Source organism: Scleropages formosus, chromosome 19 (assembly GCF_900964775.1).
Source record: "Scleropages formosus chromosome 19, fSclFor1.1, whole genome shotgun sequence".
Classification (NCBI taxonomy): domain Eukaryota; kingdom Metazoa; phylum Chordata; class Actinopteri; order Osteoglossiformes; family Osteoglossidae; genus Scleropages; species Scleropages formosus.
The window spans coordinates 8,758,557-9,018,457 of record NC_041824.1 but is presented as its reverse complement, the minus strand read 5'-3'; the positions used below and the strand labels follow the sequence as shown (position 1 = coordinate 9,018,457).

The window sequence follows — 259,901 nt, the reverse complement described above, 5'->3', positions numbered from 1 at the left end:
CAGAACTACATGGCCTGTAATTGCTCTTGCAGGCTTGGATCATTTTTATAACTCCTATTGTACAGACACTTGTTATATGGACATTCCCTCATCTGGACTTCAAGAACTTGTTCCTATCACCCACATATAAGGACTCTGCTCACAGTTCTCTGGAGTTTTCTCTGCATAAGTTACCAAGTTCCAGGTAAAATATATTTGAAGAATGTTGTGGAACATTAGAGAACACTGAGGAATTTTTGGGAATATTGGGGAAGCTTGGGGAATTCTAGGGAATCCTAGAGATTGCTCCCACCTCGATAACCCGTTGGCAAAGACTTGGAGAGTGGAGTGCCGATGGCAGGCAACAGACTCCAGTTAAAGAAATGACATTTCAGCGAGTCGGTGGACCATCACGTAGCTGACTTTACCCTACGAAGAAGTGGTGAAAAGATAACCATGAAACACTATTAACAACCAGAACCATTTTAAACGGTTCTGAACAGCAACTTAACTCGTAATGAAACTTACACACTAAGCCAAAGTTGCGGTCCTATTTCTCCTCAGTGAGCGTGATGTCAATGCCCAGCAAGCATTCAGTCATCCAGTGCCAGGAGAGCTCCTTTAAAAAGCTAATACATATTATTAATAATATAGATATGTAGGATATTCAGTTTCCTACAACTACAGTACAGTGATAGGTGCATAAACTGACATACACATACTTGTTTTTATACATGGCTTGTAACGTGTGGTTGAGTCAGTTCTATTAAAAATATCTGCATTCCTTTTTTTCCATTTCTTCTCTTTGAGTAAAAGTTTACTTTTTAAAACTATTTTAACTATGTTGAACTCATTTAATTCAACTTCACAGTGTATGTGTAACTTATACAAAGCAACTAAATGAAATGTGCTTCGAACTACAATGAATTACATATTCTCATCTGTCAGATTTATATTTGGACAGAGTTAATGCTGTTTTAATATGACCTTGAATTTTACCTGAACACTGACTTGCAGGACTTTTGATCTAAAAGGGCTTCAAATACTTCTCTACAGTGTGATTTTCCTTCACAGCTGAGACAACAAATTCACCTGTCGTCCTCACAATATTTTCTCTCTCTGGGTGTTAAACAATATACTTACTATAACATTTCCAATTTAGAGAAGTATCACATTAGACTATATGTGTAGTATGTTATTTGCAGTCTTTCATACCTGTTTCTATCTATCTATCTATCTATCTAAGCAAATAACTCGTTTGAACGGCATGGAATCTGTCTGTATATCATTTTTTTAATATTTAGAAACACAGGTGGCGTTTTTTTAAAGGTCATTTTTATGACCCACGTGACCTGAAGCAGTTCCTTGTCCGCTGATTTTCCTGCACCTGCATTAAGAACAATGTAAAACGTTTGAATGTATTACTTTTTCGATATGTTTAGGTCCAGATTTCAAGTCTTTGTAAAGTGGAATAATACTTCTTGCTTATAATTATGTCACAGACTGAAATAACCATACAGACACTTTATTCACCCCGGATTTTTCCGTTACGTGTTACCGGTCATTTATCGTCCGTTTAACTGGAAGTATTTATTAAAGTAAGAGCTTTACAGAGCTCGCCTCTGGACTCCCTTGGGGCGGCCCGAAGGCCTCGTTCTCTCGAAACAGAGAACTCCACTTTTACGCCACATTTACACAGTAACACCGTCTGATGAGTAGCCCTGTGGACATCGTCCACACAGCAACTAGCAGCAGTAGCAGCGCTGCCCTCGGTTCGCCCCCGGAACAGGCATACAGCATTCACTTTATGTTCGCAGGCTGCGCCGCTCAGCTGGGAAACATGAGAAGGCTGTGATATTCAGGTTCCCGGGCGCGGCGTGGCAGCCTCGCCGAATAAAGCGCCGGAGCGAGAGCGGCTCGCGCGGTTTCGGCTCGCGAGCTCCGAAGGCGAGCATGTGAGCGGGGAATGGGACGCAGGGCGCGAGCCGGAGAGCACGGGACACACGGCCGCACGAGGGACGCTCGCCAGGTGCCTGCGTCACGTCACCACTGTTATACGTACAGAGTAGTGAGTGAGTTTATGTGTGTTTATGAGTTCGTATGTTACGCGTTTGTCCTAAAAACAGAACAGAGCGGATAAATCTGCGACAACAGAGCTGAAGTGACATTTTTGAAGGAATTTTCTGTTACAAAACTTGTTTTAAAAGTCGACTATACTATAGACTAGATATGCACAGCAAATCCTGTGTATACTCTCTCTACATACTTAGTTAGTACATGATGTGCCGTTATACTTTTTCCTTTAAATTTTGTCGTGGCGGAATAGAATTTTTAATTTCATTTAAAATTTAAGTTGACAGAAAAAGCGCAGGCTCGTCGACGCCGTAATAAATGAGCAGCAGTCAGTGTGCTATAACCGTGTTATTTTGTGGTAAAAGCCATATTTTCCGCGGTATGATAATTTGTCCTTTTGCCACTTTATTTCTACGCACTGAAGGAGTTATCAAAGGAAAAAGCCTTTTAATACCCATAAAATGTATGTAAAATGTATAAGCGATGGTTACGCACTACATTTGATTTGCGGTTTTTAATATTATTATTCCTTAGCTGACGCTAAAACTTATCCAGCTTAGGCTGTACTTATAGTAATTTACCCATGTTTACAATTTTACTGTAGCAATGTACACTACCTGCATTATTTATTATACAACAGCTTCATAATTACACCGAGGCATGTGATACACCACTGTATTACCATGCTTTAGTTTTGTCTTTCAACAAACAGGATAAAACAGTTTTGTCGAATTATGCCATTTATGCTTTGCAGTTTTATTAATAAAATTCGATTTGGGAATTTAGGGATTTCTTGCACTGGCATGAACATTTTTCTCCTGTTTTTTTTCTAGGAGACTCACTAAGACTGTGTGGCGGCTCTTCCCCGAGACATCTGGAGTAAAAGAGAACCAAAGATGAATACCATTGTGTTTAACAAGCTGAGCAGCCAGGTCCTGTTCGAAGAGCAGGCGAAAGAGGTCGAGAGGAGCAGCCGAAATTATTTAGAAGTTATAGATGGACAACATCCAGACATACTGTCAAACAGCCAGGCTATGAAAGACCACTCCGGAGTCAGGCACAGGAGGTCGGGGTATGTATATAACTTGACATTTCTCAAGAATGCTGACATGTCCCTGCTCTGACAAATAAAAAACAGAAAAGTAACATAATGGCCAGAGTGAAACCTAAGGAATTTTAAATCGGTAAGGCATCTGGATAGTAATAACAATATAAATAAGGTGAGCAGAAGCTTCTGGACAAATGATCTGTTGTGTGCTACTTACTCTTCTTTGTCCCCTGAATCAAAGGTCTAAGAAGTGCAAGAACATTTCAGTTTTTTTGCAAAATTAATTGGCCACTCAGAGTTAGATATTTCCTGTTCTTAATTCATATTAAGAAGTCAGAGTCCATATAAATCTACTCAATATGAATATAACTACTCAGAGTATACCTTTTAGTGCGTGATCACTGCTTCCAAGGATTTTTAAAGACATCAGAATTTTGCGGTCGACCACATGGTCTTATGGTTTAGATCTAAATTTTTAAGACACATGGGTTAAATTTTCCAATATTGTTATTTACAGGAAGGCTAATTTCTGGATTAACGTCAGTATAGGCTGAGTTTTATTAAGGTAGCCCAAGACAAATCTGCTTTATATATATATATACAATAATATCTTTCCAGAGTGAGATCCAGTCAGTTTTTAAGGCAGATTTGTAAAGGCATCCTTATATTCAGGTGGTTTGGTGTTTGTATCTGACATGTACTGCCTTGTGTTTTATTTGTAGACACTCCTGTAATCAGGTATTATGGCAAAGGCAATATCAGCAGTATCAGCGCTCAAAAAGGATATGAACACAAACAGGAGAAGTCCAGTACATGCAGTAAAATGTGCTCTAAGTCGTTCATACAGATATATATTACAAAGGCAATATTTGTGGAACATGGACCTTGGGCTGGTCGCTGGTTCGAAGGAAATGTGTTACATCTGCTAAACTGTGTGGCCCCTCAAAGCTCCACACTGACATCTAATGGCAAATAAGTAATAAAACAAAAATAAACACGTGCGTTTTATATTTACTTGAACTGTTATACACTCTGCTGCTGTGAATAAGCAACACATGCACTATATATTAGTTTTCCACAAAATCAGACACACTATTATTATAGTAATAAGTACACCTACATTTGAAAAAACTTACAGAGTGCTGGTGTAAAATTTGACATTACCATTTACTTTATAGTTCTTTTACAAAAATAGATATTCAAAATATATGCACACATTTATGCAAATTAATTGGAAAATGCACCTATTATCTAGAGATATGTTTTTTTAATAACAGTTTCAAAGAACTGGTAACCACACTAATTATCCTAACAGGGATGAAGAAAAGGAAAACAGTCATATGTTTTTAACATCAACAGTATATCACTCAAAACCAATATTGTACGGGGTTTATACTGAATAGGCCATTATATTTTATCATGCTAAAATAGCATCTGCTCATCTGTACTGTAATGTAATATATATAAATTACGGCATTGGTCTTTGGGTGGCAATAATTTTTAAAGAAAAACATAGCGGTTGGGGTAGCTGGTAGCATAGTGGTTAGTGCTGCTCTCTTTGGACCCAAAGGTCACATGTCCAAATTCCACTTTCTGCTGTAGTACCCTTTAGCAAAGGTACTTACCCTAAATTACTTCAGTAAAAACTTGTCTAGCTATATCATTGGGTAAATCATTGTAACTTAATACTATGAACTGCTTTACAAAAAAGCATGAACGAAATAAATGTAATTTTTGTCAAATTGTCCTGAAATAATACATTTTGTGACTCTCACTGTGGTGAATTAGAAAAGCTGCTGCAAATTAAACATGATTTTTCAATAACTTTAAATATAAAACACATTGCACAGTGATAAACAGACCACTTTATGAAGGAAATGGGACGTGAGGGGGTTCAGTTGAAGGTGTTCATGGGTGTGTGGGTGAGATTGGGAGTGACCAGCGGTTCTTTTCCACCCATCTGCCCACACCCAGGTGTCGCCCCAGTGGGGGGAAGGTGCGCCACAAGCGGCAGGCCCTGCAGGACATGGCAAGGCCCCTGAAGCAGTGGCTTTACAAGCACAGGGACAACCCGTACCCTACGAAGACCGAGAAGATCCTGCTGGCTCTGGGCTCCCAGATGACGCTGGTCCAGGTGAGCTCCTCAGAAAGGCAGAAAGTTATCACTTTTATATCAACTTTAGCAGCCCTGGACTTTTTACAATATATACAGCAACAGTTAAAAACTATATATACAATTTATTAACCATTTTTTTAAATATTTGTATACATATACATATGTATTTTTAGAAATAAGCACATATAGATATATAAAGGTATAGGTGTAAGTGTATATATTTATCAATATGGAATTTTTATTAATGTGAAATACAAGTTCAAAAACAGAACAAACCTTGATTTTGAATATATGTAATATATGTTCAGGTGAAGAATAAAGTGTGGATGTGTTCAGAAGAACAGCTTACTGGTGACAACTGTATGAACTATAGACTGACGAAATACGGTCTCTGCAGTCTTTATGGCGCCTTCCAAATTATCATGTGCAGCTTTCGTAAATAATAAAGTTTGTAATTTAATATTTGTTTCGCTATTACGAAGCCCTGATCCAATGAAACTGCTGATGTTATTCTTTCTTATTTTTGCTGCCAGTAGCTACACAGAATTGCGACATGTATTTCTGTCCCGTGTTCTAATTGCATGTGAAGTGCATGCATTTTGCCCGGCTGTTGACCTGTGCACTCGGTCGCATGGATAAGGAAAGTTAGCCAGTCTTTAGCTATATTTAGCTTGACCGCAGAGCTTTTAATGTTTTAGTAAAGTGGCTAATGAAGCCGGTAGTTTCTGGGCGTTTGCGTGACCCAGAGGAATGCTTTGACGGGCCTCCTCCATGGCTCAACGGCGTTTGTGCCGTGCCTTTCTTGCCAGTCCACCGTTTACATGCACACACAGAAAAGCTCACGCCTGTTCCAGCTCAGTTTGCATGGGCTTGAGGAGCAGAGGGGAAACAGATTGATCTTTGTGGGGAAGAACTCTGAAGTTCTCGAGGGGAAAAAAGTTAAAGCCTTCGACCTCATGCACCCTCTCACAAGAGTGGCACGTTGGACATGTTTTCATCAGTTCCAGTTATTGGTAACTAGATCACTCTGAAAGCCACATCCAGACACTCCCTTTGAATGTCATTAGTAGGATGTGTTCTGAACTTGCTGTGTAGACCTTTAAAAAGGAGATGGAACGCATACTGTCAGTAAGAAACATGATATTAAAATAAGGAGGAAAAAATCCCAAATAAGCATTCTACCATAAGGACATCTAGCTCTCCATGACTCGCTTGAAGTTTATTAAGCGTGAAAAGTTATTTCAGTTCAACATCCTAATGGTTTCTGTTCTATACGAAATGGAGAACGTTGAATCGAATCCGGTTTTATTGCATGACAATGCAGCGCATGGAAAAAACCTTGCATTTCAACTCATTTTGCAGAAGTGGGGATTACGCACATGCATCCAGATGGAAACGAGTTAACAAAAACATTACGTTTTTAGAATTATCATCAGCAATTATCCTTGCTTGCTGAAGGCCAAGAATTTTTGAAGTGTTTACACATGCGCCACATGGAAGATTAAACTCTAGCAAATGATTTTATGGTCTCCAGTTCTCCACATCCGTGGTTCGGTCGCTCATGAACCTGAACCTGAACCTGAACCTGAATGATTATGACGTCTCACGAGCATCAGGGGAGTGGGGATTTGGCGGGGAGAGTGGGGGGAGGTTTGGTTTGGCCTTTGTGCTTTGTTTTCTCTTTGTTGCCCACAGCAATGTCTCTGGACCCAGGTGACAACCTGTTTCCTTTCCTTTCCTCTCTGCAGGTATCAAACTGGTTCGCCAACGCCAGGCGGAGGCTGAAAAACACAGTGAGGCAGCCGGACCTGAGCTGGGCTTTGAGGATCAAGCTGTACAACAAGTATGTCCAGGGCAACGCGGAGAGGCTCAGCGTGAGCAGCGACGACACTTGCTCAGAAGGTACTTATCGTGGCTGAATGGCTTAGATCTATAGTCGTTTCCTCTTTCTTTTCTTTATGTTTCAAAAACAGAATTTGACAGTCTTCATTCGATCGTGTCACCCTGCACTCCAGCATGTGTTTTTAACCCTTTGGTTGTGCTAAAGTCACCTCTCTGTTTTTGGTGTTCTGGTCCACAGCTAATGGTCCATATTAAATGGTTATAAAGCAGTTATGAAACGTACATGATCACCCAATCTTGTGTTACAAATTTTAACTGATTTCATTCCTTAATAATTATCACAAGTTCTACACATTTATGGTCTGCAGCCATATAGAATGTATTGTTGATAGACCTCATTTACGTGAAATATCACTCGTGTGTGTGTGTGTGTGTGTGTGTGTGTGTGTGTGTGTGTGTGTATTTGTATGTCTGAACTCCTGAACCTGGCCTCTGACACTCTTTCTGTTCATTATATTCTCACGCGTTCATTTCCTATAACCACATCTAATCGCACACACCACAGATGTACAAAATATGAGTAAAACACAAACAATTTAATGAAACTGGTGATCATTAAAGTTATGTGTTTGGATGCCTGGTGTGGAGGATGTCATGAAGCTTTATGGGAGTCACATGAATGAAGCTATATTTATGATATATGAAAGCTGTAAGGAATGCAATCAGAGGGTTAAGGGAAGGCCTTAGTTCAGTCAACAACCAGGAGTGTTCAGCAGCACAAATATCAACTGACCATTGAAACACAGCAAGGCCTTTTCCTGGCAGTTGGCATGTTCTTGCTGAGAAACTCCAAGATGACAGAGACATATCGTAGCGCGGATGACTGTACTCTAACGGCAACAGGAGCATGCACAGAAACCCATGTGCTGGACTTTACCACCTCGCTGAAAGAAACTATATTTATGATAGATAAAGATAAAGTTGTCAGTGTGTCACATTTGACTTTGGAACGCAACGCAAGGGTTAAAAACAAGCATTACGCACTAGAACATAGACACCAAGGCGCTAAGAAGACAAGCCATGACACAAGGTGCTGGAACAGTACAGAGTGGGCGCGTTGTTTTTTGGTGTTTGCCGTACAGCCTGCAATTAAAAATGAAACGCGAGGCCAGGCACATATTTACTGCGTTCTGTCTGCAGCACTGCCTGTCACACATGCTGACAGACACCCATGCCCTCTATGCTGCCGTGGTTCTCCAAATGCTCTAATTAGCTCCTTCAGGAGGAGAGACACACACTGCGGGTTTGGGGGGTATGCAGGGAATGTGGCCTCATCCTCAGCGCTCCGCATATGGGGCGCTGTGTGTTTCTTTCCCGGCCTGGTGTGTTATGGTGCCTGTGGCTTGTCATGCTGCGCACAGCTGTTGGTCTCCTGAATGTGTGTGACCTCTGTGACCCATGAGGGAGAAGGTTCATGAGCATCTTTCATTCTGCTGGCACGTTGGAGGCCTGGGCAGAGGAGTATACATAAGACACAGCAGGTGGCGTAGTGGTTAGAACTGCTGGTTTACAGTCGAAAGACCAAGTTCAAATCACACCATTTGCTCTAGTACCCTTGAGTGAGGTACTTAACCCTGAATTTTTACAGTAATAACACAGCTCTCACATGGCAGGTACACTTTATATTTTTATTGTCCTTTCCAAATCTGCATCTGCCCAGTTTGGAACATAGTGGAAAGGCAAATATAAGTAAATGTCCAGGACTGAAACAGCACCAGAACACAAACATTTATTGTTCACGTTTACCAGTTACATTTTATGTGTCATATGATGTATTTAAAGCTTGTAAACAAAAAAAATTGATCTTTGTCAGCCAAGTCCAGTACACTACCACTTTCGGTGTCTTCCAGACCAGGAAACAATTTTTTTCCGTAAAGATATAAATGCTCTATTATGCTTTACACGCGCACACACATTTTCTGAACCACTTGTCTCATACGGGGTTGCGGGGAACTGGAGCCTGATCCAGCAGCTCAGGGTGTAAGGCTAGAGGGGACGCACCCAGGACGGGACGCCAGTCCGTCACAAGGCACCCCAAGGGGGATTTGAACCCCAGACCCACCAGAGAGCAGGACCCGGTCCAACCCACTGCGCCACTGCGCCCCCCCGCTATTATGCTTTAATTTGTCATAATTTTCTTTAATTTTTCACACGTTTTTGTCAGAGTTATACCCCCTTGCTCCAGACAAATTCCATTTGTAGATGGCTTCTTCGTTTTTCAATCGTCATATACTACTAAAAGTTTCCTTAAAATAATTTCCTCAAAACAGTAAGATATTAAGGCCATTTTGCTTTACAGTGACAAACTGGGGGCAACTGGTAATGTAGTGGTTAGCATAGCTCCCTTTAGATCCAAAGGTTGCAGGTTTGCGTCTCATCTCCAGCTGCAATATCCTTAATCAACGTACCCTAAGTAAAATGCTCCAGTAAAAAAATTACCCACATGTATAGAGGGGTAAATAACTGTGAGTAGCTTAACAATGTAAGTTACTGTGAAGATACACATCAGCTAAATGAGGTAATGTAAATTTGGGCATTTCACACCAAAAAACTATTTTGAAACATAAGTGCAGATGACAGTATTTTTCACCACATTTTCTAATATTTTACTATAATTTATTGTCCACCTGTCCCATCAGACAGATGTTGGTGCAATTTTACCTGTCAACCTACAAACCAACCAGACCTACAAACGTGTACATTGCTAAATCACTGTAAAGTACCTTAAGACTGTCAGCCACTTTAGAGAAACCTGCATGAGCAACAGAAATAAATGTAAGTTTCCTTATGAGTAAGGATGGCTGGTGCTGGGTGGACTAGAACTCACAGTAACCTGGGCTCTGATATATTTCACAAGGAGTGTTGCCTTACAACATAACTTGTTTATACCTACCCAACCATTTTACAATGGCATACCGTAAAAATCACGTGCTTAGCGCACCATCTGCAAGAAGCCAGTAATGTTGAAGAACAGACCATGCGTTTTTAATATATAAGAGCTCTGATTATGTTTTGGCATCTACTGAATCTAGTAAAAACTAGACCTGCCCAAAGTACTTTATTAAAAGTTTGGCACTGACAATATCTATAGTCAAGTTCTCTTGATTTGAACAACACCCTCCTGCCCCAGGAGTACATCTGTTTTTCAGCACTTTTTACCTTCTATGCTTCCGTTCATCAGAAAGGGCGAGTTCATTCAGACTCAGTGATCAGTGCTCTTAGAACCTTATTTATTAAAACAGAGAGAACCTTAACACTATGACAGAAATGTCCCTTTGACAAAAACACACATAAGCTCCAACCTGAGTTCCTTATTTATAAGAGGATTCTAGAGATTTCTGGCTTGAAGGTCAGTTGGTGTTCAGTGGAGTTTTCTTCCTGTCGCACCCCGATTTTCCCAGATGGTGAGAATACCACGCGGACCCAGACGGGCACAGGCGAGTTCAGCAAGCCCATGTACCAGAGCGTCATCAAGAAAGAGAGTGTGGTTGTCGGGGCAGGGCTGAGGGCTGAAGCCTCGCTCGGCGAGGATTACGTCTCACCACCCAAATACAAGAGCAGCTTGTTGCATCGGTACCTCAACGACTCCCTGCGTCACGTCATGGTCTCCAACACCGTCATGGACTCGCGTAAGAGGAACCATTCTGGATCTTTTAGCTCCAATGAGTATGACGATGAACTCCTCTCGCCGTTGTCTTCAGAAGCAGAAGCAAACTTTGTTTGTCGAACTGGTAAGAACTGAAGTTTTTTTTTTTTTTTTTTTATTGAGTTAACACTGAAAAGTGTTTTTCACTTCTGCCTTTTTCTTAAATTTAGATAATCTTTTACCCTTACCCACTCTCTACTTATGCAACCCTTCTGATAATTCTCCATATCTTTTGGGTCATTAAGTATAAGTCATCCATCTCTCTTAAACCGCTTCTCTTCGTGGCCATAACTTTTTTACAGAATATGAATCTTTGCATTTGAGCTGAGTGGAATCTGTCTCATTGTTACCTATGAGGTTGGAGCGAACTGCAGGAATGGCCACCATAGCTCTGCTACACACTCATGGTGGAGTTAACACCAGCTTCACAACACTGTGGGGTTCGGTATGCTCATACATAGCCCACTGTTCAGCAGCCCCTTTGATCCAAACCTGAGAAGTTATTGCAAGGTGGAGAGACGAAGACTGGCTGTTGATTCTGGAAAGACATATATCGCCGCTTTAGGCAGAAGCGCCTGTCATGAACCAAAGGATGTTTGTACTGGGAGCAGAAAAACAGAATATTTGTGGCCTTAGTGTGAATATCTTGATTGGCAGTAGACCTGTCTACAGCAGAGAGGTGGTGCCTGCAACTCATGCATCTCCTTGGTGGGTGCCCCTGCAGTGGAAACTAGACTGTGTATGTTATGAATGGATGGGAAGTACTTTGGTCCCACCTGAAAGAGGCTGTGCCCACAGTTAATGTGCCTTCCGATTTCAGGATTAATTTTTCCATGGGGCTCCGTTCAACAGTCTCATTGCAAGACATGACCTCTTCGGCTAACATTAACCCAAAATGTAATAGATTAAAATTCAGAATATGTGTAGCGGTTTGTGCATAGGCAGGTGAACTTGCCATATTACGGTTTTATGTATTTCAATATTTTCTCCACATGTTTTTCTGGCCCGAAAGGGAGCAAAAGATTGTCTTGTTATTTCCATGGCAAATTGAGTTTAGTTTCTCTGGGGGTATAGAGTTAAAGACCTCACACTCTCTAGGAGAGTAACGGTTACACCATTGCGTGTGTCAGATTCACCAAATGGAAAATTTTGCGGAACATGGACTCTTGGGATACTTCATATGAACACCTGTTAATATCTCATGGCCAGATCTGGGCAAAACATGATTATACATCTGATCTTGTGGTTTAATCTTTAATTTGCATCATTTCCTTTTTAACGTTCCCTTTGGTAATTTCCAAGATATTTCTGCAAGGAGAAAAAAACTCATTCAGCCGTTTTGACAGTCGTAGGCCCTCTGAAATTTCAAACCTTTATTTCTCGGTTTGGGGAGAAGCAAAATTTTCCAAGTGCTTGGCACCGGTGATCCGGATTACCACTGTTTCCGTTTGGATCCAGTTAAGCTAAATTATCAGGTGTTTGGTTGTTTATGAACTTTAGCAGGCTGAGTTAGGATGATTTATGAAAGTTGAAACCACGCCTGGTGCCTCAGACTTAAATTTACAACCTGATATGGCAGAAATTTGATGGTTTACACCTTGTTTGCCTTTTGCAAAGAAAAGTAAGATCTTTCATGAGAAAAAGAATCCCCTGGAGAATTTCACGAGAAGAAGGAACTGACAAGTTGCTTTGGCCGTGCCAGTATTTTGGGCAAATCCAACTTTTGGTTGGATATTAAAAACCAAGAACTCTAAAGTCATTAGAGCTTCAACTACACAGCCATTTTGTACAGTTCCTAATTTTTTACTTATCTAATATTCCTCCAAATTATTTAAAATGAGCTTAATTTGAATCGAAAAGAACTTCTTTCATTCAGACAAAAATTATATGACTTTATGCTGAACAGTGCAAAGATTGGAGGCAATGCTGTTATTTTATATTAAAAAAGGTACTTTGCTACGAAAGAGTTGGCCTTGTTTTTGCTGGATGCCTTAAAACAGGAATCCCACCTCAGATTTACGGCACTACGGTGACTTGTCTTAAATGCAGTCAACATTTGACGGGAGTATGTTAAATGAAAGCAGTGAATGTTGAATGGACTACAGAGGCTCATAAGGTCCGTTCAAATTGAGCCACAGTCAGAGCCAGACAGTTATTGAATCCTGGAGAATTTGCAAGAAGTGCTTAAAATTCGCTCCCTAAATGGAAACCATTTTCAGCTACAGAGGCATGCTTCTGAAGGAATTATCAGTCCCCCACTTTTACCTTTCAAATACCAAGAATTTCATATGACTGCTGCAACGTGGGGAAAAAATAAGTGAAATCACATAAATAACACTGCTAATTATTTGTTTAACATGTCACGTTTTGCATAAGGATTGCTGACATGGTGCTTCTGCTGTGGAGCACCCCGCCATGCTGGGAGTTTATTTTACGCATGCATTATATTTCACCGCTTGTTTTCCCAAATTCAGTAATACCCAACATGACCAAAAAGGGCTGTGCTGCCAGAGCGCAAACAAAACTTTAGCCTGAATTTAGAGGGAAAAAAGCAACGTTTCACAGCTGTGCATTGTGTTGAAACGAGTTGAAAAACATAATTCACCCTTTGTGGTTTGACAGCAGCGTGAAAAGCACTTTTGGTGCGAACAATACTTTCTTTGGCTCAGAGTTGACACTCAGCAGTTTGTGAAATTGATGGATGTGCCTTCCATCTAGAAAGACCCATCTTAGGACTCCTCCACTGTTTAGACTTCATTCTCTGTCTCGCCTTTTTTTTTTTTTTTTTGAATAAGGAAAGAAAAAAATCCAAAGTCCAAAAAACATATCTGGCTTCGCTACTCTCAGTGTTTAACGTTTAAATGTCTTTAAATGTGAGGGCATTCACCACAATTGCTGGCTATTGCCATATTTCCTTTAAAGGCAGATGTGTCATAAAAAGAAAGTAGGCACAGTGGTGAAGGATAAATAATAATAAAAAAAGAGGAGTGAGGTGTCTGAATAACATTGCGGGTCACAGGGTGCCCTTTGGACTGAGTCGCGGTGTTATGTTAGGGCTCAGAGAGGTCACCACACGGAACACAAAGAAAAGGCATGTGGCCGAACTGCTGGTTTACCGTTAGCAGAGAAACCGCGGCTCTCTTTTCATAGGGCGTCCTTGTTGAAAAATAGCTGGTCCAACTTTTGGGGAAGAAAAGTAAACTCTGCGGGCTTTTCTGTGTCTCCACGGTGGCAGTGGCTGTTCTGGTGCTGCAGTGGGAGGGCAGGGCCATGCCGGCAATCCGGCAAGTCCTGTTAGCATCACTGTTCAGTAGGAACCCAAAGACAGACACAGTTTTTTTTCCCTACCCACTTATGTTTGAAAGAGATTCATACTAAACGATTGAAATTAAAAACTGTATGACAGTATTTGTAGTTGCTGTATCCCAAAAATGTGAACTGACAAACATATGACAATACTATTTATGGGTGACTTTTAAGAGTAAACTTCAGATTAATGAGTGATTCATGGATCCTGGGGATCACATTACAAGCGAGAGTCAAAAAGTATCCGCAATAATCGAAAGAACAGGATGTGTATAATTCTGGATACTTTTTGACTTTGACCTTTGTAAATTTGCTCAAATTAATGCCTCTCCCGACCCCCATTGCTTTCAAGGTATGTATTTTTCCCATATAAAGTTGCTGAATATCATAAAAGCATATGCTTTGAAATTTTGTTTGCTTGAGGCTACAGAGGGCAAAATGCGATGTACTCCAAGGTGTGATCTGGATTACTGTAAATGGCTAGTGACCGCAGTGGGGTTTGTCTGGTCTTTGTTGATGGGTGTACGCTGCAGAGCTGGACCACGAAATTGCCACATAATGGAGCAAGGCAAGCTACAGCACAAACATATCATTTCGGCGCGGACTGCTGTAATACTATTTTTGGCGAGCATGGAATCACAACCCTATTGACTTTTGAAATTTACTTTTTTCTTCCTTGCTTTTTGCTTAATACTTCAGGACATCTGTGAATCACAGAATCATCTTGGTGGTTGTTTTTTTTCTTCTGTCTTTCAGTGCAGATATTGGTTTATAAGCTGTTCAGTTGTTTGAGGTAGGGGCTATACAGCTGTTCAATAATTTTATTGGAAGCCATGCTTAGAAACACATCAATGGACGTCATCGGCGATATCCTTTTGCTATTAATATGTCCCCCGTGACCCATACGCACCATTGCACTCGAGAGTCACTTCTGTTTCAAATGTGTGCTCTTTTTCTCAGACTGAGATCTTTGATGGGAAGGTCGCGCCAAGCTTGTGTCCTGCCATGCGATACCTGTCTCCAAGCCAACCATCTGTGGCAGAGACGTATAAATCTCTGTCACGCTAATCTCTGTTGAGGCCGAGCCTCCGGTGTTCCTCATCACCCTGGCTGTGGTGGCATGCACCCACACGCTGTGGTTTAACCACTTGTTTACTTTATCGCCGCATACCCTTCAGCTGAACGCCTTTCATTGCGCTTATGTATACGAGATGATTAGACAGCATTTACTGCTGCTCATAAACAGTCAAACTGTGTGTTTTGGGTGAACGTCGGGGTTGGGACGTTCACATATTGGAAATGCTGTTATTATTTCCTCATCTCTAAACACAAGTGATTTCTTTGTTTTTGACAGTTTCCTGGTACTTTTACATGCTGGGGTTAGGAGAGCCGCATCCCTTGCCGCAGAGACGTGAAACAGCCCACAGGAATACTGTGTTCGAAGCACGAAGCAAGTGTTTGAAACCCTACTTCCATATTTAACAGAGTTAATTTGCTTGAAGAGTGAAAACTTTCCATGTGGGTGTTAGTTTTACCTAAGGGTGAAATTTTCTCACTGGTTTCAACATCATGCATCCCCTGTGACCTTACAAACAGCACTTTTGCCAGAGGATTATCTTGTCTTCGGCATGTAATTACGTTAAGCCCAGTGATGGCCTTGATCGTTTTCGCATCATCGAAAAAATGAGTCAAAATCCTAAGAAAGTTGTGACAGTCAAATTATTGTTGGAAAAGATGACACGCTGGTATGAAAAGTCGTGCTTAAATACTGTTTTCCATGGTATGAAATTTTTCAGACACTGCTTTACTGCCATTTGTTTAACCCTTAGGTTGCAATGAAGTCAGAATTGACCCATTTACACCTTTTATCTATCAAAATATGGTTTTATTATCTGACTGTCATAAGGCTTCATGACATCTTCCACACCAGTTATCTAAACACATAAAATGAATGACCAGTTTTATGTGCTCTATTCATATTTTGTGGATCTGTCGTGTGTCTTGTCAGGTCTGGTCATAAGAAATGAATGGGTGAGACTACAATAAAGAGCAAAATGTACCAGATGCCAAATTTATACACACAGAAGTGGTATGTTCTAGAATTGCTTTATAAGCACTTATAATGAGCTGCACAATTTTGAAAAGAAGTATGTCATAAAAAGAAAGTAAGCACAGAGGCAAAGGTTGAATAATAAAAAAATAGAAAGCTGTCTCAAATGCAGCCCAAGGGTTAACCTAATTTTTATTATACTGAAAATCTTGTGTCTCATTAGTAAGACAAGACTTCCGCAGGAATTGGGATCATCAGATCCTATCTTTTAACATTTTTTATTCCAGGGTATTAAGCTTGAATGCTTTCTTTGGTCTTAGATGTCAACCATAGGCAGCGATAAAGTAGGTTTCATGTGCCCATCCGATCTGAGCTTAGAGCCACTTGTCAAGAGCAGGCACTGTTAGCAGCTGCCTGGAGATGGTTTTACAGTTTGGCCAGGCAGCACTGAGGCTCTACCAGTGACCAAGCAACCCTAAGTTCATTCACAGATTCCCCTTGATACACACACACACACACATCTTCAGAACCGCTTGTCCCTTACGGGGTCACGGGGAACCGGAGCCTACCCGGCAACACAGGGCGTAAGGCCGGAGGGGGAGGGGACACACCCAGGACGGGACGCCAGTCCGTCACAAGGCACCCCAAGCGGGACTCGAACCCCAGACCCACCGGAGAGTAGGACTGCGGTCCAACCCTTCCCCTTGATATTATCTAAAAAATCAAACAGCACTTCTGCAGGTGCTGGGATGATCATAGCAGTAGTCACTGTTTGCTGCCTTGATTCTATCAGCAAATTTATCTCAACAGGGGCCTGATTTCCCCTTCAGAAGGACACTGGCTGGGGTTCCATGTGTCCATGTGGGGAAAACCAGTCTTTCTCAGGGTTGACTCAAAGACACTCATATGGACAGCATCTAGCTCAGGTTACACATCCCCAGGTTCAGCTTAAGGAAAGGCCATGATTAAGTGATTAATCCGAATCATTACCTGAGTCATATCCCTCAATTTGTCTGGCACTCTGCGTGATCAGATGTCTAGCACCATCCAAGGTTTATCGTCCAGAACACCTTTGGCACATCACGAGATTGCGCTGATTGGAGCCGTCTGTGATGTGCATCAGTGTCTTGCCTCGAGGAACCAAGGTGGGGGAAGGTATTGAAGCTGAGGTCATGTTTATGTGTCACTTCATTTAGCACGGCCTTGACTTTGTAAATGGGACCATTGTTTATTGTTGTCTGTTGCTAGCAACAACACCAGCTGCACATGATAAATCCTCCTCAAAACAGGTGTATTTCTTCATCTTCAATTAGTCTGTGGTCCTGTTACCTTTTTTTTGGCTTGCTATTTTTACCTGGTTTTCCCTTTTCTTCCATGCAAAGGTCTAGTGCCAGTTTCTGTTTGTGACCGCTCAACTGTTGGGTGTGTAATGGAGAAAATGTCTTTCACTTGGGGCTAAGGAAGCTGGAAGAAGAACTTCCTTGCCCACGCACACTTAAAATATAGTTCATTCACAGAAATGTGTCAGAAAATCCCACTAAAGACTCTCTTTGAATAATGAAAGGATAAAACAACTATAAAGTCATTCATTTGTTATCTATAACTGCTTTTCCAGTGTTGGGTCATGGTGGTTGGGAATCCATACCAGAAGCACAGGGCGTTAGGTTAGGAAGGGTATAGTTTATCACAGCACAGCCACACACACTCATTCTCTTACAGACACACTACTGGCAATTTACATTTATAGTTACATTTATTGATTTAGCAGCGACGTACATTTCAGAACAATATGAGTGCATTACATTTACAACATTACATTTACAGTTACAAAAGAGAGAGAGATTTGGATGCAGAAACATGATTCTAAATACAGTTAATTTGTCACATTCCGCATTCCATCATATGAACCAGTATACGTCAGACGCGTAGCTGCACAAATGTTTATCCATATTCAGCAATTTCTTTAAAAAAAAAAAACTGTTAAACATGAACATGTAAACGTTTATCATGCATTTACAAGATCAGGGGAGAAGTGAGTCTGAAAAAGTCACAAATTCTCCTAGAGTCACCAATTCACCAAAAATAGATATTTGGACTTTGGAAGGAAACCTGAGCACCTGAAGGAAACCCATGTGAACACGGCACCTGAACTAATCCGAAATCCAGATCCGAGTCACTCTGTGAAGTTTGCATTTTCTTTCTGTGTTAGCATAAGTTTCCTCCTTGTGCTCTGGTTTCATCCCACAATCCAAAGACATATATATCTTTCAGGTGAACTCTGGAATCTAAATTGCCAGTAGTGTGTGAATGGGTGAATGAGTGTGTGTGTGTGCATTGAGGGTACATGTGCAAAGAAGGTCATCTTCCAGATTTTTGTTTCTAAGTTTCCTAAGGATCTCCCTGCTCAGTGTGTTACTGATGAGGCCATTTAGGAAGGCTAGAATTTGAACTTGAACTTAGACAAGTGTTGAGGAGAGAGGCAAAAAAAATTTCAGTGATCAATCCACTTGATGATTCAATGTGTATCTTCCTTCAGTTCAATTCAGTTTATTTTTATACAGTGATCTTCTCACCAAGGTGAAACAGAGTACGGAACGAAGCTCAAGATTCAATACAGAACACAATATGAAAAGATAAAATACAAAGTAAACACACACATTGGCTGAAGCCGCTTGTTCCAAGTGGGGTCACGGCGAGCCGGTGCCTGACCCAGCAACACAGGGCGGAAGGCTGGACACACCCAGGACGCGATGCCAGTCCGTCTAAAGGCACCCCAAGCGGAACTCAAACCCTAGACCCGGCAGAGAAGAGGACCCGGCCAAACCCGCTGCGCCACCGCACCCCCAAATACAAAGTTGCAGGAGTTATGTTTAACTTTTAGGATAAGCCAACTGGCATTTGAATAGAAAAAATAAAAAATCTCCCAACAGCAAAGAAGGGGAAAAATAAGCCTTTGGGGCAGCCCATGCCTCCTGGACATTGTGATGTGGGGACGAGGGTTCTGTGTAGATACAGGTAGAGCTATAGTCCGTGGAAGGTAAGGTATGAACCAGTGACCCTGGTTGCATCTCCTGTTGGTCGAGATAGGCAGTCGTCGACTCCCAGCCACAGAACCCAGTGGTTGTTGTGGTGTTGTGTTGTTATGTAGAAACAATGGTCCATTCTGGCCCACTGGGAAAGCAGTAGATTTCAGGTTTCTTCTCTGATGGATCTTTATGCATCTTGCAGCCACAGTTAACCATTTAAGTCCAGCTACTTAACCATTGTACTATTTCTGAACTAACAATGCAAACCCATTTCCTTGTTTTTACTCAATGGTCTTATTCCTGTCACCCCATGAATAACACAAGGGTTTGGAGTCCACTGGTCGCTGGATGTCCAAACCACTTTTTTCACAGCACAATACAGAAATGCAGTAAAACCCCGCAATAATGTACCACACAATAATGCAAATTCAGATATACAGTGACTGTGATTTGCTTGCGTCTTTTGCCCACAAACAGTTTTGTTGATATTGTATTATCATTGTATTAATATTATTAGTATTAGTACTACATTTGTCACTTGCACATTTTGTTTGTAATGATGTATTTGCTACACATCTAACAAATGAAACAAATAAATAAAAACGTTTTTTTTTTCTTTTTTTAAAAAAAATCATTGGAAGACTGGAAATGATTGTTTATTAGTAATGCAGTTATCCCGCATTTTACGCAGTTGGATTTTTTTGAACCCCACTTTTCACATTATGTTGGAGTTTCACGGTACATGAAGTTGCACAAGTAATGTACCAGTACGCTTGCTACTAAGCAAGAAAAGGAGAAATGAAATAAAGGGAAAAACATGAATGATGAGCACCCTGGAACAGAAATAGTTGTCACCTTGACATACTGCAGATATTTTCTCTCTTTGCTCAAGTAGGAGACAAACATAATTGTATTTGTTTTGGCCTGACTGTAAAAGAAAAAGTCTGAGCACCCCGGTGTGGAAAGTATCCCAGGCAGACGGAGGCAGTGTTTGCCAGTAAGCCAGGCTGTGAGCATTTGCGTTGCACGTTTGCACTATACCATTATAACATCAAAAACATAAAAGTTCTACAAGTTATGCTGCTGTCACCCATTTCTCAAAGAAAAATACAGAACTCTCAATGGGTTTAAACTGTTACTGAAGAGGAGGGGAACAACAGGAAATTTCATAATCAACCTAATACTTGCCTTCAGCCCTACTGGCTTCATATCGTCGCGTGCTGTCAGTTTGGGTCACGGCACATGTGCACACTTTCTGAAAGCAACGCGAGGCAGCAAGGATGTCTGAAATTATTAGGTGCTGTTTGGAGCAAAAGGAGATCTGGAGCACATTTGGAATCCAGGATTAGTAGTTGGAAGTAAGATGGGTGCAATGAGCAGAGACAGCTTGTTGTGAAAGCCTGACGTCTCGCAGGGTTCAAGACACTTGCAGGTGTTGATGCCAGATGCTTTTTTTCCGTGTCTGGCTGTACACCTTGATGAGATATCAATGCCCAACGACATATCCTCGTCTCAAGAGTCTGAAGCAAAGTCACAACAGGGTTTAAAGAGGCTGTTAGCAGAGGCTGTGTTTTAGCATAGCTTGTTATAGGAAGTCAACGGCTTTGTGGGTTTTCATGAGAGCTGCATTGCGGCTTTATCTCTCCTAATGCTGCCCCGACTTTGGCACTCCTGGTGGACAGTCCTTACAAACTGAAGCATCGGCACCCAATGTTAACCCTTTGGTTATGTTTGAGACATCTTTCTGTTTTTGGTGTTCCCGTCCAAACTTGGCTGGCGCATCACAACTGCTTATAAATCAATGATGAAATATAGATTATCAGTTAATGTTGTGTCACAGCTTTTACCAACTTTCTGGTCATTATAACCAGTTGCACACTTCTTTTTGGAATTTATATTTTATAGACCTCATTTACCTGAAAGAATGCCACTCCTGTATGTGTGCTAACTCCTGAATTTGGCATTTGACGTTCTCTGTTCTTCATTACACCCTCACCTGTTCATTTTCCATGGTGGCCAGATCTGAGCACACACACAACATATGTAGAAAATGTGAATAATACAAGTAAAATTTACTGAAACTGGTGATTATTAATTGCTGTGTTGTTCAGATTCCTGGTGTGGAGGATGTCAAGAAGCCTTATGGTAGTCAGATGAAAGAAACCATATTTATGATACAGAAAAGCTGTAAGGAATGCAACCAGAGGGTTAAGGGAAGGCCTTAGTTCAGTCAACAGCCGGGAGTGTTCAGCAGCACAGGCAACATCAGCTGACCATTGAAATACAGCTAGGCCTTTTCCTGGCAGTTGACATGTCCTTGCTGAGAAACACCAAGATGACTGTAGAGCAGATGACTGTACTCTAACAGCAACAGGAGCACACACAGAAACTCGTGTGCTGGGCTTTACCACCCCGCCTCCGATTCTTTTCTCCTTAAAAAGCCACTGGACTCGGCTGAGTTCGGTTAATGCAAAGGGTGTGCCTCGCAGTTTATGTGCAGGAAATCCAGACTCTCTGGTCTTTTTAATGGGAGTTTCTGGTGCCAAGCCAGTGTCATCATCACTGGGCGAAACTTTGTTGCTATCCTTGGACGGTTAACGCTCTTGCTTCAGAACTGCTGCCAGCTTGGCAGCCCGGCAGAGTTCACGGCGGCGTTCCTCGCAAAGCCCTTTTCAGCGCTCCGCCACTGCTGCCCCAGATGGTGTCTCAGGTCTTCCTGTGTGTAGTCCACCTGAGGACTGGATGCCCTCCCGACCGGTGTGCATTCACATTTAACAGGAAGCACAAAGAGAGGGAGGGAAAAGGGCAGCGCTACCAGACTGCAGTCGGGTTACATTGTTTAATGAGACCCTCCATTCCTCTCTAATGTTTTTCATATGGAGCAAAACATGCCATTCAGTCCAGCTGCCTGACAACAGAGGGGCTGTAATCTCTTTGAGAGCTTTTTCTCATCTTTACAGACTCAAAAATGTAATTCTGAATCGGGTGAAAGATTTAACCCCTTCCTTTCCAGTACACATGGTCCTCGATTTACAGCATAAGCGACTTAAAACACCAAGATTTACGATGGCTGTCCTTATTATTGCCCTTATTATATTATCCATTATAACCTTATTATATTGTTTTTGAGTTCCAGCGTTTGGCCGTAACATCTAACACTGATCTGCTGTGTGATAATATTATTGTTTGAATTTTGTTTGCAATAATTTTTGTTTGTGATACCCTTCCAATCATTTTTTATTTAAAATGGTTAGCAAGTGAAAAAGTGAGTGTTCATTATTCATTAATGAATACTTTACAGTATTAACTACAGTATTCGTAAACAGCTGCTTGTACTTAATTCATAATTACTGCCTTGTACTTTTATTTTTAGAATTTCATGTTAGCTTCTTCAGGGGTGTGGTGGCGCAGTGGGTTGGACCAGGTCCTGCTCTCCAGTGGGTCTGGGGTTCGAGTCCCACTTGGGGTGCCTTGTGACGGACTGACGTCCCGTCCTGGGTGTGACCCCTCCCCCTCCGGCCTTACGCCCTGTGTTGCCGCGTAGGCTCCGGTTCCCTGCGACCCTGTATGGGACAAGCGGTTCAGAAAGTGTGTTAGCTTCTTTATTTTAACATGAATGATGTGTGAAATTATAGAAAAATATGAAAAAGTCTTATTGTACAGTCGCATTCATGTATGTTGTTGTGATTCATATAATGCATTGTAAGGGCATTTTGGATGAATGATGAAGTTGACTTACAAGGAGACGTTGGAGCAGAACCCCATCATATGTGGAGGACCATCTGTATTGGGATTTCAATGACTTGAGATGTGGTTTCTCCTTAGTATCTTTTTGGGTTAAAGCACATGTGTTGCAAATAACCCATCGAATACTCGGGTCCTACATGCTCTTCCACCACAAGCTTCAGTTTTACATAATTAATCTTCATTGACCTTGGCGCATTTGTAATTAATTTCTGCTGTTTGCTTTCAGAGACTGTGGAACATGGATCAGCTAAATGTGAAAAGTGAGTGCATTCAAAAGATTCCGTCTGCATTTCTGTGGCTTCAGAGGTTTGATACTGTGAACAATGACGCTGACGTCCGCTTACGATTTTTTGTGTATGTTTTTGTTATATGTGTGTGAACATCGCAGTGCAGTGAAAGAAAAGCAACGGGGCAAAGACGAGACGTACTGGAAAGAAATCAATGCAGCCATGGCCTTGACAAACCTCGCACAGGCAAAGGACAGTGCATCAGGGACAACCAGCTGCATCATCCAGAAATCCTCCCATATATCAGAAATAAAGACTGTCAAAGTGCCAGTGCTCCAGAAGTATTAACTCTCCTCTATGCAACATTCCTATGAAATATTTTGTAGACTCTAAACTCAGTCCAAACTGAATAGTTTTTTAAGCGTAATTGAGAGACAATCTTTTGCGTTGTGTTTGCTGTTTATCATTTCATTCTATTTACTTGCACAGACATTAAACAAGTGTTGATAACTGTAGCATTAGTAATTACGGTGATCTTAACGAGACACTTTCGTAATGTTAACTTATTTGATAAATCTTTCCTTTTGTACTCCTACATTTCTGTACTGCATTTCCACAAGTGCCTTTTTACAGAAGAAAGTATGCCCACAATTAATGTACATAATGCTCTGATACGAGAAGTGCTATTTCAAACGTTTCATTTTCTAAATTGACTTTGTAGATTTAATTTTTTTATTTAAGGCTTATTCATAGATTTTTATTTTTTATTTTTTCTATTTTTTTCATCCCTTTTATTGAGTTTTTAAGTGAGGCCCAGACTATTGTTTGGGCTGATTATCACCTTGAATACCCTCCACTGCCTCAGTTTACCATAACACATAGTAAAGACACACAGACCCACATGCTGCCGTGCCGAGCGGAGTCTCGGCGGTGGCACTGCTTGTTGTTTTGTCTGCATCCAATTCATTATGACTGTAAATGAGAAACTGTTGTGTCTCGGTTTGGAGGAACGATGACCTGCCATCAGTAACTGTGAAAACGTAGATAAGTCAGCTGAGAGTCCGAATGGTCAGAGGTTAAACAATTCAAAAAAAGGCACTACTTTACTGTACTGTTGTTAGCAATTACTGACTTCCTTGATCCTTGTTATATAATATTGATGGGAAAAATGTTTTAGAAAGGAACAAATACAAATAGATTTTGGTGCTGCTGTTTTTTCATGTTTTTCAAACAAGTGCAACGGAACCAACAGTGGGTCACGACCTAAAAGGATGTTTTTTTGTATTGCCAGTGTTGTTTTTTTAATGCTGTTTTGTGTATGTTTCTATTCCAAACAAGGTGCTCTCAGAACACAGCAGTCCCCCAGCCTGTTAAATCGGCTTTCCTGACTCAGCTGGTTAAAATTAAGTTCAAACTGCTGTTTACAAGAAGCTGGAGATAGACATGTTTGAATTTTTTTTTAATTGTGTCTTTCAGTATTATCGCTCTATAAACCAGCAATGGTTCTTATTTTGTTATTGACAGTGTTTCTTGTGGAGTACCCAGTTATATTGATTTTTTTTTTTACTTTGTGCCACACCACATTAGCTATGGTGTTCTTTCTTTACAGTGGGGAGCATCTCTTTCCAAACAGTTGTATATATTATACTCACAGGTTCAACAAATGCCAAATATCCAGCTGAGGGAAACATAAGACTGTATGAACAACAAGTAGTTGTTGGCGACTCACAAATTTTATGTATTTTTTGAGAGTATTATTCAAATATACGTTTCTTTACTCTTTTTGGCCTTTATTTGACAGGCTACGCCACGCTTGCAGTCAAGCAGCCCAGAATTAGATTTAGAGAAGCTGCACGGTTATTATTAGGCATAGTCTTATTGTAAATCTGCAAACAAGTACATGCTGAACTTAATGCCATTTCAAGACTCGCAGAAGAACGTTTTTCTAAATTAACATGTCCATTAAAGCAAAAGGAAAGGAATCACTGTGGTCCATCCTAAGGCTCTGTTTGCTTATGCAGTGCTAAGTTCCACATGTGGTTTTTATACACCTGATCCGCTATGGATTGCTGAAGGATTTCGGGCGAAAGTGGCGTATGGACCTAATATCTTTGATTCATACAGAAACAGACTTAATGTCTCACACGAAATGTGGCCATGAGATAGACATCAAAGCACAAAGGGAGAATTGTTCTGCAAAGCCTCTAAAACAGCCTGTATGTAGATGGTTTGGATTTGCATTCTGCACAGATGCCATGAAACAGCAGCACAGTATGGAATGCAATTGCTTGATTCATACTTTGAAATATATAAATTATTAATGATTGTAAAAAAAAAATAAATGGTGAAAATAGTCTGTTTTTAATGTTAAGTTATACATTTTTTGAGACTGGATCTTTATCCAATGACCAAATTCATGATATTCCATTATGTTTGATTTTCTTTTGCATTTTTTTTAGATATATATTAGTTACTTCTTCAAAAAAAGAATAAACATTTTGAAATGGAACATTACATGGCATATTTCATGTGTATCTGATTAAACTGCAACTTTTCTAAGCTTTGCATGCACTTGTCTGTTTAGTCAATAGAATTATACTTATTCATATGTTCATACAATAGCCAGCAATAACATAACAGAAGTGTTAAAATGAATCTGAATAACTCACTCCAAATGACAGATGCAATTACTAATAAAACTTAAAGTGTGAAACGTTTGTTAAATTTTAACATGCTATCGATTATTTATAATTATTTCACTTCATGAGATTTAGTGGTTTTAATACTATACATTAATTAAAGCAATAATACTTTGAACTCATCTCAAGGGGACCCTAAAACCTGACAAATCTGATTTTTGTGATGACAGTCAGGTTTTGGTTTCTTAGTAACCAACTCATTTTCAGTAAAACAAACATGTTTCAAAAGGTTTTTTTTTTCTTTACTGTTACGGAGAAAATTCTGAGAATTCAATGAGAACGCAACCCTTTTGATAAATTTTAAGGTATTTCTCTGTACCTTTATTTTACTTACACATTTATTCTTCCTTAGGTACAATATTTTTATCCTTTCTTTCCTCAAAAAAACATAGTTTTGTTATCTTGAAAAGGTCTAGACAGTCAAGATGAGATCCTTTCTGGGCAAATTACTTGACCTACTCCAGAACACCTTTTTCCACCTATGAATTCCAGCTACTGTCAGAAAAGTTACAAAGAATGAAACAAAGAACGTGGACATTAACAAAGTGATCTAAATGAAAAAGAAAGTATTTCCTATCTGATTAAGACATATGAACTTATTCCATGCAGCAGTAATTAGCTACGTTACTGAGAGGTTCCAAAAACACATTAATTAGAAGTCGACCATGTTGTTCATGTACTGTGCTGCATCACAAAATTTTGGGAGGTTCACGTTATGACATCGTTTATCAAATAGCGTCTGGCCGTGCAACACAACTGTTCCAAGACTGGTGCCGTTGCACTCTGATGTTTTTGGAGAGCTTCATTATCTGGATCAGTAAAGCATCGCTTCAAGGGAAGGGGACACACCCAGGATGGGACGCCAGTCGGCCACAAGGCACCCCAAGCAGGGCTCGAATCCCAGACCCGCTACACAGCAAGCACCGACCAAACCCACCACGCCCCCCCAGGTGTGAATACATTATGCAATATAATACCTAATATTTAATTATATCAACATTTTAAAAAAATCTGAATATAATATTTAATATTATATGTTATATAATACTATATGCTGTACATGAATGCATTATAGATATACAGCATATACATTATCAATAACATATTTACTACCTAACAGCAAATAGTGAACTAAAAAAATGTAAAAATGCTTGATTAGGTGCCATCAGAATGTATAGTAAGATTGAAAGAACAAAGAATATGCATACAGAGGCAAATTGCCTGGGGGAAATGGCTGTCCACCGCAAGCACATTCACAATAAAGAAAAGATAATCAAGGGATTGACAATTGAGCTTATAGAGAAAATTAGCAACTAGTCCGAAGCAAATAAAACTACTCACACCCAGGAAAGGACTCTTATAATCATCTGAAAGAGGTGCGGCGTCTTTTTACCATTTGAAAAGTTAGACCCACTTTTCCAACAATAGTATTAAAGGCCAAACGCTGTAACTAAACAAAGAAAATGAAGTGAACAGATTTAAATTTACATACATCCACAGGCACCTTAGTCCTTTGTGACTGAAGAAAATGCAATGAAAAATCATGCCATTTATGTGGATTTCATTAGGAAATATACATTTGCTTTGAAGAATAATATGTATTCCCAGTCTGATTTCCACATTTATATCTATACAGCAACACTGAAAAAGATTGTACAGTAATTTGTTTTTCAAACTCACCCAGCTGCAGTACCAGTGTATGCACCAGACAGACACTTTGGGCTGCTATGTTATATTGAGCTCCTTAATGGATTATTTCCCAGAGATCTCCCATATTGGTTTGAGGCAGAAAAATGAATACTGGCTTTGTTTTTTTTTAATTTATTATTATATTAAAGCAGCAGATGTTTTCCTCCTTTTCTGCTTCCAATTCTGTTGCGAGGCAGCAACTCGTTTTTGAGCCCGTTTTTTGTAAGCTATCCTCGGGCAGTGAAAATATTTACTGTCTTCATTCTTTTTTTTTTTTTTTTTTTACAATAAACTTGCAGCAAATCTCTAGAAAGCTAAAATGTAAGCTTACAATAAGCCATAAAGAATATTCACAAGAAAGTGCCCTGCCATCCCAAGCACAGATTTATTCAATGTTTTCACAGATGGGCCGCTTTCCCAACTTGTTGTTGGATGCTCACATCCTTGTGTGTGTGTGTGTGTGTGTGTGTGTGTGTGTGTGTGTGTGTGTGTGTGTGTGTGTGTGTGTGTGTTTAAGTCAAGTGTGAAAGGGTCATGACTGGGTCACTCGTTCTGCAAGGAGGCTTAACAGGGTCTTCAGCAGGATGTCACATGAAATCTGAACAGAAACTTCATCTGTCCAGAGCTTCGGCATCTTTGATCTGTGCAAAGTGATGTGCTGGGAAATCTTGTCACAGCCCAATGGGTTCAGAATGTCATCGCGTACACTTTTGGCATACATGTGGTTAAGTTCCTTGGTTTTCTAGAGTTTTGCTCTTCTGGGATCTTACATTGTTCACAATTTAATTTTACCGCTTTATTATTTTATAAAGTTCACTTGAAAAAGAAAACCCTTACAATATCTTGAAAGGTGTATATAATGAAGTTTCTTTTTTTTTTTTTTTTGCATATTTTGGTTTCCTTTATTACAGCTTAACTGGAAAAACAATGGAAAAGTGATCAGCTCATCAAAAGAATTCAAGAGCACTCCTCAAAATGCCTTAAAATTTTATTATAGTGACACTTTTACATATACATAAGTGTAGGCAGCTGATAGGGTAGTGGCTAGAGCGCTTGCTTTTGGATTTGAGGACTGAAGGTTTGAATTTCTCCTACTGCTCTAGTACCCTTCAGTAAGGTACTTACCCTAAAATTGCTGTAGTAAGAAATGACCCCATTGTATAAATGGGTAAATAATTGTAAGTTACTCTAAAAAAAATATGTCAGCTAAACGAATGTGCCTATATATATATATATATATATATATAAATATATATACACACACACAATATGTGTAATAAGTTTTCTCACACTGAGGGCCTATATTGTTAAGAAAGATCTTGATGGTGTGTTTGCTGCACGACACACAGCGTTACCTTCACCCCTACAGCTAAAAGATGATTTCTGGGAAAGAAAGACGCATTAAAAACAGACTGTACTTCTGACACTGGCTTGTAAATTACCTTTAGAAATACACAAACAGGATGAGCACCCATACCCTCAATGTGCATTATTAAGCTGGTATACAGATCATTCGCGACAGTATCCCATCCTTCGGAGCATGTGGTACGTGGCAAGAAAGCTAAGCAGCTGGGGTCACTGTGGATGGAAAATATTGAATTAATCTACGTCACCACAAACTCTTGCCTTATGGTTAAGTATAGTAAAAATAAAGAGAGCCTGAACTGTAGCAATCACGGAATTTTTTTCTTCTCACTGGGGGAAGTTATAATATTGCCTTGCTCTGTGCTCCAGTTCCAAATAATATTTGAAATTCCATGTCCACAGTGAAAGACACGTAAGGTCAAAACACCGTCCTACAGCAGCGGTAGCGCCTTACCGGTTGTGTAACAGAAGCCATAACAGCCTGAAAAAAAACAGCGGGGGGAATTACAAATATTAGAAAAAAGACCAAGCTGATGATTCTCAGTTTAATGTCCAAAATAGAAAGTAAAATAAATCCCTCACAACAGCTAAGTAAAAAGCACGTCAGTGTAGCAGATGTATTAAAAAAATGGCAGCTGTTACAGGAATGTGACTTGGCAAAAGTGTGCAGCTGGGACTGCGGGGTCCTGCAAGGTCCTCTTCTAGGACTGCTTTAGGTTTTGCTGCTCAAAGCTCGACAGCAGACCTACATTGTGTCCTGCTGAAAAAATGTTGCCTCTTGGAAAAGCTCATATGCAATATGTACATATACACACACAATATATACATATCCGTCTTAATTAACCGGTTGTCAGGGTCCCAGAGTTATCGCCAAGTGATATATATATAATACAGATATGAACTCATATATTATATTACACACACACGGTCTGAAATCGTTTGTCCCGGGTCGCAGTGTACCAGAGGGTAACCTGGCAACGCATAGCACAAGGCTGGGGGAGGGGACACCCAGGATGGGACGCCAGTCCATCACAAGCCACCCCAAGCAGAACTCGAACCCCAGACCCACCACAGAGCAGGACCCAGCCAAGCATCACACATACACATCGTCTGAAACCACTTATCCCAAGCGGGGTCGCGGTAAACTGGAGCCTAACTCGGCAACACAGGGCGCAATGCTGGAAGGGACGGGGACACAACCAGGACAGGACGCCAGTCCATCACAAGGCACCCCAAGCCGGACTCGAACCCCAGACCCACCAGAGAGCAGGACCCGGCCAAACCCAGTCCCATATTATATTACATTATATTATATTATAGGGTTAACAGGTAATGTAGTACTTAGAGGTACCTCCTTGTGCAGAAGAACCCAGGTTTGAATCTCACCTCCTACTGTCATTCCCTTTATCAGTGTACTTACCCTGTACTGATACAGCAGAAATTACACAGTTGGATAAATGGGTAAATTGTTGTAAGTACCTTGAACTTGTTTTGGGTAACAGAGGGAATCATGGGGGTCAGAGCTCCACCTTCCTCTTGAAGAACCAAGGTCTGGATTCCGGCTGCTGCTTTGATACCCTCCAACAAGGTACTTGCCCTGAATTGCTCCAGTAAAAATTACCCAACTGTACAAATAGGTATATCACTATAAGCGTCTTACCAGTGTACATCATTTTGGAGAAAAGTGTCACCTAAATTAATAAATAATAATAATTTAAAAGTCACATTCTGTCATATATACACTGCTCAAAAAAATTAAAGGAACACTTTTTAATCAGAGTATAGCATCAAGTCAATTAAACTCCTGGGATATTGATCTGGTCAGTTAAGTAGCAGAGGGGGTTATTAATCAGTTTCAGCTGCTTTGGTGTTAATGAAATCAACAACAGGTGCACTAGAGGGGCAACAATGAGATGACCCCCAAAACAGGAATGGTTTTACAGGTGGAGGCCACTGATATTTTTTTCCCTCCTCATCTTTTCTGACTGTTTTTCACTAGTTTTGCATTTGGCTAGGGTCAGTGTCACTACTGGTAGCATGAGGCCATACCTGGACCCTACAGAGGTTGCACAGGCAGTCCAGCTCCTCTAGGATGGCACATCAATACGTGCCATTGCCAGAAGGTTTGCTGTGTCTCCCAGCACAGTCTCAACAGCATGGAGGAGATTCCAGGAGACAGGCAGTTACTCTAGGAGAGCCGGACAGGGCCGTAGAAGGTCCTTAACCCATCGGCAGGACCGGTATCTGCTCCTTTGTGCAAGGAGGAACAGGATGAGCATTGCCAGAGCCCTACAAAATGACCTTCAGCAGGCCACTGGTGTGAATGTCTCTGACCAAACAATCAGAAACAGCCTTCATGAGGGTGGCCTGAGGGCCCGACGTCCTCTAGTACTCTGTGCTCACTGCCCAGCACCGTGGAGCTCGACTGGCATTTGCCATAGAACACCAGAATTGGCAGGTCCACCACTGGCGCCCTGTGCTCTTCACAGATGAGAGCAGGTTCACCCTGAGCACATGTGACAGACGTGAAAGGGTCTGGAGAAGCCGTGGAGAACGTTATGCTGCCTGTAACATCGTTCAGCATGACCGGTTTGGTGGTGGGTCAGTGATGGTCTGGGGAGGCATATCCATGGAGGGACGCACAGACTTCTACAGGCTAGACAATGGCACCCTGACTGCCATTAGGTATCGAGATGAAATCCTTGGACCCATTGTCAGACCCTACGCTGGTGCAGTGGGTCCCGGATTCCTCCTGGTGCACGACAATGCCCGGCCTCACGTGGCGAGAGTATGCAGGCAGTTCCTGGAGGATGAAGGAATTGATACCATTGAATGGCCCCCACGCTCGCCTGACCTAAATCCAATAGAACACTTCTGGGACATTATGTTTCGGTCCATCCGACGCCGCCAGGTTGCACCTCAGACTGTCCAGGAGCTCAGTGATGCCCTGGTCCAGATCTGGGAGGGAATACCCCGGGACACCATCCGTCGTCTCATTAGGAGCATGCCCCGATGTTGTCAGGCACGCATACAAGCACGTGGGGGCCATACAAACTACCGAGTACCATTTTGAGTTGCTGCAATGAAATTTCAGCAAAATGGACTGAATTCAGCCCTCTGTAGGTTAATAATGTTCATTTCCATCAAACGATGTGTCATGCTTTCGTTCCTAACACATTACCCAGTCCATATCAGTATAGATATCCAGCATGATTTTTTTTTCCCCCTTTGAGATCTGATGTGTTTTCAAAGTGTTCCTTTAGTTTTTTTGAGCAGTGTAGAAACAGGCTTTACGTCATAAGTAATACATTCAGGTTTTTATTTTTTAGCTTATTATTATTAATACGTGTTACCTGAATCTGAAGTTCAGTATGAGATGACAACACACATTCTAAGAGGCATTTTATAACTTGTGGGAAAAGATCCTCAAGAATCAGGCTGACACACTCACACACTGGAAGTCGCTTTGGAGAAAAGTGTCTGCTAAATAAATGTAATGTAAAAATCTGAAGCAAGGCTTAATTTCTAATGGGGTATTGACCCCCCCCCCCCCCCCCCCCCTTACCACCACACGCAGCTTTCCATATACAGAAAGAACACTTAATGGTGCTGAGAAGATAATTCTAGGCAATGACTCAAGATGCAGATAAAGCAACATAAATGTTTACTGTTCCTGGTTCCTGGACTCCTTGATTGCTCTTCAGGAGGTGGGACATCTATCCCGTAACTTTGCTGGAATGTACCATAGCGGAGGCTGGTAGCATATTGGTTAGAGCTGCTTCCTTTGGACCCAAAGGCTACAGGTTTTAATCCCATTTCAAGCTGTAGCTCCCTTGAGCAAAGTACTTGCTTTAAAGAAAATACACGGTGCAACCCGCTGCAAAGCAGGGCCGAGGTTTTTAGGGCTACAAATAAACGAACATCTACTCTACTCCATAGTGGAACCTCGAGCACTTTCTGCCGGGAACGTAGTCCGTCCTTAAAGCATCTGTTTAGAGGCGAAGGAGCCGAGGACTTTCCTTTCAGGGAAACTTTTCAAAAACCCGAGCACATTGTTTCTGAAAGCTGCCATATAGCCGGGAAAGGCTGTTTTGGAATTCCTGCCCTCCTCTGTCAACCCGAGCTGCCGCACTCATTACCGTATGAACTTTGGACACGTTAAAAGCTTGCCGTCGCAAAGAGTAGACAAAACAGTGAAATTCAGATGCTGAGCGCCCAGGTGAGTGTTCCAGGTGGTGGAGATCAAGCAAGTAGGCTTGAGCAGGTTTTACAAGGTCACTACTGACAGCGAGCATCAGGACTGAGGCTTTCTGCTGGAGGCACCAACCTGCGCGCGTGAAAGTGTCGAAAACACAATGTCTTTGTCGTACATGTCACGGTAAAAGCGATACTCCGCGTTAGAATTATGTTAGGAATTAGGTTGAACCTTTGTATTTGAAATCATTTTTGAAATATTACTGCAATTTTTAAACACCGATATTTACTGTAAATTTCTTTGCTTCACACCTGTGACCGAAAGATCTTCTTCATTTTTTGCAAAGAGTTGTAAAAATATGCTTTTAAAAGGGCTGTAGACAATAAAGATTCATTATTATTCTTTTATTATTATTAGAAGAAGAAGAAGAAAAATCACTGAATGGTGTAGAGTTACATTTTAGCAATGAAATTTCCGTGATCTACTGTAAGTACTTCTTGTGAAGTAGAATAACAGTCAGGTTCTCTGCACCTCCAGTTTGCGAAATTTGACTTAAAAGCAAAATAATTTGACTTAAAAAATAAAGACCGTCATTAAATCCTGTGATGAAACCTGGTAAGCATGTTTGAATATCATTAACCTTTCCCGAATTTTATTGAAAGAAACGGTCTCAGTACTATAAACATTTAAAACTGATGTCAAACATTATTTTAAAAAACTACAAGGAAAAAAGAAAAGAGGACATTTATCTGTCAACAGGAAATAAAAACCTCTTTCAGCTACATTCTGTGTCCGTTCATTCATTCACTCTTCTTACAAGCGGGCCGTTGCACTCGGTGTGAAAATTATGTCGCGAACACAGTATACAGAGTATTTCACAGTAGTGTAACAAAGACACAGTAAAAGGAGCTTTCTGAGACCCTCCTGCCCAGACAAGCTATACACAAGGTGAATGATCTCCACAACCTTCAGAGGAAAGAAAACTAGCTAAAGGTGGATTTCATACATTCACTACGCTTTTTATCTCTCTTGTTCATTAACTTTGGTAACTTCTGTCCCGTTATTCTTACTTCGTTGCTATAGCCTACACTTTTTACCAGTTAGTACGACTAGATGCGACACAAATAATTTATTACAGAAGCCTTGCCTTAGAGTTCTTCCCATCTGGAAGCTTTTATGTCAAGTCAAAGTCCATAACTACTCTGCCACCTGCTGGATGTTCTCTAATTACTTTTGCACCTACAGACTGAAAAGACCGTTGGCTTGATCCACGAAGAGCAAAACAACGGAAGGTTAGCAAAGAGTCAAAAAGGTCATGTTTTCCACAGCCTGTCCAATAATAACGGCTGGAATATAAATGAAATGGCAAAGAGAGCAGAAATTGGAAAATTTATCACTTCTAGGTGAACACAGCATGTGTTCCTTCCTCTATCCAAATAAACTTATATATTAATAGTGCACTTTTCACATTCTGCATTTCCCAAAAATCTCTCATTTTCTAACGAAAGACCCTTTTTTTTGTATATACTGAACAATCAGCAACGTTTGTACACTTTGAATCATCATGTATTCTATTTATAACACAGAATTTATTTTTTCATTTTGAATTGAATGAATTGAATTGAATTAAAATCCAATCTCTCTGACACATCTGCAAACTAACCTGTTCAAAGTTCTAAAAATAATCTTTCTTAAGCCAAACACAACCGCTTAATGTAAACTTGCCTGAAAGAAAAATACACAGCAATTAGCTGGTTTTAGCAGTAGACTGGACTAATTCAGTCATTCCATTTTATACACACACACATTATCTATACATTATATGCACATGACTGATTTTACCAGCATTCTGGAAATGAACTCTACTACAAAGTGTGACAGTGTATAGGTGCTTTGCGTTTTGTATTTTCATTTCCTTTTCATCTTTTCGTCCAGCATATGGATATCACTTCAAAGGTCAAAATGGATCCTATGCTGTGAGAGATTTAACTTAAAAAGGAGAACATCTCCAGCCAGATGAGGGCCCTGGTCTGTGGCTCTGTATTAAAATCGCTGGCCACGTCACTCCAGGAACATGTTTCATAATGAATTATCTGGTAAAATGAAGGAAACCTGATCAGACCAGCAAAAGAAAATAAGCGACACAATTATAACTTTGGGAATATTTATTTATGCAAAACAATGAACCTATTTCTGCATGCGTCAATCACGTCACTGGCGGTTCTATTAAGATTTTTTGTTTAAATGAAGAAATGGAACCGCTAAATTAAAACATGCGGTTTTCCACGGAAATGTGTTTTAACTCTGGTGGAAAATTAACACTTTGCCATGCTGATGTAATACGGCTTGTTTATTATAGAAGGCACAATTATAGTATATGATCTTTGTTTACGTGTTGCCGTGTCTGAGGTGCAGCGAGTGACAGCACAGCACAAAAATTCTGTTTGAGAAGGCCTCCAGAAACACACCACATGTAAGCATAATAACATGCAAATAACAGGGTGATGAATGGCAATACTCATCCTTTCATTTATTTCCACAGGACAGCGGTGCCTCTGGTTTGTCCGACATACAGCCCTATGGTTATTGTCATAGTAATATGAAGCTGGCATTACAGAAACCCCACTGAGAACCGGGTTTCAGCTGCAAAAGTCCTGCTTCTATAGTGTATGGACTGAATGGTACCATTTTATTACACAATAATTTATTTTACTGACAAAAATAAATTTGCGTGTAGATCAAAAAAATTTTTTCTTCAATAATTAATTTTAATTTTTTAATTTTACAATTCAGTAACATTAGTATCAGCAGATACCGAACCCTGCAAAACACATTCATAAGCTATGCCTCACTCCTTCCAGGAGGCAATACATTCCTGAACAATGGTCTTTGGAAAGTTTTATGTCAGGCTCTTCTGAGCAGATATTACTAATTACGGTCGTTTTTTGCTTTTTTCTTTTTGTCCGTTCGTACTGAGCATTTAAAACTTTTTTTCCTGCAATAGTCTCAGAAATTTAAAAACAATCCTTTTTTTTTAGAGTAATGTACAACCAGGCCAGAAACAGCACCAAGAGGTCCCTGCAGCACACTGGCAGCTTTAAGTGTTTGTTGGGTAATTATTATTAAGGCTCATCCTGGCCCACAGCAAGGTGCTCCTCAGTGCACATAATTTTATTTCTATTCCAAAAGACATTCTGAACAAAAACGAGGGACAAATATATCAATAACGACATCTATAGCACTGGATGGGTGATATTGTCACAGTCCTCAGCCCAGGTGGGAATTCAATTCAATTTATTTTCATGGAACACTCTTCTCACATAGCATCACAGAGCACTGAACAAAGGCTTAAGACAAACAGACAGATAGTTGGCTATATATTAAATTACTACAGTATCCATGCAGTTACTAAAGATACAAGCAAGCGTACTGGCCACGGACGAAAGGAACAAAAAAACTCCCAACTGAAAGGCAAGGGGGGAAAAAAAACCTCTGGGGAGTCCAAGTGCCAGTGGCTGCCCACTCGTCCTGGACATCCACCCACCACATCAAAATCTTCATAATAAAGCTTAATTTCTCAATCTATATATGGATTACATTCTGCTAAAACATTCGATAAACCGAACTGAAAAGTTCATCACCAGACTTTTATTTCTGGAATTTATTTTTTTTTTTTTTATTTTATCAACAACTCATGCAATGCAGGGTCACAGTGTCCTACATAGTATTTGGAACACCAGGTGTATGACAGCATACACCAGGGATGGGACAACATTCAATTTACTACCTTTCATTAACAATGTCTTCATTAAAACGACAAAAGGAAAAGTAAGCGATCGCCACAAGCTCACAGTCGGTGCTATGGAGTGCATTTCACGCATGCAGCACGTGGAATAGAGAGAGTTCGTTGCAGCGTAATGCAGGATCACATGGGGAGAAGGTATTAAAAAGTGTTTCACCTTAAATGTCAAACTCATGCCTCGTGGTAAACTAACAAAATTGGCCAGGAGAAAGCCACCAGTGCATCATCTAAACCTATTAGTATGCAGTTTACTTAAGTTTGCAGTCCAAACCACATAATAATATAAATGTAGCTGTTTGTTCACTGGGCAGTTTCTGGATATAGTGATAATAAATATAAAATAGTACGCTGACAAATTGGACAGAGAAACCGCATAAGTGGTCCTCACCACCTCTCCCTTCTCCCTCCACAGCCTGAGGTTTCATTCTATCTGAGCATGTGAATGTGAAACTAAATCAATGCATTTTGCTGCACCTAATGCCAAAAAGTAGAAATGCAGGCTATTTTTCATTTCACAACAGAGAAATTTTCTATTATACCTGACCAGCATAGAAAATTCCATTAAATAAATAAAACTGGAAGTCATGCCTTCAAAAATTGTCGGATCTTCATAACACAAGGTACCGCTGTAATTTTTTTTATACATAAGCAGCAGGTTTCAATAAAAATGACCCAGCTGTGTATGTGGGTGAATTTTCAGCAGCTTAGCACTGAAAGTTGCTTTGGAGAAAAATATCAGCTGAATTAAAATGTGATGTAATTTTGCATACTGAAAAATATTTTCACAAGTTATGACAGACACACCCATTTTCTCAAACTCGGGTACTAGTTTGGTTTCTACCACCCTATGACCAGCTCCTAACCAGCCTCAAGGGGTGGCAGACTCCAATTTCAGAGGCTAGCATTGTGGTAGAAGTTCTCTCCACCAGACAAGAAATAAACAGTGAGCAGCCACCTATGCCACGGAAAGAGGCATGTCAAGCCAGACGCACACGTGCCAGACGGGGCCTGCTCTGCTTGCCGGTTCTGATCTATTGCATCATCATAGCACATTGCCAGTCCAAGAGGAAATGTGGCATGAGGAAATCAGCAGAATAAACAATCTGGCCTCACATGTGCTGATATGACCTTAATTACAGCCAGGTATAATTCTTTGCTGTCTTTAGAAAGAGTTCAGCAAAGTCAGGCTCTTTTGTAGCTGTAAGCTTAACATACAAGTATGAAACATTTCACATTATTCCCTCAATCTTTTCCTTCTGTCCTACACACACTGGAGGGCAAAAATATGGAGCCACTAGCAAGTCTCATGCAAACAAGCCTCACAGGTCCTCAGAGTAAACTCAATTCCACCAGGTTTTGGCAAAATTTCAAAACCAAATAATTTAATTTGTGTGGAGTTAAGCCCTAGAGAAACTGTTTTAGTAAGGTGGGCTTTCTGCTTTAACAATTACTAATTTTTTTTTTTTTTTTCTTTTTTCTATAAACACTGAAACCATAGACACTGATTATGCACTGAAAAGGTGTTTCCTATGTATTGAGGGCCTATACTGTGAACTGCAGGAAAGGGACCAAGAGAAATTACCTATTAACGCAATCATTTTATTTTACAATATACTATGCAGTATTTGTCAGCTCCTTAAGAAGTTACAGAAGCATTAACAATCTTTTGAAGTATACTACGTTCAGGGTATTCACTTATATGTAATGCATTTAGTAAACATTATGCATTTTGCATGTGAACATTGTGTTAAGATGCATATACTTTATGAATGATGATACATTATATAGGCTATATGCATACATGTACACATATGTTAACGTGTCTACAAAGAACAAAGCGCAACATGAAATACAGAAGTAATTTTTGGTTTGTTAAATGTGAGGAGTTGAGCAGTCTGTCCAACACGGCCTCTGCAAGATAATACTATTTATTATTGAATAAGCATTTGAAACAGTACACTTTCAGAAGACACAACACAATGTTCCATGCAGTAAGTAAAACTATGCATTATGAATCAACAAAAAAGCATGCACCTTCACCCCCTTTAACATGAATTTATACCCATTCTAAGAATTCCGTGTAATGTCCCATGCCAACAAAATACAGGTAATTAAAAAAAGACAAAGAAGCATACACAAAAACATACATGAATATAAAAAGTCTGAACGTGAAGGACATGTACAGGAGGGGAGAGACCTACAACACAGAAGGTGGGCCCAGATAACCATGTATGGCCCACTGTACTGCATCCTTCTTCATGTCCAGTAGAAACAGACACCTCTCCTAATGACCATGTATTTCCCCGACATCTTTTATTTTTCAAATTAGTTACCATAGCATGATGGACATTGTACACCAATCAACAAGCAGATGTGCAAACTCTTTTCCCAGGAGCAGAGTTTATAATTTTTATGCAGTGGGTTGGAAGTAGTCTTAACACAAGCTATTAGTGTAGTAAAACTTTGTTACTTTGCAAACAACACAAAGGCTCTGCAACTTATACACCCTAACATTTTTAGTGTGGAGGCCAGTTCATAAAAGCTGTAAAACTTTGTTCCAAAATGTTGGTAACTATTATTCCCAACAACTAGCTTGCTCTGGACAACAGATGCTTGTGCAAAATATATCTGGTCAGACAGAGCTTTGGCTGATAAAATAATCAAGTGATCATTCCTCTGCAACTTTTTCTGTCATAATTCAGGAAAATAAGGCATCGTGCTCAGCAGAAAGTGGAATATTGTACAAATAGTTTTCAGGTGGCTGTGCTTACTTTTACAAAATATAACATCTCTGCTCATTCAGAAACTGGGGAAAGCAGAACAGAAACAACAAATGTGATGTCAAGTAGGAGATAAAAACACATTTTAAAAGGTGACAGGGATAGACACGCTCATCTCTGCCATCGCCTTCAATGGCTCTCAGAAGGTTCCGTTTGGAATCTGCGACCATCAACTACCCTTGGACAAGTACTTTGCTCGCTGTTCTCTGGCACGCACCGTGGCAACGCCAACCACGCTCAGGGAGCAGAGTTGCGGCGCTCCTCATGCTACGTCATTCAGGAGGGGTCTGAGGTTGCAGAGATGAGTGTGATGTGTTTCGCAATCAATTCGTGCAACCATGACAACAGGAAGTGTGCAAACAGCTTTTTCCCTACAAAGGCAGCTACTGGGTGTGCAAAGTACAGCCATTACACCCCAGAAGCTGTTTAAATAGTTAGAAAAATGATGTTTTCATCATACGTTTTTTCCTTACATTTGACGGTTCATGTGTGTGTTGGGGTTTTCTTCTGAGCATTGTTACACCAAGGAGCAATACCCCCCGCAGGACCCACCCCCACCCTGCTGCTGGTCAGACAGCCGTACACCCCGACCCTGTGTCTCGCTCTCCCACAGCCCCGGTGTCTGAATGATCTTCTCCACCAGCTCTTCAAAAGCACACTGCACACCGTCACGGGTTTTCGCACTGGCCTCTGCGTCGACAGGGTATTGGATTGGAAAAGAGGGTGAGAGACAATGCGAAAGAAAATGTCAGAAGGACATCCATCACTGCATTAGAACAGCACAACTGACCAGCCAACTTCTGTGCCTACTGCTAGGACAAAATATGAAAGTTTTCAGAAATTAAAATGGAAAATTTGAGATGTGTTAAGTGAACTTCAAATAAAACCAATGGCAGAGAGAGAGTTCCATTACAGAAGTCTCATTTAATTTCAAGCTCATGACACAAGTGATGTAAATTGACCTTTACATCAATTTTCACAGCTACACAGTGTTAGATGTGATGCTTAACATCTCAGCCAGAGGCCAAAGTAATTTGAACTCACGTGGAATAAAAAATTACAGCTGAAGCTATATAAGCCATGAAATTTTTAAATAACCATATTTCAAACAGCTATCACCATAGCTTCAATATGGTGATGACAGGGAAAAATGATTTCAATAAATAGTTATTTTTCCAACTATTTAAGCAATCTCAGTTTTACAATGGAAGAAACCTCCTAAAAGACTTTCATTATTTAACAAACTAAATGGAAAATACAAGCTTCATCTTGCTTTGCATGTACAGTATCATTAATTTTTATTATGATTCACATCCAGTACTCATACCAAAAGAAATCGCCACAATGGTATTGTACTTGAAGTTTGAAAATAATGGCTTTGGATGACAGATGAAAATATTGTATTAAAAAAAAGCACATGCAAGCTGACATTCTAGTGCAAGTAATTCAAGAAAGTTTCCTTCTCATAATCGCCTGCAATTTATCTTAGCATTTCTCCAAGAGGTTTCATCCTGTCTTACCTATAAAAAGCATGGAATGTTTTCTCGCAAACTTCAAGCCTTCACTCCGATCTACTTCATGGTTTTCCTAAAAGAAAAAAAATGATAATATCTCACATGCAGTTGTCAGATGTTATAAGAAAGGGCAAATACACAAATTGAAAAAGAGGAAAAAAAAAAGTGAAAAATACTATAGGTGGAAAAAATTTTTTTGAAAGCATTAATTTTCAGGTTAGAAGATATAATACAACAACACATTGCAGTGCAGTGCATATTTGTGTCACTATATCATGTGGTTTTCAGTCAGTTGACACTGGACCAAATGAAGTCTTAAATGGATGTATTAAAAGGAGCTTTAATAGAAGGAGACCCATGTAACCACCTGTTATCTGCCAGGCACCGTAGCTAGTCAATACAAAGTTTACAGAAAATACATAAAACTTGCTCACCTTATCAATTTTGTTCCCAACCAGCATCTTGACAAGGTCATTCCTTGTACAGTATGTCTCCAGCTCATTCAGCCAGTTATCAAGTTTGGAAAATGTATCACGTCTTGTAACATCATACACTAAAAAAAATAAGGAAAATATGAAAATTAACATGAAGATGTTTTCTGTTTGCAGCAAGAAAACAAAGATATGCCATGATCATTCCATCCACACAAAGCAATAAGTAGTCTGTGATTCCTGTACCGATTCAACACCAAGTTAGCAATGACTGGTAAAATAAAATGTTATGTTTTTGATTTTATTAACTGAAAACAAATAATTTAAATCATGAAATGATTTAAGTACACACTGTAAATATTGTAGTTCAGCAATACAAAAACAAGTGTGGGAAAACCCCCACCTTTACACCCACTATTTGTTAAAAAGTAAGTTTGTGTTAGAAAGCATCTACTGTACCCAAGATGACTCCCTGAGCGCCACGATAGTAGCTAGGTGTCAGAGTTCTAAAACGCTCTTGGCCAGCAGTATCCTGCAAAAAAACATTCCATCAGTGAAAGACACAAAGGAAAATATGGCTCACTGAGCACTAGGGATGAGAGAAAACATTAAAACAATAAGTATTATTCCACCTTCTTAAAACGAAGACTTAAGGCAGTGCTATAGATTTTGTATTTGCGCCATCTGTTGGCGAAATTATGGACAGGAGATAATATGGAAAGGACATCAAAATCACCACTGTGTAGAAAAATTATTGAACGGTAAATCTTTGCGCAATACACAAAGTCATTAAAAGCAATTGTGGATATATTCCAACAGTGAAAGATGTTCAATATCTTATTTCTTTCATATGGCATATGCGTTCTTTAAGGTACATTCATGTATATATCCCAATTTGACACCATGAAAACTGATTCACAAAGACAGACTCAATGCACATTACAACCAAGACTATAACTTACCCAGATGGCAAGTTTTGCCTTGTTACCATCCACCGAAATTGTTTTCACTTTGAAATCAACACCTGCATCACGGGAGAGAGCATTGTTGACAAAAGAACCAGCTGGAATACTTCACCTTGTTTGAAATATGGTTAGCATTACATTTCAGAATGGAACACTGACATCAGTTTAAAGAATACAAAGATCTCAGCAGAACAAAACATGCTTTAAGAAACAATTGTGACATTTCTTACCAAGGATCAATATTTTAACTGAACTTAAGACATGATAATACTACTACTGATTTAGAATAAAAAAAGAAAAGCACTTGTGGACTATGGTCAGCCCAAGAAGAAAGGAATTATGGTCTTGGAGAAAAAAAAAAAAAAAAAGCAAGGCAACAAAACAGAAACATTGTCTCTACTCCTCTCACTGCATTTTTCATGATAAACTCAGAAGACAAAATCACTGATTTTTTTTAGCATGGAAATGAAAGGTTTATCAGTAAAAATAAATGCCTAGACAGACTGTTTTGAATTCCCGGTCAAATTTCCAGCAGGATGACAAGTTAGGTCGAGGTGGCTGCCAGGACAGGGGGAGAAGAGATGTGGGTGTGCAGTCGCCCCAGTGACCTTCAGCCATGTCAGTGGTCATAAAGAAAAACTAGTAATGTAGCCTGCAGTGCATAAACAACCACAGCAAGAGGAGCTGCACACTGTACGCAAAGCAACCCGTGGTTTTCACAGCAGGCAACTCTGTTCAACATACGTTCAGTAGCTAGCTGCATCTGTTTGGAATATAAAAGAGGTCAGTAAATGACAGCCCGCATTCAGCTTTTTAGAGGCTATGATTTTATGAGGAATCTGAACCCATCCACTGACTAGCATAAATATAGGACTGAAAATATGTTGGCCCGTAACAAATAATGACAAATATAAGAATTTCAATATCCATCATGCTGGGTCACAAAGATTCTCAGAATGCATGTTTAATTTTTTTTTTTTTTTTTTTTTTTAATAGAGATACCGCATTTGTTCAGAGCATACTAGACCCCACAAATCTGAGCTTGAAACCTCTAGGCAGCCCTGGTCAGTTGCTGTCGTGTGTGTGTGTGTGTGTGTGTGTGTGTGTAACTGCTTCTCTTGGTGCAAAAGAGAAACAGTATGTTCTTCTCGGGGTCTCCATGGCACAGATGACTGTCTAAGGTCCACAGGATTGCTACACAAGTGAATGCACATGTTTAACATCCTCAGCTGCCATTGATAGCCTGACCCAATGACAAGGCTCTACTTTATGTTCACATTTTCAGTGCAACACTGCCTCCTAATGTTACAATACTGTATTACATTTAATGTCCCCACATTACTGGGTATTGACTGAACACAATTATTGGACTTATCTTTGTGGAGAGAGAGACACCAAGTAAAATAATGTTACAGGCTGTCTAGGAGCAACCCAAATACACTTTCTCAAAATGTCTAAAGATACTCCAAAATAAAAGCTATTAAATCATCACAAAGCACCACCTACTTTAAGCACAAGAAGGTGGAAAATATCTGGGAAAAGAGACTTGTACTTCTAAAAGGACAGCTGTATGACAAAGGAATACTGGAGACCAAGTCAAATTCCAGCATTACATGCCTGTCATAAGAATACATTTTATTGCATCCAGGTGCCCAAAAAACAGCTGGTTCTGTGACAGCATGAAAACCCACTGTGCACCTGAAAACATTCCAGAGTGAAATAACACAATGCACAATTTCCAGGGGGAAGCAGTAAGCATAAATCTTTTGTTCTTTAACCACAAAGAGAATGGTCTGTTTAGACCTTTAAGGTTACCTTACAAATTATCTATTTTTTTTATACTCCATGATATGCTAGGGGACTGGCATCCCGTCCTGGGTGTGCCCCCTCCCCCTCCAGCCTTTCGCCCTGTGTTGCCGGGTAAGGCTCCGGCTCCCTGCAACCCCGTACGGGACAAGCGGTTCAGACGATGAGTGCGCGAGATATTCTAGGGCATACCAAGTCATCCAATGTTAGTTCATTGCCTGGTAGTCCTGACTTTCATTTGATTACTAATCTACCACTACTGTAATATGCTGTATATCTAATCCAAACAATAGGGCAAAATCATTAAGTTTTACTCATATGTAATCATGCTGCATAAATATTATACATGAAACCAAGGAATTTGTAAATATGCAATCCTTCACAAATTTACTAGTTAGTTTTGTAAGTGACATCACAGCATTATATTCTGCAGACTAATTCCAGTCCACATTTCTCTTACTATAAGACATAAGGCTGCTGAGACACCTAGCACTCTCCTCATGCCAGGTGTTACTTAAGACACCCAACATCTCCCATAAATGTCAGGTATAGACAATCAGTATGATTTTTGGTACTGAACTGTTCATCTGTTAAGTCAGTTATGTCACCTTGTTTCAAGTTATTTAAACGTATTTGTACTTACCTATGGTTGCTGCAAGCTCTGGGTCAAATGTATCATCGGTGAATCTTAACAAAAGGCTGAAAAATGGAGAGGCATAATTAGAGAGGATGTGAGTCCCTTGGAGCAACTATGCAACTTTCCACACAAAAACAAAAGTTACAAATGTGCCATGTGCTTGCTGAATGAAGAAACACAGATCTAACATAATGGATAAAGGTATCTGCAAAAAACTGCACTCTTCAGTGCACACGATGACAATGTGGAAAGCGTGAAGCCACTTTGACAGCTTCATTTATATATTCATTTAGCACACATCTTCATCCAAAGTGACATACAATTCAGAAAGCAAAAGTGCATTTCACATAAGTATTACAGTAGATTTTTCTTTATTCCTACTCAAAGCCACAGCCAGTTCAACCTCAAGAGAATTTCTCCAGAAATACCATAGTATGGGCTAAACACTTTTCCTCCTCTTAAGGTGAAAAACAGACCCATTAAATAACAAACAATATCATACATTCAACCCCACCTTAACTATACTTTATTGTACTTCAAAATTTGAACAAATGCCCCCCCACTAGTATAAAACATGACAAAAAAACATTTTTTGAAAGTTTAATTTCTCATTAATGAGAAAAAACACTGCCCCATCTTTGTGACATTTACTTATTTCGCTCACACTATTCTGCTAAGTGACTTATGCTTGGGTTACTTACAAATATTCAGCCATTTATACAGCTCAATACTGCAGCAGGATGTAGGATTGGAACCTGGGTATTTTGAGAGAATGGCAGTGCTACATCACCCACCCCCATCCAGACTTAACTGTTGTTGTAGGAACATTAAACTCTTTGGGAACCTTTTAATAACCTTTTCAGCCTTTCATTTCTGCTGCCATCTTCATTCTGAAGAAACACAGACTGCTCCTTTGGTCTTCAGGACAGTGCACCTTACCTCACAGGCAGAAATAATGATTCTCCTCTCATGGAACTGAACAGAGGTGGACTAAAACTCACTACAGGTGGACCTCAATAACATTTGTGTGTGATCTCATGAAAATTCAATACATTTGACTATATTAAACATTCATAACAACGATGAACTCAATTTGTAATTTAAGGGAAACTGAATTTTTATTTTAATATACTTTTAAAAGCATCCTCATTTCATTTCAGTTTTACTTAGTTATAAATATGACACTGTTGTGCCTTTTTTTATAAACTTTGCAATACACAAAAATGAGAAATGAATGGGGGATAAGGACTTTCTAAAAAGTATTATTAGTAATAACAACAACGCACACTGTATAACTGATCCCTGCCCATTTGCCAACAGGTTTTAGGGTACAAGAGGCCAATGTACCAAAGCATACTGTCATGACTCAAAGACCTTCTTACTGCCATGCTGTTAAATGACATCAATGAGTACAGATTAGCAGGGCAAAGTCCATTTTCCCTTGTGTTACAGAACATATACTGACCACCCATAAGTCAACACATGTAAGTCACAAGCATCATTATCTATCAATTTCAAATAAATTAGTTTACATCAGAAAACGACCTATAGTTACAAATTGTGAATGACAAAACAATGAATCAGACATCCAGTTATCTAGTCAAAGTCATCTAGCTGAATTAGTTATTACTGAAGCAGAATGATGAAAAACTGATCTTGCATTGCGATGCTACTGCATTCCTTCCTTTCAGAAAAGGAATTACATTTTGTACACAAAGAGCACATTTCTCCATGAAAAATAAAGCATCATTTAATGCAATCATAAAATTCCATTCTTTAAGTCTCATAACTAATCTTGTTAAAACATTAACAATCCTGTCAAATGCCGCAGGGAAGGAAAAAAAAAACTAGAGGTATTAAAGATTTCAAGCAGCAACTAACAATTTTCTCTTTGTTAAAGATGCAGTCTCCAAATGCCTCGCCAATCAGATCAAAATGTAGAAGGTATCAGGTAGTACAATAGTAAACAAAGAAAACAATTATGCACCATGATTATGCACATTCTGCATAAAACCGTATTAAAAAAAAAAATTTTACAAACCATGCAGTATTTCAGGTAGGGTATGCAACCCAAAGCCAAATTTGTCTTCCTGTTGAAATGTGTAATGAGTGGGTGCTCTCACACAACCAAAATATTTGAGGAATCTGCTCTAAGAAAGCCATATGGTCTGTGTGTCTGACCTGTGTTTCATTAATAACAACATCATTTTACAGTGAAGATGCTTATTGCTACACTAAATTGTAACAGTAAGAGCCTATCGTATTAAAATATTGAATTAAGTTGTACTTCTCAGCCTGTTTGCCATCCTCTTGTATGACAGGGTCTCCGTATTTAATTCCTGTCTTGTAAGAAGAGTAGGGATTTGATGGGGATACGAAAATAAACTTTGACACTGTTTTACCACTTAAACAGCAAAAAAATGAAAAAACATTGAAGGGTTACAACTGCTACAAGTCAAATTAGTTTCGAGTTTGTTATGCAAACTCAAAGATGATGTTACATCACACGATTACTGCAGTTTCAATCATCACAGAAGTGAAAGTACAGCAATGCTGCCATAGCGAAACTAAAAAAGGTGGTTACATACAAAATCAATCTGATGTCTGATTATTTCAGGTAGGATATGCAACCCATCTCCCAAATGCTATTATTACTGTCATGGTTACAACCTATAATATTTTTTTAATTTTATATATATATATATATATATATATATATATATATATATATATATATATATATATATATATATATATAGTCAGTCGGTCAAAGATGGTTAAAGATGAGGAACCTGAAACCTACAGGATCTGATCAATCCCTACACCCCAGCATGAAATATTGTGTTGAACTTCAGGTAACATAAAACAACGCAACAGTTGCCTCAACACAATGATTCAACAAAAGTAAATTCTGAACAAACTAGCACCGCTATGGAAAACAGATAAACCATTTGTACTTCATTTGCTCTAAAGTTAAACACTTTGACTACTACAATGTGGCATGCTAGCAAAAACAAACTGGATTAATTGGTCTAACCTGCTGAACGGGGGGGGGTAGAAAAAAAAAAAAAAAAACACCTGTGCTGCTTAATTATTTTCACCCAACAACGGCCTGCGTGAGTAGTCGCTATCCACGAGAAACAAAATGTACTACAAGTGGAAAAAAGTGAGTGTGAGCATCTACATCATCGATAAAACAAAAAGTACTTAGGTCATAATCACTGCTAGAGTTCACTGCGCAGCGCAAAAGTGGCAAATATATCTAGACTGCAGAGTAAAGCAGGTGACTTAATGACAAAAACAAGTCCAGAACAAACGTTGATAAACTCAGAACCGAACTTCTGAGAAGAGAACAGACACAGAAATGGACTTTCGAATTTCCTAGGGGCACTGGTTTCAAAAAGCTACTAGCTAAACTAAGCGGAAGCTGTGCTCTCCTGACACACAGGATTCCTCGTCCTGTCGCTCCTATCGTACGTCTGACACACAGTCTGTAAACAAACACAGTCGCGCGGAGGACTCCGAGGACGAAACAACTTGTTTTCTTCGCCTAGGCGGCGGTTTAGGCTGCTGTCGCTACTCAGACTTTTCCCCGAAATATATGCATAGTTAAAGCATATTCTCCAACCGCCGCAAGAGGCACAGTGCGACCCCAGTTGACCGAAAAAGACACGGTCGGTGACACTGCGCCGAGCTGCCGACGCCGGCCGGGCCTCCTGGCTGCTCTGTTGTTTCAGTAGCCATGATGTTTTTGTGATCTAACAAAGAATGGTAGCTGGCAGACGCGTTTACAGGTGCTAACTCTGGCTAACGACAGCGGCGAAAGTAGCTCACCTAGACTTCCCGACGCCGCTTTCACCGATTATTAATATCTTGAGTGTAGTGAGCACGTCGTCGTCCATGTCGGCCGCTGTCGGTGTGCGGACGGGTCTGACGTTGCTCTTCTTTTCCCAGCGCGTATGAAATACATGCGCGTCGACGTCGTTGACGTAAACTTCCGGTTTGACCGGCAATGACATCACACAACATACCGAGTGCCGCCAGTAGAGAAAGGTTGCGGTAGAAACACTGCTTTCCCCTTTTTATAAGAAATTAGACATTGCAACACTATTATAATTTCTAAAAACCCCAAAGAACGGTTCTTCTGTTGACGTCTTACACTATATGTGATTAAGTTTTTATTGGTTTTTCTTTTATATTTTTTTTTCTTATTAATTTTTTAAATTTACTGTGTGTGTGTGTTTTCCCCTTTCCCATTTCCTTAGCCATTGTTTGTTGAAATATCTGAATCTGGTTCCTTGTTTTTTTTCATGATCCTCTTGTTTTTGTCAAAGTTTTTTTTCAAATTAGAGAAGGAAACGCTGTGACAAATTTGTATCTGAATTTGTATTTCCATTTGTTCTGTTGTGCCAAGTCATGTTACCTTGGTTTTTAATTTTATTGACAAAAAACACAAGCGTTAACATCATGTATAGAAGAAAGAACCAGATATAGAAGTATTACAACAATGCTAGCAGAAATGAAAGAAATAGGTAAAAAGTAATTTAAAAAATAAATATACAGAAATAAAAAAAAAAAAAAACTATCACAAATGTGTGAAGGAGTCAGCAGGAGCATAGTTCTCGTAGTTTTGGTGATTTTAGGAATTACATTACCTTAAAATAGTGTTCTTATAATGTATAATTTCTTTTATGAATGGGGAAAAAAGGCTTTGAAGTACTGAATGTATGTAATATTTGGCTGGAGCATGGCAAGGAATCAGGGGGACAGAACAGGGCCCATACAGCAGATACTGCAGAAAAGTAGAATTTGCCTGATATAGCATTTGTCATTGGATGAAAGAGTTCTGGACTTCTGCTGATGGCATAACGCTAGCAGTCAATGATCGATTTCAGAAAGAAACTGAGATATTCAATCTTGATCAGCCTTGAATATACAGTCCTACAAGAATAATGTATGGAGGATGAGGAAAAAGAGGAAGAACAAGGAACTGGTGGAACAGTGCCATTTGAAAGGTCAGAGGGTAAGGTGTATGCCCATTAAAGCATGTTGCAAAGACTTTGCTGGAAGTTTGTTGAAGATGAGTGACCCATTATAAGTAGTGTATTTAGCAGTGTAAGTCACCTTGGTGAATAAGATGTGTGGGCACTACATAAGAGTGCATTGAAAAAAGCACCTGCTAAATAAATAAATGTGAATGTAAATGTAGGTTACTCTATACGATTTACGGTGTGTTGTGTATCAGGCAGTTAAGAAGGGGAAGGCTGTTGGAGCTGTTGCAGAGGATGTGGAGAGTACACCTAGATAGCTGTTCATTAGCAGGGATGAGGAGTGCGTTCGAGGTAGTGCTACCTGCACACAGGCTGGAGTCTGATCAACCCTGGTCATCTTGTATTTTGAGAAGTCTCTATCAACGAGGGGAGGCTTGGTGGAGCGGTGGGTTTGGCCAGTTCCCGCTGTGTGGTAAGTCTGGGGATCGAGCTTCGTTTGGGGTACCTTGTGATGGGCTGACATACAGTCCAGGGTGTGTCCCCTGCCCCTTCGGCCTTACTCCCTGTGTTGCTGGATAGGCTCCAGCTTGCCGTGACCCTGCTTAGGACAAGCTCTTATTGACATTGGTTGGTTGGTATGGCAACGAGGTGGTGATAATGGTTGAGTGTTACTTGATATGATATTGCCCAGTCAGTATCAGTAGCTATATGACATTCTAGTAAGTGTCATTATCAGCTATCATTATGAATATTTTACAGGTCACTTAGTCTCTGTTTTATTTTTTTTACAATGCTTAATTTTCATGGCATATCATTATAAATTTGCATTGCTGAATATTCAGAACATCCTTCTGGCCACAGGAGCCATACTGCCATAAATATCACAGCTTACCTTTCATTAAGATGCAATGGACACACCATTCAGTCAAACTTTTTGCAGATTGTCGTATTCTAACGACCCACATTACTGTGTTTTAGCTGGAAATGTGTTTAATGTAATTGGTTAGTGTTTGGTGACGTACGGGGAATATAAGGGGGTGTTTGCGTCTGCCAGAGGGAGAAAGAAGAGAGAGCCTGGGGGCACTAAGAAGGCTGGGAAGGCTGGCTAGACTCACAGGTCCTGGAGGAAACGGAGTCCTCGGACTGAGAGCGCTATTTCCCCGTGTGCTGGTGTTCAATAAAATGTTCGGGATGAAGGCTGCCTCTGCGTCCTTCACCCCATCCAAACCCATGGCGCTGTGCGCCACAGTATTAATAGCTATTTCTAATAGCTGGATAGCAAATCACAAAATCTCACCCTTTTCTACAGAGAGAAGACCTGAAACAGATGAGACAACAGTTGGGGGACTTTTCCCTTTATTAAACTCCAAATACAGCAAAATTACAAAAAATCTTTTACTTACCCAAATTTAACACCTTACTCACTAGCTCATTTTTTTAAAGAATATATAACACTGCAGTACAGGATGGAGATGATAGCAAAGCTTTACACAACAGTTCTTTCCACGAGAACATTCCTTTGCATTAAAATTAGCAAATAAAATTGTGGTCTACTAAGGCTTACAGGAAACCTTCAATACAGATGTTATACACTTTCAAAATAATACCACAAATACACAAACACATACAGTCTGAAACCACTTGTCCCAAGCAAGGTCGCAGCGAACTGGAACCTTGCACAGGGTGCAAGGTTGAAGGGGGAGAGGACACACCCCGGATGGGATGCCAGTCCATCACAAGGCACCCCAAGCAGGACTCGAATCCCAGACCCACCACAGAGCAGGACCCGGCCAAACCCGCTGCACCACCGCACCACCCGCAAACTGTAATATAATTCTATGAATTCTGTGAATGCTAACATAATGATTATCAAATATATATTCAAGGTCTCTCTTAACAACACCCTTTTTGGCAAAATACATTTTTCACGTTACTTTTGACATTTACATTTATAAAAACAGCATAGCTTTCCAACACGTACCTGTATTTTGGGTACTATACTTTCACCATGGAAACTGAAAAATTTACTCTCAAAGCTCCTGGAAAATGCAGAAGGGATTGGTTAGAACTTGAATTCATGACCTTGAAGATCATTTACTTGGTCATTACCTCCTGTGGGTTCTTTTTTGCTCCTTTGCAATTTTTCTTTTTTGATAAACATTACGATGTTCAGGAATGCTAATAAGCTCATATTACCACTGTTAGTGGAAAGCCCATATTTTTTAAGATGTCCATGTGCCATCAGCATTCAAATTCTGAAATTGCTTAGTGCTACTGGCTCATTTGTCCTTTTACTTCCTTTATTAATTACATTGCACAAACTTTTATAAATATCAAATAACAGCATGAAAACCGGAAAATAAATAATGCCATGAATTGCTCCAAATAAGATAACCAAGAACATGATTTTGAAGAAGGTTCGAAAGATGTAACTCTTCGATACAGACAGTACAACTACTCCCAGTATAGTAGAAAGAGCCCCTTGGACAATAGGGTACCCAAGGGTAAACAGGGCTTCTACAGCCTTTTCTTTCGCACTTGTCTTGTTGCTGGAGACGAAGGCATACGAAATGTGAGCTGAGAAGTCCACTGAAAAGCCGATACAGACGACCAGAATGATCATAGAAATACAATCCAGATTAACATCCCACAGTGCCATGAATCCAGCCACACCCACAATGACAGATGCAATGGAAAACGTCACCCAGAGGGAGCAGAGGGGATTTGGTATCAACAAGAAGGACACCACCAGTATGGCTCCTGTGGCCAGAAGGATGTTCTGAATGGTGTTGTCCACAACAACAGCAAACTGGTCCAAGTAAATAAATGCAGGATGGTAAACCAGAAAGTTAAGACCATCAACTGAAGCTTCCTTAGCAGTGTCTCGTAGCTTATTCAACATGTTTTCTTCATCAGCAGCGTTAGTTATGTTTACTGTTTGTATAAAGAAGCGGGAAGCATAAATCTCATTATTAGTGAAATTGACATCTTGTTTGAAGTAATTTAACTCAAGAAAGTGAGATAGGTTTGCTTTGAACTTAGTTTCATCACTTATATCTAACAAAGTCAAATTTGCATACATTTCATAATGATCCAGCCAAGACAAAAACAAACCTTTATCAATGAATGGTAGGTTCAGAAACTTTTCTAAACTCCTGGTAAGACTTACTCTTGCTGTGTTATTCCAGTATGGAAATTCATCTGTTACAACTATCATGACATTTGGGCCGTATTCTGTGAAGTACTCTTTATCATCGTTATAATAGTTAACAACATAGGAATCATCTGGTGCTAAATTTTTTATGTCTATTCCTTCCTTAATCTGGAAACATCCATAAATACTTACAGACAAATACCCTGCATACAGGAGAACCACAAAGAAAACTGTCCATGGCTTTGTCAGAAATGGGCCATAATATTTCAGGAAGAAATTATTGACTGGATGAATTTCTTCTGTTCCAGTGTTTTTATCATAAGTGCCCCCAGTACAGCAGATACTATAAATAGCAGATTTTTCTGGTGATGATTCTACTGGAACCTTCCTGCAGGTCAGCCAGTGTCTGTTACTGTATTCCCTTCTTCCATTCAGGGCCAAAAATGCACCAAAAAATGTGATATTGTAAATGTAGCAGAACACAACAGCTGTACCAGTGTACAAGCAAAAGGACTTAACAGAAGGGAATGGAGTCGAAATACCAACATAAAAAGCTAGGGCATCAGTCAGTGTAGTTATGGTGATGGAAATGGCTGCTTCTTTGTAGGTGTGTGCCATACGATTCTTGACCTCATCATGGACCTTAGTTTTTTGCCAGCTAGATATCATGATGAACATGTCATCAACCCCAATTCCTAAAAAGCAGAAAACGTTGAGTTTAATATGTCGTCTGTTTTAACCACAATCACAATGTGTATTATACATTTATTTCATCTTAGCAATTTCGATGTACATTTCCTTATAAAATCAGTTCATAAATTGAAAGGGAATGGCTTACCAAGTATCAGGAATGGAGCATTAGCAACTGTCATAGGGAAAGGAACACCGATGTACAGCAGCATCCCAAAGCTGGAGAGCACAGCCAGTCCAGCAGAAATAACCCCAGCAATGGCCACCCACGCCTTGTTCCGCACATTGTCCAGCCTGAAATATGTTGAAAAAAGAATCCCCTTTAACAAGCAGAGTTCAAAGAAGGATTTGAAGTCTTTCATAAAAATTTCATTTTTTATTGTCTTAAGAAATAGGCAATGAGTTTTGATCATGTGACATAATACACCTGGAACCTCAATTTACGAACACTTTAGCTTGGACTTGTTTCTAAGTCAAACTGCTACATCACAATTAACATCTTCACGAAACTTAATCCCTTAATTTATTTTTGGGTTATGTAAAAAAAAAGATATAATGAATTAAAAATCTGTGGTAAGATTTGTAGGGTCTCACTGTTCCTCTGTCCTGGAAGCATAGTGTGTGAAACAGAGTATACCATGAATGGGATTGCCCATCAGTCATGGGACTTTTCTAGCTTAAGGTAAAGTCTAAAAGTCATTTGCTTTAAAATGAGTGAAAATACACACACACACACACACATTTTCAGAACCGCTCATCCCTTACGGGGTCACGGGGAACCGGAGCCTACCCGGCAACACAGGGCGTAAGGCCGGAGGGGGAAGGGGATGCACCCAGGACGGGACGCCAGTCCGTCACAAGGCACCCCAAGCGGGACTCGAACCCCAGACCCACCGGAGAGTAGGACTGCGGTCCAACCCACTGCGCCACCGCACCCCCTACACACGCACACACACACATTTTCAGAACCGCTTGTCCCATACGGGGTCACGGGGAACCGGAGCCTACCCGGTAACACAGGGCGTAAGGCCGGAGGGGGAGGGGACACACCCAGGACGGGACGCCAGTCCGTCGCAAGGTACCCCAAGCGGGACTTGAACCCCAGACCTACCGGACAGCAGGACTGTGGTCCAACCCACTGCGCCACCGCACCCCCTTGAGTGAAAATAAAAAATATAATTTCCACATGCTCCTATTCAGTGCCTTTTTACTACTTTATACATAGAAGACAGTGCCATTTCAGAGTTATGAAAACTGACCTGGAGATAGAAGGGAGATTTTAGGAGAAATTGATGGCTCGATGGCTTGGAGAACCATATCACTTTATCTAAGCTTTTGGAGGTTAATGAAATGAATTGAAAGAATTAAAGGTCAGGATAGTCTCACGATAGAATTTTATTCCACTTTTTGAGAAGTCCTTGGGCAGGTTTTTTTACAGGGAGCTGCGCTTAGCAGAGGTATGTTCATTAAGAGCCTGAGTACAGGGGTCCTCTCTTTGGCCTGTCTATAAGAAAGGTGATAAAGCTACCTTACCAACTAGAGTCTCATCAGAATGCTTTGAATGAATGCGAAGCCTTATTGCAGAATCCTCACTCAGTGAGCAAAAAAGGTAATGGTCAACCCGACATATCAGGGCCAGGGCATTCTGTTAGATGGAACTTGCACCTGGTTTAAGCCACAATCACCTGGGCAGAGAACTGAGAGGTTCCCCTTGCCAGACAACGCATTTCAGTAGACCTTAACATCTTGAGCAGACTGGGCTTCAGCCCAAATCTTTTAGAGTGGGTGCATATGCTGTAGACTCAAGGTAGCAAAGGTAACATCAATGATTCCCTCAGGGAGTGGATACTTAGTGAAGTACAACTGTCTACTTTCCCTGTTCTTCTACACTCTTTATGTTGTGCCACTGGCAGCTGCTATTCATGCCCATTCCGAGACTGATGGCCTGCCCCAATCAGGTAGTAACAGCAAAATGGGCCCAATATGTGGATTAGTCACTGGCACAGGCCCACTGGTACCTGCTTTGGGCCTTCAGATGTGCCTCTCACAGCAATAAACCTCAGCAATTCTGCTGTCATATTTTAGCAGGTGGGTACATGGGCTAGCTGGAAAGAGAATTGCATCGTAGATTTTTCCAATAGTCCAAAGATTTTGCAAATCAGCTCCTTTTTATAAAGTACTGCTGGAGCCAGTTGCGAGGAATGCTTGGCTAAGTGTTTCCATAAAACGTGTCTGGGGTGGCAGGAATAAGTATATGAGGAGAGAGGTCATGTACCATGATGGGGTAGGGTACACTGTACATCATATACCTCTTAAGCTGAATTATCCCTTCCTCTCCCAGTAGTGTAGCTGTTAAGTAGCTCCTTTTGAACATCACCAGCAGTACTTTGTATGTCTCTGGCTGGCCCCATTAAAGAGTCGTCTGCTCAAGTCCTGGTTCAACAACCCAGTCTGCTCACTAAAGCTTTGCTATAAAGTGGAGTAAGACCCCAGTGGCTGGGGGGGTCAAAGCAGATGCTGTAAAAAGGCTCAAGGTGGGCATATGAGCCAAGATTCAACCGAAGGGGCTAGACCACCCCCTTCAGGATTTGAACTCACATTTTCTCCATGCTAATAGGGTGGAGAAGAATGTCATACGGCTGAGTCACTTGAACGTCAAGGAGCAATTGAAAAGCCTATTTTAACTGTAACCCCTACAGATTTCTGGTATCCTTTCCCTCCCTGAGAAACAACATGCATTTTGAATGTATACAAGACACCGCAACCAACCTTATTGTTCATCGTTTTGAGAAGTTACTTGGCTGATTTTAATATCATTTAACTAACACTTTCTCCTAAGCAATTTTCAATTGTGAAATACCTACCATTATTTACCTATTTATACAGCTGGGTAATTTTAACTGGAACAATATAGAGTAAGAACTGTACTCAAGGGTACTACAGCAGTAGGCAGGATTTGAACTTGCAATCTCTCAAACCAAAGGCAGCAGCTTGAACCATAATGCTACCAGCTACCCTGATTAATCATCTTCTAATATTAATTTAAGAATTTTTTTTACTAGTTTACTAGTGTTTACTAGTCATTTTGGAATATGTCTTGTATTAAGTTAATTAATATAGTGATGACAGTTTTATTGCAATTTGAGGAAGCTGATTTCAAATGAGTTTACTTAAAACCAAGAATACCGTCATATTTTAACTTGAGCATGTGTTTTGTTTTTGGCTGTTACAATTTTGTTGTCTTCTTATGAGTTAATCTATTGTGTAATGATGGTTTGTTCTGAATATCTGTTTTTTACGGATAATATTGATGAGACCTTATAATGTGTTGTATAATACTTGTATATGCGTTATTTTAAATCCTTTAGTTCAAAGTCCTTTTAAGACGTACGTCGTCTTTTTTTTAACGAATATGTTTTTCTTTACTTTGTTTTTCTTTGTTAAGAATTTTTGTTGTGTTTTTGGCATTGGATTTGTTTTGTGATGTTTTGTGAGAAGGGGCGTGGTGGCGCAGTGGGTTGGACTGCAGTCCTGCTCTCCGGTGGGTCTGGGGTTCTAGTCCTGCTTGGGGTGCCTTGTGACGGACTGGCGTCCTGTCCTGGGTGTGTCCCCTCCCTCTCTCCAGCCTTACGCCCTGTGTTGCCGGGTAGGCTCCGGTTCCCCGTGACCCCGTATGGGACAAGCGGTTCTGAAAATGTGGGTGTGTGTGTTTTGTGAGGTATATTCAGTGTTCCTAATAATTAATTAAAATTGAATAAAGTATGGGAAAATATCTGAGTGCAAGCATAGGGCATTTTGGACTGAAAAAAAGACATTTTAGAAAATAGAAACAAGAACAAAATACTACATATATTCATATATAAAACAGCAAAATGCATTTTAAAAAAGCTAGTAACTCATAACATGACTCATGGGGACCAGTGTACATTTGTGATTTATCTCTGGAAATAAATGTTAACTTTCAAAATATGTCAACTTAATTGAATTTTAAAAAGCAATTTCCAAACCTTAGGCAAGATACAACTGAGAAGCCAATAGCAAGAAAATATGTCACTGAAAACAACGGGATCACTTCTTTACTGTTTGCTTCAAGCTCTTCTTCCCTTGATTTTGATGTAAAACAAGAGATCTGAGAAAATATAGACATAAAACAGTAACATCTCATTAAATAATAAAATGTTTAGTAAAAATGTTGAGACTTTCCAGTACTGTGTGAAAATATGTGTACTTGCAAGTTTAGTCCAAAAACTTAGTACAGTTGTGGTTAATTGTTGACGCTCGATTGCCTGTTGTAGTTTTTGAATGAGTGACTCACAGGAAATCTCAGTAAAAACAGATTCACGTCTTTACCTTCATTGTTTTCAGGTCCAGCCTGAGAAAGACCTCAAGAAACTCGTCGAGCCATAAGGACGTTTCCATGATCTGCATCTCACTGTTCTCCTCGAGGAAGTAATAAAGTCGCAGCGCCTCGGCTCTCTGGACGAAGCCGCTCTCGTTCACCGTCACGCCACCAAGCGAGTTTCCCAGGAAAACCAGGCCGCGTCCCTGCACCATGTGCTGGGGAAACGCGATGGGGCTCCTTTCTATTTGCGCGGGGTCCCAGTCGATCATCTCCAGGATCTCGTTCTGCACGCACCGTCCGCGCGCCTTCGCACACACCTCGGCAAAGGTGACATCGCGCCCCCCGTCGCGCACAGACAGGTTGCGCACCAGCGCGTCCAGGCCGACGATCTGCGCGAACGCCTCTTCGCTCAGGATGTTGTTGCCCGGAGGAACCGGCGAGACGATGAGAGATGCGAACGTCCCTTCGCTGTAGAGTCTCTGCGCGGAGAAGGCGGACGCGTCGAGGGGGAAGTTCTGCTTCACAAAAGTCCTCTCGAGCTTCGCGGGTCCGTGGACCGGCGTGAACTGCTCCTCGGTGTCGTTCGTCTCGTTGTCTTTGAGGAAGTAGAATCCCCCTCCGAGCGCTGCCGAGATGAGCATGGGGAGGATGAAGAAAGGCCAGGGGTGAGAGCCCACGGCGCGGCCGAGTGCCATCAGCAGCCTGGACAGGGGCTTCTCGATGCAGTCTGTGCGCCAGCGACTCATGGTGTCCCACGTGCGGACCGCGCGCTGTCTGCGGTCTAACAGAGGGACCTGGCTGAGCCTTAGCTTAGAAGCCTTAGAGGGTGAAAGCTGTCTGTAGGAAACGGGGATCTTTGTTGTCACTTCAGGTAGACTGACTGACGCTGTTCGCACGAACACACAACAAACACGCGAGGCTAATCTTCGGGGTGACACTATTTGGTGTGATCACCCTGCAGCGGACTCGCGTGATATGGAGAGAACATGCAAACCCCATACATACTGCCAGATGCAAAGGGAAAACGCACAACCCAACCGCCGCGAGGCACTAGAACTGCCCGCTGTGCCACCCCTGCCCCGAACATCCGTGATCTGCTGAAATTTACGGGTTTGGTAACTCAAGGCACTTACCACAGTAAACAAGGCTGTATATACTATCACCCTACTTGCTATAATAAACAAAACGTATTAACTTTGTGTTCCATTAAAAAATAACGTTTGACATTTCTGAAAATAAAACTATATCGCCTTTGTGAACTCATACAGTCCCGATAGTTTGCTGATTCGAGAGCGCTCTCCAGTCTCTATGTCACTTTTAGCTGTTTCGTTAGTTTTTGTAGTTATTAGGTCTCCATGGTTACAGCGCACCAGTCATACCGGCGTCTTTAGAGTGACAAGCACCAGACGCGGGCTGTAACTGTTTGTTAACAGGTGTGTATCACCGTCCCTCGCTGTTCTTGGAAGTATAAAGAACTGGCTTCAGTCATGTTTTGCTCTTCATTGAGTTTAATTGAAGTTTTGTCTTTTATTAATTGCAAATTGCGGGGTGGGGGTGTGGCAGGTTGAGCTGGTTCCAGTCCTGCTTGGAGTGTACACTTTGAATAAATTGAATGTACTTCTGAAACATGATTTATCGTTAACAGATGAGGACATCGGTAGAATATGTGATATTGTGAAAGAATTGGACCTATTCACCATTTGTCATCAAGGACTAATGAGAACTGCTTATTCAAGAACTAAGGCTTTTAAAAAAGACGTTCAAATACACAGAACCTGTAAAGGTTTACTTAGGAAGAGATGAAACAAGGTCACTGAGGTTTGCCTACTATGTTCCTTTGAAAGAGACTTTGAAATGTTTGGTGGAGTCTGACCTATGGCAGAATTGTGTTGCACAACATACACATTTGCCATGCGCAGATGTGCTTTGTGATGTCAGTGATGGCAGGTATACAAAAACAATGAGTTCTTCTTTCAAAACCCAACACGTCTTAAACTAATGCTTTATCAAGATGCATCTGGGGTGGTGAACCCTTAGGCTCAGCAAAAAGCAAGCACACAGCATGGTGGCACAGTGAGTAGCGCTGCTGTCTCACAGCGCCTGCGTGGTGTGAGAGATGTGGGTTCCATCCCTGCTCAGTCTGTGTGGAGTTTGCATGTTCTCCCTGTGTCTGTGTGGGTTCCCTCCCACAGTCCAAAGATATGCTGTTCAGGTTCCCCCATAGTGTGTGAGTGTCACAAAGAGAGTGTGCTTCACTGATGTATGGATGAGTGACTCATTGTTAGTAGTGTATCTAGCAGTTTAATGTCACCTTGATGAATAAGGTGTGTGGGCTAGTAACACTACATAGTATCCATTGTAAGTTGCTTTGGAGAAAAGCATCTGTTAAGTGAATAAATGTAAATGCACAAAGTACTAGCTATCCTATCCTCCTCTGGCCAATTTATTACCTCATATAAGATCAAATAACAGATCACATGTCACTTGAAATGTTGTGTTGAGGAAAAAAGATTTCAAACACTTTGGCCATGACAAAGTTTTCTCAGAGCTAATTGCAGACTTGAAGGACTTGGAAGAAAATGCAGTAACTGTGGCAGAAAAAAACAGTTAAAAGAACTGTTTTTTGTATTGCAAGTGACAATTTGGGGTCTCACAGTATTGGTGGATTCACTGAGAATTTTAGCGTTTCTGAATATTTCTGCAGGTATTGCCAAATAACACGAAGTGATCTTCAAACGAATCCAAATGCACGTGGGCCTCAACACACTGCTGAAAGCTACCACTTCACTTAAAGAGACCTTCCTGAGTAACATTGAAAAAAAAAGCAAAAAGCCTGCTGGACTTTATGAGGAAAGAACCAAGAACAAGTGTGTCTTACAGGCTTTCACAAAACTACAAGTTATGAGAGGACAGAGGAACGGGTGCTCAGAAGATGTGAAAGACATGATTCTTCTCCTCCTTTCCAATTTTGATGAGAAAGAGAAGCTCCTCTTTCATTATGTGGAAGAAACATGCCTCGCTAAGGATGTAGAGTGAGAAAATCCTGTGACGCCATGCATTGTTGTGTGTGGTAAGTACAAGTTTTGTTATGATAGCACCCCCAAGCTTATACTGGTAGAATTATTACAATGCAGATATGTTTGGGTTGATCTGGATGAAATAATTATAGCAATACAACTGTATACATATTTATATACTGTATATTGTATATAACTATGTGTGTATGTGTATACAACATTGAAGTTTTGTTTTTTGCACACGACTCTCCTACTATGCTGGTGTTCAATTCATGCTGAGTGTGGACCACAAGATTGTGAATGATGACATCCCTAATTTTCACTCAGCTACTGAATCCCTCTCATCATTCAATAAGTTTCTCACATCTTTTGTACCCACTTCTCTAGGTTCTTTGGCACTTTTGTTTACTCTTTGAGTTGTACGTTGTTTTGGTGAAGAGCATCTGCTGAATTAATAAATGCCAACGTGTCATGCTCATCAAGATGCGACGGACCCAAGCGCAGGAGCACAGGCTCATGGAAGGTGGAAGCCGAGTAGGGATGTACTGAAATACGAACTTGGTGACAGGCAGGAGCTCTTCGTGGGGCGAACGTCGTTCCAGGGAAGATCTGAAGGTCGTGGTTAGGAAACAGGCAAGAGTCAGGGAACCAGGGAGATGCAGAGCTGGGGTAGGAAAACACTGGAACAGGACAAATCAGGAAATCCCTGGTAAAACTAATCATGGACATTGCGGTGTGCTCAAGGAGGTTCCACGACTGGAGGTGGCTGGGTACTCTGCTTTTATGCCCCATGCCCTGAAGCGCTCCAGGTGCAGCGGCTCCGTGCGGGGGTATGACAGTACTCCCCTCCTCCACGAGCGGCACCGGCCGCTCCACGGACCTTGGGAGAACGCCCTCGTGGCCGAGGTGCCAGGCAATCCGAGTGGTCCCGATTAAACGCAGCGACAATGTCCGGGTCCAGCACATCCATGCTGCCACCCAGCTCCGTTCCTCCGGACCATACCCTTCCCAATCCGCGAGATACTGCAATACCCCCATTGGCAGCGGGAGTCCAGGAGGGCCTGCACTGCATACACCGGTGCTCCGTTGACCTGCACCGGCAGGGGTAGAGCAGCATCGACAAGCCACTGGTGTATGGAGGCGGTGCAGGGCTTTAAGAGGGACACGTGGAATGTCGGGTTGACCCACAAATGGGAGGGCAACTGTAGACAATAAGACGCCTGGATGATACAACGGAGCACCTTGTATGGGCCGATATACCTGTGGCTGAATTTCCTCGAGGGCAACTTTAGGCGGAGGTCACGAGTGGATAACCAGACCCTCTGGCCAGGCAGGAAGGAGAGCGGATGCTGGCGACGGTTGGCCTGGAGTTTGGTCCTCTGGAAGCTCTGCAAGAAGTGCTCCCGAACCGCATGCCAGGTCTCCGCTCTCTCCTGGTACCAGTAGTCCAAAGATAGTACATCGCTCGGGCTGGAATGCCATGGAAACAAAGGGGGCTGATATCCAAGGACACACTGGAAAGGCAACAGCCCTGTGGATGTGTGGGACAGTGAGTTGTGGGCATATTTTGCACATGAGAGGTATCGGGCCCACTGTTGTTGCTTGTCTACACAATAACTTCAGAGGAACCTGCTGATGACCCAGTGCCGTCTTTCGATCCTGCCCATTCACCTGCGGGTGGTAGCCGGATGTGAGACTTACTGAAACCCCCAATTGCCACCAGAATGCTCGCCATACTCTGGAGGTGAACTAGAGCCCCCGGTCAGATTTGATGTTCTCCGGCAGGCCCAAAAGTCGGAAGACGTGGTGAAAGAGTAACTTGGTAGTTTCCATTGCTGTAGGGAATTTGGAAAGGGGGAAAAGATGGCATGCCTTAGAACACCCGTCCAGAATTATAGGAAGAGTGGTCTTACCCTCTGATGGCGGGAGGTCTACTAGGAAGTCCAGGCCAATGTGTGATCACGGACGGGTTGGGACTGGCAAAGGCTTGAAGAGGCCAGCTGGCTTCTGGTTTGGAGTCTTGACTTGGGCCTGGCATGGTCTCGGTGCGACGGCCACCAGTATTTCTTCTGCAGAAGTTCGAGACTTATTGAACCTGGGGTGACCCTCTGCCAGGGAATCGTGGGACTACTGCAGGTGGGATGGTCACATGGAGGTAGGCACGTACTACTTCCCTTCCAGTGTCTCAGGGGGCCCTGGTTCCATCCATTGAGTTTCCTGGAGGTCCTGGGAGAACAGCCACTGCACCGAGGAAACCACACAGTGCTCAGGTAAGATCGGTACCGGGACTTCAGAGGCCGGCCGGTAAGTAACAGTGAAGTGAAAATGGCTAAAGAAAAGGACTCACCTGGCTTGCCGCAGGTTCAAACGTTGAGCTTTCTGCAGGTATTCCAAATTCTTGTGATCCGTCAGAACAAGGAAGGTATGACCCCCTCTAGCCGGTGTCGCCACTCTTCTAGGGCTAACTCCACGACTAGCAGCTCACGGTTGCCAATGTCATAGTTCTGCTTGGCTCAGGACACTTTGTGAGAGAAATAGGCACATGGGTACAGTTTTGGGGGATTTCCTTGACCCTGTGATAGGACCGCACCTACCCCTCTCACTGACGCATCTACCTCCACTACAAAAGGTAGGGCAGGGTCTGGGTGCCGGAGAATGGGGGCTGACGTGAACAGCTGCTTCAGGCTATCAAAAGCCATCTGAGCTGCATCTGTCCAAGAGAGACAGGGACCCTTACCAGCAAAGAGCTATGAGTGGTGCCATGAAGGTACTGTAGTGTCTGATGAAGCACGGGTAGAAGTTGGCGAATCCGAAGAATCTTTGTAGAGCTTTCAGAGTCTTGGGATGGGACCAGTGTATCACAGTCTGGACCTTATTGGGGTCCATGGCCACTCTCTCAGCTTAGAATGAACCCCAGGAACGAAACCTGCTCATGGTGGAACAAGCACTTTTCGGCCTTGACGAACAGCGGATGAGCCAGGAGACGTCTCAACACCTCCCTTACCTCTTAGATGTGTTGTTCTTTGGTTTTGGAGTAGATCAGGATATCATCCAAATAAACGAGGACCCCATGGTTCACAAGGTCCCCCAACACGTGGCTGAAAAATGCCTGAAATACATTAGGAGCATTAGCCACTCAAACAGCATCACCTGGTACTCATAGTGACCGAGGGTTGTGCTGAAAGCCATCTTCCACTCATCCCCCTCCCTGATCCGAATCAGATTGTAGGCACTATGGAGATTGAGTTTGGTGAAGCTCTGGGCCCCATGTACCTGTTTGAGAGCGGCTGAAATCAGAGGCAGAGGATGTGGGTAACTGCATCAGAAAATTAAATATAATCAGTTTTACTTTTTAAGCTATATGGCTGCTAAATAAAGACTTGCCATCAAACACTCCATTACTTATTCCACTGGCTTTCTCCATCATTCTCTTAACATTGTCTATTGCTCTGTAGATGCACTCCAGAAGGAGCTTCAGATGGAGATCCGTGTAATCAGTCGCTGCCACAGAAATTCTGGATGACTTGTCAACTTAAGTGAACCTAAAACAGAAGATGAATGTTTTATCTGGTGTAAATGTTTTAGGTATGAAAGCACTGTGTTTGTGAACTGAAGATGTCAAAAGTAGGATAGTAGCTAGAGCTGTTGCATGAAAAGCTGAAGGTCCCTGGTCCAAATCTTCCCCCCTGCTGTAGTACCCTATTTAAGATACTTATTCTGAATTGTTCCAGTAAACATGCCCTATTGTATAAATAAAAAATAATTAATTAAAGCCTCTTTCTGTTCTAGAAACTTATCATTGCAATTCACCATGGAAAAAGATGTCAGCTACATAAAGATTATTAATAAAATTAGCAGTGTGGCATGGCAGCACAGCAGGTAATGCTACCACTTCACAGTGCTTGGGTTGTCTTCGAATGCTCTCCTCACATGTATCGAACTGACGCTTCCAAGACCGCTTTTGTCATGTCCCTGCTTACCTGTCCGGGCGTGGGCTGCCATGAGGTGGCGCACCCGCCAACGATCCACCTACGCCGTTTTTCGCAAGTGGTTTGAGACAGTTTTTGATCACCCTCACGCAGGGCGCGCAGAGGGAAATCAGCTCATGCGTCTCACCCAGGGGGACAGAAGCATAGCTGAGTACGCATTGGAATTCTGTCCACTCGCGGCCAAGAGTGGGTGGAACTCCGTGGCCCTTCTCACTTGTTTCTTTAAGGGACTGAATCCCTGTATACAAGATGAACTCACCTACAGGGGAGAGGAAGATGACTTCAACCGGTTCGTCGAGACCGCCATTGCCATAGACAACCTTAGCCGGTCTCGACGAACTCAGGGAGGTCAGACAAGCCGCCCAGCATACTGACGACCTACAGGAGGTGTTCAGTAAGACTCGTGCTGCAGAACTACCTCCGCATCAGTCCTGGGATTGCGCGATCGACCTTCTACCAGGTACCATGCCACCTCAGGGTCGGATTTACCCAGTCGTTGTCAGAACAACAAGCCATGCAAGAGTACATCAAAGAGGCCGTTGCGTCCGGTCTGATTTGGCCTTCCACTTCCCCAGCCGCAGCGGGATTTTTCTTTATTAACAAGAAGGATGGAGGCTTGAGACCTTGCATCGACTATCGGGGATTGAACGCGATCACGGTCAAGTACCCCCATCCCTTGCCGCTGATCACCTCCGCATTGGAAGGCATTCATGGCTCTACCTGGTTCTCCAAGTTAGACCTTCGTAGCGCATATAACCTGATCCGGATCCGGGAGGGGGATGAGTGGAAGACAGCTTTCTCCACTCCGCAGGGTCATTACGAATACAGGGTCATGCCTTTTGGCCTAGTAAATTCTCCCTCCGTCTTCCAGGCATTCCTGAATCACGTGTTGGGGGACTTCATTAACCAATGTGTCATAGTGTATCTCGATGACATCCTGATTTTCTCCCGAACCCGAGAACAGCATGTCCAGCAGGTGCGGGCGGTCATCCGGCAGCTCTTGCAGCACCAGCTATACGTCAAGGGAGAAAAATGCGAGTTCCACAAACAGCAGATCTCGTTCTTGGGGTACATCCTGAGCCAAGAAGGAGTCTCCATGGACCCCCGGAAGGTCAGCGCGGTGACGTCCTGGCCACGACCCACCACGGTAAGGGCTCTCCAACGCTTTCTAGGGTTTGCCAACTTCTATCGCCATCTCATAAGAAACTTCAGCACCGTAGCAGCCCCCCCTTACAGCACTGACTTCCAGTAAGGAACGACGACTCCACTGGGGGGTGGCAGCAGAGAGGGCCTTCCAGGAATTGAAGGCCCGGTTCACCTCTGCTCTGGTACTGAGACAGCCCGACCCGTCCTTGCCCTTCATGGTTGAGGTAGATGCATCGTCCGTGGAAGTCGGGGCTGTCCTGTCCCAGAGGCAAGGGGACCCGCCAAAGCTGTACCCCTGTGCCTTCTTCTCCAGAAAGATGACTCCAGCAGAATGTAACTATAACATTGGAAATCTGGAACTCTTTGCGATTAAACTCACTCTAGAGGAGTGGCGTCATTGGTTAGAAGGGGCTGTCCATCCCTTTCTGGTGCTAACAGATCACAGGAACCTTGAATACCTCGAAACTACTAAGAGGTTATACTCCCGTCAGGCCCGTTGGGCCTTGTTTTTTACAAGATTCCATTTTACCGTGTCCTATCGCCCAGGCTCCAAGAACACAAAAGCAGATGCCCTCTCCCGGCTGCACGACCCCGATCCTGTGCCCCCTAATCCAGAGGGGATTCTACCCAAGGGGTGTGTGGTGGGCCCAATCCACTGGCAACTGCTGCAGGATGTACAAGACGCACAGACACGTGAGCCTGAACCACCAGGCAAACCCGCAGGACGAGTCTATGTGCCCAGTACACACCGTACGGCAGTGTTGAAATGGGTGCACGAGAGCCCGGAAGCGGGACATCCAGGTATCCGGCGCACCCTTCCTCTGTTGCAGGGACGGTTCTGGTGGCCTTCCATGTCTGATGATGTCCGAGACTTCATGCAGGCTTGCGCCGTCTGCGCCCAGACCCGTACCCTGCCCGAGAAGGCCGCGGGCCTCCTGGAACCTTATCCGGCACCGACCAGACCCTGGACCCATGTGGCTCTGGATTTCCTGGTGGACCTTCCGATCTCCGCGGGTAAGGCAGTGATACTCTCCGTAGTGGACCGCTTCTCCAGTTACCTGCCGCTTTGGAGGTCGCGGAGATCCTTTTCGAGCAAGTGTTTAAGCTGTACGGGCTCTCAGAAGACATCATTTCTGATAGAGGATCCCAGTTTACCTCCCGGGTGTGGAAAGCCTTCTGGAGACGGCTGGGAGTAACAGTTAGCCTCACCTCGGGGTACCATCCGCAGGCCAATGGTCAGGTAGAACGACTGCACCAGGTCATAGTATCTCCGAGCCCATTGTTCCCAGCAACCGCACCAATGGGCCCGGTACCTGGCTTGGGCCGAGTATGCTCACAACTCCGCCCAGCATACTTCCACTGGGATCTCACCCTTTCGATGTATTCTAGGATACCAACCTGTTCTCTTCCCCAGAGAAACCCCAGAGAGTCCGGTCCTGGCTGTGGAGACCTGGCACCGCGAGAGTGCGCTCGTATGGAGAACAGTCCGGGACCACCTGCTCCGCAGTGCAGAAAGACACAAACACCAAGCCCACTGACACCGCCGAACCCTCACATTCGTTCCTGGCCAAAGGGTATGGCTTTAGACTAGGGATTTCCATCTGAAGACCCCCTCGAAAAAACTCGGACCCCGATACATCGGCCCTTTCAAGGTCCTACGCAGGGTCACACCAGTTACCTACCATCTCCTGTTACCGCCAGACCTCCGAGTGCATCCCACATTCCATGTCTCCCTGTTGAAGCCAGTGGGAGTATCTCTACACCAGCCACCGGGAGACACCACGCCCTCCCCTCCGCTGCCTCTGGATGGCAACAATACGTACAGGGTCCGGGCCCTGCTGGACTCTTGAAGACGAAGGGGTCGGCTGCAGTATCTGGTGGACTGGGAGGGGTATGGGCCGGAAGAATGGTCATGGGTGCCTGCTTCTGATGTTCTTGACCCAGAGCTGATTGCTGTCTTCCACAGGGACCATCGGGGCCGCCCGTTGAGGGGGGGTACTGTCACGTCCTGCGCACCCACCGCATCGGCAACACCTGCCATTTCCTGATGGAAGTGAGCATAAAGAGGGACGACGCGCAAGCTGGGGTGCGGAACCTAGTTTTGCCTCTCTTGTTTCCCGTACGAAGTTGCCACAGTGAACCCAGCCCAAGACCGACCTTTGGCTTTGTTTTCTGACCACGCTCTTTGTCTTGTCCTTTGTATACCGTCTGCCGATCGCCTGACCCACGCCTGCCCCACGACCTGTTTTTGGATACCGATTTGGATTTATTAAACTTCGCATCTCTTTACTCTGTACCTGAGTCCGTCCTTCTCTCAGAGCAAGCATGATAACATTACTTTTACACTATCTAAAGAAAGAAAAACACACTAAACAGGTGTACAAACAGTATAGAAGTAATACAAAAAGAAAGATGCAGAAATATCAAAGTAACAATAAGAAGGTAAACAGGAAGAACAAGGTTGCCTAAACATGGCTGAGACACAGGACTAGGACAGGGACACAGCAGTCAGGCAGACACAAGACAAAATCTCAGAACTGAACCAGAAACACGCACTGTAAACAGAGACCATTTGAGAATCACAGTCAATAGCTGATCAAGGATCCATAGGTCTGTAGGCTTGTTGTTTGCCTTTTACAGCTTCTTCTCCAAATGAATCAATGGGAACAGCTGTGCCGCATTCTGCCAGGTGATTTGGACCCAAACCTCTTTAGTGGTTAGTTTCATTACTGCTCATGGTAGACATGACAGCATGTTAAACCCTCTGTTATGTATATTTGTGGTAACACTTTGATTTTCTTATAGTCAGTTTTAATATGTAATATTTAATTTAACTTTTTAAAGTTTTAATTGTTATGCAAGTGGAAAATGTGAAAATGCAATGTATCTTTTATAGAAAATCTTGCACCGTGTTATTTGAAATGTCGAGCAAAGGGGTGAGTACTTCAGCACCAGGGACAGCTCTCAACTGCTGGCTATAGCAGCACCAGAAGCTGTCCTCTCCCCACACACCTGGAGAGATCCCCTCATTCTGAGGCATAACGGGCTCAGGAGGAGACAAAGCAGAGTAGTCGCAGCAGGCTGGCCATAGACTAAAGAGGGACTGTGTGTGTTTTGTGTGTGTACTCTGCAAAAGACTAGCTTAGAGTACATAGTCTGTTTAAATTATTTTCACATGGATACGTAAGTCCAAATGCTTCATTTAGCTGTATCACTTGACAGTAAATCAGGTTCAGTTGTGCTAATTACTGTATAAAATGTATCAAAGAATTCTCAGGGCTAACATTGCATAGAAATTAATTTTGGCTCTCTCTTTTATTTTTGTAGCCTGCAGAATACACTAAATACATTTTTCCAGAAGACATTTTGTATATGCTCCAAAATTTTTTAATATATTTGCAAATTATGTGGGATTTTAAAAAAACAGGATGGAATTTAATCTAATTATATGTCTGACATGTAAGTTGGTATACATTAAAAATAATGATTTACTCCACCTTAACAGTGATTTACTGTTTTTCACAATAAAGAGTGAGGATCGTCTCAAGAACTGCACACCATAATCTTTAGCCTTTAGACGAAATAGGTCTAAAGATAAAGAAAGTTAACGTTAAAAAACAACACTGTGCATAAGCTTCAGGGAGAATTTTTTAAATGTATTAATGGCAATTAAGATGATAAAATCATTTAATAATTTTAAGAACTGTCATAATACTATTTCGTTTCTAACATTTGCTATATCCTCATCTCTAAAACCAAGAGATCAAATTCTGATTTTGCTAAACTTTCCACATTGATTCATGCAGCCAAGGAACAAAAAAAGTTTAAATTTGTTATTTACCACAACACATCCTGATAATGGAAATATATTTCAATGAGAATAGTATTCCCAAAATTGTGAAACTTCAAAAGGATTCTAGTTGTAACAAAAGCAAGCTTTCTATAATCACTTGTTTAAAATGTATGATTACAAGTAAATAATTTAGGTAATAAAAGCAACTCTTCTCATAATATACATTTTATCAGTGTAACGTCCCACTTTGACCTTTGCATCAGTAGAGATGGTATCAGTAATGAAGACCTCAGGAGTGAGGAGTCTGAGAACACTATTTACAAAAACTACTGTTACTAAAACACACATTTTCTGAACCGCTTGTCCTATATGGGGTCGCGGGGAACCGGAGCCTACCCGGCAACACAGGGCGTAAGGCCAGAGGGGGAGGGGACACACCCAGGACGGGACGCCAGCCTGTCACAAGGCACCCCAAGCGGGACTCGAACCCCAGACCCACCAGAGAGCAGGACCCAGTGCAACCCACTGCGCCACCACACCACCCTGTTACTAAAACTTAGAATTTAAAAACTTTTGGTAACTAAGAGCATAGATTTTTTTTTTTTTTTTTTTTAATTTCTTGAGAATGTGTGTCGGTGTAATAATGTCAGCAGATAAAAAACAAACAATATTTGTTCTTGTAACTCATATAGGACGTCTATAGCATTCCAAGGGCTACTCCCTCTCTGAAGCTTATCTTGTTCTGCCCAAGGTTGGGAAACTCAGGATTTTTTCTGTTTTCCAGGCCTTGAAACCTGCAACTAACTTGAAACTAATTGTCTAGACATTCAATAATTCCAGTATTTTGTTCTTATCATCGCATACTTTAGTGACCACCTGGGTGCCAGAGTATCTTTACACTGGTGGACCTTGACATAGACAAGTACCAAAATTGTGGCAGCGATTGTGGACTCTTTCTCCTGGGCCTTTTCAACTAATGAAAAGATCTGACAATTCATATCAAAGTGTTACAAAAATCTTTGGGGGCATCATTCGCTGATGGCATGCTTGATAATTGACACCCAGGTGGTAAGGTCAATTGCTAGTGCTCTTTGTGATCCACACAGCTGTGAAGTGCTAAGAGAAGAAAACTTGAATTCATGCCTCCCAGTGCAAGAACATAGTGACTGCTGATGATATGCCTTCACCAAGACATTGGTAGTTTGAGAGGCAGTTGCATGGGTCAATCAGTCTCATGTGATGTCAGGTCACTTCTTTGATGAACTTGAATATTCCATTCTGTGGGTACTGTGCATGTTCTCCCTGTGTTCATGTGGGTTTCTTCCCATGAACACTCCAAAGACTTGTGTTTCAGGTAAACTGCAATATGTGTGCATACTGTAGTGCGGTGTAAATAGCACTGTAAGTGACTTCGGTCAAAGGTGTCAGGTAAATGCCAGTTAACCAGAATAATTATACATTGCTTAGGAGAAAACTGTCTGCTGAATGAGTACTTGTACATGGGTATCATAGTGAGGACTTACTGCAAGAGGAGGAGATTAAGGAGGAGAGCAGGTAAGTTTGGGGCAGGGCTGTCAGCTGAAGTTCTTTATAAACAAAAGCCGAAGAAACGGGGTTAATATTCTACACTATCCGTGACAAGGCTGTTAGAAAAGGAGAGAGAGAAGACTGAGTTGAGTTGACGATTCTTTCATTAATCATATGCAGTCCATTTAATTCAGACTAAAAAAAGTCGCGAGCCCCGATACTTCTGTTGGACCGCAGACAGCGCGCGGTCCGCACGTGGGACACCATGAGTCGCTGGCGCACAGACTGCATCGAGAAGCCCCTGTCCAGGCTGCTGATGGCACTCGGCCGCGCCGTGGGCTCTCACCCCTGGCCTTTCTTCATCCTCCCCATGCTCATCTCGGCAGCGCTCGGAGGGGGATTCTACTTCCTCAAAGACAACGAGACGAACGACACCGAGGAGCAGTTCACGCCGGTCCACGGACCCGCGAAGCTCGAGAGGACTTTTGTGAAGCAGAACTTCCCCCTCGACGCGTCCGCCTTCTCCGCGCAGAGACTCTACAGCGAAGGGACGTTCGCATCTCTCATCGTCTCGCCGGTTCCTCCGGGCAACAACATCCTGAGCGAAGAGGCGTTCGCGCAGATCGTCGGCCTGGACGCGCTGGTGCGCAACCTGTCTGTGCGCGACGGGGGGCGCGATGTCACCTTTGCCGAGGTGTGTGCGAAGGCGCGCGGACAGTGCGTGCAGAACGAGATCCTGGAGATGATCGACTGGGACCCCGCGCAAATAGAAAGGAGCCCCGTCGCGTTTCCCCAGCACATGGTGCAGGGACGCGGCCTGGTTTTCCTGGGAAACTCGCTTGGTGGCGTGACGGTGAACGAGAGCGGCTTCGTCCAGAGAGCCGAGGCGCTGCGACTTTATTACTTCCTCGAGGAGAACAGTGAGATGCAGATCATGGAAACGTCCTTATGGCTCGACGAGTTTCTTGAGGTCCTTCTCAGGCTGGACCTGAAAACAATGAAGGTAAGACGTTGAATGTATTTCAGTTTTCGAGTGAAGTTCGGAATCGTCCAACAAACTGTCAGTGTACAGTTTGCAAACGATGTTGTTGAGCTGCAGCATTACACGCGACGGACCCAGGTTCGAATCCCATCCCGCAGTTGGGTCCACACCCGCCTCTCCGGTCGGGTCTGCTCCGTGCGACAGATATAATACCCTAGCCTAGTCTAGTTGGGTTCGTTGCAAAAATGATCCTGCTATAAATAAATAGGTGAAACAGTACAAGTAACGTACATTATTATACAATAAATAATTTCAGAACAAATTTGGGTCCTCTTATTTTCTCACCGGTAGCCAGTTTTTTTCCCCTCATTTAATTTTAAACTTTAGAAATGGAAAACCTTGCATTTGTAATAAATTTGATTATTACGTCCATAATAAACTTCAATAGAAATTTTAAGGAAGGATAAATGATGCCATGTTAGCGAAAGCATTGGTGTATTTTCAGGAAGAACGGGCTTGTTTCCGGAGACACTTGAATATCTTATTTTTCATATCGTCCTTATCCTTTATGTGCAGTAAAACATCATGTGCAATCCCTTACAAAATTTTTAATCAGTAAAACCAGTGCGAATTTACTCTTATTCTAAAGAATTATTTTCCTGGCTAACGTTCTCAAAACGCGTACTCAGACATAGTCCTCACATGGATAAGTTACAATAAAATATCAAAAAGGTTAAAAAAAAATAATATTTGCAACGTTTTCATTTTTGTTTCACTTACAGTATTTTAAGCGTTAGTTTCAAATATTCTTTGTATTTGAGATGTTATGAGTAAATTCACAATTAAGAGTTCAATGGTCTTTCTAAGCAACATGGAGTCTTGTAACAAATTTAAACTTGGATTTTGTAATAATGACATGTAGGGTGTGCATATCTGTATACCTTACACATGATTTAAATTCAAGCAATTTTTCATATTCTGTAGAAAAATTCCCTGTTTTGACTAAACTTCATTAATGGCATGTTTAATGCTACAGTTCATTCTTGATTATCCCTATTTTTTACAGATCTCTTGTTTTACATCAAAATCACTGGAAGAAGAGCTTGAAGCAAACAGCAAAGAAGTGATCCCGTTATTTTCAGTGACTTATTTTCTTGCTATTGGCTTCTCAATTATATCTTGCCTAAGGTTTGCTAATTTTCAATTTAAGGCATTTTTTAAATCTGGACATTAAAATTCAGTATCAGCATTTTTTGAAAATGGCAAAAACTTTACACATAACTTCAGTTAAAAAAGCATAAAAGCTTGACCTTTTTCAGTCCTTCTTTCAATTACACTTAAAAGTGATATTTAATTTTCTTCCTCCAACTTTGCAGGCTGAACAATGTGCGGAACAAGGCGTGGGTAGCCACCGTTGGAGTTATTACTGCTGGACTGGCTGTGCTGTCCAGCTTTGGGATGCTGCTGTACATCGGTGTTCCTTTCCCCATGATAGCCGCTAATACTCCATTCCTGATACTCGGTAAGACATTCTACTTTATGACATAGATTTATTTAATAAATAAAACATCTTCATCTAAGGTACTTAAAATAAATGTCTTATCTTTTATAAAAGAAATCATTCAATGTTATTTTCTTTTATAGGAATTGGGGTTGATGACATGTTCATCATGATGTCTAGCTGGCAAAAAACTAAGGTCCATGATGAGGTCAAGGATCGTATGGCACACACCTACAAAGAAGCAGCCATTTCCATCACCATAACTACACTGACTGATGCCCTAGCTTTTTATGTTGGTATTTCGACTCCATTCCCTTCTGTTAAGTCCTTTTGCTTGTACACTGGTACAGCTGTTGTGTTCTGCTACATTTACAATATCACATTTTTTGGTGCATTTTTGGCCCTGAATGGAAGAAGGGAACACAGTAACAGACACTGGCTGACCTGCAGGAAGGTTCCAGTAGAATCATCACCAGAAAAATCTGCTATTTATAGTATCTGCTGTACTGGGGGCACTTATGATAGAAACACTGGGACAGAAGAAATTCAACCAGTTAATAATTTCTTCCTGAAATATTATGGCCCATTTCTGACAAAGCCATGGACAGTTTTCTTTGTGGTTCTCCTGTATGCAGGGTATTTGTCTGTAAGTATTTACGGATGTTTCCAGATTAAGGAAGGATTAGAGCTGAGAAATTTAGCACCAGATGATTCTTATGTTGTTAACTATTATAACGATGATAAAGAGTACTTCACAGAATACGGCCCAAATGTCATGATAGTTGTAACAGATGAATTTCCATACTGGAATAACACGGCAAGAGTAAGTCTTGCCAGGAGTTTAGAAAAGTTTCTGAACCTACCATTCGTTGATAAAAGTTTGTTTTTGTCTTGGCTGGATAATTATGAAATGTATGCAAATTTGACTTTGTTAGATATAAGTGATGAAACTAAGTTCAAAGCAAACCTATCTCACTTTCTTGAGTTAAATTACTTCAAACAAGATGTCAATATCACTAATAATGAGATTTATGCTTCCCGCTTCTTTATACAAACAGTAAACATAACTAACGCTGCTGATGAAGAAAACATGTTGAATAAGCTACGAGACACTGCTAAGGAAGCTTCAGTTGATGGTCTTAACTTTCTGGTTTACCATCCTGCATTTATTTACTTGGACCAGTTTGCTGTTGTTGTGGACAACACCATTCAGAACATCCTTCTGGCCACAGGAGCCATACTGGTGGTGTCCTTCTTGTTGATACCAAATCCCCTCTGCTCCCTCTGGGTGACGTTTTCCATTGCATCTGTCATTGTGGGTGTGGCTGGATTCATGGCACTGTGGGATGTTAACTTAGACGTAATTTCCATGATCATTCTGGTCGTCTGTATCGGCTTTTCAGTGGACTTCTCAGCTCACATTTCTTATGCTTTTGTTTCCAGCAACAAGTCAAGTGCAAATGAAAAGGCTGTAGAAGCCCTGTGTACCCTTGGGTACCCTATTGTCCAAGGGGCTCTTTCTACTATACTGGGAGTAGCTGTTTTGTCTGCATCAAAAAGTTACATTTTTCGGACATTCTCCAAGATCATGTTCTTGGTTATCTTATTTGGTGCAATTCATGGAATTATTTTCCTTCCGGTTTTCATGACTTTACATGGTATTTGCAAATGTTTGTGGAATATATTCAATAAAGAAAATTTAAGCATTAGTGAGCCAGTGGTGCTAAGCAATTTTAGCGCTTTGAATGCTGAAAACACCAGGACATCTTAAAAATATGAGGCTTTCTACCATCAGTGGTGGCGTGAAATTTTTAATATTAATCAATGTTTGACAAAACCAAACATCATAGAGAAGTAAAAATATATGTGATCTCGATTATTGCTAACAGTAAATTCTTAATGTGTCCCTATATTAGGTGTTCTTCACCTGAGGTAGATGGACTCCTTAGGGATTTATGATTTGGGTTCCATGGGTCCCAGAAGCGCGGGGGTGCGGTGGTGCAGTGGGTTGGACCGCAGTCCTGCTCTCCGGTGGGTCTGGGGTTCAAGTCCCGCTTGGGGTGCCTTGCGGCGGACTGGCGTCCCGTCCTGGGTGTGTCCCATCCCCCTCCGGCCTTACGCCCTGTGTTGCCGGGTGGGCTCCGGTTCCCCGTGACCCCGTAAGGGTTAAGCGGTTCTGAAAGTGTGTGTGGGTCCCAGAAGCACTCCCTTGCTTTGAAAAATTTGTTGAACTAAAAAAAGTTACAAAATCTTACTTATACTATTACATAACTTTATGCGAACATAATCATGTTTCAGTGCTATAAATGTAGTATTTTGTCTGAAATTATCTATGAATATTTTTGTAAGAGTGGTCCTTATTACTCAACAGATACACATTTGTGCACCTGTTTACTCAACACTTTTCTCCAAAGTGGTATGTAACTCAGAGTAAACAAAAATGTACCCCAGACCAGAGAGGGCTTAGATGCATGCACACAATTATTGCTTTTATATATCAAAGTAATGTGAAAAATGTATATTGCCAAAAACAATGTCAAGAGAGATTCTGAATTTATGTTTGACTGCAGTATTCACAGAATTCATAGAATTAGTTTGTATTTTGCTTCACTGGTATTTTTAATGCTTTTTTTTTAAATTTGGAATTTGTAAGTTTTTACATATTAGCAGTTTTTTTGCCATGAAATGTTTAATTTCTGTGCTTTCATATCTTTCCATTTTTGCTATTGTTTAAAATTCAAGTAGTTTTATACTTTTTATATGAAGAGTGATTTCAGTTTCTTAAACTTACTTTTTTCCTTACTATAAATATATCCTAAAAGTACTTATCTGTGGTATATTTCCCAGAATAGTATAGAACATACTTAAAACTGCAATGAGGGCTTTCTGTAAGCAAATAGCAGCGAGGAGCATTGTTGCAGCAAATAGATGGAAAGTTTTGCTGAAGTTTCCATCCTGTATTGCAGTGTTATCTGTCCTTTAAAAGCAATCTTGTGAGTAATGAGTTAAAATTTGGTTGTGTAAGAGTTTGTTTTGTAATTTAATTGCATTTGGAGTTTAACAAAGGGAAAAGTCCCCCAACTGTTGTTTCAGGGTGTACCCCTCCTGGCCTGGTGCCCTGCAATTCTGGGATGAGCTCTGGATTGTCACAACCCTAACAAGGAGAAGTAATTGACAAGTATTTTGGGTAACCCTACTGAAAAATTTACATCCCCTCTACATCTGGATGATTTTTTTTTAGTGCCTCTCTCATTGCAGGTAATTCATAGTTCTACAGGCCAGTAGTGCTTTGCATGATTTAATATTGTAGAAATCATTTTTGGTTTAGTTACGAAACAAATGGAATTAGATGAAGAAAGGCACTTAGTACTAGCTTTGACAATTTTATGTCTGAAATGTACAAGAACAAATGTGTAAAAAGGAATTTTCAGAATTTTGAGGGTAAGAAAATATAAAAATATGGATTATCACTGCAAATGGAAATAAACTGAAAGTTACTGCAGCATAACATGCTGAAATGTACAAAACAAATTAAAACAATCACTTCGGAAAATGTCTTGTGTGAGTGCTTTTTTACTAAATAAACTTCAATACATTTACTTCCAGTGCAACTGAGCACTGCTATTAATGATGACTGATGACAACAGTGATACAGCATCTAACAACAAACTTTAAACCACTGTTAACAACAGTGTGGAGTGAATTTTTAAAATGGGCATAATAAAATAAAATCTTTAGCAAATTTATAGGGGAACAAAACATATTTATATTATTATTTCATTTAAATGTTCAGATACAACAAAATACATTTTAGGCAGCAAAATGAAACAGTAATTTCAACCAGAGTGAAGCTGGTAAAAAAAAATTTTAAATAATTTAACTGGATAGTTTTCTTACATTAGTCACTAGTTCAACAACAGAAATTATAATGACTGTAACCAACCAGCATTTGACGAGTAAAACAAGAGAAAAATGTCACAATCAGTACTATAACATGCAGCCCGCCCGCTTCAATGATGGGACAGTAATGAAATGAAGTCAGTCTCAAAGAACAAGAAATCATGTCTATTGCTGAATTTTCCAACATTAACATAGTGGTACTTGCAGCATTATTGTAGTCCCTGATTGCCTGTGACTACTTTATATTTTCCTAAAAAGGAATGATTATGCAACTTAGATTCTACAGACTTACAAATCAAGATAAGTTATAATATCCCAGAATTGCATATTTCCTGTTATCATTAATTGATTTTATTTTCTAACTCCATTATATCATGTTCAGTCAAAAAGTATCCGTAATAATGAGACTGTTAACAGAAAGCGTTGCCTTTGACCTTCAACACACAGCACTTTAAAACTGTGTATGCTCATTTTTTACATTTCTTTGCTCTTCATAAGATTGCTGGCCCTCTTTTGTAAAGCCTCCCTTTTGGGCTTCCTTTAATAGGACCACTAAGTTTGACATAGTAGTGTTTGGGTCCAGCAACTTAATAAGAGGAATGTTCACACCTCTTTCTTTGTAGATGACATTCTGCAAAGTCAGGGCCAACATTGAATCAACACCCACTGCAGAAAGGAGAGTGTCATCATTCAGCTCATTAGCATCTATATTACATGTTTTAAGGAGCAGATCCTTGACAAACTCATCTGGGGAAGAGGAAGACTGTTCCTGCTCAACTGTGTTTTCAGTGATTCTGTGAATTTTAATTTCTTCATTAAACATTTTGATAAAGCGCATTCTTTGGTAGATGTTTTGAGAAAGGACATGGGTGTACATATTTCTGAAATTAAACTTGCACACAACCTGCTGGGGATTGTTCAGCAACAAACAATATTTCAGACATTCATGAATTTCTGGTATTTCCATTGTCGCTGTCCCCTTCTCTTCCAGAAATTTCCTTAGATGATCCTTGTTCAGAAGAAGGCCAAGGTTCAAAGCCCCCCAGTTAACTGATTGGCCAGCAAGTCCAAGGTTTCGCCGATAATGACAAAACATGTCCAAGAACGAATTTGCGGCAGCATAGTTAGTTTGGGCTGGGCTCCCGAGAAACGAGGAGACAGATGAGTAGCACACAAAGTAGTCTAATTTACATTTCCTTGTAGCAGAGTGCAGATTCAATGCTCCATTCACTTTTGGCCTTAGGACATTCTCAAAGTGTGATCTGTTAAGCATTTCCATAAACCCATCGTGCAAAACAACTGCACTGTGAAAAACTCCTGCAATCGGACAAGAGAGGAAATGTTGCTCAATGTCATTGACTGCCTTGTCAACTTGCTTTGAAACTGAGACATCACACTGCAAGGTTATTACAGAGACACCATGCTGACTCTGTATATTTTTTATGTCTTGCTGCATTTCAGATGAAGGAGTCCTTCTGGAAAGAATGACAATTTTTCCTCCACCTTTCTGGGCAATAAACTTCACTGTTTCAAAGCCCAGACCCGAAAGTCCTCCTGTCACAATGTACACAGAATTTTTCTTGAAAAGTTGTATCTGACTCTCATTCACTGGAATGGTGGATATTTGGTTCTTTCCCCCACCACTGAGTGCAATCACAGGCATGGGCTTAGAGCTGAAGTACGATTTAAACTCTGTATCTGCCAAGCAATCAAAGCTGCCAGTATTTGCCCTCTGAAATGTAGTAGTTTGCAAATCTAAAGATCTCTTCTCTAAATCCATTGATTTCAGCCAGTTGTAGATCTTGACTTTTTTCTCTTTCAGATTAGCTTTTTGGAAAATTTTGCCCACATGCAGAGTCTGAATGTAAGAATTTTCATTGTCCCATTTACATAACTTTTTTTGGAGTGCTGATTGCTGGTTATCGTGGACAACAACAATGTGCTTCACCGAGGCAATGCTGCATGCATTATTAAGTAAAGCTGCATCAAATGGAGGAAGAAGGACAAAGGCATCACATTTTTTCATGTCATTTTGTTGCCCATTAATTTCTATTCTGGCTGTAGCAGTCCATCCAGAATTGTTGGCTGTCCGCACCAAGATTTGCACTAGAACCGAGTCAGGGCTGGGTGAGAGAATGCCTATCCTTCTCAACTGCTTCCCCTTTGGTAGCATGTTATGAAAGATCTCCCATGACAATACAAAGTACGAAATGCATGGCACTTCCTTCAAAAGTGGAAACCGCTTTGTTCTGTAGAATACATCTTCAGGAAGTACAACTTTAGAAGAAACAGCCACGGGGTAACACGAGGCAACGTGATCTCCCACTTTCAGCTTGCTCACACCCTTCCCTACAGCAGTAACAGTGCCACTGAAGTCAAGGGCCAGAAGTTTGTGGTTCTGAGATGTGTGTCTGTTCCAGTACATCGTCTGACCAAACTTTAGATCAGTGACACTGACTGGAAAGTAGTCAGATGAATGAACGCAGACTTTGTCAAGCTGCACTTCAACATTTTTCCTCTCCAGGGGATTGTTTGCAGCAGAAGGAATGGCTGATAGACAGGTTGTTTTATAGGCATCAGCAGTTTGCAATGAAAAATACTGTAAATCTACAGACAGAGCTTGTTTCTCACAACCAATAGTAGACCTGATGGGGGTACGTGTCATACCAGCAGCATAAATCTGACCTTTAGAGATCACCAACTCTGGATATTTTCTGCAAGGGTATGACTGAATAATCTGACCCAAGGCCCTGATGTCCTCAACTGACACAGAGCCAATATCTATCAGTTGAAAAATCATACCAGAAACTTCAGCTGCACAACACCTTATCATTCCAGGAAGTGTAAAACTTGTAGTAATGACATCAACTGCATTGCCAGCTAGGCCGAAAGTCAGTACTCTGAAGGAACCAGAAAATTTCTCCGCTTTCAACTTGAGAATTATTTGTTGCAAAATTTCACAGCAGTTTACCAAGCACATAAGACTGTTCTCTGCAGTCTTATCACTGAGGTTTTCAATACCCCACATGAAGAAAATTTCACTGCATTCTCGAATGATTAGTGGAGTCTTCTGCTCTGAAAAAAAACGATCGAGGCTGAAGTTTTGGTTTTGGTAAGGAATGTAAAATGACCCCTGGTGTAAGTACTGGTGCAAGGTCTCAGAGATACCAAGTGTGTCTGCAAACACTAAGGCTTTGGGTTTCCCATTGAGAATGACATCCTCTGAGACAACAGTCAATTGGTTCTGGAAAAAAAGCTCTTCAGCAATGTTAGAATGTTTTCCTAAATTTTTGATCCTTATATGTTTTGCCTCAATCAGCACATCACCAGTTTTGGTGGCAAAGCAACCACATACCTCAACGTAGTCAGCTCCTGTACTGGTTTTTCTTAGATATAAAGCCATTTCCTTCTCCAGGGGTCCTAAAATGGTCAATGAGCCAATAGCAGAAGGAAATCCAGGCCTGGATTTAAATCCACTTGTTGGAAATATGACTGTCATTTGCATAAGGTAATCCAAAACAACTGGGTGAATGTGGTAGTCATACAACTGGCTACAAAGTTCCTCAGGGACTTTCACTAATGAAATAGCCTCCATGTACTCATCTCCATAGTGTATGTCTCCAAGTCTCTTGAAAACTGAACCGTACTCAAATCCCACTTGGGAAAGCTTGTTGTAGAGTTCTTCTGATTTTACTAGTGATTTGCATCTTTCAAAAATGCAATCTAGAGAGATATAGTTCACTTCGGCCTCACCATTCTGGGTAACGTATCCTGTTGCATACACAGATAGTGGAGACTGTATTTTAAACAAAATTCCCATTTCTTTTGGCTCAAGCAGCACTCTCATCTCAGGTGAATTCTTCTCAACTAAAAACGGAGTGTGGAACTTGATCTCGAGTTGTACGGAAGTAAGTGGCATTCTTCGTTTTAAATTTGCCATGAATGATGCCAATCCCAGTTCAACATACAATGAACCAGGAATAATGGCAATCCCTTTATTTTTGTGTCCAGAAACAAATGACATCTCCTCGGAGTCCAAAGTGCAACTGAATTCTTTATCATTAATGGCCTTAGCTATGCAAGGATGTTGAAAGCTGGAAAGCAATTTGTTGTGTCTTGGTATTTCAGCTGGGTATATCTCCTTCTTCACACAGTCAAACTGATACCTTGGAAAAGGTGCTGGTACTGTTTCATATCCAGTGTAGAACTGATCCCAGTTTATTTGCACTCCCAGCTCAAAGAGTTTGGACACAAGAGTCGCCAGTGACTCATGATCCTTTTCTGGCTGCACAGAAGTCAGTACTATGGTGTCATTTCCTAGTGTCTCTATGATATTCCGTTGCAGAGCCCGTCTTGGACCTATCTCAACAAAGACTATATTCTTCCTTTCTTTGGCAGCTGACTTCACCGCTTCTTCAAATGCAACCGGCTCCCGAATGTTCCTTGCCCAGTATGTCCCAGTGAGAAAATCCATTTGGGAACAAACCCTTCCTGTCACTGTTGAAAACAACTGTGTCTCCATTTCATTCCCTTGCAAGGTACCTATGCTGGTCTCAAGATTTGACAGGATAGGGTCCATCATGTGGCTGTGGTATGCAGCAGGAACATCCAAAATGTGAAGGAAAACATTTTTGCTATCAAATAAGGTTTTGAGTTTGTCATGAAGACTTTCAATAGCATCTGCATCACCAGATAAGGTGCAGGATTGGGGGCTATTGAAGGCAGCCAAGCAAATCTTCCCAGAATAGGCTGAAAGGTACTTCAAGGTTTCTGACACCACTATGTTGCTGACAACCAGCATTTTCCCACCAGTCACTTGGCTCTGTAAGGTGCTTCGGAAGTAAATCACCTTCACTGCATCTTCAAGAGACAGTAGACCTGAGCAATGGGCAGCAGCAACTTCTCCAACAGAATGTCCAAGAACCACATCTGGTTTGATACCCCAGTGCTTCAACAGGCTATAAATGGCAACTTGGATGGCAAAAAGCATTGGCTGGAGAACACTGGGTTTGAAAAAATCTTCATCATCATCATCACTTTCAAGCTTCTGTACCATGTTTATATTACTGTATTTCTTGAAAAGGATCTCAACCTCTTTTACTTTTTCTAGGAAGAGATGTTCCTCTTTCAACAGTTGCTTGCACATACCTCTGTAGGTTACCCCATTTCCACAAAACACAAAAATTACCTTGGGGTCTGGCATTGAAGGAATCATTTTTTTGTTTAGGGAGGATATAAGTCCATTCTGTAAATTACTGAGAGAAGATGCCAAGAAGACTCTTCTGTATTTGTGCTTTGCATGGCTTCTCCTACAGGCTGATGTATATGCTAATGTTTGTAGGCTCAATTTGCTGTCAGTTCTTATTTTTTCAGCTGTGTCTTCCATTATCATTTTAAGAGATTTTTCAGAAGTTGCAGATAATATGAACAACTGAAAACAATTTTTAGTCTTTGCTTTTCTAGAGTGTGATTTTTTGCACTGTCTGACAAGTGCATGTGCATTGGTGCCTCCAAATCCAAAATTGTTGATTCCTGCCACCCTGCCAACTGGATCAGCACTTTCCCATTTCTCTACTTTGGTGGGGATTTTTAGATTTAGGGCTTTGGTATCTATACTGGCACTGTCCTCAGAATAGAACAAAGAAGGAACTATAGTCTCGTGGTGCATCATCAGAATTACCTTGATGAGTCCCGCCATTCCGGCTGCAGATTCCGTGTGGCCGATGTTACCTTTCACAGAACCAATGTAAAGTATTTCTGATCCTGGTGGTCTGGCTCTGGCAATGACTTTGGAAATGCTCCCAGCTTCTGTGGGATCCCCTACAGGTGTTCCAGTCCCATGAGCTTCAATATACTGGACATGTAATTTATCAGTGTCTGTAGAGTAAATTTGGTGCAGCAATTTTTGTTGTTGAATCATAGATGGCTTGGTGATTGGAGTGATGGTGTGGCCATCTTGATTGATTCCAGTTTTCCCTATAATGCACCACACATGGTCAAAGTCTTCCAGAGCCTGTAAAAATTTAAATGGTGGTGTGTTATTTATTCTGAGTTGTACAATGATTTGGAGAAAAGTGTCTGCTAAATAAATAAATATACATGTAATAAAAAATTACCCATTTACTTTAAGGGAAGAACTAGCTTTTGCCACCATGTAAACATAACTAACACCTATAAGCATAATTAATGTAATAAATAATGATAACTTAACGAATAGACTCAAAAAAAGAAAAAACAACTCACTTTCTTCAGTGGCTTCAGGAGGACAACCCCACAACCTTCTCCTCTTCCATATCCATCTGCTTTATTGGAGAAAGGCTTGCTGGTCCCTTCAGGTGAGATCATTTTTGCTTTGCTGAGAGCAACAAAGACCCGTGGCTCAGTGATAAAGCTAACACCTCCACATAGCGCCATCTCACAGTCTCCTGAAAACAACAGGTAAAAACAAATCTTATATATAATAAAACAGCCATATCTTCTACATTTTCAGTAACATGCTTAAACAGAATATTAAATCCAAATTTATTCATCTCTATGCAGGTACTGGAAACCAAGACCAAAACTGAAACATTGTGCTTGCATAAATATTTAGATTATAGTCCTTAATATTTGGTAAAGCTACATTTTGCCACATTAACAGCTTTGACTCCACTGGGATAGGTATCTCCCATTTAGGCACACCTATTTCCCCACTCCTCTTGACAGATTGGCTCTAGCGCTAGCAATTTTCAAAAAACACCAAAGCTTCTTGATAAGGCTGAGGTTGGGACACTGACTGGACCAGTACAGGTCATTGACTGTTTTGTTTTTCAGTCCCTCCAGTTTGGGACAATTGTCTTGCTGAAACAAGAGCTTCCTACCAATTCTGTTTTTCCCAGACTGCAACAAATTCTGTAACAGTGTTTGTATGTATTTTCCACCATCCATAATTCCTACAATAATAATAAGGTCATCAGCCCCTCCTGATCAAAAAGTATACTATACCATAATGGTGCCACCACCATGTTTCATTTTAGGAAGGGTACTTTTTGGGACAGCGTTCCTTTTACACGCTGCAAGGTATGTTGTGTTTTGACAAAAAAGCTTAAAACTTTTCAGAATCTTTGCTGAATCACTTTGGTGCTGGGTGGCAAACTCCAGATATACTTTGAGTTGGTTTGTCTCATTTTATTCTTACAGCTCTCCTATACAAGCAAGTATGATTGATGAAGCGCTTTTGAAATAGTTGCCTAATGCACCTTCACTACACTTTCGACTTTCTCCAGGCAGTGCCAGTGTGATCTGATACACTTTCCACTTTCTGATTACTGCACCAACAGTGTGTCATACACTTCCTGTATATTGTGTTATAGCTGCTTCCTTCTCCACCTGCCTTCCTTAGGATACATTTCAGTTGCATTTCTTTTATTTAGATTCACTGACTAAAGTGTGTGGTGATGAAATCCATCAGTGTTATGAAAACAGAGTCTACTCTTGTCAAAAGCAGTATGAATGACAGTATAAGTGCCCAAGCATTAGAGAAGTATCAGCAGTAAAGAGTCTCTGCTCAGAGTGAGTATGCGGGCACTTTGGCCCATCGAATGGCACCCCTATATATACATATATATTATACATATGCACTCATTTTAAATATTTAAGCAGCTAGAAGTTTTTTCATTGTGATTAAGTGTGATTAAGTTGTCATGTGTTTTTTGTTTAAACATGTTTCTAAAAGACTTGTCTGTGTTCCTCTACCAGTGTGTAAATTTTTCCAGATTCAGACCACACACACACACACACACACACACACATTTTCAGAGCCGCTTGTCCCATACGGGGTCACGGGGAACCGGAGCCTACCCGGCAACACAGGGCGTAAGGCCAGAGGGGGAGGGGACACACCCAGGACGGGACGCCAGTCCGTCACAAGGCACCCCAAGCGGGACTCGAACCCCAGACCCACCAGAGAGCAGGACCCGGTCCAACCCACTGCGCCACCGCGCCCCCTCAGATTCAGACCAGCAAAGGTAAAAAAAAATGTAAATACTGAAAGATCAGAAATTTTCCTGATCCTGAAAACATATAACCCACGATGTAACCCTACTAGTAAAAGGTTACCTTGTTTTATTGCCTGGCATGCAAGGTGGAGAGCCACCAGGGATGATGAGCAGGCACTGTCGATGGCGAATGAGGGCCCAGTGAGGTTGAAGGTGTAGGATATCCGGTTGGCAGCTATACTCGTAGCTGTTCCAGTGCTGTTGTAGTGGTCTATCAGGTCAGCTGTTCTGTTAAATTCTTGTTCATAATCTCTGTTCATGAGACCTCAAGGAGCATTTGACAAACAGATGAAACTTTAGCTTTCAAAACCAAGACATTTAAGGCTTACACTATATAAAAGTGTTTATTTATTAATACATGTGTTTGTTTATTGTTAATTCATTACAAGGAAAGAATAATTAGAAAATGATGTACTGCTTAGAATTCCTGAAGCAGCAATCCTCAGTTTAAAAACGGAAATGGGGAGTTGTATTTTTTACACTGCAGAATTTGTTTTTCATATTACCTATCCCATGAATGAATGAAATGATTAAGCTGCATTATTAAGCTTTTACTGAATGTGATGTAGTGGGTGGACTTACAAACAGTATTGAGTTATGAACCATCTGCCTGTCCCAATTTGTCCCAGTTTGTAAGATGAGGTGTATGGGTGTTTCATAAAGGCTTGCAGCCTGCTAGTGTGATTTGTTCAATAAAATGAAGAACATGAGGGACATTAAAGCAATCTTGAGCCATGCCTTAGAGAACATGCTCAAAGAAAAACACCATTCAGCTTTCACATATTCTCATTGTGCAGTATTACACACACTGTCTAAAACCGCTTGTCCCAAGCAGGGTTGCAGTGAGCCGGGGCCTAACCCGGCAACACAGGGTGTAAGACTGGAGGGGGAGGGTATACACCCAGGACGGGACACCAGTCCGTCACAAGGCACCCCAAGCAGTACTCAAACCCCAGGCCCACCAGAGAGCAGGCCCCAGCCAAACCCGCTGTGCCACTGTGCCCCCTATGCTGTATTACTGTCAGACAAAATAACCTCTTCTATGACAATTAGTAATGGATTCATGCAGTTAACTTTAAAAAAATTAGGTAGTGTACCTCTATGTGAGTTGATACTTCTACTAGTATCCGTAAGATTTTGGATTTACTTTAAGAAACTGTTGTGAAGTAAATACATAATTCCATAGCTCTTAAAAGTATTTTTTACACATGTCCCATGCATTTGGACAATATCTAACATTCAGCATAAAAATGATGACAAACACATACATGTTTCACACCCACTTCTCATGCAATTCGTTCTTCATACCTTGAGACCTGTGTGTAATTCACTTTGATAGTATTAATCTTCATTTTAATTAATAACCTGCCCTGCTTTCAACATCAGTTAATCAGTCAAAATATTTCTGTCCTTGGGCCACAGGCAGCCCAAAAAGAAATCTTATAACATAAAATTGATCATTTTTATGAACTGCATGAGAATTTATACTACAAAAATAATTTAAGAAATGTTTTAACATCCATGCTAAATGATTGCTAAACCAAAAAACATGCTAAATAAAAACTTACCAATGAATACACCTATACTTATTCCACTGGCCTTCTCCATCGGTATCCCAGCATTCTCTAGGGCTCTGTAGGTGCACTCCAGCAAGAGCTTCTGCTGGGGGTCCATGCGATTAGCCTCCGCATCAGGGACGCCAAAGAACTTGTAGTCAAATTCATTGAATCTAAAACAGAAGGTAAATGTTATACCTAATATCTTAGACCATAAAGCACTGTACTTGTGACCTAATGCTCAGTAGGCAGGCTAGTAGTTAGAACTACCACCTTGCAAATTGAAAGTCTGTAGTTCAAAGCCCTGCTTGCTCCAAATTGCTTCAGTAAATTTACCATTTATTCACTCAGCAGACACTTTTCTCCAAAGCAACGTATATCTCATGGAAAATACAATGTGTGCATTACCTTAGCAAAAAGAGAGACATAGATGCAAACACATGATTCTTAAGCACAGTTAGTTTGTTTATTTCCAGTACACATGTCCTTTGGATAAATAATTATAATTAGCTTGATGTTCTGCAAACCTACCACAGTTAGCCTCCTTGAACAAATGTGTTACCCGCATAAAAATTTATACTAACAATATTAAATCAATGTAGAAATAGATATTCTTTTGAAGTGTCAATGAGAAATAAAGCTTTGCTAATCTGTTAAAGGTCTAAATTCAAAAATATTCATATATAATTTTAATACACTCATACAACAAGGTGCTACGCGTAATGGCAGTTGTTTGTAAATCCATCCATTACATTAAAAGAAACAAATGCTTATATGTAGCTCAACCAAGTCCTGTTAAAAATATCAGATAAAAGTAATAAATTTAGAATTTGATGAAAAATTTTATTTATTTTTTCAGCTTTGACCATGAGACAGGGTACACCATGGATGGGATCTTATTATCTTTTATTAACTTAAAGAAACATTAAAGTTAAGTCTGTTTTAAAATGAGTGACCTCACAAACTGCACGTCTCGCTTGTTACTGAGGATAATAAAAGTGTCCGTGTGGATGAGGTCGATTTATCACATAAACATGTCATCAACATCTGGTCATTTTTGGTTTGCAAAAAGAACAATCAATCAAGCTCTGTATATTTTCTGGGTAGGTTCTTTTAAATTCTGAGATATAGCTACAATCAAAAAATACTAGTATAATAATCAGTGCCGCACAGTTCTGAGGAGCTGCCCCCTGAAAGCGCTTGTATGGTTTGAGTGCGGTTTGCTGCCATCTAAAGGCGGAAAGTGGAAATGCAGGGCGTTTTCTCTCAGCGTCACAATTTTTGAAAAGAGAAGGCGAAGAAAATGCTATTAAAATTAATTAAACTTCGTTCCTGGTGAACTTGGGTTCGATCCCTGTCCAGTCTGTGTGGAGTTTGTATTTTCTCCCCATGTCTGCATGGGCTTCTTCCCACAGTCCAAAGACATGCTGTTCAGGTCCCCCCATGTGAGAGTGACAGAGTGTGTGTGTGTGTGTTCCACTGATGTATGGATGAGTGACACAGTAGTGTATCTAGCAGTGTAAGTCACCTTGGTGAATGGGGTGTGTGGGCTCATAACACTAGTTCATTGGAAGTCGCTTTGAAGAAAAACATCTGCTAAATAAATAAATGTTTATTATACACAGTATACACACACACACACACACACACACACACACACACACACACACACACACACAAAATGTCTATAGCCGCTTGTCCCGAGGAGAGTTGTGGGGAACCGGAGCCTAACCCCGCAACAGAGGGTGCAATATATATATATATATTATATATACAGAATAGCCGCCTTGGGGACCTTCATTGAAATGAATTTAAATACTATATAATTTTGTATTTTAATTAATTTTAGAAATCACATTTTTTCCAGAACAAATAGTAATAATTAGACCACCTCGCAGTGAGATGTCAGCGAACGGAATGAATTATTCATGTTCTCTGTGGGAAGGTTGTATATAAAAGACATATTATTGCCACCCTTACAATTATCCACACAGGTTTAAATGTATTATTACTGATGAAATCTTCAGGAGACGTCAGGCCTCACCTCTCAACGAGAGCAGCTTTGTCAGTGATTGATTTTCCTGCCTTGCTGTGGTCAGGATCACACCAGTGTCTGGTATCAAATCTCTCCTCCGGAATCTGAACAGTACAATTCTTTCCCTCCAACAGAACCTTCCAGAAGTTTTCAAGGCCTTCACCTGAAAAATAAAAAGTATATGCATTTCCAGTATTCAGTAAACGTATATGTACTGTAATGTAACGAACCAGGTCGTGCTACCAAAAACTGAATAGATCCTTTACCTCCGGGAAAATTGCACCCAATGCCCACAACTGCAATGTCTTCAGCAGAGTCCTCCATGCTTAAATCACACTAAAGAAGAAAACATAAAGGATCCTTTTTCATGAAATACCAACACTGTGTAAAGCGCAACTGCATCATAAACACACCATATTGTGGTAGACTGTCATATAATATAGGAGTGCAATAAACATAATACACACACACACACACACACATTTTCAGAACCGCTTGTCCCTCACGGGGTCACGGGAAACCGGAGCCTACCCGGCAACATAATATCCTCAAATTATTTTTTATTTAAGATTTAGTAAGATTAGCTACTCAGAACCCACCTCCTGTGCACCATTTCTTCTGAACTAATTCCTGTAGTTTCTCCTGGTCTTTTATATAGCCGCTGCGGTGGAGTCGGGTCAGTACAAGAACAACGCACTTACAAGATGTCATAAAAAGTCCAATAGATGCCCAAAGTTCCTTGTTCCTTGTTCCTTGTTTTTCTGGGTTGTAGGTGCATTTATGTCCACTGTCTGCATGGAATGTAATTCTCATATTAATTTGTATTTCTGATTTCTATTGTTCCATTATATTATGCACTTTCACACAAAAAACTTTTAACAATATACTTTCTCCTTCAAAATAGATGGTACTTACCTTTAACATGAGGTCTGACAAATATTACCACTGTATAGAACTTACACTATAGAAAGTATATAATTTAATACTTTTCCTCCAATTTTAATATTTTCAATTTTTACATATCTGTATTGTATTACCAAAATAATAAAAAATTTCAGAATAATTTTCTGAAAATCCTGTACATTTTACTCTGCAGCGTAAAGGTTCTAAGACCGTTCTGTAGGTTGTAACTTTTAAGCTTGAGAACAGCAAAAAATGAATGGAAGAGAAACAAGCAAAAATGATTATAGTGTACAATGCCACAGTCTCGCTGTGATCAAGTCCCATTTGAAACAAAAGGTATTGTGGAAAAACTGCAGATGATGTGACTAAGAAACTGTATGTTATGAATTAACAGCCTTCAATAACACTTACTTAAAAATAATTATTCCAAATACTCTGCAAACATCACCTGACTCCACAGTTGGGACCAGAATTAAAAGAAATATATATTGAATTTTCAGTGTAGAGGGATCCAGGCTTCTTTTTACTTTTAGGACTTTAGTAATTCTATAATATTAATCTTAAAAACAGGGGTGTGGGGGTGTGGTGGCGCAGTGGGTTGGACCAGGTCCTGCTCTCCGGTGGGTCTGGGGTTCGAGTCCCGCTTTGGGTGCCTTGCGACGGACTGGTGTCCCATCCTGGGTGTATCCCCTCTGGCCTTACACCCTGTGTTGCTGGGTAGGTTCCGGTTCCCCGCGACCCTGTATGGGACAAGCGGTTCTGAAAATGTGTGTGTGTGTGTGTGTGTGTGTGTGTGTGTGTATATCTTAAAAACATGTAAATATTTTCACTTTAACTACAGTGAATTACTTTCACACAAAGGTTAAATATGCTTTTTGCAACTCTAGTACATCACATTTAATCAGGTTCACCATGAGTCTTCACTGTATCATCAGGACTATCCAACCCTCAAGCTGATAAAAGATTACAGTCTGCTGTTTAGACAAGGAAGTGAATTTCTGCAACCCACGGAAAGCTTTTTTCAGGAAATCTTTTACATATTACCAGAAAATGGGGTGCAGAGTCCAAGTTATCTGAGCTTTAAAAAAATGTAACATTTTACAGCAGTAAAAGGGGAAGCAATAATTTCATTTCTTGATGTCTGATATGCAAATTTATAAGCATCACACTGTAAATTGCTTTATTACAAGTTTTTTCCATTTTACATGGTTAAAGATAAAATCATCAAGAATGGCGTGCATACAGTGCCATGAAAAAGTATTTGCCCCCTTCCTGATTTTTTTATTTTTTTTGCATATTTGGCACAGTTAAATGATTGAGATCATCAAACAAATTTTAATATTACACAAAGATAACCCAGGTAAATACAAAATGCAGTTTTTAAATGATGATTTAATTTATTAAGGGAAAAAAGCTGTCCAAACCTACCTGGCCCTATGTGAAAAAGTAATTGCCCCCACCTTGTTAAATTATGCCTGAACTGTGATTAACCACATTTTTTGGAAAGCTGAGTTAAATTTCACTTGCCACACCTAGACCTGATTACTGCCAGACCTGTTGAATCAAGAAATCACTTAAACAGAACCTGTCTAAAAGATGTAAAAAGATCTCAAAAAGCAACACCTCATGCCGCAATCTAAAGAAATTCAAGAACAGATGAGAAACAAAGTAATTGACATGTATCAGTCTGGAAAGGCTTTGGGACTCCAGCGAACCATGGTGAGAGCCATTATCCACAAATGGAGAAAACTTGGAACAGTGGTGAACCTTCCCAGGAGTGGCCGGCCTACCAAAATTACTCCAAGAGCGCAACGACGACTCATCCAGGAGCTCATAAAAGAACCCAGAACAACATCTAAAGAACTGCAGGCCTCACTTGCCTCAGTTAAGGTCAGTGTTCATGATTCAACAATAAGAAAGAGACTGGGCAAAAATGGCATCCATGGGAGAGTTCCAAGGCGAAAGCCACTGCTGACCAAAAATAACACAAAGGCTCGTCTCACATTTGCCAAGAAACATCTTGATTATCCCCAAGACTTTTAGGCAAATATTCTGTGGACTGATAAGACAAAAGCTGAACTTTTTGGAAGGTGTGCGTCCCATTACATCTGGAGTAAAACTAACACGGCATTTCATAAAAAGAACATTATACCAACAGTCAAACATGGTGGTGGTAGTGTAATGGTATGGGGATGCTTTGCAGCTTCAGAACCTGGACAACTTGCCATAATTGATGGAACCATGAATTCTGCGCTCTACCAGAAATTCCTGAAGGAGAATATCTGGCCATCAGTTCGTGACCTCAAGCTCAAGCGCACTTGGGTTATGCAGCAGGACAATGATCCGAAACACACCAGCAAGTCCACCTCTGAATGGCTCAAAAAAAAACAAAATTAAGGTTTTGGAGTGGCCTAGTCAAAGTCCGGACTTAAATCCAACTGAGATGCTGTGGCATGACCTTAAACAGGGCATTCATGCTCGAAAACCCTCCAATGTGGCTGAATTAAAACAATTCTGCAAAGAAGAGTGGGCCAAAATTCCTCCACAGCAATGTGAAAGACTCATTGCCAGTTATCGCAAACGCTTGATTGCAGTTGTTGCCACCAAAGGTGGCACAACCAGTTATTAGGTTTAGGGGCAATTACTTTTTCACATACGGCCAGGTAGGTTTGGACAGCTTTTTTCCCTTAATAAATGATATCATCATTTAGAAACTACATTTTGTATTTACTCGGGTTATCTTTGTGTAATATTAAAATTTGTTTAATAATCTCAATCATGGGGGTGCGGTGGAGCAGTGGGTTGGACCAGGTCCTGCTCTCCGGTGGGTTTGGGGTTCGAGTCCCGCTCGGGGTGCCTTGTGGCGGACTGGCGTCCCGTCCTGTGTGTGTCCCCTCTGGCCTTACGCCCTGTGTTGCTGGGTAGGCTCCGGTTCCCTGTGACCCCTGTATGGGACAAGCGGTTCAGAAAGTGTGTGTGATCTCAATCATTGAACTGTGACAAATATGCAAAAAAAAAAAAAGGTCAGAGGCAAATACTTTTTCACGGCACTGTATGCTTAATGTTTAACATTTCCTGTGAGGTGGTATGATAGCTACAGCACTGCTGTCTTCTAGCTCCAGCGCTGTTTGGAGGTACAGTAAATTTGAAACTGGCTCAGTCTACAAGGCGTTTGTATGGTTTTCCTTTGGGTACTTCTGTTTCCTCCCCTGTAGTGCAAGAAGATATGTTTCTGGTTGACTGGTGGCTCTAAATTGCCTATGAATGTGTGATATCCCTAAAATGGACTGGGATCCTTCCTGGGGAGTTCCCCGTCTCGCTTAAGGCCCTGAACTTCCTGGAAAGGCTAATCATCACATCCCTGATTGTGGAATCAGTTATCAGGAGGGTGTCGGTGTAAAACAATAAAGAGCTAAAGATAAAAAAAAAAAATGAACAAGGAAAGAAACAACTGTACACAACCTTTAAAGAGAATTCTTTACCATTTATTAATACAGCATCACTGAATAAACCTTTACAATGTTTTTCATACAATGTAGACTGTATTTTGGAGTGTTATGATAGGTAAATTTATAAACTAAAATGCCACTAAAACAACTGTAGGAAAACACCTGTGATTTATGGCCATGACCTTTTTAAACTTATGGTTCTGAACTAAAGTAAAATAAGCCGCCTGAAATTTCAAATAGAGTGGATTAACATCCTTATGGTGGTGCTGACTATAAATAAAATTTCTAAGCCATTATATTTGGCAGTCAAATTTAGTTCTGATAACTATGCATGAGTGATGGATATTCAGATATCCATTCACATAAAAAAATTCAAGATCAGCTAGGGAATGCTGCTGGCTGCACTGTACTGTACTTCCTTTTGAGGAGAAAGATGGGGAAAATGCTCCAAAAACTAAATTATAAAAATGCTGTTTTTGTGTTTTGGAATTAAAAAAAAATCATTATTTTTGTTGAGCTCATCATTGATTAAAAATTAACTGATCTGATGATGACTGTACTTACAGAAACCAGCAATCACTGAGTGGTCAGCTCAAACCAACCACACTAGATCTGAGCCCAGGCTATGTTCAGGCAGCAATACCTCAAACCCATGGCTCCCTGAGGATGCTGAAAATGTGCTCTAATGTTGCTGTTGTTGAAACACAATCTATATTATGGAGAATGGTTTGGATCAGGGGGCGCAGTGGGTTGGACCAGGTCGGCCCGGGTCCTGCTCTCCGGTGGGTCTGGGGTTTGAGTCCCGCTTGGGGTGCCTTGCAATGGACTGGCGTCCCGTCCTGGGTGTGTCCCCTCCCCCTCCGGCCTTATGCCCTGTGTTGCCGGGTAGGCTCTGGTTCCCCTCGACCCTGTATGGGACAAGCGGTTCAGAAAGTGTGTGTGTGGTTTGGATCAAGAATTTAACACCTGGGGCTTCTGCTTTCTAAAGGGCTGCCTAGGAGACCAGCCATGAACACAAAACTGATTACATTTACTATGGCAACTCCATTATATGTCCTTTATAGCCATTCAACTGGAGCAGCAGGAGCTATTGAAGGCATCCTAGAGCATGTGCTTTCAGGTCTTATTCATTATAAAGGTGGTGTAATGGTTAGCAACGTTACCTTTGTACATAAAGGTTATAGATTCAAATTCCCTTCAACCTGTAATGCCCTTGAGTAAGGTACTTACTCTAAATTGTTCCAGTAAAATTACCCAGCTGTATGACTGGGAAGACAATTGTAAGTATCTTAACAGTATAGGTTTCTCTGCAGAATCAGTGAAATGTGATGTACTACTATTCTACACTTCAATAAAGTCAAATACCACAGGTTGTTTTACAATAAGAGTAAAATTTTTAACTAAGACATGCAATCGGTTACAGTAGCCACAAACAAAATTACAGCTTTTATAAAAGCTGGATAATGTAACGAGCTGCGTTACCAGTGTTCAAACGGGGAATGCGTTTGTTGTAAATAGCTGAATTGTGGGTAAATTGTAAATAGAGGGTTCAACCACTAGGGCAATTTATGGGGAAACTAATGGGGTTGACTGTGTCTGCGAGTGTCTGAAGACCTGGGAGCCCAAAGTCACTAAGTAGGGTGAGAAGGCGGGCAGGAGGTACAAGCCCTGGAAGAAACGGCGTCCTTGGACCGAGAGTATTATTTCTCTGTGTCGATGTTTACATACAACGTTCACGATGAACGTACCCTGTGTGTTCTTCATTCTGTTCAAAGACACGGCACCGCGCGCCCCAATAATATTAAAGTAAACACTAAAACTAAGTCTGATATAAAAAAAAAAAAACAATCGCACTACACAAATTAAGATAAATAAGCAAGTCACAGCTGCGGATAAAAAAGCAAGCATCACTAACTCAGTCCATCAATAAACCGACAAATACACACACATTTTCAGAACCGTTTGTCCCATACAAGGTCGCGGGGAACAGGAGCCTACCCGGCAACTGGGGGCATAAGGCCGGAGGGGGAGGGGACACACCCAGGACGGGACGCCAGTCCGCCGCAAGGCACCCCAAGCGGGACTCGAACCACAGACCCACCAGAGAGCAGGACCCGGTCCAACCCACTGCGCCACCGTGCCCCCTAACCAACGAATGAAAGATGGTAAAACTAGGCATCCTGTAGACATTAAAAATATATGAATAAATAGCCAAATGTTGAAAATGGCACAAAAATGAAGTGCTCTTGAATTTGTAAACTATCTGCACTGTTTGACATTACAGAGGATACATTTTTATTTTTAGAAAAGTCTGACTACTATTTTAATGCACTGTCTATAAAATATAATGTTCTATGTATTCGGCTGCGTCGGAGGTTTATGGCTTTTCCCTAGTTAATCATTAGCCTGAAATAATACCGGGATGATCTCCGTATCCACAACGGAGAACTTCCCTATTTTCCCTCGACACAGCCTCCTCGGAGTGACCTCCGGTCCTTCTGTTAGACCGCAGACAGCGTGAGATCCGCACGTGGAACACCATGAGTCGCTGGCGCACAGACTGCATTGAGAAGCCCCTGTCCAGGCTGTTGATGGCACTCGGCCGCGCCGTGGGCTCTCACCCCTGGCCTTTCTTCATCCTCCCCATGCTCATCTCGGCAGCGCTCGGAGGGGGATTCTACTTCCTCAAAGACAACGAGACGAACAACATCGAGGAGCAGTTCACGCCGGTCGACGGACCCGCAAAGCTCGAGAGGACTTTTGTGAAGCAGAACTTCCCCCTCGATGCGTCCGCCTTCTCCGTGCAGAGACTCTACAGCGAAGGGACGTTCGCATCTCTCATCGTCTCGCCGGTTCCTCCGGGCAACAACATCCTGAGCGAAGAGGCGTTCGCGCAGATCATCGGCCTGGACGCGCTGGTGCGCAACCTGTCTGTGCGCGACGGGGGGCGCGATGTCACCTTTGCCGAGGTGTGTGCGAAGGCGCGCGGACAGTGCGTGCAGAACGAGATCCTGGAGATGATCGACTGGGACCCGGCGCAAATAGAAAGGAGCCCCATCGCGTTTCCCCAGCACATGGTGCAGGGACGCGGCCTGGTTTTCCTGGGAAACTCGCTTGGTGGCGTGACGGTGAACGAGAGCGGCTTCGTCCAGAGAGCCGAGGCGCTGCGACTTTATTACTTCCTCGAGGAGAACAGTGAGATGCAGATGGAAACGTCCTTATGGCTCGACGAGTTTCTTCGGGTCTGTGACGGGTTGAGCGTGGAAAAAATCAAGGTAAAACATTAAATGTATTTTTCCAAACAATTTTAATTAGGATTGAGTTTGGGATTGTTTTACAGTTAAACTAGATGCCGTTATGAAGTCAGCACAACAATACAATGTTACAAGTTTGTGTTCAGAAACATTCTGAATCTTCCACTCTTTTGTGCTTAAGCAAATTAGCTTAATTAAAAAATACATACATATATATAATACTTTGAGACCAAATGTATAATTTTTAGTTTTGTTATGAAATGGGAGTTTGTCGCACATTATGTTGCTTGTACCTTCCAGTGAAAATAACCGGTTTCTTGGTAGCTCACGTACTAAATACCACTTCCGTTTTTTTTTTCTCTTTAGAATATATTCACATTAAAAGCAACCTTCCAGTGACAAATGTGAAACAGCCTACATACATTTGATAATTATGCCTGGTTAAAAAAAGAGACAAAATAGCATAAAATTATTAAAATAGCTTATTGAATCTATTACATAAGAAAAAAATATAAAAAATAAATTATCTTGTAAAATACATACAAACTCACATTCTTGCATTCATAAGGATTAGTGAGAACCTGGGTATTGTTTTCATATTTTTTAACTGAGGGTCCAGGAAAAATAAACTTACCCAGAAATACAGGGCGCAAGGCCAAAGGGGGAGGGGACACACCCAGAACAGGATGCCAGACTGCTGCAAGACACCCCAAGCAGGGCTCGAACCCCAGACCCACCACAAAATATATAAATAGAAAAAATATTCTAAAAAATTATAGAAAAAATATAATTCAAATAATTTAAACAAACAAAAAAACAATGTTTCCAAACACCCCCTGCAGTAGAGCAATCTTTGGCCCGACTGTGTTTGTACCCCCATGTTTTTATATGAACTCGTTCTCAGAATTTAATATTTTCATTAAAAAGAAGCAAAAACGTTTCTGTGTATACCTGAATTTTATTTTTATATTAGTCCTTGAATCTTATCTACAGCAAATGTAATCTCTTAGCAATATAATACTTTTTTATTTCCTGACAAAACCACTGAGAATTTACTCTAAAACTTACATATATTTAAAACAGAATTTTAGTACAAACAGGTATTTAATGTCTATTTGTATAACTCGTATAAGAAAAATATCTAAGCCAATTTTTTACATTTTGGAGTGTCACAGCTTTGATTAAATTGTTCATTATTTAATTAAATGTTTATTGCTATGGTTTGTTCTTCATTTTGCATGTTTTCACAGGTGTCGTATTTTACATCAAAATCAAGAGAAGAAGAGCTTGACGCAAACAGTAAAGAAGTGATCCAGTTATTTTCAGCGACATATTTCTTGGCTATTACCTTCTCAATTGTATCTTGCCTAAGGTTTGCCAATTGCTTTTTTGAACTCAAACTTGCAAAATCTAGACATTTAAAATTTAGCCCCAGAGATACATCACAACTGTACACTGATACCTCCTGTTATGTACATTTGATATACAAATCTTGGAAAATACAAATATTTCCTGGTTTATTTATTTCGTTATTTAGCCCATAACTGGCCTGCATTTCCACTTGCTGCCATTAGTTGGCAACAAAACACACAGACACAGAAGAAACTTAAGTCAAAAATGAAACGTAGTCTCGTAACTGCCTGGCACCCTGTCCACAGTATATCCTGTCTCACACGCCATATGTTTTCATGATAGATGAGCGGAGACCCTGCATTGTATGAGCTATTGATAAAAACAGAATAAGTCCTACAACAAAATTTTAAATTCATTATAGCTTAATTTGATGATCTTACAGAACTTAACCTATGAATAAATTTTGGACTTAAGATATATTTTTACACTTTTATTGATTGTAATGTTCTAAACAAACCTCCGGTCTCAGTTTCACTCATAAGTTGAGGTACAGTTGTATTATATAATTTAATCAAAACTTCGTACCTATATGGTTTTAAAAACATGAAAACAAAACCTTTCACAACTTTTGAAATCCTTCTTGAAATTGCACTTTGTAAAGGGATCCAACTTTTCAGGCTGGACAATGTGCGGAACAAGGCGTGGGTGGCCACCGTTGGAGTTATTACTGCTGGACTGGCTGTGCTCTCCAGCTTTGGGATGCTGCTGTACATCGGTGTTCCTTTCCCTATGACAGTTGCTAATGCTCCATTCCTGATACTTGGTAAGGCACTCCCCTTCAATTTATGAATTGATTTTATAAAAAAATCTGCATCAAAATTGCTAAGTTAAAATAAATACTATACACATTGTGATTTTGGTTAAAACAGACGATATATTAAACTCACTGTTCTCTGCTTTTTAGGAATTGGGGTTGATGACATGTTCATCATGATATCTAGCTGGCAACAAACAAAGGTCCACGATGAGGTCAAGGATCGTATGGCACACACCTACAAAGAAGCAGCCATTTCCATCACCATAACTACACTGACTGATACCCTAGCTTTTTACATTGGTATTTTGACTCCATTTTCTTCTGTTAAGTCGTTTTGCTTGTACACTGGTACAGCTATTGTGTTCTGCTACATTTACAATATCACATTTTTTGGTGCATTTTTGGCCCTGAATGGAAGAAGGGAACACAGTAACAGACACTGGCTGACTTGCAGGAAGGTTCCAGTAGAATCATCACCAGAAAAATCTGCCATTTATAGTATCTGCTGTACTGGGGGCACTTATGATAGAAACACTGGGACAGAAGAAATTCAACCAGTTAATAATTTCTTCCTGAAATATTATGGCCCATTTCTGACAAAGCCATGGACAGTTTTCTTTGTGGTTCTCCTGTATGCAGGGTATTTGTCTGTAAGTATTTACGGGTGTTTCCAGATTAAGGAAGGAATAGACCTAAGAAATTTGGCAGCAGATGATTCCTATGTTGTTAACTATTATAACGATGAAAAAGAGTACTTTACAGAATACGGCCCAAATGTCATGATAGTTGTAACAGATGAATTTCCATACTGGAATAAAACAGCCAGAGTTAGTCTTACCAGGAGTTTAGAAAAGTTTCTGAACCTACCATTCGTTGATAAAAGTTTGTTTTTGTCCTGGCTGGATAATTATGAATTGTATGCAAATTTGACTTTGTTAGATATAAGTGATGAAACTACGTTTAAAATTAACTTACCTCAATTCACTAAGTTAAATTACTTCAAACAAGATGTCAATTTCACTAATAATGAGATTTATGCTTCCCGCTTCTTTATACAAACAGTAAACATAACTAATGCTGTTGATGAAGAAAACATGTTGAATAAGCTACGAGACACTGCTAAGGAAGCTTCAGTTGATGGTCTTAACTTTCTGGTTTACCATCCTGCATTTATTTATTTTGACCAGTATGCTGTTGTTGTGGACAACACCATTCAGAACATCCTTCTGGCCACAGGAGCCATGCTGGTGGTGTCCCTCTTATTGATACCAAATCCCCTGTGCTCCCTGTGGGTTACATTTGCCATCGCATCTGTCATTGTGGGTGTAGCTGGATTCATGGCACTGTGGGATGTTAACCTGGACTCTATATCGATGATTAATTTGGTGATCTGTATTGGCTTTTCGGTGGACTTCTCAGCTCACATTTCTTATGCTTTTGTCTCCAGCACCAAGTCAAGTGCAAAGGAAAAAGCCATAGAAGCCCTTTTTACTCTTGGCTACCCTATTGTTCAGGGAGCTGTTTCTACCATTCTTGGGATAGTTGTATTGTCTGCAGCAAAGAGTTACATTTTTCGGACTTTTTTTAAAATCATGTTCTTGGTTATCTCATTTGGAGCAATTCATGGCATTACTTTTATTCCAGTTTTCATGACTGTATCAGGAATCTGCAGCAGCAAGGACAAAGTCAAAGCGAATGTAAGCGACACTGAACCAATAGAGCAAATTAATAATGGAGCAATAATCGCTAGTGACAACTCAACTTCCAAAACTGAATATCATAAAAATTTGGCGCTTTTCACAGTCAGTGATAGCATGAACTTGCGTATGAGTGCATTTCATAATGAAGGCCAAAAGAGAACATCACAAAAAAGGAAATGTGAAAATCTAGATCCCGACTGTTATTGAAATCTACAATTGTCACGATGTGCCTTTTTATAAATATTCTCTATTTAGTTTAATGCAGTTCAGAAAAGGTTTAAGATTGCATTAAATGTCTCAGAAACTTCCAAGGGTCCCATCCTAAAGTATCATCATTGTCATTCCTCCACATGAATAGCAATTATAATTAAGTTCGATGCCAGATTTTACTGCCAAATTCAATCCCTAGAGTAATAATATTTAGCACCTTTCAATTGTATGTTTGCCATTTAAACCCAAAATGCAACAGTAAGTACAAATATAATGTATTATTTTTCAGTAAAATTATATTTTGTAAAATGTCAGATGCACTGTTTTTTTTAAATCATTTTACATTTTCAGAAGCGAACTATCTAAAGCACTTTCTATTTTTTAATTTTAGTTTGTAGTGGCTAATTTTATTTACACTGGATACTGGTGTGATGCTGCAGCTGGTGGTGACAGACAATAGGATGTAATATTAATCTTCACCTGACACTGGATGAATAATGCCACTGAGGTTTCTGTTTTTAGCTGAGCTTTTTTTTTGTTTGAGCTGTACATTTTTTAAATTTTCATATTGCTCTCTTTTTCTGCTTTCCATTTCACTGGCTCAAGTGTTCATGTTTATGTTTTTCATAATATGATAGACTGTGTCATCAAGGTTACACCACTACCTTTATGGTAAAACTGAGTCTCTCTATAAACATATTACCTGGGATGTCAATGTAATAAAGAGGATGATTTAAATATTCTCAAAAATGTCCTTGAATGAAATGCAAAATGGCCAGCTGAGTGACACACTTAAAATTTAAAAAGAACTTCCCAAGTAGGGGCAGCTGGAAGTGTAATTGTTAGAGCTCCTACTTTTGGACCCAAAGGTCATAGGTTTGCGCCTCACCTCCAGCTGTAGTACCCTTGAGCAAAGTATTTACCCTAAATTGCGCCACTAAAAATTACCCAGCTGTATAAATGGGTAAATAATTGTAAGAAGCTTAACATTATAAGTTGCTTTAGAGAAAAGCATCAGTAAAATTAATAAATGTAACTTTATTTACTGATTCTGCCTTACTCTAGTATATTTTTATAGAAATGCCCCAGGAACATCTTAGCTGTGCTTTTAGTACAAGGCTACTCCGGATTGTTCAGATACTAGTTTTTTCCCATCTTTGAAATGTGACAGATTAAACTTAGTGGAGGGATATTCATGCAACTACTCGAAAAGCCATGAATATAAAGCTGCATTTATCCCCCTCAGTTCCCACTATTAGCTAGTCTAATAAATATGTGGTTGTTTCAACAGTTGAAATAACATCGGAACTTTTGGATCATTTGAACGAACATGTAAAATTATGTTACTTTTCTGGATCTTCTTAGATAAAGCTGTATGACCCTTGCAAACTATTGTAATCGCATTCTTTGTAAGTTGTATTATTTATTTGTGTTTTTTGCACTGTCCAGTAGATTGTGTCTATACTGTTGTAACTCACTGCTGTTCTGCTTATAACTTATCCAAAAAAAGTGCTCTTAAAGTCAGGCTGAATGCTGTAATCATTTTGTTATTGATCGCCAACACTCGGGAAAACGACACGAGGTGTACGATGTGGAATGAAGACGCTTGTGTTTCTCTTTCGTCCGAGCGCGTTTTGCTGCCACCTAACGGCTGAATTCGAAAATGCAGTTCACGTTTCCGTCACATCTTTTGGCAAATGGAATGAAGAAAAAAAATGTGTTTAAAAATAATTCAACTGGAAAATGTTTGTCTTAGAAAGTTTGTTACGCTAATGTGCATAATAAATGTACATCCACACACTAACTAAATCAGGGAATACACAAAAACAAATACTTCAGGGGTCCAAAATGAAAAAGCAGGTAAAAACAATGCCTGGAAGTTAAGTCCCAAGAGACAAGTGAGATGAGAACGTCAAAAAGTCGGAACCCAAAGAGAACCTTATTCAGCTGGGGAAATTTTTAGTGGACCAATTCAAGACAAGTGTTTTGATTCAGAGAATTACAGAACAGGGATTAAAACCCAGGTGTTTTCATTATATCAGAATCATGTCATGAGGTCTGCTTTCTGCAGCTAGCTACGTCATTGAAACCAACACAAAAATCCCACATCTCTAACAATAAATAAATTCTAAAGCACAGTTAACTCTACTACATTGCCTCTTACCTTATTTCTGACATTCTTTCTTCTGAGTTTTTAATCACCAAAATCTATAATATTCCTCATCGATTTCGGCGCATGCGTCCAGTCGCGAGCCGAAACTGCACGAGCCGCTCCCGCTCCGGCGCTTTGTTCGGCAAGGCCGCTACGCCGAACCCTGGAACGTGGATATCACAGTCTTCTCACGTTTTCCACCTGAGCGGCGCAGCATGCTAATGTAAGGCGAATGCCCTGTGCCTGTTTCGGGGCGGAGTCGAGCGTATTCGTTGGTCATGCTGGTTGCTGTCTGGACGATGTCCGTACAGAGCTACTCATCTAACAGTGTTACCATGTAAATGTGGCATAGAAGTCGAGTTCTCTTTCTGGAGAGAAAAGGACCTGTGTCTAGAATGCAGAATTATCATTTGAAATAACTTTCTGCTTTTGGAAAGACACTCAGTAAATCAAAATTTGAAAGCAATCATAAGGGAAAAATGTGAAATTCCGACACATGGACGGTGTAGGAAACATCAACGGAAGAGAAATTCTTCGTGTCGAGTGGCTCTTTTAAGGCACGTTGAAAGAAACGTGTAAAACCGTGTTAACAAATCAAATACTTTAAAAATTATTGATTATGTACAAAAAAGGACCGATTCCAAGAAGGAACACCGGATAGAAGTCTAAATACCTTCGAATGAAAGCTGAACTGAAAGGTCTGCACTTCAAACCAAGTCAGTTTCGTTTCAAACGAACTGCATCGGAATACGGAGCTAAAACAGCAAAAGTTGTGCCACTGTCCAAATACCAAGAAGTGCACTGTTTAGATGAACCTGTACAAACCGAAAACATTCAGATAATAGTTTAACTGTGCCTGTGTAAGTGTCAAGTTTTGATACTATGCTGGTGCCAGCCTCATAAAACAGGCATTTATTCAAAAGATTCTTATTGACACTAACTTAAGTAGATGTCATCGTTCTATTTGCACACCTTCACACAATATTTTGAAGTTCTGCACTACAAATATTTTATTTGTCCAAGTAAAGAATCGTCAAATGGCCTACATGATTACATTAAATGGACCAGCTGACACACACTCAAGAACAACTTCACTGACAGGCAAGTTTACAGTATTTTGTGAGAGGAGAAACAGAAGAAAGCACTTATTATTATTAAATCAGTCACTTTGGAAAAAGTAATGTAACAGCGCTGAGGGGAATAAATGTGTAAATAGTTGGCATTAGTGTTTATGTGTGTGTGCATAGTTGTGTGTGGTTCCTGATTGGTTGTCGTCCTATTTATGTTCAGTGTCCGAGAGTGGAATTCTGGGGAGTCCCGGGGGGGAACCCCTTAACCATGGGGTGCAGCAGGGGGGCTGGGAGTGACCCAGGGGGATTCTGAAGTGTTCTGCTGCTGGGAGATGTGTATGCTTCTAATAAAGAGCATGTTTATTTCACCCTGTCTGCCAAGCTGGTTTCTAGTAGCTCTGTGGAGGGACACTACAGTAAGGAGAGTTTTTTTTTTTTTTTTTTTTATATAAATACTTGTATGAAATCCAAATTAAATATTAAGTCAAATTCATCAACAGAATTTTAAAATGCTTCCTGCTATTCTGACCAGAAGGATCAATTTAAATGCGGACAGCAGCTTTCTTTCCCTCTTAATCTGTACATATTTAGTGTGCTTCCAGCACACCCTGCTGAGTAAATTCTTCATTCTGGATACCCTTGCAGGTGACAAGATGCCCAGGAAGGCGCTAACCACTTTTTGCCCTCAGTTGTATCTGGCCTTTTCGTTGGCCAGGGCAAGTCGCCGGATGTTGGCCACACAGCCAGCTGCTGCTTCTTGAAGAACCTCATCACTAGATCCAATCATGCCCAGGAGCAGCTGTTTGAGACACGAGGGAGAAGGAAAACTGAGATGTAACGGGAAGCAGAACACACACTGTGCACAGCTCAATATCCATGACACATTTTTTAACATGTTCTCAAACAGTTATTAATACTCAGAAATAACTGACTAACAGAACACAAGTGTGACCGTGACAATAAACTGTAAACCATATTGCCTTGCCCTGTATGGTTGTGTATCGGCCCTTTGAAAGTGTTATTAAGAACTGACTACTGCTGCAAACATGTGCTTCCTAAATTTTTGTAGGATAAAGGAATGTCTCTAACAGATGGGACCGGCACTGAAACCCTGAACTGGAAACTTATAGCCTTCCAATCTTCAATTGTCAGATTATATTGAAGGCTTACAATATAATTCTTTGAGGTTTTATTGAAGAACTTGTTTTCCATTTTCAAATATGCACTTTTTCAGAATACAGAACATTTATTCATTTAGCTGATGCTTTTTGTCAAGGAAACCTATAACGATTTACCCATTTTTTGAACTGTCAATGTCCTCTAGAAAAACATTAGATGGGATTCAAACCTGTGACCTTCAGATCCACAGGCAGCTGTTCCATCTACTATGCTATCTCCTGCCTCACATAGCAAATGACAGACAGCAGAAAATAATTCTGTCTAAACATACACTGTGGCTATGAAAAAAACAATTCTGACAAATGTGCTGGCAATAACACGGGTTAAAATTTGTTCACCGTGTTAATGTAATTTTAAGCAGCCTATTTTGTACGTGTATGATTTGTTCGATGTTAAAAAATGCACCATCGTATAATGCTTATCTTCTGTACTGCTGGCACTGAGCGCACAACAGCTGACACTTTCAAAGTAAAGCATCAGGCTATTCATTACTTCGCGTTGGTTTAGAGTCTTACACAGACAAACCCAAACTAGTCTGGATGTCCAGTCAATGAGAAATAACAGTCAAGAAATTATAAAAGAATAAATCAAGTGAAGGGGAAAGAGGATGAGGATTCAAGGGGTACCTTGACCACTCCATTTTCATGCATTGTGATGCAGTTGTTAGGATCCTTAGACAGCTGGAAAAGGGCCTCTGCGGTGGCCTGATGGACTGAGGCGTCCGAAGACCTGAGGTAGCCCACCAGCGGAGCCACGGCACCAGCCTCCCCAAAGGACACACGGTTGGTCCCCCACATGCAGCACTGAGCAATGGCTTCAGCCAGGTGGCGGCGCAGCTTGTCATCAGCCTGCTGCAAGTTTTCAAAACCACTGAGAGATCTACTACATGTGACACAGTAAAATAACCCAGCAGAGCAGCAGATACTGATGGGCTCTTTGACCATCACCAGTTCTCAGTCTAGTAATTGCACCAAGTCCACTTTTAGGTTTGAGCACACAGAGCAGTACTGCTTGCTGGCAGGAAAGGCTACTTACTGTGTTTGCCAGTTTCGCCAGCATCGGCACGACCCCGTGGTCCGTTATCACTGCCAGATTCTCTTCGTCTTTGGCTATGTTGGCGATGGCAGCGCAGACGCTTGCCAGGACCTCTTTGTTTGTCGATTTCAGCAAATTAACAATCAACTCCAGTCCGCCAACAAAGGATCGCACCATTTCCCCTGCATCCTGGGGCAAAAACCTTCTCATTAGTTTGTTTCTTAGTCAGCTAAAGAGCAGCAAAGGGATGTGCTCAGCACTGAGCCGTGGATACCTTTTAGTCGCTGGCCTGCGCCATTTCAGAAGGTGTGCCAAGAGAAGAGCTCTGTTTGGGAAGCCCCCAAAGAGACCCCCTCCCAATGCACAGAGGAAGTAGCTTCCTCAGGAATACCAATGACGGGGGTCAGAATGACAGGAGTCTCTAAAGCCACCAGCTGTGAGCATCTGTGAGAATCTCTTTCATGAGCTGGACAGCGACCAGAGATAATCCACGACATAATGGCTCTCTGCATATCACATCAAAAAAATGAAATAAAATTGAAAACACACTACTGAAAGTGCTTATGCAGGCAAGACTTATTCTGTAGGCAGCAGTGGTGAAACACAGAAACATGTAAAACCCCAGGAAGACCCCTAAATTGCACTGATCTGCCCCAGAGCCGTTTACATGAGCAACCAATGAAAAGAATGAAAGTGAAAGCTGGCATCATTGCCTTCTGCTGCTGCACCCAGAGGAACATGTTTCACTGAATGAAGAATAAAGCGAGTGAAGCAAATGCAGGACTTTACCGTGTTACCTCTGACTACTAATGACTGTCCCATTCAGAAGTGACTGTCTCTGATGCAGAACTTGTAGCAAAGGAGGAGTGGACACATGGGTACCCAGCTGTTCTTACAGCATGGCCCTCTTATAAATGCACCCCTGAGCTGCTAACCAGGCCCACATGTGCTCTACGTAAATAACTACTGCACCAAGGAGTATCGGATTCCTGCACCGTATCGGCGGAATGCACCGTTTAGCTCGTGTCACTGCTCTACCCCCAGAGTCATCGCAGCAGCGTGTATTCGAAAGAACTGGCACCATGACTATCAGATAAACACTGTCAAACACTGTTAGCTCGCAATGAGATCCTCCGTCCTCTTTTCCGTATGGTTCGCATACATCATTCCCGCCACCCCGCTCAGCCAGGAAAATCCCTCTTGCAGAGGATCACAAATCTTCATCTTATAACACCTGCCTGAATGTAGAACCCGGTTTAATCCAATATGTTTAATACGCAAACACACGTTTTTCTTTAATCACATTGTATTGAAAATAAACACGTTTCGGGAAATCACATTAATTTTGGAAATAAGCTCAGACCGATTCTGAGAGAAAGACGTTCAGTGATACCGAAATAAGAGCGGCTCTTTTCCGGCGATGGAGTTTGCGTCTCGGTTTACAAAATAAATGTTTCACCTTGAGATGCTGCGTAAAAAAGTGCAGTCTGACATCTCGGCTCAAGTAAACCGTGAGCGTACGGCCCTCGGACGCATTTTTAAAAATAGAGTTTCCAACTGGACACGATGTCAGTCTCGCTCGGACCGATTTCAGACATAACGGAAGGCCTTTTATTAGCACGTTTATGTACATTCCGTGTAAAACTGTTTCCTTCTGGACCCTTGAAACGGCAGATCTGAAAAACACCGAACAATAACGACGATATTCAATTTGATGCAACTAGGAAATTCCGAGTCAGCGTGAGCCAAGCATTACAATATTTTCCATATTAAAATCAACGTTAAAAGGCCACTGCATGTGGTGTAAACATGACAGTCTTGATTACGCTGCACGGATTCCACTTAAATGATACGTATATAAATACGTCACATCGGAATCTAATTTCACCTCAAATTTTCAGACGCTGCAGCTCCTAAATGTGTCTCGGTGTGTCCAGTGTCCTAATTTTACATACCTTTGCATTTTTGATGCAGGGACAGACTGCCCATGCGGCATTGGCTTGAACATCTGGATTTGGATTTTTTAACAGGGACCAGAGGAGACGAACTCCATCCAAGTTGTCGATTATTCTGTAACACAGAGAGCAGCAGAAGGATTTCATCTCAGGGCACGTTCGATCTGCCGTTTCCACGTCCGCACGCAGAGCGATAGTATTGACTCGCACCGATGTTGTCCGTCGACAAAGGGCTAAACAAAATAATAGCCAGTGCAGGGCAGCTTTCACCTACAGTTTACTTATCTTTACTAGTATAAGCTTATTGATCGGGTCCACCATTGTGACGGGGCTTAAATAAAAAGTCACCAAATGAACATCGGTGACGATTTAACGCTCCATGAAGCTTCATGCAGTATTGTGTCACGGTCATGCGTGTTTGAAAAGCCCATTAAAGGTTTAAACGGACACAGCGCAGCTCCTTTCACTGGGCAGTGGCACTCATTTCCAAGTCAAACAGTTCAAGAAACAGGCCTCCCAATATTTCACTTTCTCCAGACGAAGTTTACTCAAGCACAGGCCATATTTCATGCTACATACATGAGTGTAGTTAGTGCTGTAGTGAAGGGCCAGAAAGCTAAATTATGCCGCAGCGCATCCGTTGTCTGGTATAAATAACATGTAACGTGTTTCCCATGTGTGCGCTCAATCAGCCAGCCCAACTTCGGAGCGTCGTCGTAAGACTCTCTAATCAAAGGATCTCCGTGGCCAACAACAAATAGTGTCTGGTCAGAGGCATCTCTGCACCATCTGTCACCCATTTGTACATAAATCTGTCCGGGATTTCACTACATCACGGTAAAATCCATGTGATGCTTCCACTCGATCACAGCGATGAACCTAAGAAAGCGTCAAATCCGGGCAGTTCTCTTCAAATGAACAGATATGAACTATAGTAGAAAGATCAAGCAGAACAATAAGAAACATAGAATATACATTTTTGCGACAAATATTGGATTGTACTTTCAGTAAAGTTCTAGCAAAGGAAATTACATCAAAAGTGACATCAAAGGAAATGTAACCTTATTCAATGTACAAAATGCACCCACTTGTGGAGTTACATTTAGCGGTATAAAATATGTCATCTGTAGACTATCAGTGCAATATATAAGAAAATAAAAGCAGTGATCTGGTTTAACCCAGAAACACACAATTTGTAGTAAATACTGAGTACTATGAGCATCCCTGTGCTGAGTGCCTTCAAGTGTTGTGCACACAAAAAGTGCAGGAGCTCAGCACAAGAAACAGTAGGAACGGACGCAGTTTCATATGCAGCATGTAGTTTTCTGGTAAAGTAAACCAGATGGGAGTGAATCTGTCAGCTACTTGAAGAATGGCTGCTTGGCTTGTGGTTCCTTTGCACCAACCAGAAGCTGTTATGTAGACGGTTTCATAATACTGCTCTTCCTATGTAAACAAAGCCTTGTTCATATATACGGAGGAAGCGGAAGAAAAAAATACGAAAAGGGAGGAAAAAATAGAGAAAAATATCATTTTACACTGAGAGAAAATGGTCAGTTTGTGAGAACTGAGAGTCTGGAGGAAAAGTGAAACGCAGCCATGAGTGAGACATCTGACCGAGGCTCCTCCACATGGCAGAGGGATGTTGCTATGCTTGAGTCGTTCTTGAGTCGTTCTGCTCGGTAAATTTCAGAAACAGCTCTGAGCAGATGGGTTTCAGGCAGGAAACAGTTAGATATGAACCATGTTAATTGCTCAGTGAACTACTGTACACTATTGTCAAGATATCTGACAACAAATTAGTTTAGCCCAAACTCTGCAAAATGCAACAGTAGTGGGCATAATGAGTGTTGCCAAAAGTATAAAAGTAAAAGATTTAAACAAAAAAATAAATATAGTGTCCCTGAGTCAAAAAGGACATATTTCTTTCGTTTCAGGTATTCATTTTCATTGACTGCTAATTACTATGGACTATCATAATAAAACCTGAAACTGAAGCCCTTGATTTAATCTAGCTGACCAATAAATTCATTTTTTCATTCTCTTATAGTAATTTTTAACGATAGGAACAATAGAAGTATAAAACTGCATTATTAAAATCAATATTTTTAGCAGGTGGGTGTTGACAGCAGAACAGCACGATATCAATGAAAATGACTATGAGAAGGACGTGTTCACCATTCAGGCCCATTCTAATCCCAACACTCCAGTTCAGGCCTTTCAGTCGAGCAAAGAAGAACATGGAACTCACGCCATGTTCTCCAAGTCCACGGCACAGGCCCCCACGGCTCGAGTGACGTTGACCAGCAGCGCCGGGTTGATCCCCGTCAGGAGACCGACCAGCGGCTGGATGCCACCGCACTTCCTGACGGTGGCCCGGTTGGGTGGGTTCCGCGCACATTCACCAAGGGCCCCCACCACGTTGATGAGCACCTCCTCAGGTTGGTCTGTCAACAGCCCCACCAGCATCTCCAGGGCGTTGTACTCCTGAAACCTGGGGAGAAGGCGCAGCGCATCTTCAGAGATCCACTCTGAACTGGGTAAAGGACAGGTATCACAGAGGAAGCTACACGCTGTAGGATATATGCAGTAAGATATATGCGAAACACAACAGAACACCATGATCTGTAGCAGTGAGTGACCGTGCGCTACCGTGGTTTTACCTCACTTCCCCGCACCTACGGCTGGACGTAACAGTTCAGGCCGACAGCAGATAAAGGGACAAAATGTGACGTGAAGGGACACGCTGTGGTTTCAGAAAGCCTCAACTAACCCCTTATGTACGTTGAAAGCTACAGTATGTGGCTCTTTTTATTCACGGTTACGGTTTCTGGCAATAATGCTGTTATTGTAGAACGTGTCCAAGGTCATTCGGTTTTGGTCGCAGTTCAACGAAACATTTTCTTGCACATAAAACAGTAAATGAAGAGGGAAGCTGCCAACATTGTTGCTGAACAACATACAGAGAACAATGCAGTGCATGAGCTGCTACTGAACTGTTATCTGCACTAGAGCACAACTGTATGGTAAAACGTCATGCCATGTACTACATGCAACTAAAAGTAAACTTCCAGGTTTTTAATTCTGATAGTATTATATACATTGCAAAACTATAAACGTAATACAATCGCATCACAAGGTTACAGAACCAAAGAGAGACACCCATATTTTTATACGCTTCCTTTCTCTCCACTACTAATTATATTTTATTAAGTCCCACTTACTAAATGCATATTATATATTTAGACACCATTTGGAATGTTAAAAAATATATATATATTAGGTACACAGAACCAATTCCAGACTAATTATAGAAATTTTATGAAGATGACAAACAGAGCTCTTCCAAACAGATATACATATATAAATACAATAAACCACAGCTGGTTGTACACCCATTAAAGAGAATATCATGCAAACAAATACAAAGAACATATCAGCATAATATGCAGTAATGAACCCAACATCCTTCCATCGGTTTCATACATTCCTCACAGTTTCTTGAGGGTTAAGGGAATGGAGGAGTTCATTTTTATAACAATGTTTATATTTCAAAGGAAAACCACATCTGTATCATGTTAGGCGCTCTGTTTTAGACACCTCAGTAATAATTTTGAAGTGGACACAATAATTAGTAAAGTAAAATTTACTCATTTAAAAAAAATTACTGTTACTTCTGAAGTTCATCAAATCATGGAATATGTTTAAGTAGCGTGAACAAGAAAGTTAGAATGATTTCTTTTATAGGAATGCTGTGAGGTGAGAAGCTACAACAGTGGTGGGCAAACTACGGCCCGCGGGCCACATACGGCTCGTTGGGCTGTTTATTCCGGCCCGTCGAGCATTTACAAAATTTTCCTAAAGACCACATTCATTTTGCCTTTTTCCTACAATACCCTGCGTTTTAGTTGATTCCACTAGATGGCGCTGTTCAGCAACAACACTGTTCCCACTGAAATTGAATACAAGTTTTCTTTACTTTTTAGGTAATGGGTTTCACATGTAATTTATATTAGTTCATCCTCCCATCTGCTACTGGCCCGGCCCGTCTGTCAAATTTTAAAACCCAGTGTGGCCAAACCCAGTGTGAGTCAAAAAGTTTGCCCATCCCTGGTCACGTACAGTCATTGCTGAACATGCACTAAATGCTGAGTAGTGTATGAGTCGATATCGCTGATGAAATTTAATGACTTAATCCATACTTTTCAACGTTCTCCAAGCTAATGGAACATTTCCAGATGGCTCCAGTAGCAGCGGCCAGGAGCTGCTTGTTCTCAGATACCTTCAGAAGACCAACAAGCGGCTGAAGTCCTTCATACTGCCGCACAAAGTCACGCGTTTTTTTATCCTCTGCACACTGAATAAAAAAACATTGAAACGTTAGGACATTTGTAATCAGTTTCAGTCTAGATGGAAAACATGGAAAAATAAAAACACTTAATAGCTGAAACTCATTGTAAAAGTCAAAGCGAAGAGACTCACCTTAAAGATGGCACTGGCACAGTGCATTTGAAGCTCATGGTTACCAGAATTGAGATTTTTGACCAGATCTTCAATCAGTCCCTCAGCTTGAATGGCGATCCTGTAACTTTTCTAGAAAAAAAACCCACTTCCTTTATGCATGAGTCTGCACTAACGGAGAGAACCAGCGATCGCTTTGGTACCACCACGCATCAGCGCGAGAACATTTCACGAACCCTTTAGTAGGATAAAACAACATGGTCATCTGTACGTCAAATCCTGTTTATAGAAGAAAGTGGAAATGAAGGAAATCATTCACCTCAGAGGCACATTCCTGCAATGTGCCCACCACAGGGATCAGCATGTTTTCATGAGGGGATTTGAGGAGACGTGCAAGCAGCGGGATGCCGCCCGCTCTGCGGATGGCCTCCTTGTTCCTGGTGCTCCTGCTGCAGCTCCAGAGCGCCAGGGCCCCACAACGCGCCACCTCAATGTCTTTCTCCTGCTGCTCTGACAGAGCTGCTGAGTCTGGGACACAGTGCAGGAGCTCAACCTTGGAGGCATAACAGATTGAGGCATGATTAACATCTATTAATTACAATTAATAATTAACAAAATTAGGTAGCATTCAGAGCTATTTACATTTCACATGGTCATTCTTTAAACACTCTTTTCTCCATCTGGGAATTTCTACTTAAACAATCTCGGAGAGCAATAAACGTGCTTACATGGTATACAATATGACGACGAAGAGTTCTCAGTTACTGTAATCACATGTCATCCCTCTCTGCTAAGCTACTCTTACAATATCATTTAGTAAATTAAATATCAGTCAAAGACACAGGCATCCCTCGATTCACAAAATGTGTGTGCGTTTCATTGTATTCTGCATCGCATTTCTTGAAGGCACCACATTGTTAGCAGCAATTCTGGTATGTAAAATAAATACCTTGGATACCAAGTTTAGGAATACGTACGTAACATTGCAATTTTAATTACAGCCTGCGCTAAATAAACAAGTCAAATGAAGATACTTAGTTGCATTCTCTCTGACTTAGATGAAGCTGTTTTTTGTGTAATGAGTCTGAAAACGTAAATATAATAAATTAGTCAAATCTCAAAAGTACAGCAACAGCATGTCGACAAACAAAAGAATGCGATTTCATGATTTTCCTCTACTTACGAGTCTCTTAATTCCACCGTGCTGCCTCACTGTCCTTCTCGCCCTTCGAAACTTTGCCACATTGGCAACGGTCTCCGCAGCAAGACTTTTGAGATCCTTGTCTGAAGAGTCCAATATCTCCACCATAGTCTGTAGGCCGCCGAGGTCGGCGATCGCTCTCCGGATCTGTGAGTTACTACTGATTTCCTTCAGGATTTTCAGCGAGCCAATCTAATAGCAAGAGAAAGTATTTGGGGACAACTGGTAGTGCAGTGGTTGGAGCTGCTGCCTTTGGACCCAAAGGTGACAGATTCGATTCCCACCTCCAGCTGTATTACCAGGGTACTTACTCTATGTTGCTCCAGTATAATTACCCCGCTGCATAAATGGGTAAATGATTGTAAGTAGCTTAACATTGTAAGTTGCTTTGGACAAAAGTGTCAGTTAAATGTATTTACTTTTCATATCCATTCAGCTTTTTAAGTATTATTTTTCTAGGTCTATTAAGGCACAGCAATGCAGACCTGGAGAAGTGGTTAATGACAGAGTTAGTCCGTGAAGGACTACGGCATCAATGTAAACATATGGTAAAATGATTGAAAACCATAATTTAGGCAAAAACATATCAGACACCCAAGGAAGATAGAGTAATTTAGCAATACATGCACAATACAAATGTACAAACACAGGCACCCAGGTTCTTTGGCGGGGCTACTCACTTTGCATTTGATTTCTTCTGTATCCAGCAAGTTAATGAGAACTTCAAGGCCACCTACATCCCGGATGGCCAACTGGCAGGACTCCTGTGCTAAATTAAAGTCCCTCATTGAGCACAGAGCAATTACTGTGGCTGTCTGGTTGCCTCCCTGAAATAATAATTCCAAGCATGAATTAATGAAATAGTTGGCAAACACAAAGTTAAGGGACATTCCGAAACAAAAAGAGAAGACTTCACTTTACAATCCCCCACAGATAACGGTCCACAATAAAAAATTTGATATATGTGCATTTGACTCAAGGTCCCCCCCACCATTACATGGGCCACTTTTATTAATACATTTTTTTATTGATCTATTAGAGCCAACAACTGAAACTCCAGCTAGCAAGTTTTATTAAAAGGTAAAACAGTGATGCTGTTCAGATAAAACAGAAAGAGCACACCAGGCTGACTTCACTGTAAAAGGAATTTTTGGCTGTGTGGGTTAGGGGGAGATGGTTGGGTATGGTCGGGTATGGTCGGGTATGGTCACTTCCTTCGCTATTAATTCACCCCATAGTGAATCCCTTATACAATAATTTGCATGAAGTAGTTCACCTGGAAAAAAACAACAGAGATCTATCCAAACATGAAGACTGCAAACAGATACTACGACAATTACAACAAGTTCTATAAAAACAAGTCCAACAAAACAAACTGAAGAAACAAGACAAATTTATTAAATATATGTCAGGGCAACAGGCCATCAGAAATGGAACCTTAGTATTATTATTAGGTTGTACTGGATTTGTGCAATTATTAGGCTGTTCTTAAAAGGAGTAGCTAAAAAAAAAAAAAAAATTATGAATCTGTTTGCGATGTGGCAGCACCTGAAAAGAGCCATTGAAAAAACGATGAAAAGCTGCAAAGGAACAGTTGTGCATGGAGAGGCAGGCCAAAAATTTGTTCACGGTGATGTGACACTTTAGTTAACTACAGAGAACATTTAATTGCTGTCATTGCAGCTAAAGGTGACATAACTGGTTATTGCAATCACTTTTTCCACACTTATGATTGTACATTTCATTACCGTCCATAAAAACATTGCTAGTGTCATTTTCTATACAGCTAGAACTGACAAAAAGATCAAACTTAAACAGTATTTTTAAAAATACAGAAAACTGGAAAGGATGCAAATACTTTTTCAGTAGCAGTAGATGTGTTTTCGTATATGAACAAACAGCAGTTTTAAAATATCCAGAGGTTAACTGCTTTGAAAGACAGTAAAATGTTTAAATGCTTAAATAAAAAGCACTTTATACCTTGTTCGCGATTGCTTTATCTTTTTACAAGTTTGTTACGTTATGTATTCAGAATCCAGAAAATTTGTAAAGACAGATGACAGAACAATTGAAGCAACCTTTTTAGGAAGTTTTTATTTGCACAATACAGTAAATAATTCTGACAACTTGACGCATTCACAGGCTGAGAAAATTACCACAATTACCTTTAAATACTTGACAATCTTCTGGATCTGCCAGTACTCGGAGGGAAGGTCGGTGAGGCTCTCAGGCCGGTGCTCCGGCTGTTCCTCATCCTCCTCACTCCCGCTGGAGCTCTCGCTGACATCTTCTGTTTCAGGCCCACTTCCATGAATCTTAGACCTCCGAGAAGACAAATTTCAATTAACATCTATAGGAAACTATGACCTTTCAGTCCTGCTGGTAGTGAAAGTAATAGAGAAGTTGAAAGATGTAATCACACACAATCTCACACACACACACACACACACACGTCTGAAACTGCTTGTCCCACGCGGGGGAGCCGGAGCCCAACCCAGCAACACAGGGCGTAGGGCTGGAGGGGGAGGGGACACACCCAGGACGGGACGGCAGTCCATCGCAGAGCATCCCAAGCAAGACTTGAACCCCAAACCCACCGGAGAGCAGAACCCGGTCAAACCCACTGCACCCCCCCTTGAAAGATGTAATGAAATACTATATTTACATTTACATTCATTTATTTAGGAGACACTTTTCTCCAAAGCAACATACAACTCTTCAGAAAAATACAAAAAATTAAGGAGAGCTCTTGATGCAGACATGTGATTTTTGAATGCAATTTGTCACATACCAACCAAGCAGGGTCATGGTGCCGGAGTCTAACCCGGCAACACAGGGCGCAAGGCCGTGGGGGAGAGGACACACCTAGGACGGGACGCCACTCCATCACAAGGCACCCCAAAGCAGGGCTCGAACCCAAGACCCGCCACGCAGCAGGCACCAGCCAAGCCCGCTGCGCCTGCCCACCTCATATAAAGCAGTGTACACTATATGAGTAGCTGCAGATGGTGTTTTTTTTTTTAATCTTTATTAAACAGATACTATAGTACATGTTTACTGAGCACGTAGGAGATTAGGGGAGAAGTTAGTTAGGAAGATGAGACCTTTCATGAATTTTGAGAGATTCGGCAACCTGATGGACACAGGGATGGACATTCCGCTACATCGGAATCAAAAACCTTTGTGCTTTTAATTTTGGAGCTCTTGTGTGCGGAAGCAACAAGCAGCAACCTGGCTAAACTATAGCGAATAATCAAATTTTTTAGATATTGGAGAACAGATCCATTGATTTTGCAGACCTAGAATTTGTCGGTGGCATGGTGGCACAGCGAGTAGCATTGCTGTGTCATAGTGCCTGGCTGGTGCGAGAGGATGTGGGTTTGATCCCTGCTTAATCTGTGTGGTTTGCATTTTCTCCGTATGTCTGCGTGTTTCCTCCCCTGGTCCAAAGACATGCTGTTCAGGTTCACCCAAAGCGTGTGAGTGACAGAGAGAGTGTGCTCCACTGATGTATGGATGAGTGACCCTGTGCAAGTGGTGTATCTAGCAGTGTAAGTCACCACGGTGAATAAGGTACACAGAGTTCATTGGAAATCACTTTGGACAAAAGCATCTGCTAAATAAATAAATGTAAATATATCTTCATGTGGATGTTGCAATGAGTTTCAGACTGTACTTTATATGAGCTGCCCTTCAACTTCTTGAAACTGTAAGGAATTTATCACATGCAAAAGAAAAATGAAGTCACTGCCTATTTAAACACACCTGCTGACATAACATATTGACGTTAGGACCCTAACATTTTTTTGCACACGTTAGATATAAAACACGCATTCAAGTGACAGTGAAAAAGGATTTTAAAGCCAGCTGGGCTATATATGAGTCAGTAAAGAAAACAGTACTTTGCAGAGTAACAAAAAAGTAGCAAAACAGTATATTTTACAGAAACTAAAGTTGGCACACAAGCACATGGGGCCACAGGGAAGCTATGGCACCATACAGAGATGACATTTTTTTTGAAAAAAATGAAATTTCACATACAGTGTAGATGAGGGTTTCAAACTCATTTCATACCGGACAGCTGCAGTGCATCGGTTAGAGCTACTGCCTTTGGACTCAAAGGTCACAGGTTTGATTCTGTCCTCTGGCTGTAGTACCCCTGAGCAAGGTATGTACCCTAAATTACTCCAGTAAAAATTACCCAGCTGTATAAATGGGTAAATAATTGTAACCTGAACATTCTAAGTCACTTTGGAGAAAAACGTCAGCAAAATGAATAAATGTAAGTACTGTGGGCTAGTAGTGCACATCATTTTTCTATAACAAGAAAGACTAGCATGGTAGGAAAGTGCTACTCATAGGTATTGGAAATTATTAAAACCATATTCACCTACAGTCCTCTAGTACAGCGTACGCAGTACGTTGGCGCAATATCGTTCCTTTGTTAGCCTGGGGAAGTGGAGGTCCCATAGGAGATCATTTATATTTGCTCAAATACTGTCATTATTTTATTTAAAAATACTTCTGTTACTCATTCATGCAGCTGGATATTTTGCTGCTGCAGTGAACTTGGTAACCTACAGGTTGCAGACAAGTGTGTCCTTAACTGCTACACTTCCAGCTGCCAAATTGACCATCCCTGGGTGTGTGTACCCATCATCCGTGGCAAGAAGCTCCCAGCAGCCCCACTTGTACCGCATGTGAACCAGTCATACTGGTGAATTGTGTAACATGGCCACACTGCACCTGCCTTACACCACTCCAGCAACTTTAACGGTATCCATATAAACCGGTAATTGACAATTAAGAGAAAAGCTACAATTCTGTCGAAAACCCTACTTATGTAGAACAGATATAAGTAAATATATTTCAGAAGAATGGCTGCTGGGCTTGTGATTATAAATAAAGTCATCACTCCAAAATGAACAATAAAATATACAATAGCATATCTAGTCTCGAGAATATCCCTGGAAGCATAACTGCTCGCAACAGTCACATACTCAGACCCCAACCCTGATGGCAATTCAGTCACTTTTGGGTAATGAACACCATAAGTATTTTCTCAATAAGCAAAGAATTTTAAAGAAAAATCCAGGGAACTTACAATTTTTGTGAAGAATGACATCCATGTAAAGAAGACGTGGAGAAAAGTGCCTTTTTCTTGCTCTCTTCCACTAAAGAGCTTCCTTTTGCTTTAGAGCTTGGCTCATTTGCTCCATCTTTACCTTTCTTAGTCATCTTCCTTACTGAAATGAAAGCAAACATTAAATCTTAAGCACAAGTGAATCATTTTTCAGCTTTTTACCTTAATAAAAACAGAATGCCATTTAACGGAAAAGCAAATGAATCCCAGTGCACTCACCATTGTATTATTAAATAAAAGTTGCAGTAGCTGTAAAACCTTTCCTGTCTAAATGTGAGACTGATATTCAGAAACCAAACATGTTTAAATCCAACGGGTGGTTAATCAAAAGCACTTGTGCCGACTAAATGGTAGGTGGTGCTAAGTTGCTGTTGTTGTTGTTGTCATGGAAGCGGTTCTTTGACCACTATGTTGTTGTTGTCATGGACACCACCTGGAAGCTCTTCGGCTGCCGTGCTAGTGTCAGATTCACTACCAAGCTACTTGCTGACCATCATGCTGTCAAGAAATTTACTGGCAGTGTCCATGAAGACAAAAACAACCTCTGTGGAGAAAGAGAGAAAAAAAAAAAAAAGGGAAAAAAAATTTTATGTTTTCATTGCAGAAAAAACAAACCAAGAAGGCCAAAAAACTCTTTTGTGGTTGCATCAGTAGAGGGTCTGGTTCCATCTACCATGCTTAATAAACCTCTCATGCAACAATATTCAAACAATATTAAAATTCCTTCACCGCATATTTCTCCTGACAAACTGGCTGCAGGTCAGATGCCTTATTGTACAGCAGCAGTGGCAGGCACATCTGCATAGAGCAGTTTATGCTCCATTTTAAATATGAGTATGCAATACTGTGAATACATTTAGATACAAAAGGAAAGTTCCCCATTTTAGATAATCGGTGAGAATCTTATAAGTGACTGAATTACTGCACTGTTAGAGAGAAATTTTCACAACGCGACTCCTACGCAGCTGTCCAATCTCCACCTGCTATGCGCACATATGACCACGAGAGGCCGCCAAAGACGACAATATTAGGACACCCCCGACACGCCTGTAGCTCATCAGTCTATAGGACACCAACTTTGGTTCAGTGGTTTTGGAATCTTGTCTGATCCGCACACTTAGTTTTGACTAAGCCATCATTTCTTCTCATCTTGAAAATCATGTCCCTTGATTCTTCTTCCCATCCATGTTTTAATCTTCAGGTTTCCGTTTTTCACCTGTGCACTATAAATTGTGAAGTTGCAAACCCTACATCTACAGACCGCGCGCTCTGAATAATAAATCAAATTACTGGGCACACACCAGGCAATGTGCCTGAAGGCTCAACCAGGAGACTTGCAGCTCCCGATTGAACAATCCTGGCATAATATGTAGCATTGTTTCAGTACAGTCAGTAATGGCAGAACGATTCCCCAACCCAGTGCCACCTTCCTTAAGCTTTAATGCTTCCCAGAAGGATGACAATTTTAAAACGCATCATTCAGTACATTTTTAAACTCACTCAGATTGATGACACTGTATATCAGGAAAGTGATTTTGTTTTAATAACTTCCGAAGTGCATCAGAAACTGCCAAGCCCCTGTGACGCGTTTCTGCTTGGCATGTCGCTGTCTGGACCCTCACATGCTGGATTAACAGAAGAATTGTTTGAAAAATGAATACATCAGATGGGCTCAGGCATTGCCATTAGTGGAACCTCATCCTAACAGGATATCGGTCTTCCTGATCCGAGATGAAAATTCAACTTTAAATCGAATCCTAAAAGCGTGAGCATGGTACATGCCTTAAATTGCTATGGTAAATACTAACCAGCTGTAAGAGGAGGTAGATAATTGGAAGTAACTTAGTACAAGTCACTTTTGAGAAAAGAATCACCTAAAGAAAAGTACACATTCCTGAAACCTCCCAGTGTTGCCGCACTAAGGTTGCTCTGAACTTCACACAAGTGGAAGTGAGTCTCCCTTCTACCTGTGAAAATCGGCTCTGCTCCCATCAAATTATCATTGTGGAAAGAAATACTAAAAGCGACACGAGCTGGAAAACTCTTACATGAATCCTCTACACTTCTCAGCTGAAATGTGGAGAGGTCCATCATCATGCCTGAAGTCTGTATCGGTCTTTTGACCATCGTTTCCTTAGCTGTGGCTTAAGTGAGGCACTGCAGTTGGGTTTTCAACCACTTGCAACACGAGCTCCAGCATGAAGATCTTCACACACTGGAAGAATCCTGAACCCACCCAAAAAAAAAAAGTAGGAAACAAAATGTATTAAGCAATTGTGATGAGAAATATTTGTAGGGGATATTTACATTTATTCGTTTGTAGCACGCGGAGGCTGCACAGGGAGCGGGCGGAGACAGAGGAAAAGCAGCCACAGCCGGGGCTGATTTCACTCCCCATTTCTTCCCCGGTGCCCAGCAGTAGAGAGAAGAGACCGAGGACAACGAGGCAAATCCGAACCTGATCCCCGAGATGATGCCCGTGTCCCGACCGACCCGGCTGCCCCCCGACCAGCACGAAGCTTCTCCCCACCTGTTCCCTGGTCCCCCTTTCCCGTCTCCTTCCTTCTCCCATCTAAGGGCAAATAAAAGCCCACAGCAACGGGCGACTGCATCTCCTGTCTCCTGCTTCGTCTCTTACATCATTTGATGAAGATGTTGGTGCAATACATATTCAGATGAAAAGTGCTGCTCATTGCTCTGACAACGAACGTGTAGCATTTTCACCAGTTTGGTGACAGTGTGAGAATAGGACACCACATATGCAGCGGATTATATTTTGTATTCAACAAAAAGGCGGTCAGCAACTTGCTTGCAACAGTGGTTTCCAAAGAGGCCACCAGGTGATTTGTTGACTACAAAAGAGGATTAATACACACCTGGATATGCAAGATATGCAAATTTAGAGGAACATTAAATTATGTACATGCATTACTAGTCAATTTTCCCTGCATATAGTGATGTATAAAAAATGTAAATGGCTCTCCACCCAGAAAGGTCAATGAATGATTTGCATACAAGAAAGTTTTGGACAGGTGACTTTCACCCTGCACGGGAGAGAAGGACCTTTCTTCAGCATTCTCAACACATCAAAAAAGAAAGAAAAAAAAATCTAGGCAGACACACAATAATGCCAATCACAGTTTAATCAAGTAAAATACAGTATAAAAGAAAAATAAAAATACAGAAACTGGCCAGGCAGTATATTAAGTGGAAACATCTCTTATGCACCAGTGGGGAGGGGGGGGCAGGGGGTTTGAGGGACTCAAACAGAATAAATAGTTGTGGGTTAACCTTTAACACATTGGCAGTAATAGCCCTTTGTGATTTATGGTACAGGTACATAACATGATCGGAGGTGCTGAGAGACACTTAAGGCTTAAGGTGTATCACAGAATTTGCTGCAGTGAACCACTAGTGAACGGAAAGAGCTGCTCGCATAACCATGTGAAGGATCATGTTTCACCTTCACCATATTTACACCAGGAGGAAACAGATTTACATACCCGATACACATTCCGCGAGTCATATAGAAACATACCTAAATCCTCATACCATTTCTCATCCCCAAACTGTCCTCAATACACTACATGTAATCCATACATAGTTTCTGCCACACACACACACACACACACACACACACACACACACACACACACACACAGGTTCGTATTTCTATCATTGTGAGGACTGTGATAAATTGCTGACAAAGTGAGGGCCAGGGTTTCTGAATGTTTTATGAAACAGTGTCAAGAGGCTTTTTACCTCTAGGGGTCTCCAAGGTGAAGCTTGCAACTTCAAATTAGCACATTTCTGACAAAAATAGTCTATGTAGTGGACCATCAAAGTGAGGACCATGTGGTTGCTATGTGAAAAGTGAGGTCCGCCAAAAAATCACACACACGATAAAATGCTAATGCTAACATTTAATTTATGCAACAAGCCCAACCAGAGAAAATGAAGTAACACTCAGGAATTCCACTTTCAAAACAACTCAAAACAACTATGCAGAGCAAGTTTTATAATATTTCAAGACAAACTAAAATACCATAGTACCAAAAAAAATACTCTTTACTGAATCGCAATGGATTTCCTAATATGGTTAAATGATTTTTGAGAACAAGTCAAGCCATAAATTAAAATTTCTACTTTTTTTTTTTTTAAGTAAACATGTCAAAATTATGCCATCAACTATTTTACTTTGTCTTCCTAAGCTTTTTCCTTGAGCAGCCTGTATTGACATCACAACTCAGACTCTCTGCACCTTCGCTATCCTTGCGTTTTTGACTGATTATCTTCTCTGTTGAGACTGAAATTCTGGTTTTTCCCTTTACTGCTGTGGTCCCAAATAAGGGTGTTCCTCTGCCTTTTTTAATGGACTGAATTTGGTTGTAGACAAAATTTTTTACATCTTTCCAGGTTCTGTGGCTAAGTGCTGGTTCAGCTTGGATACAAGCATCACATTCACTCTTCCCTGGCACTCTCATAACAGAAATAAATTTGCTCAGGTGTTTTTTAACTGCAGCCTGCTCCTCATTTGTCCACGGCCTTTTTGTCACCTTCCGTCGTTCTGAAAAACCAAAATAAAATCTTTGTTCTATTCATAATATTATAACAGTCCTAATAACAGTGACTGCTGCGACTTATATGCAATGGCCTGTGTACTTTTAAAAATTTCAGTCCAGTGACATTTAGTACACATTTCATTTTAGAGAAAAAAATGCATTAAAATTTCTCAGCATAAAATATGGTATCTGCTTATTGTTATCTAGTATACATTGGTGGCATTATACAAAGTGAAGTCTGTTGTGCAGATATTACCTAATATCAAAATGCTTAATTTTGCTTATTTATTCAGCATTTACAGTGCCAAAAAAGCCAACCTGTCTCTCTGCTTTGGCTGGAGGATTGTACTTTTTGGGTACTCGGTACATGAGAATCCTCCTCAATCACCTGACCTTCTGTGTCTTAACATAGAACACACACACAGACATAAAATATATTTTTTCCTAGGAGATCAAAAAGCTGGTAAAAACGGCATTACTTTACATTTGTTTACATATGTTTTTTGCATTCAAGGAGGCTATTATTATTACCTGACTGATGCGTGGACTGGACATTATTTAAATGAACATCAAAACAAACCTGTCTCCTTTTGTAATCCAGACTCTAATGGTCTAGTCTCATCATCACTGTCACTATCTTCTGCAGAGAGAAATTAATTTCAAAACAAAGTACACAAGGGAAGTAATAAAATAGCCACTTCTTAATGTAAAATGATCAAACTTTATGGTTAGTGTTTTTAAATATTGTCCAACACTGTAGAGCTACACTCGACGACTGTATTTTGATTAATACGTTTAAAACATTATTGAGTCAGTAGCAAGCACTTGTCTAGGATCTACAGAATAAGATTAGTTTTTAATCAAATAATTTTTGTAAACCTGTAGATCTGCAAGGTGCTTGACTATAATAGATTCTTACTCTACATTCTAGGAAAGAGATAGAAATGTGACTTGGATAACTGATCAAAACAAAGACAGATTAAGAGTATTACACTTTTGTTTACATTTGCATATTATGAAAACTATTATAGCATTTCAAATACTATTCTTATGCATTACCTTCAGCTGAAAGATTAATTTCATCCAAAGACTTTCCTTTGTATGTGGCAGCATCTTTCTCCATCACTAACAGTAATTTACTCATTTTGGCAAGCTGCAGGGTGTTCTCTTGAAGTCTGTAAAAATCTCTATGAACTCTGATATCATGTCCCATAAATCTAGCAACTTGCTCTAGCTCATTTTCTTTGAGGTTCATTATCTGACATAATGTTCCTACATGTTTTCTTAGTTTGGTGGAGGTTAGATATTCAGGATGCTTTGCCCCACTGATGTGACTGAACTTCCGTAGGCAGTCAGAACCTCTGATGTGGCTCAGAGCTTCCACTCTGGCAAAAACATAAGGATTGGCCTGTGGAACTCCTACATCTTCTCTTGTCTTCCTTAAAACTTCCAAAGATGACACCATCTGTTCTGTTAGTAGCACAGGCACCTTTCTGCCTCTTTTCCCCCTGATTTCTATTCTCGTTAATTTATCGCAAAGCGTCTGTTCCAGTTTTGTAAGGCTGTTATACACATCTGCGTTTACTGGGGCAGTGCTTCGAGTTTCATACACTTCCAGAAGCATTTTGGCAGCTTCTCCTTCTCTTCTCCGATTAAAGAGTATGACTTCAGCCAGTAATGTCTCACATAAGCTCCTCCAGGCTGATGGACTAGGGTTCTTTTCTAGTTCCTGCTTTGCATTTTCTTCAGTCTTCTGAAGAAATTTCTGGAGTTTACAGACATCTTCTGTAAGAGGGATGACATCTGGCTTGTTCCACTTATTCTGATGAAGAGAGGACAGGGCATGGCTAGATATATAAGACCTCCATTGTGCATCGTGAAGCTTAATAAAACTCTTTGCCCTTTCTTCTGTTTCTTTGTCTTCTCCCATTAAAGCTTCACCGACTGCAATCTCAGCACACTTCTTCAGGGAGTATCCAATTTTGAGAGCCAAAGATGGTGTTGCAAACTTGTTTTTACCAGCATTAAACCCACTCACTTTCTTGACACCATCAATGACAAGTCTGAATCTTGATGGCACGATTAAGTCCTGAAGTGTTTTTACACTACTATCAAGTTGCCCTACTGCCATGACTAACCTTCCAAGTTCTCGCATTTTTTGAGCAATGTATGCATGCTGTGTGTTGTCATGACCATGCTTTATATAAAGCATATTCCCATATTTACATATTAATTTATCACTTTTCACATGCATAGAAATTTCATCACATTGCATCTTAAGTAATATTACTTTGCACTCTCCAACATCCTCATCAGGTAAAGGAACAAGATGCATGGATGCTGCTTGTACTCGCTTTCTTATACAAGACTTAGACTCTACCCTAAGTCTGCAAGAGCCTTCATGCCTCCAAAGGTCCTTCTTCAAGAAAAAACCAAGACAGTGCTGACAGGGAAGATAATCACTTGCAGATGTACTAGTTGAAGGTTGTTTCCAAGTGACAAGTTCACCACAACCCTCTTTGAGAACTTTAAGGTTATGATAATAGTCCCCCTTGCTGCGAAGTTTTTCAAGCAATTTCTTTCTAGGGTTTGAACCTTTGTTAAAGCTCAAAGCATGTGCCACTTCTACCTCTGTTGAGTGCCATCGTTCGAGGTGACGAGCCATTTTTGTGTTTGGTTTATGACAATAAACACAATAGTGTTTTTTGTCCCATTTCCGCTTGCCTTCCAATGTCTTGTTCGTTTGTTTTACAGTTATTGATTTTTTACTAAAGTGTCCGACTGTAGGCGGCTGAGAGTTCAGAGTAGTTTGGTCACAATCAAAACATTCTGATGAGGAGTCAGACTTACTGTTAGATGGTTGATATTCTGACCCGCTAGAGACTGACTCTTCAAATTCTTCCGCAAAATTATCATCTGCACCCTGCTCTGACGTCTCCCTGCTCTCTGATGGATTTTCACGTGAGACTTCATCTAAATTACTAGCAACTCCACGTTCCATTTTAGATTTTGATTTTTTCTGATTCAGATTCAGATTTTTTTCTGACATTGACCTAAAGTAACAAACACATCTGTAAGCATTTGGACTGATAATGAATACATATACTGTAAAAGGGATAGATAAGTTTTAAAACAAATTTTTTTTATCATCTGGCTTATTGACAAGTATCAAGAATGTCAAATTTTGATATCAAAACAGGAATTTCTAAAATAATTTAATTACTGATATGAAAACACATTTAAAATAATTTAAAATACCTGGAAATACAATCTGAAATTCTATCTAATATTCATCTTTTAACCTTAAACTCCCAGCTCTCTGGTAGAGGACCCAAGATTGAGGAAGACACATTTACATTACATTTATTCACTTAGCAGAAACTTTTGTCCAAAGCAACTTACAATGGATACTATGTAGTGTTACTAGCCCACACACCTTATCCACCATGGTAACTTACACTGCTAGATACACTACTTACAATGTGTCATTCATCCAAACATCAGTGGAACACACTCTCTCTCTGTGTCACTCACACACTATGGGTGAACCATGTCTTTGGACTGTGGGAGGAAACTGGAGCACCCAGAGGAAACATGCAAACTCCACACAGACTGAGTGGGGATCAAACCCATGTCCTCTCACACCACACAGCCACAGCAGTGCTACTCACTGTACCACCATGTCACCCACATCTCACCAGCATGATGAGAAGGGAGTTCTTATAAATATATTACATTACTCTGGCCAGCACACGTGAACACATTTAGTTCATAAAGCAAAGTAAAATGTAAAAGCTCACCTGCCAAAGTTTTTGATGAAATTCTTAAGTTTCTGCTCTTAACAGCAAACATGCACATTTAGTCAAGTTCCTCACATTTACTTCTATCCTGGCTCCAAGCTCCACCCTGTTTCCTAGGCAATGGCCATACATTGTATCAATTTGAGAGGCCCCGTTAGTTAACCCTTGTGTCCTGTTCTCTTTTTGTTACTCAGCTGGTGTTCATGGGTCTGGTAGACCCAGCACAATATTAGTTGGTTTTAAAAACAACAAAACCAAAACATTTTATGTCAAACTACTTAACAGATGTTGACTTTATCTTACTTATAAATAATATAGACAGCAAATCTGTTTAATGTTTACTATTTACTTCTGATAGATTAAATTTTTCAAAAAAAGTGCTATTTGAGTCTTATGATAAAATGTGATTTCTGTGTAGCAATTAATAATAATCAAGGGATAGGTGGAATATATCATATTAATCTTGAACAAATATGAATAAGACAATGTTTCCAGAGCTATTGATGTTTATTGTATTGAACTGAATGAATTGAAAGAACAAAGCTGACTTACAGTGTTATATTGAAATGATATAATGAGCCCAAGTTGAACACAAATTCATAACATCTACACACCACATGGAGGACAGTTTTACAGTGAGTCTATGGCAATTGTATTTTTTGCACTTGATGCATCCAAACTGTGTCTTCTTGTCCTTATTGGGTCCACAAACATTGCATTCCCTCTTGCTGCTACTAACAGCAACCTAGAATGATAAAAACACTGGTTAGTTCTAAAAGTCTACTAACATATCTTAAAGTGTCTCTATTCTAACATATATAATATATATACACAGATATATATTCAGGCAACACCACCTACATTTACTTCAGGTTCTGCAGTTGGTGGTCTTGTGGCTCCAACATCCTCCTCCTGAATCCTCCTCACAATGGCTGCAGAAGCAGGGGTCCTTGTGATGTGTTGTCTATGTTCTGGATTTGAAGTGTTACCAATTTTTTGTCCAGCTCTTGAAGAAAGGGTCTTTGTGAACACACTCTACAACTCCAGTTCCATCTCAGAAAACGTCAGAGTAACATGAATGATCCGCTTTACGCATGTGATCCTTTAGATCCTGCTGTTCGGAGGAAGCCCTGAAACGATTACACGGTGCTCAGATCGTCTGGATGGGGGTCCATATCAGCCCCTGGGCAATGCCACCGTTTCCAGTCCCCCTTCCACTTCTGGGGAATGCCACACGAAGGCAGTAACCATCATAGTCATAGCTGTCCCTTCCATACACCATGTCCTTGGCATCTCTTTGGTCATCAAACTCCACAAAGGTGAACGGAGGTCCCCCTTGGCAATTTTTCAGGTTGATGTCCCGGATTTCCCTGTATTTATAGAACACATCTTCAATGTCTTTGGTACGAATATCTGGTGGAAAATTTCCAACATGTATTCGGTAGCTTTTGTTCCAATGATAACACCTGTAACCTGTAGAGTGCCTTGAGGCATCTCGCTGCGAAAGGCGCTACATAAAAATGAAGTAAATTGAAAGAGTCCTCTCCTCTGGAGCGTTCCTGAATTTGGATTCAGTGCCATCCAGATGACAAATGCATTGTAAGCGGAGACGTCCAAGATATTGAAAAATATTACAAGTGGGGTTTGTAGTGTAGGGTTCTTCTTTTACAGGTGTAGCCACTCACCGACTTATACAAGTTATCTACTCCTTCTGTCTTTCCTTCTGCTTGCTTTTCCTTATTGTTCCTTCCATTGTCATCATGGAAAGTGAGTGCTCTTTCCACCTTGGCTTCTCTGTTTTCTAACATGACTTCTAAGGCAATCTGAACAGATTTCCTTTGCCATACTTGTTGGAAAGGAGCCACACATGCAAAGCTATTCATTTTTTGTGTTCCTACTCAATTCCATTTTGAAAAGAGATAAAAATGATTGGTCTGATGGGATTAGTTATTCTGTGTGAGAGGGATAGGTGTTGTTGGCAGTTGGATAGGTATGGAGGATTTGAATGGGGTGTTCATGGTTTGACGTTTATGTAAATGATTGGTCTGATGGAATTAGGTTTGGAGTACTTGGAAACTATGCCTCTAAAGTGGTGTTATTGTTGTTTTATAGTTTCCACACCTTAATTGCTTCCAGGTCTAGCAGACATGAACACCACCAGTGTAATATAAATGTGTGAGGGGTGTCACAGTATGTCCTCAATAAAAATTTCTCCCCTACATGTATTCACTTAGCAGACACTTTTTGTCCAAAGCAACTTACAACAGATACTATGTAGTGTTACTAGCCCACACACTTTATTCACCAAGGTAACTTACACTGCTTACAAGAGGTTACTCATCCATGCATCAGTGAAACACACACACACTATGGGGGAACCTGAACAGCATATCTTTGGACTGTGGGAGGAAACCAGAGCACTCAGAAGAAACAAACAGATGGAGAACATATAAACTCCACACAGACTGAGCAGGGATCAAACCCACATTCTTGTGTACTACCCAGGCGCTGTGAAACACCAGTGCTACTCACTGTGCCACCATACCACCCCCTTAACTTCTTCAAAGAAAATGGGTCTCACAGACCGGAACAGCACAGGGGTTAAGGGACCTTTATACTTCTCCAGTAGTTTCTTTAACTAAGAGTGTTATTTTGAGATCTGTATGGTTTTTGACAATTATATTTTTATTTTAAATGGACACCACCCGATTTACCATAATAATGATAGCATGTTTGATTACAGTCATTGCTTAGCTTAGGTAATTTAAGTAAATTTAGTTTGTATAATTCGAAGGGTATCATTAATGTAAATGTTTCTAAGCAATATGATTTTCAAATGTTTACCATATTTCAGGCTTTTTGTCAGATTTTCTTAAATGTGTGTGTAATAAGCACTTAAATCCAGAAGCAGACCTGCTTGAGTAAACTGCTGTTGAAATGCCAGGTATCTGCTCTAAGGTGAAAAGTTCATGCCTCCTGACCCCTCCCACAAGTCGGTACAATGTATCAAAATGAGTACTGCCACGAACTGAAAGCGCCTCAGTATTCCTGCTTAAGTTTGGTTCTCTCTAGCAGACAACTTTCAGCAATAACTGAACTAGGAATGTAGCCCACTTGCACAATATGAAAAAATGTATCTGGTGTTCAGATTGGATTAATTTTATAAAATATGATATACTAGCAGTGAAACGTTTGAACACACGTAATTGTACGTTTCTCATGAGTGAAAAACATTAGAAATTTAAAGGCGCATAGCAATCTCATATATAAACACACACACATTTAAATTAAATATAATTTACAAATTATAATTTATAAATTGTTTAAAGCAGACAATTTTTAAACATTTGTATAAAATGTAAAAATGTACTCAAAGTCTGTTTAAAACATTATAAAATTATAAATCTTAATGCATTCCCTTCAACCTTTATTTAGCTGAATTCGGACTTGCTGAGTTTGCAAACAGATATCTACAGCGCAACATGCTAAAATCTGAGAAACCCTTCATCAACAGCGTGCAGCTTAAGATACATCCGCATAGAGTTTCTTGCCCTACCAAAAAAAATCCTATAAATAATTTATGCGCGATTCACTTCAAACCCGAATAAGAGACTGAATATAACGTATTAAACATGTTTATGCAAATATCGGTCTAGTACTAGCCAATCAAGAAATAGCTATTGTTTTGCCCAATCAGAAAAATCGGCTTCCCACAGCAGCCAATCACAAATAAGCGAACATTAAACCTGCAGTTCCACAGTGTGTGTGAGGTAATGGCGCTAGAGAGCAGAAACGTCATACACACACACACCAGTTTTCCAACATTACGGACAAGGTAAGGACCAATGAGAAATTTTGCCAGGAGCTTCTAGGCACGCCCCTTAACACTATTCCACAGTTTACGTTGTGAGGACCGGGGTTTCGGACCTCACTTTGCAAACGGACCTCACTCTGTTGGTGTGTATTCTTAAGTTGGCCCTCACAATGATAGAAATACAAACACACACACACACACACACACACACACACACACACACACACACACACTTTACTTCTCAAAATCCCTACATATATTCAGCCTGGGCTCAGTAAGACAAATTACATAATTCCTAATCCTTATTTCATCTCTCCTTATGGTCATCTAGCTCTCTTACATACTCCTCTATGGGATTAATGTTTGGAACAGAAAGAAAATGCTGAGCATTAATCCCCAAAATAAATCAGCTTAATATAAAAACAAAGCTTGTTAAGTTAGAAGTAGCCATTTGATACTCCTTTTGGTTGTAAATCTGGAAGTGCTTAGAAGCCTGTTAGATCCCTTGTTTTAGACCTGTTTTATGAGAATAAATGTGACTGCGCTCCACCCTAATTACACAAGATTGAGAGCATTTCTTGTAGTGGAGAGCCAAAGTCTGGTAGTTTTAATGGCAAATTTAAGTCGTGCACCTTAAGAACTGGTGGACAGTTTAAAATAGTTCCTAAATGAAATGTACGAGAGTTTGCGAAACGACATCCTGTATGGGGAGCGAGAGAGACCATCGCAGTGTTCCTTGGTGAAAAGCACACTGAACATTTTCTTCTCTATACATATCACGCCACTTTAAAAAGCTGGCAAAGATGCATATAAAAAGGTATGTAAAACATCAGAACGTATTAATATATTAATTTCTCTTCAATAAAAACTATGCCTCCGCCTTCTCAGTTTGTGAGAAATTTCTTTTGCTTCAAAAAAATAATATCGCTGAAAGCAGGAGTTCTGTAAATGTTTGGAGATTGGTATTCTAAGCACATTTTTGCCCCAGTAATGCTGTGCACTGTACATTAATTTACATGCAAACCTTCCCCCACCCGGAAGAAAAAAAAAATTCTAGAAACAAATGTTAAAAATGGGCAGAGTGCTGGTTTGTCGTTACATTGATCAGTCCACAGGAACTCATCCAAGGAGCGTATACGGTCATATCTAGTGTACAGTACGCTGTACTGAAACTGTGACCCAACCCCAGATGGAGAAAAACTCCTGTGCAGTTGTGATCTGCAAAAAACTGAAAAATCCTGCTCACTTATAAAAGGAGCAGCAGTTCATGAAGTCCTTCCCTTTGTTTTCTTTGCCCACGCTCTAACACGCACTTTTCAGGAGTGCGTCCAGTGTATGGGGACCCATTGAGTCTCCGTCTCCAGCCTCTTCAGTGCATTTCTCAGCTCGGTGAAGGTCGCCGTGAGCTCATCGTTGATGACGACCTTCTCGAAAAGATGGCCATACTGGCTCTCCGTCGCCTGGGCTGTAGTGATCATTTCCTGAAAGTCTTCCTCCTGTGTGTGGACACAATAAGTGAAATGAAACCCAAGTTACACAAAGAATTCACACGTGTGTGTGTGTGTGTGTGTGTGTGTGTGTGTGTGCGCGCGTACATACACTTGCAGACCATTTACAAAACCCTTCCCATGCAAGAACTAAACCTCAAGGAATTTTCATGACTTCCTCTGAGCAGCTACAAGACTTAGAGGCTATTTTTTTTTTTTTTTTTTAAACGTGATATTTTTGAAAAGACATAAAAATCTGAGGTTTTTAAACTTTTTTTTTTTGTTTGGTTTTCTTTTTCCTCTCTCTGGGACTAAGTGTTCAACACCAACTTAAGGGCAGGTTTCATTTCAGTGTGGGTCACAGTTAGCCAGCTGTAAGGATCTAAAAATGAGCACAGCACACATGCACACGCATATCTGAATACCCCTAAGTTCCCAAGACAATCTAATTACCCTGTAATACTCCATCACCACAATGGAACATTCCAGCAAATTCCTCAATAAGGAATAAACAGCAATCAGAAAACAGTGCAGAAGAAATTGATTAATTTACCTTAAGATACACTGGGATTTGCAATACTGAATGTAAAGCATTTTTACACCCTGGTTCTATTTTTCACTCAAATTTAAAAAAAAAAAATTTAAATTGTCAATAGAACAGATGGGACCCTGAACAGACCCCAAAGAGTACATAAATCACATTATTCCCTCTTCCTTGTAATAAACGTGTCAGGTGTAGAGAGAATGTGGCCTTATAACCCATTGTCTTAATGACATGAGTGCAAAAGAATATGCTAGAATAAAGACCAAACGTGTTAATGGTATAAGTTGGGGAGGGGTTTGGGACATTACCGAGAAGGGTTTTGCTGAGCCCTTTTCATCTTTGCCAGAGATGAGTTTTGCATTCTTCCTGGTTTCCCTCAAGCGCTCGAGGGAGGGCGGCTTCACAAACACCACAAAAGGCTTAAACTCCGCTGTCCGCAGGTGCTTTAACGTCTGGGGCCATTAGAGAGAGAACATGTGGAGTCAGAGACCGGAAACCACATCCACATCCCTGCTTTCAGGAGCACCTGTTCCCATCCATCACTCGCACCCACGTGTTGAACCTCAGTTGACTCATCTCAAAGTTCTTCTTTATACCAACAACTTGGATCACTGTACAGTCTCTGGGAAGGACTATGTATTTTACCAGGGTAAAAAGAGAGGAGTACTGGAGTGACCATTAGCCTTACTGTCTAATGGAAAGGCACCTCTCATTACGTCTTCAGACATTCTGGTATGAGGTCACATCACTCAGATCAAGTGCTCCTAAACTGCATGAACTGTGCTGCAGATCTGACTCTTTAAAACCACTAAGGATTTCCCCAATATGGGCAGAGAGAAGCTCCACAAGGGCTGAGCGATCCCTTTAAAGCTACACACCAGGTATCATTACATTGTCAAAGAAGAGAAAAACACACTTCAGACGGCACAAAAGCCAAATTTCCTGGGCCATGTCATTCTTGCTCTGGTCCAAAATCACTGCAAGGGACTGGCTCAAGTCCTGAGACACATTTCTCAGTGACAAATAGTGAGTGGTCAACGCTAGCAAATTTGCAGAGTAACACACACACACACACAGGGCCCATCACTCACATGCGGCTGCACATCCAGCAAACACACTTTGTTCTTCGACAGGACGGAGCGCACAGAGTCCAGGCTCGTTCCATAGTAGTTCCCCTTGTACTCGCCGTACTCCACAAACCTGCGGATGACAGAGAGCTGCTGCGGCCTGTACATTCACACTGTCCCAGCAATAAGGTGAGATCCAGGTAAAAACTAACAGCTGAAATGGGAAAACTGTCCACGAACGGCAAAGATTCAAAGGAGCTCATTGAAAACGTTTACATTCATTCATTCAGTCAATGTGTTTCTGCAAAGCAAAGTATTAGGTCACATATAATCATTAACTCATTTACACACATGGGTAATTTATTCTAACCACTGTCACCTGCTGCCCCAAAAGCTTAATTTTACAACAGTTTACAAAGAACTGCTCCTCCTGGGGAGGAGATTAATTTGAATTCAGACCTTTCTGGAAGGAGACTTGATCCCAGCTAAAAAGACAAGCACCAGAATTATACTCAAGTCCTTTTCTTGTATTTGAGGAAAAAAAATTTTTAGAATGTCTTTATCCTCATGCTTCCAGATTAGCAAATACAGCATTTCACTCATGATATTTACATTTATTCAGCAGATTCTTTCCTCCAATGCAATCAACATGTCAGTCAATACATAAAGTACATTAGATGAATTATTTTCTCCATAAAACATTCAAAACAGCTGTGCATCATCTAACTTACTGTAAGAGAGAAGTAATGTTGAAATGCATTTCATATGAATTGCACTGTTATTAATTTTATAGAGGATGATGGGATATACTTTTTCCTTTCCCTGTAAGGATCCCAGGTATCCTTAGGAGAAGCTGCACACTTTAGAAGAGACCTTGCTCTTACAGCAACTCTTTCTCCCTCCCTGTTGCTCAGACTCCTCGTCCTGCGAAACGTGCAACGGAATAAAACAAAAACAACTGCGCTCCGGCCCGCGCCTTGTAATGTCTGCCGTGTTTGTCTGCAGCGCAGCAGTTCCCTCAATCACCTCTGACGTCCCTGACCATTGCATGCGTTGCGGAACCGCGAGACCAAAAATACACCGTCGCCCCCGACGACCAGTTTCAATGGAGCGACACCCTATATGCTGAATGCATCCGGGCTTCCTGTCGTTCCCGGATGAAAATAAGAAAAACATTCGTCGGCTCCCATGTCAATGTCCATTTCAGCAAATGTTCAAACCAGGTCTGCTAAAGGCTCACGGAACGGGATCCAGTTTTCCGAGGCTCTCAAAAGATCAGCTCTTGTGTTGCAGATGGGATGGACCTTCAAATGCAACTTCATAGTATTTAAAGGCAGAAGAACTTTCTAATGCTCTCAGCCCTGAGCTTAAACTCATGAGTGACAGAATGGGAGCCCTGGGGTATAAATTATGCTAGTATATGTGGATATCATGTGTTAGACAGCAGTGACCAGTGTCTCCAGGGCATCACACCAAGTTCAGAAGGTATAACTGAAGCAGATCTCACATCATCAAGGTACCTACTTGTTGTTCTGGATGTCAGTCTCAAACAAGTGCTTGGAGATGAAGTGGTACTCCACCCCATCGCTCTCCTGGCTCCTCTTGCCTCGAGTGGTGTCTGTAGGGCAGGAAAGGGAATCGGAGGTGCTGTACAATTGAACTCTGCAAATACATCCACTAATCAACATGTTAGAATTGAAGTTTAGTCTTATCAATTAGTCTGATTAAGCTATTAATGCTGATTAGAATAATAGGCTATTAAACCCTGCAAGACAAAACATTCATCCATAATGAATGAATTAATTATTTGTTAAACTCATGCTACATTTAGCTTTGGAAGATGTGGTGTAAACCACCTAAACAGCAATTTCCCCTGAGTTCCTCATTACCAACATGAAGAAAAATGTGCTGCATTTGCAGTATCACTGCATTATAAATGAGCAAAACCACAGACACTAAAATTCTGATGCGATTAGAAAAAGAGGCAAAACCACTAAAGGTTATTGCAAACTAAAATCTCCAATCCCACCACCTAATTCCTATGTATATCAGGTTACTGGATGAAGCGTAAAATACTGAAAGAACATTATAATGCAGTAAAGAGCTGATTATGATAGGGGGCTATGAATGATTCAGTCATGTAGAAGTAGGTATGAGTAAGGGTTGTATGCCAACACTCATATCCTGGCAATAGTTAAAAATATAAAATTGGTGCCAATTTAAGTCTCCATTTTGTTATATTAAACTTTTGCTGATCCACTGTCTGTGGAGGGGTATATGCAAGCTCTGTCTTACAGTAGAACATGAAGTACAGGTCACATTTGCAAACCACTAATAGGCATTAAGGTGAAAGCTACAATGAGATTAATAAAAACCCAACATTTTATGTGCCATATTCGGATCAAGGCGCATTCATCATGCTCGGCTTGCTTATAACAAATACTACAATTTCCGTAGTTTTAGTCCCCGAGTCATTTTTTCCCCACAAGTGGAACCGCTAGCACAGGTATAAAAACGCACAAATTCTGCTAAAATGATCTAAAACCTCAGCATTACGCCTGCCAACAACCGTACTGGAGGGTCTTGGCCTCAACAGGGTCTCAAATGAACCCTGTATTCTTCCATTACTGGTATACACAGCATAAGTTATTCTACAGACAAATACTGTGTAAAAAACTTTCATGGTGATTAAGACCTGTGAGACCATTCAGGCATATTAATATTAAACAGCAACTCTTTGCTTAGTCATTACACAGAAATACTTGTGCATGACGACAGCCAGCCTCTGTTCCTTACGACACAAAGACCTAGAAGCTCTTGTCCCCTCTCCACATCCTGGAGGAGACTGCTCATTTGGATTGTTTGGCAAAACCCTTGAGCAAGCAGGAAACCAAACGGCGTGCTCCACGACCCTCTCCTGGGCAAGTGGTCGAACGGTCAGCTTACGCGGTACGGTCACGCCGAAGTGCTGAGGATCCGAGATCAGCAGCTTCCGTTTAAGCTCGTTCAGGCCGACGCCTGTGGGCCCTGAAGAAAGGAGTGGTGGTCAGAACAAGGACCTTAGTTGAACCAAAATAGTCCATGTAAGCCACAGCACTACGGAAGACGTGTTAATCCATCAAACACAAAGCAGCGGTACCAAAAGGTGGAACCAGAGAGCATGTTAAGAGAAGCACAACAAGGGGGTCTCCAAAAAAAAGCTCTGAAACCCAAGCTCTTCGCTGCAGTGCTTCCTACTGTCACTGCTAAAGTGTGACGTAAAGCATTTACACCTACACCTAGTCTTGGGTTTGTCCAAACAGTTTTGCAGCTACAAAAGGAAACGTTAGCATGGTAAATGTATTACTCTTTTTAAATGAATGGGAGCATCCTGGCCAGAACTGCCCCCCCAACTGAGCTGCATCATGCAACTGCACCTCAAAGCAAAGGGAAGCTGAAAACCTCCAGAAAAGGGGGAGAGAAGCAAAGGGGATTCTGTAGGACCCAAAGACAAGCACTCACCGACCAGAACCACCAGCCGGTGCCGGCCCCCTGCTGGCCTGCGGTAAGCAGCCACTTCCTCATAGGTGGGCACGTCTGCCATGTCGTAGAGATCGCTCTTCTTGCACTCATACATGGACTTGTTGGTCTTCCGGTCTCTTCTGCTGAGTCTGAAGCTCCGCCGCAGGATGGCTACAAGTTGAAAATCAAAATGCAAACTGAAACCCTTATGGACAGATGTCAGTGCTAACCAGCAATGTGGCTGCTCCCCTGAACAGCAGGGCCACAAAGGACACACCTGTTCCCCTTGGTTTAACGCATCGCCCATCTGTAGAGAACATTTGAGACTCATGCAATTTGCTGCGCCAAGCATCCGTCAGGCTGATCTCCCCAAACAAAAGCATTTACTGCCCAACTGACACTTCAAGCGCAGCATACCTGGCTCTAATCTTCTAACATTTGTCATTTCCCAGAGTATGGATTTGATCATACCAAATTCAAAGTTGCAAGAATTTTATGAAATATCATACAAACTGCTTTGGGAATGAAGTCATGTAGGATTGTTTAAATACGGCTGCTTAAATTCTCGATTATATTGTGATCCGTCTTCGTATCAATTTAAGAATTGACAGCCAACAGTCCAGAATGTCACGTTATAAGGAAAATACCTAACTTTCTACAGCACTCTTGGAAAGGAAGATGTTAAGTAGAGGCACTGGAAAGCTGAGCACACAACTGAGTGCCCCCCTCCCCATCAACCCATTTGAAGAAGCTGGTGCTCTGGAATCCCTTTCCGTTTCCAGGAGTACCAGTTCACTGAGCGATGAAGAGTTTGTAGTGTGGATAAGAGAGGTATCTGGTGAAATGAGCAGGATGAGCAAATGTGTGTTATGGATGCTCACCTCAAAAAGGATTCCGTCAATGCTGAACTAAAGAAACTGCCATAAATCAATCATAGTTCTCAAAGGATGCTATTGGAGTTTATTCAGCTTTTTCTCTCTAGTTTGAGTTTTAATGCTGCTCTGTCCTTTTTGCCATCTACTTCACTGGGTCACTTCTGCCTGTTATTTTATATCTTCACAGGATATCTCCAGGCACTTTGAGACAGTGTCATTCATTTAACTGTTCAAAAGACAATATATTTAATAGCCAGTAATTAAGTTTTGCCTAAAAATAGAAAGGCAATCAATCATTAAGATGAGTCAAGACAGACATCAGAACAAAATTACTTTTAAACAAGGTTTACATTAATTACTTGGCCACCCATGCAGAATGAGAATACTTGTCCTGAGAATCTAAGGACAGGTCCTGAGGATGTTTCCCATGAGCCCTTTTGTACCTGAAGTTTACACAAGGTTTCAGTATGTTCAAAACAAAATTCCACAATGTTGCACTTGAATCCTACAGAAACATTCAGGGTCGATTTGACTTGTTCTGAACGCCAAGGTTGTGGATTTCAATGAAGCCCTTCTCTATCTTTGTGAACCTTTAATGTGCCTTGGTTTTTTTTTAATCACCCTTACAAAAATGCATTTTAAATTTACTCAAGTAACAAATTACTAACTCTGTCCCATCTTCTCGTTGAGCACTACCTCATTACATAAGACCTGAGGAGGCTGGCCAGTGGTGACAGATGAATCCCATGCTGACAGAGGATGATGTCCATCTGCCGTGACGATTGAGACCTTCCATGCCGAATCGGGGAGCCAAGATGCCATTCAGCAGCATTATAGTTACTTGTTAAATACTAGCTTACATTTTTTTTTTTTTTTTTTTTTTTTTTAAAAAGAATGCCCAGGAGGGGTGGGCTACCACTGGCCTGTGGACCCTGAGAGGTTTTTTTTCTCCCTCAACCTTCAGTTGGGAGTTTTTGTTCCTTTCCCTGGTGGCCAGTAGGTATACTTATAGCGCTATAATAAGTTCATTATGGTAGCCATTAGTTGACAGTCTTCTTTGTTTGTATCTGCTTTTCTTGCCTTTTGTCTGTGTTAAAGCGCTCTGTGTCACTGCGTGAGAAGAGCGCTCTTTTAAGTTTTCCAGAGGTGAATTTTACCAAGGCTCTGCCTTTTTGGTGCTTCTCAAACACGACTAACATGACAAACTCCGCCATAACCGCTCCATGCGGACTCCTGTATAGAACTAGTTACCGTTCAAGTGCACAGTGAGGTTACAGAATACTAAAGAAACTTGGTGCAAATTCTGCAAAATGCAATTATTCATAAATTCATGACACAACTGATGGCAAATATCAGCTTTTCAGGAATTTATACCAAAGGGAGCAGGAAGAAAAACCTTTTCAAAAACAGACCTAAACATTTAACCCATGTACAGCATAAGAAAGTCCAATCCAAGCTTTCTAAACAAGTTATAAAATATAAACTGCACTACTAATAAAAGGACTATCACTCTGGCCATACTGGTAATACTGGCTCCTTGTGTTATGAAGAGTGGAGTTAAGGCTATACAAACTGAATTAGTACAGTAAATTAACTCCATTTTCTTTGACCTATTTTTCCATCATGTCTATTGCGTGGAATGAACGAGTCCTACAATTACACTGTAGGCAATATATCTGATGCTTCTTCCCCCACCACTCATGTAGACAATGTGTGTTTAAGTGTCTAACAGCTCACATTCACACACTGACGTCACCTGCGGACCCTTTAGTCTCAAGTTCTTGGAGACATACGATGACCTGATCGTGATCTATTCCTTCACCAATTACATCAAAACCAAAGCAATTCTCATCTTTGTGCAGCCCTGGACCCTAATAGAATAGACCCTAAAGTAACTAAACTGGCAGTGCATTTGATTTTAGTGCACCACATTATAATCAATTAGTATGAAACTAAAGGTTTACTCACTTTTACCATCCCAAGAAATTGCATTTGTTGAACTACTGACTTTGTTGTCAGTGATATTAGTTTCACCACCGTAACCCACAGAGCATTTAAATGAGGATCAGATATCCAGCCGGCTTAAAAATGGACAAGTTCTATATGCACAAATTCCCCCCCCCCCCCCCCAAATTGCTGTATCTAGAGTTGGTTTTATTCAGACTGAAACCTGTAAAATGGCAGAACATCTACATTAGGCTGTTACTGATTATGACTTAGTGGTGTATGTCTATTTTTAATTTTATATATATATATATATATATATATATATATATATATATATATATATATATATATATATATATATATATACATACATACATACACATACACACACACACACATATAGAGTAAACAGATGATTCAATAAACATTATGCTTTCAGAGGGATTAATGCATAAAGGCGTCAACACATCCACATCTCATGATAAGAAACTGCTTTCTGTTGGTCAGAACTGGGCCTTGCAATCAGAGGGACAAGGTCCCTGTTTGGCACTGGGTGGGGGGGAAGGAAACTGGATCTAATTTGTGGGAGGAGAAAGGACCTTGAGGTAAGTCACACAGCTTCCTAGTGCTGGTATTGCCACAACAGTCACATGGAGGATCAGGCAGGGTGGGGACAGAGAGACGAGGAAACACGCAGTGGAAATGAGTCTCACCTATGTGGAATCCGCCTATATCAGCATCGTAGTCGACCTCCTCTGGTGGTTCTGACCGCGCATGTGAACGAGAAGAGGAGCACCATGGCCAAAAAAGAAGCACAGGGGTCAAAAAGGGGGAAAAACCCTCAACGATTGCGTGTATGAAGCACCCCCCCACAGGGACAAAGGGCAGAATGGCACAGTTTGACCTAAGGGAAACAGTGGAGTAACTTCACCACAAGATGGGAATACAAAAAAGGGTTTCACAGTATTGACACCCCATCCCAATATCACTGACACTGCAAAATATTTTTAAAAAGCGCAACTGTTCTGACTCTGCGATTACATGACTGCACTAACTGGCCACAAGGTATAAGAACAAAGACAAAAAAAGTTCTACAGATACAACCTAAATGGACAGTAAAATTAATGGAAGACAAACTTTTGGGACGCTATGAGGAAAGGCCGACAAAGGAGGACAACGGGAGACACTCCCAGTCTCAGACCAGATGAAATGACAATGTCTATAAAGGAAATGTTCAGTCCCACCACTTGGACCATACTGTGCCAAGTCAGTGACCAGAGAGAATCTATTGCTTGAACATGGGAAGGTTAGTCTAATGAGCAGTACCTTCAATTTCCTCTGCTGAGAGCATAAAGAGCAAAAAAAAGTTTGAAAATGGTTACATTGGATGCAAAGGCAGTATAACAGGGGACATCGATGGGTATGGTTTAATGCTGAGGAACCTACCACACTCAGCCACATCTTAGAAAGGCAGAAAATATTGTTAACCCTCATCATAAAAATCAAAAATCAACAAACTAGAATTTGGTTTTATAAAGTTCACCCATTACTGCAGAACAAAGTCATAGGCAGACAAAATTTAATGAAAAAGCATTTACAGGGTTAAAGGGGGGGGGCAGCAAATTTAATATTAATGCTCAAATAACTTTACAACACAAAAATCCTGCATTCTAAGTGAATCAACAGCAACTGGACAAGGTGCTTCTGGGTAACTAAAACGTCAACATTCTCCACAAATGACTTATTGTTTAATATGGTTCATAGCTTCCTTTTCTTCACATGGTCCCAGCTGCAAACATTCAAACACCTCTGGACACCCAGCTCATTGCATTGTCCTGTGGCCTTTGCAGAACTCGTCACTGATCTGCAAGAAATGGTGTCACGATGCAGCTGATGCCCTACTGTAACATCGGTCATCAGGAGTCTCTGAAAAAATTACTGGGTTACTATAATGTACAGAATAAGGGATCAACTGCTTAGAATAAGGGACCAACTGCTTACAGTAGAAGCAGATCATTCGTTATTTACATGAACTTAGACACTTTGTTCAAAGTGACATATAGCTCGGAGTAAAAGAAAGCATGCTTCACCAGCAGAGATGCAGAAATGCGATTCACAAACTAGTCAGCCCAACTCCACTGTTTTTGCCAAAATACATCATGTCACAAATAACTCATAGGGAATTTTGTTTTAAACCGATGATGTAGGGAAAGCGAGTAGATGGCGAATGAGATGCGAGTCTGAACAAGATGTGTTGAGACCATTCTTGAATGACAAGAGGGATTCAGCAGTTCTGAGGGACAGAAGGGAGCACAATGCATCACAGCAGAACCAGAAGAAAAGCAAGAAACTTTGGGCTTTTGATTTTCACTGCCCTAGTCCCACACACAAGGTGGAATATGACTAAGGCTTAGTGCTGATAGCTAGGAAACTACTCCAGACAAGAACTATGAACGGTGGAAATATAAAGTACTGTAGACCATGACATTTCAACCCATGACTGCTGCCCTTCTACTGCTATTGTGCAGGAAAGCAGTCTTTCTGCATAACAAAGCAATGAAGTCCAAGGGAATGAGGACCCTAAGAAAAGCACAATGACACAACTTTCTCTGCTCTTTGATTGTCCATCCTGTGGACATTTCCCTATAAGTCAAGAATGGCCCAGTTATTTATGGGAACAAATGTCATCCAGTCAAATATGAGACATTATATTACTCTACAGACTCCTCCGGGAAGTAACTACACATCCTCGATTTGAAGACGAAACGCCGTAGCCTCCAGCGCAGACTACAGTCGGCAAACTTCTCCACCTCAATGTGCCATTTGGCTCTCGCACGGGGGGCCGCTGTGGCAGGGGTTTACAGGCGTGACGGTAACCGGGACATTTCCGTTGGCCGGAAACAAGTCCGTTGGGAGGGCGTTACTATGTCAGTCAGCACCGAGTGTAATGGAGCTGCGTGCTACCGAGGACATGGACTTACAGGGCCAGCGCTCTCCCGAGGCATCACGGAGAGGGAAGGAGATGAAATGCTGAAATAGTACACTGCTGGGTGATGCTCTTGTCTGGGCAACGACTGAACGGCATAGATAGATAAGCTTCATGGAAACGGCACTCATGTGAGAACGTGTGCCATAAACTATGAGGTTTGCACTGGGGACGAACTCGGGTGCTAAACCAGCGCACACACAATGTATGACAACCTGTCGCTGTGAAACGCCACTGAAATAGTCTTGGCCAGGATTTACTAGCACATGGGTTTCACTCATCGCAATTTTCACTGGACTGCTAGGCTCCTCAGCAGGTAGAGAATCAGTTAAACCTAGACCTGTGACCCAAAATACCAGCAGGAGCCCCCTCTGGATTACTGTTCAGTAAGGCATTTTACCGGAACCAGACCAATAATGAATTGCCAATCTTAGGAGAAGAAAAATGACAATTCAACCTGTCTATTTCTAGGTTTGCCTGAGAACCATCTTACTTCAGGAATGTCACTTCTCTGGGTGGTGTGGCTGCAGCTACTTGTTTCATGGTGTGTGAAGTGTCGGCTCTGGAAACATCTTTAACGTGTAAAACGGGACTAGTATAATTAATGTGGTACAGTCAAAGTTCTCAGTTTGGACACTCTGTGATGCTGATGTGGCCCCAAACCATCAGCGCACATTAGATGTAACGGAACAAAATTTGTATCATTATCACTCTAAAGTCAGTGGTCAGTCTTAGAAATTACAGAGTATACCACATACACCAAGCGAAGTTCAAGTTTTTTTGATGGCTTTCAATCCTCTACAAACAAACCCATCACTATTAGGTCTGTGCGCTCTGTCATTAGGTGTATGATCTTACATGATCTTCGGCTGGTGGCCTTCTGGGGCTGAATGGGGGTGGTGGGTCCTCGAACTGCGAACCTCCTGCAGGACAAGTAAGAGGAACAATAAAACCAGCTGCTTAAGGCTCATCTGGGATTAATAAAGACTTTGCTGTGATACTGTGACATAATTAAACAGCCCAACGAAATGAATATCCTAAAAAGTATTAAATTAATAAATTAGATTGAGAGGACAACACCACAATGCCCGCTATTCAAAAGACAAAATTTTCAGGACTTTGCCAGTGCCAAGAAAGTGCACCATCCTCGGAGCTCTGTGTTGCACATCAGCATACAGTCAAGTACTACTGATGGTCTATTTTCCATACGCGCCCCATTCCAAAGTGGATCAGTACCAGCGGTATCATTCTTTGTCATTACTCATTTTGGGCCAGACGTGCACGGAAATCCAAAGTATTTTGGCAGCACAGAGGCGAAGACTCATTGCTCTGATTGTCAGAAGTCAAACACTCATGTTGATCTGGATTTGCCATTGAGGAGGAGTTGGGGGCAGCAGGCAGCCTAATGGCACCGATTCAATGGCTTGGTTTTAAGGAATGACCGCAGAGCAGGTGGACGAGGTTGAGAAAGACAGGGTGGAGTTTCAGCAGCTCACCTCTCCTGAAACTGCTTGGATGGGACAAGTCCTGCTCGTGGGTTGGCATCGCCTTCATGCTTGGCCTGCCACCACGTACCATCGTCCTGGCTCATGATCTGAAGGATGTCTCCCTTGCTGAATGCCAATCCAGCCTCCTTGCATGGAATTGCTTTGTCTTCATTTGGGTCATAGTCAAAAAAAGCCCTGACAAACATCTGGAGGGAAGTACCAAAAAACCCAATTCTTAGTTTTCATGCATATTAACATCATAGACTAAGCACCAGACGCCCACATTAACATCACGGACACCAGCTCCACAGCCGGACATAAAACTTCCAGACTCAGTCCCCCGGGCTGTTGGGGTCTAACAGCAGAAAGGATACATTTCCCTGAGAAAAAAGGAAGACCATTCAGAGCCCATGACTGGAGGCAGTGAGTAGGAGAAGGCTTTTCATTTCAGCCCTTAAGTGCACATCTAAGAATCAATACAGTCTGTATGGCAGGACATACCTTGGGCTCCATACTGGGGACTTCATCTTTGATGCCTGGTATTATTTTGAAAGTAATCGCCCCCTGGGACTGGGCCTAAACATTGCCAAAGCAGAGAATGGGGAGCAAGGAGGAGGGTGAAAAACTGGTGACTTGAGCCTGATGATTCAACATAAAATATCCAACAAGCAATAATTTGAAAAATGTCTTTTGACAACAGCCACACATTAGGGCAGGATACCAGCACCCCAAGCTAAGGGCATGTTAAACAGTTTGAAAGTCCCTCAGTTAACACTGGAACAGGATGCCACAGTACAGCCTGGTCCCACTGGGATGTCTGATCAGTATGAGAACTTTTCTCCTGCATGCTTTTAGCCCTTAGCACTGATGAGTTAACACAGTGTCAAAGTTGTCCTATTACAGATATGGTCAAACATCTCTGAACTGGTAAAAGGTCGAACTGATTGACACACCAGAATCCGGATTATTTCTTCAGGTTTCTTGTCATCCACTGGAATTCCATTCACTTCCCTAAGCTCATCCCCAACGTGGATCAGGCCTTTGGAGAGAAGGGATAATTGAAGGTCAGAACACAAACACACATGGAATTTTACTCTACCACAACTCAACCTTAACTATGAAAATATATATTAAAAAATATCTTCGCACTCTAACCGCGCCAACCCCAGAAGGTCCATTTGTTGGTGTTTATGTGAGAAGTGTTTCTAAGGTTACCAAGCTAGAATAATAAAAGACACACAAACACACTGTAGGAAAGAAGCAGTGGCTCCCCCTTTAGAAGAGCGTTTACTGCCAATGGCTTTTGGTCATGAAGACATAAAATAGATGTTTCCTCTCAATGTGGATTTTGCTCATGTATGAGTGATCAATTAAAGGTCTCAGTCACAGGCAGCAAGTACCAAAAAGGCGGGGACTCACCGCTCCGGTCAGCAGCTCCACCCCGCATTATTCTTGCTACAACAACAGCTCCGCTGTTCTCATCCCTCTTTATTGTGGCTCCCTGTGACAAACACAGAGGCGGGGGAGAAAAAGAGGTCATTTACAAATACTTAATACAAAAGCAAAAGAATACAACAACGAACAGGGCTGGACATACAGTGCTATATAATACAGTATGTGTAGCATAGGGTGACCAGACATTCTAACATACACATGAATTTGTGATGTTCAAAACAACATCCAGTGGGAGAACGCTTGATGCTTGAGAGATCCAGAGAGTGATCTCCATGTGTGGACCATAGCAAAAAATAAAATGTCAATATATGAAACAGAAAAGGTCGAAAGGTTACAATTTCATTTTTACAACACGGCACTGTTAAAGTTCCAAAAGGGTGTCAAGATATTCAGTTTTTCCTTTGAGCTGTCATGCACATCAAATGTTAATTTGAACAGCAGAAAGTTCAGTGCTTTGACCATCAGGGAACTTCATGTATAAAATCGTAACAGTAAAACCCATTTCTGTGCCAAATGGATAACAGTAACCTGCGTTACTCCATAACACAACAATGAAGCCACTCCATAACTTCAAGCACAGAATGCTTGTGGGTTGAGAGGAATGTAGACAGGGACAAATGAAACTTTGTCAATGATTGAATGAATCCCATTCCAATAAGTGTATGTCCTATCATTTTTCCAAAAAAGTAGGAAAGCACTTGGACTTACATATTTTTAAAAAAGAAAAATCTGAAATGTATGACGACTTAATGGAGTGTGGTCACTTCTGTGATTTAGCCTGGTGTTTTTGTGCACACCCTTTAAGCTACACAAGTAATAACATGAATAATAAAATGTTTTCACTTCTCTTCCATGAGTGTCTGTCAAGGAAAAAAAAAAAAAAAAACCATCTGCTTTCAAATGAATACATATATTACAGTGGATACTTAACTGACCCTTCTATTTAATGATAGGCTATTCAGATGAAGTAGAAGAGGCGTGTGTTGGGCTTCATAAGGATCACTCACCAGAGGCTCTTTATTCTTGACCAGCCGGATGATCTTCACCGAATCCTCATCGTCGTCAATGTTGTCCGGCAGGGGCGGTAGCTCAGGGTCGTAGCTCTTCCGTGCCACGGTATCGTGGACAGTGAGGAGGCTCTGTTGGGGGGGGTTGGGGTACATCGGTGTGTGTGAGCAGCTGGTAGCAGTGTGGTTAGAGCTGCTGCCTTTGAATCAGAAGGTTGCCAATTCAAATCCCACCTATGGTGGTTGTGCCCTTGACAAAGGTACTTACCAAAAATTGCTCTAGTAGAATTACCCAGCTGTGTAAGTGAGTAAATTATTGTAAGCAGGTTAACACTAAGTGACTTTGGAGAAGAGTCAGCAAAATTAATAGATATGTGGAGCCATCAGATGAGAACTGTTCTTCTAGGTGAAGAATTTCTCCTCTTAATAACCCTGGTCTTCCCCCACACAGAAAATTAAGGGGAAAAGTACCAGATTGTGAGATGACTCTGGGCTGAATAAAAGGTTATACAAGGGATGTTAAAATTTTTTTTTTGGCCAAGGTCCACATTCATTATTGTGAACTGGTGTGAGGGCTCCAAGTAAATACAGTAAATGACAAGCAGACTCTTAAGGCACAAATTGAGAAATTAGCTGTTTTTATATTTTACTTAGGTAGATGTTGAAGTATAAGCAACTTGCAATTCAATTTATTATATTTGTTTTACACATGCTGTCAAGTTCAGTGTGGTATAAGTTGGCAGGAGTGCAAGGGTGTATTGACACTAGGACAGCAAAGGAAGTACTGTAGGCAGAATGTGAGATTCATTGAATCACTGGAATGCAAGTTATTTTTAACTGTGTGAGAAGTCAGGGTGAACTGAGTTTGAGAATATGAAATTTTGCTTGCATGTGTGTGGAATGTAAGTAGTAAAATGGATAGCATGTGAACATGTGTGTCATGCTGGACAATCCACCTGGACATGGGGCTTGTCCAGCAGTATCAGCAGCTCTTGAACCTCCACACTGGCTGGCTTGTTCTGGAGCTCCTGGACCAGCTGTTGGGCAGAAGGGGTCAGAGGTCAGCAGAGCTATAACCCACCTCCAACAGGCCCTCAAATCAAGGGGACACCACTGCTCCCCATCCCATTTTTCATACCATGACTTCTCTGATCTGTGTTCCAACCAACCAATTTCTATCTTTGTTGGTGCTTCATCTTTCTAGGTACACAGGATTTAAGCCTTTCAAACCATCCCACCCTGTCCCCCAACACACTTGCCAGGACTTAAAGCCACTGATCTGCATCTGTGTGGATGCAGGAAAAAGGATCAGGATGGGACTGACATTCTTCCATGTGGGACTTTCTCAGCAGGGTCCCACCAAGAGTGGTGGTATTATTATTATTATTATTATTATTAATAATTCAGTTTGGGTCATGTTTCATGCTTGCAAAGCTCAAATGCTAAGTGGAATGGCAATGTCAGAAGAGGCAGGAGATTATCACTATATTTTCAGTAATTGATACAGCGTTGATGTCCCTGGAGGGGACTATGGGAAGAAACCAAAACACTTGCAGGAACCGCACAAGCAACACTGATACCTCACACAGACCAAGTAGGGATAAAATTCATATCTAATCACACCATCCAGGGGCTGTGAGACCCCAGTCCTACATGTTGCCCCACCAATTTCTATCTGGCCATCTGTGAAACTATGCTGGCATCCTGAAGAGGGAGGTGGTGCGCAAGTCACGTGGGACAATATGGGTAGGTCAGGATAACACACCTTGACGCCTCATCTCTCCTGCTCATCAGTCACTGCCCTCATCACAGTACTCTGTCAGAGACAACCAATCTGTCTACAGTCCCTGTGTTCTCCGCAGTGCTTGAATGCCCCAGAGGAACTTACATCCTGGGCCAAGGTCTTGGCAGTGTCCAGGACAGGGGCTGGATTCTGGTCTTCATACTGCTGCAGCTTCTCATGGATCTGCAAGGAGAGGTGGGTTTAAGGTGATGACACCAATCACAGCTTTGAACGCATAGTGAAAGAGGCTCTGACGCAGAGCCCCTACACCTCTTGAAGAAATTAAATGCCTCTTGAAAGTTACAGCTTGCATTTCAACATACCCTACACACCAACTATTTGAAAAAGTTGGTTGACTCCTTTTAAAAGAGAATTAGACTGCCACCCAACAGGCTGCTTCTTATGGTTAGGCAGCAGTGAGGAGAACCACATCCGACTTGTGATCTCATTGGTACCCTGTGTTGGCGCAGGAGCCACTACCAAATTGCTTAACGTACTGTGATGCCAAGAGCCAGCAACTGGGTACCATAACTGACCGTATCAGCATCCTTGTGCATCAACAAGGAAATTAGTTTCTATAGACTATAGTTTAGCCTTGATAGTTAACACAGGTCTTGTCCTACACATATTAAGGAGGAGTGCGCAGTCACTCCTCCAGAGGTTTATTTTCCTCAGTCTTTTTGTAGTAGAGAATGTTGTTTGTTGTCCTAAACTACCTATGCACTCACAGTTTACTGAACTATACCTGCTTATCACACCCTGTAATACTGAATCATTCACAGCAATTTTGTTCAGTGCTCTGTGGCTGATAAATAAAATTGTAAAAAAGTAATTGTTTCACTGATTAGCATCAAGATCATTTCACATTTAGCCAATTCTTTTCTCCAAAGCACCATCAGTTAAGCTACCTTAAATTATCCATTTGTACAGCTTGGTCATTTTTACCGGGGTGATTTTCCCAGGGTACTACAGCAGTAGGCGGGATGCGGCACTAAGACGTTTGGATAAGAAGGCAGCAGCTCTATGCACTACTCCATAAGGAACTGTTATCTGCCCCGATTTCTGAACTCTTGCTTTTCTGATGGGACCTGCTGTACAGCTGCCAGTGTGGGACAGAGCAGAGAGATGTGGCATGAGAGGAGAATGAAACCAAGAGGAAAGAAGGTGATGACTGTACCCCAATCGTGACCTCCGGCCCAGACTTTCCCTGAAACACCAGGAGAAGTTTACCTTGACCAGTGAGTGGAGACTCCTCTCGGCGAACATGCCCTGCAGGAAAAAGCAGTCCTCCTGGCTGTCCGAGTGCGGCCGGAGCTGGGCGGGCAGGGCGGCCAGCAGCTCGTACAGCCCTGCGAAGCAAGAAGAGATAGCGAAGTGAGCTCGGCACCTTACGCAGGGCTTTCCTTCCCGAAAGACAAGTGCAAATACACAGACTACTCCTGAAAGTAGGTTCCGAGTTGCTCGCAACAAAGAACACCGGTACGCCCCATTAGGAGGAACGAGCGGGGGACACATCCCTTCACAGCCAGCACTTCCACCTATTGTGGAACTCCTTCCTGTTGTTCCAGGAACACATGGAAAAAGGAAGAGCTACAGAACCGCCGCGCGTGTATCGGAATCCGTCGCTGTACGTTTACGACGATGTGAGCAGCGAACACTCAAGTTCAGATGCCGTATTTTCTGTAATTAAATTTCGCAAACACTGCATCACGACACAAATAGGACACAAGGAAACTGCAGCTATGTCCGTATACACGAACGAGGGCAAGAGGTTGTAATATCACAGGTATGATCACATAAGAGCGTATTGTAAATTCGACATCAGCACCTAAGAGATCAATGTGCTGTATAATATGAAATACTCATTTATGAATGCTATACAGTATTCATAATTAAAATATTTAGTGTATTTTACACAACAGAACATTTTCCTAAATTCTTAGGTTGTGTTGATTATGACTGAAGTTTATGGATTACAAATGTACCACTAGTTCTTTGACAGTGTCAGTTTGCTACTTTACAGGCACTGGATAATCATGGAAGGCACCAGAACATTCTAGAAAGTGCAAGATCCTAGAAAGTACTGGAACATTCTGCGCTTGAAATCGAGTGCTGAAATTTAATATTTCACATTCTTGAAACTATTTTTCTGAAAGATTAATACTTTTGGTGTAAGTTAAAACTGAACTGGAGGGTGTGAAAATTACGTTGTGTTATTCTACATTAGTATGACTAAATGTGTCGGGGGGAGGGGAAGCACAGTTATAGAATGTCACTCAAATGATGCATTATTATAACAGTACAAGGGGATTTTTGACTAGAGACAGTTACGACAAGCTCATCATAAAAAGAATCCTGGTGTCAGCAGAGGAGCACATGGACTGTAATCACTGGTTCATGTTTCACTACACACTGGAACAAGGAGGTGAAGGGATGTGCAGAAGGTTGAAGGACGCTTGTCTTTTAAAGTCATGTGGACAGACTGACCCACGAAGCCATTAGTGCAATCAGTGCAGGTCCCAAAGGCTGCTGGGAGAAGAGACTCTGCATCAGCTGGTCCCACACACAGTTGCAGGACAGGGAAGTGGGGGGGTCAACTGCACCTGTGTCATTTCCAGAGCCAGCGGCCAGGGCCGGCATGGTCCCCCTGTGTAGAACACCACACGGTCAGGCGGGTCGCTGCTCGGTTCAGCGGGGCCGACACACCCCTGGGGTCCGGGACGACTCCCCCGAGATTTATTCCATCGGCAGCGGAGCCCTGGGAAGAGAGACAAACGGCCCAAACAAAACAATCAGGACACATTTACGGTGACAAGACCTTGTCTGTGGCTGTAACCGTGGGTCACTAAGGGTTCAACTGCAGTTTCCCCACTTGTGATTTAAACATACAACACTGGTTACAGGGCAGAATGGAAGAAGGAGAACAAACGGAAAAACGCATCTCTGCGCAAGTGCAAGGTGTCCATGAAGAAGCAGTAGGAAGGGGTGGAACAGGTAAGCTCTCTAAAATATATGAGGTTTAAGTGGAACTGGACTGTGGAGATGGCCTCACCCACCCACACAGTAGTGTGTATGGAAGAAAAATTTCTAAACGATGGTCCGGTCCATCTGATGCGCAGACCCTAGCTGCTGTGTCCAAGAAAGGATTTATAAGTATTCCTGAACTCCTATTTCCATCCAGGGGCCAACAGACCAGTCAAAAACAATGCTGGGCTATCAAAGTTCACCTCAGAAGTTTACAGCCCCCAATGGACCTGCAGCACCAGGCCTTAAAGAAAAACAAATCTTTCTGAAAACACATTACCCCAGTGCACCTTATTTCTGTATATCACACAGTATCCGATCTTGGAGACATTTTTCACATGGGGGAAATTAGGAGTGCAATGAAGACTCTTAGAATTTCCAAGAGACCCTTAGTCACCCATGTGACATCCAGGGGACACAGCCGGTACTGCGGCCTTCGGACCCTCTACCCACCACGGCCTCCTGCGGACACAGCTCAGTAGATGAAGCAAATCAGGAGGGACACGCTGACATCGTTTCATCGTGAAGGCAGAAAAAGAATAAGCAATCTGATGAGACAGTGATGGCGAAGGTAAAACACAATAATGGAAGCTGGTATTTGTCTCCTTTAACACTCCTCCCTCTGGAGGGTGTTCCAGAGTACTGCTTCCCAGAAGGACCAGATACAAGAACAGTCCCCCCCCAGCCATCACTCTCACAAACAGTCCTTATAGGTCTCCTGTCAGTGCAACAATATCCCACCACTTTTGTAAATTTACTTTTTGTATTTATACTGGATATACTATTTGTGTTGGAGAGGAGCCATTTGAGGTGGTTCGGGCATCTAATAAGGATGCCCCCTGGGCGCCTCCCTGTGGAGGTATACCGGGCCCCGAGGTTGGCCCAGGACCCACCTGAGGGATTATATCTCACAGTTGGCCTGGGAATGGCTGGGGATCCCCCAGGCTGAGCTGGAGGAAGTTGTGGGGGACAGGAACAGGAGCGGCTGGGCCTCTCTGCTCTCACTGCTGCCACCGCGAGCCTATTAGGACAAGTGGGATGGATGGATGGATTTATACTGTTACTCATTAATTCTGTAATTGTGCTGTGTCTAAATATTGGAGACACCTAGAATCACAGCAAATTCCTTGTATGCATCAGCACACACCAGCCAATGCAACTCGGGTGATGTAGTGGTTAAACCAGTTGCTTTACACTCAAAGGGCCCAAGGGGGGGGGGGGGGGGGGGGGGGGGGGGGTCACCTGTTCCAGTGACCAGGGAATTCCTCCATCCTGCTGGAACTTATTGTTCCATACAATCTTATGTTCTTTGGAGTCTCAATGAGGCACAAAAACTTTAAATGGTTTATTAAAGTTTTGCAGAGTCTCCCCAGATGTTACCCCCCATCACAGACGGCTGCCCCCGCAGTCCCTCGACCACTCTTTTATTCCCCCACTGTCCCTTATCTGCTGGTGCCCATAAAACAGACCTACTAAACAGGTCCAGATATTGCAGAAATTTCCATGGCAAGCAAAGGAAGTGCCAAAGACAGAAGGCATAACAGAGTAAAGAGACACACAAAACAAATGAGCACTGTGTAGGTGAATGAAGTAATAGAACTAAATCATGATTTAAAAAAAAAAAAAAAAAAAAAAAATTAGCACATCCCAAAAATTCCCTAATCTGCTTTGAAAAAGTCTCAAAAATACCATCATGTTGATCATTATAGCCCTGTGATACATATTATTAAAATGCTGTGTCACAGGGGATATGGTGGCTGAGGTCTTGCAACTCCAGCAATACCCCATTTTTGCACCGGCCACAGGGTTCTTGTAAAGTTTTCAAAGCGAGAGGTGGCACACTCCCTCACGCGCCATAAAAACCAAACCCAGAAATTTGCATTGCAGCGAATTGGCATGTGGCCCTTTGCATCAAGTGCAAGTTCAAATTTGGGGAGGAAAAAAAAAGGCAGCAGCCTTTCCTGTTCCTCTCACTAAGCAAACCAGGCATTGTGGCCAGAAGAGGTCCCTGGGGTCACACTACATTCCCCATTTCTCACACCACCAAAACTGTTTTACTGGGTGGTCAATGGACGCAAACACCATGATTTATGGGGGAGGAGGGGGGGGGGGAAATTGCTGCTTAGACATACTCAATTTGCAGAATAGGCAGCACTAAAGACCTCCAGCCACCTCAAACTACTACAATTCTTCAGCACTGGCCGATTGGCGATTCAACACATAAGCAGTACAAAAACCAAAAGCCCAAAGAATCTCATGCCTGGCTCTGATGTGGTCGAATGAGCTCACGCTGTGCCTCAGAGCCACTGAATCCATCTCAACATGGAAGTAGGGTCTCATATCTATTTTTGAATCAACCCTGATCCACCTGCCCAACAAACTTTTTTTTTTTTTTTTTAAGTTTAAAAAAGCAGCACTGCCAATTGTACATGCATTGACCCCTATACTGTAGGCTAGGTGAGCAGTATACTGGACTAAGGGGCTGCATTTCAAGAATCACAGGTGCCTCTATATTTCTCCATCTGCTGCTGATGACCAAAAAATGAATTTTAGCCTGAGCTGTATGCTGTGTTGGAAAAAGTCATCTGCTGCACAAACAAACATAGATGTGAATCCAGCTAGGAATGCAGGAGGATCATGGCAACACTAGATGATGCTGAAGGACCAAATGGGCTTGGGAGGCAGTAACAGACACTGGAGACTATGCACTTCTCATAGTGATGGAAAGGACTGGTGTGTTTCAGTTATGTAGAGACACAGAAAAATGGTGGCGCTGCTCATCTACTTTTGAAGAAAACATCCAACTGCACAGCTGAGGAGCACACCCAGGATGTGCAGGATCAGAGTGCCCCTCACCTGGGGACCGTGAGGCCTCATCTAAAGGTAGGTCCACCATTGGCACGATGCACACTCGTAATGAACCTTACAAACCTGAATGCTCTTTTTCTTTTGGCCGTGGGTGTGTGTGTTCTGTAGTACAGAGAAACTGCACAGCCTCATTTGTTTTGCTGCCAAGTCACAGAAAATAAAATTTCCATTCCGTTAAGAGTCACTTTGCTTTATTAGAAAAGCTCATTAAACAGAAAGCCTTCCGGGCCACAGAGCACCAGTTGGTTGTTTCATATTCGCATCAAATCCTCTCCAAATTAAACTGCGCTCGAGGAGATTAATTTTAGCCCGCTCCCGGTCCCTCTTGCACCCCTTCATCTCCCGGCATCGTTGGCATTAATAGGAGATGCACTGATGTGAATCCAGCCTCAGTCTATTGGCCACTTGTTGTTCCCCCGAGAAACAGGGACACTACGCTTATTTACACCCTTGACCCGCTGCTGATGCGCCGAGTGTCGTGTCATGTTGCCAGGCAACCTGCAAAACTCCCACCTGAGCTCAACTCGGGGGGGGAGCTCATGGGGTGGACATCAGTTTTACAAAAACTGACTTGAGTTCATACACTCATCTGCTGCAATGTCACATTTAACCCCAAACAGGCAGGCATTTTACCATCTCATAGGAGTTGTCCCACACCTAGCATTTCATGATTTCAGGGGGGTTAAACATCACCAGAATGGTGGGACACTGAGGAGGCTGAGATGCTTGGCAAGAAGGATCTGGGGGGGCATTAGCCCTCGGAATTCCTTGCCCAGCAGTGACCTATGAAGGGCTCCGATCCTACGACAGAAAGGGCACACGCTGGCTGAGTGCTGCTGAGAAAAGCCGGAACAGGAGACAGCCAGACAGACACACACAGCTGGCCAAAACAGACCATCTATATCAGCATGTGCATCATTACACCTCCACAAACTAAGAGGAGTGGCACCCAAAGGGGTAACCAGAGGACAGCACCCACCACCCCCTAATCAACCCGTTTAACAGAGTTGGGTTACGCGCACACACACACACACCTCCTGGAAACAGAGTTAAACTTGGTTCCTGTCACCAGCGGTTTGGACTCTCAGGTGGCAGAGATCACCCGTCAGCACAGTCACACAATGCAAAACACATACTCAACACACCATGGTGAAATACTTGACCGCCTGCACATGGACTTCCACATTCATTCATTCATTCATTCAGAAGCTGTTCTCCAAAGCACTGTACAACTCTAAACAAAAGTGCATTCCACCAACAGATGGAGAAATGCAAGTCTTGAAGTAGTCAGTTATTCCAGTACCACCTGTTTAATCAGCATACATTACCTGAGTAGTATATAAAATTGATGGAGATTAAGTTATGTTAGCAGTGAAATTGTATAGAGTAGTTAGGAGATGGAGAGAAGATGGTCTGAAACACATAATGCATTCGGAGGCCATTCTTGAATTTTGAGAGGGATTCAGCAACTCTGAGGGGAGGGGGAGCTCATGCCACCACAGTGAGGCTAGCACGGAGAACCTTCAGACCTCACCCTTCAATCACCACAGACACACGCTTGTTTGGATTAGCCTTCTTGACGAAGCAGCTCGGCTGTCAAAGTTCCAAAGATCTGGCATCCTTGCAGACCCTGGCAGGGTCTCGACTGAAGACTCTTGTCAACACTCCAGCAGCTCCTCGCGTTTAGTTGGCATGTTGGTGCCAGGAACAGAAGGTGTAGGGTATCAGGGTTGGGCTCCAACAAGTGGATGTAGAGCCCCCATGTTCAGCGACTAGATCAGCACCATGTGTGTTCAGTCTGGTCTGAAGGACAACATGCCGGTGACTGTTCAGCTTGTGTTTTGTATCGCCAGCATTTGGTACAGCAAGAAACCACAGCTGAGCCGATAAAGTGCAGTCAGAGCTGCCTTTGAGTCCAAAGCACCCAGGTTCGAATCCCACCTCCCGCTGTTCCTGCGATGAAGGTTCTTACTGTAACTGTTCCAGTAAAAATGACTCAGCTGTATAAATGGAGAAAAATGTCTGCAAAATTAATAAGTGTAAACACTTGAAATAGTTGCTTCTCAAATGCAGGGGGTCCTCAGTTAGGACTGAGTTTCAATGATCAGATGTCACAAACCCACTTATACCGTGTTAGAGAAACGCAAGGACATTTCGAAGCTTGTCATGTGAATGGCATGTTCAACAGGGCTGTTTCACTATTAACATATTGTTAAAATACCACAGAATGTTAAGTTTCACAATTAAATTGAGATGTATTAATATTTTAATTTCTAAATCCACTTTCTTTTAGTCCCCCCCCCCCACTTTTTCCACTTGCTAATTCTGTGAAAGGTACTTAATGAAAACTAAACGACTAACAGATTGCTGAGTGACACACTGAGTCAATAAGTAATGTTGCGTTGAAATCATCTCACAGGAATTCTGCGTGAAGGGTTATTTCAGGGCATTCCCTCCATAACAGGAAGAAAGCTCTGCTTTGTGACATTACGGTATATTAATAGAAAGTTGAAGGTCATTTTCTCTTTCGTTCAATCTTGGAACAGGATTTTCAATAATATTGAGTTAAAGAATTTGTTAAAGGTACGTTATACCCCAGTTTACTGTACCGCCTCTAACACACAGATGTTTTAGTTAATCAGTATAACAAATTAAAGCAACCTTAAGTCTTAAGGAGACATGCAAGTAAAAATCTCACTGTGCTATGCATACATGACAATAAACTTGTCTATAGACACAGTATAACCTGTATACCTCAACCAGCAGGTGGCGTACTGGTTACAGCTGCCCCCTTTGTACCTGGGCCTGGGTTTGAATCCCATCTCCTGTTGTAGTACCCTGAATGGCAGAGTAAAAATTACCCATCTGTTTAAATTAGTAAATTGCTTGGGGACAAAAACTTCAGGAAAAAGCGCAAATGCACTGCTGTGGCCATGAATGTCTCCTTGCTAGATGCTGACATCTTTTGTTCATGCTACACATTTGCAGAAAAAATTGCCAATCCAGCGCTGATGTGACTGTCCTGTTCACATCCCTGGTTACACACAACTGCCCCATCAGTAAGTGCTGCACCTGCAGAGCCTGGTAGGGAAAACAGGCTGGGTGTTTGGGGGGGGGAGGGGTTTGTCTCCTTGTCCTCTAGGGTGAGCGATGGTTCTGTGTTCAGAATGGTACAGTCCACCCCCTCCTCGTGGAGACCTGCCAAGAGGAGCAAATTCCTCTTCATCCAGGCACCACAATAATGGCAAAGGCCAGAGAATCACAGCAAATTCATCCAGAATCTGGTGAAAGCAACAAGTTCTCAGGCATAAATAACCCCGAACATAAATCAGGGCTTGGCACAGTGAACGTCCTTGGTGCCCCCCCCCAAGGAGCTCAATCTCTAATTTAAGGTCTCATTTGAATTTCTTTTGACGGAAGCACCTTTCTTCTCCCCGACTTTTATTTCCCCTCCGGAAAACACCACTGTAATTTTGTTGAAGTATCATCGCGTGAAGGGGTACACTGTTCCAGCCAGATAGCGGAAAAGAGGAAAGTTATTTATTGCCGAGCATTCTATTCCATCAACACCGTTAATCAGGGAAAGCAAACGTTCTCCGCCAGGCAGTTCGCTTCTCACAGTGGGCAGAGCCAATTTCCTCAGGACAAGGCTCTCCTGGGACACTGGTGTACCATGCACGCACCCCGAGTGGCTCACTCACACACGCATGCAGGCAGGCTGAAAAGTGACAATGAACCTATTTTATTGTTCCCTATTGACCTCTGAGGTTCTTTCCATACAAGCTATGAGCAGCGACATGCTTAACGTTCTTCCACTTCGAAAATCATCAGCTTTGATAATTTGGAAAAGCTCTGCAATGTCAGGATGCCTTATTGGATCCTCTCAGACAGCAGTATGTGAGCAGACCTGTGAAATATTGTGACCTCTTACACGTGGTTTGCATGTGTGTCTATTTGAGATGAGATGTGTGCGCATGATCCTATGCTGTTCTGTTAGCCAATGACATAGATGGGTGAGCAGACAGGCAGACAGACATCCCACCATGGAGTTGCAACAGGTGATTTTTAAATGCAAACCAAATCCCAAAAGCTTCCTTGTTTCCACAGAAGAGGGGGAGAGGAAAAAAAAATAAAAATACATGAGACTCTTTCCAAGAAAAGAACCGCAACAAATGAATGGCCACAATTGTTCACCTGGACACTTCCATTTGGTCAGAAGAGCACCGTCCTGATCGAGGCCAAGTGGTACCCAGGACAACAAGGACAGGTACGGCAGACACCGCTTTCCTTTCACGGAAGGCAATAGGGTGTTAACTCCAGAAAACAAGGCCATCCCAATTCCAAGGAACACAGCCAATAAACAAGACTGGGAATTTAAGAGAATTTACAGCCTGCGAATAAGTTCAGTTCACAACTTCTTCCTGTCCAAACATGTACTTCATATTCCAGGTATGTTATGAGATAGCTAGTCACATCGTAATGAACCCCGTTTACCCTTAACGTTTTACTGGGGTGAAATGTTACCCTGGTGTTGCGGCTTCCTTTCAATGGGGTGACATGCGATAGGGTACTTGTAACAAACTCGGGATCAATCAGCAGAGCCAGGTAATCATGAATATATTAATGTGAGCAGGTGCACGGACAGCAGGGTGGGGCACCGGAGACCCTGGCGCACCGTACTCAGCTCACCTGCAAGAAGGAGCCAGTGGAATGTGCTCACCTGTGTCATTCAAATTTGCAGTAATCCGACCCGAACAGGTGCCTTCCATTATACACTGACGGAGATAATGGTATATTGATAGTGTCAAAACAGCACTCATTATGGCCCGCAAAGCTGCGAGATAGGCAACAGGTGGCACAGTGGTTAAAGGACCCACATTTGAATCCTACCTCTTGCTGCAGTACCCTTGACCGAAGCACTAACCCTGAATGGACACAGCAACAATTACCCAGCTGTATCAATGGGTAAAATGACCGAACAGCTTAACATTTAAAAGCACTGTGGAGGAAAAGTGTCAAATAAATGTAAGACCCAACCTATTATTAGCCCAGCGAGTGTGAACGAAGGAAAGATGGGGCCTGCAGCCATACTGCCTGCCTGCTTACGAGATGATGGGTACTTTCATTATTCAGACCATCAAAGAATCCAATTACCCACAAAAACAAAGTAAAATTTCTTGGTGAGTGCCTGGGTGGTGCAAGAGAACATTGGTTTGGTCTTCGCTCAGTCTGTGTGTTTGCACGTTCTTCCCATGTCTACGTGGGGTTCCTCCAACCGTCCAAAGACACGTTTCAACCGAACCGGTGGCTCTTAACTGCCCACAGTGCATTTGTGGGGGGGGGGGAGAGTGTTTCATTGGTGTGTTGCTGAGTGACTCACTGCAAGTAGCAAAATCTAGTGGTGTAGATCACCTTGGGTGAATAAGGCGTGTCCTGATAACACTACATGGTGCTCATTGGAAGTTACTTTGGAGAAAAGCATTTGTTAGATGAATAAAATTTGAAGTGTTACAGTAGCAGGGATCTGGTTACAGTAAAGAATATAAAATGATGTAGAGACCCTACCTGTTGTACCACAAACCCCAATGATGAGTCTTCCAGGTCCAGATGGGGGGGCCCCACACAGCACTGCCAAATCCACTTCACCCAGTTTCAGCAGGACTGTGTCTAGACTGTTTTCCGGCAATATGCATCTGCGCATGCCCACACGCACAGTACAGATGAGTTCAATGCCCTTGCGACAGCTGCAGTAACAGCAATCACCTGAACCTGTGCACACCTGCATGAGCAGAATCCTGAACAGACCTTGGCTAATTTGTTTAAATAACCCTCCTGCCCACTAGGCACTCCCCTCCCCAACAGCAACTCATCACGTCCTCCGCGCACCTGTGCAGGGTAACAGATGCGGTCCTCAGCCCGGCACCATCCGCAGAACTGCTGTGATGACGGTCGGGCTAATCCTGCTGCGCTCGCTCATGAACGTCACTCTCTGCAGGAAGACAGGATCTCCTCCTGAGTGCCTCTGACCTTCACTTTCAGACACTGCAGTAACTCCCAAAGCTGCTGTCCAAAGTGCCTTCTGCCCCCCCCAGAGAGTTTGCACAAATCTCACCGCCAAAGGACAAGCGCTCACTAAATGAACAGCGCTCCCTCCGATGTTTGCAATCGGACAATGTTTTGGAAGCTGATGGTTCATTTGAAACACCTGCCAATCAAAATCAAGGAGGAGGAAAAAAACTGCAGTGATACAATTGTAAGGAAATTTTTACTATGGTGGGATCTGCTGTTCTACACACAAAACTATATTCATACGGAACATCACTAAAGTATATGTACATAACAGCACTTCGAAGCAATGGGCGGCATGAGGACAGTGGGTAGCCCTGATGTCTCACAGCTGCAGGCTGTGCATTCAGACACTGGTTTGAATACAGCTCAGTCTGTGGGGAGTTTGAATGTTCTCCCTGCATTTACATGGGTTTCATGCCATCTGGTCCCCCCCCCATTACAGAATGCAGCTTTAAGAATCTTGGTTATACAGATAACCAAGAGTCTATGTATTAGAACTCCTAGCAAAATCAATTTCCCGCAAGGTCATTGTAACACAACCCTGTCAAGTTGAGAATAATCAGAAACCCGCAGGCAGAAGATTTTAGTGTTAACACAGATCTAGATGCACATCACACCCTACTGAAAGCAAAAGAATCATTTTTTCAGTACTCAAAAGATGGGGGGGGAGAAGCTAAATGCAAAAATCTATGACGTTGTGACTTCGTACCATAGGTCAATATTGGGGTGCACACAGGGTGTGTTTATTTTGTGGGGTGGACTAGGGTTCAGCCAGGGCAGTGAGCCAGTAGGAACAACCTGAGACAGCCAAAGGAAGGCTGTGTCGTGTGTGTGCGGCACATGAACAAGGGGGGAGATGGGGGGGCAAAAAAAAAAAGTTCTAAAATTAAAAACAGGCTGACAACTTATTTCGGCCAACAGAAGGACCTTCTTAGAAGGGTTGGGTGTAAAGGCGGGGCAGGGGCTATTATGCAAGAAGCCTTTACATCCAGTTGCCAAGACTGTTATACATTTTCTTTGATGTAGTTTTGAATTACACAGTTCAGGGCTCAACATTAACAGCTGCCTCAATGTCTGAGACATTTAATTCAATGCTTACGTTTTCCATAGTTACATAATCACTGTGGACAGTAAATTAAGGTAAAATATTAAGTGATGTTAACTGCTGACATCAATAAATGGTAATGCCCCAATATCTTGCCATGTTGGGGAATTTTACATAGGGTCCTTTATTCAAGTACTCTTCTGTGCACATAATACCCTGATCTCATTTTAATTGTAATTCCGAAGGATATTTTAAATCGTAGACAGTTTGGCATTTGTGTCTTTCTGTTCAAAAACCAGGCAGGTGAAAAAACAAATGGGATAATGGGAGGAAAAAAAAAAATTATTCATCTTATTTTAGATGCATTATCTTGTAGACAATGAAACCCATAATGAGTCTAGACACTCCAAAACAAAAAATATTTTCCGTAAACTGCACATGTGCAATATCACACCGTGTAGGAGTGCCCCACCCCCTGCAAAAAAAAAAAAAAAAAAAAAAAAAGGGGGGGGGGCAGGGAGGGAATGTGTTGAGGTACAGTAATCTGCTTTAGGTCACAGTGCTGTAAATCCCCACAGTGCCCATAGTTCAGCAATTGAGCTATTGTAGACCAGGGGGGTCTAATAAGAGCCATTCTATTCTATTCATGGACCTTTAATTCTTTTAACTTACCTTTTTTTAATTATGGTGACAAAGGGCTTTCTCTCTAAGCCTCTGCTGAAGCTGTCAGAATGGTTAAACCAAGTTAAAAATATGCTCTTGCCCAGTCTGATCTGTTACAAAACATTTCCACTCCCTCAGCCACACATCTGAGACAACTGTGGAGCCCCCAGGTTTCAGGTATGACACCCCTGAGGAGACCATTTCAAAGCATATTCATCAAATGCAGTTATGGGAGATGCTCAAGTGCAGCAAGAGCCCTGGGGCAATAAAACCTGTCGAGACAGGAACAAAAGCAGTTTTTCCACTTCGAAAGCCACGTTTCAGCCTGGAAGAAACCCAAACACATGTTTAGATGCATCTCCATCTGCATTCCAAGTGTTCGTGCAAGATCAGGCAAGGAGGACTATTGGTAAATCCTTACAGCCACAGGTGAGTAGTTTACGCGTGATGACAGATCAAATTTCATTTGAAACAGGGACTTAAGACTCATCTCAGTTTGAAAGTTTTAATGAAGTCAAATCTAATCTATAAAAACCCTTGTTTTGCACTGCTGAGCGGGGAGGGACAAAAGAAAAAAAAAAAAAAAGGCACCTTTTAGACCCACAACGGTGTCATTGGTGAACACAAAACCTACTGAGCGGACCTGACGCCTCCTTAGCCGCCCTCAGCATGCATCTACCACAAGGAGGTGCTTGAACTCCAGCTGCATTATGGAAACAGAGGTGAGACATTGTTTATTCAGCTTAATGAATGGAACACATTATTGATTGTGTCTGGTGCTTACACATTCAGGTACTCAAAGCAAGATAAGCAAAAAGGTACACTGGGTCCAAAACTTAATGTAACAACTAAGTTGCTAATAAAGCTACAAACTACATCAAAAAGATTCCCCCATGTATGGGTTGGGTTCTATATAAAAAAAAAAAAAATCCTTAGTTATAAAACATTAGCAGTTTGTTTAAAAAAAAGCTCATACAATGTTTGCAGTCAACATGTCTAAACTGCAAACAAACAAACTGTGTGAAGTAGGAAATGTAGTGAAATCCAGTCTGATTCAGGAGGTTTACTCATTTTAATAATGAGTTAAGCCAAGTCAACTTCAAAATTTCTGAAAGGGGGGGGGGGGGGGAATTTCCCCACAATCTGCTATATAATACATTGTGTTCTGCTTTTTATATACAAAAAAGCACTGCTCCTCCAGCACACCACATGGAACAGGAATGTAATTGTTGGGAAAGTGAGAGGAAACATTAAAGACATGTTTGCCATTAAATACCAAATGTTTGTGTTATTGAAGACAAAAGTGACAAAGATGATATTAAGTCACCAAATAAACACATGCAATGTTTGTCAGCATCTGGTCACTTTGTTGGCCATATTATCTACACAATCAGAAGAGCGCAATAGACATGTACCTTAATATAGTTACTGATCAGGTTCCATTGTGGAAAGATAGCAAGGACTCTTGCAACTATAGAAGTAAAATATTTTAATACAAGCAAGATTCAGCCAAAGCGCAACAGGAAGTCAAAGTGCTTCAACGTACCCTTTTGAACAGGATATATGTCTAGAGAGGCCTGTGACCACCTCATAAGTCTTATAAAGCAATTAGGCTTAGAATAAAAACAAAATGTGAGAACTAGAAGATATGGTTATCAGCCTAAATAAAAACAGGAGTAATTTAGGGCTGGATAAGGAGTTGATCACAGGTGCATCTTGGCACTGCTCTCACAAAAATAAGACTAGAAGTCAGAATTCTTTTCAAAATTTTAACATTTGTACCAACTTTGAGGTTGACTAAACCACTTTTTAAAAAAAAAAAAAAAACCCTCCAAAAAGCTATAGTCAAAACCAGTATCACCCATAAATGTGCGACATTCCTCATCTTGTTACCGAGCACCAACTGTCCTAAGTCAGTTGAATTTAATCCCTTTTGTACTCCTGTTTGGGTGTTCTGCTGCCAACTAATGGTCATTTTGGGAATTGTAGGTGACATTTGCTTTAAAATTTTTGTAAAAGTGGCTAAAAAAGCTTGCATCTTCAAAAATCTAAACTAAAATGTTGTAGCACAAGGTGCCAGTGGACTAAACTTCAATTAAGCAACACTGCCCTAGCCATGAATCCCCCCCTCTCCCCCAATCACATTACGACAAAGAAAAGAATTTTCCAGCACAATGGAACAGTTTACTAAACCAGAAAGGGAAGGAGTCATCTCCTTCACAGTCCTAGTTTAGTCACCTCACCTCAATGTGTCACATGGATGAAAGCTTGTTCTACAACAGCACATTAGGGAACACTGAAATGGTACCACTTAAAGAACAAGATAATATTCATAAAAGCACCCTGATCATAACTTTGCAAATCACTTTGCCATTTTGAGATTCAGACAATTTTTTATAAAATGTTTCATTTAGACCGTACTATATTTATAAAAAACTGAACCCACATTGCTCAAAGAGTAGGTCATGGCTGGTTGTGTCATTACAAGTTGTAAAACTAGGCATCATTTTACTGGCCTTGAATCAGGTTTGTTGCAACCCCAAACAACCAGAAATGTAATGATCCATGAGTCAACTAAAATTAAATTGTTAAACATAAAAGGCATGCATCACCACACTGTCACATAGTAAACACTAACAAGTGATCTTGTATCAAACAATGCATGTCTTTGAGGGCAGGGGGAAGTTCCTCTTGGTCACGTCATGAGATACAGAGCCACCCGTGGTCGATGGCAGACAGGGCTGCTTGTTTTCAAGGCTTTCTCCGAGAAGCCAGAACCCATCCTGCTGGAATAACGGGCATCATTGTCCCCAAAAACCCAAAACAAAGGAAGTCTGAGGCACCCAGGGTTGCCATGGCTGACCTAAATCCACTAGGCTGGCTGAAATATTCAGTGATGAGCTGGCAGGGGCATAAGACCCCTTCATCCATGTTCCCTTTAATAGAGGGGAGAAAAAAAAAAAAAAAAAACTCATAGTACTACATGAGCTTCATGGGTGCCAAACACACAACACTGACTCTTCTTTGTATTTCGGAGATCAGTTTCATGTCCCAGCAGCAACAGTAGTTCAGTGCATGAATGTGCAACCCGAAGACTGTTGGTTCAAACTCCACTCTGCAATTACTGCAGTTTTACCTTTAAGACATTTCCCCCGAATTCCTGCAAAAATTAAAAAAACTCCACCGTAAAAACTTCATCTTGGACAGCTTAACTGACAGAATTACCATTTTGATGCTTAATGTTACCATTTTTCCCCCCCACTGACTTAATACTTGGGAGTAAAAATACTGCAGTACAGAGGTCCATGTACATTGTATTCATTTGTTTTGATTCAAAATTGTAAAAACAAAATGCCCCCATTTGTTATAAAAATTATGAACTAACCTTTTAAAAAAATTGCTCAAAATAAGATGTTTCATTTATAGTTTGTTTTTTGACAGTTATTTTATGGCATTCTTGAACATGCATGCAAGTTAATTGAAACCACATAATCCATCAGTGGCTTCAAACAACTCAGAGCAAAGCCATCATAAGTGAATACAGATCATTATGTGCTTTTCAAAAGCAGCAAGAGTGACAGGAAGGGAGGATGATGTGTGAGAAACTGTAGGATTTCAGGTGCTACTTCTTGATCTTAAGCGCAGGTGTTAAAGCACTGAAGTTCTCAGTTAGGCTAATTGTTAGATTGGAAATATTGTGCAGTTTAGGGCATTCATAATGTTTTGTATTGTGACTTTACACTTTCCTCTTTTTGTTTAATCATAAAAAATTCCTTGTGTGTACTGAAACAAGAAGCCATCTCATGTTTCTGCTTTCAATATTAAATCAAAGTGCAATTCACATTATTAATTTTGAATAAAAAACAATGTACACAGACCTATAAAGAATAGTTTTATGAATGATTTGACAGGCCATAACCAATATCATTGACACACTATAGTAGATTATGTGAATTTTTTTTTTTTTAAAAATGCTAAAAAGGTACTTGTTCAGTGTCTCAGAAACACGTCATGGTTTGTTGAACCTGCTAAACACTAACTGTAAAAATGTTTCTGAACCACATTCTTACCCCTTACAACCATAGGGGGAGACACTGCTGATGTTGAGCAAAGCAATAGGTGGGCAGCAAAGACACGTGGCAACACAAATGTTAGTGAGTGAGTGTGACTTGGCTACAGTATTACAATAGTATGGTGAAAAATCATCACAATCAGCAGTACAAGGCCATGACAGCAATTCACTAGAAACACACACGCTGCCTGAAACCGCTTGTCCCAAGTGGGGTTGTGGAGCCTTACCCAGCAACACAGGGTGCAAGTCTAGAAGGGGAGGGCACACACCCAGGACGGGACACCAGCTTGTCGCAAGGCACCCCAAGCAGGACTTGAACCCCAGACCCACCTGAGAACAGGACCTGGTCAAACCCACTGTGCCCCCCCCATGCAATTCACTAAAAAATTGTTTCTGTAAATTGATCTCCACCATAGTAAGTGTTGCTCAGTGTTACCATGATCTCTTCTCCACCAGACAAAGCCCAACCTCCCAACTACTGCAAGTACTTCACAGCAGCCATGGTCTTGCATCACTTGGCTGTTTGGGAAGTGGACAAAATCCAAATTTGTTCCTAGTAAACATGAAGAAGCATCAAGCTAAATAAGGGGGTATTAAACAGAACTTACTGCAAAACAGTCCATACAGCCTGCAAGGACATCTCTCAGATGACTATACACAGAGCACACCTGCTCAGAGAGTCACCTGCCGACATACATTTCTGGACAATGACAGGAACTTCGGAATGGACCACACAAGATGAAACTCGCTGCACCTGCTTCTCTGCCACAGAAGCACAGTCCGGCACATCATTAGAAAGGCTTCCGTTTCTAGATGTTAGCCACAGCAGAATCAACTGGTCAAGTACAATCATAATACAGTGCAGGGAGATCAATAGGAGAGAACCTAACAGCTGTTTATCATGTTGGCAGAAGTACAGATAAGCATGAGGACATTTGCCAATAACTTCATTAAAAGAAAATTAAAGGATTAAGCTTAAATACAAATGATCACTTTGTAAGAATGTATTTAATGCTCCCATCCTGGGTGGAACCTGTGTGGCCTACCTATAAATTGGCTTCTATACAGGTTGTACAACTTGGAATAACGAATAAATACTGATGATATTCATTATGTGCAAATAAAGACTGGAAACATTCTGTACCGTCCTTCCCCGGCCGTACAGTGAGCGGCGCTACCAGCGAAGGGCTTGTGAGGCAAGACTCCAGGAAAAAAAGTTTTACTGAGCAGGAACAGCACAACACCACTAATAATTCCAAAAGATAAATTCTTAAATTTTGAATATTTGTCTTTACCATACCAGAAACTGCTCAACGCCAACAGCAAATATATTGTTCAAGAAGAGGGGAGGAGAAAAACACCCCCCCCCCCCCCACTTTTCAACCTCTGAGACACAATCACAAAATCCTTTATTGCTGGAAAGCCAAAAAAGGGCTCTCCTGAAATCCAGAAAAGGAGAAATCTGTATAAATATTAAAGTTTAAATTTAATCAAAACAGATTTAAATTACTACAAATGTTTTAAAAAAATGCCAGAAAGCATATTAAGTTCTTAACATTGACAAAACCGGGGCAAAGAGCAAGAGTTGCTATATTTGAAGCATGCTTTTTTGCGCAAGTTTCAAAATACAATAAAGTATGGTTCTGTGACTCAAACTGCCTCTTTTCCAGTGGCCATATGGAAATCTTCACTCACAACACGTACTCAGTTTGGACGATGTCACATTTCAAAGTACATTTATTTGATAAAATCAGCCAACTCTGCACATGGACTGGCTTGAGGATAAAAAGCACTCACATAAATGCATTACAAAAATAAAACTGAGGATGTAAACAAATGTGCAAGCACACAACAGACTAGAGTCCCAGACTACAACAGAGCATGGGTACACAGGTCCCACAATGCATTGCATCTCAGTCACATGGTCCCCCAAAAAAAAAAAAAACCCCCCCCACCCCCACTTAGTTTATCACACCAGACCAAATGTTACAGGCCTGGATTACATATACCACACCTTATATGTGAAAATACAGACCAATTAAATGGTGTTAACTGTGGACCAGATAAGTGGGGGAAAAACTAGTTAGTGGGAGACAAAAGTACGTACTTACCATGAAGGAGAGAAAAAGGGATGCGAGTGTCCCTGTACATACCTGACCTCTTGGAAATGCCACTCTGACTGGACTGTGTGCAGTAACACCTCATGCTGCTTAAAAATGTCTTTCTTCAAGGGAAGAGAAGTGCCTTGCTTGACACCTGGACCGTCAGTGGGTGGCTGTGAATCAGACCCAGTTTTTTGGTTGCATCTCTGTCACCAGAGGATCAGAGTGGTATCAGTCAACCTGCACCAAACAGCTGCTGGCGCAGTGCAATTTACTGCGTCTACATGAATCCGCAATGATGGCTCCATCAGTTAGCTCAGGTAAGATACCAACCATTAGTTAAGCCACCCGAGTTAATCACACCAGGAAGCCAAGGATTCTCACAACGGCGAGACTAAGAACATAATCCTGCATGAAAGAGGTTGACCGCCACATAACTTGGGGCAGGTTTCCCTGGCTATGTCATATAGGCTGAGGCAAGACATCTTGAAACCAAGCCAGCATGCCACCCAGGGTCTTGTGAAAACTGCTGTGAGGTGTTGCAAGACCTCCACAGAAACCCTTAAGTGACTAACAATTAGCAGATGGCAGCCAAGAATACAGACTTGTAGCATGAATTTTGCCAGGTAGACAAATACTCCAAAGGGAGTGAAAGAGTGGATAGTGGCTGGACAAAAACCAAGGTGACAAGGACAGTTCAGAGGAAAGTTGTGTATGTGAACAAAAAGAAAGTCATGAGTTGGTGTATAAAAGGTGGCAATTATAGCTGTTGTCTTTGGGGAGGCGGGGGAGTTTTATTTTAAGTGCCAAGTCTGAGCCACCAAGGGTGGAACAAAACCCCACACAGTTTAAGGGTATTTGAATACCTGCTTGTTGCATTAAAGGGGACACGTCTATTCCCATGTTGTCAGCAGCTATAACGGCCCCATTCACGGTAAGTAGAAGACCTGTACACACAGGTTGTTGGTCCTTACTGGACATCAAGGCAGCAAGGTGCCGGGAGTCTGCTCAGCCCTTCCACTCTGGACTAGAAGTGAGCATTACAGCCAAAGCGAGACCCCCACAAAAGTGATTCTCGGTGGAAGTTCACAGCACAGAGTCGAAAATGAAGGCTTTGGGCTGGCTTGGATTCCAGCTCTCCGATTGAGGTTGCCATGTCAGTAGTTCCTGATGGATGTGCAACAAAAGGACAATCTGCATGCCAAGTGGCTCTCCGGCATGGCAGAGCCTGGAGCCAAGTTTCACATTCAAGGTTGCAGGGAATGCGTGCGAGAAGCTGCCAGAACACACTCAATTGTTAGCAGCAACCCAAGAAGTGCTGCAGGGCACCTCCTTCGACATCTAGTCTCAAGTCATACAATCTTCGTCCTCCACGCATGACCCTCTGCACTAAACACCATGGTAGAGTTGGGGCACTTGCCAACATTGTAATCTTCTGCATAAGGAGGAGGGGAAAGACATTTTATTATAGGAAAGTACATCACAAGCTGTATTTGATCCATTTGTTTTTTTTTTTTTTATATTCTGCAGAGACTGAGCACTTTCATGAGTTGGAGAGCTGTACAACAAATATTGTTTAGCAAGAGCCAGAGAAATTTCAGTGTAAACAAGTATAATGAAATAGAACAGTCCGTTGGTGAACAAGGGAAGTGAACAAAAACACCCATGCATAATGTAATGACAAAAGACACAGTGGCTCAGCATGCAGCTCTATTGCCCTGTTTTTCTTCCATGTTTGTTTTAGGCTGTCAAGCTTCTTTATAATGTGACCGGTCACGAAAGTTTACCTTTCTCATTACAATAATGAGTTGGTGATCTACTTATGTGCTACAGTTTAATCGGTGCTAACAGAGTTAGAGGGGCCATATTTGGTTTCGCTAATCTTCTTTTAAATGCATCTTGCTCCCTAAAATCCCAGCTTGGCACAATCTGCAAATGAAAGTCAAATCATATGTCCATCGTAATACATGTCTATTATAAATCTCCAACAGTTATGGAGCAGTCATATCATACCTGATTAGATTTGGCAGTCTAATGTATTCTTTAGAAAAAAAAAAATCCCAGAATGTTAGACGTACTGACAATTAAGCTTGTAATTCTTTCCAAGGCGCATAAAAAGATTTAAAGTTTCCTGAGAAATAGAAGTACACCATACCATTTCCTGTATTTAAGACTTTTCATCTGACATGGGCTACCTTGATTGCATTTATTTTAAATGAACATTTTACAAAAATCTTCCTCATCCCTCATTCTGTCCACCTTAGGATCCCAGAGAGGACAGGCATCAGAAAACTGGAATTACCTGTCACCATGCATTACTGTAAATCAGCCACTTGACATCACTTAAGATCCAGTTCCTCACACTTAGTTTCCCCTCCCCAGAAACTTTGCACAAATGTGTAGACCCCCCAACCCACAACAGGGGAAGTCTCCCAAATGCCAGACAACTTTGACAAACAAGTTCTTCATGGCTCAGACACTAGGCCTTGGGTTGCAAGCAGAGCTCCCATCCTACTTCCTGTCCTCTGGGTCACAGCATAAACCCAGTACAGTACTCTGCTGGGAGGAAAAAAAAAAGCCCAGTGAAAGAACAGTATCCACCCCAACCCCCTACCACAGGGGGACAATACTGCAGTGTTTAACATCCAGTGGTCAAGACTGAACCACATCAAGATTATGGACAAGTAGCATTTTTTATAATAAAAAAATGCCAAGAAACAGGCTCTACCAGATGAAACAGAGCAGGAAAAAATGTGTAGGTCTGATGAGGGATTCAGTGTGTCTGGGACTTTGAAGAGAAAGAATGCTAAAGTCACATTCTAAGCTCTCAGCAGCCTTTATCTCTGCACAGCAATCTGCTCTGGAGGTTTCCCACCCGACAAACAGACGTCTATTGTTTCAGGGAGCGTCTTGTTTGTTGGGCATAGTCTTAGGCCAGTGTTGCCCTTAATGTGGAATTTACTAACTGGTCATTCGCATCCAAGGCCATGAAAGGCAATGTGCCCTGTGCTAATGATGAAATTGCATGCCATTTACATTTAGTTTGGTAGCTGATGTTTTTTTCTAAAGCAGCTAGAAAGTCATTATTTACCCGTTCAAACAGCTGGGTATGTATTACTGAAGCAATTAAGTGCATGTAGATTAATCAAATAGCACTACAGCAGGAGGTGTGATCTGAACCATAGCCCTATACAATAAGTGCAAGGCAGCAGCTCTTCCCACTACACCTGCTGCCCTACCATGGCTTAGAACATTTATTCTACATTAACACAGGAAATGAGACAATATAACTGGGCAGTGGTTTAGCCCACAGCTGTTTTTGAGCTCTGACTGACCTAACAATAAGGCTAATAGGTAAGCTCTCAAAAACAGTTTAAGTACTCAATGGAGACCCTTAAAGTATGGTGATATTTATGTAGAAATTTGGATCATTGCAGAATACTTTATAGATTTAAAAACTCATTTGGTACATTCACACACTAAAATTTTATATTCCAGTGGCACCAAACCCAAGGCCATGCAAGTCTAAACTGGCATCTGAACATCTGTTGGATAGGCCTTTGGTTTTTCATGAGATCCACAGAGCCTTGGCTCAGGGAAACAAATGAGTTCACCCTGCATGTAAAAATGCATTCAAATTGTTGGACTGCAGAAAGGCAGGTCAGCCAGGGGAGGGTCACACCCATGAACATCCTTGAGTCTGACTGAGATGTAGGGAGAAAGACGAAGCAAGAAAGGTCATGCTCAAAACTTACAAGTTTTGTTAAGCTAAAGCAGTTCTCCATGAAGGGTTGGGCCAAAATTTCTCTTCAATGATGCAAAACCCTGGTCAACATCTTAAGAAAGTATTTAGTTGCAGTCATAACAGCTAAAAGGTGCCACGCCCACTTAATTACATGTAATAGGTCTGGAAGATATCTAATTGGTACGGAAACTGTCATACAATACTTTTGCTTTATCCACAGCACTCTACCATTACTCATACCTCAAAAAGCTTTATATGCTCCAATTGATGTTTACTGTAAAACATTTACTCCTAATAGTGATGCAAATTACATACAGATGGGATGGTCAATTCTCCTTTAAAAAGCAAATGTTCCTACCTTAACACATTGAAGGACCAACACTGAACAAAAGAAGAATACTTATTCAGCAAGAGGAATGCAGTTATTGCAAAGTACAGTACATCAGTATAACCCAATGATAACATTTAACTTTTTCACAGCACTGTTGGCAACTGCTTTTCTGGAAGCAATGATTTTAGTGTGGGTGGGAGACAGCAAGAACCACTGCACCTATGATGCAAGGCCATCCTAGCGTCTCCACGGTCCAGGACACGGACACAAATTCAACGGTAGAGGGAGGCAGCCAAGACTGCCCTGGAACTCACACTCCCAAATTTGAACCTCAATTACTAAAAACACGGTTGCAACAAGTCCAATCGGGGATGGTCTCCTCCCTGTTCGGCCTTGCACCGTGTTAGGCTCCGGCTCGCCGCAACCCTGCTCGGAACAAGCAGTTGTTGACAATGGCTGGCTGGCAGTTAAGACAAGGACACCTCCTTGAATAGTTAAGGAGTCATGATCCTCCCACCACCCTTTCCTGCACTAAAATCCACACAGCATCCTCAACTGGACAGTCCGTAGCTTTTAGTCCTCGGCTCCCAGCATTCCTCCCGCTTTATTTACCTTTGCAATTTTTGCCATGCAGATGCCAAGCGCCGCCAAGGAGATGCCGAGCAATGGCACGTAACAATGAGTGGAGAGTAGGAAAGCTGTTCTGCAAAGATGCCGCCATTTGATATAGCAACACATGCTTGCATGACTCCGCTGACTGGTCGAGCTGAAGAGGTTATTTTTTGTACACATACCATGAATTACTACAAAAGCAAGTTTGTGGCATAAGTTTAAATTACACTGCAGCGCTACGCAAATTCTTCACTTTACCAGAACACTACACAGCTTCATGTTCTCCATAAGCATTCAGAGTCAGTCAGCTCCATCACTACCTCATAAGAGTGGAGCGGCAGAACACGCACCACAAACACGTGGCACACAGACTACGCAGAATGTCCGAGCGGCTTCCAATGGGGATATCGTGCAGAGGACCACACTGAGTTTTGGCGGAAACGCCACGAGAAAGAAGCAAAAGAAGGCTGAGCAGCACAATGGTGTCTGGGGCCCACCATCCTTTAGAAAGAAGGGATTACACAGAAAACACAGTTGGCCTGAAGGCAGCTGGCCAAGCAGAGGCGACTGAAATGCCTCCATCAGCACAATCGAGGAGGTGTAGCTTCAGGGCAGAGTACAGCGATGCGGTCCAAAAACACAGTGATGTCCTTCCTCATCTCATGCTCACTTAACAGTTACTGACAGACAACTTTATAGGGCTGAAATTTTTGCTAGAAGAATACAATGAAGTAGTACTGCTTGAAATAAAATTTGTGGGGGGGGGGGAACCCATTACTCCCAAATGCATGACTACTAGATCCATTACAGTGGAGAATGGAACTCAGCATCACATTACCCTCTTTATCCAACAGGATAAACTATGTACTTTTTGAAGCACGGACCTGGGCACGTTTGCTTAAACAGCATCTGTACAGGTGAAAAAAAAATCTCATGTTCTCTCTCAAATCAAAGCTGTACAGTTTACAGATTTTACATGAATTGACTGTAAAACTTAGCTGATCAGTTGCAAAAGAAGAGAATGGGGCAAGAGAAAAATCATTTAAAATGCAAAACACAAGTTAAAAATTTAATGATTCCAAATCACAGCAGCTTCAAGTATTTTGAATTTTATCATTAATAATTAATCAAGCACAGCTACCCATTTTTAATTTGCTGTCTTAATGGAATAAACTCAAATGCTACAAGTCACCTGACTGAGAACTCTGGGAAATCAGTGCTTTTAAATCAGGGGGAAAAATAATTTTCCAACAACTTGTAATGTTTACCAATGAACTGAAAATAGAATAAGACCGATTCAAAACAGTACATTCAGGCAAAAATTAAAAATTAATGAAAACATCCAGACTACATTCTCTCCACATCACAACATAGATACCATTTACCAGCTTACCTTTCTGCAACTACCCCTCCATTCTAAACTAAGCCATAACTAAAATCCTTGCCCAGCAACAACTATCTTGCAGTTTACACCTGACTGCCAGATGTTCAGAGATGGTTGGCTATTTTTATCCCACTTCTTGTAAAACTGCTGAATAATTTATGCAAAAACCATACTGAGAATTGTCATAATTCCAGGGACCTTGCATGGAAAACCCACTTAAATATTTAATGAGAGGGCATACAAGCTGGTTGCAACTTCTGCCATAAAACTGTGCTTTTCCATCATGCTTAGCCATTAATAGCAATTTTTTTTTTTTATTAAAAAAACAGAAGGCAGGCACAAGCAGCCTAGACACCAGGCTGGCATTGTACCCAACCCCAACCCTTCTCCTTGCAAGGTGGGTCCACCACCACCAAACCATACTCCATGGGCAAGTCTCATAACCCTCATCCAGCCACAGTACACATACCACCTAAACCGCCCCCCCAAACTACAGCCCCCTGGCAGAGCTTACACCACAGCAGGGTCCCTGGGCTCATTTTCCACAACAGGGTGAAGAGACCCTTTAAGCAGGCTGTTCCTCCAGGTCAGGAGACATCAGGTGAGGTTGCAAATGTCATAGGAAGACCTCCTGGTTGGCTCCCTTTGGCATACTGTAGGTACCAGGTTCATCCCACCAGGGGCAGACCAAAGAATCTGCAGCAGTTACATTCCCTGGTTGGCTGGGGAACTTCTAGAGGATACCCTAAGAGGAGCTGGAGATCACTGATGGGCAAAGAAAGGTCTGGACTTGTTCCTGGGAAGGACTGATGTTACAGCAGCCAGAAGAAACCATGAACTTTTATACAAATGTTCAACTTGGAATAGGGAGTTGTGCACAGTGCCCAATGCCATTAAGGGCAGCATTTTGCTGGGGAACCTTCCAAACATCGACGCACACCAATACCTTACCGGTTTGGGAGAAAACTTTCCTCTTTCAAGGTTATTCTGGTGACGTATTTGTCTGCAGCCAGCCGTCCTGGTGCTGAGCGAGGGCTTTACGAGCAGCAGTCAAACGCAACCGGTGTCCAATAACACACATCTGCTGGGCGGACTAATTCCAGCACTCTGCCGTGGCGCTCAGCGGTAACTTGATATCAACAGCGACCGGTGACCTCGGAACAACGACACCTCGGCTGATCTCTCGGCTCCAGGCAGAGGTGTGCAAGCGAGTGCCCAGCACAACGTCAACCAGCAGCGGGTCTGCAGCAGAACTACACCAACGGGCTGCGATTTCAATTCACGCCCCCGAGACGAGACGGCAAATCTCAGTTTTAGACCCATCGCTGCTTTAAAACACTAGACCTAAACTACAGCGATACCAGAGCAGCCACTGGGAATTTCTTCAGTTTACTACATTTCAAAACAGGATGGTGTGGGGGTGGATTTTACACATTCGCAGCAGCCAAATTAATCCTTTAATAAAAGTTAATCTTTAATCAAGCAAATGGTCATTTTTCATTACGCTACTCAGATGTCTGATAAAAATTTGCTAAATCTGGTATGTTTAAGTGAGGGGCTGAGATCTGCCAAAAGTGAACTTTCTAACCCTTACTCCATCATGAGACTGATGGTACTCAGTTCTACTCCTTCCTTTATTGCATTTCAATTTCTTCACCCATTTATTCACTTATTAAACTATCTACTTGTTTGGTCACTTTACCTACACATGTGTGGATGTCCTTATGCTATGTACACTGCTGCAACCAAACAATTTCCCTCTGGGATTAAGAGTTTCATTCATTACACCCCAGCAGTTTAAACAAGTAGTAGTATCATGAGGATGACCTCCCTCCATGAGGAAATATTATAAGTTATACTTTGTTTATATCTCACATGCTATAAAACTATAATCAACATGAGGGTGTCAAGCTGTTTTAAAAAAAAAAAAAAAAAAAGCACAAGGGAAATGTATTTATTGCACAAGTCACTCCCTTTATGAGTGAGTTTGGTGATCTGGTTTCCTCCCACAGTCCAAAGACATCTTTCAGGTGAACTGGTGACTAAACTGCCCTCAGTGTGTGAATGAGTATTAGACTGCCCATCCCTACAACAGATCTGACACTTATAAGCAATGAACGTAACATTGTAGGTTGGGACAGCAGGTGGCATAGTGGTTAGACCTGCTGTCTAGTTAAACCAGTCAAAGGTTGAAATGCCACCTCCTTCTGCAGTACCCAAGGTACTTACCAAACACCAATAAAAATGACCAAGTTCTTTTCAAAAAAGGTCTATGAATTGTAGGTAGTTTGATAGTGAATGGCTAAATTGATAAATATATCAGCAAAATATCATCACCACCACCAGAGTTGGAGAGACTAACTCAGTTTTAGTCTCCATACTTATAGGACAACAGATTTAGGATCAGGATGTTAAAAGCCCCAACTTAAAGACTTATCAGGGCTAAAGGGCATCCAGATCACTCAGTGGTTCTGCAAAGCTGCACAGTCAGTCACTGGCCTTATAGAGGGTCAAGACATGTCTGTCCACAGACTTACAGCAAGCAATATACAGTAGACTAAGGAAGAGGCCAGTCAGTGGGAGAGGGTGTTTGAGAAGAGAGCGCAAACCTTCCAGTGAGCAGGACCCAAGAGAGCAGCATCCAACTCAGGTGTAGTGTAAAAATTCATGCACCGTAGCTGCATGATCTTCCCCAGACAGGCCTTTACACAGTCGCTACTCCGGCATTGTAAGTAATCACTTGTTTGTGTACCTTATTCTTTTTAAAAAAAAAAAATTTAAAAATTTGGTAGGTGGTCATCAGAGTTCATCTAGCCTGCATTTTATGCACCTACTTGATTGATAAACAGCAGTGCATCAAGTGGAAAGTAACAAACTAGGTTTACTTAAGAATCCTATTTGCAGCCATGTCTTTCTCTTAATCTCATACATTGTATTTTTTGCTGAGATGTACATCACTTTGGACAAAAGCATCTGCTAAATGAATAAGTGTACATGTAAGAGATCACATGGTGAAGCCAACATCCTGGAACAGGTGAGCAAACAAACCGAAAGGGGCAGCAGTGGGAGGTCTCAACCAACAGGGTGGTTAAAGTCACCAACAAGTTTCCACACAGTGCCAGGGAGGGTGGACCGCTGACAGGAACAAAAGGCGGTCTACGGAGCGGTGTGATCTAATCCTTCTTGACCATGTGCTTCATGTGGGGCAGGAGTTGGCAATACCGCCACCCCTCCCCCTTTTTAAAAAAAGTTCTGCATTTTCCACACCAAGAGCAGGATTATTAACTCGCTTCTTATCAAAGACTTTTTTCTAAAGCATCTTGCTTGTAATATGTAAGATGTACACATACTTTTTTTACTGTATACATTCAGGAAATGCATCTTGTACAGGTGCTGGAGCAGTGATGAGGAATGGGACTCGAACCAGCAACCCACCGTTACATGTTAAGCAGTGCCTGAAGTGCCTTGATCTAGGCTACTACAGCAGATGGCAGAATTTGAACCAAGACTCTGGCACTTCCCCTGCATTGCTCCACTAAAAATTACCCAGCTGTTTCAAAAGGTAAATCAGAATAAGAAGCATAACAATGAAAGTCCCTTTGGTGGGGAGGAGAGAGGGGAAATAAAATAAATTTAATCAGCTAGATGAATAAAAAGTAGATACAAGTCCATGTCCATAGCTGTTAATTATGCTACAGCCCCCACAGAGTTCAGCACTGCACAATAATAAAACAAGGGCACTTGTTACTTTCAGAAGTAACAGCAAACTCAGTCCCTACTCCTGGTTGGATTATTATCGTGGGTCAGTCACCTGAGGCTGAGAAAGAACTACAGGGAGACAAACAAACAATGAAAAGTATATTTAAAAAAAAAAAAAAAAGTTGTCAGACTTGTCAAACTGCTCTGCCCAACTTTGCCACATTAGAGCAAAAACAAGGAACAATTGTGAGTGGAGGAGAAAAAAAAAGAAAAAGTTAAAACTCAGTTTGTCCATTAATGAAACAGTAACAACAATATTTATTTAGCTGATGCCTTTGTTGTTTGTCCGACCAAAGCAAATGCCGCATAATCAAGGTTACCCTAGCCAACTTACAGAGCATGGTACTTTTGACGGCTTCCTTCGCGGCCGGATAACTTGACCTGTAAACACGAGCGTCTCGCGCGCCCCACCTGCGGGGGTCCCCAACACGTGACAAACGTGTCAAAATAACCCGCGTGAACAACCCGCCCATGCAGTTGCAAATATTACGACATGGCCAAACGGGGCATTAGGGAAACACTTTACGGAGAGCAAAGTCAGTCGCACGCGCTGACTGCGCTTTTCCACTTTCCACGCGTGCACGCGCAGCGCGAGACAAAGATAGACGATCGCCCACAAAATGTTTTAACTTTAATTTAAAGAGAAAACACTCACCGTCTCTTCCCTTACTACTTCGGCGCTAAGTCCCCCAGGTCCGTGATTTGCTAGAAAACCCCACGAGTGCACAAAAAGACCCCAACTACCACAGCTCTCCAGGTTCCCCGGATCCACGCGCAGCAACTGCCTCACTGCTCCACTCATGCGAGTTGTCTTCGCAACTACCTATACTACTACTGCGAATCCCTTTGAAAAAGGCACAATACCGGAAGCAGGAGGCCAAACATTTCCCACCATTGGTTAAATTTGGATCGAGGGCGGTGCCGTGTCTATACAAGCTTACTATTGGTGACGAATCCTGTCAATCACTCTTCCACCGGCTCGCTCGGCTTGCTCCGCCTCCTGCCGCCACCTAAACCCTAACGAAACACTAAAGCTGTTTATACCCCGTGGGGAGGTGGCATTCAATATATAAACTGGTCAAATAAACTCAAGCACAGCAATGGCTTCTAGAACCGGGAGATGAAATAATATCATTGATTCTCTTTCACAGCAGTGAATAATAATATACCCACAATGTTACTCATAAACTTTCTGGATTTCGACCGGACTTTCACAGTCTGTTCTGTGAGAACCGCAATTTACACAATGTGCTATTTCAGACATGTTTATTTTAATACCTACCATACACCTCCATTAAAATAGCCTGTCCTGATTTAAACAACTTAGGGCCCGTTAAAGTTAAATGTAGACAGCTCCAAAAGAATGCAAATTTTACATAAAGTTAATATTACTGGTAAAATAACTAATATGTAAAAATTACAATAGCAGTAATAATAATAATAATAATAATAATAATACGATAATAATTATAATAATTACTTAGACAGTACCGACATGATGAGCGTGTCTGATTTATTAAGTATCATGATCAGGTTTCAACAAACAAACTAAATTTAATTTCATTGTCCGTTCTGTTTTTTCTTGATTTCATGGTTGCTTGAATTTAAGTAAGAATGCTGTGGAACGTATGAAATTTTCCTGACCTGACAAAATAAAAACAGAAACTTTAGAAATACTGCTTAAGACTGTTATTTAGACTTAATACTGTTTGCGACAACTTCGGAGAAAGTGGGGAAGTGGCGCCCTCTGGTGTTCATAAAAATAAAGGCACGGCAGTGTAATGAACATTTAATTGAAACCTTAAAAGTGTTGGTTCAACTGTAAGGTCCTGCTGTTGTAGCCTTTGAGAAAGTTCCTCTCCAATAAAATTTCCAGCTGTCTAAAGCTGAATGCTACTTGGATAAAGCCCCTGTTTTAGTCTGTATTTCCCAGATCAATCACTGTAACCCTGAGCCATTCCTCGGATGTGTTCTGCCACACATTATTACCAAGGCCTCGGTCGGTGCATTAAAGCTGAGCTTTTAGGAGGATGAAACAAAAAGTAGATATTTGAAACCAGTGGGTCAGGCAGCTAAATAGCAATGAACAAAGTAGCATTTAATTTCATTTATTCATTAAGCTGACACTTTTAAACTTTTCACATTTAAACTGAGAAATGTAGATCCCATTATCAACTTAATATGTTGATGATAACTTTCTACTAGTCTTTTATAGACAAGATTTCCTCAGAGATCCATGCAAGTCAATAAGGTATTTAAATAAACATGCCTTTACTTTCTCCTGTTAAATCCGGAGAAATAAATTAAATCCGGTTAAATAAATAAATAAATAAATGTAAATGTAAATGTAAATCTATAACCAGCTGTAGGATGTATAGAAAGATAGTGCCAGATGTGGAAATCCAGTTATTTACTTATTTTTCCATCAATGAAAAATTTCCTATTTGTTGCCATGAGGTAAAAATATTAATTAGTTTGCAATTTGGGACGAGCAGTTCCCATGCAAAAGTATTACGAAGGACATGAGCTAAAGCAGTCCTTTATACGTATTCAAAATGTTGTCAACATTTCACATTTTCAGAACCACTTGTCCCATATGGGGTCACGGGGAACCGGAGCCTAACCCGGCAACTCAGGGCGCAAGGCTGAAGGGGACACACCCAGGACGGGACGCCAGCCCGTCGCAAGGCACCCCAAGCGGGACTCGAACCCCAGACCCACCGAAGAGCAGGACTGTGGTCCAACCCACTGCGCCACCACACCCTTTATGTTGTCAACATACTGGATGATTATAGATTGTGAGTTTTGTATGCAGAACAAGATTTCAGGGGCATAAGGGCAATGCGAATAAAGTTTGAATGGATCATGTTGTGTGCAAAATAAGATAATCTGAAAATATGATTATGAATACATAGTTTCATTCTAATTGAAGTCAGCAAATAATGCTTTTTTCATTCTACTTTTCTAAATCATCAGTGACCTGTTTTACATCATTTACCTACTGCTTTTCTCCAAAGCAACTTACAGTGTTAAGGTTACTTACCCATTTATACAACTGGGTAATATTATTGGAGCAATTTAGGGTAAGTACCTTATTCAATGGCACTACAGCCAGAGGTGGGGATCAAACCTGTAACCTCTAGATACAGAAGCAGTAGCACTAACCACTACACTACCAGCTGTCCTAATCCACTTGTTCTAAATCAATTTTTATTACTACACAGCACAAAGAAAAAAATACAAAAAGTGACACACAAAAACCAACACAGAAAAACCAACAAAAATCCTATCCAAAAACATAACCCTAGTTCTTTCCATTTCATCTTTCAACACAGATATATAAGGTTAACCCATCTCTCCTGCACCGCCAGCCTTTACGGCACAGGTTGAAGACAGTCATGCTGGCATTAGAATAACATACAGAATAGAACTGAAGGACAATGTAGAGTAGACTGACAAATTGGAAATAGGAGCCCTCCTCTCCACAATTTGCCTGTGAGAAAACATATCTTTATGAACTCTGTTCTGGCTCTATTCTGATTTTAAAAAGAATTCCAGTGTCCCACTACGTGTCAATGTGACTTCTGACCAAAAGGTATGGTTGACCAAAACGGATGAACCCCAAGTTTTCAGCACTATTGAGATTTTATTTTCATGTTGGGCATGCTGACAATTTTTCAAATCTTATTTAGCTTTAATTCTCAGCCCTATTTGCCCAGGATCAAGAAGCCTGTGTCTATGAAACATAAATGTGTGACAAAAAAATAATAAGCCTCCAGCTGCTGTTCCAGCAGAGTGAACATAAAAGTATTGTGCATCTGCTCTTCTTTTGCTTAAAATGTCAGTCTGCATTATTAATTTGCATGGGGGCATGATGCAATCACATATGGTGGGTTGTCATGTGTTCTTCCGTCTTGTTGGCTGGATGTTATTTACCGTGCTGGGTGCATCGCATCACTCTGCCCCAGTGGAGGGACTCAGGGAATGTCCTACAAACGAATTACTAATTAGCATTCAGAGAAATTTTCTCTAATGAACCTCGGAACATCTTCAGGTTCACTCTGGTGCTAAGACAGCTAAGGGAATAACAGGGAAAGCACTGAAACCAAACAACAAAGCATCAAAAATAACGACAGGTGACAGAAAACATCTGAATGCATGGAAGAGAGCACTGATTATAAAATATTTGCTAAAGAGACTCCTCACTGATTCTTGAGAAAATCCCCACATCACTTTAAAATACTGTAGTAGGAAATGTACACACACTACTTACGCCTCAGTCACTGCTGTCTCTAAATTAAATTCTTCCTTTATTCCACCAGATGGCGCAGTTCAAGATGCAGCGCTTTTCAGCCCTGACATTCTCAGTGCTTATGAAATTCTTATTTTTGTTTGAGATGGCATGTTACGCTAAATAGTTCATGATGTTTTTGGTTTTACTACTGTTGATCATATTTAAAAACAAACACGAACTTGCATTTTGAGCTGCGTTTTCAGTTCAATATTTATAATAAAGTGGAAGAAGAAACAATTTGGCTTACATTTAACAAACGAGTATTTTTGCCCTGTAATACATGGCAAGTAATAAAAGTTCTAGTATGTTATTTTGCAGAAATCATGTCATGATTTACTCCACACACTCAAGACAGGCCCCCCGCTAGTGCTGCAGTTGTGTGCTTCCATACGCTACCGCATATATAATTTATAGCTTTGAAACCATGTAAATGCATAATATTATCCTTCCATATTTTATTTTAAGCATTTATTTTTGAGGGAAACAACATAACCCAACACAACCACTCCAGCAGAAGACGCACTTTTTTGAACTTGTGGTCCTTCCCCCGTCACCCCGTGTTGACGCGCTTTCGGACTACGAACTGAAATTCACTTCCGGGTTACAGAGGATCCCAGGCGGAGAAAGCCGATACTTAGCCCAAGTGTCCCGGATATGAATATAGGTGGGGTTAGAGGGCGTGGCCAAGGCTGCAGGGCGTAGTCAGGGGCGTGGTGGCGCAACGGGGTGGAGCTTTAGTGTCGCGTAGATAGACGCTCGGCGGAGGGTGTGCGAACGCGAGATGGACCGAGGGCGCTCTTCCGTTTAGTGACGCCCGCGAGCGACTCGGACCTCCCCAAAACTACCGAAATAATAGATGCGATCGGGTCGCCGAAAACAAAACGAAAGAGAGAGAACAAAAAGCCGAACGATTAAGTAGTCCACCTTTCCCCATCCACTGCACACACACTAACACGGCATTGATGGTAATGTATGCAAGGAAACAAGCGAGACTGAGCGATGGGTAAAGAGCTCCGTGTTTTATACTCACATTCCCCTCCTTCCTCTCGCAGGCCGCCATTTTTACCACAAACCCATACAAGTAGAAACTTAAGAAAGCTCTTTCCACTGCTGCTCTTTTTTCTTGAACCGCTGTCATCTTTATCTCTCTTTGTGGTTTTTAAAATAAAATCTCGCGGACTGATTGTTTTCCCTTTTCTTTCTGTTTTCCAGGTGCAACGACAGAAGGGATTCCCAGCCTTACCAGGTATATATGACTAAAAACGGGCCACTGAGGCGCAGGCTTCGCAGTTTCCCGCAGGCCGCGGTGTGGGAAATGTTGCAAAAAGTGTTATTTCCGGCTCTAAAAATCCACTAGAGACTGTATGTATCCGTTAAACAGAGTTCTGGACTGTGCTGCGCTTAAACGAACGCATTTGCGCCGTCGGTGTAGCGAGCTGGGTTAGCTTATTTTAGCTGCCTAGCCGCGGGCCTGTCATGGAGCGCTCGCTAATCCAAAGCGCAATATGCGGATATTAATCTGTAAAAACACTGCGGGTTTAATTTTGACACCCAGCCTTTCCAATTTGTTTGGTGTTTTTTTTTTTTTTTTTTTTTTTCCTGAGTATTTTGATCAGTTAGCCGGCGGTTTGAAAATAACCGTCTCTGGGGACTGTGTCGTGGGTGTTTGCGCGGATAATGCAATGCACTGCAGTCTTTATTCACTTTAATTTAAAGCAAAAACGCCACGGTGTCCAAGCGGTAGACCTGTTGACACTGAGTATTGCTTTATATAGGATTGTACTGTTTACGTTTTGCAGTAGTGACCGATGACAGACCCGCAGTCGTTAACCAGCCAGGGATTATTTAAAAAATATGAGTGTTTGCTTTAACAGGTTATGTAAGCAGTGTTAACAGGCTGGATTTCAATGATTTGCTCAAAATGTCATGATTACCTGCCAAAAAGTGGACACTTTTCAGTGTAGATGTTGTTTCACCATTTCTGGATGTTTTTTGCTGCAGGCTCTTAAATACCCATCAAAGAGTCACCCTGGAAGTGATCACCGCCATGAGAAGATGCGAGACTCTTCGGATCCCAGCCCACCCTGCAAGATGCTTCGCCGCTCAGACAGCCCCGAAAACAAACACGGTGACTCCGTTGCTCAAAACAGGGCAAAGACAGTCCAGCCACATCGGGTCAGAGAGAGAGACGGAGGTAAGATCCGCCTGAGCTCCACGCTGAAAACCTAAAAGACATGTAGGAGGTTTGCCAACTCTAAATGCCGATTGAAGTTTTTTGTCATTATTGGCAAGGATAAGAAAATCAGGCTTTTGAAGTGAATGTCACAGAATACAACAATTTTTAAGATGAAGGAAGAAATATTTTTCACATGTTGTTTTCCCACAAATAAATTGTGCTTTATAAGGTATAATAATCAGTAATTTATGGACTGTTGGGCATCGCAGCCTGAAGTACAAGTTTGATGTTGTGGAAGTTCCTTCATACCAAGAAGTCACTTAAAACTTTACCTTGATTTACAGGTCTCTGATTATTCATGATTAGGTTTAGTCCATATGTATCAATAAAGGATCTCAGACTGTTTAGTCTTGAGTTTATATAGGTTTTGTGTGGCAGTATTTCTAATTACTGATAATGTGGAGAATCTTTTTTTGTTCCACTTTTTCAGGTAAATTAGAATTATTAGTGGTTATGAGTTTTAATTTATAGTGTTTGGAAGATTTTGAAAAATCCATTTTCTCACAGTAAGGATAATATTTGTGGATTTTCCAGGCTTTTGTCAAACAAAACAAGTCCTAATAAAGTCCCCCTTCCATTTAAGTTCCCATAACTAAAGCATACACACTGCCTGATTATATATGCATTAAAAAATAAATGTACAAAACAAAATCACTAAACTTGCATACTAAATATTAGAAATATCGCTAGTCACAGCATTAATGGTAGTCATTAAAATGACCAGATGTGTAATGTTAGTATATTTTTGGCAGTAGTTGTTCTATGTGCTGCAGTAGTAAAAATTGAATTTGACTGTCTCCTTTACATTTTTACGTCATTAGGTCTCAGAATGTGACACGAGGCAAATGAAGGTGATCAAAGGAACGCATTTGGGCTTTAAGAGAATAATGCACCCATAGTTTTCAGTGCACAGTTCTAACTTATACTTCTGTCATGTCATAACACAGGGTTAAGTTCTATATTTCTTAGTAGAAAATTAACCACTTGTAGTCAGCAGGTGTTCAATGTCCATTCTTTAACCCATGTCACTAATGTCTATTTAGCAGTTACCTATTGATCTCACTTTCCTTGGAACAGGTTTCACGCAAGTGTTATATACAGCATTTTTTTCTTGTATACCAGTATTTTCTCCCATGCTTAGTTGTTTCAAATTTTTACAATAAACCTATATATAATTTTTCTATGTATACTTAGGATCAGGCTTAAGTATCTCTTTCATTAGTTTAATCTGAGGTGTTCGTGAGCAACACACATGCATTTTTATTGTTAAACATGTGAAAACTCATGTTACGTTGGTTATGTGGTTAAGCACAATATCGTTTGTACATAATTGTCAGATATTACTTTAACGCTGCTGACTCTTGCGTATTTTTCCTCTCTTGAGTGCAGCCTAGGGATTCTGTCAGGGTTATGGATTTGCAAAAGCTGCATCTTTATTTTTACTTCCTACATTCTGGGTAGTTTGTCCTGTGTCTAGTAGGCTTGACCCTGACAACACTTTCATCAAGAGACAAAACTATAAGTGTACTTGGTGCTGTCCATTTCTTTATTTTCTAAAAAACAACTGGTGCTAAAAACTGTATAGCAGAAAAATTAGCATTTTGTGGTGGTGTTTCTTTAGTACAGTCTGTGTTGGTTGGAGTTCTGCATGTTGTGATACAACCAGAGATGAATTTTTAGATCTGTACATGTTTTTGGCGCTTTAGGTTTGTGACAGATCTAACCAGTGTATGGGCAGGATATCCATTATACATTGTGCTATGACCAATAAGCACAGGTGTGCAGAACAAAGTGGATTTCTTCGGGTGGGCGCATGACATCATGAAGCATTTGTAGCTGAGCCTTCCAGGCTAAATCAAGAGGTTTTGAAAGCTCACCTGAGAGTCAGTGTTAATAGCATTGAATGATGTCTCATCTTCCACCTCACATTTTTTGGGTAAGTTGAAACCACATAAGTAGCTGTTTTCTGAAGGGGCTGAAACCATCTGATTATAGTAGCTGGAGATGTAGTAGTCCAGGTGGCTGTAGATCTTGTCCTTGACCAGGATTTCATCTCAGAGTCATACGAAATTCCTGGGTCTGTTTGGTCTTGTACAGGGACGGTCTGCGTTTGAGTATTTGTCATGGAGAAACACAATGGCGCTGTTGAGCCTAGATGCAGAGATCTCATTGACAAATAGATTGGCCTATTTAAATAAGTTGAAGGCAAGATGTCCAGGTTGATGTCTGTACATATGCAGTGATCCAAGTGAAAACTTCAATCAGAAGAAAAAGTTGGCTCAAAAGTATTAAAGGTTACTGAACCGTTCTCCATGAAGGATGTTAGTGGTTTGCTACTGAGACAGTCAGCAGCAATTAACAATATTACTTTAATTCTTTAACATGTTGAGACATGGCCTTTTTTTGGTATGCGTTTCAGACGGTGCCATAAACTTTTATGCATTCAAAATCCACAAAATAGCACCAGCATGTTCATAACACATTAGAGTTACAAATGTTCAAACATGAACATTTTTATGTTTACCATTCTGTTATGTAAAATGTCTGTGGCACAGAAATACACTTGATGTTTGCTGGACTGATGTGCAGATGACTATGGGAAGAAGGTGTTCTATTTTGTCGCTTTAAATTAGTTTTAATGTTACTTAGCTACTGTTAGAATGAAAAGTCTTAGAAATGGCTAAAATGAAAATGACTTCAAAGATTTTTACAGAACCCAAACTGCAAACAGATCAAGGGAAAGTCTGTATTATTAAGCTTATATTAGTTGTGTAGGTAGTTGAAAGTGGCCAGAAGCTGAAAAACACTGGAAATACTTAAAATGTCCTATGCAGGGTTAACTTGCATTTGAATCTGAGGGTTTATTAGGAGGCTGTGGACATGACATGTAAAATTACATAAAAATATGTTTTATTCTTTCTAATGTACGTATGTCTTTTTCTGTATTGTCGTTTGACTTTGGAGTCAAGTCATCCAAGTTGCAGACAGACATGCTGTCCCAGTTGTTTTGTAAGTTAAGAAGCCAGTTGTAGGATAGCATTTACAGTGGCACACAGTTTAAGCTCACACAGTTTAGGATGCATGTTGACCATAATGGAATTGTCTTTATGGTCTGGGTTCCTGTTCAGGGTGTACCAATGGTTCTAGGGATTGACACTGGAGAATTTAATTGGATTAGTTATTGAAATTTTATAGATACATGTTTACATCTGGTGGTGCAAAGCCCCAGACCTGGGGTATATTTGGGTGGTTTTCCACAGTTTCCTGCTCAAAAGTCATCACCTTGATGGTAGTGCATGCTTGAAGACGGAGTTATTCAAAATCATGACAGCCGGTTGGAGTGTCTTTCTTTGTAATCATAGTGGTATAGATTTTTCATATTGTTTGATATTAGAAAGGAAAGGTGAAATATAACTTTGTGTTTTTCCTATGGCATAGCACCCTAAAACATTTTAGTAGTGCAAAAACACATATGTCCGTCTGCTTTAAGCATCTTGAAAATTACTGAATTGTAAATTGGTTTATTTTGCTGACCTTTTCTCGAAGCCCATATCTCTTACTGCTTCAGTTGCCATAGTTATTGGGCACCTGTGGCAGCTCTGCTTTTAGTGTCCACCTGCAATGGGCCTTGGACCACGGGTGTGTGAAGCTCTGGCCCACGGGATAGTTTCCCTACATTTGTGAGTCTGTTTAGTCGTTTCCCTGCCACTGTCACTTTTTGTAATTCTTCTTCTGTCATGAACAATTATGAAAAAAAAAAAAACTACAATAAGGCAGCTTGTAGAGTACTGGTTAGGGCAGCTGCTTTTGGATTCAGAGGTTGCAGGTTTGAGTCCCAACTCCTGCTGTAGTGCCCTTGATCAAAGTACATACCCTAAATTGCTCCAGTATAATTACCAAGTTCTATAAATGGGTGAATAATTGTAAGTAGCTTAATGTTGCTTCAGAGAAAAGCATCAGCTGAATGTAAACATATAAGATATGATTATTGCTATTGTGTCATTATCTAGAAGAACTAAGGAGCGTTACCTATGCTGTTTAACAGTGTGCAAGCATTCGTTTTGGGAGTAAACTTAGATGTCTTTGAATTTAAATCTAGTTGTTAAACTTAGTTCTTGTTAACCAATATTTTTTTATTTCCCCTCTCCAAAATATGGTTGTTTTTCTCCATTTTCAGAAAATTGATGCAGAAATGAGGGCCTTTAGACAAGTGTGTGTGTGTGTGTGTGTGTGTGTGTGTGTGTGTGTGTGTGATATATATATATTAGCACCACTAAATCCTTATCGTCCATAGGTATGTTTTTGTTCTGCTGTCCACCTTTGTTAAAGATGTCTGGTGTTTAACTGATCTCTGCCTGATGTGTGCTGAAGACCAAAAAACTGCACATGACTGTGCTACATTTTAGGTATCATTTTCTTATTGTTTAAAGCTTTAATTTAGGTGCGCTTGAGCCAGATGTAACTTCAGACTGATTGTAGGGAACTACTGGGGAACAGGAAATATTGCTGTACTTTCTCAGAGGGTAGTGCATACTGGAAAGTAATACTGTTGCTGTGGTTTGTCTTTCAGGGACCAGCTGTTCTCCACAAGAAAATTCGCACAATCACAGTACCCTTCATAGCTCAAATTCACATTCTAATCCAAGCAAAACGACAGATGTAGTAAGTATTTGCTTTTGTTTGTATTTACAAGTTAAAACTTGTTGAACTGTTTTGGAAGTCATAGATTGGGCTTTGGTTATCTGTTCTACATTTGAGCCACTGAAATGGATACGTGAAACAAGTATTTTCTCTTGATGTTCCACGATACAGAGCTCTGTGTCATGGAAGAATGAATTTTTACATCGCAGCTCTGGGCAACTAACGCTGCTGTACATCTGTTTGATCCATTTGTTTTAAGGGATACATTGCTCCAGTTGAAATTTTGTCTAATGTAAAGTCCAGTGACATGATTTAAATTTGACATCATGACTTTTTATACAAAAAATGTTGTGGTTTTTTACTTGGGGTTGTTTTGTCATCATTTAGGCAGTTGCCACAGTATGGGGGTCTGTTTTATGAAGGGAAATTGACTGGTCTCTGACCCAGTCAAACTATTCAGCTCTCCACTGCAGGAAATAGTGTGCTGAGGTGAATAATTAATCAGATGAAGCAGCTTTGATTCTCGACAGCTGATCACAGAACTTCAATATTTGTCTGTGATAAAGCGCAGACGCTGCTCAGACACTACTCATACACTAAGTGGCTGGATTTCTGTCACAGGATAATGGGGGAGCAGTGAGAGCTTTTTGCTCCTAGAAATATATTTTAAGATGTTTCCTAGTCCTGGAAGTGAATGCTGCTGGAATCCAATGGTGTTTCTCTGTTACAGCCTTACCGTTTCCTGCTCTGTTCTTAAAAAGGGTAGGGGCTACTAAGGAATTCAACCCCAAATCTTTGCCTGGCAGAATACATTCCATGTAGCAGTCCTCCTCTTTTTTCCCCCCTCAGTCCTACAAGGCCATTGAGTGTGTAGCTTTTCCCCTTCATGTGAAGTTTGTGGATAAAGGGTTTAGGAGCATCTTGGCAGCACTGTAATCTTTGCAGGTCCATCTTTGGCTGTGGTAGCTGTGAGATGGGTTAAAAAGCTGGCTAATTAGTTTTGGACAAAACTTGCATGGTTATTTGTTTCTAAACAGCTGGATATGAACAGTTTGAGAAAGATAGTCTAGAGCTGTACTGGGACTCAAACCTGCAACCTTCTGGTGCTCAGTCAACGCTCATTGCAGCCTCAGAACAAGGCACTGTGGTACCACTGTCAAGCCACTAAATTCATATATTGCAGCAATTTGTATGTATGCTGCCCTTCTGGTTTCCTTTATATTGAGTAACCTTTGCATAAGTTTAATATACACAGACTTCGTGTTTTTGCTGTTAAAATGTACTCTTCCAGAGACAAGCTTCAAATGTGAGGTTCTGTCAACATAGTATTAATGTCCATACAGTCTGTTTCCTAAGAAAACGATAGGCTGAAAGTCTTCAGGTTGGTCTGGAATTACAGGTTACAGAACTGAAAATAGTTGATTACCTTGGGAATTCTTTAAAATATGTTTGGTTGTTTTAATGGAACATCCAATAGCTTGTTTAAATGCAGTTCTCCCAAAAAATCTTATTTACAACATAACTTTTGTAAACATTCTGATTAGTTATCCACTCAAAATGACTTCTAAATAAATTTAAGATGCTCTTGTTTGAAAACTTGTTCTTCTGCATGTATAACTAGCATATTGTTTAGCAATTATTTTGGAATGTAGGTATGTTTGAGTAGTCATGTAACGAACGTGTTGATCGTAACCCTGTTTTTCTGCGAACTTTGTGCAAGTGCAACCAGACAGAAAGCTATTCATATATGCCTGTGTTTTAAAGCTTCACAGATCTTGAGACTGAATAATCTAGCATTTCAAGCAACATTTTCTTCTTGATACCTCAGTTCACTTTCAGCTGAATGTCTTGGATGAGAGCAAGAACATCATCAGCTATTTGGAATGAAGATGTGGCCGAGTTGCATTCTTCGGCATTCGCAGGGATTCTTTTTGTTATTTAATAGTTTGGTGATGTGAATGTGATTGAACAGCTGCCCCTTTAGTATGACCAGTTTCAGACACACTGGGTAGTTATTGAATGTGGCTGTAAAGTGGCAGGTTTGGAAAGTATGGGCTGTGCTAGCTACCTTTTTTAAAATAAAAACTCTACCATTGCTCTGCCATGAAGCTAGCAGCATAAGGATATATAGGTCTTGGGTCTCTCAGATTGCAAGGCTCTTACATCATGTTAGATCTGTGCTTTGGTGCCCCTTTGCTACGGCTGGAAGTGATTTTGATGTGAAAAGTCTCTCTTAACCAGGAACTGTCTGTCCTCCCTCCTCGTCTCTTTCTGTCTCTCAGCCTTACGAACCTCCAGATGACTGGTCTGAACACATCAGCTCCTCTGGGAAGAAATACTATTACAACTGCAGGACCGAGGTTTCCCAGTGGGAAAAACCCAAAGAATGGTTGGAGAGGTACTTCAAACCCCTTGTGGAGGGTAAGATATAATGTGTACACTGTACAAATGTAAAGGTGTTTAAATTTTGTTTCTCTCCATACCTTCAGGGAGCAGAGGCAGAAAGAAGCTACAAAGATGGCAATCGTCAACAACTTCCCCAAAGACAGAGACTACAGACGGGAGGCTATGCAGGCTACAACTGCCGTTGGCTTTGGCAGCGATAGTAAGTATGTGAGAAAAACAGACCCCCTTAATTTTGGGAATTAAAACTGCACACATTCATCTTAATTAGATTCTTTCCATATGTTGTCCCTTTGCCCTGGTGTAAAATATTCAGAGTACTTTTAAGTAGCATAAAGTATTCCTATGAAACAATTTTTTTCTGCAGTGTTGGTCAAAAAATGGAGAGATCAGACTTCATGGTTATTGTTAGATGAGAAGACCGAACAAAATAGGTGTGAATTATGGCTTATTAACCTGTAAGAAACCGTGTTCCTTTCATTGAGCGTTACATGAAGATCTGATTTGAAATGGAATGCGGAGGAATGCCTGTAAACCTATGAGACAATGTGTTGATCCAAGGCCACACTCCTAAAGTCCTGCACAACCAGTGGATGTTTGATTTACTGAAAAAGGCCCAAAGAGTATTCCCAATATGATGTACAACTAATGTTTTTTGTGAATCACCCTGTGCACTTTTTATGATGGTTAAAAATATATTCTGTGTTGTGATTATAGTTTTTTTTTTTTTCTCCCCCCCCCCCTTCCTTCCCCCCCAGCATGCTTGGTGTTCACGTGTAAGATTACTATGGCAGATGATTCTGCCTGCTGCTACACTTGGAAGGCATTCTTGGGTTGATTAATGCAGTAATAGTAGTCAAGGAGCTAAAATGTTTAGTAGGTCAGATGTTTAAGATTGAATAGTTGCATGCTGATTTGTTCAAGGTGTATGTTAGGAATCAGTCTGCATATCCATCCAGCTGAAGTAAAGTGCCTGCTTTGAGTTAAGCCCGTTTAGTTTTGGCATCTAGTCAAACATGACAGTGATTGTTGTAGATTATATGTAACTGATCCATGCTGAAAAATTAACTGAAACTATGATTTTCATGTTTAGTGTCCAAGCAGAGACAAGTAAATGGTATATTTTGTAATTTACTTTGACACAGTGAAATGTACAGTATAAAGTTTTTCAGTGTGTTTTGTAGCAGGGTGAGACCTGGGTATTTGCACTGAAAGGGCATTGACATTTTCAAGGCCTTAAGTGGCATTTAGCATTTATTAGGCTCAATTGCCTATTTAGCAATAATGTACAAATAAAATGTTGATACACATCCAAATTCTGGTATTGCGCTTTCTAGATAGTTACATTTAGAAAGTACATTTAAGTGAAAGATCAAGCATTTTACTGTCCAAAATAAGAAAAAAGTGAATAAAAAATTTGAGGGAGAGTGGAGCAAAATGTATGTCAGTGCAACCTGGCAAGTACTTGACCTCTCTCTAAAATTTCTACTGATGGGAAGTGGAGTTGCAGGACGGAAACAACTGACACAGCACTTCCTGCATTTGTGTGTATGTCAGTAATTGCATTGCCTCTTTATGTGTAATTGTGCTCTCATCACCTGTAGAATTTTACACCAATATTGATAGTGCTGATAATTGCATGAAAAATTTTGGCTTTATAGTTGGCAACTAATGGTTTAAGAGATTTAGTGAATTTTAAGCAACTACTCGTGTAGGTTGAGAGGGGCAGCTAAGGTGCGAGAACGGGTGTTTCCAATGTTGAAAATATTTGTATACAGCTGGCAAAGTGTTCTGTTACCTCTTATTTTGGGGGGGAGAATGATGGATAAAATTTTGCTAATAGTCTGTCCTGTATGAGCAAAGCTGCAGTGAGCCATTTTATAGCTATCTAGGCTATGCTTATGCCCATAACGAGACTCTTAAACTCCTTTTTAAAAAAAAAAAAATCTTAATTTTATTTAGTAAAATTACTCATGTTGATATATTGCTCATGCTCCAACCTTAAGGGGCATCTCCTTTCTGCATTTTTTGAAAAAATCTTAAGTTTGTGGCTAAATGAAAAATTTTGTGTTTATCACAGTTGCACATGAATGCTTGCACACAGTTGTCGGTTTTACTGTCATTCAGTTAACACCGTATGTAAGTAATATGCTCAGTTGATGAGCTGAACTGCTACAGCAGTACTGGGGACATTTTTGGGTGGTGGAAAGATGAGCTCAGATACAGGTTACATTTGTAAGTAATTGTGCATTGATGGAGCGGCACTCTCTGAGGATGTTGAGAATGATAGCATTGTCTACGTCACTTGTCTATAGATGGGTGAATATGCACTTTTTTGTGCTCTTCCATTTTAATGGGGGGAAGGGAGGAGTCTGATTTTGCCTTCAGTTTGGCTTGTGTCGTCTCTTGAATTCACTTGTAATGTTGATTTGGGGCTTAGTCTGTGTGTGCGTATGATTACGTTGTCTGGACTACACTCCCATCAAGGGTGTACCTACATCACACACTGTCCTTCTGGGATAGACTCCTGATGACCATGAACCAGTACTGGACAAAGTTATTAATAATGTTCTTCTGTTACTGTCATTTTTAAAATGCTGCTGTTTTGCTCTGACTTGTTTTTAATTACTGTACATTGCTTTACAGACAGTTTTACTTAAAGCTCTTTAAGAAAATAATTTCAGATTATAAGAAAATGAACAATTTCTTTCGCAATTCTTTAGTGCTAGTAAAACTTTTCTGCTGAATGTCAATGTATAATTTGTTATTTCTAATTATACTGTGTTTCAAAAGAATTATGTTTTAAACTGATAGGTAAGGTTTGCCTTTGGGAATGAGGTTGCCTGCCTTGCTTTTTGCTCTAGATTACCAAGACTCACATTTTGACTTGTTCTCTGTTCTCAGGTGTTGCCTGGAAGTGTGGGGTGATGGTTTGTTATTTGAAATGTAACAGTAGAAATTACATGTCTTTCTAAGTTACCTGCCCAGCCTTGTTGTGAGAAGTGCTGGACATGAGCCATCATTAAACCTAAACTCTACTGTAATCTACCAGCCATCATCGGTTTCCTGCACTTTAAGGTCACAGTTTCAGATGCCGCCCCCTCACCACCACTATGGTGTTTATTTTCTGTTGTGGGGTTGAAGCAGATGCATGATAAAGCCAATGAAGGGGGGTCTTGAGGAGTGTTGAGTCTTTGGGCTGTGAGCTGTCTTGGGATGTAATTAACCCAGAAAGATGAGCATTAAAGGGTATTGTTGTTACAGCACTAAAAGACCTCAAGATAAAACAGCTGTCAGGCATTCTGTGTAGAATTTTTCTGAATCTTCTAAAAACAAGTTTTAAATCAGGAAATTTGTGTCATAACATCTGTTCTAAAGTACTTTTTTAAACCACCATAGTGTAGGTTCTGAAAGTGGTGTAGTGGGCTTGGCCGGGTCCCGCTCTCTGGCAGGTCTGGGGTTCGAGCCCTGCTTGAGGTGCCTTACAATGGATTGGCATCCCGTCCTGGGTGTGTCCCTTCCCCCTCCAGCCTTGCATCCTTTGTTGCCGGGTTAGCCTCCGGTTTGCTGCGACCCCGCTTGGGACAAGCGGTTTCAGACTGTGTGTGTGTTCTTACAGGAGAATTATTTCTGGTGGCTTGTGATCTGTGCCTTTTGTCCCAGAACTAAGCAACATTTCATCTGTTAGTGAATTAGTGACAGCATCTGTTCATGACAATGCACAGACATCCCAGTTCGGTGGTTTATAATGTAAAATACATTTGAAGTTGGTCTTTTTTTTTTTTTTTTTTTTTTTATTAAAAAAAAAAAAAACTGGTTCAGACCTTGGTGGTAATGTGGGTTCCTTCTCCATCTCTCTTGTCCTTCAGAATCTGTTCCAGTGGACAAGCCTGCATCCCACCCTGGCACTGCGCATCCCTCCACTACTTCTGGCCTGAACCCCTCAGGAATCCAGACATCGTCGGCCTCTGCTGTACCCGTGTCCCCTGTGCCCCAGTCCCCTGCGCCCCCCTTACTGCAAGACCCCAGCCTCCTGCGTCAACTCCTTCCAGCACTTCAAGCCACACTTCAGCTAAACAACACCAACGTGGATATGTCCAAGATTAACGAAGGTAATACACACCTTGTACAGCCATCCCCTTGTTGAGGTTTTAATTCCTTTACAGCTTCTAGAGCAAGGAAATTGGAACACCGTCAAATGAGGTCTTTTGACAAGATGGTATGCAGCTGAGCTTAATCCACAACCTTTGAATAAATGAACATTTCTTCTACACTTTGTCTTTATTTGCAAAACTTTGATAAAGTTTTCAGCCCTCAGTCTGTGGGCCTTGTGTCCACAGATTATATGTAAGGGCTGTTTTTTTTTTGCTGATTACTTAGTTCTCAAATGCATTTCCATTCCTCTTGGTTCTTATCTTGCATTCTTAGGTTCTTCAACTTCTGTTGGCCTCATGATGACTTACTGTCAGCTCAGTTTTCCATGTAGTTAGCTGAGGACAGTTTTAGAGATGTGGAATTTAGGGATTTTTTTTTTTTTTTTTTTTTAAAAAACTGTTTTCTGTTTGTCTGTTGCCTAAGCGCTGTTCTTTGCTGTAGAACCATAGTGTCGTGTTTCACATTTATAGCATTAAAAGAAATCCTTTTTAATGGTTAACCTGCTTGCTGAATCTTGTCTGCATGAGTTTTTGAACTTCATGCATCTGCCACACAAACTGTGGCTACAGTGAAAATGTAAATACTCACAGGATCACAGTTTCATATGTAAAAGCTTCATCTGCTTGGGATTTTCAGTTTGACTCGCAATGTGTAAGTCATTTAGTTATTAGAAGATAAATGAAGAATGCTTGAACGACAAGTTATTCATATGATGCATGAAAAGCAGCGCATGCAAAAACTGGAGCCAGTCACTTGGTATGTTTCCAAACTGATGTCAGCTGTTGATGCCTCAGGTTTTTGATTCATATTGTAGAATTCTCACAAAACTCCTAGAACTCGTGAAACAGCAATAGGTTTACATGTTGTCGTCGCCCCCCCCCCCCCCCCCCCCCCTTTTTCTTTTTTTTTTTTTTTCTTTTTTTTTTAGTTCTTACAGCTGCTGTCACACAAGCGTCATTGCAGTCTATGCTTCATAAGATTCTCACAGCTGGACCATCTGCTTTCAACATTACTACTTTGCTTTCCCAAGCTGCTCAGTTATCTACTCAAGGTATGGGATTCCTCTGAAGTCACTGATATTTAAAGATTACTCTTATGCAAACTCTTTATGGAGTCAGTTATATAGCTTTTGAGTTCAGCTTTAATTTTTTGTGCAAATCCTGTTTTTCTACAGTATTGCCAGTATTAAAATCTTGGGTAACTTTCGAAAACACTGTCTCCCAAAACATACAGATCTATGTACAGCTGAAGGTGATTTCACGTAAGCGGTGTTGGACCGTTTGCTTAGAATCAGATGGACTTTCTGGAGCCTTGTTGGAATATATTTCCTGCTGTGCATTGTAATCAGACCATGCATTTTGTCCTCAGTGTGCTTCCCACAGTGGCTTGTCCATGCAGTGTACCACTAGAGCTAATGATGACTGAAAAAACACTTGCCCCGTGATGATAGTTTACTAGAAGGAATATCAATATATTCATTATGTGAGAGCATTCAGGGTCCTGAATTTTTCCAACAAAGGGAGAAATTATCTACATAATCTTTGTAAAAACAGTTCAAAATTTTACTTTCTGCTGATTGTGAGGTTAATTGTTTGCAATTGTTAACCAAATCAATTTTTTTTTTCTTGCATGTGACAAACAGGCCAGCAGTCGAACCAGTCCCCAATGTCCTTAACATCAGATGCCTCCTCACCAAGGTCATACGTTTCTCCCAGAATTAGTACACCACAGACAAATGCTGTCCCTCTCAAAGCCATGCTCAGCACACCCCCTGCATCAACTCAGCCAAAGGTAAGGTCATTAATAGTGTGATTTCTTTTTTTATAAATTATATACTCTCTTGTACCAGTTGGATTTTTCAGGTGCATATTGAAATTCAGAAGAGAGAGAATTTTCTTTCTAAATTGACTTGGTGTTTCTGCAACTTTGCCAAAGCCATTTTTGGAGTTCTTGTGCAGTTGCAGCTAGGCTCTTCCAGTCACTGCAAGAGGACTGTGGCTGCTTTGACCCACGTGGCCTTGTGCACCTTCCTGCTTCAGGTTACCACGCCAGTGATGAAGACTGGACCAGTACCGCAACCAGTGCCCCAGCAGGCAGTCGTTTCAGAGAAGCAGGGACAGGAAACTGCCTCTCCACATACTCTTCAGCGGCAGAGGTAACCTGATTCTTCACAAAGGGCAACTTTTATCATTTAATATCCAGTTATATGACTGTATTTTTCAGATATGGAGTGATGCTATTGGTACTCACCCATTAGATTGTTAGTGAGCAGATAACCTGCCCTGAATTTTTTTTTTTAATAAATTTCCCTTTCATCTTGCATTATAGTGCCATCTTCTGGCACTATACGGTACTACAGGATGTGTCAATATGGGCAAGTTTATGGCACTCTTAATTCAAAACCCTTTGATTTTGTCAGTAGTCAGAGGAGTCCATCTCCGGGTCCAAATCACACTGCCGCCACTTCTGCTGCTTCCAGCAGCAGCAATAATGGCAGTGCCAGTGTGACCACTACAGCCCCCGTTGCCCCTAGCACTTCTTCCAAGCCTTCATGTTCCTTCACACCTTCGCTAGCAGCGCACTTCAACGAAAATCTCATCAGACATGTCCAAGGGTGGCCGGCTGAACACGCGGAGAAGCAGGTGGGTTGTCGTGGTAACCGTGGGCCTTGTTTCTGTTGGTGTATGTTTCATTTATTAGGTTCCCTGCCATAAATCACTCTTCTCATTTCATTGTCTTCCAGGCAGCAAGGTTACGTGAGGAGGCCCACAACATGGGGAGCATCTACATGTCAGAAAATTGTACTGAGCTGAAAAATTTAAGATCATTAGTTCGGGTTTGTGAAATTCAAGCAACATTACGTGAGCAGAGGTAAGATGGTTTTAATTTGAAGTCAGTTATAATTGTTTTGCTAACTCTATGAAGGGTTCCTGCTAGAAGTTTTTTTTTTTTTTTTTGAGTTGGATACTATGGCTAACAGTGCAGCATGTTCTCTTCTGCACACCAGCATCATTGACCTTTTTCAACTTATATACAAATGTTTAATGTATAAAGGCTACTTGGTTTACAAATAGAATTACAAATTTTTGAAGATGTCAGCATTTATTGTTTTTCTCTGCAGGTTCTTTTTTGCCAAAAATTTTGTCCGGTGTTTATATGCATAGTCAACCAGTAGATGGAAGCAAAGTGCATCCAAACAATAGGAGCATTTCATTCGGCTTCATTTAGTTACCTTCCAGTGTTTGCGGCATGTGTCCAGTGTCAGTGATTGTGTCACCAGAGGTGAAGGAGAAGAGGTGTACTGTTTCTATGGAGACAAAAATTGGGAATAATAAAGTTGAAAGTGGCAAAAAGATAAATATGTTCATAGGGGGAATTAGTTCAACCATAAGAATGAATAGGTGTTGTGGAGACTACATTGATATTTTCTCAGTTTCAGGGTTTTTTTTTTTTTTTTAAGAAATTATAAAAAGCCAGAGTAACTCTTGTACCTGTAATTGAGGATTATACATAATTTAATAGGAATGTAGAGGTACTATCTTATTAAGATTTTAGATTAGGGGTGAAAGTGACTTTGGCATTATGAGCAACAAGTTGCTAACAGAAATCTGGTTTCACTTGTTTGAGCACAGAGTATTCTTTAATGGATTCTTTGGTTTGACGTTAACTCTTGAAAGAATGGGAGTTTCCATTCAAAACTCTTTGAGGAACAAGCATCATTCTTTTGACTGTTTTGCTGTTTGAAGCTACCTTGTTTTCCAAGTGTATTTCGACCTAAACTGTTTCTAAAAGTTTGGAAAGACTTGAATTTCATGCTCAAAGTAATTTCCCCACCCCTTCTCTTCACCTGCAGGATACTATTTTTGAGACAACAAATTAAGGAACTTGAAAAGTTGAAGAATCAGAATTCCTTTATGGTTTGAGACCCAGAGAATGGAAGAAAAGAGAAGAAATTGCACATGGATGGAACCCACAAGCTGGTGTTCTGAAGCCCAGTCTTAACACTTTTGAGCTGCCATTCATTTGGTTTGGGACTGTTGGGCTGGGCATGGAAGGCAGGCTAGCAGAGAACATGGTGGAGGGCAATACACGATATATTCTGTAAAGCCCTTGAAATTTAGCTTTTTTTCTCCTCTTGTAGATGTATTCATGTTGTAAATACATTTTGTAGAGTGAAGCCATGGAAAGCCATGCTTATTGAGCTTTGACATCCAAACTAATCAATGCTAAGGTGGCTAAATGTTTAGCCTTCTACATGTTAACTTGTCTGCAAACATAAGCTTTTATTGGTAGAAGACCTGTGAACCATTGCTGCAAGCCTGCGTAAAATCTGCATGGAGGTGGTTGAAGGGGCTAATTGTGTATTTCTCAAACTGTCTGGTTTTTATTTTTAATGATTAAACTGTTAACTGCCTCTTAACAGAAGAGTATTTAATTTCTCCCCTCCGGCATGGCTTCAGAGCAAAAAACCACACCCCACGGATGTTTACGGTATATTAATAATGACTGGTGGCAATGGTTCAGAGATCTCTCATTCATCTGTCTTGCTTTAACTAGAATCAAAACCAGTGCCTGATTGTGTGCAATGGAAGTCGCTGTAAGCTGGGATGCTGGTCAGAGCGGGCGCAGGAGTGAAGGACCATTTCCCAAGGCTGCCCCCACTCTCACCTGCATAGGATACTGTCTGAGTCCACTCCTTCTGGAAGGGCACTGACGAGTTACCTTTTTCTTTAAAAAAAAAAAAAAAAAAAAAAAAATTTCCTTTTTCATTTTTTTTATTTTAATTAAACTGTACTTCAACTGCAAATTTGTTTGCATCAAGCAAGATCATTCCAGTGTACAGTTGCTTACAGTAATGGACTAAAAGTTTTATTAAAAGTTGCAGTGATTACTAGTATGTCAGATATGTCGTATTCATAAGTTATTGCTGCACGTTGTCATTTGCACCCCCCCTTTCCCCTGGCAGTGAAATGGTGGCACTATGCCAGCTTGGGGCACTGCCGAGGAGTCCACATCACCAATTCTCACACAGCAGCAGAGTCGGGGCATTGAGAAGACACGTGGTCACATGTGAAATGTATGTATTGTAATAAACAAGCTGAACTGAAAAGGAGCAGTGCTTGTTATTTACCGATCACATTTGTGAACCAGCAAAAGTCTCCAAAACATCCAATTCTCAGGCGGACACACACACACACTTGTTGAGCATCTACCTTTCTACTTTGTGTAGGGTTAACAGGTTTCACCAATTTTGTGCTCACTGGAGGAAAACTTCAGATGTCTTATCCCGGTGCCAGCATTTGTGCTGACTTTCCTTTGATTGTTCTGCTCAAACCTTCCTTTTCAATTGGGTATTTGTACCGTGGTCCACGGTGCGAGTTCAGTCTGCTCATCCTGTCCATTAGAATGCGTGCTTCAGATACGTAACCCCACTTGAGGAATTGGGGCAGCATCTTCCCTTTTGTACATTGTTTCCTGAAGTTAAAAATAAATGCATATCGCAGTACCAGTGGATTTGTTTGGTTTTTGCCCATACATTTGTTTTTATTGAATTTTGTGTGACTACCCTGCAACATACGGGCGTACACCCCTAGTCCACCTTGTGCCCAATGCTTCAGGGATAGGCTGCAGGCCATTGCAACCCTGATCAATATAAGCAGTTATTGAACTTGAATGGATGAATAGATGCAGTCACCTTTGACCACAGCAGTACTCAATGAGTTACAAAATTGCCAGTAACATTAGTGCGTCGCCCAGTGAAACTAAGGTTAATACATCACTTCTGTTGGCTTGTGTCTCATAAGAACTAATGTAGAGCTTATTAATGTATTTCATATTGCAGCTATCTGTTAGTTCATCGCCACTGTAATCGGTGCTAAAATCTGACATTTTTTGCAGTATCACACTTATAGGTGTGTTAATAGCCAGAGATTGTGTGATACATTTGGCTAAATTTTATGCATCATCTTCATGGCTAATCTAGTTCATTATTCATTTGTCAGATCTGTTCTAAGCTTAAACCGTCATTAATCTAGGTGGAGTAAAAACAGTATCTGTCCTAGCGTCAAGAATGTTATCATCTTACGTCACAGTGCTGTCAAAGTTAAACCGGCAGTAAAAATCACCAAATACACGATGCTGCTTGAAAGTATGTGAACCCTGTTGTGATGGTTATCAGGCTTGTATAAAAGTACTAAAATATGTTAAATCTTAAACTTTTTAAATGAATAAATGATAGACTCAAGTGTGTAAATCAGTTTATCTACTCGGTTTAACCAGTGTAACTTAGGATTCACCTTTTTTTGCACCTGCACTACAAGTTCCATTAAAGTGACATATGGAATTGGTCATTACATATTTATGTGACCATTTTGTGGTAAAACTAAGGGACAGAAGAAGTTCACATACTTTCAAGCAGCACTGCATCTGAAGGTCTAAGATGTGTGTATATGAGCAGGTTACATCTGGTATTATAGTAACAATAACCAGAGATGTGTTCTGTAACAGAGTACCTCAGAACACATGTAGGCTTCAATAAGGTGCTAAATTATTAAGATGAAACATAAATGCTGCCGTAGTGGAATATTAGATACAATGAAGGTCTCGTTGTTTCAGTAATTTCAGTGTTTTTGTTGCCCCACAGCAGAGATTTTTGGTAAGATGAGGGATAGTGAGGTAGAAAAGTGTTATATGTACTCAGCTGGGCAATTTTGTTTCCTTTTTATCATACTGGTGAGCCCATCCATATTATAGAAATCACCACAGTTATTATATATATTTTCACACTGATTGCTCCAAGTTGCTACTCATTGGTTTATGGGGTGCAACCTCATTAACATGAGTAAAACAACATCACATGAGCACAAATTAATGTTTTAAGCTTATTTGCACTTTGAAATGAAGCTATTCTAATACGTTTTGGGGGAACCAATATTAAAAACAGCATGGAAAGCCAAGCCAGAGCCAGTGAGGTATTTCACTTTGACCCCTGGGTCATGCCAGTGGGGAATTTTAACATTCCTAATTTTACAGAGTGAAGAAAAATAAAGCAACCATCCCCTTTCTTAGTGACGTCTAGAGCGAAGACTCCTTTGCACATTTTAAACAAATACGGACGGTGCAGAACAGACACAGGAAGGATCTTTGCAGGAGACCCTGGAAGCTTCAAGTGTAGCCTGAGGGCTGTTAACTATCCTTTGTATTACGCATTGTGGGCTTGCTTACATCCTGTCCATTTAACCACACCCTATCCTGCAAACAAGGATAAAATGGAACAACAACCTATGCTTGTTTACAAGCTTTGCTCTTATTGCTTTGTCACTGGTGTATTTTATTACCCAAAAATTTAAGGATGCAGAGGAAATGAGTTGCAATACACGAAGTAGGAATGAGACTCTTTCACCATAAAAAAAAAAAAAAGAAAACAGATGAAAGCTGAAATTTTAGGAATTCAAAGTTATATTAACATCTATTTAACATTGCGTTGTTTCACTTTGACTGCTGAAGTGCCAGAAGAGTAAATCTGATCAGACTGATGATGGCATATTAGCTGATGATACATTTTAAAAATATTATATGGGCCTGCTGAAGAAGTTGCTATAATTAAAATTATAACTATGAAAATACAGCTGAAAAGAAAATTATATTAAATCATGAAAATCAATCAAACTAATCAGTTTATGACACGAAGAACATTTACGGAGTATTTTTACGTATGAAGTAACTGGTTTTCGTGCGCACCTGTCAAGAAGCCAACGGGGAGAAGCGGGTTACAATAGATGGCCGCTAGATGGCGCTGTTCACTCGTCCAGTGGCTGAGAGGAACTCGCACGGTCGCGGTTCAACAGAAAGTCAACGAAGATCGTGCGGCGGAGCCTCTCAACAATGCGACGACCTTCACGTTTCTTAAATCAGAGCCATCTACCCCGTATAACTTAACATGTACGCTGTAAATATTGGCACAGACAGTCACAGTGTTTTGTCAGCAAGTCATATAGAAGTTTCTGATGTAAACTCGCCACCGGAGGGTTGTCCGTTCGAGTCCCACTCCTCACCACTACTGCTGTCGTGGCTCTGGTCGAGGTTTGAAGGTCCAACAGACCCTCTGTAACACCCAACTGCTTAAATGGGAGCAATACTGCATTCTGCTTGCAAATACCTGTAACCTAGAGCAATAAATTAATGATATTCTTGCAATAATGTGATACAGGCTTATCTGAGCCCTTCAATATAATAATAAAAAAAAAGTTTTAAATATTCATCAGACAAAGATGGCCAATTGTATGCATGAATCTGCAACCTGCACGTGCAAGTTTGTGCTATATTAAAAAGCTACAGTTGAACCCTCTCCTTTTATTTTTGATGCTCTTGAATGAGTCAGCTTCAGTCAGTTTGGTAAACAGGCAGAGTAAGGGCGGAGGAGATAATTGCGGGTGCGAGGACATGTAATTTCAGACAAGAATCTCCTCTTTGAGCTGTGAGCAGAGCAGCTGACAGGCCCCTGTAAGGCTCCTCGTCTGCGAATGCACCCAGATCGCCGCTGATAACAAGTAGCCTGCCATTTACTCCGAGGAAACAGAAGCAGACTGCGCACAAATGAGGTTTGTAAAGGCAGGCGATTGTTAAAATATGGTTTAGTTAGCAGGGTCGGGTGGGTGATGCAAAGCAGATCCATCTCTGGCGCCTGGGCCTCATTACAGACAATTACTTTAATTGCAGCCTATGCAGTATTATTTGTGTATGTGCACATCCCCTGGAGCAGGGCTGCTCTCCTCACCCCTTCCACATCTCGGGGATGTGTGTATGTGTGTGAGAAAGGTACACTGAAGGGGTGGATCCTTCGAGCCAGGAGATCCGGTCCAATTGCGAAAAAAAAAACCCAAGCACAGGTACGAGAAAAAGCCTCAGCGATCAAAGTTCATGTCACACTTCATAACTCAAAAGAAAACCAGCGCAAACATGTGCTTTGAACACCCACATTTCATTTTAATGTGGCTCACGTGACATTTTTGCCTAGGATAATGGTTGCTTTTAGGTAAATCTGATGAGCTCAAAAAGGTAGCAAATTATTAAATTACCAAACATATCTCTTTAAAGTGTTTGAAATGTATATAAAAGTTAATTTAATCAGGGAAATTCTCACTTTTTTTAATCTTCAGTGCATTTGAAAATGGTTTTTTTAAAAGTTACTCACACATTTTTGATTAAGTGAATATATTGGCATTTTTACATGATGACTGTAATATCTCTTCATTACAATAAACCCTTAAAGCTTAATTTTAGTTAACATTTAATGTGACTATAGCATTTTCTTAAAACATTATGGTACATGTAGGCCTCACTCTTTTTAAACAACGCTTTATTCGCCAGTTCTTCTTCCGAAAAGAGATTTTTGCAAGCTTTCAGACAGTGCAAACTTTAACAAAGTAATTGCTGTATCATTAGGCAGATCAGGCTGGGGTTTGATATTGATCACACTGTTTTGTGTGTAATTGAGTGACACCCTCTGTCTGCCTGATCTCAGTGGCGCCATGTGCTCTTTTGCATTGTTAATTTCACTGACCTCCTGCCTGCTCCTCCTGTCAGACCAGGCTATCAGGATCTACCTTTGCCTCAACTTCTCCAGCAATATAGATTGAACAGGCATTCACTATGAATAGATTATTTATATGATAATTGTTATAACATTTCATTAATTAATTCACAATCAGGAAACGATTTACTACATACAATGATTACAGCAGCAGATTGATTTGCACCACTGACACAGCTAGCCCAGATATGTGAGAATTTAAATTATGTTCCACGCGCCCATCTAAATTTAACTGCAAGACTTTTCACAAGTTAATTCAAAACATTGCCAATCGAATTACAGAGTTATAATACTCGATGAAACGACACTCTCTGTAACTAACGGAATTTTTTTTTAAGGTACTGCTAAACTCTGACATTAATAATAATAATAATAATAATAATAATAATAATAATAATAATACATATATTGTATACACAAAACCGACTATTCGCTCGCATCGAGCGCCGATTGACTCCCGTCTTTATCTTAACGTACGTAGGCAGGACACTTGACTGTATGGCCGCAGCGGCAACCAATCGGAGCGTCAGTATGGTGATTTGAGCACTGAACGGTCCAATTGCATTCTCTGGAGGCGGAGACTCGGCTGAGTCTCAGGGCTCGCTCGACTATTTCTGGAGTCCTGAGCGCAGCGCTCGCACTGGGACGGCGGAGCCATCGGAGCCTTAGTTAGTGTGGCGACCGTTTCAGGGTGCAGTGCCGAATGCGTTCCGCGGATTACTGAAACTCGGTATCGCCAGCTACAGGAAATGTATTTTACATCCCCCGCTGAAGGCACCTGGATTTTGTGATCTTGCCGCAGTTTCGCATGCGGGCATCTGCGTGCTTTTTGCGCTTCTGAAGGGAGGATTGCGGCGAACGGCGAGCCGCTGCGTCGACGGATGCGCGCCTGAGCGAGCCGGCGGTCCCGCGCGCGAGCCCACCGCCGAGGAGCGCGCGCCACTCCGCGGTCCCCATGGAGCGCCATTGCAGCCTCCTGTCCATTTGGCTGCAGCTGGAACTGTGCGCCATGGCCGTGCTTCTCACCAAAGGTACCGGCGGCAGAACCGCAGCCGGAGCCCGTTCTCAGGAGCAAAACCCGCCGCTCCTTCAGGCGGGGACACCGAGATAAACTTTGACGAAGTTCCAACACCCCGCGATGCGCTTTCGCCTTCCCCCCCCCCGAGTTTTTCCGTCAGGTTTGACGTGCAGCTCGAAGTTGCTGTTTGGTCATTTAACTGCGCCCTTACTACGTAGTCTACGTTTAAGCCAAACTTTTACTTAATTTTCCATTTATAAATATCATAACTTGGGCGTGGGTGACGTTCTTAAACGGGCTGAACGTGACGTTTGTACTCTATTGTGCTAGTTTATACATTTCGGAAATTCAGTGTTAATAAGCGCGATTAAAAAAAGACACGTCAGGACAGGTCATGTACAGATTTGAAAACATTCAATTGCCATTAAAAATGGAAAAGACTCAGAGACAGCTCGGCCTGTACTGAGCTTTAAAATGAGGAGTCAGCGTCTTTTTCACTTTTTTTGTTGAAATTTTAAAAACAAAATGTGGTACCTAATTTACCAAATAAAGTTAACGTATGAATTCTTGGCAAAAATGTAGTGGATCAGCCAGTGACATGATTTTTCTATATATACTGTATGTATGTATGTATGTATGTGTATGTAAGTTTTCTTATGTGGTATATTTACTGTTGTTTTATACAGCAGTTCTTTAGATAAAGTGTCTTCTTGACCACATACTCCCAAAGCACCCAGATGATCCACTGGAAAACTCACTGGCTACCTTAAAAGGCCTATGTTTTGTTTTATGTATTTTGTTTGTGCATAGTTGTCTTTTAGACCAGCGTCTGTTTGTCTAGGAACAAAGAGCCTTCCGGAAAAACATAAGACATGGCTGTGTGTTAGACACAGGAGACACGTTTTGCACCTTTGACCTGACGTGGTACATACGCACTGGGTCCTTACACTTAACTGTTAAGAATTGGAGTCATATTATTATGTGAAACTTTTAATAAATGGACGAGTTACACTACATGTAATTAAATTTTGGCCCAAAGGCTGATGAAGCAGTGAGCTGTGCCTTCACACCCTTCTTTTTACTACTTTCCATTTGGGCTGAAAGAAATTGACTTTGGCAAACAAACCACTAATTATGAGCTGCAAGGTTCCTGTTTTATAATACTAACTAAAAGGGTCGTTTTGCACGGAAAGAAAGCCCTTAAAGTAGTAGCTCACATTTTTACATATTTCTTCATTTAACACAAATCTGTTTACAAATTCTCAAGTTCAGTTTTTCCCGATTGGTCCAACTTTTCCACCGATGTTTGTACCATAGAGCAGCTGTAAGTGTACAGACATGAAATTCCAGTTCACTAAAACATTTGCAGAGTGAAATATAGATGTGTTTTGGTTATAATACACACTTAGCAAAGAAATTGTTTTGATCAAAAAGCGAGCAAGGTACTTGCTCCTGAATTTGCTTCAGTAAAAATTGTTCAGCTGTGTAAACAAGTCAGTGATGTTACTTAGCAATAATGCTAAATAATTTTGGAGAGTAGTGTCATCTAAATAAATAAATGTTAGTGATCAGCATTATGTAGGATTGACTAAGAAACTTGCTTACTAGTATAAGTTCAAAAATTCACAAATGTTAGAGAAAGTAATGAATGTTGATGCTTAATGTGTCCTAACAAAAGAATGCTCTGTTTAAAAGAATGACAGTTAAGCATTGTTTCAGTCCCTAAAGGTGTTCAATATTAAACTTCACCCTGTTGTTTTTGTTCTTCAGGGGAAATCAGGTGTTACTGCGATGCACCGCACTGTGTGGCCACAGGGTACATGTGCAAATCTGCACTAAATGCCTGCTTCACAAAGGTGTTGGACCCTCACAATGTGAACTCGCCCCTCACTCATGGGTGCCTGGACCCCCTTGCTGCCAGCTCCATGGATGCCACCTGCATTCCCAAGCAGGAGGATCTTACCGGGGTCTCTTCCACACTGGAGTGCTGTAATGAGGACATGTGTAATTACAGAGGACTCCATGATCTCGCACATACTAGAGAAGCTTCAGGTAAAATTGCTTGTGAAAATGTGTGACACATTACATATTTATTTGATGTATTATTATTGTTTTTTGAAATTTTCTTAGGGACCATAGAAGTTTATGAATTTTATTTCTGGGTAGTGTTGAACTGATTAAAAAGACAGGCATGTAATATCAAATGAAAACTGGATGGATGTGAGAACTATAGTAGAAGTGATGTTGAAATTTCACATTGAAATACATTATCTTGACATTGCATGGTTTGATCATAGGTTTGTCCTTGTTTTCTTTAGACCACAATGGCAGATTTCAGCCAGAGAGCAACAGGCACCTCATCACCAGGGTACAAGACCTGGCATCAACCAAGGAAGTGTGGTTCCGGGCGGCAGTTATAGCTGTTCCAATAGCTGGTGGCCTCATCCTGGTGCTGCTCATAATGCTGGCCCTGCGCATGTTGCGCAGTGAGAACAAACGGCTGCGCGACCAGAGGCAGCAGATGCTGTCGCGCCTGCACTACAGCTTCCATGGGCACCATGCCAAGAAGGGCCACGTGACCAAGCTGGACCTGGAGTGCATGGTTCCAGTGATGGGTCATGAGAACTGCTGTCTGACCTGTGACAAATTGAGACAGTCAGACTCGGGCAACGACAGAATCCTGTCGCTTGTGCACTGGGGGATGTACAGTGGACACGGCAAGCTGGAGTTCGTGTGATCCTTCTTGTGGACAGAGATGAGACTTTGAACCTGTTTCTGTTTAATTTTTTTATATGTAAAAATGACAGCAAGTCTCATTGGCTTGCTGCAGAGCACTTTACTTGAATTAAATGCCGACTGGATGAGTAAGAGCTGTAATTTAACTTGAGAGGGTAGGAGAAGCTCTGTAGGCTCAGCGGATCCTGGACTTCTTACTGACCACTGAAGGATTCCAAATTGTTCTTATTTGCACATTTGTATAAAGAGGAAACAGAACATAGGTTGTTTTTGCTTTAAGAGAAGCTAAGTAGAGGAAATTCACATTGATGCCAGGGTACAAAACTTTGAGGAGTTAAAAAAAAAAAAAAAATTCAGTGTTATCTGTAGGTGTGCACACTCCTCTCTGTATGTCTGATTCAGTTAATGTAAAGATTTTAAATATATTTTTTGTCGGATAACTATTTTTGTCACGTTCCTTCTGTGGTTGAATGACTGCGCGTCTTCATCGTTTAAAAAAAAAAAAAAAAAAAATGCTGGCTATGTCCGTAAATTTCAAGTTATTTGGCGTGGTTTTAATGAGTTGACTGGTTGTTTTTGATTTACAAGCAACTGTAGTTTATAATATTCAGAAGTTCTCTATGTTATGGTGCTAAGTAGTCTTTTGTTGTTGATATAAACACTGCATGGGAGAGATCCAGCTGAACATCTGAAGGGTGGTGTGTAATTTTTTTCTTTTTTCTTTTTTTTTTTATAAGAGCCTAAGGGGTGTTTGCTGGCGCCAGTCTTAGGATCAGGCTGTGTGAACGGGTCTGGTGATTCCCTGCAATCCTATTGAGTCATTAGCAGTGCTGGGGGGCAGTGCTGCCTCTGCTGCGCCGTCTTGTTTTACGGTAGCCCTGTGCCGATGACTGACTCATTCTTGAACTACCTCCAGAGGGTCAATTCCTCCAGCTTCAAACGGATTTTTTTTTCCCCTCACTGTCATCTCCTGGTTTTAGCCTGGCAGTAATTCAGGGTATTTATTTTATACTTGCTCTTAGCTCTCCCACCTTCCAGTAAGACTTGCTTCCCTGGAAACATTTTTTCTAAATTCTGTTGTCGTTTCTGTAGCCCTCTGCTGGTGGTGCAAGTTTGACCTACTTATGACTTCCACATGGCCATGATTTTATTTATTATCATAAATGCAGTTGTGCTGCTGTTAACAGATTTTCTTCCCAGTTGTTAATTTCAACCCTACTAAATTCATCTGTTTTAAAGTCAGTTGTTTGTGTATCTTAGTATTTAGGTGGTATATACAGTTTTGCAGAACTGCAGCTTGTTTTGACCTTATCTTGCAGCTGAAGAGAACTTCATGACAAAAATAAATCCATTATTTATCTGGCCACATTATATCAGTTGAAGAGAGCAAGGGCCATCTATGCACTTCAGCTGTCCCCAGTCTAGCCCAGCCCAGCTCCACCCACCCATTATCCTTGTAATGATAACAAACCCCGAGTTTAAAGCTAATGTGTTCAGTGTTTTCTTAACGCTGGCTTGCCTGCTTGACTCGGATCACCTGCTGGCACCAGACTGCGAGGTGCGCAAGCCAGATCCCGCTGTCCCAACACTTTTAAAGCGGTGGCGTTTGTTGTGCATGACAATAGAGGGCTGCGACCAAGGCCTGTTTGCGTCTGTCGTCTTGTAGAATAGGCGGGTGGTCAAACTTTGTATTTATATGTAAATGCAAAGCTGGTGCCTCGCTGGTCTCTTTCCAGGGCTCAATTTGTTTGAAGAGACTTCAAGCTGTCCTGCTTGCACCACACAGGGAGTCTTTGTTTGGCATTTTTACCCTTTCTTCAAACTGTGGCTATTTTACTCTTGGGGAAAAAAAAAAATCTTTGGAATGGATAATAATGTAAAGGAAAACAAAATATTTATGTCTAGTGCTATAGGAGAAACTTACAAAGGTAAAATTCAAAGACCAGTTAATTATTAATCTAACATATTACCTTGTTCAACAAAGGAACCTTTGGGTCCTTAACGACTACACCACTTGATGCATTATTTTTATTTTGATTCTTCTCAAAAACTGTAATGCTATAATCATGTGGGCATTCCTATCTCTGTATACTTCAGATAGTATAAAAATATACAACATAAAAACAAAGTCATAAATGCACACATTCTGTAGTGACTTACTCTTTGGAGCTGTACAGGTGTCTTTTTTAATCTATCAGGATTTTAGTTCACTTTTATTTATGCTTCTTTTAATATGCATTTACAGGAGCACTGAAGAATACACCCATTCCTGAAATGACAGGGTTAATTCATTCGCCTCTGTTAGGCAAATTCCAGTTGTGAGGGGTCGAATTACCATTATTATTTATGAAGAAAAAATGTCACTGACAATTAGGGTAATTTTATGCATGGCAATGCTAACACTTAATTTTATAATACTTGTTACTAAATTATTAATAAACTGAAAAAAAATAAATATTTGTTTCTAGATTGTCTTTTACATCCTACGTTCATTCTCGAGTAATAGCTCCTTGTCCAGTGCAGGGTTGTGGCGACCACAGTCCTTTCCCTTATAAACAGGTTTGTGGAACAGAGTAAATCCTGGACTTATACATTTTGATAAATCACCTCATGGCTGTTTATGATTTAAAGAAAGTTCACAAGATCACTGTCTTTCACTTTGCAAGCAGATACTAGGCTGTTAGAAATGTTGTGTAGCTTTGCATATGTGTTTTGATGCTAGATCTACGTTTCACTGCAACAGTAAGGCTTTATTTATGCTACTATAAATCAATTCATGTTATAAAAACTTCATAGTTTTTAAAAATTCAGTTAATAGTCACAAATTTATAGTTTATTTCTTGGACCCAAAGAACTCAGGTTCAAATCCCATTTCATCTGTACTACCCTTGATCAAGGTACTTACCTGAAATTGCTCCAGTACAAAAAAATAGTAATAATAATGCGGGGGGGGAGGGTTGAATCTGCTGTTTCTGTTATTGTAAAACAATTATCAATGGATCCAATAAATGGATGTGATTGTTTGACATTATCAGCGTTATAGGAAATAGGACTTCAGACTGTAGTTGGTTTGGTTATGGAAGAAGCAGTGTTAATGTGAAAGATGTAGTAGGCAGAGAATAAAATACATGTTGCAAAAATAAAATTAATTGCTTAACTGGGCGAAAATGCCTTTGTATTGAGTAATAAGTCTGCTGTATGAAAAAGGGAACGCGCCTTCATAAGCTGTCATAGGGCTATTTCATTGTAGGGGACCAAGTTATACGAAGACCGGGTGTTAAATCAGAAATGTGTAGTTTATTGGGTCGTCTTATATTTGACTCATTTCGCAAAAGCTTTTTTCAAAAGTCCCATGCGACTCTTACTTTTTATTCAAGCACTATGATAGGAAAAGATCATGCTGGGAATGAAAAGAACGTGCTTCTGTATGTCCTATGAAAGACACTGTGTGCTATAAAATCTGTACCTGCCTTGGTGTGTTCTGAAGGTTCTACAGAAGTTATTGCAAGGTTTATATCTTGTTGTCCATCAGATGATCATAGTTTTTCAACCACGGGTGCCACATTATTGCATGGTAAGTGCAACGGTTAAACATCACAGCGAAACAACTGAAGCTAGACTGGAAAATAATTAAGCAGCAAGAATTTAATTATTTAAAATTATTCCACTAATATGTCATTTTCTCTTCTGCTTCTTACTTGTGTTGTCACCATGCTTAACCCATAACACTGAAAATTCTCTTTGCATATCAGAACTCCCTTATGGGATTATTTATTATTTACTCTTAGAAAATGCATAATGTAAAGCTTAAGAAAAGAACCAAATGAAACATTTGATAACAGTGGCTTGCATGGCCGTTAGATATAAACAAGTATTGAATTTTTCCGTGATGGACATCACTTAAAAAAAGATAATGGAAATATTTAGAGCCACAGAACAATATAATTTCCTTTTTATACAGAACATGGGATAAACACGGCATCTCATTTAGCGTGTGCTCCCAAACATTTACCCAGTGCCTTGTTAACATTTATATATAAACGTCCTTTAAACAAAAATAATACAGTTGGGAATGTTTAGAAAACCTAAGCACCTCAGGTTTAATGTCATCCTTCTCCAACAGGTCCTGTATCCCAGAGCAAAAATGGTGTGTTTGGACACAACAGATGATGAAAATATGAATATGAATATGAATTTATGAATAGCAAAAGGACCTATGGAGGTTTTGCACAGAACAGAGGCCTATGAAGAAGGAAGAAAAAGCTCTTCTTTTATTTCCTCAGCGTATTTATGATGAACCGGAACATTCTGGAAGAGCAAGTCTCTGATCTCCTCATACTGGACGGGCTCATCTGTGGAGACGCGCGAAGGAGACCGAGCTGCGACACATTATGGTGCCGCATGGCTCTTAGGCCTTTCGGTATTATGAAAGGGCAAAAGAACCTTTTATAATAGGAAAAGGCCACTTGCGGCACCAGGCATCCCAGTCTGATTTGTTTTCATCTTTGTTACAGCGAAGGCCGGGATGCGATCAGCCTTCCAAACATGACCCGGCCACTCACTGGAAGCGCGTGGACTTATTCAAAGTGACATCCATAATGAGGAGATTAAGCCCGTTGTTGGGTGCCAAGTATGAGAGGATGTGGCAAGAGGAACACCTTTAATGAACCCGCAGAGGGCAGAGAGGAGGGGAAGGAGGGAAAAAAAAAACCTTCAAAGTAATAACAAAAAAACATTAAGGTTGCGTGCATGCTAAAGATTAATAAAGGATTTTATTAAGCAGTCTGGCTCTTTGCCAGCTTGATCAAACCTTGCCACTTTGAACTATGAGTATGTCCCGAGGACTCCTGCGAAGACACAAATCTCCGGCAGCCTTGGATTAGCAGCTTGAAAAGATATCTGTCCCGCACAAAAAAATCCAAAATGTACCTACCTTATGCTCTCCTCTCCGCTTAACGGACAGATTGTTCACACTGCAAATGAAAAGACCTTGTCCTTCCATTGGCCGTCACCCTCATACCATGTTAACGAAAGCCTTTTTGACTTTTAGTCTATCAGCGCTAGAAATATGACGTCAGTCGCTGCTCTTATTCCCGGCTGCGTGGAGAGCGCGTGTTGAGGTGCATCGTCTTGTATTGTCGCGCCCTAAACGTGTAAACAGTGTGTTTTCACGGTATTCTTGCTGGCGCTCTGAGTGCCCTTCGGAGATGAAATCAAACCGAGCCGTAAAACCTGTCAACAAAATCTATGTATCTGTATTTTTTTTTTACAAGGCTGCGCATAAACTACCACATGCTGAATATTACTGAAGGCTATATAACATGTGCCGTTGCACGTCAGTGTGCCAAAATACATCTATACTGTGTAATTACAATGTTTCATTGTCTGTAAGTCAAATATGGAGACCAACAAAACAAACGATTTTAATAAAAGGAAAAACCTTTAACGTTTTTTTTTTTTTAAATGATTTTGTTTTTAAATGCAGTGCAGATTACAAATATAAGCATTGGGTGGGGTGGGGTTTATTATAAGGAAAGGCTAAAGAAAAATGGAGAATACACCTCCTGGTGCCTGCTGTTGGGTGTGACATGTAAAAGCAAAATTACAATTTCTGTTACTGAAACACATCAGTTGATCAGCAGGGACAGCTGGTAGCACAGTGACTGGAGCTGCTACCTTTGGACCCACAGGTTTGATTCCCATCTCCAGCTATAGTATCCTTGAGCAAGGTACTTACCCTCAATTACTCCAGTAGAATTACCCAGCTGTATAAATGGGTATATAATTATAAGCTGCTTTGGAGAAAAACATCAGTTAAACACTCAGGTGTAAAATGTGTTCGAATTGTGGTCTTGGTGTCCGTAGTGCACTGCTAAAATGCCGTTGCTCTGAAACTGTGAATTTTGCTTGCAAACACAAACGCAGTTTCTCTCTGAGAGCGGTTTGGGGTGGTTGTGGAAGCTGGGCAAGAAAAATAAATAGGAGGCATACCCGTGTGTAACTGAGCATTGTTTTCCCCCGGAGTGTGTAGGCAGGGATGCAGGGGCCCCGTTCAGGAACGCGATACCTCTTTAATTAGAGCCGCGGGGCCAAAGAGGATTTACAGTAATCTAAGATTACCACTGTACTGCCCTTGTTTCAAAGCCAGAAAATTACAGAGCGTTTGAGAAACGGGCTTCGCTTCGCTTTGCTCGGACCAGCCCTGCCATTTATCATTTACGAGAAAAAAAAAAAACTGTTTACTGCTGGGGTCAAAGTTCCATGTGTATGTTTATAGACCCGCTCAGGAAAGGATGGCTGTTAAACTTTACCCACGGCGCTGGTCAGACTCAAACCTGTCCGCGTGTGTGGAATTTCAAAACGAGGCAGGAGGTTCGGCGTGTTTGAGACGGACGTTGGCGGAAAAAAGCGGCCTCCGTTTGGGCTTTTGAGAACAAATCCGTGTCGCTTTCCAAGTGGGAAAGATGCTTAAAACATAGATAGATAGATAGATAGATAGATAGATAGACAGATAGATAGATCCTTACAAATTCTAAAGGAAGTCTCTCGAAGCCCTGGATCCCACGGAATTCCGCTTTTAAATATGTTCAGTTTTTTTTTTTTTTTTTACTTTGTTTTTACTTTATTTAGCTTTTTATCCAAACTACCATACACCATAAAGCTGGGGATGGCGCCTCCCATCTGCACCCCGTTCTGAGCCTGGAGGACATTAGGCAAGTCTGCTGTAGGAAGGAGAGAGAGCGAGTGGTGTGAGCATGGGACAGGACGGGACGGGACGGGGCGGGGCGGGGCGGTGGGTTTGCGGGGGCCCCAGAACTACTTCAGAGCAGAGGCCGCGACCAAGCGCAACCCGAGACCCCCACGGACAGACGGGAAGTGTCGTGTTAACTCCCGAAATGTGCCGAGCCTGTAGCCTCTTAAAGCACTATAACGGCACTCACCCACCTCAGCATCTGCCCCACGTCTCCTTCTGTAAGAAACCCCTCCCTTTGATTCCTGGCACGTGCAACTACATACTGTGTGGATCAAACATATTTGTTTCTTGAGCACGTGTCGTTATTTAGACGTCCGTAATCTAAAGCAAAGGAACCGAGACTTGTCCGCCACATGGCGTCTCAGCGTCCGGTTCATCTCGTATTCCGCCTTCTCCAAAAATCCAACGGAGTCACGCTGTCTTTTTTCTCCCGCTGCCATACGTTTACTTAAGTTGCAGTGGATATAGTCCTGTTAAGTTTATTACAAATGTTACAGCAAGCGGTTGCATTTACATCACTACGGAGGGCTGCAGCACCGACGCCGCTGCTGGCATCACCTGGTACTCACAGCTATGTCGTGCTGCTTAGTTTCACACGTTTTATGGGAAAGTGACGTACAACTCACTAAATATCACATCCACTGCATCCACACTATATGACCCACTTGTCTAACAACCTGTGTGACAGGAAGTTTTAGATAATATTTGGTACTCAAATCTTCTTAAATGGTATAAAGATTGATCTTTAGAGTAATATTTCTTGTTCCCATCAGCAGAAGAGGTCCACACTTTATTTTCTGATAAACATGTAAAACGCAGGCTGATGAATCTTACACACTTGGCAAGGAAATTAATTTTATTGTTTGCTCCACGGGGGGCGTGGTGGCGCAGTGGGTTGGACCGGGTCCTGCTCTCCAGTGGGTCTGGGGTTTGAGTCCCGCTTGGGGTGCCTTGTGACGGACTGGCGTCCCGTCCTGGATGTGTCCGCTCCTCCTCCAGCCTTACGCCCTGTGTTACCGGGTAGGCTCTGGCTCCCCATGACCCCCAATGGGGCAAGTGGTTCAGACAATGTGTGTGTGTGTGTGTGTGTGAGCAGACAATGCTCCATAAATGCAGTAGTTGGATGACCCAAGTGTTGTACTTTGTTGCTGCTAAAAATATTGACAATTAATCTGCCTGAAAATTATGTGAAATTCTGCAGTGTTTGGGCATCTTTTTGGATCCTTTTAGTACCTGATCGCATCTACAAAATACTGTAAACTTTTTCCGGTGTTTTATGTATTGATGGCATGGCAAGTAGCGCTGCTGTCTCACAGCACCTGCGTGGTGCGAGAGGACTTGGATTCGATCTCCGTTCAGTCTGTGTGGAGTTTGCTTGCTCTCCTTGTGTTTGGGGTTTTGTCTGGGTGCTCTGGTTTCCTCCCACACTCCAAAGACATGCTGTACAGGTTCACCCATAGTGTGTGAGGGACAGAGAGAGTGTGTTCCACTGATGTATGGATGAGTGACCCAGTGTAAGTAGTGTATCTAGCAGTGTAAGTCACCACGGTGAATAAGGTGTGTGGGCTGATAACACTACATAGAGTTCATTGGAAGTTGTTTTGGAGAAAAGCATCTGTTAAATAAGTAAATGTAATGTTATGAATGTATTTGCAGTTTACGCACAACTATTCGTCTGTGCTGTTCTATTAATCTATAGAAATAATGATTTAAAAAAAAAGCCAAACAAAAGTCCACATTTCCTTATTGTTAAATGCAGAAACACAGTAGCACGAGTTATGCTGGACAGAAGCACTAACAGCTCATTCACCGGAGGTGCGGTGAAATCGGCGCGGGTAAACGGTGTGAATACGGGGGGCCTGCAACTGATTTGACTCCGCTGTGAAATGATTCATTCGCGCCCCTTGACCGACACATGGGCTTATATTGTTATTATTACAACAGTAAACACTCGGAGCGGGATTACTTACAGATTGGTGTGATGTTGTAGCTCACCTGACGAGTAGGAAAATGGGTTTGGTGCATTTAAGAGGCTCTGGTTTTAATATGTGTCCCTAACAGGCAGAGCCTTGGCTCCTGTAAAGAGCTCTTATTAAATGTGTGTGTAGGGGGAGCGGGAGGTGGGGGAGTGTGTGCTACTTTCTCGTGTTTTCTCATGTTCTCAAAATTAATCCAGAGGCTATTAGTTTTTCACAAAGAAGCAGTCATCCACGTCCAGCATCTGCTTAACGGGGCAATTTGCTACGGTGCTTGGCAACAGCGATGGGCCACCGCACTACCCCCCACCCCCAAACCCCCAGCGATCACAAAATTTGTTTACCGACATTTTGAACCGGTTGGTGTGTGGAATGCACGTGTCGTGTAAGAAGTTGACGGTACCTTCCTACCGCTGTAATTCCAGCCAGTTCTCATTTAAAGCCTCGTCCATTCACTGGTTAGGCCCACCCCACCCACGGTCTCAAGCACGCATCACCACGGCAACTGCTTATGACACCAATTTTAGATCTGCTTGACTGAAACCCTGTGATTTCTGCAAATCGTGATCCAAATGTACGTATGCGCAGGAGCTTCTCCTCTGCAGTTTGTTTTGCGGCGAGTGACGTGATGTTGTGTACACAGAGAGAAACAAATCCACCAAAAGTCCTAACCCACCCCCGACTGCCCGGGTTTGCCAGCACGCCAGGCCCCCGAGACGCCCGTAGCACTAAATCCTGTAAGACCCATGGGCTGCCGCTGTTCACTGTCCAGCTGGCTGCACTTCCCTGGTGCGCCGACCCGACAGACCGCCCTCGTGCAGCCCTTGCTGAAGGAGTCCAGTCCGATCCCGGTGCCCGGTGTGCACGTTGCAAAGCCTCCTCATAAAGCAAAAACAGGAAACAGATGCAGCAGTGGTTGTTGGGTCATAACTAAGTCCATAACATCTAGAACACTTCGAGGCTGCTTCATCAATGTCACCAGCGTTACATTATTTTACTCCTTTGGAGATGTGGAACGTCTTTTTTGTCACCATTTGTCTGATTTTACTCAAAAATGCATAAGAACATGGATAAATCTGAGCTCCTCTGGCTGGTCAGTGTTGTTCTAGATACAAAATATTCTTCACATCTCCTAGTCAGACATGTACGCAGTATTATACTGCTATTAGGGGATGGATTAACTAGGGATGCTGTGACCTCTGACCTCTCCAACTGCCCCTCATCCCGCTCTGCACTACAGTGTTTACACCAGGACACATCAAGATACCTTAAGACCTGCAGTGTGTGAAGTAGAAGCTCTCAAGCTCTCTCCTGTGCTACGTTGTATGTTTGATTCAGAGAGCTGGATTTTGTCTGGCCTTTTCCTCCACCTCACAACGGTCCTGCAACGCATGCGGTGAAGTGACAAGACTTCCAGTTTCATTAAAAATGCAGCATCTCAAAACCTAATTTCTCCAACTCTGGAGAAACAGAGAAATAGCAAGCAGGAAATAGGCAGCGATGCAAGCAAAGTCGTCCCGTTGGGGGTTAAAGCTTCTCGAGGTGTTTCGTCTCTGTGGGGTGGAGGAGGATCGTTCCACACCACTCCAGGTACGCAAGTAGCAAACGCTGTCCAGGAGGAACACACTGCTGGGGGTTTTGTATAGTACTTGTGGCACCAGGTACAAATTCGAAAACCATTGAATTCAAGACCCAAGAACATCTCCAAGAATTAATTATGAAACATTCAAGTCTCAGGTTTAATGTTGCGTAGTGGATAGAGCTGCTGCCTTTGGACCAAAGGTTACAGGTTTGAATCCCATCTCCAGCTGCTGAACAGCTGAGCAAGGTACTTATCCTAAATCGCTCTATTAAAATTACCCAGCTGTATAAAGGGGTAAATAACTCTAAGAATCTTAACATTGTAAGTTGCTTTGGAGAAAAGCCTCAGCTAAATGTAAAAAGACTTTGTGCTAAAGATTCTGCAAAGCCTCCAGTTGATGCAGTGTATTTTCTTTCGCCCTCCTTCCAAAGAGGAGTCCTAGGCGAATCCAGTTTTAGATTTTCGAACAAGTATTCTCATTCACATTTATTAATTTTGTAGATGCTATTCTCCAAAACAGCATGCAACAATTATCGAAAAATGTTTAACTGACATCTTTCTCCAAGATGACTCACAGTGTTAGATACACTACAGTAAACTACTTACAGTCATTCACATCTACTGTATACAGCAAAGCAATCTAACACACACACACACACACACACACACACACACACACACACACACACACACACACACACACTACAGGGAATTTAGAGTTATCAGTCAACCTCAAACAAATATCTTTTAACAGTATAAACCCATGCGAACCTGCAGACCGAGTGGGCATCAGACTCATGTCCAACCATACAGACCATTCACCAGTGTTACCCGCTGCACCACCGTGCAATATAACACATACTGTTATCTTCACCACAGGGACCTTGTCTGCTTTTTTTGTTCGCACGTAACCTTTTTTTACAGCTCTGCTGTAGCAAAAACAGAAGCTTAAGCAGCTTCGCTCGAGTTACAAAAAACACCTTTGGTATCTCATTGGCGCGAAGCACCAATAAGCCCGATTTTTCACGAGGAGACCATTCCACAGACCGCAGGCATGTATATTTGAAGGGGACAAATAAAGTAAAATCAGACCGCAGCATCACTTGACTGCCCCAGCTGAGTAGCGGTTCTGTCAGCACATCCCCTTTGCTCTACATCAGCTGCAGATGAGACAACGATTGCGAAGAAGGATGGTGGCTTTTTAAAGAGCAACGACTAATAAATTGCACAATTGGGGGTCGGACCACACAGGGAGAGCGTGCCAGCGAAAACCGAAATGTACCCTCGTTCCACGTTGCCTTTGATTCTCCTTCCTCAAGAGAATTAGTCACTGCTCAGTCCAAAGGAAAATTTTAATTAGATTCTACCATACAAGATCCATTTGTTGAACTGGCCCTTTGGCTAAATCGTGAACACAAATATTTAAGTTCAGGACACATTCCACAGGAACCATCTTCAAGGCCTTCTTGTCCACCGTCCTCAGTAATTACCTCTTAAATATACAACATATCTAGAAATATGGTGTGCAACTTATCATCTAAGTGGGTTAAAGAGGAGTATAGTAATTCTGTGTTTGGTAAAGGCTACTTAGGCCTACATCAGCGAAGTCTGGAAAAGTGCATCCTACCAGACAGTCAGATTACATCCAGACCCCCCCAAAAAACAAAGAGCTAACAAACACTAACAAAAAAAGCCTGCATTTCGTTCATTTACTAATAAATTGAATATAGTAGCATGGGGTGTAATTGAATGAAACCATTATTTTCGTTTGGGAAATGGCAGCCTTTCAGTAAGCACTGACTCCAACTGGCTGCAGTAAATGAGACTGTGGAATTTGTTAAATTGGAGATCTGCACAACGGGAAAAACACTTAATTACAAAGCTATCCACTAGCCCTGCCAATTGAAACCTTACGTCACGTTTTTTTGGTAATGTGAGGGCGGATACCAGTCCTCACATGGTAATTATAGTCATGTAATTACTTAGAAAAGAAACCCATATTCTTTGTGCTATGGCTTTGCACCGCACCCCTTTACCAAGCATTAGGCATTGATTCAGTGTCAACTTTGCCATCGTTCAGTGTTCAAAGGATAGCGGGTTAAAAGTTAATGTACTGGCGTTAAAGCTACAGCCTATTGACACGAAGGTTGTAAGTTCAAATCCGGTCTCCTGCTGAAATATTGTCAATTGAGGTTTTTATCATGCAAAGTATGAGCTCCGTGTAAATGCGACATCTGCAATTAGCACCCGTACCGGACGATTATCTGTGGAGACATAGTGGAGCTTACACTTCATATGGGTAATTATACCCTTGTTATTTACTCTTATTTATTCAGTTGATGCTCTTCCCCATTGTAAGTGACTTACAGTGTCAAACTACTTGCACTGAGTTACTCCTTTAAGCAGCTGGATAATTTTTACTGTATCAGTTCAAGGCAAAAACCTTGCTCAAGGGCAGAACAGCAGGAGTCGGATTTGAATAATGGTCTGTGGCAGGGTCCAGCCTGGTCATGCCCATCCCCTGCCCAGATGGACCCTCATACCTGGGTTGCCTCACTGGAGAACGAGTGCCAGGTGTTCTCGGTGGCCAGAACAAAGAGACCCTACATAAAGAGGAAGTCATGGAGAGCTGGAGAGGTGTCTGGTGTGTTCGTGTGAATTATGAGAAGTGGTTCATGACAGAATATTTTGTTAGATACGGGAGTCAGGTTTGTGTTTCCATTAGTTTGTTTTGGAAAGCTACAGATTACAAAAAAAGTAACTGAAAGTTCAGCCATAAATGTCCTGTTTCTGGTCACTTTGGGAGCTGGATACACTCCTGTGTACCATGAGGTCTTTTGACTCCAAAGGCAGCAGTTCTAACAACTGTCCTCAGTTACTTATTCCTCTCCATATCCAAAATATTGAAAAACACCCGTCCTCCTCTTGTCCAAGGTAGCGGAATACCACTTATTACAGTGTTGAAAAAGTAATAAAAGCACGGAGGCTTTGAACGTTAAAGGGATGAAACAGCCACACCTGGATGGGTAGCTGGTTAGAGCAGTGCGGGAATACGGAATGGAGGTAATGCAAGGGGCCTGGAGGTGTGCGAGCTATAGGTTGTTTACCAGCTTTCTTTCCAAAAGCAGTGAGAATGTAGGTCTGTCCAGTGTTCCTTGGTCAACACCCTCTTGCCTCTGGTGTCACCTGACTGCCCTCCTTCTACACCCCACCCCTGCCTAGAGTCTCTTCTCTCTGGAGTTTTTCATTAACTCGCTGAACTTTAATCGAAGCTGTCTGTGTTTTTCAGCTGTTGGGGGACGTTTAGACTGAGCCAGGACTCTCCAAACAAAGTCAGCAGGTGTACATAATTTGTGGCCTTTCTGAGACTCATCCACTTTAAAATCAAATTTGTTTTGTTAGCTCCTGCATGGGGGAATGGGGTCTTTTGCCAAAATTCATGGAATGAAACCTCTCAGCTGCACATGCACAGGATCTTAGTGATCCCATATACAGATGTGTCTTCAAAGTGACTGTCAATTCAAAAAAACTTTCAAAAATGGATTTTGAAACCACAGGTGTAAATAAGCTGCATAGCAGGCTCTGACTAAGCAATGTAAATCCATTCACTGTGGTTCAGTTTTAGTCTCACTTAACATTTACTGTTTATTTACGGAAGAAAATGGGGAAAAACCATTTCATAATTGCTTTTCAGTCTGACACTAAAGTAAGTAATAGAAAAAGTATTACTATCACAGTTAAATAGTTCAGACATTTAATACTAATTACAGGCAAGAAAACAATGGAATAGATTTTTTCATGATCATAGGGAAACCAAAATGAGTACTGCATAACTTTAAAACTTTCATAACAATTCTGGAACATACTCCACTAGTCCATCAGTCATCTGCTCATTTTCAGATTTTCACCCCACTTCTGCCACCATCGCATAATACTTCTGTGTTTGTAACCACGCTCTGCTCTCCCTCCATTTGGATGGAACTAAGAAGTGTGAACTTTAACTTTCACAAGGGAGTTTTTATGGCGTGATATATATCATTTACTAACACAAGACAGCACTGAAGTGCCCTTTGCCGAGTTACTGTGAGGCCTCTATGCTGGGCAAAGACAGAGCCAGGTCATTCCTTCACCAAGTTACTGCTCATTGGTTCTTGGATCCTGTTACTTACATTAGACACAATTATGGGATTTAGAATAGGCCAGGCAGTGGATTTTTTTTTTTTTTTTTGCTCCAGTTCAACTGCTGTTTTCTAATGATTGACATTTTTTAGGGAAATGAAGCACTAGTGTGCATGTGTGTATGTACATAATCTTCCTGCATACCACTGAACTCCTGAATAAATCATTGCTTTCTAAAACAAACTTTTTGCAATTAAATAAACTGAAATGAATTGAACTTTTTAAATTAAAAATGTTTCAGTGCAAGTCAGTGCTGGACCAGCAACAATGCAGTGTTCCATCCCTCGTGGCTCCATTTGCACCGCAAGGCCTTCCGGCTTTCCACTGACGACAACATTCAGAGTAACTGACCCACGTTACCCTGACCATGCTACAGTGGTCATATGATCCGTGCAAAGAGAAAGAGTTTGTGAAAATCTAGGAGCTTTGAGAAGGAGGTAAGATCGCTGGTTCCGTTCCTTTGCCTCTCACATTGCTGTGCAACCGATTGCCTTTTGCTGGGAGGTGGATGTAAAGTTCTTGGTTTGAAAATGTGGGTAGATGTGGATGAGTCATGGCCAAACCTAAAGAAAAACACTACCGTAAATCTACGTACCCAAACGGGAATAGGGGTGAACCGTTCAAGTGAAAGCACTCATAAAGAAAGGGGTGGGTGCACCACAGCTCACAGACTGGTTAAAATAAAACAATATAATGCAAGGCTGTGAATAAATTAGGGCTGAAACAAAAGTGTTTGCTTCAGCAGTGGCTTTTTTAAAAGGGAATTTTGTTCTGGTTAGACGTGAGGAAGAGTTAGACTCTTTTCAGAGATTATAAAACACAAGGCTATTTTCAAGGCGCTAACAAACTATGCACTTGCTGTGATGCCATGTATGTTCCTGTCAGATGAGGCTTTACATTTTTTTGGTCACAGCTGACAAGCATGGCAAGGACCTACTAATCTGCGTTTCACATTTGTCTGATTTATTCTTAAAGGCTTTGGAGACTTTTGCTCCCCTCTTGGTCATCTTACTGTCAGCTGATACTTTGTTGGTCTAGTCTCCTTTAGTATCCTAATTTATTGGGGCAACCTTAAAAAGGTTGTTGGTTAGAGTCCCAGACATGGTTCAGAATACTGTAGAATCCTTGAAAAAGATGCTTTAACGTACATGAAGTGGTCCTGTAAAATTGTGGGGAATATGAACGATAATCTGTCACTTCATTTAGAGCCAGTAAATACATCTAATAAACATCTAATTTAAAAGTTGAACATTGCAGCAGGAATGTAAATTGCATATTTGTTAAAGTGTTTGGGAAAAGATTTGTGGGATAAAATGTCCATTTTGTGGAACTGCAAAGCTTTTTAAGTGCGTATTTGTGTTGTTATTTTATAAACCCATTACTATAGTTTGTTCTTTTCAGGTCTTTTTTTCCCCCTTTGCTGAGATGGTCTTTTCGAATTAAAAAGACAACCAAAGTGGCCAAAGTAAAAATAATAATAAAAACTAAGATCAACAAATCTTGGGTGGAGAACAGATCAGGGGGGATGTTGACCAAATATTTGTCTTTGCCTGAATTGACTCCTTCAGACTGGTTCTTAATGAAAGACAAGGACCCTCTTAGAATGTTCAATTAACATTTCCAAACAAGAGACTTGTGCATGACAGCATTTTATGGACAAACACACTTTATTGCACTTGGGGGGGCTGTACTTTAAACACAAGCATACAATTTACTTCCCTGTAAATAGCTCTGGGAATGATTTAAACCCTGTTTACTGCTGATATTGAGAATACTTGGCGAATAATTGGATTTCGCTTTGCCTTCCACAAGCATCACAGTCACAGAGAGCAGACACTTGTCTTTCTTTCAGTTGTGTGATATCAGAGATATAGTATCTCTAAAGGATTTGTTGTCTACTTTAGCCACTCTGTCTACCTCCATCTCTCTCACACTCAAACATATGCACATGAATAGCCAGAGCGGTAGTTCTGGAGTACGAATCTTATAATTCTACTTGCATTATAAGTTGTGACTGATGTTTTTGTCAATGTTTTTTTTTGATAATATTGGCTGTACAAGACTTGTCAGCATTTGTGGGGGTGCTCAACTGATATACGGCCTGCCTAAAACCTCAGCCTTAATCTCACGATCCGGTTAAGATCATCTAGGTTCATATCCTTCTTGGTAAGGCTATGCAGTATGTTTTTAACACAGTGAAAGACTTAGACAATGATAACAAAGAGTGGTTTGTAACTGTGCACCAAGTACATTTACATTCCGTATGAAATAGTTTGTGTGAGTTGCTCTGCAGGGATTAATAAAGTGCCATCATATTAAAAAATAATATATATGCACACATGTATGTATGTATGTATGTATGTATGTATAGACTGCATATAAATATATTTGAGTATATATTTGTATATTTTTTCTTTTTCATATTCTGTTTTTGCTCTTTATTATTAAGTCTTATTTTCTTTAATTACCAACAAAACAACTACATCACAACACAAAGACAGAAACAGTACACCCAGTCTCTGGAAATATACGTATATAGATATGCAATACCACACAAGGGGAAGAGTGATGTATTAAAGCTGTCCTGCATTCTTCACTTTCAGCAGTCATGTGAGCCTCCAGGGAGAGCTGGTGTGAGGGTGAGAACAACTACAGAGCCATTTCTTCTACCGCTCTGAAGTGACCTGTGAACCAAGACCAGCCGTCACCCGGTCTCCACAGGACATGTATCAGCTGTAGCTCAGGCCACCATGGGCACATTGTTGGAGCCCAGTTATTTTGTTAATTCGACACAACACGGTTAGACTGTACTGCTGGCTCCTCTACTTCAGCATTTCGGGTACTGACAGACATAACAAAACACATAGGACTCATAACTCTGTCAGTAACAGAACATTTCTAATGAGTGCCTCTCACAGGGCAAGACCAGTAACAACCAATTGTCATGTAATGGGATAAATTTTAATGGGAGGATGGCGTGTATCAAGAACAGGCTGCAAAGGCTGACTTGAGCCAGATTTTGGAAAATGTGAGCAAAAAATTGAAAGAGACGTGTACTGTAATTATGTCGAGCATTCAAAGGCAGCTTCTCTGTCGACAGTCAAGTAGTGGCTTGCCACTTGGTTGTTTTTGTGTGATTTGGCTGCTGTTTTTGTTCTCTTTACTTTCTTGCCGACATATGCATGGAGCACTGAAACTGCTCCCCAGGGTTCTGCTTCCTAGATAGGCACTGAAAAGTTACCGCACCATGGTCGTGGAGAGGGGGGCATACTGTCACTGTTGTTCCAGGACCCCTGATGAGCCAGGGCTGGTCATAAGAGAGTATGCAGGGTTAAAGAAAAACTCAACACCCACGTCTCCATCACTCTCAAAGTTCGGTTGGGTGTTTGCCGGGCAGAAAAGAAAGTCAACAAACCATTTTCAAAGCCGTGTGTTTTCAGGGGAATGTGGAACAGCTCTTTGAAGCCGGTAGACGTGCAGTGGAAGGGAGCAGATCGAAGTCTTGACCCCAAGGTTGGTGCTGTCATTAACTGAGAGATTAGGACCATGCATTTGTCAAGTACACTGGTGGGCAGTAAACTTGTAAGGTGGTGACAAGCTGTCTGAAACTTCTAGAGATTTATTTATCGTTTTTATTGCCAAGGAAGTCTACCAAATCCAGATATCATCTATTGACAAAAATGCCTACCTCTGAAAACACCGAACTGCAAGGTCAAGCACACAATGTAGAATAATTGTGGTACAGTGACACAACAATTGAACTAAACTTTTAGAGGCAGTAGGCTGCAAAGTCATTAGAACCTTTGGATCCAAAGGATGCAAGTTCAAATCCCACCTCCTGCTGTAGTAGCCTTAAGCAAGGTATCTTCCCTAAATTACTTCAATAAAAATAACCCAGCTGTACAAATTGGTTAATTTTGTATCTTAACACTGTGAAATATCAGCTGAATGAACAAATGTGAATCATTTGATGTTTTTGCATGTAATTTTTTCACTTAATGTTGAAATTTCATTATGAAGATATTGGCGGTCATGACGCATTGGGTTTGGCCGGGTCCTGCTCTCTGGTGGGTCTGGGGTTCGAGTCCTGCTTGGGGTGCCTTGCGATGAACTGGTGTCCCGTCCTGTGTGTGTCCCCTCCCCCTCCAGCCTTGTGCCCTGTGTTGCCAGGTTAGGCTCCAGCTCGCCGTGACCCCACTTGGGTTAAGCGGTTTCAGACATTGTGCGTGTTTGTATGTATGTGATCACAGAGGCATCTACATGAAGACCAAACAATAAAAACATGTGTAAAAGATCCACGAGACTAGATGTCATTCAGAGTTGAATAAGGTGCGGCTCATGGGGCACAACTGCTGGGAAAAAAACAGGCAGACCTCCAGACGGCTCTGGGTGCAGCATGTTTAAAGGTGAGAATGCAGACTTCAAAGGCCGTGACTATCCCATTTTCTTTATTATATTACTATTATGCCATTATGTGTAAAAGAAACATTACATTATTTGCTGTGTGATTTTGGTGAGGATGTTTCAGGCTGTATTTGTGAATATCTAGCACAGGAATGTGAGGGAAGGAGAAGGGGGTATATTAAAAAGCAGTATACCTGTGGTATAACCTCAGTATACTGTATCTCCTGGTATGTGAACTGAACACCCCGTGTTAAAGGCAGTGTTACAGTCAAAGGGCTGTATGCATGTTCTGCTCTTCTGCAGAGAGGTCTGCGGGACTACATTTCTGGTCAGCACATTTTTAGTGGATTTCAGTTCAGAAACGTTTGCAAAGAAGAGTTCCTCCCTGGTGGCAAAGTCGGGATTGCTTGGACACAATGGCAGATGTTGACACAAATGGCAAACTGAACCCTGGAAGACAAAATGAACTCTGTAGTAGTTGATTTTATGGTCAGAACAAATACGCACACACACATACACACACACACACACACACACACACACCCAAAATAGTTTTCAGTTGCATATATATGAACTCCTCCCCAGTATTTATCTGTAACATGTTATGAGCAAATAGCAGCTGGTAACTTTATACATATACTTAAGATGAAATTTTGCCACAGAACTGATATTGATAATATTCAAATGGGTTGAGCAGTGTCCAAATATAAAATATTACGTTTCTCAACTACAGAACCTTATTCATTTCACACCAGTACCGGTGCAAAAATTATGAAGTTCCCAAGTGGTCCCAAAACCCAAATTCTGAGAATAAAAGAAGTCAGCACCCTGTTTGAAGTATTTGGACATGGGCTGTATTGTAGTTACATCCCTTTGTTTATTGTCAAAGGGTTATTGGAGTGTATGAGTACAAGGTGGTGAACCCAAACATCGCATATAAGTATGTCTAATGCCACACAAAGCCCAGTTTTGACGGCATTCTCCCGCTTGCTTAGCCTTGTTCCAGGACAACGTTTCAGTGAGTATTTGTTTTCTGCGCCAACAATCAGATCACTCTTAATCATTAAAAGGTTGATATCTTTATTTTGTTTCATTGTCTCCATGTTGCAATATCCCGTTTGGTGTTTGTGTTTTCTTTTTCCTGGCCAACATAGACACGGACGTTGACATTATGGATGGCAGACCAAATAAATACCCTGAGATTAAGCGGAGGAACACAATGGAACATTCTGGAATTTCTCAAAAGTGTGTGCCACTGTTTAAAAACTTTCTTTGCATTTCTTCAGACAAAAACAACACGACTGAAAAAATAGACAAGCACATTCTCAGCTTATCTTAATAGCTGGATAGTATAACAGAACAACAAGTCTCAACATACTTACAGTTGCTATAACAACTTCTAATTCACTAACCTCAAATGTGCCTTTTGTGTGTTGCTCACTGCAGGTTATGAGATCGCAGAGGACGGTTAATTAAGGCACAGCGCTTCCTCATATTGCATTGTATAGGAACAATTGCATCCCTTGTAAGTGTGCTGAAGATGTGACGAGCCCACTGGAAGACCTCGCCTTTAGCCCCCTCCTGGAGGACATGCACTTGCCAGGGATTGTCTTCTGAATGCATTCATTGTCTCGCCGGGCTTTTCAGTTAAAACACACACGTGGTGACAGACTGAGATCTTCAACCTGTTAACAGATTGTGGGGAACCTCACGCAAGCATTCGGAAATCTTTCTTGGTGGACTAGGTTACTATAAGAATTATTTTCTGATGTTTGATGCTGAAACACACATTAATAACACTTATTGTACTGTGACAATGGGAAGGAAAAAAATACAAGTAGATTCATGTAGGTAGGCATTTCAACTCATTTTAGCCTCACGCCACCCCTTTCCTTTTTCCACACCTCCATGTTAAGCGAGAGCAATATCTGTTAATATCGAAACAGTTTTCAGAAACCTCAACCAATATTGGCAGCTAAGCAGAATACTCTGTTCAGCCAAATGTGGTGTTTTCAAAAATTTATTTTTAAACCAAAATTTGGCCAAGCTCAGCTGTCACTCACACACAACAGATATCAGCACCACTTAACCTTTACAGTCCCCCATATGCTGTTTCTAGACACTGACCACCACCTCACCCCAAGAAGCAATCTCCTCAATGCATGATCTGTGCAATACCTACCAAAAGATTAATGGCTCATTTCATGAACAAGAATGCTGCTATTGCGACAAAAAAGAAAAGAAAAATTAAAACGCTGATAATCACCCAGATGTGAGTCTGACGCGGACTGCACTCCATGTGCCCTTATCTACACTGCGGGCAGAACATCTAGGCAGTCCTTGAAAAATAAACAGTTACGAGACAAATATGCTGAATTATCTTACTCTGTTGCCGCTGCTCCTTCTCTTACTGGACAGGCATCAGCAGCCTCCAGGGGCCATGAAGGACGCCACCTGTCCTTTTCCCATCGTCTCACATCGCTTGGCGCATCAAGAAACTCCCTGGAGACATTAACTGGTTTCACTTGCAAGTAAACCTGGTGATAATAAGATAGTTATGGATAATGACTAACCATTTACATGTTTAATTGTCACTTTTCCTCGAAGCATCTTACAATTATGTACCCATTTATCCAGCTGGGTCATTTTCCTGGAGCAATTTAGGATAAATTTCTTTCTCAAGAGTAGAACAGTTGGCAGTGGGAGTCAAACCTGTTACCTTGGCATCCAACGGCGGCAGCAGCCGCTACCACTACACTACGAGCCGTCCAAGATGTAACCAACTAACCAAGACCAACCAAGCAACCAACCGATGTCTACAACTGCTTGTCCCAAGCGGGGTTGCGGCGAACTGGAGCCTACCCAGCAACACAGGCTGCAAGGCCGAAGGGGGAGGTAACAGACCCTGGATGGGATGCCAGTCCATCGCAAGGCAACCCAAAGCAAGGTCCAATCCCCAGACCCGCCACGCAGCGGGGACTGGCCAAGACATACAAGAGAAATCTGAAAGATTTAAAGAACAAAGTTGTCAATAAATTTAACAAATTCAGTCAATGCCAACGGACTCTAAGGTGACAGAGCACTGATTAAGTGTCGATGTAAATCGAAATCAAATCTTGCCCCAGGCCTTCATGGAATTTGCAAGTTCACCATTTTTGTTCTGGTTTCTCCTCATACATATTCAATACCCTGAATTATTTATAATACAGGTTGCCCCCGACTTATGATGGGGTTGCATTCCACAAAACCCATCATAACTCGAAAATATAACAATATATTTGAGCAATTCAGAGAAGGAATAAGTCATGCTGTTTATTTTCCAAACTTTTAATTGTTAGCTGCTTGTTCTCAACTGAAGCTCTAAATGTTTTATTAAATTAATAACCCACCAGTAAACATTTGGTGTCTTTCTAGTTAGGACTCCACCCTCTTTTAGGAGAAAAGAAAGCCTTCAATGAAAGAAAGAAAGGTCAGGCTGAGAAGAGGCTACGTTTTGATTTCATGGAAGGGAAATCAGTTCTGCATAAACCAGGAGCTACAAAGGTCAAACATGGGTAACCGTCTGGTTGATGTTTCAGGATGACATCCAAATATTAACAGTTGGCTCCTGATAGTGTATGAAATCAACTGTAATAGGTCCTGAAATAGGTGATGCTGTCATTCTCTTGGGTGAGGTATTTTACCTCAACTAATTAAATAGTGTAAACGTACCCATGTTGCTACTGTTTCAATACCACAGTGTCTAAATGGATACATCTGAAAGCTATGGAGAAGGAAAGTCTTGGCCAACAGTGGTGGGAGGCACAGTGAACTGGAGCTCCATACATTTCCGCAAAGCTAAGAACTCCGGCTATGTGTTTAACCGGCAGAGTTGGTTTTTGCAATAATGTCAAGCCACTGTCATTCTCTGCCTTGTCTTGTGCTGGGTGGACACCTCGCTGCGCACTGGTGGCCTCGGGCACAAAGGTGGACATTGGGGATAGCTAGAGGGCTGCGACTGCATTCCAACGTACTTTTCATTCCACTTGAAACAGGAAGCCGCAACACTCTAACTACGTGGTGTTCTTTCGTTTATAGGGCCTGACGTTTGCTGACTAGTTGCTGCACATCACTTTTTTTGCTGAAGGAACTATCTGTGTGAACAATGTTCTCTGCCCAGAAAAACAAGGAAACCGCAGAAATGTAAACAGGGAAGGAAACATGAACAATAGATGTGTAATGAAATCGAATGCCAGAAAATGCATCTGAGACATTTTAAAAGTCATTACATACCAAATTAAGTTGACCTCAGGGAATAGACATAATCCAAATTATTATTTTCTTAACCCTATTTACACCGACATGATGGTAATTTCTCTAGAGTTTAAAATATTTTTCTGTCAGAAAGTCACCTCAATGGTCTATATCAGGAAGACAAATGAACATTTATATTTAATCGGACAGAGGGAGACTCCTCTGCTTGGTCCTGAACTTAATGAACTTGGTGTTGAAGGATGACCTGTGTTTGCATCTTCTCGTCAACTCCTTCTTCATTGTTGCAAACCCCCATCCTGACTTAATATCTCTTTCCTAATGGAGTTGGGCCTAGGGTGTCAGTACTCCTGAAACATCTCCCTAAGTCAGCACCTACGCAGGGCTGTCACACAGACAAAAGCTGCCACGTCTTTCTTCTGACCGTGAGATTAACAAGGCCTCCTGCTGCATTCGTCTCCTGGTTACCTCAAGGCCATGGCGCACAGGCCGTAAGCAGCTTCGCATTTACATTTACATTTGTTCATTTAGTAGGTGCTTTTCTCCAAAGTGACGTACAACTTGGAGTAAACAAAACGCACTGCACCCCAAATAAAGTGCTCTAGATACAGAAGTACAGTCAGTCTGTCCAATACCGATTTTTTTAACCAGCACATGTTGCACGAGTAGCTGCCTATAGCTCTGAGACAAATAGGAAACACAGCGGTGATCGCAAGAGATGACGTGTTGCAAGTTCATGAAGCTGCAAGAAGATCTGGAGAGAAATGGGTCTGAAAAATATGTGCTTCAACCCTTGTTCAATGTTGAGAGGGATTCAGCAGCTCTGAGGGACCATGGAAGCTCATTCCACCACATCTGAGCCAAAACTGAGAACCTACAGACTTTTGATTTTGGACCTCTTGTGAGCGAGGTCTCTAGATGAGAAAATAAGATTACCTGAGTACATTCCTTCCATGACTATCACATTTTAGGTGCCAACTCTATACATTGCATGGTATCTTCCTCAAGAGCAGTACATTTGCACTGACATAGTCATTTGTATAATCATATCACAGTGAAAACACGACGTCCTATAGAACATGTGAAATATCCACTCTGCACTGGTATAAATACAGTTAATGCAGTATGCAATGCAGTATGCAATTTTTTTATGAGATGTACGTTGCTTTGGAGAAAAGCATCTGCTAAATAAATGAATGTAAATGTAAATGGAAATATCTGTGATACTCTGGCAATACAAGTAGCATATAAAAGACAGACCATTAAGACCAGTTAGTCTGCAGGTATACAGGACTGATGATTTGTTTAACATAGAAAAGCAAGCAAAAACTGGCATTTTTCACATGCCAAGATAATTCATTATTCCTGTGATTTTGTAATCCTTACAATTTTAAAAATCTTTTAGTCAGCCATTCTGTGAGCAGTAAGTAAAATGAGAATAAATTTTGTACCCAAAATATCTTTCACCCAGGCGCCCTTGTAATCCACATAAATGGTGATTTGAGAGTAGGTTGCTGCATATAAACAATTATGCTTATCATAAACAGAACATGTGTAATTATACAACAATCTGAAATGCCCCGTGAGCTTCAAAGGAAGTTATTTTGGTGTCTGAGCGGACACAGCTAAAGTACTATTTAAAAAAGTCTCATCACTGAGCCAAACTGTCCTGCTGTGCAGTCAGATTTATCCAGCAAATCTAGACAAAATCAAAAAGAAAATAAGCACTGGTGTTTTTTTTCCCTTTAACCGCTGCATTCTGGTTGGCATTTCAAAAGCTATCATTTCCTCCGCTTACCCATCCCCCTGCCCCCACCGTACCCTGCCATATATTTTTCCGGAAAAAAAGCACTTTGAAAAACTGCCAGTGATCTCTGTAAAAGAAATATAATTCAATCGTGTTTCTGTTTTCGCTACCCAGGGGCCAGTCGGTTCTTAAAAAAATGCCCGAAACATCTGTTTACAATACAGCAAAGTGAGTTACAAAAAGGAGGCCATGCTTTGCCATGCGATATTTGCACACAACAAAGAAGGAGAATATAAATAACTGCTCAAGCTACTCAAGCCTTTATGTTACGATGGAGGTTAGAGGTCATGTGACCACGATGACTCATCGCATATAATAGAGAACTTGATATTCATTGGCTAATTTATAATAGTAACTGGGGGAAACTCAGTGAGTTTGTCACAGAAGTTTTTATTTTCCAAAAACCCACAAAATATCGTATCTCTTTGCAGAGAAGTTTTGTCTTTGTGTCCGAGAGAAGCGACTTCAGTTTTTCCATTACTTCAGCCGCAGACATTTTAGTGGTGTAAAGGACAGCCTGAGCCGTGGTATTTAATATGACATCATTCGGTTTAATTCCCTCCAAATGATAGGGTGACAGTGGAGTCATGGGGGCCTCACAATTAAACAGAAGGACACGGAGCTTCATTAAGATGTTGTTTCAACTTCCGTCCGGTTCCTTATTATCATCACAATGAGATTTCATGTTTTTTAGAAAATCTAAACATGAAGCGAAAACATCTACTGACTTGGGGGGATGGACACGTCATCGTTAAAATGGGTCAGACTCTCAGCTGATCTTAAAGCAGATAATTATGTGTTTCAGCAGTATTTATTTCACAACTTCAGCTAACTATCCACTTACAGTACATTTTCTTTGTTATATCATGAAAGATCATTTTTATGTTAATGTATATTAAACATATGAAAACCTTATGTACATGTAATACACACACTGTCTGAAACATCTTGTCCCAAAGGAGGTTGTAAACAAACCAGAGCCTAACCCGGCACCACAGGGCGCAAGGTTGGAGAGGGAGGGGACACACCCAGGACAGGACACCAGTCCATTGCAAGGCACCCCAAGCAGGACTCAAACCCAAGACCCACTAGAACACAAGACCTGGCCAACCCACTACACCACCCACACATGTAATACAAGCAAACTTAACTTATTTATATACCTATATGTGTATTATCTATACATATATATAAACTATAGGTACTGTATAGTTATTCTCACCATTAATACATAGAATTGTATATGTAGTATACTTACTTAGTGTAATTATCTATAGTTTAATTGGTAAATAAAATTTTCTGTACTAGTATGATTACTATATTTAGGGGTAATAAAATTTACTCTGATGTACTATAGAGGACAGCTGGTAGCATAGTGGTAGAGTTGCTGCCTTTGGAGTGAACAATCACAGCTTTGAGTCTCACCTCCTGCTGTTCTACCCTTGAGCAAGATACCTACCTTAAAAAACTGCTCTACTAACATTACCCAACTGTCAGAAGGGGTAAATAATTGTAAGTAGATCAACACTATAAGTCACTTTGGAGAAAGGCACCAGCTAAACAAAATAATGTAAATATTACTTTTACTACTATCATCATATGTTATGCATAATATTTCCACCATATACAGAATGTTCATAGAATCAGTCTAGTTCTAGACAATGGGACTTGAACCTGCAACCTATTCTAGGTCCCAGCATACTTTGCTGAATGTTGTCAAGGTCAGCATCTCCCTTGCATGTTCAGTATGACCCCACTCCCTGTCGAGCCCCCCCAGCTGATGGGAGGGGGTGTTCTTTGGAGACGCTGATACACCAGGCTCAGATGAAAGGGCCTCCCCTATGACACCCCCACCCCCCCAGATAGGATGAACAGCAGGGCCAGCACCAGCACCAGATGTTTCCTCCTGCGTCTTGTCACGCTTGATAACTGAACGTCCATGTCAGTGTCCCTGGCCCCCCCCCGGCCTCCCTGGGCCTCCTTGGCCTGCCTGCCCCATCCAGTCTGCCCAGCCCCCTGGCCCTTCCCCTCCTCCAGCAAACGCGACAGATGAAAGAGCGAGGCCATTGCAGCGCCGATCCCACGCACACGCTCTGTTAGCACCGAGACTCCAGACACGCCCCTCTCCACCCCAGGCCCCGGGGCTCCTTCTCATTATCCCCTCCCTGCAAAGGCCCACATTATGGGGTACAAGCACTTCTAATGGCAGGGCAGGGCACCTGCAGGTGGAGCGCCGGTTTTTCATGTTTGGCAGCTGAGCCACAGCTCCATGGGTGGTGGCGGGAGGGGGGGTTCTGGGGACGCGACCCACTCAGGTGGTTCCTCCATCCGTGCCTGGAGCCCAGACAGATGGTCGGCAACGGGTGAACAATAAGTACAGGTGCACAGTCGGCTGGAAAGCCAGCAGTGCTGTCACAGCATCGATCTGCACATCACCAGTTCATCGTGAGTCGACATCATTGACTTACCTGTGGTTATGTACTAACCAGCTAACCAATGAGGAAGAGCCCTACTGCCGCACCACTGAACCATGCGTTTACCTTGAAATACTCCACTATAGTAATTAGTTTTACATCTGCTTTGGATGAAAGTATCATTAAAACAAGTAAGCAAGTACTACTAACAATTATTTATTCTATTTGCTGACACTTTCCTTCAAAACAAATTACAGTAACAAGCTTGTATACAAAGCCACCGTACTTACAATAACTGAGCCACTTACATAGCTGAGTAATTTTTACTGTAGCAGTTCATGGTAAGTACCTTTCTCCTGGGTTCTACAGTGAGAAGAGAATTAAAAAAGCAGATTTTTTTCAAGGTGGTAACTATAAGATGTGTATCGTATTGTATCCCACAGTAGTACAATGACAATAAAGTCTTCAATTCAATTCAATTCACACACACACACTTTCAGAACCGCTTGTCCCATACGGGGTCACAGGGAACCGGAGCCTAACCCGGCAACTCAGGGCGTAAGGCTGGAGGGGGAGGGGACACACCCAGGACAGGACGCCAGTCCGTCGCAAGGCACCCCAAGCAGGACTCGAACCCCAGACCCACCGGACAGCAGGACCGTGGTCCAACCCACTGCACCACCGCACCCCCTCCAATTCAATTCAGTTCACACACACACACTTTCAGAACCGCTTGTCCCATACGGGGTCACGGGGAACCGGAGCCTACCCAGCAACACAGGGCGTAAGGCCGGAGGGGGAGGGGACACACCCAGGACGGGACGCCAGTCCGTCGCAAGGCACCCCAAGCAGGACTCGAACCCCAGACCCACCGGACAGCAGGACCGTGGTCCAACCCACTGCGCCACCGCACCCCCATGCTCAATTCAGTTCAATTCAGTTCAATTCAATTCAATTCATTATAAGCATTACAGTACCAACTGACTGCTATGATGAGGATGATGATAACGATGACAACAACAACAACAATAATAATAATAATAATAATAATAATAATAATAATAATAATAATAATAATAACATTCAAGAACATATTATTCCATCAAGTCCCAGACATTAGTCACAGGAAAATGAGTGTATCTTTACATTAAAATGGAACGATGAATAGGTGTGTCACAGTTATCTCCCCCCCCCAGCCCTCAAATAGCCCCCTGATTATTTACACCATGTGGATATAAAAACACGGTTATCCAAAATAAAAGGCTGAAAATAGCTGTACAGCACTTTTTAGCTAAAGTGGTGCGTAGCTTGGAAAGACTCTTGCACTCAAATACCTTTCATTATTTTTCTAAAGTGCTGTTTACACCGTTTCGTCTTTGAATATTTCAGTTTTTATTTTTATCCTTATGTTTCCAGCCACAGGCACCTTTGTAGAAACTTCCAGTGGTGGCTGTAAAAGAATGGGTCATGGATGTGACGTGTGGTTCTTGAAAGTCCTCTCGGGGGACACAACTCAGCTGTCGCTGAGTGCCTTACTGACCCAGACCCCCCCCCAAGGTCTCCGGTTCAACCGCCTGGCAGCTGAGAGGCAAACAGGCACTTACATGCGCCTCCTGAGGTGGGCGGAGCTTGTGAGAATATCCCCCCAGCCACCCGGCTTCTTTCAATTACCTTGCCTTTGATCACACTCCTGTTTACGTCTGCCCCTCCCCCACCCACAGCCGGCCCCCGCTGCCCAGGTACTACATACCAAGGCCGTGTGAACAGAAGGGCTGTGTTTCGGTGAAAGGCGATCGCAGTCTGACTGGGATGTCAGGAAAGAGGGGGATGAGTGGGCCTGGAGCTGAGCTGCTGGAGTCGCCAACGGTCCATGTCTTACCAAAGTGTTTTTTTGAAAGGAAAGCAGCAGACTAAGGTCCAACCGTACATGGACCATCAGCCCTTCCACCCCAGCTAAACACAACCATCCATTGACCATCAGCCCTTCCACCCAAGCTAAAGACAACTGTACATTGACCACCAGCCCTACTCCTCCCAGCTAAATTGCTGCCTTTAAAAGAGGACTAAAATACTTTGTGCCCTTCTGCCAGGAGCTTGTCCTTCCAGTAGACTGTCCACTACAGCCAGGATTCCATAATGTTTATTTTCATAACTATTAATGGTGCTGGTTAGCGTTCATCTGATGGTATATTATCCCATTATTATCTTAAAATGATCCATTATTATCAGTTGTGTTTCAGTTTAAATGCTGGGAGACATAATCTTCCAGCCTTCAGACTGTCTGGTACGACAATCCTGGTAGGAATATTTTTCTGTGGCACCGATGTCCGAAATTATAAGCAGATGGTTGCAGTTATATTGCAGGAACTGACCGCAGAAGCTGCTGCAACGCAGTAATGCTGCGGTGAAAATACAGTTGTGGGTTTGCGCAGAACACTGCAGCAGAGTCCCTCTTGGTGGACAACAGCCTACAAAGGCAGGTCTGTCCACTTTCAAGAAGAGACGTAAGGAGAAAAACACGAGTTGCAGCTGCGTACTCTTGAGGGGCTGTTTTTAAAACAGACAGTACAGATGCTGTGCATTCAAAATAATAATAAGAATAAGGAAAAATAAATGCAGTTATTAGCTGATATGGGTTGCTTAATTATTTAGGGTTAGACATCAGATTAATAATGCACACACACACACACACACACACACACACACACACAAAATGTCTACGACCACTTGTCCCAAGCGGGGTTGCAGCAAGCCGGAGCCTAACCCCGCAACACAGGGCGCAAGACTGAAGGGGAGGGGACACACCCAGGACGGGACACCAGTCTGCCACAAGGCACCCCAAACAGGACTTGAAATTAATAATGCAGTTCACTGCAAATATCTAGATGTCCAGATCTCTGTCCTCCAGATCTTAGAGTCTTTGTTTTCTGCCCTGGAAATTCCCAGTTAGAAAAGATGTAGAAGCTGGAAGACACTTTTACATGAGTTGGTCTTCCACACCACAGATGTCCACTATCCTGTTCTCTGAACCATCAATGTTCGTAACTCTGTCCAAAGCACTAATGTCAATAGCTTTGTCCTCCAGTCCACTGATGTCAATAATTCTGTACTCTAGACCACCGAGGTCTGTCATTCTGTTCTCCAGTCCACTGATGTCAATAACTCTGTCCACAAGACCGCTGATTTCCAGAGCTCCTGGCTGAGATCTGAGGAGCTACCATGGAGGACCAGCCCCAGGCTGCCCCAGTCTCAGAAGCTCAGGAGCTGCCAACAAAATTGATGCTTATTGAGCGGAGCTGTCAGAGAGCCGATACTCTCTAATTGAAGCATTCCCATGTTTTCCTGACCATTTGTTTTGAATTATTCCAACTCGACATTTGGCTTGTGAGTCAGTCTGAGCATTTAAGTCAGCTCATGTTTACTTTTTCTTTATTTCTTTTTTTCCTTTCTTTCCTTCTTAATAATTTTGAAATTAATTCACTCAAAAGTAAGGAAAAGATAGAAATAGATATTTGTAAAACGACTGTGATACTTCCTATAATTTTTTTGGTAAATAAGATTCTTTAAAACACCTAAATTCGAAAACCTGGCCTTCATCTTCATGTGCCAGCATAGTCTAGAGGCAGGTGGAATTAGTTTTTTACACATTTCTGCTTGAGTCATAAAGTGTTTGTCGGCTGGTTCTTTAGTTGTACACTTTAGTCTTTTGACATAACAGATCTCTTATTTGTAGCTGGTTAAATGTATCTGAAAAAATTTTTGCAATAATAACGCTGCTCAATCTGTCAATTATTTTAGTTTCTTGTCACACTGATCATATAGCTTGAGTTTGTCATTACTGTCCGATAAATTTCTAAATTAATTAATATTATAGTTTACCTGTTTCCTTGCTGAACTGTTCGTAAGGCCACTGGAAGTGCTTCCACCTGCTTCTACATCACTATTTCCAACTTCCTGTGGAGCCCAACCTCACAGACTCACGGCCCCATAGCTCTGCAAAGTTCATTACAGTGGTGAAGCAGAAACCAAAAAGTTCTGTGGATTAAAATGACCGTTTTGAGATTGCTATGGAAATAAAATGAGCCGAAGGTAAAATGTCAAACAACGACTCAAACAGCTGCAGAAATAAAATTTTGACTTTGGGGAAGGGGCTTACTGGAGATTCTCTCCAGGTTTAAATAAACAATAAGGATAAAAATCACCTCAAGGGATTTAGAGCAGATTTATGGCTGAGGAGAACTGAAGGGTTTGCAGGGGAGCCTCAATCTTTAGTGCTGCGCTAGAGAATACAGGGAGAGAATGGCACTACTTCAAATGCTATCTCTAATCCTTACCTTAATTCTAACCCTTACCCCAAACATAACCTAACCCTAACCCTTTCCCTGAACCCCAACCCTAATTTAAACTCTATTCCTAACCCTAACCTTAGACCTAACCCCAACCCTAACCCAAACCCAGAAACCCAACCCCTTCCCTAACCCTACATCAAGCTCTGTCCCTAACCCTAACCAGAACCCTAACCCTAAACCTTAACCGTTACCCCAAAGCCAATCCTAAACCTAAGATTAACCCTAACCTTGTCCCTAATCCTAACTCTAATTTGAATGCTAAACCAACCCCTAACACTAGCCTTAACTCTATTCTTAAATCGAAACCCAACTCCTAACCATAACTTGTGTGGCAGGGAGAAGTTATGAGGAGAAAGGGAAAGGAAGAGGGCAGATAGAAGGGAAACGTATGGAGATAGTGAGAAGGATGGCAGCATCAAGGATGAGAGGTGAACAGGTGATGGCAGGTGAGAAGAGAAGGAAAGAAGGAAAAATGGAGTAGTGAGGAGCAGGAAGAAAGAAAGAAGAAAGCTTTTTCTCTATATTAAACTCTAGTAAAATACTCAAAAAACACCAAGTATGCAGCAAAAAAACCATTGTCACAAAAAAAGAATAAGTTGAAATGATTTCAAAGACATTTTTACAAGCGATAACAAAACTATTAACACCATCAAATCAGCAGCACATGAAATAAAATCTCATTAAAATAACTAACAGCATCAATATGCTTTTAAAAGGATTCATATAAAAGCACAAAGGATAATAAAACTTGTCAGTATTATAAATGAATTAAAAACATCACAATGGCATTCATCTCACACACACAGGCTGAAACCGTTTGTCCCGAGTGGGTCTGTAGCGAACCAGAGCCTAACCCAACAACACAGGGCATAAGGCCAGAGTGGGAGGGGACACACCCAGGCAGACACCAGTCTGTCACAAGGTACCCCAAGCAGGACTCGAACCCAGACCAGCCAGAGAGCAGAACCCAGCAAAGCCCGCTGCACCACCATGCCCCCCACAAAGGCATTCATAAGCAATATAAATAAACCAAGAACACAAAAAACTCACAACATTCCAAATGTACTATTAAAGATCAATGGCGAAGTATTAAAATCACTTTAAAACTATTAAAAAAATGAACAGTCCAAAAGTTTTTCCCATCTCCCAGGTGGGCATTTCATGGTTATTATGTACTATACTGTACACCTAGCAAATGCTCACAAATAAAACCAGACATACATATGACACTCAACGTTTACATTAAGCCAACCTTTAATGTAAAATGTAAAAATAAAACTAACGTTTTTCTCCAAAGTGACTCACAATCTTAAACTACTTCACTTGCAATAATTTACCCATTAATACAGCTTGGAGCTTTTCATTGGAACAATTTGTGGTAAGTACCTTGGTCAAGGGGACTTCAGGATGGCCTGGGATTCAAAGGTCAGTCCTTCACGTGCAAACCAGCAGCTTTAACCATTACGCCACCTCCTGGCCCGCAAAGGATTCCACGATAATGTGTTTCACAACGTGAAGTGAGGAGCTGTCATCAATTTCTATTGCATTCTCTGTGACAGCTTGGGTAAACACTGTTTTCTTGGACCCCGGTAATCACACCCAGCACATCCCAGGTCATGGCAGGGTAGGTAGCAGAAAATCTTGGTAAGAAAACATAATTTGGACATTTTTAACCCGCTTCCTCTTTCATTCCTTAAACCCTTTTCAGGGAAAAGTGGCAAGAAAAAAAGATCAGCTGTGACTCTGATTCAGTGCAGACCAGGTGGTAGAGTTTGGGTATGACTTCATGAGACCGTTTTGGACTGCATGGGAGAAAAGACAGTCACAAAAATGAATCAGTGCAACTATCTCTGTCTATTGGGCATATTTGATCTTCTTTGTGCTTCTAAGTCACATACTGATGTGTGTTGAGCTTTTTAGGGGGATGCAGCAGGTTTGGCCTGTGCCTCCATTCTGGTGGGTCTGGGGTTCAAGTCCTGCTTGGGGTGCCTTCCGATGGACTGGCGTCCCATCCTGGTTGTGTCCCCTCCACCTCCAGCCTTGTGCCCTGTCTTGCTAGGTTAGACTCTGGGTCTCCGCAACCCCGCTTGGGACAAGTGACTTCAGTCAGTGTGAGATGAATGCCATTGCAATGTTTTTGTTCCTGTGTGTGTTGAGCATTTTACAAACTTTACAGATTTACAGTGGAGGCAACAAGTGGCATAGTGATCAGGTTTGACACCTTGCACTTTGAGAGCCCAGGTTTAAATCCCATCTTCTGTTGTAGTACCCTAGATCAAGGTAGTGACTGAACTGAATCGGTAAAAATTGTCCAGCTCTCCAAATGGACAAAATCAGTGTAAGTAACATCACTGTAAGTTACGTTGGAGAACATTCAGCTAAATAACTGAAGGTAAATGTCAACTTCCAATGCAGCTAATAATGCCTCTATAACGTAAATAATGTTGCTAAAGCGTCTGTGAAAGGCGTTCAGCGAATTCTGAATCACTACGAAACCTACTTAACAAGAGCAGGGTTTTTTTTTACACAAGTGTATGTGGTACTGTGTGACGCCTGCATGTCTGTGGGACTGAGCCCTGCCATTGTTCCCTTCGTCATCACGCCCAGCATGACACAATCGCTATTCCCAGTCACCTCCTCTGGTCCTGTTCCATAGACCATCTCGCCGGACCTAGACCGGCTCATGGGCTCCACAATTCATTTTCCATCCCTTTGTTGCCAGTGACTGTACTAATCCGCTGCTGATAATATTACACAGAGAAAGGACAGCAACTTAGCCAAACTCAACAATGACACAGACAAGGAACAACCACGGCAGGTACAGGATGTCACATGATTGTGTACGATGGCTTTTCCCAACCATTCGTTTTGACAGAGTGCAGTCACTTCTTAGTTATTTACTTCATTATTTTCTCTCCGCATTCTTCATTACATCATTAATTACATCGTTCCTTATTTTATTTCATTATATCATGCTGTGACACTTGATGTTGTAGAAATTTCTAGAAGGAAAGCTGGTGTAACCACTAAATTTCCAGAAGCAGGGACAGGAGACTAAAAGAGTCTGGCTGCCTTTTATTTTTGGTATTTTGGGTACAAATAGGTAATAAGGTTCAGGTTTTTTCAGGTGCTATTAAAAGGCAGAACAGAGACGTGCTGAGACACACACCCCTTTGTTTCAGTGCAACTACTGTATGGATAAGACTTGGAGAGAAAGAGTTGTTTTTTTGTTTGTTTTTTATTTTTTTATTTTTAAGCTTTGTTGTGCCTCAGTTTTAAGTTTACAAAGAACCAAGAACTGTATGAATATGGTAGAGTCCAACAGTCAAGGTGACGCCAACTAGTTTTGTTCAAGATGATGGTTAAGCCATCTGTTGTAGTTAAGATGGAGGAACCATATAATCCAAGCTTTGTTGTTCTCTCAGCAGATGGAAGTATGTAAACCAGGTCCTTCCCCATCATGACATTCATGTCCAAGCCATATATGTGATGTCTCATAGAATGCTACCATTGAGCACTGATGGCTGATACTTGTGTGCTCCACCAGAGTGCAAGTTATTTCATGTACAGTATTTTTATGAACGATGGAAGAGAAACTCTTTTTCTTTCTTTGGATTCCAATATGATCAGTCTTTATTTGCTCAGTAATAATTATATATAGCAATGTTCTAAACTATATCCGGAAGCTATAAGCTTTATCTCTTTATATATAAGAAAACCATTTATGTGTGCATTCCTTCTTTTCAGCAAAGGGGTCGGACCACAGATAACGGCCCACATTCTAAATACACCATTTGGCCTTTTATTTCATCTTTATATCAGTACAGCTCTGGGCTTGAGTTAAGCAGTTTTTCTTCTTTATCACTGCTGGTTAATAGGCTACATTTTAAGGCCTTATAGTAGCACAAAGAACATACTTTATCTCCCCAAGTTTTTCGCTTGCAATTTAAAAAAACTTTCCCGTTGAGGGCTTGATTCCATTTAAGATTTTAGATTGAATCCTTCACAGTTCCCATAAATCATAACAGGAAGCCATTGTTTATGTTCTTTCTGTTAAATGTGGCATTCGTCCACTGATGGTGCGAAAAAGAAGACTATTTGAAGGAACGGACGGATGCTGTGTGCAGCTGAGGCTAAGCAGAGACAGGCTGTGTGTGATACAATCTGCTCCGATTAGAACGCGGGACAATTTATAACCACATGTTCACGCTATGATTTCACCGAGCAGTTATTATTTGAGGTTCGCCGCTCTCTGAAATACCGCTCGGTCCAAAAAAAGTCTCAACGTGGCTGTTTGTACTTACAAGAGTGCTCTAGATCGGGATTCGTTTTGCTGGGCTGGGTTTCCTCCCTAACATGAACAAGATGCTTTACTGTGCTTTACTGTGCTGTCAGCCCGCACTGAAATGCGTACAGCTTTTCTCAGTGAACAGGGCACCTTTTTCCCTCAGTTGTTTTCTTTCTGTACCTGTAACTGGATCTCTTTCATTTATTGCAAATCAAACTGAGGGATGCAGAAGCGGTTTGAGGTCCCCATGTTATTCTAGTGCTGCGGCTCTCCGCTATACAGTTTCACCGCTTCCTTTCCTGTTATGTTCAGCTGGTCCCTCTGGTGTGCAGGAGGTCCAAGGACGATGAGTGTTAGCACCCCGTTCGGTGCATGTTTGACACGGACAACAAACCACCTCGTGATCCAAAGTTTGTCAACTTCCGTTTTCACAAGTATTGTGCTCCTTGTCCTGGAAAGACAAGAAAGAGGACAAGTGCTGAAGAAGTTCTGAGAAGTGTTGCCCTTCATGGCGTGTTGAGGGAGCCAGGACAGTCATACCAGTTCAGTTGGCTGTCAGCACTGCTTCTGTGGGTCATTCCAGATGAGTTCAAGTTTCAATGGATATTCTAGACAAAGGTTGGGCCCCAGGGCTGAACTGGCTCCGGGGGATTCTGGGAGGAGAAATAATGGTGTACATCTTGTCTTAAATATGCCTGGTGGCTGGGTTCTTTAGCAGCCTGTAAAAACTTGAAAACTCTTTCTTGAGACAAGAGAGGCCAATAAATATGGACAGTTTCAGTAAAACTGCCCTCTTTTCAGTGTTCTGACCATTATATTGCCACTTTGCAGTCAATAGCGGTTGCTGTTTTAGATCGTCGTGACACATTAATTGCCAAAGCTTCAGGTGGTGGAATGACCTAAGAAGGACCGTGGGAGCACTTCTGGCCCTGGTGCTATGGTTTGTCCTCTTCAAGAACATCATTAGTGAAAGCCGTCTTGGAAAGGGTTGAAAGGTCACCAAACAAAGGGTCATTCAGGCACAAATATGCTATGGTTTATGAAATTTACCCTTGCTGACAGATCTGAAGAGGACAGCCTGATGCTGAAGACCACGACAGAGTCTTGCAGGCCCCTTTAGCAAACACTGTAGGAATGTTTCATCGGCATAATGGACCATAAACCCTGTTGCTGTCTCCTGTTTCTCTCTTAGTCAAGGGATTTTAGGAGACAGATCTAATCTTTGGAGATGATGGCATGTCCCATTGTGGCAGTCAGGCTCTGCTATCCAGGAAGACATCATTCAACTTCAGGAGTGACTCTTTATGGAAGACACCATGGATGAAGAGGGCTTGTCCTTTTTCTCCATCATGCAGGACAACCGTGCAGGCCAACAGTACTAAGATGTACTAAGACGCACAACCATGTGCAAAGCATGATGGGTAAGCTGACAGGCTTTTAAATGGCTTTAATCTATCACATTTTTTCTCCTTGCCATTCTTTTTTTACTTATTTGTACCTACTCAGATTTAAGTAGAAAATATTCTTGGAAAGATGTATTGGATGTAATGGAAATAGACTCCCTGCCTCCTTATAATTGGTACTACTAAGGTTACCCTGCTTCCCGCTGAGTTCTCAGTAGAACATTAACAGGACCCTTTTATGAATGCAGCAAAGCGTCATTTTTTGAATATTACTGAGATGTCCAAGAATGGCTGCCATCTGACTCTGAGAACCCCAGTCACCATATGCCGAAGTCTGGAGGAGGGGGGGTGTGTGTGTGTTCATGGGGTGACATGGCATCCACAGCCATCAGTGGCAGCTCCTTTGTCTCTTTGCAGATTAAAGTGCCCTCCACATCCTGTCTGAGTGCTACTCCTACCCTGTAATTTACCTTGTAATTTTTGCGCTCCTGCAAGTTTCCCTCCATTCCCACAGAAGGCAGAGAACACCCTCTAAACACCCTACCCTGTTCCTGACCCCTTTAGCCTTCCTGTGCCTAAAGGACTCCCACGTTACTGTCTCTGTCCTGATGCCTTGTCATTGCAGCCTCACCCATCTGGTCCTTATTCTCTGCGTGCTGTAGCTTCAGCAAGGAAGAGCTGGTCTAAAGCTTTGGGCTCCATGTCTTTGTTCCACCCACATCCCTCACGATGAGAGCAAACCCAATAAACCTCATGTCCTGGTTCCAGTTGCTGGATCACTGCTATTTAAGCAATACATTGGAAATATAAATAGGGACAATAGGGACCTGTGGTTTCTGTAGAGGAGTTAAAATGCCTCCAGCCTTTGCAAACCCAGTTGTCACAAACCTTTTTTTATTGTTTGCTATACTTTACATTTTCTTTTTTTGCCTTCTGGTTCTTCCATTTGAGATGTGCCACTGATGAACAATAAGTGGTCCTCTGCCTCTCGCTGAATAAGGAAACAAGAAATGGTTGTCATGGCTAATTTACATTGGGATCCATATCAGGGACATAGCCATGTCTCATTCCTGAATCTTTAGGTTGGAATAAAGTGCATTTACTGCACAACACTGACTCTTCAGTATAGCCTGTAAACATCACTGCTGCCTGGCAACACTGTAACAACAAAATATTTCAGTGTTGAAGCCTGAAGAAAAGATTCTTCAGACACAGCAGATAAGTTCTTCTTGAACCCCACCACCGCTTTGGGGTTGGTGTGCCGCGTGTGTCAGAAAGGTGCACTTATTGATTCAGATTGACAGGTGTGAAAGTTTTGCTTGCATTCTTTGGCTTGCATAGCCTGTTCTTCTGGGGTTTCTTACGGTGGCTCTTTGGGCCATGTTCTTTCAGATATCACCTAGTCTGGCTGGAGTAGGTTTCCTGTTCAGGGTCTTGACCCAACGTTTGGGCCCCAGTATGAAACTAGAGAATCTTGCGACCCTTGACGCCCGACGATCACAGGAGCAAACACCAGGGCCCTGGGAAAGCGGACAGGAATTGACACTCGGAACACTTTGCTGCGGTACTAGCTGCTGTCATATCCAGAACCCCACAGGGGCTTGTGAGGTGGAAACAACGGAGAATGTACAGGCACACGCATACCCAGAAATAAACACTAAAACACAGACATCAGAAAGAACAAGAAAAGTGAAGCATACTGAGAAATGTATTTGTTCTCATAAGGGACCTCGCATTTAATACAAACAGCAAACAAAGCTGCGACAAAGACTGGTTTCACAATGCCTTCATCAGGACTGCCAACTTTTCTTCCTCCTTTTTAAGGTGGATTTATGGTCTTACAATTTAAGCAACAAATAAAACAATAAATTGCTTACAGGTACTGTTAGTTGCTTCCTTCTTTATATTAATGAATTTAGTGCATATGTTTCTCAATCCCACTTTAAAGGGACACTAATAAACACAGTGTGTGCTACATAAATCTGCAGCATTAAAAGTGTCTTGCTATTTTTGGATGTTCTGGTTAGAAATGAGTTAGGACTGAGTCTGAATCCTTTGTGTGCCACAGAGATCCAAACCCACAGTTAGTTTATGTTACCTTTGAGGTCAGGGTCTTTTTCTGGGAAAGCCAGTGGTAATGTGGGGAGATGCTTTGTCTTAACTGCAGTGCCCTGTCTTTTTTGGAGTGAGTAGGTGAAGGATGTGGTGGTGCACCAGCAGTGTTTTTCTTGTGGTGAGAATTCTTCACAAGCACTGCACAAGGAACCATGACTGTAACCAAAGGACATGGTTTTACACCTTTTGCTTAGTTTTTGCTTAGAGGAAATGGGATGAAATTAATTTTTTTAAATCCCAAATTTCTACAAATGCACAGCATTGTTCCCTCCAATAAAAATAACACCAGTAAATTTAAACCCAGTTAACATGCTGGAGAAGCAAACAGGGAAAACTGCATGGAGTTTAATTATATTAAATACCATATTCACCAACAAAATTACTGAAAACAATGTATATTATAAGAACATCACTTGATCTTCAAGTGGAAATAGGTGTCTAGTTTATTTACAGAGTCTACCTTAATCTAATGCATCTTTTTAGGATATTTCCTGGGGCCTCTTAGCTGTGTTTCGAGTGAGAAGCTGCTCCAGACACTTTGATACAGTTATTGCTGGAATTGGACAGTTTATTAGTTTACTGGAGCAAAATTTTTTTAGCTATTCCAAAAGTCCTTCAGTTTAAAGCTCCGTCTGTCCCACTCAGCCTACACTACGAGCCATGCCAAATAAATGCATAGCCACTCGTGGCTCTCTTATGCATTTATTCTGGGATTGTTACCGGTTATGACTTTATTTAAATTGTTATCAGTCAGCCATTCAAAAAATAGAATTGTTCACAACAAGCTTCAGTTTTTTTTTTTTTAATTGCAAGTTACTCTTAGATACGTGGCATAGAGCTGATGTTCCCCACTGTGTGGATGACCAACGTATCATGCAAGTGACAATGCAAGAAAAATTAACATCTGCATGATAATCTAGACAAATTCTGAAATGTCTAGGCTCCTTTCTGGACTCTTTACCTCTGAAACAGTACACAGCTAGTAGTGTAGTGATTTGAGCTGCTGCCTTTGACCCTAAAGGTTGCAGGTTCAATTTCCCTCTCTGACTGTAGTACCTTTGAGAAAAGCATCATCAAAATGAATAAAGGAGATATACTGGTAGTTGATCATACCATGTATTTGCAGTTTTTTCATGCTTAACATCTCATTAAATATTCCCACTTCCCAGAATTCTCCACTTGATTTTCTCCAGGTGTCATCAAAGTTGAGTTTAAAGTGCAGTGCAGATGGGGTCCCCTACCTTGGAAGGTAGTCACCTGCACCTTGGCCAGTGAATGTTTCCTCAAATGTCTCTAACTGCTCAAGCACATTGTTTTCTCCTGACATTCTTTGTGCCTAGTTCTGTTTTTTAACTAACATTTCTGATGGGTTATTAAATGTGCTCTTCCAGGAAACATCAAGTTCTCTTCATACTAATATAAGGAAGAGGCATGACTTCACAACCATTGCAAAGGCCCCTCCTACTTTTGGTGTGGTGCTGAAAACAGGTTCAACAGAGCAACAAGAGCGAGAGCATTAATAAACATCTGAAAGGGCGGAAGAGGTGAGGGAGGAAGTTTTTCTTTTGAACGAGGTTGGAGGAACTGTACAAGAGTTTTGGAACAGCCACTGCAGGCTGACTTGGTAATGCATGATGTGGGTCTTTAGCTTGACTAAGTCTGAAGGAGCTCCAGGAGGTCTGGAATTATACTCATCCTTCTCTGAACAGCAGCAGCGAGAAAGTCTGATTGGTCTTTATGGTTGGCTGGCATCTCCAAACTGGAAGCCATAACTCATCCACATCAGTGAGCAATTGTCAGGGCCCGAAATAGCCCACTAATGAACATTACTCCTCACTTCTATACTGCTCCCTGCACAAACTTTCTTTGAAAACAAACACACGGATCGGCAAACAAACAAACAAAGAAACGCATCTGCTTGTGGTTTGTCTCGAAATGTATCTGTTGTGGGCGGCTACAGTTTACGCACTCCTTTACTACTCAGACCAAACGATTTCTCACTTGCAGGAAAATTGCTCATGACTGCCAGATTTCAATATTTGCTTATAAATGTTATGACAATGCTTTTACTTGGAAACAAGCTGCTGGATTCCTTAATCCGTGGAACTACAAAGTAGGCTTCTGCCAAAAGAGCCTCCTTTACATGTACTTTGACTCTGTAGTCAACATCCACATTTAGCTATACCATTGCTCAAGTCCATCAGTTTTCTCACCAAGGGACACTTCCCCTGGTAGCATACAAATGTTTGGGTTCTTCTAGGATGCTTCTGCTGCACAGGCACTCACTGAGTCTCCTGGCCCTCTGTGGGTGTCTCCGGGTGTAGGAACATCTTTTCTGTGTGGGTACTTTGGAATTTAATTTAGGTCCAAACAAGAGACTTGCAGAGGGGACAAGCAACTTTACACAAGAATGGGATGGATCCCTTGTACAGCCTTTGCAGGCTTTTTTGAGAAAGATCTAGGGTTTCTCCACATGCAAAGCCTGGCGGTAAACCTCAGGTTGTCAAGATGTTGCAAGGATGTCTCAATAGTTGCAAAGAACAAGTGAGAAGATGAGTCCATGAGAGTGTTTGAGTTAATGAAGAGGAGGAGAAGTTCTGCAGCCAGGGCCCAGTTAATTGCTGTTAAGGATCGCTCATGTCCATAATGAAAGTCTGCCCACTGGAAACATGGGTCACTGCAGTGCATTACTACCTTGTTTGTTTCCTGTCTTGGAGCTGTTCTGTGAGCACGCTAGTGCTTGTAAAGACTGTGCAGATGTTACTTTGGAAGAAAATTCCAGACCTTGATTTGAAGCAGGATGGGGGAGATCTTCCTGAAAGCTTGAAGATAAATAACAGAATTTTTAACGTGATAATTTTGTGAGAAAACACAAAGTTGCCGGACTGTTCTGCTGCACAATCGCAAACATGCACTCAGACATACACACAAGTCCTGAAAGGCAAGACCAGCGGGTTAGATGTTTGGAGCTGCTTTCACGGCGCACGACTGATCCGGTATTTCTACAAATGTGTTCCAGCCACCACATCAGTGAGGGCTTCCCAGGCTTCTGTCTCCGCTAATTAATATGCGACTAGTTTAGATCTGAGCAGGACACTCTGGTTTTGGAATGCAGGGAACTTCAATTGTGTATGTTCAGCACATGCAGGATACGAGATGCATCCAGGACACTAACCCCATCCTCACTACCCTGTGTTGTACCAGCCCTCATACTTCCCCAAAGACTTTCTAGACATGCCTTTCCTGTCCCCACCCCTTGTGTGAGTGGCTGAATACTGTTGATCGTCCCCCACCCCGCTGAAAACCATCCGCCTTAACCCATCATTGCATATTCCATACACCCCTGCTGCCCCTAGTGCTCTCATGTCAGCCCCTTCCCACATTCCTGTATTTCACAGCCATAAACAACTATTAAGTTAATGCTCAAAAAAATCATTAAAAGGGGAACATCTGTGGACCTCAAACGGTCAACGAGCGTGCGAGGGTGCCCGGTGATAAAGTCCGCGATTGGTCAGGTCAACTGACACACCTAGTCAGGGTGCCTTAACCACGCACATGCACTGCTTTATAGTCCGATTAGCGACGGGAAGAAGCAGCGGGGGCACGGGGAAGAAAGCCGAAGGAAAAACCCCACAAAGACGCGCAGACACATGGAAACGTTTAGCCTCGCAGTGGTAGCCCAAGCGTTCTTTTTCTCTTTCTTCCTTCATTTCTTTCCTTCCTTCCATCTTTATACTTAAATAAGGACCAGATTTTACCCGCAGACCCTTCATTTAGAATGCTCCACTGTTAAAGATGTTACTGAAAATTGAGGTGGAAAAATTGTTAAAAGAAATGAGTACCAGGGCAAATCATGATAAATCATGAACTTACAAGCCCGTGGAGCCCATTTCTTAAAATTAAACCTTTTACCCCAAGAGTCCCTGTGTTAAATACTCTACTTAACATAATCTGTAGAGCCAATCCTTTATATTGCAGAGCAGGCCAAAAAGCTGTCCATGTAAATTAGGGTTGAGGGCATATTGCTGTGTAGTGAGAGACATTAAATAAGCTGAAAGATAAACATTTGTCCCAAAACTCACTGAACACATTCACAGGCTGGCCTATTGTACCTAAAAAAATACAGAGGACAGAAACCAATTAAGCACAATATTAATTAAATTACTGTAATAGAGATACCAGACCTTCTTCTGGGAGATTATTCAATACTTTATTATTGATTTGGAAAAGTTATTCATTCCTTGTTTTCGCTCTGCGTTGGATCTAAAAAAATCAAAGTTGGACACAAAAGTGTCTTTTTTTCAGCCTATGCTGTATCATTTGCATAAAATAATTTCTGCTTCTGTTATATCGTACTCAGAATGGAACGCTTTAAGGCAGCACGTTAAGTTTTGTATCCCCTTATGTCTGCCACACTTCCGTGGGCATCGCCAAGCAGGAGCACCACCGGGGGGGTCTGCAGTGTTTGGCGAGCAGGCAATATTTACTAACGTAGCGTGCCGCTAAAACACACCCGGAGACGGCCTTCACTTCAACAGCCTTGTCTTTGTTTATGAAGTGAGAAAGTTACTGGCGAAGGTGAGGACAGCCAGTTCCGAGTGGGAGGGCACTGGAGGAACTGTTTCCATCGTTACCGAGGGGGTTGCAGTTGGGCCCATGACAGAAACACTGCGACCACACCATGCTAGGTAAACAAGCAGTAAAAAGACACTTTAGTCCCTGCCTGGAGGCCAGGGGGCCCTCTTTGTCTCTAATTATTCATATGACTTGGTACGGTGTACTGTAAAGGCCGATAAAATTAAAATTGTAAAGCTTTTGCCGTTACTTGCTACCAGTAACTTCTGTTATAGAGAAAAGTGTAAAAGCTTTTACTCTGACATCCATGGTCCAAACATTGGTTGCATTCTACTTTAACTCTTCTGGCTATACTCTGTTCTGGACAAAAGTGTGTGCGCTAAGCGAATGAAATCCAGAGCCGCACAGTGTTTGAAGTTTCAGACAGCTCGGAGTGCTGGTAACATCATGCAAGGGGAAGAGCTCACATCCCACAACAGCCACGGAGGACCCTCATCACATTACACTCATTGGTTCAGACAGCACTCAATGCTGCTCCTAACTACATGGTCTTGGACACTTCAGGCTGTTGGTTTGAGTCTCACTCCAGCTACTGCTGTCATATTGTCGAGCAAGGTACATTTCACACACACATACTTTCCGAAACCGCTTGTCCCATGCGGGGTCATGGGGAGCCGGAGCCCCACCTGGCAACACAGGGCGTAAGACTGGAGGGGGAGGGGACACACCCAGGATGGGACGCCAGTCCACCACAAGGCACCCCAAGCGGGACTCGAACCCCATAGCAGGACCCAGCCAAACCCGGTGCGCCTCCGCGCCCCCCTCAGGCAAGGTACTCACTCTGAATTGTACCGGTAAAAGTACCCTGCTGCATACATGGACAAAAAAGTTTGGAGAAAAGCTTCAGCTAAATAACATATAATGATGTTCATTGAAGGTAGACAACAAATACAATAATAGATCATTTGCCTGAACTGTATTGTGGCAAAACGAGATACTCCACCAGAACCCAAAAAATAAATCCAGTTCAGCGTTGGAAAAGTGACAGAGGTACATTGGAAACAGGAGAGGTGAGACAGTTAGCGCTCTAAGTGGAGAGTTCAACACTCAGTATGAGGTGCAGACAAGCACCTGTATAGCAGCATGCCTAAGCAGGTCAAAAAGGCCAAAGAATATGTGTACCTGGACCTTCTCGGAGGCTCACAGTACAATTGTCCAGCCATAAAAATCTAGCTGCTTTGGAAAAAAGTGTCAGCCACTGTGAAATGCAGGCCTTTGTAGAGGTTTGATTTAAATTCAGCTGCATCACCTCAGATCTCCCTTCAGGGGCTTTTTCCACAGGTTGTTGAAGGGACGGGGTAGGCCATGTAAGATGACACTGCTGCCCTAACCAGGAGATGAATGTTTAGTCTTTGTTGGAGTAGCTGAATGGGGCTAGGGCTGCCAGCGGTAATTACCGGTAATTGGTGGGACAATAAGGTGATGACAGCTGTGGAGCTGGCACTGGTGGTGCAGGGACGGCACTCTCCATGGTCACAACTGCCTGATCTTAGTCCAGCCACACAAGGCCCTTTTTGTGGAACTCTGTCTACTACTTATCAACATCACTATCCATGTCACAAATTTTTTAAAACGTTTACTTTAATTAAGGATAAAATGGTGTTGTGGAATAAAAACAGACAGAAAATTAATCTACACAAGAATACCTGACCAACGTTTTTATTAATTTAGCAGACACATGTCAAAAGCCTATGTACCAGTTAGAGTAAAGAAAAGTGCATTTAGTCAACAAGCAAAGAGCTTTAGATACAGATTTGTCACTAATGAAGCACAGTTCTTTTGTCTGTCTCCTCCATTTTCGATGGCAGACATTGTGAAATATGATGTTCTGCAAATTCATTGAGCTGTTAGGAAATCAGTACAGAAGTGGGGCCAAAATATAAAGGTTTGAGATACTTTTCGGTGCTGAAAGGGATTCGGCAGTTCTGAGAGACAAATTGAAGCTGAAACCAAGAACCTAACAACTTCGGATTTTGGACTTCTTGTTAGAGGGAGCAGTGTGTGTGTGTGTGAGAGGGAGCACTAAATGACAAGAGGTGGAGTACTGTAGGGGTCTTGCTAGGGTATAGGGAATGATCAGGCATTTTAGGTATCCAGGTGCAAATTTTTGACTATCCTGTAGGCCATAACCAGAGTCTCAGACTTGATATCAGCCATTACCGGATGCCAGTGGAGAGAAACAAGGTGGAGACACACACAGGAACACGTTGGCAAGTCAAACACAACTGTTGGTGCAGTGTTCTGGATCAGCTGGAGAGGCTTGATGATAGAGGTTGGAAGACCAGACAGGAGTCCAGGCAAGACGTCACCATAGTATGAGCCAAGAGCTGTGTAGAGTGTGTTCTGAGATATGCACAGATCCTACAGATGTTGTACAGGAGGTATCTGCAGTATCAGATTATGGATTCGTTGCGCTAGGATAAGCAATGACTTGAGTCAGCTGTTACTTCCAGGCTGTTGACTGATGAAGTTGATGAAATTAGTTAATTGTCATGTCTGGAACAGAGTTTTGGATAGGTGGATGGAACTGTAAGGGGATGGTCTTGGTCTGCGTGTAATAAGTACAATAGTGATAGAAGAACTTGTGAGAGGCAATGACAGAACCAAGGAAAGAGGTATACATGGGGAAGTGTAGAGGGCCCAGCATTGAGCCCTGTGGAACATCAGCTCAGGGTAAGAGGGTATTCACCTTGGTGAATAAGGTGTGTGCACTGATAACACTACATAGTATCCATTGGAAGTCACTTTGAAGAAAAGCATTTGCTAAATAAATAAATGTAAATGTAAGTAAATGTAAGACAGGGAAATACGTCAAACCTGGTAAGAGCTGTCTGATTGGTAAAACTCACACCTTTTCAGTGGGGATTCTTTTGTTTCAAGCTATCCAAGAGAGGAGTGCAGGATCTGATGGTTGGCGGTATCAAATATAGCAAAAAGCTTGAGTAGAACGAGAACAAGGAAAGGGAAGCGGCACTGGCCAATTGAAGAGCTTCTGAGGGGACAAGGGGGGAAGTAGTGGTGGAGTAGCGAATGTCTGATATCCATTGTGGAAATCATTCTGGTACAGAATGCAGATAATTGGTTGTAAGCTGCATGTTCAATATTTCTGGGAAGAAAAGCAGATATAAGAGACAATCATGTAATACTGGAATAGGTTTGGGTCCAGAAGTTTCTTCAATAGTGCTGAGATGTGTTGGAAAGTCAAATGGGGGTAACAAGTACAGCCCGGTATTACGAAGGAGCTATTCAGGCTACATACCTTGCTCAAGGACACTACAACAGAGATCAAGTACGTTGTTCAAAGGTGAACCATCGGAACACAACATTATTTCAGTAACCTGTGCGCTACTTGCTTCAACAGCATATGCTTCTTGAGATTTTACTGAAGTTTTTTAAAAAAAAAAATTCACTAAATGTTTTGTTTTTGGAAGCTGTGAAACAGAGTAAAAGTGTTAAGCCAAACTAGACTTGTGAAGTGCTAAGGTGCACATGGAGGAATTCCCCTGTTTCAGTCAAGCCCTGGGGAACAAACACAAGACAAAGGTGTTTTTTCATTTGAGCTCAGATGGTCTATTGTTAGGTTATGTCAAGAGCTGTTTATTACATGGAGTGTGGAGAGAGGGGGAAAAAAAAAAACAAAAAAAGGCCTCTTTATATTTATTTAAATAGAGAGCAAAGGTATTGATTAATATTGTGCCAGTATGACTAACCACTTGCTCGTCCCAGTCTCAGCTATCTGCAGCACACCGTTCTGAGTGCTCCAGGATGTCTCTGGGAAACTCCATTTTTTTTTATTGTGGGAAATGCCTCCTTCCGAAATGACAGATCATCAGCCGTATCTTATCTGGGAAGAAGAGTTCAGCTGAGTTTAATATCACTGTGACAGAAAGGCTTTTGTGTGGCAGCCTGGCCCTGCTTCTGTGGCAGAGCTAATGTGAAGATCCTTTAAGGGCATTTGATAAATTGTACCGATAGAGGGTCGGAACAACTTGCTGGTACTTGCATTCACCCAGTGTGTCTATGGTATTAGATTAGAAATGGGAAGAAGCTGGATTCACGCAACGGCACTGGTGAAAGCTCGTCTGTTCAGTGTTTTTTCATTTTTCTCCTTTTGGCTCTTCCAGAAAATGTCACATGGCTGAACGATCAAGTCACCCCGTTACTCTGTGGGTGGACTTTGGGGTTTTTAAGATTGCGATTGTTCTGAAATGGGTCTGAAAAACGTCTTATTACTTTGATCTCTGTCAAATGTACACACAAACACACGCACACGCACAGACGACCGTTGTAATGGCATATTCTTAGTTTCATTAAAAAAAAACGAAATATTTGTCTGTTTAAGAAGAATCCTGCTAAAATGATCTCATTTTATTTGTTGTCTTTCTTTGCTCAAGTATTCGAATCAAGTGGCTTATTGTTACGAACACTGCATACATGTTCTTCTTTATTGAGAGCACACCACTTTACGGCTGAGCTCACGTTATGCCGCGGAAGCGCCTGCGATGCACAGCACGACGTCCCATACATTGTTTGTGATATTCGTGCAGCATCTTTATTACTGACAGCATAGCAATTTGTGAACAATAGCCATACCTCACCATAACAGCATGCAGCTGTCCTCCATCTGTTCCCCTAAACCGCTGTTCCACTTTGCGTTCTGGAAAGACTTCAGTGAAGAACCAATACGTGTTAATTTTGCATTCAAGTTACTGAGCTGGCTCTCCTGTTCAGAGTAATGTAGATTGCAACTGCGGTAAAATAATGAAACATACTCAAGGGAATTTTCCTCGGTCACTATGAAAATGCTAGCATTATTGCAATAGTACCGAGTGAGACGTCTATGGAGGTACGAGTGAAAGTTTGAGTCAAATTTCCATATGGCTAAATAAATCATAGTAAAACACTACACTGGTGAGCCACAGTTGATCCTCAGAGGTTCACCATATGAAAACACACATTTCAGACAAAGGGTATTCTGAACGGTCCGTCTCTGCTGGGGTGAGGGAGGCGCTTGTGACAGCTCTTCCCCCCATCGAGGCTCATTAACTCAATTCCTAATCCTCCCGTTCCCCCTTCCCAAGGTGACCTGAGGAAGGTTGTGTCTGAGCTCATTAGGACCAGACTGACCGCGCCCTT

At 41.5% G+C, this 259,901-nt stretch overlaps 11 protein-coding genes and 1 pseudogene across 16 annotated transcripts; 6 read left to right on the top strand and 6 right to left on the bottom strand.

Annotated features, from left to right (window-relative positions):
• The first annotated feature begins 1,916 nt into the window (after positions 1-1,916).
• Positions 1,917-25,327, top strand: mkxa (mohawk homeobox a). Of its 4 annotated transcripts, none has more exons than XM_018740996.2 (7): positions 1,917-2,008; positions 2,886-3,124; positions 5,075-5,234; positions 6,965-7,118; positions 10,520-10,849; positions 23,120-23,153; positions 23,282-25,327. In XM_018740996.2, exons 2-7 carry the CDS (start codon positions 2,949-2,951, stop codon positions 23,466-23,468), a joined length of 1,041 nt encoding a protein of 346 aa, XP_018596512.1. In that variant the 5' UTR covers positions 1,917-2,008; positions 2,886-2,948; the 3' UTR covers positions 23,469-25,327. The 4 variants fall into 4 exon arrangements, with proteins under 4 accessions (XP_018596512.1, XP_018596511.1, XP_018596513.1 ...); XM_018740995.2 differs by having other exon boundaries at positions 1,917-2,051; XM_018740997.2 differs by having other exon boundaries at positions 1,995-2,047.
• A 13,128-nt stretch (positions 25,328-38,455) lies between these two features.
• Positions 38,456-49,010, bottom strand: LOC108927763 (ras-related protein Rab-18). The gene is made up of 7 exons (XM_018741296.2): positions 48,838-49,010; positions 45,010-45,065; positions 42,558-42,619; positions 42,055-42,127; positions 41,599-41,717; positions 41,171-41,237; positions 38,456-40,340 (listed from the first exon to the last, which is right to left on the bottom strand). The coding sequence occupies exons 1-7, from the start codon at positions 48,903-48,905 to the stop codon at positions 40,168-40,170; spliced, it is 618 nt and encodes a 205-aa protein (XP_018596812.1). The 5' UTR covers positions 48,906-49,010; the 3' UTR covers positions 38,456-40,167.
• Positions 49,011-51,779: 2,769 nt separating this feature from the next.
• LOC108927639 (patched domain-containing protein 3-like) lies at positions 51,780-59,489 on the bottom strand. Its single transcript, XM_029246169.1, has 5 exons — positions 59,314-59,489; positions 58,189-59,017; positions 57,846-57,967; positions 53,987-54,132; positions 51,780-53,843 (listed from the first exon to the last, which is right to left on the bottom strand). Exons 2-5 carry the CDS (start codon positions 58,924-58,926, stop codon positions 52,243-52,245), a joined length of 2,607 nt encoding a protein of 868 aa, XP_029102002.1. The 5' UTR covers positions 58,927-59,017; positions 59,314-59,489; the 3' UTR covers positions 51,780-52,242.
• A 7,058-nt stretch (positions 59,490-66,547) lies between these two features.
• Positions 66,548-68,182, top strand: LOC114909175 (uncharacterized). The gene is made up of 5 exons (XM_029246469.1): positions 66,548-67,133; positions 67,214-67,346; positions 67,473-67,567; positions 67,722-67,804; positions 68,075-68,182. Exons 1-5 carry the CDS (start codon positions 66,548-66,550, stop codon positions 68,180-68,182), a joined length of 1,005 nt encoding a protein of 334 aa, XP_029102302.1.
• A 3,262-nt stretch (positions 68,183-71,444) lies between these two features.
• On the top strand, positions 71,445-76,136 carry LOC108927638 (patched domain-containing protein 3-like). Its single transcript, XM_029246441.1, has 4 exons — positions 71,445-72,655; positions 73,701-73,822; positions 74,011-74,156; positions 74,279-76,136. Exons 1-4 carry the CDS (start codon positions 71,918-71,920, stop codon positions 75,904-75,906), a joined length of 2,634 nt encoding a protein of 877 aa, XP_029102274.1. The 5' UTR covers positions 71,445-71,917; the 3' UTR covers positions 75,907-76,136.
• Positions 76,137-77,953: 1,817 nt separating this feature from the next.
• Positions 77,954-103,677, bottom strand: LOC108927804 (reducing polyketide synthase BOA6-like). Of its 2 annotated transcripts, XM_029246113.1 has the most exons (8): positions 103,513-103,677; positions 90,262-90,453; positions 89,929-89,998; positions 89,672-89,825; positions 87,640-87,800; positions 86,133-86,336; positions 84,279-84,460; positions 77,954-84,048 (listed from the first exon to the last, which is right to left on the bottom strand). In XM_029246113.1, the coding sequence occupies exons 3-8, from the start codon at positions 89,984-89,986 to the stop codon at positions 78,487-78,489; spliced, it is 6,321 nt and encodes a 2,106-aa protein (XP_029101946.1). In that variant the 5' UTR covers positions 89,987-89,998; positions 90,262-90,453; positions 103,513-103,677; the 3' UTR covers positions 77,954-78,486. The 2 variants fall into 2 exon arrangements, with proteins under 2 accessions (XP_029101946.1, XP_029101945.1); XM_029246112.1 differs by lacking the exon at positions 103,513-103,677 and having other exon boundaries at positions 90,262-90,607.
• On the top strand, positions 96,429-101,256 carry LOC108927637 (patched domain-containing protein 3-like). The gene is made up of 5 exons (XM_018741045.2): positions 96,429-97,289; positions 98,519-98,640; positions 99,299-99,444; positions 99,586-101,135; positions 101,242-101,256. Exons 1-5 carry the CDS (start codon positions 96,555-96,557, stop codon positions 101,254-101,256), a joined length of 2,568 nt encoding a protein of 855 aa, XP_018596561.2. The 5' UTR covers positions 96,429-96,554.
• Positions 103,678-105,089: 1,412 nt separating the features above from the next.
• On the bottom strand, positions 105,090-119,835 carry odad2 (outer dynein arm docking complex subunit 2). Its single transcript, XM_029246374.1, has 13 exons — positions 119,764-119,835; positions 119,506-119,647; positions 116,567-116,723; positions 115,082-115,228; positions 114,384-114,593; positions 113,520-113,753; positions 113,222-113,332; positions 112,942-113,096; positions 110,991-111,233; positions 108,740-108,854; positions 106,785-106,973; positions 106,376-106,600; positions 105,090-105,369 (listed from the first exon to the last, which is right to left on the bottom strand). The coding sequence occupies exons 2-13, from the start codon at positions 119,637-119,639 to the stop codon at positions 105,256-105,258; spliced, it is 2,034 nt and encodes a 677-aa protein (XP_029102207.1). The 5' UTR covers positions 119,640-119,647; positions 119,764-119,835; the 3' UTR covers positions 105,090-105,255.
• An 8,914-nt stretch (positions 119,836-128,749) lies between these two features.
• Positions 128,750-129,714, bottom strand: LOC114909173 (serine/arginine-rich splicing factor 1 pseudogene; annotated as a pseudogene).
• Positions 129,715-131,717: 2,003 nt separating this feature from the next.
• mpp7a (MAGUK p55 scaffold protein 7a) lies at positions 131,718-180,366 on the bottom strand. Its single transcript, XM_029246408.1, has 17 exons — positions 180,189-180,366; positions 152,463-152,617; positions 151,090-151,208; positions 149,965-150,042; positions 149,033-149,113; positions 148,077-148,208; positions 147,034-147,115; positions 146,568-146,653; positions 146,116-146,190; positions 145,624-145,820; positions 144,986-145,050; positions 138,320-138,490; positions 137,765-137,845; positions 136,343-136,436; positions 134,843-134,951; positions 134,060-134,203; positions 131,718-133,216 (listed from the first exon to the last, which is right to left on the bottom strand). The coding sequence occupies exons 2-17, from the start codon at positions 152,497-152,499 to the stop codon at positions 133,037-133,039; spliced, it is 1,731 nt and encodes a 576-aa protein (XP_029102241.1). The 5' UTR covers positions 152,500-152,617; positions 180,189-180,366; the 3' UTR covers positions 131,718-133,036.
• A 4,183-nt stretch (positions 180,367-184,549) lies between these two features.
• Positions 184,550-202,760, top strand: waca (WW domain containing adaptor with coiled-coil a). Of its 2 annotated transcripts, none has more exons than XM_018741352.2 (13): positions 184,550-184,830; positions 185,040-185,073; positions 185,829-186,021; positions 190,634-190,725; positions 192,987-193,102; positions 193,194-193,309; positions 196,977-197,219; positions 198,191-198,313; positions 198,905-199,053; positions 199,302-199,417; positions 199,685-199,904; positions 200,006-200,133; positions 201,116-202,760. In XM_018741352.2, exons 1-13 carry the CDS (start codon positions 184,790-184,792, stop codon positions 201,183-201,185), a joined length of 1,641 nt encoding a protein of 546 aa, XP_018596868.1. In that variant the 5' UTR covers positions 184,550-184,789; the 3' UTR covers positions 201,186-202,760. The 2 variants fall into 2 exon arrangements, with proteins under 2 accessions (XP_018596868.1, XP_018596867.1); XM_018741351.2 differs by having other exon boundaries at positions 184,551-184,830; positions 199,682-199,904.
• Positions 202,761-207,492: 4,732 nt separating this feature from the next.
• bambia (BMP and activin membrane-bound inhibitor (Xenopus laevis) homolog a) lies at positions 207,493-211,083 on the top strand. The gene is made up of 3 exons (XM_018741076.2): positions 207,493-207,885; positions 209,643-209,924; positions 210,191-211,083. The coding sequence occupies exons 1-3, from the start codon at positions 207,810-207,812 to the stop codon at positions 210,607-210,609; spliced, it is 777 nt and encodes a 258-aa protein (XP_018596592.1). The 5' UTR covers positions 207,493-207,809; the 3' UTR covers positions 210,610-211,083.
• Positions 211,084-259,901: the final 48,818 nt, after the last annotated feature.

Excerpts from the sequence above, each read along its gene's own strand:
- mkxa (XM_018740996.2), top strand. The coding sequence starts at position 2,949 with ATGAATACCATTGTGTTTAACAAGCTGAGCAGCCAGGTCCTGTTCGAA. Across the intron at positions 5,235-6,964 it reads CCCAGATGACGCTGGTCCAG|GTATCAAACTGGTTCGCCAA; the intron begins GTGAGCTCCTCA and ends TCCTCTCTGCAG. Across the intron at positions 10,850-23,119 it reads AAACTTTGTTTGTCGAACTG|AGACTGTGGAACATGGATCA; the intron begins GTAAGAACTGAA and ends GTTTGCTTTCAG.
- LOC108927763 (XM_018741296.2), bottom strand. The coding sequence starts at position 48,905 with ATGGACGACGACGTGCTCACTACACTCAAGATATTAATAATCGGTGAA. Across the intron at positions 45,066-48,837 it reads AGCGGCGTCGGGAAGTCTAG|CCTTTTGTTAAGATTCACCG; the intron begins GTGAGCTACTTT and ends TCCATTTTTCAG. Across the intron at positions 41,238-41,598 it reads TTGGGAACAAAATTGATAAG|GAAAACCATGAAGTAGATCG; the intron begins GTGAGCAAGTTT and ends TTTTTCTTTTAG.
- LOC108927639 (XM_029246169.1), bottom strand. The coding sequence starts at position 58,926 with ATGAGTCGCTGGCGCACAGACTGCATCGAGAAGCCCCTGTCCAGGCTG. Across the intron at positions 54,133-57,845 it reads TCAGTTGTATCTTGCCTAAG|GCTGGACAATGTGCGGAACA; the intron begins GTTTGGAAATTG and ends AACATATTTCAG. Across the intron at positions 53,844-53,986 it reads TGCTCCATTCCTGATACTTG|GAATTGGGGTTGATGACATG; the intron begins GTAAGCCATTCC and ends TCTGCTTTTTAG.
- LOC114909175 (XM_029246469.1), top strand. The coding sequence starts at position 66,548 with ATGGTTGAGGTAGATGCATCGTCCGTGGAAGTCGGGGCTGTCCTGTCC. Across the intron at positions 67,134-67,213 it reads CCCGGAAGCGGGACATCCAG|GCTTGCGCCGTCTGCGCCCA; the intron begins GTATCCGGCGCA and ends GACTTCATGCAG. Across the intron at positions 67,347-67,472 it reads GGACCTTCCGATCTCCGCGG|AGGATCCCAGTTTACCTCCC; the intron begins GTAAGGCAGTGA and ends CATTTCTGATAG.
- LOC108927638 (XM_029246441.1), top strand. The coding sequence starts at position 71,918 with ATGAGTCGCTGGCGCACAGACTGCATCGAGAAGCCCCTGTCCAGGCTG. Across the intron at positions 72,656-73,700 it reads TGGACCTGAAAACAATGAAG|ATCTCTTGTTTTACATCAAA; the intron begins GTAAGACGTTGA and ends TATTTTTTACAG. Across the intron at positions 73,823-74,010 it reads TCAATTATATCTTGCCTAAG|GCTGAACAATGTGCGGAACA; the intron begins GTTTGCTAATTT and ends CCAACTTTGCAG.
- LOC108927804 (XM_029246113.1), bottom strand. The coding sequence starts at position 89,986 with ATGGAGGACTCTGCTGAAGACATTGCAGTTGTGGGCATTGGGTGCAAT. Across the intron at positions 86,337-87,639 it reads AAGTATAGGTGTATTCATTG|GTCTCATGAACAGAGATTAT; the intron begins GTAAGTTTTTAT and ends ATGCTCCTTGAG. Across the intron at positions 84,049-84,278 it reads TCCTGAAGCCACTGAAGAAA|GCTCTGGAAGACTTTGACCA; the intron begins GTGAGTTGTTTT and ends AAATTTTTACAG.
- LOC108927637 (XM_018741045.2), top strand. The coding sequence starts at position 96,555 with ATGAGTCGCTGGCGCACAGACTGCATTGAGAAGCCCCTGTCCAGGCTG. Across the intron at positions 97,290-98,518 it reads TGAGCGTGGAAAAAATCAAG|GTGTCGTATTTTACATCAAA; the intron begins GTAAAACATTAA and ends ATGTTTTCACAG. Across the intron at positions 98,641-99,298 it reads TCAATTGTATCTTGCCTAAG|GCTGGACAATGTGCGGAACA; the intron begins GTTTGCCAATTG and ends CCAACTTTTCAG.
- odad2 (XM_029246374.1), bottom strand. The coding sequence starts at position 119,639 with ATGACTAAGAAAGGTAAAGATGGAGCAAATGAGCCAAGCTCTAAAGCA. Across the intron at positions 113,333-113,519 it reads TGCAGGAATGTGCCTCTGAG|AAAAGTTACAGGATCGCCAT; the intron begins GTGAATGATTTC and ends TTTTTTTTCTAG. Across the intron at positions 105,370-106,375 it reads ATGAAAATGGAGTGGTCAAG|CTGCTCCTGGGCATGATTGG; the intron begins GTACCCCTTGAA and ends TGTCTCAAACAG.
- mpp7a (XM_029246408.1), bottom strand. The coding sequence starts at position 152,499 with ATGCCGGCCCTGGCCGCTGGCTCTGGAAATGACACAG. Across the intron at positions 150,043-151,089 it reads GTCTCCACTCACTGGTCAAG|ATCCATGAGAAGCTGCAGCA; the intron begins GTAAACTTCTCC and ends CTCTCCTTGCAG. Across the intron at positions 134,204-134,842 it reads TGCTGGATGTGCAGCCGCAT|ACGTTAAAGCACCTGCGGAC; the intron begins GTGAGTGATGGG and ends TAATGGCCCCAG.
- waca (XM_018741351.2), top strand. The coding sequence starts at position 184,790 with ATGGTAATGTATGCAAGGAAACAAGCGAGACTGAGCGATGG. Across the intron at positions 186,022-190,633 it reads GGTCAGAGAGAGAGACGGAG|GGACCAGCTGTTCTCCACAA; the intron begins GTAAGATCCGCC and ends TTTGTCTTTCAG. Across the intron at positions 199,054-199,301 it reads CTGCATCAACTCAGCCAAAG|GTTACCACGCCAGTGATGAA; the intron begins GTAAGGTCATTA and ends TTCCTGCTTCAG.
- bambia (XM_018741076.2), top strand. The coding sequence starts at position 207,810 with ATGGAGCGCCATTGCAGCCTCCTGTCCATTTGGCTGCAGCTGGAACTG. Across the intron at positions 207,886-209,642 it reads GGCCGTGCTTCTCACCAAAG|GGGAAATCAGGTGTTACTGC; the intron begins GTACCGGCGGCA and ends TTTGTTCTTCAG. Across the intron at positions 209,925-210,190 it reads ACATACTAGAGAAGCTTCAG|ACCACAATGGCAGATTTCAG; the intron begins GTAAAATTGCTT and ends TGTTTTCTTTAG.